The 229,633-nt window shown below is 39.8% G+C and overlaps 1 protein-coding gene across 14 annotated transcripts; it reads left to right on the forward strand.

The window, feature by feature from the left end:
• The first annotated feature begins 32,793 nt into the window (after positions 1–32,793).
• On the forward strand, positions 32,794–219,337 carry LTBP1 (latent transforming growth factor beta binding protein 1). Of its 14 annotated transcripts, none has more exons than XM_040058399.2 (33): positions 32,794–33,720; positions 34,088–34,158; positions 48,424–48,712; positions 78,893–79,068; positions 96,308–96,475; positions 114,423–114,647; positions 117,885–118,162; positions 129,023–129,125; positions 135,078–135,149; positions 148,560–148,682; positions 150,208–150,375; positions 153,296–153,529; positions 154,400–154,422; positions 155,407–155,509; positions 156,092–156,190; positions 158,997–159,122; positions 160,261–160,386; positions 161,063–161,185; positions 164,112–164,231; positions 168,190–168,312; positions 170,345–170,467; positions 175,709–175,831; positions 177,587–177,712; positions 184,069–184,194; positions 186,432–186,575; positions 196,294–196,476; positions 197,783–197,869; positions 200,208–200,336; positions 201,677–201,817; positions 204,109–204,279; positions 213,824–213,946; positions 216,896–217,045; positions 218,305–219,337. In XM_040058399.2, exons 1-33 carry the CDS (start codon positions 33,260–33,262, stop codon positions 218,472–218,474), a joined length of 5,007 nt encoding a protein of 1,668 aa, XP_039914333.1. In that variant the 5' UTR covers positions 32,794–33,259; the 3' UTR covers positions 218,475–219,337. The 14 variants fall into 14 exon arrangements, with proteins under 14 accessions (XP_039914333.1, XP_039914334.1, XP_039914337.1 ...); XM_040058400.2 differs by having other exon boundaries at positions 156,095–156,190; XM_040058403.2 differs by having other exon boundaries at positions 153,461–153,529.
• Positions 219,338–229,633: the final 10,296 nt, after the last annotated feature.

Here is a 229,633-nt window from a genome sequence, read left to right on the forward strand (position 1 = left end):
GTGAAGTCCACTCCCTGTCCCAAGGAAGGATCAGTTAAACCAACATCACTTTGTCATAGAGATCTGTCTGGCTGTCTGGTCTGTTCTTAAATACCGCCCATAATGAGCTCTCCAGACAAACCCACCAGTGTTTTGTTGGGTTGTTTTTTGTTAGAGGACTCCTTTCCCCAGATTTCTTGTACTGCAAATGAAGCATATTGCTTCTTATCCTGTCTACACTGGACCTGGAAAATAGTTTGTTCCTCTCCTTTTCTTATTGCAGCCTAACCAAAGATTGTTCTCAAGTCTCTTCACAGCCCTTTTTTCTAAACAACTTGTTTATTCTGTCTTTCCCTGTATGTCAGGTTTTCTCATCCTCAGATTAGTTTCCATTGCTCCCCTCAGAGCTATCTCCATTTGGTTCCATCTGTGAAGTGCAGAGTCCAAATGGGGCAGGGTACTTCAGCTGAGATCTTCCCCATGCTGAGGAGGGACAGCATCTAACTTTTCTATGTGTTTCAGCATTTACCATTCCAGCACTTAGGCCAACAGCTATTCCCCAGTTTGAGGGTGCAGCAGAAATCTCTAACCCATAAGCAAAGCAAAGCAGGTACTCAAACATCACATGTCGGATATTGCTGGCTCCAGGTGGACTGGTGGCTGAATCCACAGAGGGATCTCACTTGGCTCCCCTTCTTCCTTTTCGGTCTGCTCAGAAAGGGTGACAAGGTGTGGCTTGCCAAGGCAGGCTGCCAACAGCTGACATTTCCTGTACAGCTGTAGAAATAAATAACCTGAGCATGCCTGGTTCCCATCACACCCTTTCCCTGGCTCTGCTTTGCCCTTTCTAGATGAGGTATCCTGCTTTGCCATCTGCTTGTGGAGGGGGGCATCTAGGATCACAGAGTACGCTCCTGATCTCTTCCATCTCTCTTCTCATGCCCACCTTTTTTTTTTTTTTTTTTTTGGGGCGGGGGGGGGGAAGGACACAGATGAGATTTGTGGGATGTTTGGTGCTGCATCTCTTGATATGCTGGCCTTTCTCTGGTATGATCTGCTCGGAATCACAAAAGCCGTGGCTTGGCTACATGTAGGGCATATATGGGGCTTCACAGTGCCTGAGATGCCTTTTCCTATGTTATCTTTACTAATTAAAAACATAAGGAAAGTGTTGGAATGATTAATGTTTTGATTGTTCATGCTCTAGATGCTGTTAGAGACTTTAATTCCATAGCAATTTATTGCAAATATCCAGTGACTGATGATGCAAATATGCCATGATTTAGTCCCACCATGGGCTTCGTTTAGGTACCTGATGTCAGTCTGTACCATACACAGTCTTTGAAAAGCAGCTTTTACAGCTATATTTTGCTGTAATGAAAACCAGAATTCAGTTCTTTCAAGAACTGAACAATAAAATTGTTAGGCATTTGTTTTTCTAGCTAAACTTCCAGTGACAAAATATTTAAGGCATATAGTGCAATTGGTTTTCATCTGAGACATGGGATGGATTATGTCAGGGTATAAAATGTACATTATTCTTTGTACGTGTAATTTTGTATTAGTTAAATGTATTTTTAAAAATATGGTGGGAACTCTATCAGTCAGAACAAATATTATGTTCTATGTGTTTACAGAATCTAAGGATCTGCTCTTTCTGCCTTTTTATTTTAAAACTCTGTGGCTTGAACTTGATTTTCTAAGTTTCCATAAGACTGTCCAAATTGGTTTGCTCTTAGAGATATATTTTGAAGTTTTTTTTCAATTTCTCTTGCAGTCTATCTTGTATTTATCAGTTCCAGGAAAAATCTTGACAGAGAGACCGGGTCATTTTTCAATTCTGTGTGGTTTTAGTGGCTTTTTAGTTCTTATAGATAGAGCATAATTGTATGTTTAGCTTGCAGATGAGAACTTCACTTACAAGAAGAGAGGGTAGAGACACAAAATTCCAACAGCAAACCAAAGCTATAGCAATGTAATGAAATAATGCAAATGTAATTGTGATTAAGTTACTGCGTGTGATTTTATGGTTCATGTGATTGGCTGTCCAGCTGATTTTAGGAGGCAGGGCTGGAGACCAGCTGTGGGATCTGCTCACAGAACGTGACACAAGGATAATGGCTTCTGGGTTGAAGTGCCTCACAGTGGTAGAACTCCACTCCTTAGTAAGTGGGGGAGAGGGAATGGCAGCAGTGGTTCTCAGGAGGCAGAGGCAATATTTTCTATGGAATTAGCAGGCAGCCTGGATGGCAGATGCAGGCAACCATTTGGTGTGCAGCAGATTAGGACTACATAAACACTTTTGTCTTAAATGTTTTTTAAAACTATATCAGTCACTCTAAAAAAAACAAAACAAAACAAAAAAAACCCAAAAAAACACCTAACAAAAAAACCAAAAAAAACCCACCAGTTTTGTGGGCAGCAACATTACTGAGGTCTGATACATAACTTTCTGTCTTGTGGGTTGATCTTGTCTGATCGACAGCACAAATGCCAACAAAAGCTGTCCCAGAACTAGGATTCCCACAATGCTTCCCATTCACTGATGTCTTAAACTTGTCATTTTACAGTGGAGCTTCTCCTCCTTTCAGTTTAACAACCTTGTGAAACTGAATACATTTGACATCTCTGTTCCTCTTAAAAGGCAATTGAAGTTGGCTGTGTCCGTAGGAGTTATTAGGGGAAGACACATATTGTGATGACATCTTTTCAGTATCTTAGGAACTTGGCCAAGAATAATAATAAGATTTTTGGATAAAATCACATCAGGATGTTTTAGTTTGTTAGATACAAACTCTCCAGGTCTGGCAGGATCTTGTTTGGAAAATGAATTATGCAGTTTAGGGGTTCACTGTAAAGTTGATTGTCTGCAGATTCCTTTGTAGGACAGATCTTTACCTTCTGCTCTTTTCCATATGAAGGACAGGTGATGAAAAAAGATGTGTATTTACTTGTTTAGATTACAGGAAGTCAAAGGGGAAATTAGTTCAGATGGTTTATCTGCTTTAAACATGATATACAGTATGGTATATGTCCCATGTTAGAGGGAGCTGATTCACTATTTGTAAAATTAACTATAGGATTATATTTTTTTAAATACTGAGGAAATCTTTAACACTGTAAGCAACGCCTGCAGATATGTTTAGCACATGCTCCCCTTGAACTATCTGTTAATTGCTGAAATAAGTCACCTGAATATCTTTGAAAAAATATACTTAATTGCCTTTCAGAACAAAATTAAAGTTGAGCAATAGCAAGAAATTCTTTGTACTATCTTATAATGAATGCATAAAACCCAGGGTTACATCTGAAGTAGACAAAAACATGGAGTAGTTTAAGAAGATGTTTTGGGGAAAGTCAGGGGTTTTTAATTTCATGTCCTTCCCTCTCCATTCCCCCCCCAACTCCCATCCACCCCCCAACCCCCTGCCAAAAAAAAGTCTGGAAAATAAAAAGTGGAGCAAACAGTAAAAAACAGGAGCATGTTTTTAAAATTGCATGATTTTAATAGTCTGAAAACAATAGGTTGGAGAATTCTTCCAAAAAACTTGCTGGCAGCCCGATCACAGGTCAAAGAACTGTTGGATTTTAAAGCCAGGAAAGGTTATAATTATTCATCTCTTTCAGCTTTCTTTATAGGACAAACCATAGAATTTTACCCTGCAGTTCTTGATTTGTGCCTTTGAGCCAGGTGTGAAAAAACTCAGTATTGACACAAACTTGAAGTAAGTGCTTTATTTCCTCACAGTAGAAATTTGCATGCTTCACCATTTGAACTTATCTAAATTTGTTTTGTAGCCATGGGCTCTTGTTGTGTCATTATGTCCAGCATTAAAGCATCTGTCTTTATAATGTGAACACCAGTGCCTGCACTGAGGTGAGGATATCAGCTCAGCAAAATGAGATTAGCTCCAAAATATGTGTCACAAGTTCAGCATGCATGAACATTTTCCAAAAGCTGAAGTATCTCATGAAGCCCAGAAATGGGGGATCTGTTGAGTTACCAGCAACAGAGGTGAAAGATCAAGTTTTAGTACCAATTACTGGTTTTCCGTGTGCCTCTCCTTAATGATAATATCCTATGAGAGCCTGGGATTTAACACAGCCACCACAGCGACACATGAGAGCTACATCCAAGGAGAGAGAAAACAGTGGTTCAACTGTTTGTCTCGTCTTTGCAGAGCTGAGAGAGCTGACAGAGACCAAGCATGTCTGGTCACTTCTGTCACCAGAAACATGGTCTGGCATTTTCACTGAGGTTACGAAGGTAACTAACCTGATTCTGTATCTTACATGGCTGAAAATATATTTTGAAAAATATGCTTGATACCTCTCCTCTCCTTTCTAACATACAGAGTCAGCATAAATATGCAGTCTTAGGTAAGCAACAAATTTTGGTGAAAATTCTCCGTCAAAAAGAGGGAAAAGGCAGAAAAATATTCAAGAACTAGTTATAGTGACATTTTGATTTTGAAACTCTGGATATCAGAGGACATCAATGATCTTCAAATACTGTGATTAAAAACTTTGGGCACACAGGAATCATTAATATTTTCTTTGTGAAGTCTCCAAATCGATTGTCTTTGGTACTTTGCCATTTTAATTTACATGGTCTACTTCTTGGGGCTGTCCTGTGCAGGGCCAAGAGTTGGACCTGATGAATCCTTGTGGATCTCTTCCAGCTCAGAAGATTCTGTGGTTCTGTAATTTGTACAGGAATTGTATTATGAACAGGAATGTAAGGTACTTTTCAGATGAAAAAGCAGAATCTGTACCCTAAAGGCATGGTTTCACAGATTTTCACAAAACATTAGCAGAGTTGTTGCTAAGCTTCTCTGAAGGTAAATATTTACTAGTGAACACTGTTTGCTGAATCCTACTGTCTTCTGTATTCAGTTCATTCCATGAATTTAACCACATTACAAATAGCAGGAGAAATGGCAGTCTTCAAAAGACAGAATATTCAACTTATATGCATCCTTTACCCTCCTCTCATTCTTCCATCAAGCTCCAAGTGCCCATATTCCTTTTCCTTTCTCTTAAATACTCTCATGAAAAGCAGTGGGTCTTTACTTAATAATTACCCAAATTGTTTGGGGTTTTCCATAGATGTAATGCTCCATAGTATTTTTCCCCTGAGAACCATTTGGGGAGAAGTGTTTACAGAATAATTCAGATACAAGTTTTTGTAACAATAAGGATAGACGGGTGGCTTTGATGGATAAACATTCCTATCTGGTAACACATGCAAGATTTACTGTGAGCTGAGAGCTTCAGGTTCAGCCCCATGAAGGCCATGGGTGTTCGAACTGGAAATACCAGAATTCAAAGCCACAAAGCCTGCACTTTGCTCCTCCCGGTCCTGGAGTCATCAAGTCCGTCTCTCGTTGAGGTGTCTGGATTTCTGTTCTGCACACCTCTGGTTGGAGCCTCAGAAGCACTTACTTTTCTGACAGTGCTTGGCGTGGTCCTGCAGCCCTCCGAAGAGCCCCAGTGCAATCAGCAAGCTGAGCACCTTTAACACGACCCCAGCTGGATCAGGCCAGCGCAAACACGGATTTGACTCCCTCCAACAGTGCTCCTTGGGACTGTACTCCACTTCTCACATTAGGCTGAGGGTACCCGCCCTCAGCAGATGTTAGACCAAAGCTCAGGTGGTTAAGTGGATATCTGTGTGGATATGTATATATACATATGTCTGTTGTTTATTAAAAAGAAGCTACAAATGATCTCTGGCACAGAGACCAAGACCAAAACTCTCCTCCCAAACGACTGCCCTGTCCACTTAGACACAGGTAAGCTCTGTCTTGCACTTACTGTCCATGGCTTGACTTTCCTCTAACCTGAGAAAAAGCCTGAGCTTGTGTCTGGCCTCCTTGGCCAGTGCTCCCAGTAGAAACATGGCAGGAGGTGTGTATCAGTGCAGCACTCCTGGGCATCTGATGTCCCTGTTACCCCCAGGTTCAAGGATAAAAGCCTCTCTGGGAGCCAGGATGGCTGCAGGATGCCATGAGACACGTGGCTCTGAAGAGTCCAGATCAAGTCATGCTGGGTTCGACAGCGTGAGGCTGGTCCTGCTCACCGCCTGGAGCTCGGCAGCCGCTCCCAGGATGTGTTAGCTGGGGCATCCTGCTGTCCAGGGTCTGAATGTGGTGAGGTGAGCAGCAGCTTTTCCTGCTGCCCTCAAACATTCCATTCCAAAAAGGAAAGATCAAATTGTGCAGTATCACCATTTGAAAGTAGGGAAGAAAGGGAACGTATAGAAAGATGGGGAAATTAGAGTTTTGTTGGGTGTGTGGGTCAGTCTGCTTGTTTGTTTTCAACCCCTTAATTAGAAATGGACACATTAAAACTGTTTAATGATTCCAAGACAATGTATTCTTCTCTTTTCAGGGGAAGTTTGGAAAAGTTCAGGTGACAAGTAAAATATGAGTTATACCCACGTGGCTGTGACTGAAATCGGAGGGTTTTGCCTCCTACAAGGTAAGGTGACACACACAGCTTAGTGTCATCATTCGTCTAGTGCAGATGGGGCCATTCGCTTGGGGCACCCGGCTCTGTGTGTGTGTTTGCCCTGTCACATAGCAGATGTTTGTCTCTACAATTGCTCTTCACTGGTTTTGGATTCTCGGTAGTTTTGGTTTAACCCATCTACTGGCAGCTATGGTATCCACTGTCCTGGAGCAGGAAAACAGGGAATGCTTTTCAGTTTGCTGAATCTGTCTCCTCTTGTATACATTGCTGCTTCCTTTGTTGATCCTTTGGGGCAGCAGCAGTTGTGTCAGTAAAAAAGAGGAAAGCATCAAAATTTCTTACTGCAGGCAGAGACTCGCACACAACGATTAAACTGGATTTGTCCAAACTTCTGCCTTTTCATTCTTTCTCAGATGTTTTGTGGGGAAGTTGTTTGTGTTCTGACAAACAAACTATTGTGTTTGTGTGTTTGTTTGTTTGCTTTCAAGCATTAGGTATTTTAAAAAGTTCATTTTTTATGCTCCAGTGATTACCCAAATTGCTACTATCCGTTAGTATTTGCCTGGAGGATTAGGACTAACATTTAGAATAAAGTGCCTGGAGTGTCTCTTTGATTACTACAGAACTACCACATGAAGTATTATTTGGTGGCAATTTTATGATGTGTCTAAGTGGAATAAAATGTCAATTTTATTAAAAAAGGAATGCACCCAAGGATAGTGCAATTGGACCCTGATACAAATGTTTTGCAATAGGACACATTCTCATGAAGTGATTTAGAGTCTCAGCTGGGACTTAACTCCCAAGGAGAATTCCAGAATTGTCACTTAGTGACACTGGTTTATTTTCAGTGGAGAATGCTGACTTCTCAGAAAAGGAGGAGGGGCAAGAACCATCTCATTTGTTTTATCCCTGTGTTTGGTGGGTCAGGGCAAAGTTATTTGGGGGCAATTGTGCTGCATTCCTTGTCAGATACTCATTCCTCAAGTGCTGAGCAGGGAATTTTAGTGCTTTCACTTGGGCTAGTTATAAATAATAAATTGTCTCAGAGGCTAGGAGATGCATTTTATATGTCTCTCATAAACCTTGCAGTCAAAAATCTCCATGGGCTGTGCAAATGTGCCGCAATCCTGGTAACATCTGGCAAGCAACAAACGGAAGAAAAACCAATTTAAAAAACATCTTTCGCTTAATATTGCAAGGCAAGTTTTTAATTAGGTGGGGTTTATTTTTTCCCCTTATTTTGTATAGGCCTGAAGTGATGAGCAATTTCTGAGTAGGAAAATATGCTGCTTCCACTGACAGTTCTGGTCACAGTGTAACTCCAGCCACCGGACTGTCTTGTTTGAAATGAACTGTCACTGCTGCATTTCAGAAAACACTTCCTGAGACTGCTGGGAGTGGTGCAAGCTTTCAGGACTGTGTGAGTACACTTCTGCAGCCAGCACGTGCCCGTAGGTGACGTAAAGATGAATGACTCCTTGAATTTCAAGTGCCGTGGAATGTAAATCAGGTAAGTCACAGGCAGAAACACTCACTTCTGGAGAGCTATGTCAAAACTGGAAACCACTTGAGTTCTAATTAATGACATGAGAAAAGCCACTTTCAGCATTATTTTCCTAGATGAGGATGATTTTTAAATTATAAAACTTGTTGCATCTCGGGAGCTCTGAAGATCGTCAGTACCTACTTTACCTACATGTGTGTCTCCCTGGTATCCAGACCTGCCCATTCCTTTCTTTTCAGTGAATTAATGTTTGACTTTAAGCCCAGCATGAGCACAGCAGGGCTCAGGCTGGACACTTCTAAGGTGCTATGCGTGTGAGGTACACACTGGCTCCAACAGAAGTCACTGGCTGGGATGTGCAGGTGGGGATTTCTGGCAATCCTAACTCGCTGTATCAGTGTGTACAGTCAGTGAGAATTTCTCTTCATATAGCAGTACTTTGTCATGATTTTAAAAGAATTTACTGACAACATGGAGATCAGTTAATAGCATTTAAAAGTAATAAACTTGCTAAAAGTGATGGGCAAGATGTTTCTTGCATTGTTAATTGAAGGGGGTCCATGGAAGAGGATTATTTTGGTTTCTCCAGCTGCACTGTCTTCCCTTTCCAGCCCCGCAGACAGATTCTCTTGCTACCCAGGGATGGCAGAACTGGTGATTGTAGGAAGGGAGAGCAGAAAAGAGTGGGCAGAAGAGCAAAAGAAGAAGGGATGGAGATTGCAAGATAGTGAGCATTATTTCCACTGCCTACAATCCTCCATGAGACAGCAAGGACAGGATCCCAGTTCCTTGAAGATACTTGACTTCTCTAAAGGCTGCTGAGAAAGAAAGGGAGAAACAGGGAAGACCTGCACATCCCTCCCTAATGGAATGTCTGACCCTGGTGTTGGGGGAATGTCTCAATTTCGAAGCTGCCTTTTAGGCAGCTTCAAAATACAGGAAACTCCAGTTGAGGAGCATTAGGGTTTTTGGCTTTTGTGTTTCGGAGCAGGTAAACTCCAAACCAAACTGCAACTAAGTAAGCCACTTGGGTATGAGATCCTTCTTCCTTGAAAGTGAACATGTAACTAAACACTGATGAATCAGGAGCTGAATTACCATAAAATTAGTCAGTGATGCTCTTGTTTCACAGGAATGGAATGTGGTGCGACCAGTTTGATGTATATTGTGATACACTGAGTGACTGGAACTGCTTAGAGTCAAGTCCAAAGAGTCAACTGCAGAGCTTAAAGTAGCAAAATGCCACAAAACTGTTTGGAAGCTGCAGTTCTTGGACGAAAGCACTCTCCAGTGTGTCTGTGCCTGGGCAATTTCTTCATTCTTCTCCCTCACCATCCTCAAGCTATGATAACTGTGAGGCATCGCTGTCCTTCATCGTCCACTGCCTCTGCAGAGCCATCTGAGCATGGAGATCAGGCAGGTGTATCTGTGTCAAGTCACAAAATATGGGGGAGTTAAATCAGGACATTCTAAAGGTCTTAACAGATGCCAAGCAGCCATATTCAGAATTGCCAATACCTTTATTTTTATCTTACTCAGTTTGTTTTCAAGCTTGAACATGTGCGTACACTAAGATTAGAACTATTTGCATGCCAGGATCCAGTGTTTAGTTATTTTTGAGTTAACTCCATAAAAATATTGGGAAAAAATATTTTTTTTAAAGTGTGTGCCATTTGGTCAGGAGAAGAAAGGGGGATGATTTTATTTGAAGCAGAAATAAAAGACACTTCTTTCAAATTGGTTAATTAAACAAAGAAAATGCAAAGCTATGCATGGACATCAAGCACAAAAAAGGAAGTGTCAGTTTCTGCTGCCTTCCTCCCTTCTCCAGAGGTAAAAATGAATCTATTTCTAGATCCATGAGAGCTGGTCCTCACAACCATTATCTGATGTTTGCTATACAGGGAATCTGCAGCGCTTCAAGGGAAGTCATGGCCCAATGCACTAGTGCCCCATGCTTCTATACCAACATTCCTCTATTTAATTTTTTTCTAGTTTTCCAGTTCCCAGATGGATTGAAGTACACTTGAATCAAATATCCAGCCTGGATATTTGTAAGATATTTAAGGGGTAGACTCCACATGCCTTGCCGTTAACACCTGCTTGCAGATGTGTTTGTGCATGTAAAAACAGGGCTTTCCACTCAACTAACAGATTTATTAATAAGACTACTGATGGCATAATTTATCATTATAAAGTCTAGTGGCTATGAATTCTTCTTGGGGCTAATCCTGAATTTATAGCATTTTTTATATGAAGGTCAGAAACCGGATGAAATGTTCAGTAGACCCAGGGAAGCAGTACAGCCACTCACTGTGGCTGCTACTGTGTTAGGCTGGCTGCAGTTACAGCCAAGCCCCTGTGGAAGAGGGTCACTATTTCTATTTGATTATTAAAAACAGTGGTCCAGATGCAACATCTGGCTCAGGAAATCCCTGAACTCCTGATTGTCGGAAGCACAGAGGATATTAAGAGAGGAGGGTCGCACTGCATGCACCCTGTTCTTCTGTTCTTTCCCTAAGCATCTGCCTTTGTCTGCTGTCAAAGGCAGGATATTGGGCTGGATGGACCTTTCATCTCCCCCGGGATGGCAGTGTTCCATGTTTCGGGGGTGGAGAGGGCTGTGGCTGTGAAACCCCATCATCCAGGATCTGACGATCCCAAACGTGACTTTCCCCTCCTGCCTAAACCTTTAAGGCTGTAGTGCTTCATCTGCTCCATCCCCAAATCCTGCTCACAGCAGAAGTGCAGCATAGGGGAAGGGAAAGAGTAGGCCCCCTCCTCAAGGGCTGTGTATTTTTATGTATTTATTTTGGCTAGGATGGAGATTTTTTTTTTTCTTTTCTTTTCCCCTCTGAATAGGGAATTCAGAAAAGTGACATCATTTTTAATCCCTGACAGTTTATGGGCTTTGAAAAAGATTCTGGATAATACTGAGCAATTAAGAAGCCATTTTAATAGTTCTTTCAAGTGAAATCAAGTGAATAATTAAATAAAATTGAATGAGGACCATGTCAGGCCACCCACAAGCTCTCATATCCGCTACAAATAGATGAATAAGTTAGAGTGTGGGACAAATGCTGTGTCTAAGTGCTCCTATTTATGTGTTATTGGATGACTCTAGGAATGAGGCTTTCAGCTGGAAGATTTGTTTCCTTTGAACAATGTTTCCAAGCAAGAACATGCAAGATTGTCAATTGCTACTAAAACAGCAGAAGCTTTCCCATCTTTTTTTTTTTTTTTTTTTTTTTTTTTTTTTTTTTTTTTTTGTGGTAGCGTTAATGCCATGGTTTTGTATAGATGGTCTGCTGTAAAAGTCACAGAACATAAGCAGGATTTTTTGCATTAAGTGCTGGATTAGAATTTCTGCTGCCTAGTTATTAGTATGATGATATATGAATGCGCTTTGAAAGTTGCTTTAGACTGCAAGCATGGGATATGGCATTACACATGGTTTGTATTCATTCTACACAGATTAAAAAGCAAAGTGCAGACATAGGGAAAGCAAGTACTTTTCAGATATACAGTTCAATAACTAAGTAGGTACTGGAAAATGGTATCTCTCATTTGTAGATCAGTTCATTTTCTTAGGGTGAAAAATCCTTTTTTTAGGTTTTTCCAATCTTACATGTTAAATTTTGTGCTAGAATTTCTCACTATAATTAGAATTATTACCTGGAAACTGTATTTCTGACATCTGTTCTTTGTACTTTAACTGGGATACCTAACCCTGTCTTAGATCCATGCAAAATATTCATAAAATATTGACATTTTAAAAATGTCCCATTTGAAGTTAAGAGATATTAATACCATGACATATAAAAGACTTGAAAACCTGACTTTCATTTACAGCATTATTTTTACTGAAATGCACGTGGGGAGGCAGCAGTTAAAAGCAACAGCCAAAATAATCTCATTGTATTTCACACAGAGATTCACAGAGAAACTTGCATCATTCCTCAATAATTCCCTCCGTAGGATACCTTCTGAGCGCAGCTGATGAAGAGGAGCACTCCCTGCTCACCCCACACAAACTTGTTTTTCCCTACATCTCAGGGAATAAATGGATCATTTCTCCGTGCCTGTAGGTGCTACCCTGGCACAAATACATACTTGCTGTTTTCTTTCTCTCCTAAAACGTGCTTTTCTGGTTTTACTCTAAATTTGGGACAATACAGGCCCCCTCTGCTGGTCAAAATATCTTCTGTACAATCTCTACAGTATTTCACTCTAAAGATGTTTTCCTGAGGGGCCAAAATGTCTGCTTTACATTTTAAAGCAATATGACCGTAGTTCATTTTTCTAAGGAAGCCACTGGAATGAGCCAAAACCGCGGGAGAAGAATGCGTAGGAGAGGTGTTCCGGTGTGTGTCAGGTCCCAGGAATGTGGTCAGTGACACTGACGGGTGCACACGGACACTAGCTGCAAAATTCATCGTGCCAACTCTCCCTGCCCAGCCGGCGCGTGAGAGTAGGGATGGTGCTGGAATGCAGGACCGTGCCTTAGGGAGAAATGGGAAACAAAATGTTACTGCTGAGGAAAAAAATACCTGCTTAACTTCACAGGCTGCTCTTTCTCTGATCACTGGAAACCACAGGCATATTGGATGTGGCTTGCTGAGGTACAGAAAGCAAGCATAGGTTGATTTACTGGTTTCAGTGCCTCCTCTTAATTTGGTAGAGTAGTGCTAAAAATACCCAAACATTTGGACTTACAAGAGGGTTATGATATGCTATTTAAATTTAGAGGAAGACTCTTCTAGTCGCTTTTCCTTTTCCTCTAATAGGTTTGCATGTGAAAAAGTGGCATTTCCCTTTGGTGTTGTGTTGGTGGTGTCCTCTGTGGCAAGGTATTTCAGCAGCATCTGATTTCCTGGAGGCTGAGACAGTTTCTGAAACTGCTGGGGAAATCAAATATTTGAAACCACTATAGCATCTTCAAAAGCAACTGTCGTCTGTGTCATCAGGAAGATAATCCCAATGGCTGTCCCAAATCGATCTCAACAGACACTAGACAGGGCTTCTCCTTCCTTTCTGAATCTGGCTGATTCTCACACATTGCACAAGCTTCCACTGGCATTTCTTAGCCTGTTCCCTAAGCCCTGGACTTGACTTTCTGTCTGCTGCCTCCCAGCAGCCACACATACCATCCGCCACTCAAGGGATAAAAGAGTCCTGTCAACACAGCAGCTGACCAAGAAAAAGAGGAATTCACCAATGTGTTTATTCGCTGAAGAGCACTCGATCAATTCTATCAATGGTGACAAAGAGGATTTAATAGGAACATACAATAATTCTGTTGTTGTTTTAAAACCCCGCTAGCCACAATAATGGCTGCTGAAGCACTTATCGTTGTCATGTGATTCCTATTAGCCTGTTCTCAGGGAAGCCAAGGAAGAGGGAATGTGCTGTTTCATAAAAATACATATAATGTTATTTAAGAGTTTGTAACTGCAAGTGTTGCCTTCCTGGAATCCCCTGCTTTTCTTCATCTCCTAGTAGCTCTTCTGCATACCTCCGGACCGCAAAAAAAATCACTCTGTGCCTTAAGCCACTGTGACATTTTAAAACTGCTGGCAGGGGTCATCCTGGCCAAAGGCTTCTCAGTGGTTGGGGTTTTTTCTGTAGTAAGTCTGAAAGCCCTGCACAGCTTGCTGGTAGGTTTGTACTGTAATGAAAATGAGTTTATGGCTACTTTGAACATTCTTTTTCAAAATTTCAAATGCTGTATTGCATTCAAAAATAGTTTCTTCACCTTAAGAAATGAAGACACTATTCATATTCAACCTTCAGAGCCCTTCTCATTTACTGAATTGAAACAGTGGTTATCAAAGTCTTATTTATGTATCAGACTCTGAACTCAGTCCTTAACCTCCTTGTGATGAGCTAAATAGTCGTAATTAATGGTGGATGGCGTTTATTTTCCAGGTAACTGATTGGCAGTGTTCCAGCTACACGAAATGGAAGTGTTAAGGTGCAACTCATGCCACCACTGTGGCGTGGTTATGGAAAAGGTGAGTGACCAGCCCATCTTCTGTCATGGCCTTGTTTCATCTTCCATGCAGTGAGCCGTGGGATTCCTAGGTTGTCTTCTTCTGTTTATTCCCGGAATGCCTCTTTGCTGGCTTTTGTTCAAACAATGATTTTGGTACAGAGCTCACAGGACAAGGAAGCTTGGTCATGTCCATGTTAAACACTCTTGTGGCTTTTCTCTGAAGTTACTATAATTTATCAGCATCCCTTTTGAACTGCAGGCACTAGGCCAGGACAGTATTCCCGCAGTATTTGCTCAGGACTGCATGCAGACATCCGATAGCCGTCCTACTGGATACACCCCTGGGTATCTGCTCATGTATCCAAGAGCAGCATTGTCTCTTTTAGCAGCCTGTCACACTGGGAGCTCCTGTTCAGCTGACAGAGCAGCAGGACTCCAGTGTGTTTCCAGCGACCTAAGGCTCATGAAAGAGATCCCTTTTTTTCCCAACTTCAGTTAATCATGAAGGGAAACAAGATTACATTGAGGTCTTTTTTTTTTTTTTTTTTTTTTTTTTTTTTTTTTTTTTTTTCCTGGGGACTAGCTTCATTCCTGTGCCCCAGAAACAAAGACCTTAGGTATGAATGGCCAGATGGCTGAAAAGATCCATTCTCTTTCTTTGTTCAGGCAATATATAACAGATGCCAGCAAAGGTATTGAAAGAACTTTTGGTATGGGCATATGCATTCCTTTGACTGGGTGCTTGCATGCAAGAAAGTTTATACAATCACAATAGTAAGAGCTGATACTTGAATACTACTCTTGCTGCAAATTACTAATTAAAGTGCAACAGGACTACCCTAATTTATCTTACTGCTAGAACTGAGAGCTGTTCCAAAATACTGTTCAAATGATCAGTGGGGAAAAAAAATGCTAAGAAAAATGCTGTGTGCAAGTGAGTAGTGGGCAGAGTGTAAAGTGCACATATATCCAAGCTGCTGTGAGGTTCCTAATTACTGTAAGACAGTGTATTCATGTGACAGAATCTGCCTGAGATTCTCCATCCTTCTTCCTCGTTACTCCTGCTGGCAGCTCCCCAGGCTCCTGCCAGGGAAATCCAGCCCCAAGGTGCTGTGTGCTGCATCCCAGCAACCTGAACATCAGAGGCTGATAAAGATGTCAGGTCACGATCAAGGGACAAAAAGAATCTTAATTCTCAAAGTTCCTTAATTAAGGAATTTCACAGCCACACACGAGGGAGGTGCTGAGGGAGAGGGAACAGAGACAAAAAGGATTTTCTGATAGAAGTGCCCAGCTTACTGGCAAGATCAGCTGAGGACAGAAAAGGAAGTTGAGTTGAGCTGGTAGATCTAAACAAAACAAGCCAGGAGCCGGGCTGTAACATAAGGATGATCCTCCATAGCAGCAAGCAAACGGAGGCAGAAGCATGGGCAGGCTTCATTGCTTCACTGTAAACTCCCTCGTAGTGCTCTGTACTTGGCAGGCTCCCGGCTCACCCTCTGGGCCAGAGGATTTTCCTGGCTGAAGCACTCTGCTGGCAGATGCTCCAACACCTCAGACCCAGAGATACCATCTCCCAAACAGCCTTGTGACTAAGAGGAGGATGACTATGTTATCCTTAGGGTATCCTGGAAAATATAGATAGGAACGCCGGTTACAGGAGGAGCTTTGAACATTTCCATGCTCCCAGGAACAGAGAGCTTTGTGTGTGAGGTTACTCACAGTGAGATTTTCCCCTAAAGACAGGGCCAACTTCTAGCCATCAGTCTGTAATACCAAGGCAGGGAAAACTAAAACAAAACTCCCTCTTAAGCAACATTTGGGAAGCATCCTCTTGAAGGCCTTCATGGGCTCATGATGCTGCAGGCTGCAGTACCCCAGCTGTGATGTGCTGGTGGACACTCAGACACACGGTATGTGGATTTTGAGCCCAGGCAGAACCCCTGCCTTGGCAGAGACAGCTTCTCCCAGCCAGGATGGCAGGACTACTCTCTTTCTGTCTGCCTGTCCTGTTTTCCAGGGCACTGGAATATGGTACTAAGGGGATTATGTCATGTCTTCCCCCTTCCTCCTTCCTGCTTCCCACCCTTAAGTTCACTTGATTAATATTTCTATTGTATACTTTAATTAGCACAATCCTGGCTGCAGGCTACCATTCCCTGTTCCTGGCCTCTTTTAATCACAGCAGTTTATATAATATACATTATTTTTTAAAATGTTAATTGTGCAAGGACCTTTTAGGATTTGTAATGTTTAGCTTGCTGTGACCTTTGCACGGGATCTGCCTGTGACATACATTCAGCATACAGCAGTTTGTGGTGGCAGGCTGCCAAAACGACCCTGCCTCTTATCACCTCTTCCCTTTACAGTTTGTTAGATTTCTGGGAAACCCTGCCACAGGTGTTAATGCAGTGAAACCCTGTCTGTATCTGTTCCTTAACACCCATCCCGTGCTGTGCCAAATTAAAAGGCTGCCTTTGATTGGCATCTGAGAGAGCCTGCATTTCTGGCACAGCAGAGGCTGAGAATACGGACTAGCCCAGTGAACTGGAGGAGCGGTTTCCACGTCTCAGGAGGGGTGCAAATAGGGGCTCGTGTACCCGGAGGGGCTTGCCAGCCCCTCGAGGTGAGAAGCGCCTCCGATGGCTTTCTGCTGCTGTAAACCCCGAACTCCTGCAGCAGCCCGAGCCACACCGGTGGGTGCAGGTATCAGCAAGCCCACTGACCGAGTTCACTCTGCTCTTCCCTGTCTGTGATGTGAGTACCTATTGAGAGCTGTCAACGATAAAGCAGTCGTGACAGTGACAATTAGGTCATTTCACGGTGTCAACCTAAGCATGCAGTGACAGAGGCAGATCTCAAAAGAGGGTGACCTCTGGCAGGGGAAAAAAGAAAAAGCAACAGTGAGCAGCTGGGAGGGTGCCCAGGAGCTTCAGTCTCTGACCCAGTTCAGCTGCAGATACAGCAACACACCCAGGCAAAGCCTCATTAAGACCTCTACAAATTTCTGAGATATCTGGGTGCTGTCTGAGGGTTTGCCTTGAGCTCGCCCACGCAACTGAGCCTCAGCTGAGTTGGCTGTAGAATATACAGGGAAAAGTAACAACGCTTCTTTTTAAGAAATAGATATCAGCATCTGAAATAAGTCACCGTGCTTGACTTAGCCAAACCGAATTCCTGGTGTCTGGAGTTTTGTCTATCTGGTGATAGCAAGATTAGATACAATATGCATGAATGTACTGCGCGACCATGCAAAACCAAATAGTGCCGCAAAGTTAATTGTGGTTTAATTAATACAGTCTGCTGCTCCGTGCTCCACCAAGTTTTTGATTATTTGTCCATCTTTAGATTTTCAACAAAGCATTCCTGCACTGTTGGATGCCTTCAGAAAAAGAAGAAAAAAATGTATCTTCCTTTCCATTTTGGAAGTTTGGCTTGATTTCAAGCCATTTTATTCAATAAAATAAATTTTTTTGGTTTATTTAAAACACATTTGGCATGTCCATTTTTCAGGACATTTTTAGGATTCTAAATTTTTTTGTATTTCAAAGTGAAGAACATGAAATATTTTTTACACACAGCATAAAAAACTAAAGCAGTTTGAAAACATGTTTTAGTTAAGGACATAAACATGCTCCTGAAATATTAAATTTACTTGTAAACTTTGTTGAACAATTTCAATTCTATGTCTCAAACTCCATCTTTTAAACACATATCTGTCTTAAATATAAGATGGTACTTTTGCCCACTCACAACATTTGACACTGGGTATGTTTTTTCCCCTCATGGTTATTTGGTGTAAAAGGCTAAAAATAAAAGCATATTGTTCTAGCATTGTGGACAGCTTTTCCAGACAGGGAAAACTGAGAGTTTTATGACTTAAGAAAGCAGAGTTCCCAGAGGGCTGGTCTGCATTTTTTCCACTCTTCCCTTTAGGATTTTCTGAAAACATTTCACTTACTGTTGACTCTGCAGTACATTTATAGTCTCGTATTTTGGGGGTTTTGTGCATACCTCCCATGCACAGAGAGGTATCGCGGCACCCTCCCGTACGATCGCTCTCTCAGATGCGACCAAAGATTCAAACTGATGGAGGGACCTGGTTTTGGTTTTCTCCTTTCGAACCACTAGGCAGAAATCTGCTCTCTGCTTAGAATGGATTAAGGATAGCATTCAGGGGGCTGCAGCCCTGGCAAGGATGGGAGCCCTTGGAGGTGGCTGCTCCAGCCTGGGGTGTCCCCTAATCCAGCTCCCAGGGCTGTGCCCCAGCCAAAAGCTCGTGCCCTCCCATAGTTTCCCAAAGCAAAAGCTAAGCAGGAGCAGTGCAGCAAGGTTTGAAAGGGTGAAACACGCCTTTGTGTGCTCCCTTGTTATCCTGAACAGCTGGGTTGGAGCCACACGCAGCCCACGGCCATGAATGGCAATATTCACTTTACAAAGAAAATCCTAGTTTTGATGGGCTGAGCCAGCTGTCTGATGGCAAAGCTTTCCAGCAACTTAGAATTTCTTTGTAATTAGGGGATTGTTACAAAATAGGGAACAATAACATTACATGAAGGATGATACTTAAACTGGTATAGCCAAATTTACCTTCTAGTTGTATCTAAATTAATAATCTAATTTTGAAAAGAAATCAGAACCTAACAGCTGCTGTGACTTTTCTTAAACTATTTTATAAAGAGTCAGAATATGATTTTTTTGAGTATTCAGACACTTGATAGCTTACTCTTACAGTATACTTCTGCTCCTTGTTAATTTTATTTTATATTTTTTTACCTAGCAGTTTAACTGGTAAATGTACGAATGCCTTAAAACTTGAACTACATAAAAAGTATTTTGTTTTCAATAGAGGGGTCCAGTGTGAATTTCATGTTCAATACGTGAGCCAGGATGTGATTAATTGTCAAGTAACTGAATCCCAATATTTCATGAGTTCTTAAACTGATAAGCTTCACCATCAGACTAAACATTCTAATATTTGATGTTTTCTAAAATGCTATTGAACTGTGTTTTCTCTTATATATATATTTATAAAAGTCTTAATTGGACATTATTTAAACATTTTGTTAAGGCTATGTTATTTAAAATTTTTTAAGGCTAAAGTTTAGTTATTTAACTGATAAATCCATTAGCCTAGTTAAGAGTTTTTAAACATCACACTTTTTTTAGTGGTTTAAGACAAGACCACTGTCTACACCACGGTAAAGGAAATTTACACTAACAATTACAAGGTATCAGGAAGTACATTGGATATGAAGTCCTGTATAAACATAGAAGTTGTTATTAATCTGTAAGTGAAGTGCTAATAGACTTGCAGATAATGCAACGTATGTGTTATCCACTCAGGAAAAGCCTGAACTTTGCTAAGGTGGAAAGAAAATTCTCACACGGAGAGCAGGGAGTCGGTATTAAGTGGTGGTGCAAAAACGGAGGCTGGGAATTAAAAGAGAGTGTCAGCTTTGTGAAGAAGTGGTGGGGCAATGAAAACGAGGCTGTGAAAATAACGTTGGTATGCCCGTGCCCCAGGGCTGATCGGGTTGCTCCCAACAATAAGGGCTGCACTGCCAGCGGTCTCACCCTGGGATCTTGCTTTATGGTCCATCTTGTCCTTGTGTAGCGAAAGGGGCTGGATTCCTGTCCTGATAAGCTTCCATTTACCTGGGCATGCTACTCAGGAGAACTGCACTATAATTCTGCTAATGTTTCCAGCACAGGGCAGGGAAAGACGCAGACATAAGAGTGGAAAAGTGTTAAGACTGCTAAGCTCAGGCAACTTTGTATTCCAGTTCCTCGAATTTGAAAGGACACATAAGCAATCCTTATGTTCTTTGCTGGATCGAAACTTACGTGTACAAGGTGCAGCGTGTCCCTCCTCTTCTTCCCTGGATGTATTTTCTCACACTGTCCTGCAAGTTTCTGCTGTTTCCCCACCTCCTTTCACAGCTTGCCCCCGAGGTTCCCTCTGATCCCGTGCCACCACCATTCCGGAGGCTGTGTGTTTCGGCCTGTCCTTGGAAGGTGGGAGCAGGCTGAGGTTGGGTGCAGCAGCCGTGCTGTGCCTGGGGCTGTGGCGGCAGGGGGCTTTCACACCTCAGGCCGAGCCCCTGCCCCAAAACACCTCCAGCTGTGCATTAGAGACACGGCAACCCCGCTGGGCCTCCAGCCCCGTAAATGGCTGCGCGCTTCAAGTCCGCTGGGCCTAATTAAACCCTTTTCCAGCACACCAGGGAAAAACCCAAGTAATATCCGACATCCTTTTGCCACCCAAACTGCTGTGCGCGTTAGAAAGTCCAGCGTTGGCCTTGCTTTCCTTGACTTTTCCCCTGTGTAAAATGGGGGTGCAGCTGTGCCAGCGTGTTGAAGTCTATAAATGAAAAGCGTTGCATAGGTGTATTATTAGCTGCTTAATAGAACTAGACAGTGTTACAAATGTACCTGATACAATGAGCCACAAGCAGTGGCAGATTAAACACAGATAAACTGACATTTCTGCTGAGAGCTGCTGAAGAGCAAGACCAAAAAAAAAAAAAAAAAAAATCCTGTAGCATTCCTGTAACTCCATCAAAATTTCTGCCTACCTGAGTCAAATGCAGCAGAGACCAAGACTGAAAAGATCACTTTTTGGCTCACATTTTTTCAGTGTCTCTTTAAAAAAAAAAAGTGATTTTTGAACAGCAAAGCACACCTTTCCTTTCTCTTAGAGCCTCACAGAGATTTCCTGACAAGTTAGTACATCCTATCATATCTGCTGGCAGCTCAGTGCCTTTGTCCCGCACAGGCGCTTTCCTTGAGTCGGGATGACAAAATCAGTTTTAGAGACCAGCAAAGCAGAAGTATGACTGGCCATCAAAAAATAAGCTTGGAATGAACATGCCACCAAAATCTTTGTCTCACAACTGCTCACTGAGAGTGGCCATCAGCAAAAGTGACTGGATCGTGATCCATGTAGAGTTACGGAGGGGAAGCCCGTGAGGCCAAGCCGGGAAAACGTGGGGTTTTCCAAGTGAACTTCTCTGGGCTGAGGAGCACAGGCTGTGCGTGTCTTTACAGTGCACATCACAACTGCAATCAGCACAGGAATTGGCTTCTAACACGGACAAACGTGGGGGGTTTTCTCCATTACCCTGCACTGTTACTTTTTGGTACAGTCCCCTAACCCCCTTTCCTCTGACTCTGTAACACCTCATAAAACAAAGTGCTTGGTTGACTTGCTGGCTTATAACAATGAAACTGGTATATTTAACTTAAAGATTTTTCTTAGCCTTTTTCATTTGTTTGTGTTCCACCTGCCACTTCTGGATCCACAGGCTACTACAGCATTTCCACTGAACTTCAAAGATTTTTCCCTAAGTGCCAGTTAGTTGTGCCTAAGTTTTTATTTGAAGATTTTTTTTTTTTAAGAGTATAATAAGTAACAGCTAATTGAGAAATAATACACTGAATACTTTTCTATAGTATCTAGAGAGGTACTATGGCACAAAAAAAATTTATACTGATTTTTCCTAAAGAACTTGGAAACAAAACAGTGTAGCTATTGTATTTCGAACATTAGAGCAATTGTTCAGTATGTGTGGTGCAACCCTAAATTTCTATGTCAGAACACGGTTCTGCCAGCTCTGAGTTTCTGTAAATTGTGGTGCTGTGGGCATGCACATGTTTAGACAAGTGCTTTTCTATCTCCAGTTATACAGTCATATTTATTTATATGGTTTGGAAAAGCTAGACACCACTCTGAAGTTGAAAAAAAGGGAACCCAAAGCATGTGCTTGGCTTTCACACCATTGTACTTCTAAAACAAAGCATTTTTTCCTCTAAGTACATTAGCATATCTTATATAAAAATCCAAATTAATTTATTCTTGTATACCATAAAATGTATAGGTAGGAAAAAAACTTAGTAAAGCAAAGAGATAAACAGAATAATTAATTGCCTGGACTTGAAAGTGTTTTTGTGCTATAGTTTCCGTTACTTCAGTATGCTCATAATCCTGTGACTTTAAACATCTATAAATTACAGGTTTATGCAGCTAGAATATTGGTGTAGCTCCTTTTGGACTCAACAGGCTACCAAGTGGCTTAACCCACTACTGAAGGTCAGGAAAATATCATTCATCTTCCACAATGCCTGGACATCACCAGCTACACTTCCGCATATATCCTGGAAAATGAAACTGTGAGAACATTCCAAACAGTTCAGTGGGATTATTATCTTTGACAAGATTCTCTTGACAATACCCAAACCTTTGTGCATGTATCACCGTAATATCCAATAAAAATCAAATGTCCCCCTAAGGACTGCTCTGCTTGCTGTGCACAATGTTTCAGATGGACTGGCAATATGAGGATTCAGCACTACAATGAAAACGAACTCATGGTTTCTCACCCACATTCTCAGTTTAAGCAGTCTTTGTTACTTTGAATGTTACTTTCTCACTTTTGAAGAAAGGCTTCTCATGTACCCTCTTAACATAACACCTGGCTCTGGAAGATGCTTATCACTGTACTATTCTATCCTCTTTGGATAAAATAAGTTATTCTCTGAGTCAGTGTTTCTGGTTCAGTCACAAGAGTAAAAACATTTCCTTATTTATAGTTCTTGCTGGAATTACGCTGTGGAAACAATTGTTTTATATAATTGTTAAGACTGTGCAAGACTAGTTGATTACAGAATCAGACAGTACACACAGAGCATTACAAGAACCAATGTAAGAGCCTTTATTCAATTTAGAAGTGGACTTTAGCAGGCAGTGCTAGCCCTTGAAACCAGGTTCTGTGTCCTCCACCACACTGCTGCTGGTTTGTGTCTAAGCCTTGTACACTGGAGTGCTGTGAGCAACAACCACATGCCAACAGCACAATTTCCTGATGGACACACGATCAGGAAGTATAAGGAAAGAAGAGCATCTCCCTGACTGAAAAACATTAAGAAGATGAGTGGCTGCTTTAGAAATAATCCATGTGAGAAGGTAAGCCTGTTGTTTTGATTAGAGAGCCAGACCTAGGGAAAATGGCAAGAAGAATAAGAGAGTGAAGAAAACTACAGAAGGAAAGGAGAAGAAATTTTGGGTTGTTAATGCAGAGAGGTTTTATTTTCATTAGTATTAGGGGTTAGTATTGTTTTCAGCTATGAAGGGTAATTTAGATTATGCTGATTTTATATCACTGAGACAAGGAGCTGGACAGATTTTGCAGAAGAGAAGCGTGTGACTCATGGAAAGAGTAACTAGTGAAGAACTTTCTCAACTTGAACTCTTGCTTATAGGGATTTTATTTACCCCTGGGGGAGGGTGAAGTTTTCCAGCTTGGCATAGAGCTAAAGTACTTTACCAGTGAGAGAGAACTTGAAGCCTCATTTGCTGAGAAGATAAGCTTTCATGATATAGGCTAACATGTACTGAAGATTATTGCACAGCCAGAGAAGAAAAAGTTGTTTTAAAGCATGGGGGGTTTTAGCCATGAAAACTAGCTAATGAAGTATTCAACATGTGTGCCTAACTAGATGGTCACATTAACTCTTTTTCATTCAATACACAAGACAAACCATCAAACATTTATTTACAGCAGGCACACTTAACAAAAAAGAAGAAATTCTCCCTACTTTGAGGACCTGTAGGAGCTCTTTCTACACTATGATATCCATATTCTCCTTCACAAAATGATCCTTAGAGAATTCACTCAAAACTATTTTATGATTTTTATTTGTAATGTGAATAATAAGCTACCTGTCTGGTGACATCATTATGGGCCCTTAAAAAAAATTAGCTGTGGAAACATTTGGAAAGAGTTATATTCAAGAAAATTACTTGCTAAAGAAGTTTGTTTAGTTTAAATGCAAATTCAGCCTTGGCTTATGATAGAGCTCTTAATAACAAACTAAAAGATGTGTGAATTAAGGAAACTCCCCAGTTTCTCCAGAGCAGGGCAGAACTCAATCCCCAGGTACAGCTGCCTTAAAAGTTGGAGATCACAGAGACAAGGTGAGATTTGGATGCAGAGTCAAAACAAACACTTTTAATAGGTGAGTTATAAATATGGATCACCCTTTTCTTTTTTTTTTCTCTTCACAAACCCTACATCAAATTGTGAGGAAATGCTGAAACTGCTTTTGTTAATGATTTGTTCAGCATAAGTATTTGTAAAAAGACTTTTTTCTACCTAATTGTATTGTTAGGTAACTGAGGTCCTCTCTGCAATAAAAATGAATCCTCAATTCTTTCAGAGAGAAAAAGCCCACCTCATTTTAAGACTAAGAAAGCCTAAGAAAGGTAGCAGGTGTGAAAGTTCAATTTATTAGCCCTACCTTTGAGAAGAGCTAAATCAATTAGTATAAATCTATTCTAGTCTTTGAAAGATACCTGATAATAGATGACAAGGGAAGACTGAAGAGCTGTATGATTTTGGCATGGAAACGCTGCTTTAAATACTGAAACCCTGACAATGAAAATGTCGGTACTTGATGAGTTGAACTGTAAAGAATCACTAGAGATTCCTGCAGACCCTGAAAATATTATGTATTGTATCTTTCATGAAACTGGCAAACACTCAAAAAACCCACTGCTTGTTTTTGCTAGTCAGTGCTAAGGACTTACATATGGTCTTCGTTCAGGTTTTCTTGACTGGAGAGCCTTTCTCTCAATTTAAATTTTTGGCAGTCATAATTTCTGATTTTCATAATTGTTGTTGCCTTTAAATCAACTCTGGAAATCATCAAACTTGCAGTCCCGGCGCAGAATCCTGATCCTTGTCAGCCATGGCTATAACCCCACAGAAAACGAGGGGCAACACAGGTTAGTTCAGCTTTGAAGGAGTAAAGGTACTACTTGATTTTAGGTCAGAGATGGACATCAATAGGAACAGATGAGAAGCTTCTGTGCTTCTGTAGATAATTCCTTTTGTCTTCAGATTACTTATTTTCAGTTCAAGATTGTATGAACACTGATAGGTCAAAACTGTGGTCCTTGAAAATGCAACACTTGTTTTTGAAGAAAAGGATGGGAATCTGGTTTGTGGGGGGGGGGGGTTTGTTTGGTTGGTGGTTTTTTTTTTTTTTTGGTTTTTTTTTTTTTTTTGTTTTGTTTTTTTTTTGTTGTTGTTGTTGTTGTTGTTGGTTGTTTGGTTTTGTTGTTTTTGTTTGTTTGTTTTTTCCCACCTAGAAATTTTGAAACTTTAATATGAACAAAACACTAGGATTCTGAATCTAGATAATTTGAATTTTTTGTGTGCTGCTGGCTAAAAGTCGACACGAGCAAAAGAAGAAAAAGTCTGCATGAGCTGAAACTTCACGCTACGATTGCCTACTTTCCTGGATGACCCTGTTCCGGACAGATAATGGTTCTTCTCTTTACAGCCCACCTACATGTGACTCGAGAATCTCACTCACAGATAGACTATTCAGCACCGAGCCACATCCTTCAGACCTTTTTTTTTTTCTTTTCCCCGCTAGGAATGCTGACTGCAGATCTGAAAGACGCTGTGCTTGCTGCTCGCGTGTGCCGCATGCGGTCCTGTGCAGCCCTGCAGACCTGTGCGCTCCCCAAGCCGGCCCGCAGATGCGCACCTTGGGGTCCCGCCCGCTTTTGCGCGCTAGAGGCTGGCGGGGAGGCGTCAGCGCTGCTCCGCCGGGACGCGGGGGCCGTGCCGGGACGGGAGAGGGGGAGGGAGGGAAGGAAGGAGGGAAGGAAGGAGGGAGGGAGGGAGGGAAGGAGGGAGCACAGGCCCGGGCTGCCCCGCGGGTGCTGCCGGCAGCGCGGTGCCGGGCACGGACCGCCAGCCCTCCACTGCTCAGCTTCATCTGCTGCTGCTTCAGGGAAGCGTGGTGAATTCCGATGGCGGGTTTGAAACAATCTGACTGTTCTGGAGGCTTGTTTTAAATACAGCTGTTAAGAGAGGATAAAAATCTGTGGTTTTCTCTTTGCTATGAGGGCCAGGCTGAATTTGTATTTTCTGAGCGCAGGCGTGGGCTGGTGTGTCTCTCTACAGTACTATTATGTTACAGCCTGTCTGGTGGCAAGATCAGTTCAGATTGTGCCTGGCTTCATCCGTGAGCCCAGGTGTTCGGCCTTTTCCTGGGGTCTGCTCATCCCTTCCGGCTCGCCCTAGCTCTTCCAGCCCTCGATCTCTTTCTCGCCTGCAGCCTGCACCGGGAAGTCCTCTACATTATTACCCTGCAGGCTCGGTTTTTTGAAACTGGTTTCTGACTTGCCCCAAATGGGCAGCAGCTGTGCCTCTTTCCACCTGAGGCTGCTTGTTAGGCGTGATGCCACACCTCATCACAGATGTAAATGGTAATCAAGGGTGGAGGGGACCCTCAAAGGTCCTCCTGCTCAGACCAGGGGCAGCGTTCAAGCATCGAGATGCAAAACACCGACACGCTGCAGACTGACAAACACCTCTGCAGACACGTCTTGCTATTGGAGGAAAAGTGATGGAAATGAAAGCCAAGCATTTTATTCCCTACTTACTTTAAAAAAATGGGGGGGGAAAGCTTGTACTTTTCATTCCGTCACCTTCTACTACAAACCTTGAAAGAGCAGCAGACAGAGAACCTATACACACACTCACTCCCAACCTCTAACACTGGTGTGCTGGGAGCTGCTCCAAGTGCATCATTAGAAGTAGTATTCTGCCCTTTTTTAATTCTGAGAGCCAGGATCTGCTGCTCAAGTGTGCCCAGCTGGTCTTTAAACAATTGTTTACCCTGACAGTCAAGCTCAGGTGCCAAGCAGGGCCAGATTCCTGCCTCTGTGACATGCAAAGCAAGGTTAAACTGGACAGTAGATACAAAAGCTGTCAGAGAGGGAGATCAAACACAGACAAGGCTGTGAAAACATTACCTTTCAGGTTCTTCAGCAGCTGCTGCAGGGGTAATCACGGCTGGTGTTCTCATCAGCCATGGTTCCTCTTTCTATAGTTTCATACCAATCTTCTCTGCTTCACTTCCGTTTCCACTGATTTGCTGGTCTGCCTAGATTATGTACAATTATGAAAACTTTAAGACATTCTTCAATGCTAATTGAAGGCAGAAGCAGCTTTATTTTACACAAACTCTTTTTCCTTCACCTTCCAAGAGTCTGAGCAGCACATGGTACAACACTGAAAAATCAGGGTCCACTGCTGAAGTTTATTTTTCTAGAGGTTAGTATTCTTGGCATAAGACGTAGCCACGCTGTGAGAGTTTTCAAATATTAGTTATAATATTTACTTTGCTTTTGTGAATAATATGTTTGTTTAAACATGTCTTCTCCTAAGGTAAAGTGAAATAATTTAATGTATTTTCTTATTTTTGTGGTCCTTTCCACCTAATTTCCTTGCAGTTTATTTATGTTCAGTGTACAAAGAAACAAACAATTGTAAGGAATAGTGTAATAAAAAAATTCTATAGATAATTCAGATTTTTTGTAGACAAGATATATTTATTTCCTTGAGGGGGAGAATAATTGTGGCAGCACAGTATGGAGATTATCATATCTTGAAAAAATCTTGTATTTCTGAATCGGTTATTTTCCGTATGTGAGTACGACTGTGAAACTGCCAAATATTCTAAAAGGGATTTCTGCTTGTTTGGTAAAATGGAATTCAAGACTATACAAATCCACACAAGTTCTTTTACTACAGCTATTGTCAGCAACTTATACAGAAGCCTACTCCTACTTGCCTTAAATGTGTATTTTGCTGGATATGGTGGTGGTCAGTGGTGACAGACTGGCATCAGACCTCTGCAAAATGGATCCAACATTCAGTGTGACTTAATGCAAGAAAAAACAGAAGTCCTTATTGCAATCTCTTTTGGTAGTAGTCAGTGTGGGAATGATGATCCCTACCCCCACTATCATTACTCTGTTTTCTATTCCCATCCAGACAAATGGCTCTGGAATATCTGCGTGGTAATCGGTCTGCTTCAGAAACTGAGTGCCACACAGGATCTGTACTGTTCCAAGATGTAAATTCACATCATGCACCAAGCTCATCAGAAAGGTTCCTTGGCCCTGAAAAGCTGGTCTGCTTCAGGACCACGTGACTCCAGGCAGAAGAGCCGGCAGGATTTATCGCCTGGGCCGTGTGCACAGCGGAGCCCTGATGGCAGTGGCAGGGCAGAGGCCTTGGGAGACGGTGAGTTCCTCCAGAGAAGGTGCTTGGAAGGCACATTCATGCATCTTAGATTCAGCAAATCCAAGAAGGGGGAAGTAGAAGGTTGGTTACCCCAGCTAATGTAGCGTGAGCCTGGAATTACTGGGACATGCCAAGTATGGTCATTAGAGATCGCCAAGTCACAAGGAAGGTCAGCAGTAGTGAATGGGCACAGCAAAGCTCAGCTGTTTCCTTCAAATCTCACACATCCATCCAGCCTAGTCTGGCTATCTGAGTTCTTTGGAAGTGAGTGCTAAGTGCCTACACAAAGAGACTGAGCAGGACTTGTCCTTTTGTGAAACATTAATAGTGATATTTATACTGTGGTAACACTCAGGAACAGTTGAGGCCTCAGGATATTAGTACTAACTGCAGACTAATTGCAGTTTCTGCTTGAAGGAACAAACAACAATCAGGGTTGGAAGGTACAGTTTTCTTTGAAAAATAGTGTGTAGAAATGATACCTTTTATCTACACGGTCTTACTCTGCAAATCACATATGTATTTAGAGTCATGCGTGCTATATACTGTAGTGACGTAATAAACACCAATTACTTCTTTTTCCTACTCTGATGACAGTTAGGCTAAGCTGTTTGCTTTTGTTCAAAAGAAATACTCTCCACATTAGAGTCAGGTTACCTGTACTGAGCTATGGCTAAAGGTGTAATTTAGACTGCAAAATACAGGACTTTTTTTTTTTTTTCAGATAATTGTATAGTACAGAAGAGGAAAAGAGCAAATACAGGTCTCCAGCTGATTCTCAGCTTACAAGAAATTATAGACTGCTTTTCCTCCTTTAGCTCAAAAGAAGTTTGAAGTAATATTACTGAAGCTAATGGAGCTACAGTACTGTAGAAGTTTTCTTAAATAGCCAAAATTGAGGCTAAATACAGCATTCATCCTTGTCAAACTCTAATGTTAAATGTGAGCTCCCAACCCCACTCTCCTTACAAGCCAAGACTTGCTGCCTGGTGGATCTATGAGATCACCAAGGCCATTTACTGACCCTGTAGCTGAACATCAGGCACTGCTGATCATTCAGCTTGCTGCCTGGCTAATGTGGACATCAGGTTACAGGGAGATGCAGCGGCACTGTGATGTTTATTGCTGCCTCAGCAGTCACCTGTGCTCAGGTGTGGGAGGCGAAAGTTTTCTTCTCACACACAAAGTCCTGTACCAGGGTTAAAAGATGAATGGAGCTTGCAGCTTTCTGGTCTTTAGAGATGTTTATTCAGTTTTTTAATCTCAAGGTCTGCATGCTGCTAACACCTAGCTTAGTAAGTTGGAAAACACAGCTGGCAAGAATGCCAGCCAAAGAATTCCAAGGTCTTTTAAATGTTTCTAGTCCAATTAACTCTTAAAATGTACTGTATTTACAGTTTTGTGCCAATAATCGCTACCTATTCTAAACACACCATTTCTGCATCAAACCCATTCTACCAATGTCTCCGTGCCACCGTCACAGCAGAAAATGGAGTAGAAGAAGATGAGACACTGCCCAAAATCCTCCATCTTGCTCTCATCTACCTCCATACTAAAACCCCAAAAGTACAAATTTTCACCCTGTGACAAACTAAACTACTATTTATTTCAAATCTTTGTTACTTTTGTTCATCTCTAAGCGTTGGAAGTTTTTCCTATGGACTAAGGTCAAAGGCAATGCTTTCCTGGGGTCCCAGCCAGGGTCTCGGACCCCCCAGGGCAGTTTGAGGGATTTTCCATGAACCCTGGACTCCAACACTCAGGTGACATCAGCCTCAGCATAACTGCGCATCTTCACTGAAGTGTCCTGCAAAGGTCCCTGCGTTGCTGTGCAAGCCTGTGCACCAAACACATGCTCCACGAGACACAGGGCAACAGCTCTTAGATGCGAAGAATGGTGGAGGTCTGAGTGCTGCCAGCTTTGACATTCATGTTCTTCCTCATTCAACTCATGGGACTGACCCCACAGTCACGAGAGCTGAGCAAAAACATATACAGCAGTTAGTTCTTCCTTTTATTCTGGTTTGAATAATGCTACTTTGGTTCTTGTAGATACTTACACTCTCAAACTGGCTTCTCCCTTGTCCATTAAGCCTTTAAACCTTGAAGCAGTCCTGCCACCTCATCAGGGCAGCAGTTCTGCCTCCTGCATCTGTCCTGCTCCCAGTCTTCCAGCCAGTTCTGCCCTTCTCATCCTCACCTTTACAGCAGAGCATCCAGAGGTCTGCCCCTCTGGTGGGTGGTGTACGGACTAAGGAACTTTATGTTTCCTTATGTCCACCCTTTAGTCACGAACCACAGGGGACAAAAACAGAAACAGTGCAAACTGCTTATCCAATTCTTCTTCAAAAGAGGGCTGTGCCTGAAAGGTGGTGTGAGATACTCATTCCTGTTTGTCACTGCTAACTCAAGTCAGTGTCTTTTCCATGGGAGCTGGGGAGGCAGCCACAGCGGGTTTCCCACAAGCAGTGACACCATTTACTAAAGAATCCTCAGAATTTTAGTAGTCATCTGGCTTGATTTTAAAAGGCCAGCACGTGGCTGTTTTGTGCTGAATGAACTTTTTGTCCTTTGGAAGCAGAAACTTCTACATGTGAAGAAATTTTGAGCTGAGATTTAGTCTGCAGTGGTGGTTCACTGAAGTCCTCTTTTAGCTGTTAAAACTTCTGTGGCCAACCTGATGCATTACTGCAGCCAAAGGTGGTCCCTAACGTCCTTCTTGTGGAGAAGAAGGAGGGGGACACAGAGAGGGAGGAAGCAAAACCAGATAGCAGACAAATGTAAAAGTGTGGATTTCCTTGCTAGAGGGGAAAAACAAAACAAAACCACAAAACAAACAACCCCCCCAAAAAAACCCAAACAAAAAACCCCACAAAATCAGATCTGCCATGTAAATTTGTGAGGAGTTGTGAGCTTGATCTCTAGCAATGAATTTCAGATAATACTAGATATTTTTTCAAGAATGTTTTCATACTTCAGTGATTCTATGCAAGGCATCCACCTTTGTTGATATATTTCCCTTGAGATTCCTTACCGTTTGCTGTACAGTAGCCTGTAATACACTACACGTGCCCCCTGCTTGACATGACTTAAACCTCACATTTCATAAAAGCAACTGGCTTCTGCTGTGGAATGATGCAGTTTTTGCCCTCTGTTCAACAAACCCAGCCACACACGGAGTTGTGATCTCATTCTGGAAAACTTCTGAAGGACAGCGGCCTTGTGCAGAGCAACAATCCTGAGTACCACGTCACTTTCTCTCCACTTACTCAGTCCTCACCTCCCCACACCGGTTTCAAGGTGTTTTTCTGTTCCCTAAATACTGTAAAAACATTTAGCATAGCTGGGATTCACAGAAATTAGCCTTTGGAAGGCTGAGCAGTTCACTTGCTGGGAATGTTTTCCAAGTTAAAAAGACAACAGATGTGTACGTTTGCTATGAGAAGGGGCAGTGGTCTCACAGTCGACTTCCCAGTTAACTTCAAACTGGGGCTCTGAAACTTTTAGGCTTTATCTCAGTTCTCCTCTGAAGCACCACAGAGTTTCGTTCTCATTTAACCCACTGTGGATTTGGAATACCCAAGTGCTTGTGGCATTTTCTTTTCAAACACTGGGTTTCAATTCAGACCACTGGAGGCACAGGAGCAGAAGCCTTTAACACTGATGCTGATCCCTTACACTGTGACTACAGCAAGCTCCAAACTCTCATCTATTTAAAACATCTATTTATTTTTGAGCAGTTTTAAATAGATGAGAACTAAGGAGGAAGGGACCGTTGTGCTCCTAACACTGGCTCTTGCCTAGAATCGAGTGAATGTAAAACCCTCCTGCTCCCCTTGCCGGCTGTGTAGCTGTGCCAAGAGCATTTAAGAGCAAAACCTCGTCAGTTTGGAGCCGGGGTCAGTGTCCTTAAAGCTTTGGAAAAGAGCAGAGGAGAACCCTGGGAGGAGGACCTGAATTCCAAGCTATTGGATTTGCAAACTGATTCTCCACGAAGTTTCTTGGAAAGAACTAGGGCACATCAGCTTTGAGTATTTTAAAAGATGCAACCTTCGGGTTATTTTGCGAACTTTTTTTTTTTTTTTTTTTTTCTGTTTACGGTGCTAAAGGGTGAGATTGGTTAAGGCACACCGGAGAAAAACGTGGGCAGTTTTGCTTATACATTAATTACGAGCGTACAATTGTGGTTTGTATTTCATTCTTTACTAATACATGCCGCCTTACTAACATAAAGAGAAACAAGGAAGAATACGGTCCTTCTAATCCTGCTAAGAGCAACTTCTGGCTCTCATCAGGCTGAGACGGACGAATGCGCTTACCTACAACGTGTGTAAGTGCTATCATCGGCTTCCCGCCTACAGAGCGAAGCACGTACAGTACGCTTTGGGGGCCTTAAAGCCTCACCCCCGTTCATTAAAACAGAACAGCAGGGCTCAGCTGTTGCCGAAGCGCAGGTACGCTGTCCCAGCAGCTGGGGCAGCTGCGCGGGCCGGCTTCCCGGCGGTCCCAAGCCGGCGCCCCGCGGTTCGGGCAGGTATTGGCGCGGCTGGCCCGGCGGCGCAGGCTCGGCAGCCGGGCCCCCGCCCGCGGTCACCTGGCCCCGGCCGGGCCCCCTCCCCGCGCCGGGAGCGCCCCTGACGTCACGGCGGCCCAGATTGGCTGCGCGGGGCCGGCACCGGGGCAGGGGCACCCTCCGCCCGCCCCCTCCCCTCCGCACACGCTCACTCGCGGAGAAACTCTCTTAAAGAGGGGGTTCGGGGCAGCCCGCGCCGGCTCGGGGGCCGTTTCTTACGCGCGCACGCGGACCCCTGGCAGCTCCGGCAACCCAGACATCTGCTCTCCATTGCGACCACCCCCCTCCAGCAAACACCCTTCCCCTGCTGCTCCTCCTCCCTTCCCGCTCCGGCTCGCAGCTCGGCTCGCACCCGCCGCTTCCTTTCTTCCAACGATGTTTTCCTGCTCCGCGGGGCGAAGTGTTCGCTGAACTTTCCTAACAGTCTGGGGGGCGGGCGGGAGGATCCTGAGGCTTTTTTCCTTCTCCCCCCCCTCCGCCCGGAGCAGGTTGGGGGGCAGCGAGCGGAGGAGGGATCCGCGCCCCGGGCGCAGGTCGTACACACACGCGTCCTTTGGCGGAGAGGAAACCTTTGCGCCGCGGCTCCGCGAACTTGGCCGGCCGCAGGGGCTCCCGCTGTGGAAATGGGTCGGATCGGATGGGGCTTCCTCCTCCTCCTCCTCGCTGCCTGTGCACTTTTGTCACCAGGGCTCGCAGCCTCCGAAAAGGGCAGGCTAAGGAGGATCACGTACGTCCTGCAGCCCGGCCGGGGGGGCTCCTCTGGCAGCCGGCAGCAGCGCCCGACCCTCCTCGGGGGGGAGCAGCAGCAGCAGCAGCAGCAGCGCACGTTCAATGTGCAGCTGAACACGCGCTACGGCGGCGGCTCCCCGGAGCGGACCCGGCGGATGAGCAAGCCGGGCAGCGCCGCCCTGCAGCTCCGCTTGGGCCCCGCCGGCCAGGTCCACCCCAACTCCGCCGCTCACGCCTCCTCCTTCGCCAAGCCGGCCCGCTTCAGCCCGCGGCTCAAGGCGCCGCCGGGCCCCCTCGGCAACAGCAGCGCCGCCCTGCCGCTCCGCCAGAAGCACCAGCCGCCGCCGCTGCCGGGGTAAGGCGCCCTCCCGTCCCGCACGGCCCCCGCTCCGCCGCCGCCAGCATCCCCGTCGCGGCCGCTGTCGCCCCCTCGGGAGGGGATAGAGGGCGGGGGGCTGTCCCGGCGGCACCGCGGCGTTACCTGCCCGGCCCCGGTGCCCGCCGAACATCCGCGGCACGTGAGGCCGGGCTCGGGGCCAGCTCCCCCCATCCCGGGAGTCCGCGGCGGGCCCCGCGCCCGGCGTGAGGCGTCGAGTGCAGTCGGGAGCTTTCGTTCTTCCCGCCCGCTGTCTCCCCGGCCCAGCGCCCGCCCCGCGGCCCGGCTCGGCTCGGGGAGCGGGACTGCCCCGCCGGACACTGGTCCTTGTTTGCTGTTCCCGCAGGGTCAATGTGTGCGGGGGGCAGTGCTGCCGCGGCTGGAGCAAGGCCACGGGCTCCCAGCGGTGCATCAAACGTGAGTAGCAGTGCGGTCGGGGGCTGGCGTGTGGTGGGAGATGTGGTGGGAATCCGAGGGGCCGCGCTGGCACCTGGCGAGGTGGCGGATGCTGGGATCAAAGAGGCACTGGCTGAGCTACAGAACCCACAGAACAGATGTAACACTCTGTCCATCCTTAAATCCCTCCTTCCTAACCTTCACCTTTGCTAAAGGTTAAATAGTGGGTGTCTCTTAGCTCAGGTAGCGCCATTTTTGGAGAGAGCTTTGTGGACGCTTTGGATGCGTGAACATCCCCTCCCCATCAGTTCTTGGTTTCTAGGAGTTTTTAGAATGGGGGGCTTAACAGGTAGAGAATCTACCAGAGGAGCACAGGTGGGGAGCAAGGAATCGCCATCTACCACACTGTCCCTTCACCAGGAGCCCACGGGAACAATCCTGCACTTACCACATGGAATTTTTGAAGCACTGAACCAACCTGAAGGAAGCATGTTTGGTGAAGGTCCTGTAGACTGACGTACCTTTAGTGGGATAACCAGAAACACAAAACATGTGCATAAAATAACAGTGCTTGAGTCAGTCCCGCTATGCTCCAGTTGTTCTTTCTAATGGGAAAGCGGAAGAATTTCTGCTGCTTTAGGCAAGATTCTGAATGGTTGCGAATGGCTAAACTGGAGTGATGTCATGAGGTCAGGAAAGACTGGAATGGCATGTCTTCAGGAAACTCCTGTAAGTATCAGTGAGATTGGGCAGATCGGCAAATATTGCTGTAGTTCAGCAAGACAGATTACTGTCCCTGAGAGAGCTGGACTAAGAAATGCTTTCAAGATTCTCCCCCGCCAAGTGGCTTTTGTCCTTGTGTGGGATTTTTCACAATAGGGAGCAATCACTTTTGTAATCCTGACTAGGGTCAAGTACCTTTGATCTTCATGGACCTGTTGCTAAGAGGCAAAAACGTTATGACAGTAGTTAAAGACACAACTTCACAATTTCTCCACTAATTTAGACATGTATTTAAGATACTCTTCTAAATGAACATTTTCAAATGCATGCTGCTGTATTAGGTGAGTCACATTTTGCACAGCACCTTACAAGTACTAGAATGTTTTACTTCATTTTACAGTGGTATTTTGAGGCTAACTGCAGAGCTTAATAAACACCTACCTTAGCTTAAAGACTAATCAAAATGAAAAAAATCTCTTAATAATTTCAAGACATTAAGTGAAAAATGTATTTTAACTGTGCTATTGTCAACCGGTTTTATTGTCGCTATTTTGAACATAACTCAAACAATGTTTTGGTTTTGTTGGTTTTTTTTTTAATGGCTTTTTCACTGTCTTCTAGTAACTTTCATTTCCAGGCATCTTTTTTGTTTGTAAATTAAGTCATTTTCTTTGCTTTTTGTCCTTTATGTTTTGCCTTTTTCACTTCTCTGACAATCTGTCATTCTTTTTTTTTTTTTTTTTTTGAGTCTTCAGTAAAGACTAAGGCAGACAGTTGGATTTTTATGGGATGTCAGTGTAGAATTTAATTTAAATCCATTAATTACTTGGTTAGCTCATACAGTAACTGGAGGAATGGAGTAGCACAGATAGAATTAAAAGAAAGAAAGGTGGGGGGATTTTCTCATTTTGTGCCTTTGATATTAGGCACTCCTTGGCATTAAGTATTTTTTTTCCCTGCTCTGATGCTACTCTAATTCCTCCTAGCAGTGGTATCATGCACTTGGCTTGGATTTTCTCAGTTTCACCCCTCTCTTGGCAGGCCAAGGGAAGCACTGAATGTACTCAAGTTGTCTGTTTTCTAACTTAGGCAAACCATGCGATAGCATTGACTAGATTCAGCTACGGAAGATTAGTCTCACAGTCATAAAAACCAGATACCACCTTTTCTGGAAGCTCCTGATGTTCCTTTCAGAAGAAAAAAAAAAATCTATAACTGAACAACAGTTAACCCCTTTGTTTCCTGTAAAAATAAATGAGCGTTTAAAATTCAGGTAGCAGGCTCTGTTGGTTTTGAGTGGCTTATTGCAGCAGTGGATTAACTGTGCCAGAGGTGCTGGCACACCTGAGCTGACTAGATGCAAAATCAGTTTGATTCTGTCAGGGTTTATTAGTTCAGGCTCAGTATCACTTTAATAATCTATTTAGTCTCTAGGGTCAGATATTATTCTTTTGCATGGTGCAAAGCCTGAGTTAATAAACCCCAGAGCTATACTGGCTCTTTCCAGAGCCAACTTCCATTTGTCTGCATCGTGCTTGCAGAACCAGAGTGCTGAGAGCCAGCTCTGGTCAGCGAGGTTTATTAGCTCAGGTGTAATCCCAGGCTGGAACAAGCAGCATGTGTTTCTGCTCTGCTGCACCTGTGTGAATAAGCCTGCCTGGACCCCTCAGAAAGAGGGGGTGAAGAGCAGTGGTCTGGCCTTGCAGCCAAGCTACCTTCCCTTCCCTTTGCCTTGCTTGGTGGTGTCTGCTTGCCCTGTTTTCTCATGCCTGAGGCTGTCGTTGCCGTTCCCTCGGGTGACTTCTGTCCAGGCGGGTGGCGGTCTGGCTGGGAGCGGTGACACTGCTTTTCCCTCAGTAGCAGCAGCGGCGGGGGGCGTTTGAAATGTTTCTGTGCGGGTCAGAGGGCAGCATCTGTATGGAGGAGGCAAGGGAACTTTGCAAGTTCTTTTATGTAAAATTTAGTCTGAAGCTGAGCTGCCTTTTGTGTTACATTTGTTCGTGTTCTCTTGGAAGCCCAGTGCTCAGAAGGTGAGCTTCTGTCTTTCGGTAAGCTGTGTGAGAGTGCCTACCATATCCAATTTAGGGATTTCCCCTCTCTGTCACTAATATTTCAGTTTTACACTGTAAAGTTTTAAGAACTTTTTTCAAACTCAGAGTGACTTAAATTATGAAGAGCTGCATCATTCTAATTAAAAAGATGAAATGATAACACTCAGTGTAAACAGTATTCAGAAATGCTTTGTGCTGGGTGTCTGATGCCTGACAATCAAAACCAACCTTTTTGAAGATTTTCGAACATCCACCTTTGGGTAAAGACAAAGGTGGGAAAAATTGAACCACAACAATAAACATCTTGGAAAGTTAGAAGCACGTTGAAAGGGTTTAGGACAAGGACTGTCTTCCAGACGTAGTTATCATGGGTTATAATCTGTGCAAGTGCAGTAATGAGACACCACCAAGGCTGGAGACACCGTGTTTTGTTAGTACTTGCTGCATAACAGAGCTTTATAGAAACATTAATTAGCTCTGTAACATGTCTGTAAGGCAAGTAAAGCTTAGAGTGTGGGGCTTTTATTATTTCATTTATGGAAATTAAACCATAGGTTAAATGTGGTCTTGGACAAGTTATAACAACTGTCAGGAAGGCCTGTGTCAGAAATCAGGAGTTCCCACCATCCAGCTGCATGTTTATCCTGTTGAAATTTGTTGTCTCCTACTTTGTTACTTACTACTAAATTTGTGTTAGTTAAAACTACTTCTACATAATATGCTCTTCTGTTTGTTCTGGTTTTGTTTGCTTAATGGTACAAGGAGCTGCTTCTCATGTTGGGAACATAAGAGAAAACTACCTATTGTGTGTAGAATCTGATACCTTAAAAAGATAAATGGGCAGAACCACCTTGTTGTAGTAGTAAGCTCCTTGTAAAATGTATCATATGTTTTGTCTGAAGTGTTAATAGCGGTTGTTTTTGAGTGTTCTCAATGTAAACTGGATGGTTAAAAAAAAACTGGGAAGGGGAGAACTAGCAGTTTTTAATGGCATGTGTTCCTTACTGCAAAGGTGTAAGAAAGGCTCACAGGGCAAAGAGGCGAGGAAGTGGACTTTGCGGGAACACATATAGGGTAAATTTCCTATAGGGAGAGCAAATTGCTGTCTTTGTAGAACCCAGGTATGCCACCATTGTCAATTAAGGTTAAAAGGGTCTCAAGTCTTTCTTAGTTTAGAAGGTGTTGCGTGTGTGCATGCGTGTATTCCATGCATAGGCTAGTACTTTGGTGTTGGAACTGGACTGAATTCTAGGAGTTTGATCATGAGCTGTCTGTCTTGTGCTTGGGCACCTTGGGAAGGACGTCAGAAAATAAGAAAGGAATCTGTTGGCTTTTTCTCTGTATTAAAAGATTATCTTGCTAATTCTCTTTAAAAAAAAGACTGCCTGACTCAATGTTAAATGAAGACATTACAGAGGTTTAATTTATTTTTCAGAGGAAGAAAATACACAACAGTAGATACTTGCTGCTGTAGAGGCAGGAGACTAGAAAGTTGTGTGAATACTTGCCCTGAGGAGGGGTCCCTTTTGATCAGTTTCTGAATCTGCTTGGCCTCTGCTTGTGTGCTGCTGTTCAATTGCAGCCCCCTCCTCCCTAAATTTCCAGAGCTGTGCTTCTCACTGTGGCTGTGTGTAAGCGTGCTGCAGCTTTGTGGCTCTTTCAGGACATGGGTACTTGGCAGTGTGACGGGTGGTTCCAGATCACCTGGATGGAGCGTGCCCTAAGCTGCTTCCAGCTTGTGCTTCTGAATTTCTTGGGGAAGCTGAGGGAAAAGTTGCATGCTTAGGTCTCCTTCTGGAATAGGGTAAGGATCCAGACCTGGGAACTTGGAAACATACATGACCTCCCGTTTAGATACAAAACTCTGTATCGCTAATTGTTTTAGTATGGGTTGCTCAGGATCTACTCTTTTTTTCTGTTTTCAGTTCAGCTCTTAGGAGGTGGTATCCAGGAGAGCTGTACTTTTCATCCTTGGAACTGAGTACTTCAAATGTTTGCAGCTGTGCTTCTTGGAGGTTTTCTGGTCACAACTGGTTCCTGAGGCTTCTGCTTAATCAGTTTTGTGGCTTTGAGTTTTACCAAGTTCTGTTTATTTACATTGTATATACAAAGCCTAACTATAACGTACTGTCCTCAAATGTTTTTTCTTCGCATTCTAAGACCATCATCTCAGTAAAAGCAGTATCAGTCTCCTTCAAATTATGTCTAAATCAAATTTAATGTCAGCGACTTAAAGAGACAAACTACTTTGACCCCGTGTCACTGACCTATACATTAGCCCTTTTTGATCTGTCCTTTGATGTGGTTTTTAAACCATGCAGAATTGAAAAACTGAAAGCTTTAGAAGCTTGGTTTTGCCTTTGCTGTGCTTGCTGCTGTAATATGTAAATAAAACTTGAATTTCATGTACAGGAAATCGGCTTTTGCAGTGGGAAAGCTCTTGTTAGGCCTTGGTGGTAAGTCTACTCAGCTTTATTTTTCACTTACTGCCCTTGGAAGGGGGTGGAACGACAGAGTCCAAATTCTTGTGGTTGTTGTCTACATTAGCAAGTAGCATGGAGCTGATCTATAGACAAAATCCTTTGGGTTTGATGACTTGAGGCCCAGGGCATGTGTGTTTCAGGACTTGATGTTTTATTTTGGACAAGGTGTAGTCTGGTCTTGTGGAATGAACACCAATATGAGGCTGAAATACATTAGGTGCATTCTTGGAGAGCCCATGTTTTGAGTTCAGCTTTTTATTATTTGGATGTATTTTTTCTTTGCATCTTAAAAGAGATAGAGTGCACACACCTAAAGATGGTCCCACAACACAAACCAAGCCTCTCTAAGGTACGGCATTGGTGCGGCAGCTTCAGGAGAGACTGATCTGAATGAGCAGTACTGCAGACTTTGAGCACAGTGCCTGTCTCCTGGCCATGGTTGGCAGCCAGCCTCCCTCCTGTGAGACCGGGCTGTAAAAGAGCTGTGAGAGGATGGGGGAGCTGTTAGCTGCTGCCTGCTGCACACATGGCTATGCCATGTGCCCTTCGCTCATTTCGGGGAGGAAACTTAAGTCCACAATTAGTATGAAGTGAAACCTACCCAGCCTTCTCTTTGTGAGACACTGGGGACTTCACTGGAAACAAGCTTATAATGGTACATAGTCTGTTTCGTACAAATACTGCAAGTGTGTGTAGAATTCAGACAGAATAAAAAAAAAAAAAGAGAACCTTAAAAGAAACTTGTCAAGACATTGTGCTCTCACACTGGAGCAGATGACAGATTGATAGTGAACTTGTTCAGCTCATTGCAGCAGTTAGTGTTAACAAAAGAAGCAGGACCTGCAGTAAAGTTGTGGTAAATCTACGGTGGATAGAAAGTCCTGAACGCTTCCCTTCTTAATAGAGAATCAGAAGGAATACAGAAAACAGAGGTGTTTTGCTTTTATTTTTTTCCCTCCCTTTCGCTTTTTTGGCAGTTTGTTTTCAGTGTGTAACTCGGAAGCAGAGTAGAAAGCTGTGTGTGTGCCGGGGAAAGCTGTGGTTTGTCCATCAGTTGTGCACTGCCTGGTTCTGCATGGGTGTAGGAGCAAAATGATGTATTGACAGAGAAGCGATCCTTTGATACTCACAGTACTAGTCTTACACCCCTCTTCTTATAGCCCACTCTTCCTGAGCATGGAACAGGGAAGAGCTGGAAAGGGGCATGCTCCCCTCTCCTTCCTTCCTGCAGAGTGCCTTTGTGTATGGGATCAGGGAGCCTCCCAGCCTCGGGAAAAGCAGGGCTGTAGCGAGGGGCGCGGATTCTGCTCTCTGTGAGGCCTTGAGAGGAGTGCAGCCTTCACCGCCAAGGGCTGCTTGTGCCAACTGCTCCTGCCTTAAAGCAAGCTTGAATTGCCTGGGAGCTATAGGATTTGTGGAGGGGAGCTGAAGAGGGGCACACACCTCCCTAAACTGTCTCCCTGTTCAAACTCTGGAGTACTGGGTGTTAACACATTATTGATGGTTCAGGTCATCAAGTCAGTCCATGTTCTGTAACTGATATGTTAGTTGTTAGACTGATGTTGGGGTGGGTTTGAGGTTTCTTTCTTTAGTTGGCTTTTTGTTCCACCTTTAAAAGCAGCAATACTTGTGTAGCCTAATTTATTCCTAGAAAATAGATCCTGCGCATTGATTAGAGAAAGAAAGCAAATCTTCAGCATCTCTCCACGTTTAAGATTGCACACAGAGGGGGAACAAGCATTTTACATGTTAGTAAGGCAAGATGTTCATTTAAACACAGGGCTAAAAATAGGTCTGTTTGGGCATGTTCTTTTTATTGTGAAGTGCAGATGGTAATCCCTCCATGTAGAAAATAGTTTTGTGTCCTATGGCAAAATTTCCTTTTTTTTTTATAATTGAGATCAGGTTTTATTATCTCTGCATGGTAGTTTAGGAATTTCAGAGAAGCTCAACCAAATTGTGGACTCTTACTGAGAGCTGGTGGAATTTGGGGAAAAACTTTACTGTGCTTACTGCTTTGCTTACTCTGTTGTGACTAATAGTATTTTCTCTAGTCTTTCTCTTTTTTCTAGCACTTCAGTTGTCCTGCATCCAGTTAACTATTTCCAGTTGCCTTTTTACTGAGCTTGTCTTAGTTTGTTCAGTTTCCTGCATATTTATTATGAAGTATTTTATAACAAAATGAGTAAGCACTGTACTGAGGAACATTAAGAGAATTAAAAGTTTTGCACACTGGAGTGTTAACCACTCCAGCAGCAAAAACAATGTGTAACATGTGAATCTGCTGGTTTCCTTGGCTTAATGCTTTCTCTAGTGAACGATTTTTATTTGTGGGCACTGGAATGATAAAGGGATTTGTAGTATGTGAAATGTTTGTATTGTCAGAATATGCATAGTTATGATTTCCTATAATTAAATACTTTAAAATGTCTCTCAGATTGTACAGTCTTAACTATTTATATTATATAAACTCCAGTAAACAAACATGAATGAAAATGCCAAGTATCAAACACTGTGTTATATTCTTGTTGCTGATAGAATAATGCATTCTTTTGCTGAAGTTAAGCTTTTGAAGCATTTGAGTGCAGTTGCTATTCAATTCTGATAAGTCTTGGCATTTAGAGATTATACTACGGAGATACATAGAATATGTTAGTAAAGTACATTATGTTGCCATTAGGTTGAGAGAGAAACTGTTGTTTTGTGTGTTTGTTTTAAAGGAAATATGTATGCTAAAAGCATTGTTTTTTGTTTCCCTCCCTTCCTGGACGTCATGTTTACGTGCCAGTGTGGGAATGAATCTGATGGTTTGAAGTGGACAGCAAAGAATTCCAACACATGCTTTTATTTGAAGTATATTTAGGGAAAGAATTCCTTAGGACCATATAGTTATGATAAAAACAAGTTCCTGTGTAGAAAGACACAGATGGTTGTAATACTACCTCCATTAGTAGTGTAGAGGTCACACAGGTTTTCTGCAGTGAATGTAATTTCTTAGATTTATATGAAAGTAATTTCAACTTTTTTTTTTCTTTAATAGAATGGTCTTACAACATGATTGTATCACCCTTGGTTGTAAATTCCTCTCTCCTCAATTCTCAATGAATGTTTAGAATTATTAGATGTATTTCTGGTAAACGTTTCAGTTTTTGAAACCTCTTTGGTGTCAGAGGCTTGGATAGAGAACTAGCTCCCCAGAAAAGCATCAGCTTCAGTGATCGTTTGGGTTTCTAGACTCCAGTTGCATCCTCAGTCCTGACAATGACTTAATACTTGTAAGAGTATTCAGAGTAAAAGTGAAAAATTGAGTGGGGTTCGGAGAACAGGAAATTCTAAAAAACATTGCTCTCCTTCAGGATGCACCATATTCAGGTTTTTCTGAGGGGAAAGTGGAATATGCCTCTTTCCTTTCACAACCCACAGCTTGTCGCCTTCCAAGGAAAGCACTTCACTGCTTTTCTTCTGGAATCTGTCGGGGATCATCACTGTCTTTCAACCCAGCAGGAGTTAAAGGTGCCTTTGTATCACAGCTTTTTGTTTAGGATGTGCACTCAACCAAGATGAGCTTTGGTTTGGTTTCCTTGTGTGCTTGAAGAATAAAAATCTTGCATCCATGAAAAAAGGCAGCATTCGTTATGCCTTTAACAGTATTCCTATGTTGCATGTAAGGAAGCTTGAAAGCTCCACCCTCAGCACAGATGTATCCATGTCTTAGTGTTGGTCTTTCCCTTTCTGTAAACGTGATGCAGGCATCATTTCTCAACCATTTTGTGCTGGAATATGAAACAGCTCTCCGCTTCAAATCCTCTCTCCACCTGCTGTATTTTCTATTATCTGCCCTCTGGCATGTATTGTTGATCTATGCTGTGCCAATGTGTACCGTGATGAAATTTGTTGCAAGTTGGTGCATTCTGTTTAAACTGGTGCTGGACTATTATGTGCACTCAAGATGAGGAAAAAAAGATAAATTTTGTGCGGAAAAAGAAAGAAATCTGGTGGATGAGTGCATTCACAATAGCATAAGACTCACAACACTGTTGCAGTGTAATTGTGTCAAAGTATTAGAAATTCAGGAATCACATTGAAAAAGGTTTGTGGACATTTAAGTACAAACCAACAACAGCAGTTGCTTGTTAAAGGAAATACTTAAAGGTGGAGCTGAGGCTAAAAGGCTAGAAACTTAGGTACAGGAAACTTTTTGGGATATTTAAATTTGTTTATTGTGAATTTCTCACTGAAAAATAATTTTTTTGTGGATTTCTGTTCTCCACGGGGTAATAAACTTGTAAATGTGTTGCTACTTTTGAGGAAGTTAAAATAAGTGATTAGCATCGGAATGAGATTTGTAATGATCTTATTCAATAATTAACGTTAGTTTAATATTACTTTAATACAATCATTTTTAAGACGTGTATTTTGATTCATTGGAAGGGACAAAATAAATTTTTATCTAAACTCCTTCCATACATGATAATGTTTTATATTTACTGATTCCAGATAATAAATTATGCTTAATTTAGAATGTATTAAAACAAATTACATTCTGTATATGTAAAAGTTTTAAAATATTTACGTGTTTTGAAACTATTATAAACCTTTTATTTTAGGTCTTGGTTCTGCAAATATTTATATACACATTAACTGTAATGACATGAACACATGGACTGAAAAGTGTGTATGTATAGATCAGTCCCAAACCAACATAAGATGTTTTGGAAGGAGTGTGTTTAAACCTCACAGTAATATTATTTTACCCTTGCTTGTCTGAAAGAATGTCACAGATAGAACCATACCAGGCCTGAGATGCATTTGTCAAACCCCATAGTAGTCTGCCTGAGAGTGGTGAGCAGTAGTTGGTTAGGGAAAGATGCGTAAAAAGGCTGAGCATTTTGGGACAGTTTTGGGCTTTTTGTGACTTAGGTACTTCCAAAGCAAATGTGTCACTGTGACTTCATATTTAGTAGATACAGATTGAATGTTCTTAAAAGACAAACCAACCCCAAAGAATCCTTGTTCCCTCCCCACTGTATTGGGTCTGGCTGAGCTGGAGCTGTACTTTGAATTGGTACCCAGAAAGGTGTTGGTACCACTCCAGGGTTTTGGCTACTGCTGAGCAGCGCTGGCAGAGCACCAGCAATGTCTCTCAACATTTCCTTCCCCCCATCCATAGGCTGGGGGTGGGCAAGATCCTGAGAGGGGACACAGTTGGCACAGCTGACCCAAAGTGACCACAGAGATATTCCATACCATCAGCTCAGATAGAAAAGCTAAGGAAAGGTGAACAAACAGGGGGCATTTGTTGTTTACAGAGCTTCCCTTCTGGTGCAAGCCCCTAGGCATGCTGAAGCCCTGCTTCCCGGGAAGTGGCTGAACATCACTTGCTGATGGCAAGTAAACGTAAACCTGTTGGGTTTTTTCTTTCTTTTTTTTTTTTTTTTTTTTTTTTTTTTATTTACTTTTTTGCCCACAAATTTTTGCTTTAGTAAACTGCCTTATCTCAACCTTTGAGTTGTTCTTGATCTTATTTTCTTTCTCCTGTCTAGCTGGGGACTGATAGAGCAGCTTAGTGGGCACCTGGCATCCAGCCAAGGTCAACCTCACCGCAAACCATAGTTCTGGAAAGTGAGGGAAGATTGGTTATATTGTCTGTCCTGGCCTTTCAATGTGGCTAACTTCCATGGCACAGCAAGTTTTGGATGTTGCAGTGAAGTGGCTCAAAGAGCAGATCAGTCAACCTCTGACAGAAAAAACTGTTGAGACTTATTAAGCGCAAAACCAGCACTCTTGCTTAGGAAGTTGCTGAGCCTCTAATTCTTGAAAGCTGTAGTGGTATAAACTTTTATTGTGTCTCACCCTGTCCTTAAGCATCCACCTTAGTAACAGAGGGGGAACACTGGACTAAGTGGATCTTTAATCTGACCCGCTAAGCTTAGTCTCATTATTTGCATTTTTGCCAAGCTCCATTTTGAATTTCCAGTCATGACCTCCTTTGAATAGGACAAAGCCAATTGCCTTTAACAGCAGTATATTGGCCTGCTTTTCCGTTTTGAACTTAATACTTCCATGCTTCAGTTTTTGGAAGCTTAGCTTTATGGAAAATACTGGTGTTTTCAGTTTTATGGGCCACTATTGTTGTCTTCAAACAAAATAATTAGGTCATTCATTTGGCGCACTACAGCTGTCTTGGACATTGTAGAAACTAAACTGCTGTATTATGTCAATTAAAATGTTTGTTTTAATTCTTTCCTAAAAACGTGATCTTTTATCCAGTTTTGTGATCTTCTATTGTGCAACATTAATGAAGGACTTCAGTCAAAAGGTTCATTGCTGTGAAGATCTAATGGATGCCATTTTCAACCTGTTGCTGGTCTTTTGTAACATAGATGCTGGATCTCCTGATGTTGTCTTCTTTTAAAGGCCAGTTGGAGTAATGCAGTTGGTCCTGCAGAGCATTTGCTTTATGTACGTGTAATGTGTTTCAGGGTTTACATTGCTGTCAGTCAAGTTAGAATGTTCAGGTCTATGTGGGCAAAAAAGATGAGGTAATTTCAAAGCAGGTTCTAGTTTTAGCTTTATTGTTTTAAATTCACTGCAACCTTCACTTTGATAAGTAGAAACTCAAGTTTTTGTAGGCTTCTGAAGTGCAACTTTGGTTCTTAACTACGGGAAAAAGAGTTGCAGTTTTTCCAGGGTTGTCTCTTGTGTATGTATACATTGTTACTTCACTTTTGAGAGGAGATATGCAGTGATCAGAGTCCTAGCAGGGTAGATATTTTTTCATAGTGACTTTTGGTTGTGGTCTTGTTAGCTTACTTCTGTGTTGAGTCATTGGTTTTTCAATAATTTCTTGAGAAACCTAGAGGTTGAAATAGGCATATGTCCATAAATATCCAGAAATACATGAATGCTTTCTTAACGTAAAAATGGGACTTTTGAAAGTCTTGCTTTTTTTAAAGATTTTTTTTTTTTTTTTGAGATATTTTTCTGAAGCACTCTCAACTGGGCCCAAATTCTTTACTGTGATCTTTTCACATTTCATACAGATGACCCAGGTGATGGGGTCACTCTTCTGATCTTAAGAATCTCTGCAAAACCAGGGACATTTAATCAGAATTTTAGGCTCCTGAATTTATTTTCCAGGATATGATTTATTTTAGTCACGTGTATATAAATGAATTTTCACTGTTTCTAGCAAAATCTAAGTTTTATAAATGCGGCACAAGGAAGACTTGGCTTATCTATTACAGCATGTGCTTGTTGCAAATCCCTTCTCACGTTTACAGTGAAAATAGTCTTTAGTCTTCCAGGAGTCAAAGACAAGACAGAGTCTCAAAAATAAACAAATAGAAGTGAGCAAATGATTACTTTTTTGTTGCCAGGGATGTGCATAATATGTGGTTAAGGTAGCCTAGCTAAGTGTTATTGAAAAGAAGATAAGTTTCACGTGGAGGGGAAAGTGTATGTGGAAAACCTCCATGCAAAACTCAGGTTTAAGTTGTTGGGCAGTTCTGGTGCTGTATGCAGTTGGTACACATGATATATCTGCCAGTGGACAAACTAGGCCTCCATGCTAGCACAGTGCCATCCTGATGAGTTAATTCATATATATTCTTGTGCATTTATTTTTATATGTAGAAGTAGGTATTAGAACTTGGTTGAAGTGTCAAGTACTCTGTTTGGACCAGGGCTGTGGACTGATTTTTTTGTTGTTGTTTGGTGGTTTTTTTGTTTGGTTGGTTTTTTTTTTTTAATTAATATGATTGTTAAGTTGGATGTATCTGAATATGGTGCAGAATCCCATGTTGTAGTTTAAGATATTATCTTACCTATTCTAGTAAAAAAATTGTCACATGACCTATAATTTTGTAGATGTTAAAGGATTTTTTAAAATCTGCTTTGTTTGTAGGAACAAAGTGGCTCAGCAGTGTTTTTTTTTTCTTAATGATGCTTCATTGTATACAATCTTTAATGTGACTAATGAAGAAGTTATTTTCTTTGCTATCTTTTAATGTAAAATTGTCTCCTTTAGATAAGAGAATTAATTTGTTTTGCCATCTTTATATGATGCAAGTTTTAGCATCCAAAATAAATCCTCAAGGTAGATGTGTCTTTAAAGTATTATGTATATATGTATATATATATCAGCAATTGCTTTTGGTTTTTTTCCTCCCTCCATTTTTTTTGATGGGCTTTGCTGCTCCTCCAAGTTTCTTGTTCATTCAGAGTGGAATTGATACAGCATTCACTACGTCTTCAAGCTGGGTGTTGAGTCTAGGCTGCTTTTTCAGGCTCCCTCTGTAGTCACTAGATAGAGCAATGCAAAGCAGTGTAATTAATCCTCTCTGAAGGCAAATTGTATTTTAAAGAATCGGATCCCTTTGCACAGAAGCTCCAAAGAATCTATAGAAGCTGATCCGGGATAATGACAAGCATCTGTCAGTTTCTTCCGAGGTGTAGCAATGTCTGTAGCAGCAGTTCAGGTCTGGTGGTGTTACAGTGGGGCTGTTGCAGGGAATTTGTTTGGGTTTTAGAGGGGGAAGAGTTGAATTACTTCGTGCTTCTCTGCATCATTTTAGTGGTCTATAATGTGGCTGTAGGGATTCATTCTAACTACCTATGCAGCGTCTGATTTTAAAATAGTAAAATAAATCCCAGCCTGGATCAGTAGTAAAATTCTAAATCTGTGTAATATTGTTTCATCAGATGCAGTTTGGGCTTTTAAAGTATGAGGAGAAGGGATGCTGGGCAGAGAGGAGAAAGATTTGAAATAATGCTGTATTTCTCAATTTACCTAGTGCATTTCCTGGTTTTTTAGATCCAGCATTTTACTTTTGGAGTTGTTCACATGTTGTGCAAGAAATCAGTCAAAGCTATATCAACTTGTATATAATCTTTTGTGAAGCTTAGCAATGTTGCTCTCTCCTACTCCAGTTAACATTAGCAATTAATGCCGTTTTTTATTGTGGGGAGGGTTTGCATTTTCCTTCATGCTGTGTTTCACAGGTACTTTTTAAAATGTCTTCTCTTAGCTAACTGTGCACCGCCGTGCCAAAATGGAGGGATGTGCCTGCGACCTCAGCTTTGTGTGTGTAAACCAGGAACCAAAGGTAATTCCTGCGAGGATACGGTCGTGCAAGACACATCTTCCACTGGAGGCCGGAGCCCCGTTGTTCCCCCGTGGCCCATCCCCCAGCAGGCTGCCCAGCAGACCTTCTCTCAGAAGGTGCAGATCCCTCCAAAGGTTGGCCCCATGGCTCAGATGGCATTCACAATCAAGCAGAAGCCTCCTGTTGGGTTAACTCAGCAAATGCAACCACAGTAAGTGTTTTCCTTGCTTTCGAAGAAGTCCTGTATGTCAGTTTTATGAAGCGTTGTTCCTTGCAAGCGTTTTCAAAAAATCATACTTGGAAACTCACAGATTTTTAAAAACAGCTTCTTGTTTTAACTGTAAGATTTCAATGCATGTTTAGACTTCTGTTACTTATGAACCAGATTTCCTTACCTGAACAGAATATCCCATGATATCAGTCAGCTTCTGTTTTCCTTAGAATGGTACTGCTGTACTAATTTTGAAGGAATTCTTCTTAATTTTACACTGATGACCTCTTGAGTTTATCCTAGAACAAAGTCTGGCATGGAATTCTGACAGCTTGTGTAACTGAGGAGAGTAAGATTTGGTGCTTCTGTTCTGGTTTCTTGTATTTGCATTATGATTTCTCTTTTAATGTACGTGTGCATGGCTGTGCTAGGATGGATACGTCTGCTTGCTTGTGTTTGAGGTTCAGGGTTGTGTCTGACCGCCATAAGCAGCAAGAAAACACCCATCTGGTTGGAGAATTTTTTTCTCTGGCTCTTTAGTAGCTCATGACTTAGCCAGTCTTTGATATTATTTCTCTGAGCTTTAAATCCTTAATGCGAGTCTGAAATTTCTCTAATTGTACTGTGCTTTTACTCATGGACGTGATGTTAATTTGTTTCAAGACCCCATTTGATATGGGTGAAGGGGGGAGGTGCACAGGAGGGTGGCAATCAAGTGGAATGTGAGCAGTTTTAGGTGTTTTCAGCTACTGCTGTCCTTCCACTTTCAGGTGAAGTCAGTGACAAAAAGTGTTTCTGTCCTGTAACAGGTGTTGCTTTTGCTTTTAAGGGAGGTATAATCTGTCTGGCTTCTAGTCTCCAGAGCAAGATAACCAGGATTAGGAAATAAATTGTGTTTTCCTGTGTTTGAAACTGTAAAAATGAATGTGGAAGGGTAGTGTGTGATTATGGAATTCTGTGCCTGAGTCATCATAGGCTCCTAACAACAAAGTGCCACTTCCTTTCCAAAGCTACATACAAAGAATAGAGATCATTGGACACTCCCAATGTTATTTGTTGTCTCATAACCCCTTTATCAGGTTTTGTTTCCTCCTAAATCCTTCTAATTCTTTGTACTAACTGTGGATCCACAAGCTAAACTAGGTTCCTACATGCCTTGTGTGATAAGAAGAGAAGTTTACCTGAATTCCCTTGGAGTTCTAAGGCCTGAGCTAGTATGTTCTTTGAGAAAGGTAGAAGGTAGACCACTGAGGGCTTTAGTAACAAATACATCCACCGTCTTGAAAGACTGAGAAATTGATACCCAATTTTAGTATTTCCTGGTACTCTGAGTCCAGTTTCATTTCTACCAGTGAAGCAAGGGTTATTGAAGTGACTAATATGAAGGGGAAATTGCCAGTAAAATTGTCAGGCTTTTTTCCTGTTCCTTCCTCCCCAGACCAGCTGGTCTCATCACCTGGAGTCTCTGCCTGGCCCCATAAAGAGCAGTGTAACAAATCAGTACAAAAAGGCCAGAAAATTCCTGTCTTATCAGTACTGATTCCTGCAGCATACACTTTCTTTTTTCTCCCTCCCTCTACACACAAGCATTCTCAAGGAATTTTTCTTTCTGTTGTGATAAAGACCAGTTGTCCAAACTGGGTAGGAAAATATACTTTAAAAAAAAAAAAAAAGGGGGGGGGGGGGGGGGAAGAAAGATAAAAGAATGTAATTGTTTTTCTTGCCTGAAAAAAAGAATTGTTATCTTTTAAGCACTCTAAAACTGTACTCAGAAGGCTTGTGGCAGCCTCTAGAGAAGGCTTACTCTTCATTATCCCTGGAATAATGCCCTGGGATAAAGGGTTCCTCTTGTAAAAAATAGAGAAAGATGATAAACTGCTGTTTTTCTGTGCTACTATGATAGTTGTTGGGCTATGATGCTCACAGTATTTCTGGAGGATACCTACAGCATTTCATATTCACCAAAATCTTTCTACCTGCTTGCATGAGACATCATCACAGATGTAGAGGAAGCAACTTCAGACTGACAAAACCTGTCATCTGTTACCTGCTGTCCAAAGTGCCTCTGCATGCTTCCATGCGCAGTGGGCTTTGTTGTTCATGTGGCCCTTCTCAGCCTAGGATTTTCTCCTAACTGTAGAGACTTTTTCAGGTAGAACTGTTACTCTTTGAGATCACATGAAGATAAATCTATTTCACTCAGCTTAACAGTGGCATGGGAAAAGGGAAAACGGAGTCTCTGGAGTCATGAGAGCACCAGCCTACAACCTTGGCAGAAGGAAGGTGTAGGAGCTGGAGATGGAGAGGAAAAGAGGTTTGCACAAACCAAAGCAGTTGTATCAAGTGCAGCAGAAGATGGATGTTTGGAAACAGCTGTTGAAATGAGTGCCAGTGATAGTTCCCATGTATGACTACTGGGACAATTTACAGGGCTGAGAGATCCTTCTGAGGTCAGGTCTCTAACACTGAGTGGGATAGACAAGCTAGCTCCTGTTTCAATTCCTTTTTGAATACACTGTGATCTTGTATGTTGTGCGAGGCTGCCCAGATACTTTTGGAATGGCTTTTCCTTTTCCCACTCCTGGAAAGTGGAGGTATCCTCTCTGTCAGTGTGGTTGGTATGCTGATCTGGACACTGCTGCTGTGCAGTCAAAGACTGGACTGGTGAGAGCCAGGGCAGAACCCAACCTGGAATACCTAAATTAGCTCCTAGAGGAGGCTTGCCTCTACAGAGCATCTATTTTGCCATCTTCTCTAATTTTTTTCCCTTTTTTAATAGGAATGCGACTTTTCCAACTTCAGCCAAGATGTGTTCATGCATGCTTTCTTAGGATCACGGTGATATTTAGGAAATGTCAATGATATTTAGGAAAGTGGGGAATTAATTTATTTCTTTCTAGATATCTTTTTTTGAAGAATAAGGTGCTGAACAGAAGGAAAGCTGGAGAGAGATTAATTTCCTGGAATATCCTGGGTTCAGCAAGTCTGTCATAGCTGTGCCCTGAAGATGGATATAGTGTCAGGTACAAGGTCTCATCTCAGAAAAATGTTAGCAGAAGGTATAGATGGCTGTAATTGAAAACAAGTGGTGATTCAGAAAAAAAAATCTGCTTCTTATTTGAACCTGTAGGGAATTCTGATCTCAGTAACAGGCGTGCTTTGTGAGCCTGAATTCCTGTGATAGTTCTCCAGTAACTCTGGGTGTTCCTTTCACATCTCATGTTCTCACTTGTTGGCAACAGGATAACTCCAACAGCTTGATTTTGTGCATTTACCATCTGTGTGAGCAGGACTTTTTTTTTTAAAGAGGTCTTTCTAGTACAGTTTTGGAAGTGATTACCAGAAAGAGTACGGCATCAACCAACTGGAGCTCAATAATACACTGAAGTGCCACAGCATTGCTCCTTCAGCCTTCTTTAGAGGCAGGTGGTGATGAAATGTGAAAATGTGCTTTAATGTTGGACAAAGCAAAGCCCATCAAAGGAGTGGTGAACACACAGACTCCAGGCGACAGATTTGGACTTACTGGTGTGCCTTATGTGCCCAGAAATGTTTGCTGAGAGGTCCCTTCCAAACCTGTGTTCTTGGGTCACTGGGTCTAGTCCCATGCTATGATGGGCAGCCTGCTAATTTTAGTAAGCCTATCAACTGATGCCTTAAAGCTGTTTTTTGACTTCTGATCAAAGATGTAATATTTTTTCCAGTTGAAGTTATTTTTTCCCAATTTTAACTAGTTGATGGCAAATCAGTGTGAATTTAGATTGAAAAAAAACATGCCTGAAAAAGCTGGGCATGCCCCGTTGTGACCCTACTGAAACCAACAACGTAGGACAGTCACAACAGAAAATGGAATATGTGCTTGGTATAATATATAATTGTAAGTTAAATGTCTACATATATATATATTTAAAATCTGTAGAGATTATTGACTTTCTATTGTGCAAACTCGTGTACACTGAGGATCACTAAAGTGTAAGAGACTGCTCTTTTGGCTCCTGTCTTACATACTGGTTCTTTTTTGTATCTTTGACTGCATGTAGTTCATTTTTTAGAACTTGTGGTTCTAAGATTGCTTAATATGATGATGTATCAGGTGATCATCTAAATAAGGTTATAGACAGGCTTTTTGAAGCTAGTGTGAAAGTAAATATTTCTGGAGGACACCTTTTTTCACCACCATTATGATAGTTTTCTACTAAAGATGTACAGAGGAAGTGAAATTACTTACAAGAGCCCTGCACTTGAACTTAAGTGTGAGATCTATTTGAAAATACTTTATGGAAGCTCTTGATAATATTAAACTCCTGTCCAAAAAGGACTTGTCTTTTTATTTTTTTTTTTTAAGGGAACTTTTTTGAGAGCAGTAGGGATAAAAGTTAGGTTGGAAGCATGAAGCACCTGGGTCCAACCCTTTGCTTATAGCAGGATCATTTATAAGAGGTTGCTCTGGGCTTTGTGTGGTTGAGCTTTTAATACTTTCAAAATTGCAAGGTTGGAAAAAAAGGAGTATTCTCCTTTTTAAAGCTGAAGTTTTTGTTGTTGCATATTTATTGTTATTGTTTTTTCTGTATTCCTCTAAGAAGTCTCGCTCAGCCCCCTCTACAGATTCTCAAGAGGCAGTTGTAGATGGCAGTATCATCCCCTTGAGCTGTTTTGGTTTTGTTGTTTTTTTTTTTTTTTGAGAGCTGAGAAATCTTTCTCCTTGTATGTTGTGTGTCCAGTCTCTGACAGTCTTGGTGGCCCTCTGCTGGTCTTGCTCCACTGTGCTGCTCTCTTGATTTGGGGAGTCCAGTCTGGGGGTCACAGTATTTGAGAGGCAGTCTCACAAGAGCCTGAGGGAGGCAGCAATCACTCCCTTGACCTGCACAACTGTGCTGCTGCCCAGTATATGATTGGCATTCTTCATGTGAGGATATGCTGCTGATATGTCTTCTGCTCATCCACTAGGACCCCCACTTTTTGTAGGGCTGTTTTCCAGCCATTTTGGTGCCAAATCTATACTCCTGCAGAGATCCAACCAAAGATTGCTACCTGGTGCTTCAGAGCTTTGGTCTGTAAGTGATGGGCTTCTCGTTCTGCCCTCCTAGAGCCCAGTGACAGAGCTGTTTGAGCTTGTACTAGCACTCTTCACAGACTTCAAAATTTAATTCTAGTGGTCAGAGGTGAGGTTTTTCCAGCAGTTCTTGAGCTCACTGCTTTGTGTCAGAGATGAAAAACTGGTGTTCTGTCTGTAGGTTATGCTGACAACTGCATCCCTTCACTATAGACTGGTACCAAGTAATGAACTCATGGTGTACTTGTCTTAGACTGCTGGTGCAGGGTGGCTCCAGGGAGAATCGGGAAAATAACTTTTCCATTGTGAGCTCTTTGGGGTGGCTTCTGAGACACCTTTTGCACAGTGTTTTCAAACAGGAGATTTGCTGCAAGGAAACAGTGTACCCTATTAGCTGTCAGGTTATTCATGTTCTTCCTAATAGACTTGTGAAGAGTTTATGCAGATCAGTTGTCCATGTTATCCTGTAAGGCACATTCCTTTTGAGAAGGTCAATGTACACTTCCCTCTTACAATCCCAGCAACTTGAATGCACTTCATGAGGTGAAGTTAACTTTTAGTTAACCTTTCATTAAGTCTGGGGGGTTTTTGAGTGCTGCTGGAATATGCTTATGCTCCTTGTATGACAATACAGCAAAAAGAGTGATTTAGGCATATTCCATGTCTGAAAATCATTGTCTTGCTTTCAAGGCTCTGCTTTTCAGGAAAGAAAATTTCCTCTAAACTGGACTGGTGCTGTCACCTTAGTTGAAAAGCAGACAGTAAGCCACCATTTCAAGCCACAGCATTTTTCAATTTATTTTTTTTCCTACTTTAAAAGCACATGTACCTGACCACTCAACTCAGTGTTTGAATGTTAGGATGAGGAGCTTTTTAATAAGGAGTTCTTAATGTTACTTGTTTTGCAATACGGTCTGTTCTCTTCCAAAGTAGCTTTTTCAGGTTGTGGTTTGGATTTTTGTTTGGCTGCCTTTTTTTTTTTTTTTTTTTTTTTTACCCAGTAACTACTGTAACTATTGGAACTTTTGCTATTTATCATCAAACAATTATTTCAGGAGATGTTGGGAAACCATCATAAGCACTTTTTTCCAGGGGCGTGGTGGGCTGAAGGAGCACGGCTTTTCTTGGAAAGCATGATGTGTGAACTGGCCTTAGACAAAGGCAGATGTATCTTCAGGGTTGGGTCTGTCTGATTAATTAAAAGTGCCTCATTGATTCCATTTTATGAATAGCCTGTTCTGATCATGATTTAGGATCCCTGGGAGACACAAATTTCATCTCCAGTGAACTTACTTTCTTCAGTTCTAGTGTCCAAGTACTTCACTGGGAAGCAGTTTCCCCTTTACATACCTATGCCATGTACCCTCATTCTTTGATCAATTTTGCCCAAGAATCCAAAATTGCTCTTTTACACAAAGTGTAATCAGTTGCTAATCGGATTACAGCCACTTCTGAGGTGGTTTATTGCTTGGGTCACCTTGTGCTAAAGTTTAGGGGTTGCTGTTCACCAGTGTCTGTTGAGACTGGTATTTCTTTTTGTGTAACTGGTGAAGAGCACAGGGCAGATGGAGAAAGTGGGCTCTTCTCCTGATGTTATTGTTCAAATATGTATTGAGACTTTGTAACCAGCCAGCACTTTATTAGAGGGACTCTGCAGTAAATCCTTGTTTGTCTCCCTCTTTATCAGATTTTCCCTGAATTATCCCACAGCCTTAGAGAGCGGTGCTGGAGGACCAGAATGGGAACTGTTGGCTGACTGCAGTGTGCAGCACAGTGCTGTTTCTGAAGATAAGTCTGCAGGTGTACTCAAGTTTTGTAGGAATTATGAGTACTTGACTTTGAGCTAAGCAACTTCCTACACTAAGCAAAACACCTACTCTTGTTCAGAAATTACTTTTTGTGTGATATATTAGGAGAATATAGCTTTGAAGTAATGGCTCAATGAAGCGTTGTAGTTACGGAAGAGAATTTTGCTGTCCTTGAAAATGTAACAAAGTATCGTTTCTGATGCTGAGACATGAAGTTTGTAGAACAAATAAAGTACCTGCAATAAGCCAGTGTTTGCTACAGCTCTATTTGTTACTAATGTAATCTATAGCTTTGAAAATATATCCTCCAGATGTGTACAGAAGAAAAACCCCAACTTCTGACAGGCTTTATTGTATTTTTTTTAAGTTTAAATTACTGTTTTTAAAACTTACCATGCACCTGGGGGACAGAGTTTATTGAAGTTCTCTAGCACCACTGGGGGGTATTAAAAGGAATTCTTTGTCAGCTTGGATGCCATGAGAAATGATGTTTCAGGCTTGTCAGGGATTTTATAAGTGGTTTTATAGAAAAGACTGCTTTTGCATATTCTATGTGCTGGTTTTGTATTTTTTATTTCATTAAAGAAACAACTGAAGATGTAGTTCTGTATGTTTTGTGTCAAGAAAAGAGGTTCAGTTCAAAGGAGATAGACAATATTAGTACACACTATTATGTCATTGGGCAGTAGGTGGCAAGCTTTGCTTTTCCTTCTACTTAGGTTTTATTTTCATGTTGCAGAATGCCAGAATTTTTAGAGGAGTGGTTTAAATTCACAGGATTATGTCATTTATTGGCAGCGCATTTCTTTAACAATCTCTTTTGTTCATTGTGGATAATTGTCTTGCTATTGAATACCGAAGGAAAGCCTCTTTTCAAATGATGGATGCAAATCAAGAAATGTGAGCTCTATTGTATTGTCTCATGACTTCTGTGGTCAGATTACTAATAGACATTATATAAATGAGGTGAAGTCACAGTCAATCTGAAATTATTTGGGATCTTCCTGTTCAACTTCTGCTGTAGACCACCATTACAGCTATGGGCAAGGGGGAGCAACACCTTTTAATACAATATTTTCCTGTATTCTGTCCCTGTAACTAATAAATCTAAAAAAAATTATAGAATATTTATTTGTCCTTCTTGTGATATGTCATGTCCTGTTCTGGTCCATGTGCTCACATCCTCCCTTCCATTCCCCCCTGAATTGCTGTCCTCACAAACTCAGCCTGCTCAGCTGTTGTGTAGGGTTCAGCATGGGGACAGTAAAAGAGCAGCAGCAAACTGTGCAGCTAAAGCAGCAAAGGTTGTGTAGAAAGGGCAATGCTAGAGTGCATGTTTTTAGAACTTTCTGTTGGGGCTGACTGTTAATAGCCTTTCTCTGCTCAGACTTCTTGCCTAGACCAAATAACCTGGCAGCTGGTAAACTAGTGATCAGCTCTGTACCTTTAACAAGGATACCCGGGATGTAGAACCTCTGCTCCTATGCCGTTCATCTCAGCTGTTTTCCAACTTAGGCATCTCAGCTGTTCTCTAGGGCAATTTTTACTCATTAGCCAAGTTAATTATTTGAGTTTCCTCATAATGAATGAGTTAGAGTTCTTGCTTTGCTATTGAAGTTTTGGGAAAGTTTGTTCTGGATTAAAAAACTTACATGCCTGTCTTTCTCAGTCACTCCATCCTACATGCACTTTATAATAATTGCTCTGAGGAAGATCAGCTGTCTTGGATATCCTTGATCCCAAACATCAATGATGTCATTCTAGAAATTCTAAATCAGTAATTAACATCTTCTTACTATGGCAGGGCATTCTTCATGGTGGGGGGCGGTCTCCTTATGTACGTAGAGGCTCCATAGGAGCTTACATTTCCACTGCTGAAGTTTTCTGTCCTCGCACAATTCCGAGTGAAGATCAGAACTGTTCTGGGACTGGTAATGCAGACCTGAGCTGTCAGTTGAGGACATGGTTAATTTCATTGCTGCAGGAGCACCAGGCTAAAAGGGTCTTTGGCATCAACTATTGGTAAATTGAGATCAGTGTTTTGAGATCCTGATACTGTGGTTAACTCTCACTTCTGTAGTCTTTGGCAGTGCGGTGATCTGTGTGTGCTAGAACAAAAACTGGTTCAAAGGTAGTTACTCATCTCTTTGTGCTGCCAGGCACTGAGTCAGCCCTCAAGAACACCTCCATTCATCATTCTAGGGAAATGTAGTCATCGGGCTGCAGGAGCTGAAGTCACTGTTTAGTTCAAACCGCTGGTCTCCCTCAGGACTGGGATCGTTTGTGTTGGCCGAGGATGTGGAGATGATTTTTTGATGACAGTAATGTCAGTCTTGTCTTGGTGTCCTTTTTGAACACTGCTAAGTGCACATTTCAGTACTAATCCATTAAACTAACAGATAATTTGTAGTTACCTCAGTGTGGCTGAGTACTTGCTGTTAACTGGGTTGTAGTAGACCTAGGTCTAAAGACTATGGCCCTAAGTGTGGTGTGAAAGACAAAAAAGCCTGTGACTATTACAAAATGGGTGAATCATTTGACAGGTCTGGTTAGCTCACTGTGTCAGAAGTGGGCAGATCCTTATGGCAAACTGCCTTGAGCAAGCCTTTGGTGTTTGGTGGCCCAAGTCTGTCTGTTTTAATGACTCGTTTATAAGGCCTTTTGAATGTGAACATTTGTGATATCTACCACTGTTTCTTCAGATTTCTTCAAATGGTTGGGTTGAAATCCTTGAGGCTGCAAGTAACCACTTCTGTTGAGAGTTGCATACAGATTGTTTTCAATGGACTGGACCCAGATGGCATCTGGCCACATAAAGTACTGTGCATGGGCAGTGAACTTGTGTCCACCAGAAAAGAAGAGATATCTTGGAAAGAATGTTGAAAATGCAAAGTACCAGCACTGCAGCAGCATGCAATGTGCTCATAAGATGCAGCTGCAGTCCTGTACTTCAAATTATTGTTGTGCTCAAGATGACATAGCCTACCTTGGCATGAACGTCTTGTTTTAGCCACACTTTAGCTTTCCTCTAGTTGAGTGAACATTTCACAAACAGCTGATAGAGGATATTCAGTCTTTTCATTAGTATCTTTGACAGGAAACTGTTGCCTGCCCATACTGTTGAACAACTTCCACTGCTCATTTAATCTTGAGTGTGAGGGAAGGATCAAATAAATGCACATTGGAGTGTCCTCCACCCCTTCCCCTGTCATTCACGACTCATCTGTCAGGAAGCCAACTCAGACAAGCTTCATTAAAGTAAGAGAGAGAAAACAGCTCTGTCAAGATTCCAGTCAGTCTCTTAAGAGCTCACTGTGTTTGATTAACTTCTCCAGGCACTGTGCATGAGTTGTAACAAACTATACAAAAAAACATGTGTTCCACATGAATAGTAAGGAAAGTTAAAGCCCATCTAATTTTGGTGTAGGGTTTTTTGCTGTTGTTGAAACTTACTGTATTCTTCTCCATTGGGTTTTGTTGTGCCCAGAGTACTACAGAATAGAGAGTCAGAATCTTGTTTACCCTCTAGAAGTTTTGTATGAGAATGATCTGGTCTAATGACCTATTGGTGTTGCCTGTCTGTTCTGCCACCTTCTCTTGTGCTTCAGTCTGAACCAGATCCTGAGAATCCTTCATGGTGAAAGGCATAAGAACCTTTCTAAGTGAATATGTGAGCTTAGATGAGAGGAATTAATTGGGACTGTCATCTTTAGTCTTTTCTTCTGTGTGTGTTCCTTTAATAGATTTCTTAATTGGGTCAATTAACTGGGTCAAAAGATTTTTGGACAGTTTCTCAGTTCATTAAACTTTTTGAACTAGCCTCCATTTTATGTTCATTCTTCTGTTTTGGAACTTTGAAGTGCTGAAGAGAATCTTTGGCTTTTTTCCCCTTCAATGACGTTAATTCTGTTTTGCTTACTCTTGAAGCGTCTTTTCAGTGGTAATACCTGAACTGAATCCTGTACACAGGTTAGGGCCAAACCAGGATTTTACTGTTTTCTTCTGCATTCCTGAATGAGCCGGTCCCTGAAGATGATGTTAATTACATCTAAAAATTCTGGTTTAGTGTTGTGCTGTTCCTTGGGCAGTACCTGAAATGTCACACTGCCATTGTTTCCTGAGTCTCTACTTTCAGTCATATGAGAGCTGTCACCATCTTAGGCAGCTGGTAACATAGTCCTAATGCTGTGTTTTCTCTCCTTTTTATTGAAATTAGAGGTCACAGAGATAGTCTTAGTGATGGGTATGGTTAACTTGCTGATCTAACTTGACAGGCTGTTCTTTGAGAAGTAGCATCACTCCTTCGTCAGCTGATCTGTTTCATACCCAGGATAATACATGGATTTTCTCCAGTCCTCCCATTAGTTTTACTTTCCTAAGATAGGAATGATTCCTTCCTGGTAAGTCTGGTCATTCTTTCTCGGTTCTAATTCTTGAACTTATGCTTCATGTAGAAGCACAAACACTTTTGATTCAGTTGCTTCCTTTGTTAAGAAGCACATTGATTAAAAAGCTTTCAGTTTTTTCCATTTCTTACTGTTACCTGTTTGTTACCAACTCTTGCTTTAATTCTTTACCTGAGTGTGCTGACTTGACTAAAAAGCTGTGACTGCATCATTCACAACTGTATGCTTTCTTTCCCAATTTCTGATTTAAAAATTCTTCTGTGGTACTCATCATTTTCAGCAAGCTTTAAGTGGAGTTTTGTCTTCCATAGAGCATTCTGTTCTGTTTTCTGACAACTCTGAAGTCCCCTATGTTTATACCATTTTCTGAGACGTGCAGGAAAACTGTCAGCCTCTCTGGCACGTTTGTTCAGACTCAGCAAAAAGTGTTAAATTTTAGTACACAGGACAAATGCACTGTAATTTGGCACTTTCCCATAATCTCAGAATGGTTTGGTTTGCAAGGGCCCTTTAAAGACCATCTTGTTCCAGCTTCCCTATAGACAGGGAACTTTTCCCTAGAACGGGTTGCTCAAAGCCCCATCTGCCCTTGAACTCTTCTAGGAATGGGGCATCCACAACTTTTCTGGGCAACCAGGCATGCTGCCTTACCACCCTCATTGTAGAAAGTTATTCTTTATGTCCCTCTTTCAGTTCAGTTGCCCCCTGCCCTTTCAATATCTAAGGTCATTATAACATATAAGAAGTAAATGCCTTTGTATAATATTCACGATTCCAAAATATTTCATAACACAATATGTTCAAACTATCATGTTCTTTAAAAGTAATGTAAAGTTGTAGGTGGAACAGTCAACCAAGGTCTAAACTTACAGTCAGTACTTCTGTTCTTACATCAGCATCCTAGCTAAAAAATTTACAGTCTTAATATGTTTAGGTTTTTTGAAAAAAATCCCACTGTGATTCCACACACACGTTCCCAACGGGATCCTGCTCAACTGCTTTCTGGATCACACTCCCAGATTGCTTTGGAGCAAAGTTACTACTTTGGTGATCTTCAGTGATTGCCTCTGGATAGCAACGTCTGAGTCTAGAACCCCTTTAGCTTTAAGCATTTTTTAAAAGTACTTTTAGAATGTGTCCCTTTTTGGGAGCTTAAAATTTTTACCTTTTATGGGTTTTACAGTGTGAGAGCTCTTTCCTTAGATGGTTTTGTATTTTTTAACCTCTGTGTGCTTCTGGAAAAGGCAGCAAACAGACGTAAACTGTGTTCAATTGATGAATAATCTGATTTTAAGTACTACTATAATATGGATTCTGTTCTGGTTTCTGCATGGTGGACAAGGATAGTTTTAGAATCGATGCCACTGCCAAATTAATAATGATGGTGAAGCAGAAATACATATATACACTTACATACTGGAGCAAAAGCTCTGGTGTCTGTCTGGCTTTCTGAACTGGAGCCTCAAGGCTCTGAACTGAGGGACAACTGCTGGTCACTGTAGTCCCAGCTGTGCCTCCTAACTGCTTTGAACAGCTTCTGTGGTTACTATGTAATGCCTGTTTGGATATTCCAGCTGTTGCACATATGCAGATCCTTAAGAAGCAGCCAATTCCCCCCCATTCCTCCTTTTGCTATTCCAGTGGCTTATAGCAGCTTTTTGCTGCAGAGTACACTTTGCATCCTGAAGAGTTTTCCTTCTGTTGCACCCTGGAGGGCTGTATCTATAAACTTTTTCTGTTCTGATGTTCTATTTAGAAATCCAGTGAATTCCTAAAGTGGATTGGCTTTTGATGTGCTTCTGGAAGTGGTATTAGAAATAAATATAACCACAGCAGTACACTCAGAACATTGCTAATGGGAATTCAGGTGATGAAGACTGAAGAGCTTCAGACTGTAAAAGGAAAAAGAGGTGTATAAATTCAGCAATGTAATTACTTGATTTTTTTTCCCTTTCCCTCCTTCCTTTCCTCCCAGTCATTGCCAATTTCCACTATAATTGAAAGAGTAGAGGAGAACTGGTAATTCTGTGTGCTCCTTGTAAAGGAGATCATTTTGGAGTGATTCCAGAGCAGTCAGTCCTTTATATAACAGTCTCCTTGAAGAAATGGCATCACATACATTTTTCAGGTTCCCCTTGGAGGAGGGAGACACACAGTCTTCCTATTCAGCCAAGTGAAAGGAAAGTCCCAGGCTTGTCCTGTCCCTGAGGTGGATAGAAGTGGATGGAAACCCTGATTTCTGTGAAGTTACGCACTGTCAGGGTTGCTCTGTACAGGGCAGCAGCGTGTTGTCGTGTGTTGTCTTGTACCGTGTTGCTTTTTCTGCATGAGGCGCAGTTTATTCATACCAGGGCGAGACTTCATAGGTGCTATCTGCTTAATTGATATTTGCTTGTATTCTGTTGGAAATTAAGCAGATACTTACAAAAAATTATGTGAGGGCGTTCTGTGACAAATTTTGAGGTGTTTGTTACGCTCTTGGAGCTCCTCTTCTTTAATTCCCACTTGTTGTAGTGACCATGTGGCACTGTAATTTCTATATTGCTGGGTGTTTCTGAAGTGTTTCCCATTGTCAAATTGGAATCCAGGTTGAGATGTCTAAGATTTATACTCTATTACAAGTAATATTATGGAAAAGCTAAATGCATTATCTACTGTTCTTTTGTATTTTAACGCTATTTGTCTCCTTTAAAAGTTTAAAGCAGCAGCTGCTAATGATGATTGTACTTTTTTTCTAAATGCTTCTAAGTAGCTCTTTCTGAGAACAGCCATTTCAAAGTTATTCATAGTAAACAAGGTCGTTCTAAGAAATGGTAAGTGCATGCAATTGTTTAAAAAGTAGCTATGGAAACTAGATGATTCTCAATTTAATATGAACATTCGTTGCTTTCATTGGCTGTGCTCCCTTCTCGAAACTGACATGCTTCACAGGCACTCTACAACATTTCTAATTAATTTAATTTTCTTTAAATGGACAAAATATTCATCTTGATTAAGATGTGCTAGAGTTTTAAAACAGAGGACAGCTGTTTGCTTAGCTTTCTGTTCGTTTTTTTTAGTCATAAATAGAATTTTTTTTCTCTCCTAAGCTGGAAATGTCTGGTTAAACAAACTTTTTGTCTTGAAACAAGACCAAAAGTCCCAAAGTACAGTTTTAAGTCATTTAAGACGAAAGACTTGTCTCATGTATGTTACAAAATATGTTCTGAAAGCTACAGGAGTTATGTACCTAGACTTGAAGGTTCAGAGTTTAGTGGGCCTAATTTCCAGTTTCTTAGATTACATTATTTACATTGCATCTCTAACACAAATGGTTGAGCAGTACCATTTTGCTTAGATAATGACATTTAAAGAAATACTTGAGTAGTTATTTTCTCATTAAAGAGAACCAGGGCAGGGGGCAGCAGGAGATTCTTCCCGTTTAAAAGAATGAAAGCAAAGAGGCAATAAAAGCTGCTGATTGCCACACATTTCTTTCTGTTAAGTCTGTGGTGGCTGCACTGTTCTGCATAGAAAAACTGTGGGCAGGCTTGTTAAATGTTTCTATTTCTACAAGTTCTCTTCAAAGCTGGAGTTAGTTTCTGATGCTGAGAGGGGTAGATCCTAAGCTCTGAGCATATTTGTTTTCAGTTTCCTTGACATGTTGAATTTGGCGTGGCTCTCCTAGGTTTGTGTCTCTTGATTATATTCGTGAGGTTCTAAAACACCAGTGACTCACATCAGAAGTTGTTGCTGTTCTGATTCGACATCCTCCTGGTACATGGAGGATAAAGCAGTTATAGTCATTCAAAACAGATTTATTAGCTTTCCTAATTGTATAGGAAACAGTATGCATGTGTTCATATAATCTTCTTAACATGGTAGTGCTTGCTAGAAAAGGCTTGTCATCTTTTAGCATGCTTGACACAAGCTCCCAGAACTATTATTTCTGCTCTGCTCTTAAACACGTGCTGTGAGGAGCCATAGCTTCTTTTGGCTGGGGATATGAAACTCACATAAATAGTTCTAGATTTAGTTAAACCATGAATTATAGTGATTGTCTTCTGAAAATACTTAATTTTAATTGTCAGACTTGTTACAGAGAATTGAAGAAGTAATATGTGCCTCTATTGTAAAATTCAAATGTCAGCTCTTGGCTTTTCTGATCCTCTCTGCTCCTCTTCCTCCCATCCCCTCCTGTGTTAGTGGGGGAAAAAACAAAGGAAACCAAAAACCCCCAATATCCTATATAGTTTAAATCAGTTGCAGTTGTTGTGCACTATATTTATTGTAATTGTTGTTAAATTTGTTTTATAATTTAGTAAAATTAAAGTATTGCAGTCTGCATGCAGTACTCTGTGTGTCAGACTCATACAGAATGTTTATTATATTCAGAAAGGCTGTAGTTAAGAACTAAAGTTCTTAACTACACTAGGCAGGGAAAGTAGTTATGGCTGGAAGTACAGCCCAAATTTTCCCCTTTGGTATGTTGTTATAAAATAGTGTTCTTTTTATTGTTGCATGTTATTTCACAGTCACTAATATAGCACTCTGAACTGGGAAACTGCAGAGCCTCATACAGTACAGAACAAGAGCAACTTGTAAGAATTACAGCAACTCGTGATGTAAGCTACAGAACAGAGAACATGAACAAATTTAGGGTACTTTGAAAATCAAAATATTCTCCACATCCAGCTCATTAATTATAGTAGGAAATTGCTACTTGTCTGTAGTTTGAAATTGGGTATTTTTCAGGTGCTTGGTGCATTTTATCTTCATTTCTGTCAAGGAAGTTAGTTGGGATATTTCTTGGCTAATTGTTAAGTATATTCGTGCTCTATCAAGAATTAAGCTAAGCTAAAAAAAGCTGCTCTTTGAGAACAACTATGCACAGGAGATATTTTGCTGTAATTAGATTGCTTTGATTGTGAAAACAAGACTCTACTCTAAGAGTTTCTATTTCCATGTATGTAGAACTCTGTGTATGAGATAAAACTTCTTATAAGCTAAGAAGCAGCAGGCTGTAAGGATTAAAAATGGTCAGCAAGTCAGCTCTGATTACAAACATCCAAAGCCAGGTAACATAGGTATATTGTCTCCTGTGTGGAGCTTTTTTTCTTCCCCCTCCAACCTGTGTTTCATTTCCAGCCCCGAGTCCCAGTTTGTGCTGTTGTGAGGCTAACACTGGCAGCAGAGGATTGTCATCTGCCCGCCTAGTAGTATCAGTAGTTGCCTATCTTTATCCTGAGCAAGCCATCTGTGCGTAGGATGCTCCTGGTATCTCCCCATTTCTGGAAGGAAGTGCGGTCTTGCACCAATCCATTTCTGGGTGTCTCCCCTGGAAGGCCAGCTGTGGGTTTAAAAAGGGCCTGTGGCAATTAAAGTTCAGCCGTGTCCCACCTAAGGACAGGAGCTGATCTCCGATGTCAGGCTGCAGGAGGGAAGGCAGGACTTTGGTCACTCCAGTCAGCAGGAAGGGCAGCACCAGGGCCTTCATCCCTGCAGCCTCTTGCCTCTGGCTGTGCATGGGGGAGCTGAGAGAGTTTGCTCGTTGGTTGTGGATGTGGTCAGCTGGGAGAGCGAAGGCATTTGAGCAAGCAGGGTCCAAAGCAGTGTTTAAAGTACTGGAGATGAATAGCAGCTGCTCCATCTTTCACTCTTTGTTCAAAAGTAGTGTGTTAAGCCCAGGGATTCCAAACAGCTACGTCTTTTCAGCGTTAAATTAGGTAAAAGAGTAGGTACCTATGGTATTTATTGCTGGAGTTTCCAAAAATAGCACTGAGCAGTAAGTCCTGCCAAAGAACTCAAAAATTGTTGAGAAATACTAGGCAATTACAGGAACATTCAAGTGCTGGAAACAGGAAGAATGTGCTCAGTAGCATCATGATTCAAATTAGTGAAGTGGCCTAGGAATGTAATGTTGGTTTCATAGTATTATCCAATTTTTTTCTGACATCCTGGTTGCTTTACCAAGGGAGAGGTGAATTTGCTTCACGCAGACCCAACATGTCTCTTTGGCAGAAATGCCAGTTTCCAAAAATTCAGAGGAACAAGTTCAGCCAGGCTGCTGAGGTTGTGTAATTCACAAACCAGCTGGCACCACAGAATAGGATGTCTCCAAAATACAACCTATTATCAGTGATCCTGAGATGGCACTATTTTATTTATATTCCTACCATGACAGATTATCTCCGTAGATTTTATTTGCAAGTTGTCTGTTTTAGTATGTTCATAAGGTTGTTTGATCAGTTTTGTGATTGAACAAGTATTAGCCTACGCAAATATTGTGAACAATAAGTTTTCTATTTGTTTTGGCAGGAAGTTGTCATTGTCAATAATTTTATTTGAAAATACAAATTCTGATCTGGTTTATAATTAAGATACCTCTTTTAGTAACAGAATAATTTCATCTTTTCCTGTAGAGCTCAAAATATGGCCACATGAAGGATGGCTTTCAGTTCCACTGAAACCATGCTTTCATTTTCAGAATTCTATAAAAAATTCTAGAGGGTAATGCTGTACTTAAATTTTTCAAGTTAATAAACCTCAATATAGCACATGCTCTTTCAAATTATACCATAAACCAATGAGTTTCTAGAGGTGAACTGTACATCTGAATTGTTTCTTCATGAAAGGTGCATAAATGTTTGCTATTTTTCTTTTATTTCCCCCCCTAGAAAATAAGAAAGCATAAATACTATATCATGAAATAATTTTTTAAAAAATTAAGAAATAGTTAAAGTTTTAAAATTTATTTTTATGTTTCTAAGTTACTGTGATGATTTAGCAGCTTTAAAAAAATCAAGTTATATGAAATATATATTGATGGGATTCTTTAATTAGATGTGTTTATTTTGTGATTCATTTTGTATGCAGTTCCCTAGCTAAATAGTGTATTATTTCCAGAAGTGCAGTCTGCTTTTTCAGGTTTGCTGAGCAGTCACTGGATGCTTTAAGATAATTTAAATTAAGTTTAATATATTTAGGAGTTCAAGCATGTATTTCTTTGAACTCATTAATGAGGAAAGAGAGAACTCTAGCAGACAATTTCAGTACCAGAACTTGCAAATCAAAAGAATGCGAGGAGAAGATTCTAAATTGAGCCCTAAGGATGTAATTCCAAACACTTTATAACCTGTCCTTTTTATAGTTTAGACTTGTTGGAATGGCAGCATTCAGCTGATGTTTAAAAACCATCCTTTATGCAACGGGGAGAAAAAGGAATAAGTATTGTGAAATATGGTTTACCGTAATGTCTGTGTATAACACGAGCCTGTTAAGTCACAAGCTTCAGCAACTTAAAATATATGCCTGGTGTATTGTACCAAAACTAAGGACTGGGACAGTATCAGAAAGAAGGAATGTATTGAATTACGTTTTCTGAAAAGTGACTCTGAAAAATATTTCGTATAACAAAGCCTGTAGTTCTAAGGAGATCAAAATTTTACATGTAGAGGAAGAAGCAAAGTGAATTTTTGAGGAGAAATCGGAGACATCCTTAAAAACCAGAGGAATGCCTCACAGACTTCAAATTTACCAACTGCAAATAGGAAAACAAGCTATTCCTAGACCTCTGGAATGCAGTCTGGGCTTTTGGTCACAGTATTTTTATTTTTTTTTCAAGTAGGCAAAGTGGTTTGGAATAGGAGATCCAAATTCCTCCAGATATTGTTGGTTCAGTCGTATGTTGGAAATTCTTCATAGCTGCTTTCTCGCAAGCTGAATTTGAATTGTAGGTGGACTTATTTTTATAATAATGACTTAGGTTGCTTTCACGTACTTTATCCCTGTGTTGATCATGGGCTGAAGTGAGGGATACAGCGTTCTTTAAGTTTGTTAGCATTTCTCTGCCTTCCAGGGTAACAAATGTGGGTTTCAGGAATTCGAGTTAGGAACCACGAGGAATCTCTTCTTTGGAATTCCAAGGCAGGGTAAAGACTGCTGAATGTAGCATCTACGGGTTTAAAGTCCAAGGATGCAGAGCTGTGTTTGACAAGTAACAAAGTGCTGGGATGAAGTCATGGCCAGCAATGAAATAAATGAGAGTTCTGCTGTTGACTTCAGTGAAATCGGGATTTTTTGCCAGTGTCTGGGAAAAGAGCTTGTACGAAAACCAGTTGAATTGTTTGGGTTTCTTCTGTGTATGGACCAAGCAGCGTGCCAACCTTTCTTTGTTAAAAACTTTGCCGTATCTTATTAGATGGTGATGTAGATCTTTGCTTCACAGATGGGGAAGTAAAAAAGAAAAAATGTGTGTTTATTCTATGCAAACTTCTCTGTCTCTGGAGCAAACTGTATGGCTCAGTAGAGCAATATTGGTAGGAAAAATGGAAATTTCATACAGTTTAACTTCTGTCCTTGATCTCAGTGCACTAGAAAATTGTACCTTTTACCTAGTTATTTTAGAATTAAAGCTAGGGCATAATAATGATAGTAATTATTGCATTTGTTGGGCTCATTAGCCGTGGAGGGGTGAGGCACTATTGAGTTGAAATCTACACTCAACTTTCAGCCTTGTAATTTTTGCTGAAAATCACTGAACGTTTCTCAGACAAAAATATTAGTCTTTATATTATCTAGATTTGCTTTCTGAAAAATTATTTTAACAGTTTTCAAGCAATCAGTCTTTTTATGGCAGGATTAAATTAAGCAAGCCTATTTTTAAATCTAAATTCCTTGCATGCTGTTTTTAGATTCGCTAGCTCTAGGAAATGTTGCAGAGATCTATATATGCCAAGAGTTACTGTTGATGTACTAAACTTATTTTTTCTTTCTTTGATGTCTGAAATGAAAAGGAATATATTGTATCTCTCCTGATGCTGGGACACTAAGCCAATATAAAAATACTCCTAAAGTGCTCCTATTAAGCCTAAAAGCGATTAGTCATGTAGCTGAAATTTACCATAGCTGGTCTCCATTATTAAACAAGCTTGATAAGCTGATAAAATAGCATTGTGGTGGAGTTTGATTATTTTCCATTGTAGAGGTATAAATAAGGCATGTTGATTTTTGTTAATCTGTTGTCAAGGTTCTCAGTCAAGGTTCTCTCTGCAGAGGAATTTCTTAGGTCATGACAGTGAATAAATGCTTTATCAGTTCTGTTGGCTTTGGTCTGTTATTTAGTTCTGCTGAAGTGACCTTTTTACATCAGGGATCTTGCACTGACACAAAAAGGATGTAGGCACAAACACGCTGTTTCTCTGGATGTTATTTTTCTGAAAATACATTGTGATGAACACATAGTTATAATTCATCATATGTATGTATTTTTAGTGAACACAATATTACTTGACTGAATTTCAACAAACTACAATTCAGTAACAATTTTTTGAAATTGCTGCCCTCTGATCCTGCAGAAGTTTACTATCTTAATTAGAAAATACTTTTCGGTGTGATGTTATGTTCAAACTATTTGTGTATATATGTCACAATGTTTTGGAAGCTCGTTTACCCCAAAACTGGGCTCCTGGTGAGTGTAACTGCTTGCTGCTGTCCCCTCTTTCTCTGGTTCTGCCCACAGATAGAAGTGTTCCATTTTGGCGGTGACTTAATATGAAGGGCAGTCTTTATTGCTCAATTTTGTGGTATGAAGAAATAGATCATACGAGTTGTTCATCTAGTTCAGCTAAGAAAGTAATTATACATTTAAAAACTTAGATGTTAAAAGTATTCTTGGCCTAATGCAAATATTATTTCTATGTCCAAAACTTTTCACCACTAATCTTTTCACCCTCTGTGGTACAGCACAACATGTACTTCTGTTCTTGTGCATCATTTCCAGACTTCCCAGATGTGGTAGGAGGCTTGCCATTGTTTCATCACTTGAATTTAGGTGACTGCTGTGGAGAACTTGGGTAAACTTTGGGGTTTTTCTGACCCTCCATCTTTAGGATTGCTAAATTTTGTGGTGCAACTTAAGAAGAGCAGCCCCTATGGTGTTTCAGACAGCGTATTCTGTAGCCAGTAGAGTCTGTCAGAGCTTCTTGCTGCTGATTTCATATACCAGAAAAAGCTTCTGTATGAATACACATGATGAGGATGGAGTCTGGATTCAATCTTGAAATTTTCAAGGCTTGCTCATCATAAATTATGTTTCTTGTCAAGTAGATTTAGAAAGTCTTCAGTAAATGTGGTTAAGATTCTTAATGTGCAGCAACCATTTTCCCACTCAAACATGAAGACATAATTTTCTCTCCTATGAGCAGTTCTTGTGTACAGTACTTGGGCAAACTCAGTATTGTATACATCTGCTAGTGGTTGCTTATGTAAGCAATCAGTATGTATTACAGAGGGATAAAGTGCTCCAGCTTGCACACCTGGCACTTCCTTAGCAGGAGAAAAGAAAGGTCTGTTTGCATTTTTTGTTAGGAAACTGATATCCTTAAGCATAAGGATTTTTGACTCTTTTTTTCTGTGATCTCAGTCAAATTTGTGGTGTGCTCATCAACCATTTACACTGGCATTCTTGCAAGCAATAATGATTAATTATATCTCATCATAGTTCTGATTATGCATTATGTGGAAAAAGTATTTCTGTTTTTAGTCTAGAACTTACTGCAGTTAATTTTTAATTAGAGTTGTTTTGTGTCATTCTATCATACATTACCTAAAGAATTCCTGTGGAACCAGAGTCAGGCTTTTCCCTGCTTCTGCACTTTCTGGACACTTTAAGTTTTGTGAATATGAATGCCTTTAAAAGTCTTCCTTGTTGCTTTCCCTCAGCTCTTTGCACTTCAGTAAGGCTTTGAGTTTTATCTTTTAATCCAATTTTGTACGCTGGAAGCTTTCACCGGTCTGATGCGAGAGCCTCTCGGTTGTTTGGCTGCATCCTCAGAGACATCAGTTGTGTGTGACAAGTTCTGGTTGCTTCTGATGCACACTGTCATGTTCATCAGTGCTCAATTTCCTCTACAGTCCAGGTACTCAGTCTTCATTTCTTCCTGTCTAGCCACCATTAATCGTCTTGGGGATTTGTGTCTTTTCCTACTTGTACATAGGTCTAATTTATAAAAAGGTTATAAACCTATGATGTGTTCCTTTATATCTGACTCCTTCTGAGAAACTGTTGATACCAGCAAGATCATACCTGTAGAACATTTTCTAGATGCAACAAGCAGTAGTGAGAAAACAGTTCTTGCTAATCCATCTGCATATTTGCAAAAACTTAATGGGGTAATTACTTGCTCTTTGCTTTTGTCTTTTGTAATCGTGAATTAACCTGTCAAAATATCAAGGATAGGCCAAGGTTTTCAGTTCTTTACTAGCATTTTTAATTTTATTTAGGTATTATATTCCTAAATGACAGATTTCTGCTGAACTCAGACAAGGGTGTAAGTGTATTCCCCGAGAGAATTTACCTTGTGTGAATGTAATTGCTAGTCTGGAAGACAAAATAATAATTGAGGGTTTTCTGAACTACTGTAACAAAATTGCATGTAGTTTTAAGTTACTGATTTACCTGAAGTGAGGTGTTATCAAACCATGTATATGTTAATAGACTTCAAAAGGATCTATTATAATTAATATATATACAGGAAAATGAATCTGTTATGTTCCATATATTTGCCCATTTGAAGCTTACAGCACTGTTTTGTAATCTAAGATTTTAGTATTTTCTTCAAATGTAAATCCTCAAAGTTTCTTTCAAATTTCAGATAAGTTACATCAGCTTACTGGGCTCTTTGTCTCCTGTTTTGTTTAACATGCTAAAGAATTTGAGTAGATTAGTGATGCGTGGGTTTGCTTTGCAGCAGCTGTGTTCACTTGCCTTTATCGTGTAACATCCATTGTGGGAGTTTTTCTATTTTTAACTCTCATTTAAACATGCTTTTCTAATACCAAAGTCTGTCCCTTGGCTTGGCAGATTAGAAATTATCACTAGTTAATATGTCTTGCTCTGACTAATTTTTTATTATACGGTGTCAGTGTAACATGCCACTAGGACTACAGAAACAAAAGCAGTTTTTCTGTAGAAAATATAATGTAAAACAGGAAAGGGAAAAACATACATGAATTTACTGAAGACAGCGTATTGAACTGACATAGTGCTGTGTGTAAGTCTGCTACTAACTACTGAATTTCATCTTGACTCAGTGCTGCAACACAGTGGATGCTTGAAGGGCAATTTCTTACTGCAAGTGACATTAACAGCCACTCTTTCAAAAGCTGAATTTGACAGTGACAAAATATCTTACCTGACTGTAGTACTATAAATGTAGCATCCTGGAAAACAACAAAAACCCCCAAAATGAAGAGTTAACCCATAAAAGTAGAGGAAGGAACAAGTCAGCAACACATGTAGGTTTTCTGTTGTGGAATTTTTGGGTTTTTTGCCTCCTTGAACTTGACTGATAAGAGGTGTCTAGAAAGTTGAAGATATATGTATGGCTGGAAATCTATATAGAGTAATCCAGATGTCAAATTAATTAATCTGGATTTGTGAAGAGCTTCATTGGTTAAGTGTTAACAAAAGTATGCATGAGGTACCAAATAATTTGTGACTCCTAGTTGTTCATTTTGTGAATTGCAATTACTGTGAGACTTAGACTCAGCTGGTTTGTGTTCATCATTATCACAGACTTTCCTAGCCTTTATGCGTACCATTTCTTTAATGGTGGTTTAGGATACCTGAAGGATACTTAAGACTTAATAATGTAAGAAGTTTGGTTTCTTTTAAATTGTCATCACTTGTATCTTGATGGCACTTTGGGAGTGGGGTGGGGCAAACTTTTTATACATATTTTAATGAAAAGATGCAGTAGTCAAATGTTCCTTTTTATTTTTACTGATAGAATTACTGTTTATAATGTAAGTAAATTACAGAAGGAATATTCTTCAAGTTTAGTCTTCGAATGCTGTATTACATGAGGAGTGCTTGTTTGCTGCTGCATAACTTGCTAGAACTTGCTGCATCCTGCAGCCTGTGTGACCAAGCATCTGTATGGTCGCTCTGCATCTGAAGATTTAACCAACAGACACATTTCTTTTGCCTTAAGAGCTCTTTCTGCCTTTTGACATCTAGGAAATGAATAATTGCTTATGATTCTGCAAACCCCAGTGTATTTCTTTAGAAACCTGGAAGACTATTTGTAATCTACACACTTCAGTTAGTGTTGTATGTGAAAGATGAAATGTATCAATGGAATCGTAGTTGTACTGTTTTCAGAGAGTTTTGTTTCACAGAGCTTTAGTTCCGCTAAAAAGGATCAGCCAGGTTATGCTGGCAAATGGGATCCAACGAATGAACAATTAAGTTGAGCCTGCAAATACAGAACTGGGTTTATTAGCAAACACTTAGGAGTTAGATAACCCCTGAAGGTGTCTTGGACAAGGCTTTTACCACAGCAATTACATATAAGAGGGGCAAAACTGATACTTGTGGGAAAAGTTAATGTTTCACATTTCTGTGTAAACCTTTATAAACATCTTTGAATTCCTTTTTACCCTTTTTATCTTGGTGGAGATTAAATAACTTTATTAAGATTTGTTATATTACATCATTTACGAACCAAATCAATTTGATGATAATCACAAGTATTTTCTATATTGTAAAATAATAATCTTACTCTTTAAGGTGGTAAAAAAATAGGAATTAATAACTTAATGGTATTATTTGAAAACTAATACATTATATCCAAACTACTATCTTTGCAAAATTTTGCCTGGAGAAAAAATGTATTGCAAAGATATAAATCAAAGCAGCTTTATAAAGAAGCTATTAATGCAATATTGTAGGGTTGTTATTATAGGACAGGCTGGTCTCAGTGTTTGTTTTGCAGTGTTTGCACTGTATTTCAGGAACGGGACTTTTAAATATGCATTAAAAACACATATTTGCACATAAAATAATTTTTTAGCAGAACTTTGCAATGGTGAAAATAGAGAAAAGCTGAATGCTTCTCTCTCTTGTTACTGGTGAAATAGTCCATCCTTGACAAACGATGGGTCTGATATTGTAAAGGGCTTTGCAGAAATCCCATCTGTTCATCATCAGCTGGGAAGTTAAACTTTTTCATATATCTTAAAAAAATATATATATATATATATACACACATATATCAGAGAAGCAGTGGAAGGAGGAAACAGCTGGCAAAGGTCAGGCTGAACTAGCAACTGAATTTTAACAATTTACAGGGGAGTGAATGGTTAGTTCTATTTCCATGCCTTTTGAACTGGCCTGCATATTTTTTTACTATCTTATAGTTTTGGAAAATAATGGTTTTCTTCTCCCTTTGATTTTTCATTGTGACTTTGGGAGGAGGTAGTGAAGGAGGAATTTAATTTCTGAGCTTGCATGAAGAAGTAGTGTTAACAATTCCTATTTTCTGAAATGTTGCTAGCTAGGAGTCAGGCATGGGAGCATCAGGCTTAGAGTAAATAAAATAAAGAAAGCCACCTGAGTGAGATTTGTCTTAGTTTCGTCTTGACAGTATTTTTCATGCCAAATGTCGATCTCATTTCTGCTTGCTGGAGTTACTCTGATACATCACATTCTTTCTCTGGTTTATCAAGCAAGAGACCTTTCTTTTGCATGATAGTTAGCTGAAAATGTTTCTTCTTCCTCGGCAGTGCTCTTGTAACCTTATCAGTATTTATCATATTGTTTGTTTGTTGAAGGTGCAGTTAGACATTTGTTTATCTGCCTGGTGTACACTTCAGCAATGGAAAGGTTTTGTCAAGTTTATTAAGTTAATGTCAGTATACCAAGATCATCAAAACTGAGCATAAGTATGTAAGGAAAAGGGTCCAGACAAGTCTTAACTTTGGTTTTGTGTGATTATTGTAAGCAGATACCTTGGTGATTTAGATTAGGTGATTTAGTCTGCATTGAAACAAAAATTAACAACTTACACATCACAAGGAGATGTTCCCTTTTAAAGAGTTGGATTGATAAAGTTAAGGCTTTCCTGTGTAGTAGTGAGTAAGCCACTCTTGGAAAAAAAAACAAAGCTGTCATAGGGGTACAGCAGCTGAACCCTGGAGCAGGCAGACCCCAGAAGTAATTCATTAACATTAATGCAAACTAAATTAAGGCAGAGAATTAAAATACCTGAGAAGGAAGAGGCAACTTTTAAAAATTCTGGTGTTAAAACTTTCAGCCTCCAACATATGGCATTTGTGGTTTTGATGAGTTCTTTGGTTTTTTAAATGATTTTTTTAAAATTTATTATGATTCCAAGTGTTATGATGGACTTTTTTGTAGATTGACAGTTGGGCATCCAGTGCCTGGATGTGGGGCAAGATAAAGGGTAATAATAAAAATAAAAGGACCCAATACTAACAAACAAGGAAGGCCTTGTTGAACATATGAAGATTGGGGCAGCCTTGGCTACAGTGACGAGGACATAGTGGAACTCAGTACCTTACTTGAAGAAAGAGGGGCAGCAATTAAGATTGCAACCCCGGACTTCCAGAAAGCTAACTTCAGCCTATTCAGGGACTTTTTTTGACAAATATTATTGGAATGTGCTTTCAGAGAAGGAGTTTCCAAGACAGATGGTCAATATTCAAGGATTTGGGGCGGGGGGGGGGGGAGGTGGCTCAAAAATGGTGCATCCTGATGAGCAAGAAATTGAACGAAGTGGGCAAGAGACCTGCAAGGATGAACACAGACCTCCTATCCATACCCAAGCACAAGTGAGAGATACAAAGGAGAAGGAAGCAGGGATAGAACACTTAAAACATAAATAGAGATGCTGTTAGAATATGCAGAAATGCAACAAGGAAGGCTGAGGCCCATCTGGAAGTAAAAACCTGGCCAAGGATATCAAGTACAGGGAGCAAATACATCCATCACAAATAGGAAGTCAAGGAAAATGTGGACCTGTTTTTAAATGGAGTGGGGACTCTGGTAACAGAGAATGCAAAGAAGGCAGAATTACTGTGAATGACTTCTGTCCATCAGTCTTCACTGACAAGACCAGCCCTTAGCAATCTCTGACCTGGGAGACCAGGGAAAAGGAATGGACTTTTAGCTTCATCAAAGAGGATTGGGTTAGAGATTCCCTCGGCAAACTTGACATCCCCAAGTCCATGGGCCACAATGGGATGCATCCATGAGGGCTGAGAGAGATGGCAGATATCATAGCTAGGCCACTCATGGTCACCTGTGAAAGGTCATGGCAGTCAGAAGTGGTGCTTGAGGACTAGAGGAAAGCAAATGTCACCCCAGCCTTCAAAAAGGGCAAGAAGGAGTACCCAGGCAACTACTGCCTCACCTCAATCTCTGCCTGTTCTGAAGGTGATCTTTAAGTATATGGAAGACCAGGAAAGATAAATCATGCTTGCCCAGCCCAGCTGTCTTCTACAGTGACAAAACTACCTGGATGGATGAGGGGAGAGGAGTGAATATTTTCTACCTGGACTTCACCAAGCCCTTTGACACTGTCCCTCACAACATCCTCATGTGCAGACGGGAGGAGTGGACTGTGAGGTGGTTTGAGAACTGGCTGAATGGCAGAAGGCTTGACCAGGTCCCATATTGTTCTCTCATTCATCAATGAGTTGGATGAAGGGGGAGATGCCTCCTCAGGAAGTTCACTGATGACACAAAACTGGGAAGAGTGGCTGATTCCTCAGAGTGCTGTGCAGGAAGATCCTGACAGGCTGGAGGATGGGCAGAGAGGACCTGTCTGAAGTTCAAAGGCAAATGCAGGGTCCTGTACCAGTACAGGCTGGGGGCTGACCTGCTGGAAAACAGCACTGTGGAGGTGGACCTGGGAGTCCTGGTGGACAACAAGCCATCCATGGACCAGCAGTGTGTCTTTGTGGCCAAGAAGTCCAATGGTGTACTGGGGGTGCATTTAGGAAGGGCATTGCCAGCAGGGCACGGAATGAGATCCTGCTGCTCTGCCCAGTGCTGGTGAGGCACATCTGGAGTGCTGTATCTAGTTCTAGGCTGCTCAGGACAAGAGAGATGTGGAGCTCCAGGAGCGGGTTTGAGTAGAGGGCAACAAAGGTAATTAGGGGACTGCTAATCAGAGATCATTAGGAAGACTGCTTGAGCAGATAGGTTGACTCCACCAGTGGTCCCTTCCAACCTTAACCATTCTGGGATTCTCTAATACTTTACAACTGGTTATAACCTTAACAGAAAACATTTAGCCACTTAAATGGCAGCATCTGTATCTAGTATTGTGATCTCTGTTGTCAAGTCCTGCTTCTACATTCAGTATAGACACTCTTTGATGTCCAAAACCAGAAATGGATATCCTTATGCGTAGGCATCAAATGAAATCACATTAGAAAAAAACAGATTGTGCAGGAGTGATTGCACCGATTCTTCAAAGAAATGAAATTCATATGTCAGCAGTACTGAAGGCAACAATTTCAGCTTTATCTCAGGCTGAGGGTTTCCTGGTCGTACTTATGAGACTCTGTTGGTCAGTCCAAGCCTGACCACCTCCAGTGAAGGCTTTCTTTTGATCTTCTGATAGGAACCCTAAAGACAACATAGACAATACAGTATTCTCTCGTAGTCTGGCAAAAGCGCTTCTACTGAATGTAATGAGCCTGTGTAAGTACTGTATTAGAAATACTGACTTGAAGACAGCCTGAGCAGTTATGTTTCTGTTCTACACAGGAGGCTTAGAATGTCACTATTAATGACTGCTCTTGTTAACTTGGATCAGTTTGAGAAAAAGAGCATCTGCATAGGACAAAACCCCATTGTTTGTTCTAACCACAAATCCATTGGCTACAGCAGTTACTAAGCATCTTGAATAACATCACCAAGGAGTTAGGCATTGCTTTGGATATAGGGGCTGGCTTTGGCTCCACATGTCAGAAAACAATGCAGTAGTCATGCAAGTTCTTAGCTGAAACTCTGCAGTCTCACCTCAGTGGGGAAGTGCTGCTCAGCTGTCCTTTATAGCATAGGGTTCAAGACTTATTCTCAGAGGAGAGTTACTTACCCTGTAGAACTGTGACTCCAAGGGATGGTTGTTACAAATCTCATAATGTGTTATTACTCGCCAGGTGGTGGGATTCTTCAGCCTTGGGGCCCCAAAGCAGCTTGCAGTTTCATTGCCTGTAGCTAAGAGCTGCCCAATCTGCTGATGGTGGCTAAAAAAATAACCATGGGCTTTTTGGCAGGGAGAGGAGGGAATTGTTATTGAAAGTTGGTAAGGCCTTGTGCAGTGAGAAGCTGAGGTCCAAGGGACGAATCTCACAATATGAGCCAGGATTAGCTGTGGGGGAATCCTGAGCTTGAAGGAATCTTCTTGTTTAGCTGGAAAGGGAAATGGTTTTGTTGTTAAGGGAGGCCATGTGGTTATGGGACATTTCTGGTTATGGGACATTTGTCAGATGTTCGATAGTGCAGGCAAAGAGAAAGTGGATGGGCAAAGTAATGCAACTCCGGGACACAAACCTTCTGATTAGGTGGGAAACCGTCTGCAAAAGGGGAAGAGGAGCAGTGCTTGCTCTTTGGCTAGAGGGATGTGGTGAAGAAGGAAATTATTTCTGGGAACAGAAGGGGAAAGTCAGCTGGGTTTACGTTCTATTTAATATATCTTGTATGGAATGACAGTTGTAAGAAATGGAATAAAGTTTGAAAGCATCACTGCTTCTCTGACCTGTCTGGAAAGCTCTGTGTGTTAACAAATTTGAGCTTCAACTCATTTTGATCAGGGCTTTTCCCTGTTCCTGCCTGTTTTCTGAGCTGTCCATGATATTTCTCTTGCCATATCAAAAATAAAGTTATATAATCCCTGTAGTCTTTCTTTCTTAGGAGTTTATTGAGCTGACAAGACAATGAGGGTGCTAAATGCTTGGAAAATTAGGTGCTTCCTTTGTAAGGTGGTAGGTTTCCCAAACTGTATTTTGAGAACGTGGAGTACAGTTGAATTTGTATTCAATTTTGTTAAAAGTAGTTTCTAAGTCTAATTTATTAATTCTTACGTTGTTCTGTCTTTTCTATCTCTTTCCAAAACAGGATGATACCCCTTTCATCTCAGACACTAATGATGAATCTTCATCACGGCCAAACACAGGAATATGTGATTAAGCCCAAATATTACCCAGTAAAAAAAATGATTTCAGGAGAGCAGTCCACTGATGGCTCATTACCACTGAGACTGGGCCAGAATCAACCTGCATCACCTTTGCGATGTGAGTACAACCACAAAAAGCATACTCCCTTCTCTCCCCTTACAAAGTTCCCACTCCCCTTTGTTTAAGATCTTGACATTTTCTGCAGTAACACTTGAAGACAGAGAGAGGTTAAAATACCTATACATGAGAAATCTTAGATTAACAAATATTCCAATATTCTGCATTTTGTGGAGAAACAAAACAGATTCCCTGGATAAAAAAAAAAAAAAAAAATTGAACCTGATTCACTGTTGAAAATTCATCATGCTTACTTCTAGATAATAGTTTTTTCTTCAGAAAAGGGTGCTTTGTGACTGCTTTGCTGGAGTAGGCACATCTATGAGTCCAGTCAGTGTCAGTATGATGGATACCTTTTTGGAAAGCTGGAGTTCAGGACTGTGGTCTCATTGGTGACTGTTTTTCTCTATATTTAATTTATTATGTGTTTATGAACTTCTGCACAGTATGGAGGCGGCCTGAGAGTTTCTGCTTCATATTTATAAAAAAAAGATTGTGTAGGTGCCCAGCTTGTGGCCTTGGCTCATGCCCCATTGTGTGCAGAGCCTGAGGACAAGTTTTGGCTTAGAAGATGAAGAGCTTGATGAATTATGGGTTAGGTATTACAGAATGTCTGCTGGCTTGATTTGGAGAAAAGTTCCTGCAGCTGAATAATGGAGTAGTTAACATTGAGACCTTAAGGTATTTGCAGTCTCCTGACAGACTTCCTTTGCTGTAGCACAAAGAATTATGCTCTGCTGAGGTTTTAGGGAAGAGCCTTTCCTTTTAAATCTTTAACTAGAATTCCTTTGTGTATCGTTGCATTTCTGCATTGCACATCTTTATGGTCTGTCTATTTACACTTAAATACAACTCCCTCCTTCCTTTTCCTTAAGTATAAGTTTGTGGAAGGTAAATGAGACTATTTGCTGTAATGAGAAGAACAGTGGGCAGATGGAGGTCTTTCAATTAATGTTTTCAGAGTGGTGAAGTATACTTCTTGAACAGCACTATCTCCCTTTCTTAGAAGTTTCAGAAAGATTTATAGTTTTGTTTTTTTTTTTTAGTCACACTGTCAACATCAAGCAGTAGTCTCTTTTGTAAATAAGATAATACTGGGGTTTTTTTCCAGTCAGCAGTTGTTTTCCTTCAAATAAAATATTAATGGCCACTGGGATTGGATCATGTCCATCTCTTATGACACTTACTAGTCAAAGAGTATACAAATTCCAGGTTGTATAGTTCTCCAGTTTAGAGTGACTGTTCCAGGCTGAATTCTGACACCCCCAACCCCCCCCCCCCCCCAAATCTTTCCTTTTGCCCCCATTTTTCAGGCTGTTTAAGTCATTTCTACCTTCGATGCATTCAGTGTCACAAGTATCAAGCTTCCACTAAGTGGAGTTTTGTGGTGGTTTTTTGTTTGTGGGGTTTTGTTGGTTTGTTTGTTTTCTCTTCTATGATAGTATAAGGAGATGACTCCATGTAGCTGTAAGACAAAGGAGCCAGTGCTTCTAGCTCTTTGTAGCTTATTTGAGCCCCACTGTTAATTACAGTGCTCTGTGGGACATGACTAGGAGAAGGAAAACCAGGTGCTGAAGACAGGAGTGTTTTTTATCAAATCCTAAGAAGCCCCTTACTGAGCAGTGCATTAATAAAACCTTCTACCCTTATGGAAAAGCTTATAAGTCCTAAAACAGCCAGAGGACAAGTAGTAAAAGAGTTTCCATGGCCTGATAAGGTCAGCCATGACTTATGTGTTGACTCAGAGGTAAAATGCAAGCTATTTGGATGGTTTTGGGTTTTTTGGTTTCTGGAGGTGCTGGAATGAACTTGAAGATTAGAAGACTCTGCTTGTTTTCACAAAAATTGAGTCCTAAATTTCAGCTGTCAGTATTTTAAGGCTAGGGATGCTTAAATTAACTACAGTAAGGTAAGATTAGGATGTGAAACTTCATGTCAGGTTTTCTGTGATGACCATGAATATGCAGTTCTGAGTCCTGTCTTGACCAGAGATGGACTCTGAATTAGTTCATGCTTATGGTTGATGTTCATTGTCTAGTTAATTTATGAGAGTGGCTGATAATCTTATGGTGTTTCATTATTGCTCTTAAATGTATAATCTTATTTAATGGGACAGCCTCTCACTTCATTGAGCAAAGGAATTGGTAATGGCCATGTAGAGAAATGGAAGAGGAGGAAAAGGTAATAATCCTTCCTTGAAAAGGAAGAGTAGGAAAAGGTAATAATTTTATTAAAAAGCAGAAGCCAGAAAGTTAGTACTGAATGCTTCACAACCCTTTTTTTTATAGCAACATTAAATAAATTTTTTTTAGAGATGAGAAGAAATAGTAGCTAGGTAATACTTGGTAGCATTGCCCAAGAGTTCATAGCTATCAATTAACATGGAGTGCAAAGTTACTCATTCTGTTGGGTTTTTATGAGCATTTCTATGCATTTTTCTTCAAAATATTAATGCTGTGCCAGAGATTAGCGACTGTGAAAAATGTACCCCATAGAATAAGCTTGCTTCTCTAGCTGTAGTGGCAATTGCTTTTGACTTTTCTGAACTTCTATAGATTGTTTCTATCCAGGGATATAAAATGGGTAGTTTTGAAATGGAAAAAAGTGTCAGTTTGTTACCTTTAGAGACATGTCTGTCCTGGCAGAAACAAATGAGATGTGGGGTACTGGTACACTGGAAAGAAAACTGCCAAATGTGACCAGGTGCTTCTGAGCATCTTCTGATTTATAGGTAGTCATGTTTAAATGCCCCAACACAGCGTTGTCAGAAGAGCTTTTTGAGTTACTTGGGTAAAAAAATTAAAGTTAATTCATATTAAACATTTTTCAATTTAAATTAATTTAAGATGCCTTCTGGAACTTCTACTCTGGTGCATTTGTATGCAGTTTCACTTCTCTGATAATGTTCCGAACATGCAGTAAAATACTCTTATTAAAGATAGCAAATAGTCTATTCTTTTGGCTTTTAAGCTGAATTTTACTGTAAGGTTATGTATCGCATCAACAGAGCTTGAAAATTCAGTAAGACACTGGAGTTGCAATTATAGCATTTAAAGTCACCCTGGGATGTGAAATTGAGTTACCTGCCAGTAGCAGGTAGCATTTCTACTGTCAAGCTTTTTGAACTTTTGTCCTGTGGGATACAAACTCTAAGTAATTCTCAAGGGATGTATTACTTGTGTAAAAGTACATACTGTCACACTTCACCCAAAATCTGCCTTAATATTTGGAACCTCAGTGGGAAAATTCTCTAATAGGAGCATTGGCAGCAGCACAGGGATTTCAGCAATAACATTCTATTTGCAACCTGGTAGTCCATAAAACAGTTGGAAGGGGGTTTTGGTGGGTGTTGGTTTTTTTTGTTTGTTTGGGTTTTTTTGTTTTTTTGTGGTTTTTTTTGTTTTTTTTTTTTTTTTTTTTTTAGTAATTCAGTTACATCTACCTCAGAGATTTCCCACTACTCCCTTAATGTCACTGTTAAATACTATCCACTAGTCATCTTAGCATGATTCCTCTAAATATCAGTGCTTATCTCCCTCGATTTATAAATGCAAAGCTGAGGAAAATTAGTTAAAGGAACTCTGTCCTGTTTCTACTGGTCTAAATGTACACGGTAATAAATTCTAAACATGGTCTTTCTGGAATTCCTTTCAACACAGTTATTGTGAGAACTCCTTATTACAGCAGTAAGAGGCTAGGAAGTTCTCAGTTTCACTCTGACTACTTCTGGTTGCTATATGGTTCTTCAGAAAATGCATTTAAATACACACTTCATTTTCCAGACTGAGACGTCTGTTTTAGAGGCATGGTGAGAAAATGTATTAATTAGTGACTGAGGCAGCCACAAAATGCACTGAAAGCAGAAGAAACACTCAAGAGTACTTTACCTACAACTGGAATGGTATTAGGTGAAATAAATAAAGCATGTGTTTGTATAACAAAGCTCTCCCAAGGAAGAAGGGCGGATAAAATAGAAAATGAGACTAATCTCTATTCAGGAAGACAACGTGACAAGTATGTGAATTTTGCAATTAAAATTACATGTTAAGAGGATAAAATTAAGTACTGTAGAAAATGACTGTCTTTTAGGTAGATTGGGTTGTTTTGGTCTTCACCAAAATTCTCTTTAAAATTAATGGAGAACTTGTCTCTATTTTAGGTAGTAAATGAAAACATGTATTGAGTTTAGGTAGTAAAGTTACATGAGGTTTAGTGAATTTGGGCTTGGAGCAACCCACAGTGGCTTAGTTGTATGTGTTGTGGGTGGAAGTTGGACAAATATGCCTGTATGGCTTTTGGATTCTTAGGATTTGCTCATGGTTCTGGGGACAACTCTTAGATTCTTGTGTAAGGATGAAGCTGAAACAATATGAAAGTCATGTAATTCCTCTAACTGTGGATACATTATATTGCATCATATTTTACATAAGTTTATACATGTGAAAAAAGGTTAATGTGGAAGAAAATGTCCCAGCACTTAGAGTTGTGATGTGCAGAATACTCTCTTCTAAATTTGGCATAACAAGAGCTTTCCTATATAGGTAGCACAGTACACTGGTAACTTAGTGAAGCTCTTCTGTAAGTTTATACGTAATTACATATGCTGGCTTCACTGATGACTTCATAGGTTGATTTGAGCAAATCCCAGGTGTCACTTTGAAATTCCTGTTTAAACTATTTTTGTGGAATTGCACCATTCTGACTTCATTGAATGACACTTACTTCATAATAATAGTATTTCCCCACCAGGAAGTATGGGTAAACAGCTGCAAAAGGCATAAAGGTTTTCCTGCTTAAAAAAGTGCGCACAGAGATATGACATGTGTTGCATATAAATGCATCTGTATGATTTGACATTCTACCCAAGTTCATACTTTGGAGGAAAATCTCCCTCTGGTCTTCACTGGGTCAGATACTCTTTCCACCATTCTTGACAGTGCTTTGTGGAGCTGCCCTTCATGGACAGCAAAATACTTCTCTCACTGCCTTGTCTTAACTAGGTCATTGCATTGTGATCATTCTAACTTCTGCCTGTCAATGTATTTATGGATATTAAACAGTGGTAATGTTCCCAACTGGAAGTTTTGGGAAATTGGGAGATAGTGATCTTAAGGCTACACTCTGAGTAAGGTGTAGCCAGCAGAATGAGGTGAGTGAAACCACAATGAACTCTTAGAAGATTAACATTGAGGAATAACTGCACGATTACAACATAGTCTGTTTGGAGGGAATGTAGAGTCAGATTCGCTTCAGTCACTCGTGGCAGCTGACATCCATGTATTGCTCCTAAAATTGTACATAGTCAATTGCAAGGGAATGGGGTAAGTGTATAAATGTTGGGGATTTTTTGTTTTGTGTTCTCAAATGCATGTGTGTTCCAAGCCTGTGCTCTCATTCCAGAGGCCGAAGGGATTCTTCAGAGACAAACTAAAAAGTTTAAGAAAAAAATTTGTTGCTGTCAGCATCAGGGTCAAGCAGCACTGGGGCATTTTCTAAGAACAGTTTTAGCATGAAGCATCTTTTTCCTCTTCTCCCATTTTAAGAGCATTATTCTTCCTGGTTTTGAACAGCATGGCGATTCATAACAGCCATTTAAAGTTTACTTTTGATTCCAGCAAGACTTGGAAACAGGCTGAATTCTAGTTATAAATTGAGTTATCTAGATTCACATTAATGCAGCTAACTCTAGCAAACCAAGCAGCACATTTACTTTGCTTTTGCCTCAAAAAACAGAGTGACAAACTCTGGAAAAAAAACAGAAAAACTCTAACAAATGAATGCAGTTTATTTAGCAATTATAAAAGACTATGGAGTTCTTTGGAAACCTTGGAGACAGAATAGCTCTGTATAAATACAAAATGTTTCACCCAATACATTGTTGCTGTAGGCATTCTAACAATATCCTTGCTAAGCTGGCTTTGTGATTGTGTGTCCATAAAGGGCTCACAATTGAGGAGGCCAGAAAATCAGCAACCTCCCAAAACATACTGTATTTTTCTCTTTGGAATCTGAAAAGATTTTATGGCCCTGAGCTCACCAGAAAATAAATGTCTGCCTGACAGGCAAAGGCTGCTGGTGCTTTTATAGAAACTATTTTTTAGCATTGCATTCACCCAAAAATGAATTCTTATCCCCATGCTTTAAAATACAGAGACAGAGACTGATATACAGCAGAATGAGGAAGAATGTTGGAAAAACAGATTGGTGATCTGGCAAACAGAATTAAAATCAGTTCAAAGCATGTAATTGCTGGGGGAAAACACAGACTGAGACAAATGCATCTCAACCTCTGCGATGAAAGAGTATTGGCTCCAAAAGCAAAAATTGCTCAAGAAGAAAAGAAGAGGCTTTCCAGAAAATTCTGTAGGGGAAAGCCTTTATGATGTTTAAAAAATGTTGATTTAGGTGGATATAGAGACCTACTGTACCCACACAATTAAACATTAAAGGTCCCTCACCCTGGCTAACTCCAGAGTTGATGTGATACAAGTCTTTGATATCAAGAATTGCTTCTGATTTTTGCAAGTAGCTGAGTCTGGTTTTCTTCATAGGAGATGTGAAAGTGCTCTTCTGTCAGTGCCATTGCCTAGGCCAGAAGGAATGAACAAATGTTGACAAAAGAATTACTGCTAGAAGGTTCATACTCAGGTTCTCCGAAACAGATTTCAGAACCAGTGACATCTTTGTCTGTTGTCATTTTTTCCCTCTTCAGAAAATTAGGGGGGGAAAAAAAAATCTTGGCTTCATGTATTGCTGAGAGAGAAGATTTTTAATGGTGATTCAGCATGCAGAGGCGGCTGTATTAATTTATAACTTAATTTCATGATGTCCTGTCCTTTGTCACTGTTTACAGTTTGATTTCCTTAGTGCTTGTTGGTTTTTTCAGGAAATGAAATGTCAAGTGGATATACTTTAGTAAAGTGATATTAATTTTTATTCCCTATTCTTCCTAGAAATGATCAACATTGACTCTTGAAATTTAGACTTTTTTCTCATTTGAGGGATTTCCATATTTTGGGAGAGGGAAACTTTATCTCAAGAACTTATTTTTTCGAGAACTAATACTCTTCCAACTTGAGACTTGTAGTACTACTGTCTAATATTAGTATTACTGTTGTGAAAGAAGCCTAAATAACTTTAGGCAAAAGGCATAATCTCAGGTGAGTACATAATTTCACGTGGGAGTGAGTCTCATTCCCAGTGTATAAAGATCAAATTCAGACCTTCTTGTGCAAGCGTTCTGTTGATAAGGTGGAGAGTGGCATTGTATTTAGCTGGTAGCACTAAAGCTCCTGTATGGCTCTAAGTTTGTGTGGTGAAGATGTTGACTTCATTATCAGAGTGTGCACTGCAGCAGCTTCCATTGGTAAAATTTCCATCAGGAAAATTGCTTTGGGGGGTTGTAAAGTTACTGCTGCTTCATTACAGCCAAGATGAGGATTGTGTAGAATAACTCCGTGCCTTAGATATATGTCTGTGTCTAAATGTGGCTTTTGGGCCTTTGCTACCATATCACTCAAGTGAAAGCCTTTTGGGTCCAGATGTGTTTAGGTACCTAAGAAGATGGATAATTTGAATTGAAATTAAAAGGCTTGTTCACCTGAATGCTGTGCTTACAGCTGGAGTAGCATCCAGCTCCAAACCTGAAGCACTGATGTGAACTCAAGCATGAGACTCTTCAAGAGAGTTTGACATTCTGTTTCAGGACGAGTACTTAACTCTGGAAAAGACAGGTCATCTGGGTGCTAATATTTTAAGTAATTCATATTTGAAATTGTGGCTGAAGCACTTGACTGTCTGCCTGTCCTTAGAAGTAGCGTCAGCTGAACTCCCCTGCAGGATTAAGCTCCCCAAGGCCTGCTATAGCAGTCATAGTGGTGTCTGGAATTCAGCTGTAGTGTCTGAGCCCTAAACTAAGCAGTCTTGAGCTAAGGATTTGAAGTAAGCAATCTTAGGTCATCAGCATTTACTTTTGAACGGGTTGGGCACACTTCTGTTCAATGTGCTGCTTGCTCCACGCAATTAATTTCTCTCATCCCTTCGAAAAGAGACCAAGGACTACTCAAGGCTGAAATTTAGTTCTTTATCATCACAGCCATTTGTGGATCTAGTTTAATTACAATTTATTTAAACTAAATAAATGCAGTACAGATTAAGAGAAATATTGCCCAATAAGTTTATTGAAATGAGTTGAGGCCATTCCATCAGACATCAAACCACACTGCATTCTCTAATTTATTTGAGTTGGTACCTTTTTCTGGATCACTCTCAACTATGTGAAGGGAAATGATGGTTATATTTCTCATTACCAGGGAGAATGTCTGTAGTTTAAGATAGGATGTTCATTGCCTGAGGATTGCATAAAAAGAATCTTTGTAGTGGTAAAAGAGACAAGGAAGACAGAAGGTAACTCATAAAACCTGCTGGCAGAAATCTCATATTTCAAATCTATGCGTGATTTGTACATTATGGGTTTCCACAGACAAAATTGAATGTAGTTTCTATTAATTCCTCTCTTGCTCTAAAAACACTGTATCAGTGAGCGAATTTATCAGCAAAGGGCTTGTGGCACATAAACACAGTTAGGTCTTTCTAAACACTCTCAGCACTTGTGTCTGCATATGCTCCTTTGGTACTTTTAAGTGAAGCCATCCATAGAAAAAACAAAAAACCTGTGTTGCAGATAGTAGTGAGCTTTTTGGAATTTGTCAAAATTAATGGAGGAAACCTACTTGAATGAAACAAGTGTTGCTATAGTAAATGACTTCAAACAGTATGCTGTTCACACTCATCTCTATTTTTAACTGAGATAAAGATAATTGAAAAGTGCTTTATTTGCCTCTTCTAGAATAGACTACTAAAATTTTTAGTGTGTTTTGGAGGGTAGTGGAGGTGGTGATGAGGAACACAGTGGAATTCTCTGTTTTATTCTTTGACAGGGAGCAAAGAAGAGATTGTATCCCTGTGATAATCAGGAAGGAAGAAGATTTTCCAGTTATTTTCTTTAGTTACCTTCTTCCTTCCTGGAAGCTTCCTACCTGATGTTTCCTGGAAATTTTCTGGATGACTCTTTTTCCTGTTCATCAAGCATGCTGAAGAAGCAAGCCGTGCTTAAAAAGAGGGTAGAGAAACAAGGGTGTGATAGAAGGAGGAAGTTTGAGAGCTCAGTTCTGACTGCAGGGAGATGGTTGTTGGTAGGAGCTTCTGAGCAAGACAGAAGGAGGAAATGATGTAAAGATGTAGTGACATGGCTAATCAGAAACAGGTATCTAGAGACGTGCGTGTAGTAGCAACAGCGGCGATAAGAATGGCAACAGAAATATCAGTGCGTATCTCTCTTCAGTTACTGTCATATTAGGTAGTTGGATCATGGTTTGCTTATTTGGGAGCCCTTTAGTTTGCATCAAGACAGCAGAACTGAGTACTTGAAAAGTGATGTCAATATATATGTCAAAGGTTAAGCTGTATTAATTAATGAAATACATGTAACATCATACAAATGTGGCAAAAATATGAAGTACAGAAATAACAAAATGTAGGAGTGCTAAACTGATTACATTTCAATAATGTGTTCCTACAGCTGTCTAGACTTGTTAAATCGAGTACAGCTTGCCATACTGTCATCTTGCTTAAAATGCTTGTCTGGGGGGATGTGCACACACACACACCTCACCTCATGCAGAACTGGAGGGTGTACTTTTTTAAGCATTAGAGAAGGCGTTGGATCTTGGATGAAATAAATCTGGATAATTTTATTTTTACTTTCATTGACATTTCTAATTTTTCCCAATGCTTGTGAAAACAGAACTGGCTGCAAGGTGTACTAGGGGAACAGTAACCAAATTTCTGGAAAGAGCAAAGGTAGGCATTGCATACTGAAGCCAAAAATCAAATTACTCAACAGCTGTGCCTTGCCTTTGTTTAATCCATGTAGTTTTCAGACTTGTTTGTGCTTGTGACTGTTACAGAAAGAGTAAGACTTATATTCGCATGATTTTTAGATGGGCGAGGTTTGAATGCAGGAGATTTTACTCCTGTGCTCAGAGCAGAGAATAGGGGTTGAGTTTAGTCCTGCTAACGTTGTGCAAGGGATGTTTTGTATTTGTTGTCTGTATCAACAGAACAGAAAGGGATTTGGGAGATGTGTGCCCCTTTGCCCTAGATTGCAGATTGGTTCTGGGTATGAAGTATCAGTTAGTGCACTGTTGGGAGACAAAAATAAATTAAAATCATAGAAGCATTTTATGTAAAGCTGCCTTAAGTAATTCTGCTGCTCTCCCCACCATTGATCAGACCTCTACTTCAGTATAGTGTGGTTTTGGACAGGGTTTGTGAAGAAAGATGAGGACCAAGTGACTGGTATCAAAAGCAAAACAAAAAAGATGGAGATCTGCAAAATATGAGCTGCTGGACTGAATATTTAGATGGTTTTGGTCTTGTCAGAATGAGACTGAGGGAGATTGATGGCAGTGCTCTTCAAGTACGTTAGAAAATAATCCACAGAGGAATGACGTTTTGTTAAAGTTTAGTGTAAATAAAGCAGGGCAATAATTTGCTGGAGTTGCTACAGGGGAAAGGCGGGTTAGGTATTTGGACTACCTTTATAATAAGAGAGGCTAAAGTGCAGGAATAAATTCTTTGGGGAGGCTATGGAATCTGCATAATAGAAGGGATGTGAGAGTAGTCTGGACAAACCTTTTGTTTAATGTTGCTATTTTATCCTGAGGAGATTAAGTGATCTCTCAAAATCTTTTTCAGCCCTTTCAGTGTCTTTTAAAGCCTGTATTTCTCTTAGTGTGTAATCGGAAATTTAGGGAAGATCTACCTCTTGCCTGTATGTCAATCTACTGTGTATTTATCTCTCTCTCTCTTTTTTTTTTTTTTCTTTTTTTTTTTCCTTTTTTTCTTTAGCATTATAGATCTTCTAGATGATGTTATTTTTAAGTTGTATGACAGCTAAGTTCAAGTTGTTCTGATCTTTGGGGACTAGGTTTTTGTTGGTTGGTTGTGCTTTTTTCTTTTGTTTTAAATTGATGACTAAGTGTTGACAAGACAGAACTTCCTCCTATAGTGTCAAAAGTGTAAAAAGGTCATTTGACAATAGTTCTAAGAGCTTAACTATTTTACTTGTGTTGTTGATTTTTATACAATATCATCTTTCCTTTTAGCTGAACAAGCATATTGACTGTAAGGACTAGACCAGGTGGACTGGTGAAATAACTGGGAGACACCTTTTTTTAGGAAATAAGTAATTTCCTTCTGCTTTTTTTTTTTTTTTTTTTTTTTTTTTTTTTTTTTTTTTTTTTTTTTTTTTTTTTTGTGTGTGTGTGTGTGTGTCAACATTTAGCTAAGAAAAAAGAGGCTGTTGGTCATCTAAAAATTTAAAATATTGACTATATTAGCAGTTTAAAAGCTAATTTGGTTTGATTTTAGATTTAATTTTGAATGCTTGCCTCATGCATCTTGCTTATAATTTGAAAATGTGAAATAGCCTGAGATTATCTATTCTCATTGGGAAGAGAATGTAATTTTAAAAGAGAATCTTCATGTCTGATGACGCGGTATAGAAAAGCATGAAGACATACTGGGATCAGTGCAGAAGTAGAATGTCATGAACAGAGGGTAGTGCATATCATTTCTGGAGGTACTGATGGAATGTCTATAGTCCTGCTAGTTCCGTTTCCTTAGGAGATTTGCCTCAGGGTATTTGTCATAAGTGAAGGCATTAAAAAACAAAACAAAATAATGAGAGCAACAAACACCCTCAAACTGGCCTCTTAAAATAATTTTAGAAATTTGTGTACAAGGAATATGGGAGATGTGTGCATAAGCTACACTGTGTACTCAGCTGGTAGAAGCCACTGCTTGTGAATTTTTTTTAAATTGTGAATCCTTTTAATTAGATCACTGTGAAGCACAAAACTATCCCACAAATAATATCAATGTTCTTGACACATTAAAATATCTTCTTCTCTTTGCCCCCTTGACCAGTGTAGTTATCTATTTAGCTGAATACCAGTCCTGTTTTCACTAGTGTTGCTAGCCCATTGTCTTCCCGTAAAACAGGGACATGCCACAAATCATCTGAGCTCCACTGCAACTATTGAATACTGTCAGAATGTTGGAGCTGTGAGAGCAGCCACAAACCCAAGGAAAAAAACTGTTTATGGAAATTCTTTTAGAAAGAAACAAAGTCTGAGTTGCATTACACAGTGACTCAGGAGGTTGAGGAGTAATTCTTCCCCTTATACAATTCTTTCCAGACATGGTTGTGTAGGCTGTTGTGACCACCTGGACGTAAAACCTGCCACCTGCCCTGTCTTAACTACTTCACTTTTTCTGCTAATGCAGGGGAAAAAAAAAATTGTCATAATGGATGATGGGGGCAGAAGGGGTTCTGTTAAGAAATCCTTTTGCTTATATTTTCCATTTCTCCTGCAGTTGTTGCTAAATCATAAATTTATCACAGCAGGAGTTTGCTGTGTTCATGATATTATATCATAGTGACTTACAGAGATGGAAAAAAAAATCACATGCATACGGTGCCAACTCTCAACTAAGATCTCATCACTTTACCCAGACTTTTTTTTTTTTTTTTTTTTTTTTTTTTTGAATCTGGCTCAAGAGTTTTACAGATTTTGGAAATTATGGGTACATTCTTCCACTGATCTCTTTTGACAAATGTATCACAGAGCTCTTAAGTATAAGTGAGCCTGGACTAGGAGGCAGGATGATGGCGCTGTTGGCTGAATCTCATTGTGAATTTGCTGTCTAGTTGAGGGATGAAGCTTTATCCACTATTAGTCATCTTGATTGTCCTGTCTTTATTAAAACAGCAATCTGATCTTTCTATAGTTTGGCCTTTTTTTTCAGTAACTTTGCTATTTATTTGGTGTCTGCACCTTCTACTTTTGGGGTTTTTTTTCATTAGGCTCATTTGTTTATCTGGTCTCATATTTGTATTTTTTCAGTCTACTGTTATACTCAGGAGCGTAGTGAGGTGTTTCATTTCCACATGTTTAAAATTGGTCAAGAAGAGCTTGATATACTTGTCTATATATATTAAAAAAAAAAAAAAATAAAAAAATCCAGGTGTGTTGTTGTAGCACTATCATTTTTTTTTCCAGAAAGAGATTTGAGGTAATCTAAGTTGCAGGTTTTGTCATGCCTATGTCACAGTGGCGCCATCAGTAGAGGTTCTGGAGTTTGAAGAAAATACTCTGTACGCTTCCTTAAAAATACACTGTCCGTTAATATGAGCTAGTCCAAACACAAAAGAGGTCAAGGCTATAGCAGTACTAGTCTTTTCCTACAATGAAATTGTGGGGTTTAGCATTAATACTGCAAAATAACAGATATTGAAGAACATTTTCTCAGTTAGGATTGATTTTTCCTCTTTGGAGAAGAGGAGGGGAAAAAAAAAAATACAGGAGATTGAAGGAAGTCCAAGAGTCTAAACTTGAAGTTTCTGCTAAAAGCTTCCTTTCAGGAGAAGGGCTTGTGGTCTTTTTTCCAAGTTAAATCTGTGCATATTAAGCTCGCTGTTAAGGTCCCTAAGCCTCAGAATCTGTGAGGACAGTACTGTTTGCTTCTCTGCAGCTGCAGAAAAAAATGGTAGTGACATCTCTGCCTTGAATCACCTCCTCAAACGCTGATCAGTTTTTAGCTCAGCAGCTAAAATTAGCTTTATATCCATCCTAAATGTCTTCAAAAGGACTGCAGCTAAAAGCTGTGGCCTGCTAGAGAGGGAAAACAAACTAAGTGTTTTTATAGTTTTCAAAAATCTAAGAAAGATGGAGAAAATCTTCCCATGTCTAAAGAATATAAAGGCATCTTATTTCTGTCTCTTTGCAACTACCAAAGCAGGAATAGATGAGAATTTGCTTTATAGCGGAATAACTAGCATACCGCTAGCTAAGCACATGATGTGATCATGTTGACCAACCAGCTGACAGGTCAAGCACAAAGGGTTCTAGGAGGTGGGGTTACATCGGGCTGGTGACTGGTGGGTGTCTGTGGGGCTGCTTTGTAGGGTCAGTGCTCTTCAACGCAGTTTTAAGTGCCACAGTATAAGAAGCCTATAAAGCAATTGGACAGTATCCAACAAAGAAGGGCCATGGGAACAGGAAGGGCCTTGAGGAGAAGCCGTAAGGGGAGCAGCTGAGGGCACTGGGTCTGTTCAACCTGGAGGAGACTGAGAGGAGACCTCACTGCAGGTACACCTTTCTCAGGAGGGGAAGAGGAGAGGCAAGCACTGAGCTCTTCTCTCTGGTGACAGTGACAGGACCCGAGGGAATGGTCTGATGTTGTGCCAGGGGAAGTTTTGGTTGAGTATTAGGAAAAGGTTCTTCTCCCAGAGGGTGGCTGGGCACTGGAACAGGCTCCCCAGGAAGTGGTCACAGCACCAGCCTGACAGAGTTCAACAAGCGTTGGGATAATGCTCTCAGGGTCCGTGGTGTGATTCTTGGGTTAGTCCGGTGCAGGACCAGGAGTTGGACTCTGTCTTTGTGTAAGTACCTTCTAACTCAGGATATTCTATGAAAAAACTTTGGTGAATAATGATTTGAATCTTTGTAGGGGCTAGGGCTTCCATCATATTGTTTTTAAGACGTTTTCCTGGAAAACTCCATTTAAATATTGTGTCAGGGACGCTCTTTAGCTCTCTAGATATTGATCTGTGTTTTTGAAAGTACTGTTTGACTACTATTACTCCTAGACTTAGATACTAATATTTTCCTATCCAAAAGCATTGAAAAGTAAATTTTACAATTTCTGTTGAGTCTCATACTAAGGCATCTCTTTTACTAAAATAATTGTGCTACGGGATTTTCTGGTAAAATCTAAACTATGTGATAGAAATTATTTTAAAATTTTTGTTGTTGTGAACACTATGCTCAAGTTTTACTGCAGTTCAGCACTCAACAACATAGTACAGAATACTGTGAAAGAGAATTAAATGATGGTTTAATTTCAGCTTTACTACTTCAAAAACATAACTATGGGCACGAGGCTGGGTGTGCAAGCCATCTGTTGCACTTTAAGTTGAGTCACATTCAAAATAATCGCTTGGGTTCACAAATAGCACATATTGAATGCAACACATAAGGATGTTTCTTCTGGATTGCTGGACAAGGCTTACTGAGAGATGTCCTGCCTCAGGGGGTGAGGACAACAAACCTGTCAATCTGTCCCGGCACAGTTTCATGTTGAATTCTCATCGCCTGGGTAGATGGGAAAGGCAGTACTTCTTATAACTCATTAACCATGACTGTGTCAGGTGCTGAGGTGGGACTATGATCCAACTTCCTGTTCTTTGTGGACATGCTGTACAGAATATTTCTCAGTAGGAGGTGCACTTGGTTTGTACAAAACCTCTCTGGGTGTCAGGTAGAAGAATCAGAGTGGCCTCCGCTTTTCTCCCATGTTCCTTCCCAATGCTGTAGCAACACAAACCATGTAACCTTAATTCAGTTTCAGTATTTGTGCTGTGAGCTCCATCACTTATTGAGCTCTGCTTTTTTTTTTCTTTTTCTTTTTTTTTTTTTTTCTTTTTTTTTCTTTTTTTTTTTTTTTTTTTGCTAAGCCAGGAAGCTTGTCTGGGTCTCCCAATGCTACTTTCTACAGTGTAGGCAGGACTGACTTTTGTGACTCAACTAACCCTGTTTTTTTAATTAGATCACATCCTAAAGGAAATATACTGCTAAAATGTCTGAAAATATAAGATATAAAATGGAGTATTTTCTAGGAAAAAAAAAGTATGTAAAACTATGTAAGTAAAATACAAAGCTGGTGATATTGCTGTGAAGCTATGCTTTAAAAAAGCAAAGCTTAGAACTTCTACCCTCAGCAGTTCATAGGTCACTTGTATCTGTTTATTGGTTAAGGTGTATTCATTTTTGTATGAAATGCGTGGCATCCTAGAATCCAAGATGCCTTCTAAATCCCCTAAAATCACAATATTAGCCTTTGATTGAAATATTTTATTTTTGTATCTGTCAGGGCTCTTCCTTTTCTTAGCATTGTTTAGGGTGGAATAAGGTGGAAGCATCTGTACTACAGCTGCTGTTCAAATAGAGCAATGCCTTTAATGTAGACAAAACAATCAGCACAATTGCTTTAATTTATTTGCGCATGAAGACACAGAAATAAGTAGGCTTTATATTCTTTTGAAATGGGAAGATTTTTAAGATTTGCTTGATATTTTCAAGAAAGTCTCTGCCTGGAGGGTATTTCATGAGCTAAGTTAGGCAACTATCCAGCAACTTTTTTATTTCTATGACATGAGGAAAAAGGAGATTCTTTTCTTTCTGTGCGTCATTTCTTGGCATTGTTAGGTTTGATATGAAAGTATTTATTAATGGTTTCCACAAACATGCTATGATATATTTTCAAGAACTTGCTGAATTTATTAGTAGAAATTCTTACAATTAGCTTAATTACAAATTTGTGCTTGTGCAGTCTTTATTACATTCAAGCTTTTTAAAGTGGATACAGGGAAGTACATAAAAGAAGAGAATCTAGACATTTTTTATCTTTGATCTCAGTATTTTAAAGCACTGATACTTCCTCACTCTTTTCTCTGAGCTATTTATTATTAAAACAAAGGCTGACAGTAGAGCTCGGTCTGTAATATGTAAATTCTTGTGGAAAAATAGTGCCAAAAAAATGTGAAGAAAAAACGGGTCCAGGCAGCTGCGTCACAAGGTTTGACCACTTCAGACTCGGGTGCCAGGAGATTTGAGACAGATGTTTTCAGACATGCCGCATGCCTAAAACGTTTCCAGGGGTCGAGCTACAAATAGTGACTTAATAAGTGCAGAAACAGGAAAAGTTTGTAGGAATACACAAGAGTTTATTCACCTCTAGGTGCACAGCCAGCCTCTTTACATTACATCTGCCTGTCAGGGTTGGCTATTTAAGCTGTCATGCCCTTGGTATTGCTCTTTGTCTGCCTGTGAATAAAGTGCAGCATTGTGATTACTAATCCCACTCCAGTGACTTGACTTTAAATGTGGTTTTGGAGCGGATCCCGGAGTTCTGTTTGCTAAGCTTCCTACTCCTGTTTCAGAGACACCACTGGAGATCTATGAGAGAGAGCACTGCAGACTGCCCTCCTCCTGTAGACCTGTCGCCTTCCCCCCCGCGCCTTTTTTTTTTCTCCCGAAAACTTTTTGAAGGAAATCAATGGATACCAAAGTGATTTGTTTATTTTTCTTTTTTTCTTTGCCTCCACTGACAGTGGGAAATCACACTGGTCGCATCAAGGTGGTCTTTACACCCAGCATCTGTAAAGTGACTTGTACCAAAGGCAACTGTCAGAACAACTGTGAGAAGGGAAATACAACCACCCTCATCAGTGAGAACGGCCACGCTGCTGACACTCTGACAGCCACTAACTTCCGAGTAGGTAAGTACCCCACAACTGTGTTTGTCCTTAGCTGTCCTCTCTGGACTAACAGAGGGAGGAGATGCTTTGTTATTAATACCAGTTGTGCATCTGTTACTCTTTGTGTGGAGAGCTGTGCTGAGTGGGAGCCCTTGTGTGTTAGACAAGCTTTCTGGAGTCCTTCGGAAATGTTCTCAAAAGTTCCTTTTGTGTCAGAGAAAAATGCTCCCGTATTTTTCAGCTGAGTTTTTAGCTGAAGGGATGCAACATGCTGAGCTGAAGCTTTCGGTAAAATTCCTCCCTCAGAGTTTGTGTTAGTAAATAGGGAAAATGACAGACTACACAGAAAGTTGTGTTTCCTGTATCAAATGCACATAAAACTTAGTGAACAGATAACAGTGACTCTGTCTTCAAAAATGTGTCCAGCAGTTCCTTAAAACTACAGTCCTTTTTAAATATGCAGCAGCTTAAAACTTTTCTTACTGCTGAAAGTCAGATTTCATATTTGGCATTTTTAGAAACTGAAATCATGTTAAGCCTAATTAAAGTTATTGAAGTCAGTAATTTCTTTGTTAATGTTTATTCTTTCTGCTTGCTCAGTAAGAGTATCAACAGTGTGCCAGACTAAACCCTCCAACCCTTTGACTCTGTTGAAATAAATCCTGAAAGCTACCTAGGATAATGATTAGCATATTTTAACTGTATACTATATAGGCATTTGTGTGCAAGTATTTGCCTCCTAAGTTAAGATATACAGATATGTGGGTGCATACCTAAACACTTTAAATTTGTTATGTATTGCTTTATGATACCCTGAACTGCTCTTCTTGGAGAGTAATTTTGTAGTTATATCAGGATAATATCAGGATTTTTTTTCTCGGGGTTGGGGGGGGGGAAATTTTGCAAATTTCTAGTTAAAGAATGCCAAATATGAACACTGTAATTTTCATCTCTGTCTAGAATAAACATAGAATTTAGGTAGTGCTGAAGCTGGCCAGTATTGCTGTTTTCAAATGCAGTTTATTTCATGCTCTGAGGCGGGGGGGGGAAGCCATTTGAAATTAGTATTCTTTTCTTCTGGACAGATGATACAAAAAGCAGTTCCCTCTTTTAAAACTCCTACTAGACTGTCAGACTGTGGGGGAAAGCCCTTGATGTTGCTAACTCATTCTTTCATATTATGCATGTTTGTAAAAATGTATATGTTTTGGACTACTAGTAAAACCAGTGTTTTAAAACAAGAACAGAGAAAATTTTGGGGTTTGTTTGTGGTTGTTTGGAGGAACAAAAAAAGGAGAAGTATTTTGTAAAGGAATGGTAAATCTTATACTTTTAATTTGTGCTTAACTGCCAGTGTAGATTTTTAACAATGTTTTGGTGAGAACCCCATCTAAGTAAGTTTTTTGTTTAATTTTCTGCCTAGCATGAAAGGATAGGGTTATTCTTCCCTCCTTTCATTTGACCTAATTTTTCTATTGAAATTATGAAATGCTGAGAACAGGCAGTCATGTAATTTGTCTGCTATGTAAATCTGTGCTGTAACATGACCTTCTCTCAAATACTTGAAAACTTGGAGAGCGGAAATTGACCTGTGAAGACGTGTTCCACACCTTCCTTCCTGGCCTCAGGCCACGCAGCTTGGATGCACTGGGTACAACGGGCTGCTGGAAGCATTTAACAAAAGCAGCCTGTAATAGTATTGGATGGAAAGATAAGGGAGTCTTATGTTGGAAAATGTATAAAAGCAAGTTGCTACACATGGATAAGGCTTTTTCACCTGCCTGTTAGCTATCTTCCTTACTACGTTTAAAGGACAAAAAGTGTTTAGTACAGCTCTAGGACTGTCATTTTCACAGAGGAGTGAGAAGGTCTGAACTAGCACTTAAAGGCTCTCCAATTAAAAATAAAAATGCTGCATGAACTTCTTAAGAACCAGAGAAGAGGAATCCTATACCTGTAGGTTGAATTCTTTCACCAGTCACAGTTTTGTGGAGCTTTTGAATCAGAGTTTAAAATATATATTACTGAAATAATTTTTCATATGTGCTCTCTATCTAGTGCCTCTCACTAGCTTAGGCTTGTCTTGATGTCTCCTGGCACATAAAGCAGAAGTAATTTGTGTCTTCCAAGATAATTAGCTTTTGTTATATTTTTAACAGCTGAATTATGTTTGACTTGTGCTTTTAGCTTTGAAGTCCCTGTTCTAAACTTCTTTACTTACTGCTAATGTGTGGAAATTCTTATTTAGATGACTTGGTGTTTAAATATGCGACCATGAAACAGCACATCATGTCAGGAAATACATATTTAAAGCATTGAACAACACTTTTTCCGTATGTTTTTTTTTTTAAATATTTGTTCTTCCTAAAACCAGAGAAAATAGTCACATGCCCTATTTGGAAAAGTTTCCAATGCATTTCTGTAACAGGAGCAGTATTCTAGTACACAAGACTGTATTTGGGTTCTCGGATGACAGAGGAGTTAGACATCGATTTGCTTTGTTCTTAATGATAAATTATTTCTAATAATGAGTTAGAGTAAAAATGCTTTGTTTCTTTTCAGCTTTGTACTGAACTTTGTTAATACTGCATTTTCAGAGAGAGTAAGTTGAAATACCTGTGCTACAGCTATTCAGGCTTTGTCATAGATTTTTTTCAGGTTCATAAAATGTTTGTCAGTTTGTCAATTCAGCTGAAGCTTAGTAGCAGTGAGCCCAGGCAAGGAACAAATCCTGTTCCCCGAAAATTTTACACAATATGGGTGAGCCATTAAAAACAAGAACCCACAACAAGGGATGGACTGGGGGGAACGCTGCTTTTCAGGTAGCTGAGATTTTTGGCTGTGGCGAGGAATAGCTCCTAGCACTGCAATTTAAGGTGCTGAAAGCTTGGTATTTAAAAGGAAGGACCTCTTTGATTGCCAGGCTGCTTCAGTGAAACTCTGGGGTTTTTGCAGTTTCATTTTGTGAATGGAATATGTTGCAGTTAAACTAACCAACCACCAGTATTTCATTGGCTTGGAGAATGAAAGCATTTAATCTGAGTGGAAACTTCAACTGAATAGATGAATCCTATTATTCTGTTGGATTGAAGCATGTGCAGTTTGTATATTTCAGTCCTGATATATCTACTGAGGCTTATAAAACAGGGTCGATATGTGTGCATAGGGAAGGATGGGAATAGAGTAGCACATGAGGTTTCTGTCTCGTTCACTGTTGAAGTTAGTCAGTGAGGTGTCCTGTTTCTACTCAAAATTATTCCACATTCCAATTTTGAAATGAATTCTCTTCCTGTAAGGAGTGGGAGGACAGTGACTAATTTGTAACTGTAAAATGAAGCAATAAGGAATTAGTAAATGCCCAAATTAATATTTCCATGCTTTTCCCCCCTCACTGTTGTGTATATATATTTAAGTCTAGATTTACATTCTGTTTTTTCCCAAGGGATCTGTGCTTCATTCATTGAACAGGAATGACAGAACTTAGTAAAGGAAGCAGCCATTTAATACTTAAGTTCATATTCACTGTTCAGCCCTGCATCTCATTTAAAGTGATTCATTCAAACTGTTATAAATGAAAAGTCAGAGTTGTATACTTGTCAGTGAAACTGCATAGCTTTCCTAAAAATTTTGTGTCTGAGCACTTGGCAGTATCTGTGTCAAATAAGGAAACAGAATCATGGATAGTTATAGACGGGTTTGTGTTGGAGGGGACCTTTAAAATCTTAGAGTTCCAATTCCCAGCCGTGGGCATGGACTCCTTCCACTAGACCACGCCGCCCAAAGCCCCATCCAACCTGGCCTTGAACATTTCCAGGGATGCGGCATCCACAGCTTCTCTGGGCAACCTGTGCCAGTGCCTCACCGCAGTCGCAGTAGGGAATTTCTTCCCCTATCTGTAAACCCACCCTCTTTCAATTTAAAGCCACGCCCCCTTGTCCTGTCCATGCCCATGTAAAAAGTCCCTCTACAGCTGTTTTGTCAGCCTCCTTTAGATGCTGGAGGGCTGCTGTGAGGTCACCTTGAAGTCTTCTCCCGGTGAACCTGGTGTCTTAAGTAAAAATGTATCAGGTCCTTCATATTTAATCGTAAGTTCTGAAACTTTCAGCATGGATCACAGTGTGACCTGGATATTCTGTACCCTATTGCAATAATGCTCAAATTATGTTGCTTCTTGAATTTTGGCACCTTTCATATTGGAATTTTCTGTCAAAAAATTTTCCAGCTTTACTGTGTTGACTCTCTGTAAATGTTTTTAGATAATTGAGGTTGTCCAGAAGTTTCCAATTACGTATAGAACAAAACTTCCAAGAAGCAGCAGAAGCATTTTGCTCAAATTTTATTTGGTCTTCTGTTGAAATCAGTGAAAGAAAATTTGACCAATATATTTTTAAAAAATAGGTTATTCAAAGGAAATTTAGTAAGACTCACTATGTAATTATTATTCTAACAGAATTTCCTATCTAGAAAAGAGTTTAGTAAGCATTATTATTTAGAATTGTGAAAATTTAAAGTAGTTATTTTACAAAGTGTTGACAGAATTCCTGAATTTTATTCAGAACTATTTGATCATGAATTACTGTTAGGGTTGTAGGAGTTAGCATTGCTTTTCATTCAAGCGCTTCAGACATAGTCAAAGAGTAGTGTTGGTTAAAAATGGCAATTACCTGTGAGCAAGACTGCCTTTATCTGTAGTTTACATGTGACGGAAAGTACCAAGAGAAATGATCGGTGTTTTCTGGCTACCATTTGGTACTAAAGTTGTCAGTTCTTTGCTCCATATGATACATACTGCTCATGTCCTACTGCACTGAAGAGGAACTGTAAGACTGATATTTGAGGAGGATTTTATAATATCCTGTTGGTGAAAAGGCGTACTTTAAATAGTATTGGAAAGCTAATTTGATGACATGTAAAGGTATATAAAATACCAGTGTCTTGTGGAAATCTTTGTGTAGATTTGTGCAAAATTTACAGTCACAGTCTCTTCTGGTAGCTTGTGAGGTACACACTGCTCATTTTTTTTACCCATTACACTTTACTCTTTTGTTTTACTGGGTTTAGTAAGAGCTGCCAGAAAGAGGTAGCATGTTTGAAGTGACACTTCCTTCTCTGTTTTGAAGTGATGTTTGCTGTTTGGTGAAGAGTGTCAGCCTGCGCAGGCAACCCATCATGTATGACCTGTGTAACTCTGCCCCAGCAAAACACTCTTCCTGTGGCTTCATTTGAGATGTAGCAGATAAACCATGTGGAGGATTTAAAATAATTGCTAACACATGTCATGCAGAGTTTTTTAAAATTTCTTTTGTTAAAAATAAGTGAGAAGTGATTTCGTTTTAATAATTTTATTTTCAACTTTGTCTTCCATCAGTCAAACTTATTGAAGAGAAGCTTATTTCTGGAATTACTTGTTAGCTCAAGAGCAGCATTTGATAATTCATAGCTTGTTTTTAGTAAATATTCTCTGTGGGTAAGAATGAAGTGTTACTGTGAAATATCCTCGAGTTTTGCACTTAAACTTGCAAATATGAAGAAATTGTGATGCAAGAACTTTATTATTCCTTTAGTATTATCACCTTTGTCCTTTTACTGTCTCTGGTAGCTACCTTGTAGCCTTATTTGGTAAAAGCTTTGTTTCTACTGCTCTTGCAGTAATTCTAGTTTGTGCCTTGTCAGGCTTTGTTGGTTAATGCTTTTTTTCGCTGCCAGATGAAATATTATTTCCTTTAATAGACACGTGAAAATTTCAGAATTCTTGGACAACTTGGCTAAAGGAATAACTTTTTAAGCTTTTTTCAACAGTAGTCAAAAGTTGGTCAGTCTGTCAGTGTATGTGTCTCAGGAAAAAAAAAAAAACTTAAGAAAAGGACATTAGGATTTATCCACTACTTTACCTGATAATTTGAAATTTAATCTGTACAAATGATTACTATGCTAGACATACTCATGCAGCAAGATTGTAATAGCTATAGCAAAATGAAGGTCAAGTATTTTTCCTCAGACAGTGAACTGAGTAGGCAAAATAATGACAAATAACGGCGGGACTATTATTATAAATTAGTCTTTGCCTTATGGAAGATACTAGGAAAAAGGTATTTCCTAGCCTGAAGAGCCAATGCAAAGTTATTTGGGAGGAACCAATTATGACCATCAGTTCAAAAGACATTTATTTTTTCCAATCTCCCTTTGTTCTATAAATAAATCTGAGCTGACAGCAGAATGCATTAATTTACTTACTCCAGTCCAGGTAGTATAGTATAGACTTTTCCAATCTGAAATACTAGTGCACTACAATTCTATCCTGTAATGTAAGTGTACCATTCTATAGGCTGAGCAAAGCTCAGGGTTTTAATGCATTTTCAATTATGGGCCTCCAGTGCTCAAATTACAAAGAAAAATTGTATTTTAATGATTTTGTTGTTTTTAATATCCACATCTGTTCAAAAAGAATTATTTCTTTCCCCCATGTATTTATCAGAACTTGTCATCAACAAATAATTCTGTTTTCTGCCACAGGACTTACAGTATCTGTGAACTCTTTCTTCATAATCTTAAACTAATTATTCAAAGTTGACATCTTTACCTCAGATTCCAGTGGAGACCGGTTGCTAATTTATAGAAAAGAGGTTGTTCCGTTAGATGACTTTAATGAGGTTGAACTCCTCATTGAACTTGTTTCCACTTCCTTGCTCACCTTAAAGACTTCAGGCCATCACTATTAAACAAAAGTCCATCTGCTCTCAAGGTACTCCCCAAACCGTCTATTACAGAGAACGCAGTTTTGGATGTGCAGTCATAGGAAAAACCACAAATGGAAATGGTACAAAATCCACACCTGCAGTCATTCAAAAACACGTGGAGTACGTTTCCCTCAAAGTTAAAGCAAAACAGAACACAAAGCTAAAATGCATAATTTATTTTACTGTATATGGTTTTAATTTATAGAGATTAGTTTATGTACGTCTGACCTGAAGTACTGTATATAGCAAGCTAAGAGTGCATTTATTTGAATGATTGCATTGTTACATATTCATGTAAACACATTACCTTGTACAGCTATAACTGTTATTGCTAAACTAAACGTCTTTGCACATACCTCAGTGCAGATCAAGTGTATGCCAACTTTGGCTTAAGAAAGACATTTCCTCTAAATTATGCAAGTACAGAAGAAAGGGTTTGAAAATTTTCTCTACATGTTAAAATATGGCACTTATCATTAGTAGAGTTCTTAGCAAATGGGTTTGTATTTAATGGGTCCTCCTGGGCTTAGCACAGGCAGAAGGAAGCAAGCAACTATCTCTGCTCTGTTGATCAGTCTTTCCCCATTCAGCCTTTCTTCTTGTTCTGTTTTTTTATTCTGCTCCAGATAATTCTCATCTCTGTGCCTGTGTAGTCTGTATAGTGTTCAACTATCCATTCCACCTGTAATTAGCTCTTAGATTTGAGTATCAGTGTAATTGAGACATATTTTGTGGAGACATAGAGGCACTGGGGTTCCTGGATTTTTCTTTTGGAACATGAACTTTGTCTTTATTATGTATACACTTAAATTCAGTGAGTTTTCTATATATTCATAAAAGCCTGTCAAGAGTGTGGACCATGAACTTTCAACCAGGGATTTATGAATGTGAATCAAGTTGAAGTCTATGGGAGCTGCAAACTCTTTTTTTTGTTTCCACTTATCTCTTGTGAAGTCTTGAGGGATGCTAGTCAATGAATAGAAGGAAAATTGGATATTTTCTGATTGCACAGGAAGAGGACTGACTTCTAAGAACCCAAACAGCATATTTCTCATCTATATTTTATTCATCTAAATAATTTGTTAATTTCTCATTTTGGTTGTATTTACAATTTAATTTAAAGATGTTAAGATGAGCTATTAAATCACATTTTTGTATTTGATATTACTCAGATATATCAAGTATTTATTATATATAAGGGAATTTTTAGCGACTGTTCATCTCATAATTCAGAAATGAATTCTTTGACTTCTCCCTGAGAGGGACTGCCTCTGTCCATAGGATGTATAGGGCAGTGGTCTCCAAACTTTCTTGATTGCACATTCCTATCAGTAAAATATTTTTGAACACTCTCTCTAGTATGTATATATTCATAAATTTGTACACCTGCTACTGTATATATCATCTAATTGTCCATTATAAAGCATAGATAAAATAGAAAGTAAAAATGGATGAGAAAAAGACTAAGTGAACTCTTTTGAAAACTCATTTTATTTATAAATGATGAAAAATGTAGGTCTTCCCTGCATCCCAGTACAGTTTCTGGCACAGTGTGTGGGATGAGCACACCCTGCTTTGGAAACTGCTGGTATAGGTAAACAGGGAAGACGAACTTCCTAACATAAGCTGTAATACTGCCTTTCTGGAGTTAATGTGTCCATTGCATCTCTCTAACTTGTGTTTGAATATATTAAATTCAGTCTGTGTTGTTGGATGCCATAAATGTAGCTGCTAGCACATCTTCCATCTGACCAGATTAATACAGAAAGCCTGTTGTGACAAGGGGGAAAAGGGATTTTCTCATACTTGTACACATTTCAGCGTGCAGCATTGGGTACGTGTCCTGGGGTGACTTTTTGATGTTTGTATCCCCAGCTGTCTGTTCTGTTTATGCTGTATGTTAAGTTTTGTACCTTTAAGACTAAGTAACCCCTGATAAGCAACAGCTGTGTTAATTAACCAATACAGCCTTGCCCCTGATGAGTGTTAGTTATATAGCTGTTATAGTTATACATGGTGGTGTGAAGCTTCTCAATGGGATTGTACACAGCTCAGGGGAATTTGGTGCATGGTGCTTGGAGCTGGACATGACCAGGCAGAGCATTGATTGTGTTTTTAGGTTTACACAGCTTCTGCAACAATTTATACATCTATTATGGTTACAAGAACCCCAGTGAGTGGTGAAGTTGTGTGTTTTTTAATGAATTTCCAACGGTACAATCTCTGCAAAGTAACCTTTATCCTTCCTATTCACTAGCAGTGACTCTTCCCCTTTTTCAGAATTCCAGGATTTGAGTCTCTAGCTTTTCACTGGTCTCCTATGACCTAATTTATTACTCAAACTCTGAACAATATCCATCCCATTCTCACATTGTATCACCAAGGTCAACTCCCTAGAAAACTTTCCAATTTCTTGTGATGTAGCCAGTGCCAGAAAATCATAGCCTGTGTTTTTCATGTTTAACTCTTCCATGAATGCCTGGATTATGAGCTTTGTATATTTGTATGCTAATGAACATCCACTTTAAAGAGTCTGTTCTTGTTTTATTCTTGTGTGTGGTGTCCTGTTTTGAGGAGGCTGAAATCTGATCGCCCCCCCTTTGACCTAAACCTAAAACTCTTCCCCTAAAATACATGTTAAAACCCACAGCCCTGCCCCTGTTCGCCCTCTTCATCTTCACCCTTCTTTGCTCTCACCCCTCCCCAGCCTGGGGTAGGGGGGAATAAATGGATTCTCGTGCTTACAACAAACTTGTCTCGTCTGTTTCCCTGCCGGTGGTTGTAACCTCCCTGGATGATGGTCACTGCTGCCTCACCACGCAATACTTGTAGATGTTTTTACATCAAAATGAGCACTGTGGTAAGGCTACAGTAATCAGAGGCCAGTCTCTCCTGATGTTTGGAATTTTTTGTAATGGCTACGGTTTTTGTGGCTTTTCTTTTTCTATTTTAAACATTATTTTGATTTTGGAGGATGTCTTGTGGTATGGTGGGATGCAGTAGATCAGTGTTTATAGACCATTTGGATCTAAGTTTGGGGGTTTATCTGGCTCACCAAACCACACCAAGATACCTCAGTCAAGAGCGTAGTTGTGAGTGGGTGATTGGATGGCAAGTTAGCCTGTGGATATCCTTGCGGGCCTGCTGGGCCAGCCTGTCTTCACTGGCACACCAGGAAACCTCAGATAACAGCACTCCTAACTTGTGTGGCTCAAGAAGGCACAGAAGGTTAAATGGGGATGAATCTCAGCTGTTGTGGTTTAACTCCATCCAGCAACCAACTACCTACCGCACAGCCACTCACTTCCTCATCATCAGGACTGGGGAGAGAATCGTGAGGGTAAAAGCTGGAAAATTCTTGGGCCGAGATAGAGTACTTTAATAGAGAAAGCAGAAAGCCATGCATGCATGCAAGCAAAGTAAAAGTAGGAATTAATTCACTGTTCCTGTGGGCAGGCAAGTGTTCAGTAGGGCCTCATCACATATAACAGTGACTTGGGAAGACAAATACCATCATTCTGAATGTCCCTCCCTTCCTTCTTCCTCCCCTCAGCTTTTTGTACTGAGCAGGATGTCATATGGTCCAGAATATTCCTTTGGTCATTTGGGGTCACCAGTCCTGGCTGTATCTCCTGTGAATTTCCCATGCATCCCTAACCTCTTTGCCAGTGTGGAACTACACAAAGAAGAAAAAGGCCTTGGCTCTGTGTAAGCTCTGCTCAGCAATAACAACATCTCTACATTATCAACACTGTGGTCAGCACAAACCCAAACCACAGCCCTGTACCAGCCACTGTGAAGAAAATTAATGCCTCCCCAGCTGAATCCAGCACATCAACTTGAATATCTATTATTCAGTTGCTGGAAGTTGTAAGGATGCTGTTGTCCCTGGCCAATGTCAGCTTTACTACTTCTGTGGTCTTCAGAGGCTTTGCACAACAGAAGCATGCCCCGTGTTTCTCAGAACGTGTTGCTGTTTTGTCTGATGGTTATCAAGTAGTTAGGTTTCTAGGAGGGGCTCTTTTCTCTGCCTTATGCTACTGGCTGTTATTCCAGGTGAGAGTCCAGTGCTTTTTTGGGGAATAGCCTAATAGGATAATAGGTGTCAGAGCAGAGAACCGGCTCACTGACTGCTTCAGATTCTAACAGTGCATGAGCAATGCCAGCCTAGTGTCATTATGGTCAAATTACTCTTTAATCCTGTTGTTCTTAAAGGTGGGTAAGGCTGTTCAGCTGGCACCTGAAGGGAAGAGTATAGTCTGGAAGGATCCTGTAGCAATAGAGATGCTTGCTGTTCGTTGTTAACCTGTCCTTCTGTTGAACTTTTGTTCTATAGAAAATGGATATGTTTCAACATTAACTAATACATGCTATTATTACTCATGCTCAGGCACATGAAACACTAGACAGAAGGGCAAGTATAAAAACCCTGGGAAGGGTAGTTTTCATTTGGCACTGTGCACCTTGATGTCAGTATTCCTACTTCGACGATGGCAACTAAGAAGTTACTCTGGACTGCTTAAGTTGTTACCTAACAAGTTTTTATGCTGCAGCACACTTGTTTTAAGCAAAGGTGCTAATTTGTTACCCCCTCAAAGCCTGCTTTTCCTAGTTATTTTCTTTCTGAGGAAAATAAATATCAGTACACTAGAAGTCCAAAGAAATGTCTGGAGTAGCTTTTTTATATGTGTTAGCATCATTATCAAAGGTCTGACCCTGGCCATTTGTAAAGTGTTAATTCCTGATAAACAGTAACTGGTGGGGTTTTGTTTTTCTTAGTATACTAAGTCTAAGTTTTGTAATATAGTCAGTATATCAGAGTGATGTCTAATAAAGTCAATAAATTCACCACCTATGAGAATGTAGGAGTGACTCAGATGACTCCTTAGCAGTCTGTCTCCTTGCCTCCCAAAACAGTGTCATCACTGAATCATCTCAAATACTGAGAATATTTGAAGCAGAGTTAGCAAAGATTGACTTAAGCATCATGCCTGTTAGTAGGAATCCTCCTGTCAATCATTTTGCAACTACCATAAATTTTGCCATACCCTTTCTATATTGAGTAAGCACAACTTTAGGCCATTTTCCATGCCACAGCATACATTGTAATTTTTTTTTGATAGTATTTGAATATTCTAAGACTGTTTTTCATACATCCTTTTTTTTCCAGAGTGTAACAGTAAGAGTTTTATTGGTGGCTGTTGGTCAGATGGTGATCATCTGGTCAGATGGTATGTCAGGCACCACACAACAGGTCTATGGTGCATTTGACACATCTGAAGATTGATGGCTTATCGCATGAGTTTGGAAAGATGTGATACAGCGCCAATGAGACTCCCATCCCATTGGGACCCACAATGAGAGATGAATGAAATACCTGGGGATGTACTGGATGGTTGACTGTGTACGTGTTTTCAGGTTGTCAACATCCAACTTTTCTTCCTGAGGTGTTTTAAAGTAGTGATTTTAAAACTGAGGAAGTCAGATGAGTAGTACAGTGAAATGATTTAGTGCATGTTCATTCTGGATTTCTTGCTGATCATGATGCTTGGTCAAAAATGTATATTTCTCTATAACATATTGCGGTCTTATCCCTTATGATCTGAACTTGCTGCCCAAATTTCAGTATCAGGATGTTCCATAGTTGACTAAGGATGCTCCATTAGCTCCAGAAAACATGCATGATCCAGACTGGAATAACACCACAAAGCTTGCTTATTTTGGCAGTAATTTGGTTTGCTTATCTGGTTAAATAGCAGTATTTATGATCCTGTTCCCAAGTGGGGGTGTGTTACATTTTTAAAGATCCCTTGGTAATAATAGTTTAAAAGTATAAGGCAAATTCTGATGAAGTCAGTAACCATGTTAATTTGCAATAACTGAGAGTCCAGTTTAGTAGCTGTGTGTTTTATCATACAATTAGGTTCGAGCTAGGTTCCCGTTCAGAATATTTCCCTGTGGTGTTACAGATGTCACGTCTTTCCAGAAGAAACATCTCAAGTGCCTTCGGAATCATGTTCTTGTAACTAGGCCAGTCACTGGAGCAGGGCATCACTTCACCGTTTTCAGTGGTGTTACAGAGATGTTTGCAAAAAAAATAATTCTTACATCTGGTGCTGGAGGCCTTGCTATCAGATCTACCTTTTAAAATTCCTTTTTGTTGTTGCAATGAAATGTTTATTTTAAAAGTTGTCAAAACACAAACATTAAGATAAATTCAGAAGTGGATGCAGAGGTGTTACGCTTTTACGGCCCCATAAAGATTTTCTTTTCTCCCTTTGTGTCCCAAAGCACAAGTTTTTGATATCAAGATTATCTGAATGCTACTAAAGTAACCAAATAATTAATTTGTTTTTTAATTTTCAACTTCTTTACGTAACACCTCTGCATTACAACCAGAAATCTGAAGAGAAAAGAGTCTAGGGTGAATTAGTTAGAAACTTGAGGTACCACAAGTTAAGAGTAAAAGGGAAAAAAAGTCGGGAAGAGTCTAAACCAGAGGGATAGCATCACTACTGTAGTTCACGCCTCTGTGTCTTTTGTGAGTTACTGTAAGACTTGCTGCAATTAGAAAGTAGAAATAATTTTAGAGCAATTTTGCATGTCTGTATATGGCATCTCTGGGTTTCAACTTTTACCTCAAACTCGTGGTGTTTTAGAGCACTGTATTATAAGAATGTTGCGTATGGCGGTGTGACAGTTCATGTTCAGTAGGTCTGCGTGCGAGTAGAGCCCTGTGCTTTCTGTGTGCTTAGTTACAGGGTGGATGAAGGATGCCCAAACAGCTGGGGGGCATGTAGTAATGCTGGATAACTATAGCACTTGGAGACAAAATTAATCTGTTCTTTGTGATGCATCCAGTGGAAATACTGTAATCTAAACGTGCAGTTCAAGGTTTTCCTTGGCGAGCCTGTTGGCGTGATTGAATAGTGCTTACGCTTGAATTGTTGATTGTGAGTGGAAAAGGCAAAGAGTGGGGAGGGAAACTCGTATGTTCCCTGAGGTGTAAAAGAAAAGGAATTTGGAGAGTCTGATGAGGAACGGTTCAAAACCCATCTTCATTTTCTCTAACACTGTTACAGGAAGGGAGTTTCCTTCCGTCCTAAGGGCTTGTTTGGGTAAGCATGGGCTATTTTTTAAGGATTAGGAGGATTTAGGTGCTTGGAATTTCAAATTGTTACACACTGTTTTGATTAAATGAAAACATTTGGACTTGACTAAATTAGTTTATCTGGAGCTGTTTGAGGTTGCTTGAGTATTGAAAACAAATTAGATTATGTAATTACATGAACAAACTGTATTTATCAGTGGTTTCCAGCTGCCTTGTTGATGATTTCATGCCCTCTACTAGTGTTTCCAACCCATGGCTGTGGCAGCTTTGTTGGAATTCATCTTGCAAATGTTCTTTTTCTATGCATTGACCCTACTTCAGAGACTCCCTATGGGGGCATCTTGATGCACCTTCTCTGCTTGGCTCATTTTGAGCTGTGGTACCCATCAAGCTTTGCCAGGCTGGAAGGAGTTAAGGCTTTTGGATGCCTGAGGAATCAAAGCTTGCTATGACCTATTAAATGCCCAAGGATGGGAAGAATACTAAAAATGTTTGTATTTTCTTAAACCTGTCTCCGCATTTCTGAAGAATGTGTGTTCATTTATAGTAAAGAGTAATTAAGTTTACTCAATCATATATTGGATGTTCCTTAAGAGACCATTGAGAGATATAGCTTACAGTAGACCCAAGTGAGGAAATATATTATTAGTTCCTTTGCTTTGTTTGTAAGATACCCACATGTGAACTGAAATTTCTTCTCACCTTATGCAGACCTATTTTCACATTTTTATCAAGGTCTGAGCTAGAGGATTTCACTCCATAATGGTGGATGCTTTTATTTCTTCTGTTTTTTTTTTTTCTTTTCAAAAGAAATGGTAACAGCCCGGTGAGAATCAGGCTTCAATGGAACAATTTTCTGAATGCCAGATGAGAACTTATGTGCAAACCCAGCATCTTCAAATGGTCTCTTCCAGAAAGCATGGGTCTGGTTTTTGTCAGGAATGTCCCCTATGCCTCTGGCAGTATTCTGCCATTCTGTTTAGGTTCTTTAGCTTCAATGACAAGACAAAACAAAGCAAAAAACTTAGAGGAGAGGTTGAGCTGTTCAGACATACCTTGGCTTTTTGTCCTGTTTCTATCTTAAGTGGTACTTTCCCTGGGGCTCTTTGGTCTTCTTAAACAGAGATTCCCAGAGCCCTGTCAAGGAGAAGCAGTGGTTCCTCCTCTGCCTTTTTGAAGGCTTATGCTCCTCCAGCTCACTTTTCTCAAATGGTCTGTGTATAATTCCAGTTCCGGTAAAGTTGTGTGCCTGTGATTTCCAGCACCAGTGTCATAATCAAATGCAGCCCCTTCTCAGGGACATAAATTACCTGAGGAAATAATGCAACAATGTGTGCTGCTCACACCTGTTTAAAATAATCAGAAATTTTATTTCAATATGGTGTCAGTTTTTTCTTTATTTTTTTATTTCGTCTTTTGTTTTGAGGTTGGGGTTTTTTGTAAGTTCTCATAATATTTACTGTTTGAGATTGTAAAGTTTTCAGTTTAGTCTGGAGATTACATCCTATTTGGTTTTGCATGGCTGATTTCAACTTACATAATTCAGAATTCTTATTACAGAACTTTATATTCTCGGAATGGGTTTCGTGTATTCCCCCTTAAACTTCCTTCCTCATACATTAGGCCAGAGATGTAAATCAGTATCAGTTAACTGAGTGATTTGCACCATATGATAGTGTGGGCAGCTTGGAATTTTTATTTTCTGTTATGTTTAAGTACCGAGGCATTAAATATTCTCAATTATTTACCTCCTACTAGACCTTTTAGTGTCATTTGTTTACACTTATTTGCACAAATTATTTGGGTGGATATCCAAAGCAAACAGTTATGAGGAGGAGCATGAACCAACTCTTTTCTGTTTTTAGCACCAACTTTTTGCTCAAAAACAAAGCTTTTCATGTGCCTATTCATTCATAACCCACCAGATTCCTGCAGGAGAGGAACACGTGAAGAGTGCCTGGTGGTGCAGATACCCATGCAACTTGGTCTTCTAGATGTCAGTTGCTTTATAAGAACAGTAGCACAGAAGAAATTAATTTGGGTGGAAATTCTGGATATATTTATGTTGTCTAAAAGATGGATTTTGCATGTTACCTTGTTGCCTTGACCGTGGAGAGAGAGGGAAGAAAATCTGTAGAGTAGACATCTTGCACTCAAGGAATTTCGCAGCGAAACTGTTTTTGTTTGCCTTCATTTCACTATGCTTCTTTCAAACACCAAACTGCTCCCACCTTTATGGTGTTTCACACTATTTCACGGTGTGATTTTACTTTGCAAGAAAACCACCTTGGTGTTCAGGCACATCTTTAAAAGCACTAATATTCTTTGTATGTTGTCTCTGTTACAGTGCAGCCATGTGTTTGTGGCTGCTAAGGAAGAAATGGTACCAGAGAGAGAGAGGTGTGTCTATCTGTCATGCTTTAGTTACTGCTGTCAGCCCCTCTTCATTTTGCCCTGAAGTAACAGCAGTTGTGTAAGGATGTCTTTTATATGCTCAGATAAAGTCCCAACCCTTGTTGGGACCCAAAACATAAGGCTTGTCCTGTCATGGGTAGCCCTCCAAGATTGACTAGGACCATTAGCACAAGGCTACAGCTTGAAGTACTTTCAGTCAGTTTATATTAAATGTAAATATAAGATTAGACAAGAAAATTATTAAATCCACTTTTGCAGAGCACAGTGAAAAAAAACAATTCTGGCAGTTTGCATTGTGCGTGGACCTATCTGGCAATGAGGCCGTTCCAGACCCTGTCCAGGCAGTGTTAGGGTGCTCTGTGATGAGCTGGGCTGAGTGCGCTGTTTCTTGGGTGTGTTTTCTGGGCCAAGGGAGTTACACAGCTGGGTTAGAACTCCTCGGGCTGCTGAGTGTTTTAGTTTGTCTTCTTGCAGCGCATAACACACAGGTTCCTTTTCCAGCACTGGCCTTCTATGGTATTCATCACGGTAATAGCCTGTGGCTGTCCAGGGGTCACAGCAATTGCAATAATGAGCACTAGGTTCTTAATTACCTTGTGTTATCTACAGTTTGTCATTTTTGTTGTAATTCATTACAGACTAAGCAATACCAATCAAGCAAAATGCCATGATCACTCTAAAGGTTCCCATTTTTTAAAGTCAGAATCTTATCTTAACTCCGACTAACAGATACTGAACTCTGTTTCTCAATACCATTTGAATCCTGACAAAAATGACCTTCATTTGTCTTGAACAAAAACTTGAGGTATTTTTCCTCTTGTTTTCACATCACTTAGTTCTTGAAAATTCTGACAGCTCATTTACATTGTGATTGATTGGGGTCCCACTTTATATTTTTGGAAACCATGCCTCTTACTGCATGTATCTCTGAGTTGAGAAATATTTTTCATTTGATGTTGACATTTTTCATTTTTCATCTGATAAGTTATACTGCTGTAAATGTGCAAGTGTTAGCTGGCACAGAAATAATTACCCTTGTCTTTATATTGGAGTCACAAGGTTTTAATGCTTTGGAGTTTGTCTATGAAATCATTTTGGTAGAATCTCTTGATATTTTTATGATCTTCATGGGTGGATACAAATTAATTTATTTTATCTGAGAAATAAATGTTAAGCAAAAATCTAGATCCTCTACAAGAAATAGTTTTCTAGAGAACAACCAAGGCTTAAAGTCAAAATGGAAAATTTGTCCCCAGTACTTTCTGTTCTTGGGTGAGTTTTTTTGCAGACTTCCAGGAAAGGGTAAGTAGTCCAGGATTTTCAGAAACAAGAGGCTAGCAAATAAGAGTATTTGTACTGAAGTGTGAATAAGAGATGTAGCCGAATAACATATTAATTTAATGTCTTGATTAATAGCATCAGAAATAGAATAGCTGGGCTATCTGAGGGAAGAACTGCTTTCTCTATGTGTCATGGAGAGAAGATACGAACAAGGCAGAGGTCAGAGATCACAAGGAGGGGAAGTGGTTCTACCACAAAGCAGTTACAAGTGCATGTCAGATGGGTAGTCCTTCTTCAGATGTCTGAATGAAGAATTAAGCTCTCCAGCCCCATTCCTTTCTTCTTCAACTTGTGTGTGATATGTGGCCAGATAATACTAAAGCTAAAATCATTAACAAAATTTTTATTTCTGTTTTCATTTCAGTTATTTGCCACCTTCCATGCATGAATGGAGGCCAGTGTAGTTCTAGAGATAAGTGCCAGTGCCCTCCTAATTACACTGGTAAACTCTGTCAGATTCCTGTGCAGACTGCCAGTTCTCCAAAACTCTACCATCACCAACAACAGGTGAACAAGGCTGTAGGATCACAAGTTATCCACTCTACTCATACTTTACCACTGACAATGTCTGGACAGCAAGGTGTAAAAGGTAACTTCTTTCTTGATAGATATTTTTAACTTGTTGGTTTTAACAAATTATTTTGGGTATTCAACCAGTAACAAGAGTGCTACATCTACATGTATTGAATATTGACACCACAACTTGAATCATGAGCTCACCAGAATGTTCACTGGGACATATTTTGCTCAATGACTGAAATAATAAAAAATAGCTGTGTTATTGAAAAGAGTCTGTAGGTAAATTTACTTTGCTTTATGGTAGAATTTAATGCAAATTGCAGAGTCAAGGGATAATGCAGGGAGTTTCTTCCAGAAGTGTAGACCTGTTCAAAATGACAATGATTGTGGTTGAACAGAGTCCATAAATTGCAGTATAACTGACAGGGAGTTGCAAGGGATTCCATGGTTACTAGTAAGGGAAGAGACTGTGCTTTTCAACATACAAAAATTTAAATCTGATGTGAAACTAAATATACAAGCTGTGTTTACTTACATGATTTGATAGAGTCTTATAAATTAATTTTGTGATGAACTTCTTAGTGTAGATAGGCCATTATGTGATCCACTTAAATAGAACATTCCTTCCAGGTCAGATAACAATATTAAAAACAACAACAACAACAAAAACAAACCACACCAAGAAACCCCTAGGGTTTTCCTACTGCTAATGCTGTGAAGAAGACATAAGAAAAAAGGAAACCTGTGATGTTAATCAAATCTTCCCAGTCAAAGAAAGTTCATTCAGCTTCAGATTACTGTATCCTCTAATACTTTTGTCATGAGGTGAAAATTTCTGATGACTTTGAAGAGAAGTGTTGAATTTATTTCTTAAGTGTCCTATGAGTCTAGGTAGAATTTTATCTGGGTGAGATCTTGCCCATATAAAGTGATGCCTGCAACTCAGATTCTCAACATATGACCTAATATGAATTTTGTTGGCTTGTTTGAATTGCCAAACTGGTTTTTGGCCAAGGGTAATTTTAAAATTACCTCTCCAAGGTTGGTATCTATGAATAAAAAGAAAATATATAGGGAAAGATGTGAGGAGGCTCCGTTACTGGGAAATAGTTTCTGAATAACTTTGCTAAAAAAAATTATGATAAATATAATCTAAAGTAGTAATTCTGTATTCAGAGGGACATAGCTGTGAATGAGCTGTTGATAGTATCCTGAAAATGCAATGGTTTATAAGTACTTTTGAGTATCTCCTCCATTGAATGAAGAGAATATAATTACCTAAACATTTAGCAGAGCATCAGTTTATTTCTCTGCCTATGTAATTCCAGATGAAATAATTTTAGACAATACAGTGGACCACAACCCCCAAATTTTTAAGACATAGCTATTCTTCAGATTCTCTCCTAAACTGCACAATAAGTTTCTCATTGCTAAAGAGTCTGATCTCTTGAATATTTTTTTCCTGACCTTCAAATCCTCATAGGAATCATAAGTAGTCACAATGCCTTTTCTTCTCTTTACGTGTCCAAATGAGGATGTTGGATTGTTGAGAGAGCAATATTTTATTTCTTTAAAGGAAAGAATAAAACAATTCATCCTGAAATGGCTGGCAGAAATAAAAATGAGCACATCTAGGCACTGATCCAAGACCTGGAGAGGATTGTGATAATAATACTGCATGGGAGAACCCAGCCTAAATTTGATGTTTTCAGCATCTGAACATCTCTGGATGCCTTGAGACACTAAAGCAGAGAAATTCAGTGATTTCTTTTGAGGACTAATACATTTTTTAGATTTAGCAGCCAGAGAAACTAGTTGAAGGGATCCGTCTTCATACATAAAAATGTTGGGGTGAGTTTTGTGCTTTTTACAGACAGACTACGCTGTCTTGTCTTGCCCTCCAAACCCAGTAACAGCCTGGAAAGGACTTCACTGCTTGGAACATGGACGTGCTCCCCTGTGGGTTTGCCTCTAGCAGACATTTTGCCTGTGGGTTGTTTTCTGCTACAGGCAAGATCTTTACTCTGCAGCCATGTTTTGCTTTCTACCATCTTATTCCTGATGTTTCTGTTTGAGTTGAAAATTTTCATAAATGTAACACTGCGGTCAGTGTAAAAATAAGTCTGTTTCTTCTAAGGAATTCCTATGTGAGACCAGTTAATACTGGTAACGTGCCTAGGGAAATGAAAATAATGTCAAAAACCAAAAGCACTTTCTCCAAAATACTAGAATTTTAAAGTGACTCCAATAAATAAATGTGCCTCCTGAGGAGTGGAGCTGAGGATACCTAATCAGGTTCCAAAGAACAGTTCAAACTTCAGGAGACAAGGAGATAATCCAGAAGACTCATCAAGCCAGTGTGCATTATAGAGAAAGCTGTGTTAAATTATATTTTTTGGTTCTTGATGTTTGGAAGGAGTGCTACTTCAGATGGATTGTCTGGCCTCAAGTAGCCTGTGCAGTACTCACTGACACGAGAGGCCCAGCCTGACACAGAAAATGCTAACTTAGTTCTGCAGCTTACAAACTACTCAGCTTGTTACGCACCTCTCCTCCCTGCCCACCACAATAATAATTTCATTTGCTTTAAAGGGCATTTTGTGTTCCAGTGAAAAGAGGCTTAAGGGTCACAAGCACTTCTGTGCAGATTGTATTGACTGGAGGGTCTCAGTCTACATACCCAGACTTAAAACTACAACCATATTTAAAAACGGAAGTGTCTGAAAATCATTTCTTCCCCTTTATCTGCCAAACCCTGAATTCAAAGTTCAGCAAAGGGAGTGGTGATTTTAGATGGTTGAGATGCTGGCAACTCTTAGAGGGGCGAACTTGGGACTTGGCAGGTATATAAAGGTGAAGGGATGAAATCTGAAGCTTTTTCTCTGTTCCAGAGAAAGATGATGGATCTGAAAAAGAAAATAAAGCTTACTATATATCCAAAAATAACCTAGTAGAGTAGGAATTCTGGAACTTTGAATGGGATTCTTATTACACAGTATGACCACAAATATTAACGTCATACCAGCCAATTTGGACATCCATGTTTATGTAGCAGTCTTTACAATCCTATAATGTTGTTCTTTCCTCCATGAAGATTTCGTTTTCTTGCTTTGTTAATGAGACTCTGTGTTCTTCAAGCCTTCCCTCTAACCCCCAAATTTGGGCTTAATTTATATTTCAGTCACTTCAAGGCACTCTGTAAAAATTCTGATGTAAAAAAAAGAAATGTCTTAGAGGTGCCTAAGATATCTTCTTCACATATTTTATTACCAATTTCTCTTATGTGTTTTTCCTTCAATTATTTTAGTGAAGTTCCCTCCTAACATAGTGAATATCCATGTGAAACATCCCCCTGAAGCCTCAGTTCAGATCCATCAAGTGTCAAGGATTGACAGCACATCAACAGGACAAAAAGCGAAAGTACCTCAGCCAGTACATCCACAGGTCTCTTACCAAGGTCTTCCGTATCAGAAGGCCCAGAAAGGACATACAACTTACACAAATCAACAACCCATTCCTCATATGTTTCCTGTTTCAGTTAAAACTCAGCTTGGGCGCTGCTTTCAGGAGACTGTTGGGACACAGGTAAGAAATGTTTGCTAAGGCTTGTGAGACAAATAGCTTTAAAACTATTATAAAGGAAAAAAAAATCCAGCAATTGGAGGGAGAGGGCGCATTTGAAATTCTTTTCTGCAAGAAAATTATTTTGAGAATATAGCATTTTTATTAAGTAACATTTTTCTGCACCTCTTTCTCCTTCAAGCTAATGTCTTTATTTTCTGTGGACTTGGGTCCCTGACATTTTGATTTCAGTTATTTTATCCATAGCTTTTTCTTTCTGTCATGGAAATTCCTATTCGACAGCTTTATATGTTTTACAGTATTTTATGCTAATGTTTTGAATCTGTTGAAATGTGGCCATTGAACGGGGTAGAAAAATCACGAAAGCCAACTGAGTGTTTGCTAGAACATTAAAACCTTAGTTCACTTAAAAATACTATGTTCACATCACATTTCTCATGCGACTGTTCAAAATTGTGTATCTTCTTTCAATCCTGAAAGCATTTTAATAGCAACGCGTTTTTATATTTGCATACATCTTTGAATATATATATATAGAGAGAGAGATGATAAGGATATGTGAAAAGATTGCTAAGAAGCTCGTAAAATCCTGTTATTTATTGCTTATTACCTTTCTGAAATTTGGCTTTTCAGATCAAATGTCTTTAAGGTGAATGCGTGCCTCAGACTGAAATAATGTGTGAGGTTTCAGGAAAATCACTCGTTTTGGGAGGCAGTGTTAGAGAATAAGTATGTTGTTTTTCAGGCTAAAAAATACATTATGACTCTATCACTGAAGATCTGAATTTTAAGTTTATCACAAGGGTTGCTTTGCTTTTGGTCCTTCCAGTAATATGCACCCAAAGTTAGCCAATTTTCAAGCATCAAATACTGTATGTGTTTCCAGTATATTTCACAAATGCTTGTTAGATGTTGGCAGCAAATTTATCCTCACCCTTTGTTCCTAAGATGTAGGACTAGAGCAAAATGCCCTTTACAAGTGTTTCTTCTGGCTGTTTCTTCCAGCTGTCAGTGAATTTTTTTAAAGGCTCTTAAGCTGTGGGCAATCTCCGCCTTCCCCTCCCAAAAAACCAGAGACGAGACCTCACTCCTTTGCTCACAGATGGGCAAGGAGTTTGGAAAGGATCAGTAATGGGGAACAGACAAGTCGGATGCAGTCAGAAGCAGGGTGAAGGTGACATAGTTGTCAGATCCTAAGGTACTGAATCCCCCTCATCCCCACTACCACGGGCAGAATGTGGAACTTGAAATCAAAGTTCCTTAGTCTCAGTAACCTGCCATCTCTAATGAGTTGACATGAGGATGCTTTAAAGTCATTCATTCTGAAAAATGCAACGGGAAAAGTTAATTTAAATGCAATCACACTCCAAAAAAAATTTTTAGAAGACCAGAGTTAAGTTTGCATATGGTTAAAGGCTAGACTTTGCTAATTGTCAAATGATTGATTCGTTATCTACAGTGCTAATTTACACTGGTGAGTTTTTTGTGCTTGTCTGCTTTAAGTATAGCAAAACCTTCATTTTTTTTTTTTTCAACAAGTGTTGAAGCACATGGGAAGTTCATGGATTTTACATGAAAAAATGAAATAGGGCCTGTGTCAACCAACCATTTCTCTCTATTTCCTAAAAATGAGCAATCTAAGAAGCATGGCATCATAATGTGCAATCCTAAAAATCTGGAAATAAGTGTGATAATTAATAGTTGTTTATTTTTTTTATATATTTCTCTTTGTACTCATATATAAAGGAATACAAAATTAATTCCTTGGTCTTACACTTGGCAGTGGGTGCTGTTTTATTCCCTATCTCCTTTTAAAGGAGGAGAAAAGGGAAAATAAGCTTGTGTTACCTTCATATCTGACTTGGAATCTTACTAAATGCTTAGCCACCAATTTTTACAACCTTTTTTTCAGTATTCCCCTGGAAAAATGTGTCTTTGCAGTGGTCTCAAGAAAGGGTAGTGCCTCCTGGTTTAGAATAGTGCATGTTCTCAGTTTTTACAGATTTCATTGATCAGTGTCAGTCTCGAAGAAGGGCATAGTAAGGATTTCAGAGGCATTCTGTTACAGTGGTGGTTCAGTTTAGAATTGGAGTTGTAGAATGGCATTTTGTAGAGCATTAATTTAAGATTTTGCCATAAATACAGATCTAAGTGACTCATTAACCTTTCAAATTTGAATCTGAAATGTTACTGTTTTACCTGCAGCCAGTCAATGCTTATTATTTATTTTATGTTAACTACGCCTTGAACAGCAACAGACAACTTTTTTTAAAATTGCTTAAGAAATCTATTCTAAAAGAATTAGCTTTTCCATTTCTTTCATATTTGCTTTGCTGTATCTGTGGGTTCTCTCTATTTGTTCAGATGCAATACTAAAATGAGCTTTCCTTTTTAGCAGCAATGTGTTGCAAAGCCTTTCTGGAGTTGATGCTGGATAATTCTGATACCCATACTTAGTTCAACAACAGTCATCAGTGTTTATACATTTTTTTGCAGGGTGGATTGTGTATTTGGCTTCAGAAATGTGTTATTAAATATCCTGAGATGACTTTACTGTCTGTAGAGCAGATTGGTGGAAGGATTTGTGTGTGGCCTCTTGTAGATAGGTCAACTAAGTTGATTAGGGCTTTGCTGAACTTACTTTTGGTCCATGTTAAAAGTACAGTATTGAATCTCTTTTGAGACGTTGCATGCATGTGTAACTTCTACCATTCTGTTTCTCTCCATCCCTTGTTCTCTCCCTATCTTCCTTGAATTTCAGCTGCTCTTCAGTTACAGGTCCTTTGATTTTAGTGCTCTGAGATTTCTTTTATAAGCTTCTGCTGAATATTTTTCATCTCCCAGCACATTCTTTCTTGCCCCACCTTATTTAAATTCCCTTAATGTATCTCATTCAAAAACATAGGATACTCAATTTCCACAACAGAGTCCGTTTTCTGCAGTGAATTTCCAAGTGAGTGCATACTGCTAAAGTTAGCAACTGGAGCCACCTTGAACTGAAGTTTAGAGGATATTATGGCACAGATAGTTAAAGAATCTGGTTAGATTGTCAGGCCTACAATCACTTTGTATTCATGATGTAGGAAATCTTTCAGACCTCTTCCCTTAGCTGTTTATAGTATCATAAGTGACTGTAACCAAAGGCAGCAAACATGAGAACAAGCTAGTAAAAGATGAATGAAAAGATGTCAGCCTACGAGCTCAGAAGGACAGGGAGAGTAAGAGGGGCAACAGAAATGACATTTCCTAGTTTGCTAAGAATAGATAAATAAAGACATGTACACATGTATGTATGTGTTGTTTAATTGTGATTATTTTCTGAAGTATCCTCAGCACTGTGAAGTAAAGTGGATAGATAACTACAAAAGCAGCATTACTATTTGAATTTTTGAAAGTTTTTTATAGGGAGCAAAAAGTGTTTTGGATGGTTCTGTTCTATTCTCAAATCAATCCATTTTTCCTGGCTGCCTCACTTTTCTCTGAGTGCAACACTCAGCAATTATTTCTCCTCTGGGAGATGTTAATGCTGATTGCTTCAGGACAGCTTATCATGTTACATGACAGCTTGCAATGAAACGTCCCGCACAAAAGTTGTGGTTCATCAAACTCTTTCCTAGTACCACAAAGATTTTTGCAGGGTGTATCATAAGCCATATTAAGCTGAAGGCCAGAAACTTGCTGTTGACATAAAAGTATAACAAACCTTTACTTAAACGTGCCCATTGTTATACAGAAAATGATGTAGAGGAAATAGCAACTTGAAGCTGGGAAACAGACATGGTGGAAGCAGTAGGTCAAAAGTTGCAATTAAGATGGAGAGCAGTAAATTTCTGGAGAGCACTCTATAATGGTGCCTTCAAAAGCTGGAGACTGGGTGTAGTGTCCTGTAAAATATTTTACAGCTGTGTAGTCCTTTGAATCCCTGAAATAAGGGAGTTGGTCATCTTAGACAGTGATTCACTAAGTCCTATTTAAAAAGCAAGCAAATAAGGAGGATTTTGTTTCTCTTTTTTAATTCTTCCTCTTCAGATGATTTTCATTTTAATTCTAATAAAAATGCCTTTATTATGACACAGGATAACTTGTTATTTCCCAAAATGCTTCTACAGAGTCAGTGGTGTACCCAGTAAAGATTGTGTTGGTATTCTTGAGCCCTGTTGATTTTGCATATAATTTCTTTACATTTAAATCAAGAAAAGAATGCCCTTGCCTACTATCTATGAAAATCCATATAAAGATAATTGAGCACTACTTTTTTCACCCTTTAAGATCACTCTGAAGTGTTTACTAAGTATATTTATGTGGTTTTTTATGGTTACTGCATTGCAGTATAATCACTAAATAAATGGGGTTTTTTTCCTCAAGATTGTTTGGGTGTCTGCATTGCTTCAATGTAAAAAAAAAAGGAGGTATTTTTTGCAAAACAGGCAAGAAATTTGAGAAGCTGGTATTGCAAAAAAATTGTCTAAATCAGGTTCTTTCTCTGTAGATCCACATGTAATGCTGTTCTCTTCAGCAGATATTTTTTGGAATTAGATTTAGTGAAGGGGACTTGTAGTGATCTTAGCATCTGTAGTTTAAAAACAAGATAACGCCCCCCCCTTGTAACTCTACAGAGACAGGTACTGAAGTTGCTTACCTTGATGAAAGGAGCACAATAGCAAGATGTCCAAAAGAGAAGCTGGCTATGAAGTCATGTCAGCCTACGCTTGTTCATTCCCTGTCGTGTAACTGCTGAGAGGAGCTGGACTGCTCTTTGAAATGATCACTGCAAGAATTTCAGAAACCCTGTTTTCTGATCCCCCTTTTTTGTTGTGCTGTTTTAAATTCAAGTCAGTTCCAGGTTGCTGTGTTGGGGTATATGTTTCCATTCCTCAGCTGTCAATGGTTTGCTGCATGATGATTTTTGCTTCTCTTGCAAAATTCTTTCAAAGGTGTTGCAGAAAAGGTCCATACTTGTTACAGCTCAGTTCAAAATGATGCCTGAGTTAGAGCTGTTTTGGTATTGTGGAGTGCAGTTTGGTGGATTATAGCGACACTTTGGAAAATCATATTAAAGAAAATCACAGTATCACATCTATAGCAGACAAAAGCATATTTTGACAGAGGAATGGTTTTAATTATTTAAATGGTTTAATAAATAACATTAATGATGTACGCTAGGAAAGACTTTGAAAATTACAAGGGTTGTCCATTTTTCAGCGCAATCAGAACTCTCACAGACGCATTCAAATATGTTTCAAATGCTGCTTAGTATGTCTGATCAACAGATATTAGTTAACCAGCATCTTAAGTGGGATAAATTTCTATGGAGACAGTTTATTTAATACTTTGTTTCAGCAATGTCTTTTACAGGAAACATTTGTTTTGGTTTGAGCAACACATTTCTATCTGCTGTCAGACTTAATAGAATACAAAATAAAGCCAAGTGATAGGTGGCAGCTGGAGAAGGTCAAAAATTATTGACATTGTATCACAGTCAAGATTCTGACTACAAATCATTAAGCATTTACTTCATTCCGACATGGGCACACACTGATTGGGTTCCTAACTTCATGAATATATGTACAGTTTTTAAAAACTGGGCTTAGATAATTGATGAGTTTTTTTATGATGGGAAATATTAAACCAATGCATCAAAGTGTTAGAGTTAGAAATCAGAACAGCAGAATATGTCGATAGCCCTTAATGCCTAACCGAACGTACTGATACTCCTGTGTGCGATACGATCGCAGTGTATGTAGTGTGGAGGTGATGACAGCAGTAATACGCCTGTTGAAGTTACTCATTCAACTGTATAAGCATCCCTGTCGAAGTTCAGATTTGAGAAAACGTTTCCTGTGGAGGTAAATTTCAGGTATTTTCTTTTTTTGACAACTGTATGAAATGAACTTTAGTATTTATCTTCTTTAGGCAGAAGTGATACAATTTTGTGCTTCATACTGGTGCTTTTTCTCTTAGTGCATTTTTTAAACCTCTTTTCTTTATAATAGTCTTAAAAATGCCATCTCATAAAATAAAATAACTGTCTGGAATTCCTTAAAGCTCATGGTTTGGCTTCTGAAGTTCTTAAACAAATAGACTGTCAGAAATTGGTGTGGATTCATTCCGAGGATTAATGCTTCATTTGCAGTAGTTTCTTTGCAAGATCAATACTCTGAAATATCAGAAGATTAAAGATGTATCAGATACCAAAAACGCCAAACATTGTTTTAATTACTCAAATAGAAGAAAGCTGGATAATTTTTACTTGCTTATGAAGAATGTTCCGCTTAAGCCAAGACAAATTCTTTACCAGTTCTTCTGGAAAGTCTGGAAGTATTTAAGTTTCACTCCTCTGCTTACGAGACAATGCCTGTTAGTGAGCCAGTGCTACATGGGATAACACTCTTCATTTGTAGCAACCTGTCATTCAGCTGGTCAGTAAGCTAATTAACTATGTCTGCTAATTGTTTTAGTAATACAGTTTATTAAGTTTGAGGTTTCTTGCTCTGTTTGTCGTGCCTATAGGAAAAAAAAAGCAACAATCCAGGGTCTGTGCCTGTTGAATAGTTTGCAGAAAGTTAAACAGTGTATCCATTCACTTCTGCTATTGTGGTATGTGAAATGCAGTCTTTTGAGCCGAATCCCAGAGTCATTAGCTATTAGCTCAGGCAAAGCACCTATCAATTTCAATCATAGTTAAGCATGTGACACTCCTTTATTTATGCCTGTATTGTGGTTTTAGCTAACAGCTTGTGACAGGCATTTGTAGATGGGTCACGCAGGAGTGGGAGTCCCAGGAAACCTTGTGGTCCCTTGGCCAGAATCCTCTGTCGTTGCCCTGAGAGTAATTGCCAGACTGGGCTCCCTACTGCACTTTACAGGGAGCTGAATAAATTTCCTCTACTGCCTTAGCAGATGAATTTCAAGGATATAACCCTTCCTTTTCCCTGGCACTGGAAAATAGACGAAGCGCTGGTGGCAATACACAGCTTAGTACTCTAGGACTGTGGAGATGGGACAGGGGCTGGAGTCTGGACAGAGGAACAAAGAGGTGATGTGGCTTGGGGTGGCTTTTGTGCACCAGCACAGGGTCAGCCAGAATTTCAGTCTTCCAGTGGGAATATTCAGTACTTCCTTCAGTTATATAAAATATTGGCATAGGAGCCCAGGCACGCATGAGGAAAAATATGTGGATTTGAAACAATACTTTCAGTGTCTCTGTGCGCTTTACCCAGGAAGAACTTCGTTTTATAGCAGTAGCATGTGTGCATCATACTGCTGCTACTGCTGAGCCTTTCAGCACATTTGAGCTCTTTTATACCAAACCTTCATGACTTCTTTGCCTTCTGAACCAGTGTGACATTTCCAAATCATAAGCTTATGACAGAGATATCATTCATGAAAATCTGTACTCTTTTCCAGAAGCCCTCAGGAATACAGACTAGATTGGTTTCAAATATGTGTAGATGATGGATACAAAAGTATAAACCTAAGCTTAAAGAATGGCAATATCTAAATGCATAGTCAAGCATGCCTGTGTTTAGCTTTCATGCTTATTTTAGGCTCGTAAGTATGTGTTGGAGTTGTGTTGAATGGTGAAACAAACTAAAAAACAAGTATGAATTCCTCCAAGTGACTTTTCCAGTCACTTGTGAGTCAGAGACTGAAAAAGACTGTTTGAAGAACTAATGAGTTCTTCTTGGTAGTAGAAAGTGGGTTAAGACTTTTGGAGTGTAAAGGAATTACCTGTAAAAGTTTTTGAGACCTGTAGAAATAGAGCCTCAGTTCATATGTGCTTAGGATTGCTAAAAGGAGGGAGCATCTTAAGAAAACGTAGCTGGCTAGGGAACAGTTATTGCAGTGCCATGAGTGTTCAGAGTATCTGAAGCACTACTAAATGTACCAGAGAAATCAGGGTTTAGTAGCCGCAGAAGAACTCTGTTTCTGCTTGGATTAGGACTTTGCAGAGCACTCATGTTTTGTGATGCATAGCTCCAGCATTACACAGATCTTAAGGCAATAGGAGCCCCATGTGGGAGTTGCTTTTCCTTGTTGCCCAGTTTCTACAATGATCTGGATGTTTGCCAAATTATCATTGATTCTTCAAGCTTTAATTCACCGTAGAGGCAGTGGGAGCAGCAGCTTTAATCATTGCCAGTTTTTACTGACAGGACTGCAAACCACAGTTGCCAGATGACTCAGACTTTGGCGTCCTTATTTTTGCTCATGATTTTTATATGGAAATTTGGAAAAGTTATGACCACAAAGATCATGATTTTCAGTAGAGTGCAAATGCTGTAGCACCACACCTAAAGTATAAGTGGGCTTTAGTCCATCTTCTTCCTCCTCTCCTTTCTTTTTTCCTTCTTTTTTAGCTTGTTACTATTAGATGACACCTTTTCTATTTTGGGGAAAAGGGGGGAAAAAAAAGGAGGGAGAGGGGGGCCTGTTCATGATGACATGTTGGCTCTTCTGTTAGTGGAATCTTGCCTTGACACACGAGAGCTCCTGGGATGTGTCCTTGAGGTTTTGACCTTGAAGAGAAACACTGGATTTTAGGTAATGTGCCTCACTGCCCAAATGCTCCATTTCTGAGATCATGAGGGGAGATGGAATACCAGCCTCAATTCCTGCCATTTCTTTTCACAGAATGGAGAGTTGTAAAACTGAGGTACAGTGAGAGGCGAAGAGCTGGGTGCAAAATGCTTTAGCTGACTCTTGATAACATCCACAGTGTACAACTGTCTTTGAAGAAGCTCCAGGAAAGGGGTTGAGCATCTGTAACAGTAAAGCAAAACTTGGTAGCTGTAGTTATGAAGTAAAATGGTCCTTCCTGGAGCATGCCTGCCTGGGATGCAGGTTGAGAAAACCAGCATTGTGTAAAGATGTAACATGAACTCTCTATGGTTTTAAGATAACCACATAAAGGAGGCGTTATGAATACTCTCCAATTGAAAGATTTTTTGAGCTTCTGGGACGTGCAGCACAATCCGTGTATCCTCTAGCTAGGGGCAGTTGGAAGAGCTTATTTCAGTTTTGAAAGCAGCAGAGCTGTTACATCAGAGGAAGTTGTGTAGAATTCCCCATTTATGCGTCTTGATGGTATTTCTGGAGTACCGGGCTGGTGGTTGCTTGTGGAAGTGGTCTCTGACTGATCAGGAATGGTCAGCCTTATATTAATTCTCCCAGTGCCTAAGCCAGAGGAGTGCAGGACAGCTGAAAGACATGCATTCACCTAGGGTGAGCCTGGGCCTGCAGCTGAAAGGTGGAACTTGCTGAGATACTCCAGTGTTTTAGCATAGCCACATACCATCCAGGCAAGGACTATTTCTTATCCCTTAAAACATAGGAAAATTTGTCACCAAACCCACTCCAGACAGTAATGTGAAAATAGGCTCCTAAAGTTGAACAATAATTGAGCAGTCTGTTTGAACTTGTTTGGCCACTTCATCCTTTTTGCTGTTCACGTGCCATTCCGAACTGAGGCTCAAAGCACAGGCAGTGCTGACCTGTATGTGCATAGTGGGCAGAGGCATACCACAGCCCCGCCAAGCCGCCCTAGGTGCTAAGAACTTGGACATGTGTCTTGGACTTGGACTGTCGCTGAGATGAAGGACACTTCAGACTTCTTACACATCCCTTGACCCAGATCTAAGCTTCAAGGGCTGCAAACGCTGAGCTGCAGTCTGGTGTTTAAATACTGGTGCCGCTTTTAATTTGTTGAGATACTTCAGGATGTGTCTAGGGAGTATCTGTGAAAAAGGACAGAGAAAATGGCTGGGATGATGGCTTGCTGGCCCTCCCCATGCAGAGGGGACCCTCTGATGAGTCAGAACCCTTGTAGGGTAGCTTACTATCCTGTTAGTAGTCACACTGTAAAGCTACACAGGGTGACTCTGCTTTAGAAATATCATTGGCTCACGTGTGGCAGTATAATTAAGAGCACATTGGAAGAATTTTGGGAAAGCTGGACGAAGCTGTCAGTGCCTGTGCATTCAGCATGTGCTGCCGAGTGACTGTGTTACCAGCTAAGTGAGAGCAACCACAAGGCCACAGCTTGTGGCATAGGATGAGCCAGCTATCTTGAGCTGAAAGCTATGTGGCCGTGATCATTTAGGTCAGAGGTTTACACACTGTCAGAAAGCAGAGTTAGATTAGGAAAAGTCTGTTCATACCATACTGAGGATTCACGCTTCAGCACATTTGAATTGTTTGCTGCAGTGCCTATTTATATCGCATTTGCTTTGAAAGTATTACTAAGTGCAGCTGTTGTGGACTTCTCCTGTGCCTTGTGTGTTCCATTGTATACCTAATTGGCAGGTTTAGATGTTTGGGAGTCTCTTTAATGTATGCAGCTGAAATACATTTGAGCTTTCTTTACCATGCAAAATGGACGAAAATTGCAAAAGTCAAGAACATAACTAGTATGTTGTAAGCTTCCAAATATTAATATTCTTATTATAAAGCAAAATAAGTATGTTATTGATTGGTGGGGAAATGAAAATTGACCTCAGAAATTATATTTAAGATAATTCATATGGCTTTTAAAGAAGTGGACAAGCATGCTTTTATGATGAAAACAATAGCTACCAATGGTGAGTTACTACCTTAGAAATATACTCACTCATTCCTATGACATACTGTTTTCTACTGTTTTTTCTTCTTTTGAAGTTGACGCGGGGGAAGATACAATGTCACTTAATTTACTTATGCCTGTGTAGAAGGCCTCTGCAATGTCTGAGCACCATTTAAGTTCAGTTAAGAGCTCCACTGAATCTTCAGTGAGGTTGACTCAAAATGACTGAAAAATAACATTGTACTGGAAGTGAGTGTTGTACAGTATCACTAACCAGAGTATTCTTTACTTGACTGTTTCAGTGTGGCAAAGCACTTCCTGGCCTTTCCAAGCAAGAAGACTGCTGTGGAACCGTGGGTACTTCCTGGGGTTTTAATAAATGCCAGAAATGTCCCAAGAAGCCATGTAAGTGCTGTTTTATTGTTATTCTCGTGGCTTTTTTTCCTCAAGTAGTATTTTCCTTTTTTACAGAGGGGAAAAAAGCCAAAGGAACCTAGTAGAAAAAAATGTGCTATGATTTGATTAGGGACAGGTTGTAGAAACTGGAATTCCCCAGCACGCCAGCAGAGTTACAGTCTGCAGGCACTTGGTGCAGCCAGCAAAGTTGACGTCGTTGGGTTTTTTCCCCTGCTTCTTCCTCCTTTGAGTCAATGATGGACTGTTGCATTTACTCAGTGCAGGACGAGTAATCACATTGAATCATCTCGCCTTTTCCAGCTGGACTTTTTTTTTTTTTAAGTTTGCAGAGAAATCTTAAATTATACAGGCGCCAGTTTCTGCTTGGAGAGAATGCAGTGACCTCCTGGGACCGCAGATGAAGTTTCAAGTTTGGAGCCAAACTCTTCCAGGCTCTAAATTGTTGGTTGCTTTTTTTTCCTCTGCTTTTGTGATATCTTCCCCAACAATTAGACGATGACAAAGACTTTTTCGGCATTTTGTTATGATTCGACATCATATTATAATGAGAAAAGAATTTTGAATTGTTTGCGTGATCGGTGAGGATAATCCCTTGAACCTTTTGTGAATTACATTATTGTTGCATGGGAATAGTAATACTTCTGTGTCATGTCATATTTTCGGCATTAAATGAAAGATGGGAGAAGATAATGTGATCGCTGTTTTGCAGATGGAGTGGACCTGCATTTACTGGGCCAAAAATAGGTCATTAAATTGCAGTCATTCTTACCCAGTTCTTCTAGGACCCGGTTATTCAGATAACAATGCCGGAAATATGTTCAGTGTTTGATTTTTTTGGAAGCGTGTGTTTCTCTATAAGACTTGATGTGGATGTAAATACAATTCCAGCAGAAGATCTGCTATTACTCCTATTTCTCTGACTCCTTCTTCCATAGGAGACCCTGATGTAAATTTATGGTGACTCGGTCTGGTGTACTAGTTTCTGAAATATTTTGTGCGTTGGAGTATGTCTATCTTCTGATGTGCTTTAGAAAGAGAGCCTCCTTGGGTGTGTGAAGGTTGTAGTTAATAAGACTCCGGTATATTTTATTCCTGTAGCATGTAAATATAGTTTCTGAAAGCAGCATGCATGCCAACCATATAAAATGTAACTAAGACAAGTGCCAGATTCTGCAGCTGGGCCTGGGCAACCCTGGATGTACACACAGACTGCAGAGTGAGAGGCTGGAGAGCAGTGCCAGCAGGAAAGTTGAATGAGGCAGCAGTGCCCTGGCAGCCAGGAGGGCCAACCCTGTCCTGGGGTGCACCAGGCACAGCATGGCCAGCTGGGCAAGGGAGGGGATTGTCCTGATCTGCTCTGAGCTGGGGCAGCCTCACCTCGAGTGCTGGGGGCAGTGTTGGGTGACACAACGTAAGGACATAAAGCTCTTAGAGAGTGTCCAAAGGAGGACAAGGATGGCGAAGGTCCTTGAGGGGAAGCTGTATGAGAAATGGCTGAGGTCACTTGCTCTGTTCAGCCTGGAGGAGACTGAGGGGAGACCTCACTGCAGTTACACCTTCCTCATGAGGGGAAGAGGAGGGGCAGGCACTGAGCTCTTCTCTCTGGTGACAGTGACAGAATGTGAAGGAATGGCCTGAAGTTGTGTTAGAGAGGTTGGATATTAGGAAGAGGTTCTTTACCCAGAGGATGCCTGGGTGCTGGAACAGGCTCCCCAGGGATGTGGTCACAGCAGTGGCCTGACAGAGTTCAAGAAGCATTCAGACAATGCAGTTGAGCTACAACTGAAGTCTAGTTCATTGGAACCACGCGGGCAAGTGAATTGTTGCTTACTGAGGTGTAGGTGTGCTATGAGAAAAACCACAAAAGCCTGAAATGTGTTCCAACGAAAAATTGGTTGGAACTACTAATAAAAATTTTTGGTGTCTGGTTTGAAGGGAAGCACACCTGTTAGTTCTTCATAGTTCAGGTAAAGTACTGATTGTCTCAGCCTGGAATCCACGGTAGATGTGTGGATCAGGCACCTGCTTAATGGCACAGTGCTCAGCACAGCGTTAAAAGCAAGCAAACAGGGAAACTGTGACAAACTTCTGATCCACTGATACTTCCTAAGTGGGTACAGAGAAGTAAAAAACCACCTCCCATAGAGAGAAGTCCACCACTCTTTTTTCAAAGCACTGAATAAGAATAATTTGTTTACATGCGAATGAGAAGAGCAATGTCCTTTTGTTATAAAAGAAGTTTAATGACTAGCATGCTTGCTCAAGATGGGACACTTCAGAGTTCCTTTATCTGCCAGAATAATTTCTAATCTACATTTTATACCTATGAGGAGAATGCCCTAACCCATAAAATGTAGAAACAATTCTTGGAACAGATCTAAAAACCCAGTCTCTTTCCCAGAGTCCTTAATTACTTACAGTATGAGTCACGCTCACTCCTTCTGTCTGGCTCAATTTGGAATTGTTTTTTTGAATGTAACTGTATGATTTCAGGAAGAGAGAGAATGTTGCCACTTGGAATAATCCTCTCCTTCTGATTAAAGCATTCCTGGAAAGTAAGGATTTATGTTTCCTAGACATTTCTCATCTTTCGAGGTGGGAATTCTCACTGTATGTTAGTGTTTTAAGAGGGGAGGAGGAGAAGGGTGCACTATCTGTTTTATGCAGATTAAAATACAGTGTCATTATATCAAGAGTGTGATTTGGTAGGTGTATATTTCAAGAATATTCATTGAATCTGTCAAGAAGGTTTAGTAGTGGTGTATGTATTCTTTCTAGGCTCCATTTGATTTAGGAATGATTCTAAGCACGATGCTACTTAATCATGCCATCTCTTATGGCAATTTTGCATGCATGTAAATAGTGAATTTTTCGCTTTTTAAGAATTGAAGGTGATATGTTTAAGTGTGTTGCAGGTGTTTAAGTGATCTTACATCATCTTAAAATGTTACAGGTGTTCAGTTTGAACGTAGGCACAAAACTTGAAACCCCAAAAACTGTTCTGGGTCTCGGTCAAAGTATCTTTTGGACATTGGTGTCAAACTAAGCCCTATGACAGTATGACAGTGTTACTGTTCTGTAGAGTAAACAATTTCCAAAGATAAATGTAAATTTGTTAGAAGTTATAATAGAAGTCTGGAGTGGATGCTGAAGGATTTATGTTCATCAAGTATTTTTACTTTTACAACAGTGAGAATGCTTCAGTGGTAAAAAGAATATGCATGTATTTTTATATACATAGATTTATATGATAATGGATGAAAAAAGTTGTGAGTCAAGTAAATAATAAGTTGTCAGTTAAGTGATATCTATACTTGTGTCTCAACAGGTTAAGTTAGTCCCACATTCTTCCCCTATAATTCTGACCTGTTCTGATATTTCACTAAATTCATAGTACTCTTTCTTTTAGATGCTTTGGAAGCAAACAGACATCCTTTTGCTTTTATGGTTTTACGCCTCATAAACTTTAAATAAAGTGGACATGTTTTTATTAAAATATGTAATTAAGTTGTGATCTTCTGCATAACCCACTTCAACAAAATATTTAATCATGCACTTTAGTGTCACTATCAGGCACTTCTCTCTTCAATCAACTACTTAAGGACATGTATAAGTTTGCCTATGTGTTGTTCCCATGGTCTTAGAGAGGGCTCTGTCATCTCTGTAAAGACTTAAGTATTTTGTATAACAGCCACTGCTCAGTCAGGGCTTCTGTCCTGTTGCAAATTTAAGTGCCAGCCTGAGACAGCTGCCATGTCTGTGAGTTTGTGGATTGTTCAGTATTACTGAAAACCAAAAGAAGTTTTGGAACAGATCTCCATTTTTAAGGGCTTCCAACAAGACAGCTTTTAAGAGGGGTCTTTCTGTATTACCTGGGGAATGTTGTGATTGGTCAGGCTTCTTGCTAACTTAGTAATTACGAACAGTTTGTTTAGGTGAGTAAAGGGTGAGTAATGTCGGACTCCATCCAGCTCCCACGTGGATCACTAGCCAGCACTGAACAAGCTTCTTCTCTACTGTGACTTGCTTACATTTCTGCTCTTTGTTGAAAGGAAGAAAAGAGCTGCTAGTAAGCTGCCAGTTTCCTGTTTGTTAGGGGAGTAGGAGGATGAGGAAGGAGGGAGAGGCTAAAATCTCTGACCTCAGTCCACCACTGCACTTTCTAGAGCAGCTGAGTCACACTGGGAGGGAAAAAGTGTTGCAGCACTGGAAAAGACCAGGCATAGGTTATGGGCTGGTCTCCATCTACAACTGGAAGGTATTTTCATTCAGCAGGCTGCCCTGCAGGGTACCATTCCTGCCCACAGAAAGTTACAGAGACTCTCCTGGTTTTAGTGGGAATTAAATCAGGCCTGTTATGGCTAACACAGATCAGTTAGGAGTGCAATTGTGAGTTTATTAGGAGTGCATAATGAGTGCAATTATGAGTTTGAATCTGCCAACATGGGTACTAGGAGTTTCATTGACACTTTTGGGGATCAGAAATAGACTAATGCATTGTTCTTTTAGAAGTCTCCTTAAATTTCAAATTGTTTTAATATTAACATTAGGAAAAGACCGAAAAGTCTGCCTTGGAAACTAAATGTGTAGCTGCCACTTTAGTAGAGAGACAAAACTTTCAGGTTGTAGTTGGTGTTAAAATGATTGTAGTCATTGTAAAGATGGAAGAGGATGTGTTCAGAACTGTAATAACATTGCTGTATTTTTACTCTGTGTGTTTAAACATTTTGCACTTTATGCAATATCTAAGGAGAATCTCAATGTTTTATTTATTTAATTATTTTAAATAATTCACTGAAATTTGAGATAAAACTGTCTCACTCCAAAGCCTGCTACTCAATATCATCACATATTTTTTTCCCAAATAATAGGCAAAGCTTTAGAACTAGCTAAAACAATTATCCTTTTTTCCTTTTCTTTTTCTTCCCCCTCCCCTCCCCCCCGTCATTACAGTCAACCAGGTGTAAGCTGCAGGGATAAATATGCCATCCAGGTATTATATGAAGGGAAGCAAATCAACAGCATTTTGTTATTCAGTTGTGCTGTCTTATTTGACAGTTTATATACAGTAAAGATGGAAACGAATGAATCTGATGGGTATTGGGGGGGGGTTGTCTGTTGAACATTTGGGACACTTTTGAAATGAAACAAAGGATCTGACAAAATCTTAAGGTATCTTTGTTCTAATATTCAAATTATGAAAAACTCTCTTGACTCTTATTAAAAGCATTTATGTGATCATAGTGCCAAAAATTTAGTCCTATATGCTGAACAAAGTACTGGGATTTGCCAAGAAGTTTTTAGTGCATAACCATACCAAGGAGTTACTGTTCTCATTTACAATGTTTAAGAATCAATAAACAGTTTTCTGCAGTCTGAAAAGCAACCTTAAGTGGAGGAAAGAAGCAATAAATAGAAATAAAAAGCTGCTTAACTGAAAACTTTCTAGTTTGGCAAAACTGAATTCAGTATTTATTTTGTGGTGTTGTTATATCTGTGACTGTTTACACTGATCAGCCAGTCAGTGAAGTGAAGTTTAGTATTCTAAAATTCAACAGCTCTGTTAGGTAAATCCTAGATGTTTCCATAATGAATCTTCAGCTTTATCTTTCCAAACATCATATTTGGAAGCTGGTTTGCAGAAGTAAACATTTGAATATTTCAGAACAAATAGGGTGAAAGATATCCTGCTTTCATAGATTTGTTTTGTTTTTTAACACAAATTTGACTGGATAACTGAAGACTTAAGTGGTACACATGTTGAAAAAGATGGAATTAAGGTTGCCTGTACAATCTTTAATTTTAATTTCTTTGTCTTTTTTGCTTAACCATTTATCACAAAACCTTATAATTTTTAAAATATAATTATATAATAATTTAGCTGTCAGGCTCTGCAAACATTTAAATTATCAGTATTTAACTGACATAATTTTTTTTCAGCTTACCATGGATACGGTCCTATGATGGAATGCCCACAAGGCTACAAGAGAATCAATGCTACGTTTTGTCAAGGTATGACAGTAACCAAATTGGGTGTGTTTATTTTCGGTACTGGCTTTCTGTGACAGCTTCTTTGATATTGATGATTTAGATGAATGATTCCAGTCCATTGATTTATATTTGGGAAAAAATGTTGACTATACTTTTTACTCTTTCTAAATACTGGCAACTCTGTAAGAGTGATTTTTGTCCTTCAGGAAAAATAACTTCTGGAACTTTTATGTATACCCTCATTTTGTTTGATGATGTATAAAGATGACTTAATAAGGATTCTTTTACTGTATTTTTATGTAGAAATACTTGGTTTTGTCAGGTTTTTTTTGCTAAACAGTGACTCTGTAGACATATTCAGTTAAGTCAGATGAAATTAACAATACAGAAAAATTTTTGTAATCATGAAAGTGTAGAGTAATCAGAGAACAGTTCTTTCAGACTGAAGGAGACTAGGCACAACAGTACTGAGAAAAGCCAGATAACATCCCTGGCAAGTGGAGATGACAAGAATGAGTACCTGTCTGCCATGTAAAGAAGTGAGCCACCTACTTCCAGAATGTGCATAGTGCAGGTGAGGATGTTTGGAGTTAGACACAGCCTAGCTCTGTTACCCTGAGGTTATTAGTGCCTGGTGGTAAATACAGGAGTTATCAAAACATACAGGGTCATGGAGTCTGCATGATCATGCAGCTAGAAAGCAAGGCTTGGGACATTTGAATTCCCCTGGTCTGTAGCATCTCTGACAAAGCTGAAGAGATGAACAGAGACAAATGCTCATTCTTTCTGTGTATCTTGGAGCACTGCACAGAGGTGCCAGATGAGGATGGAGGAAAAAGCTTAATTGCTTGTCTGACTTGTTTGGCACAGCACAAGTAAACAAGAAAAAGGAGCTCCGAGACAATGTAAGCAATCTTGCAGTAGTGTTCTGGAGAGAGATTTGGGAAGGAAGGAAAAAATGAGTTCAAGTGAAGCTGATACTGCTGTGGCCATATTTCCTGATCAGTGTTGATACTGCAAAGGATAAAGAGGTCCCAACAAATAGTAGTGCTGGCGGAGAGCTGGATAAAATGAAAGAATAGTTGATGTTAAGGGATATTTGTAGGCACTTTGGAAACATAAATTTAATCTTACTTAACTGAAAATTTTCACTTTGCATCTTAATGAGGGAATGTACAATAGCCAGTCGCGTAAAGAAATTTTTGCCCACCAAAATAATAAAGCTTATAGAGCACTAAACACAAATATCATGCTGTTTCACTTCTTAGGGAGATGTGAGCTGCTATCTGCAGCTACCTGAGCCTATGTGCCTCTCTGATCTCTACCTGTGGTTTACCAGCTTGCAGGGTAGGGGCATTTGGAGGACTGGATGGGTCACAACACTGAAAAAGTAAATGGAGGAGAGCTGCCAATTGCATCTCAAGAGCTTGTTCGCTCCTCTTCAGTGAAAGACTGTAAAGTACTCTTAATAAGTCAAGAAGGATGGGGAGATGTTGATGGCAATTTGCTGATGAGGACTGCCAAGTGAAAAGGTGAAGGAGATGAGTGTCAGATGTAAATGGGCAGCCTTTTTATGTCTCAAATTAAACATGCAGGTGATGTATGTATTTCAGCAAGACAGTTTCAAGCTATTTTGAAAGAGATTGTTGTGTTCCACATATCAGTCACGAGGTTTTTCGGAGTCTGCAAAAGACAGGTTTTCTAACTTTGAGTGTGGAAAGTGTCTAGAAGATGCCATGATGGATTAGTGCCTTTGTGCAACCCTCTGGGCATGATCCAGGAGAGACAGGAGCTTTGATATCTTCAGTAGTCGTGTGTATATCCCACAGAATGCACCATGTTTTCAGACAGCAACAACCCAGCAGGCATTTAAAGGCGAGTAGGGCATTCAGTTTGGTTCAGGAGGTTGAACCTCAGTGTTGGCAAACCTTATTTCATGGAAGCTAAGATCCTTATTCAGGGGTTATGGACAGTTAGAAATGGTCTGGTGCTTGTGAAGGTTGCCAGAAATAGGCCAGGAAGTTGTTTCACTGAGCAGTGACAGCCTGACAGAGAGAGAGAACATGTGTCTCTGGGTAGGAGCATAAGAGGGAACTGAGTACTGCCACAGTAGTGTACAGAAATAGATCTGTACCTGGTAGGCTAATCATTGGGTTTTGCACTGGATTTTGATAATTCTTCCCCTGACACATTTTTGTACTGCATGACTAAAACTGAAAGAAATATGAAGCTTTAAAAATTTTGTTTTATACTGCTGTCACTATCCCAGAAGAGAGTGGGCTGTAGACTAAATATAACTTGCAGTTGATACATGGAAATTCATAATGTAGTGTTTAATCATAAAATGATAGTAGGATTATCTTACCAAGGAGTAGACTGTTGATGAATTTAGGGTGGGGACAATCTCCCAACTTTCTGGACAGGGATGAGGTAGTGGTTGTTGAAGGTTTCCCTTATTGCTTAAGGGGTTTGAATAGCTTCTGTGTACTTTGCCACTAGCACACTCCAATAAGGAGATACAAATGGCAGAAGCCCATGAAACAAAGCCAGGATGGAATTTAGTCTTACTGAAGTAAGTAACAAGGGTACTATTTTCTTTCAGAGGGTCAGGATTTTGACCTCGATTTGAACATTCTTCAGGAAAGCTGGTTTCCTTTGTGAAAGCTGCTGGCAGGGTGCGTTTCAGCCCTGAAATGGTTATTAGCATGGCTTCTCAATGCGTCAGCCAGAAGTGTCCTGTTTGTTTAGCTGAAGCAGACATGCTTTTCTGCAAGAGAAGAAGACAGGGTGATGAAGAAAGAGCTGTCCATATCACTAATGCGGACAGCCGTAGATGTCAAAAGAAAACTGTTTAAGCTGCTGGCGTGGGATTCCTTTAAGAATCCTTACAATTAAATTGGAAGGGTATGGAACAGCATATCCATATGCAAGTGTAAGTTTTAATTAGATTATTCTTTGCTGGAAGAGTATGTATGCCATGTCCAGGTTTAGAAAAGGCCAGGCCGAATAGTGATGGGGATATATTTCTGAATCCCTGCCTGCAGCTAAAAGAGATTGGGTTTTTTTCACCTAGATGTTGTCCAACTTTCACTGCCTTTGAAAACTCAGCCCTAAAAGCTTAATTAACCTTGTGTTTTACTTTGATTTTGCAGTCAAAAGTCTACATAGGCTTCATCAACCAAGGAGTATTAGTGTGGTTAATAACCAGATCATTATTTTTTTTTCTTTCAAGTGAGTGGACTAATATAATCAAGCATTCTTCTCTCTAATGTCTAAGTAGGACCACAAAGAACCATCTGTGGGTATGTTAATTCAAGCAGTTTAGTGTAATTACTATCAAGAAAGCTTTTTCCCCCCTCAGTAATTATCTTTTCAATGGGGTGATTTATTGCATGTACACACATGGATGCCCTAAGGCTCTCATTAGAGCCAAAATACAGCTTATCAGTGTTGCAACTTCTTTGTCAGAATCCACATGCAATGCTAATTTCTGGTTCCCTGCTTAGGGTTATACTTACTGTTTCCTTAGTCTGCTAATGGTTTTCTTGGAAAACTGAAATGGGATGGAAAAAACAGCTGGTGAAAAGGTTGGATTCATTTATCAGGAAATGAATTTATTGCCAACAGAGCACTTTAGAAATCTTATCTTGAAGAACTGGAAAAATACCTGAACACTTGTTGTTTTTCAATGAAGTAAAAAGCGCGTGGAAGTTCTTGGAAAGTCCCTATATTCTTAAAAGTAAATGTTTATGAGCTTGCAGAAACTAGTATGTTGATAGATCAAATTCTCTAATCACATGCTTGGGGGACTTGAAGCAGTTTTCCCTTGGCTTCATCATGATTTAAGATACATTTTGAAGGTATATTCTTCCATCCTGCATTTGTCTCTAAAATACATGTTTACATGTATTTTTGAGACTAATGTAGGAGGGAAGAATACGTCTCTAAAAAAATGTTTACTCTGTATTTTATGTTTATTTCATTACTTTTAAGTAATAAAAGAGCTTAGTTAATAAGAAATGCTGTTACTTAGTTACTAAGTCAACAACCATTTTCCAAAGAAGTTCTTTTGTGATGATCATAGTGAGAAATAAATGTATCTCCAGAAACTGGGCTGGGTTGCTGCTTGGACACTGATTATGTGCTTGAAAAGTGTGCCTCTGCAAACTTGTGTTCCAGTAAATTCCACGCAAAAGCACAAAACGAGTTGGACTGATTTCTTCTGCTGCTATTCTGCTAGCTCGCAGAAATCAGTGGGTCATTTCTTAGAATAAGTAACTGTTTTTTCTGTCATTTTAAAAGCATTGCAATAGTTTATTTAGCACAAAGCCTGGGGTTTTTGTTTCTTTTACTTCTCATTATCACTAATCAAGTTATTATTGAAACAGTAAAATCCGGATATTTTGTTTTTCTTAGAGGATATTAATAGTGGTTAATGTAGCTATAGCAGAAACAGTTGGAATAGTATTTTCTGTGATGTTAATAGGTAATTGATTGTAATTGATTTTCACAAAGAGAATAAAATCTGATGCCTGCCTATTGAGTCAATTTGGAGATCAATCAGTCAGGTGGCACTTGCAGTGAAGCCTAGTATGTAACTTTGGTACCAGAAGGTATCAAATTTTCACAATTGACATAAATTATTTGTGTTCCAGTCCAAATTTATAGGTTGATTTATTATGCACATTAAAGCACTTAGAGCATGAAAACATCTATCAAAGCAGATATTACTAAGTAACATTTAATGACGGACCACTAGGTCATTTTTAATTAAGAAGTTGCCTAAATCCTTTGGCAAATTCTAATTAGTATATAGTTGATCTAGACAGCTTTCTTTGCTTAAATGCAGCAGTGTTTTAAGGGTGCATAGGTCTTATTGAAATGCAAGTTGTTCTCTTTGCATCGGAAGGGGATAAATATTTTCTGTTTGGTTTTATTACTTAGTAATTTAAACAAAGTCAGTCAGTTTCTGAAAAGCATAGAGGTAGGATTTCTGAGCTCACTGTAGTAGTCCCCCTTCAGAAATTTATCTTTGCACAGTGCTTAGGCCTGTAATCAGCTGTTGAGATTGCTTGTGTCCTCCAGCACCAGCCACTTGGGACAGAGGGGGAGAGATGGGCTCCAGTACTTTTCTAGCCACAAGTTTATTCTGAATTTTTCAGTGAAATTACCATGGCTGTGGTGATCTGACTAGAATCTGTGCTTCTAAAAGTTCTTATTCTTGGTCCAAATTTTATAAGAACCTTCTCGATATCATGACTGTCTTAGCTGAGAGTGGTTGTATATTTAGTTTTTTATGCCTTGTTGTGTGTTGTATTAAAAATTGTGAAATTATATGTTGTTTTCTTCTAGTGCATGTAATGTGACTTTGAAAATCAGACTTGTTCATTGGTTTTTGAGTCATATTAAGTCATGTAATCAAAAATCACCTACCAAATTTGTAATATAGCAAACTCAATGATACAAGTGAGATCTCTTATTTCAAAAGAGGGTTTTTTTATTTTTAATTAGTACTAAATCACTTAACATTCTTCATCCTTGCTTATGAAAATTTAAAATGCCTTTTTTAGTTACTTCAGTGTAAAGTAGTAATAAAATCAAACTGCAGTCCGGTTTTGATAGTTCCAAGCTACCAGTGCTTCTGAAAAGAAATTTGACTGCATTATTTTACATCGATAGTAGCAGTGGTTTCTTTCAAGAAACACAGGCTTTTTTCCTTTGAATTTGCATCGTTCCGAACTCTTGCAGTAACCCCTGACCTTTTTGAATTCACAGACTGCTTTTCTTGAGTAAAAATGTTTTCTTTAAAAATGAATAGATAGGTTTAAATAACGTAATATCAGGAGATTGCAGGACACAATAATAAACATGTATGTTCGGTTGTAGAATTTTAAGATAATACTTAAATGTGGTTAAAATTTCCAAGCAGCGATGATTTTTATGAGCATAAATTCAATGTGCTAAGCCTGGAAATGAAAGAATGAATTTAATTTTATAGGAATGTTTCAAATTCCTGCATGTCTGTGACCAAATATGGGCACTGCTCGCTATCCGAGAAGCGTGGTCAGTGGACTTGCTCCGTGTGTCCGAATGACTTACTAGGCTGAAGGCAGAGAAGACAGCTTTACACCACCTCAGCCTTTCTGCATTGGGCCAGCTGGGCCTGGGTGGTCTGAGAAGCTGTTGTAATGGTTAGCACAGCCAAAACACAGTGAACTTCTCTTCCTAAATAGCCTACAGCTGGAAGCTGCCAGAGGGAAACTGCAGAGCTGATACTCCAGCCCTCAGCTTTTAAGATGCTCTGCAGCAGGGCAGTTCTCTTCTGGTGAGCAGTCCTTCTTCACTTTGCTTGGCTGTAACAGCCATCACCTTCAGGTTAATGTGTAGAACAGAAGCAGGCTCCATATTTGCTTGCTGAAGCATCTAGTAAGGTATTTCAGTAAAAGGGGAAATTAAAGGAGCTTTATGATGTAGTAAATAACTTGGCAAGTTTTACAGTAAGCAAGCAAGGCGTATTCTTTCAACAATAAGTGACAGGAACAGATCTTGTTTTAAGCAGGCGCAGGAATTTTTCCTAGGATTGGATGTTTACACTTAGCATGGTTTGTTATTCTTGGATAAAGGATACTCAGGCTGTATTAAATGTCATTAATCCTGGAATAAAGCTGAAATGATTCACTTCCTGGATGTGATTGAATTAGGTATAACATTGCTCAAGGAAATGTGAGTGAAGTTGCTTGTAGGTTTCCAGTAAAGAACCAAAGGACTGTTGAACAGCAGCTAATACAGTCGCAAACACTATTTTAATCTCATTTAAAAGCCAGCCTAGAACTGAGCGGAATGTTGGAAGTTAAGATCTTCTGTAGCGTGTCCTCCCCTCCAGCACAGAGTTCTGTGCGTTGTCATTGAGTTGAGAAAGAGATTCTACTACATTGTACTTTTCTGTACATAAATCCCTCTACGTCAGTGAGAGGGAAACCTTCCATTAGGTGTGAAAATGTTTGTCACTGAAATTTAGAGTGCCTTCAAGACGGAATTTAAGTTTTGATTGATGCGTTTCTTTTTCAGTCATCTCAATTCCCCAGTGTGCAGTGTGTCTAAGAGAGCTGAACAAGTTAATCCATACTTGAGGACATACAGGTGGAGATGTTGAAAAATCACTGGGGGTTTTGATATTTAGGCAAGCAAGAACTGGTTAGAGAAGAGTAACAGATAAGGGTCAGGTTGTTTTTCAGAGCTTCCTGCATTTTTTTAATTTCTTCTGGAGTATTCAGTCTTTCTCTAAATCACAGTTATTAGAAGAAAATAGGTGATATTAACTGTTGCCTGCATTTAGACTGAACAAAATTTAGCTTAGTATTGTGATACACAGCCCATGCAAATATTTATGTGTGGTCATGAGTAAAAACAGTTCTTCATCTGACTGTGTTAAATATGTGTGCACCAACATTCTGGTGAAGTGCTTTGGGGTGTTTCTAATATGAAACCTTGATGATTGCCTTACACTGGACAAAAATCCAAATAAAAATTCTTTGTGAACATTCATAGAAAGCAAGCAGAAAAAATACGTGAGCAAAGTAAATATTCTTTTTGTTATCTGACTTATCCATTCATTTCCATCTTTTATCTTCTAGTAACGGATGTAAAGTTTTTTGAAGATGAACCTGGTTTTGGATTTAGTAAAGCTGTATAATTATCATGGTTTATAACAAGTTCAGTGTTACTATGTGCTTACTTGTTTAAATGAACATTGTTCCCACCTTTCTGCTTTGTTTGGTTGGTTTTGAGGGCTGTTTTTTTCCTTCTTGTTTATTTTTTAAATCAGGAAGATATTACTATGTTCATAGCCATACTCTCCACATGAGCAGACAGGCATGCAGTTAGAAAATGGCTGTTCTAGGTTGCTTTTTTTCACCAGGAAATTCAGTGGCAGTGAGTCATTAACACATTGCATTTTCTGAGAGCAGGCTGACCTGACACCCAGAAGACCAATAAAAATGTGTGGGAAGGTATCAAACACCAAGTGTTGTTGTTAAGAGAGCCTGTTTTAAATTCCCCTCAGTGGGGTAGATTAGCAGCAGCAGTTTGGTTACAGTGTCTGGGCTATTTGAAGCTGGGAGAGCAGCGGTCGCTGACCTCACCGTATATCAAGCTGTGCTCGGAAGAGGGAATAGGAGGAGCTGAGACACAGCAGACTCAACTGTACAGTGCTGCAGCGTCACTGTTAAGACCCTGTTTTTGGCAAAGCTTCTTTGTGTTCGGGTGGACTTGTGAGAGCAGAGTCACCAACAGGGCTGCTGGGATGGCATTTGGCCTCCACTGCCACCTCAACTGGTTGTGAGGATGAGTCGAACTTTCATGGGGATGGACTACCAAATCTAGGGACACAGTGTGCCAAGTTCCCTGTATTTGGCATGGATAATACTGAAGAGTAACAGCAAAGGGTCAGGCTTTCAGTCAGTGCAGAACTGACAATGCTTCTTCCATGCCGGTGGGGTTATACCCATTTATTACCATTGAGAAAGGGTCAGGTCATTCATATTATCAAACACCAAATGTTAAATCATTTATTTACCAGTTGTGTATAAATTATAAATGACAGTGCTTACTGTGAGATTTCCTCATGGAGCCATGTGAAGTGCTGTTTGGGATATCCCCTTGTTTAAATTAATTTTTTTTCTGTATCACTGGTACAGAGGCTTTTTACCGATGGAACTTCATTACTCTGCTATTCTCAAAAACTGAAAGTCTATATTGAGTTGGTCTTTGGAAAGCTTTATTTGTGGTTTTATAGCAGTGCTACCTAGCCCCTTAGTATTTTCTCTGTGTAGATGAAGGTATTTGATCAAATTACTCCTCAAGCATGCCACCACTTTGTGTTTCTGCACAAGACATTATTCAGACATTTTTCTCTAGTTTTTACAATGGAGCAAATGAATTCTTATTCCTATACTAATATAAAATTGAAATATATTTTATGCCCATACACAAGAAATAGGGCTTAAAAAAAAAAAGTCTGCTCATCTTGAATTTCCTTTCCAGCTGCCTGAACAAGTTGATTCCAATGCAATTTGCACAGCTGGGCAGGCTGGCAGGTGGTAGGAAACATTTTGAATAGGTGGCCTTTTACCATAGTCTGAAATGAAGTAGGTAGTAAATCTGCAAGGATTTTTTTTTTTTTTTTTTTCTGCTCAAGTTGTTGAATCAACACTATTCCTACGTGTATGTATGTTTCTTTTGAAAATTTGAGGTTTTGGGGTTTTTTAATCAGCTTCTGGCTTGTTTCTGTGGAATCCCTAGACAAGCTTGTGTAATTCAGCATAGAGCATCAGCTCAGTAATTCAATGAGCTCATTGAGTAGACATGACCGCGAAAAGAGGCATTAAAATACACTGTGATTAAGTCATGCTGAGGCACCGAAACATGCACAATGCAGTTAACTTTAAAAATGGGACAAATTTAGCAAGAGGAATAGCCATATCAGGAACTCTAGAAGGAATGCTAGTTGGTATTTATATATATATATATAAGCTGGTACTTAAATGTAGCAGTACTCACATTAAATAGCAATAGCAGAGCTCATGTGAATAGGGAATTATGTTTTTAGTACAAGACATACAAGAACATTCATCTATAAAGAGATTGAATACAAAGGCAATAATGACAGCATCTGTGAATGTTTCCTGCAGAATAGTTGAATCATTTGGAAAGAAGGATGATGGTGTATTCATGAATTATAGGAAGAGCCCATGTATCCACAAATCAGCCACTCTAGTAAATAATGCCTTGAAACATTCATACTTCTAGTATTCATATATAGATTTTTAACATTCCTTAAAATGAAAGTGGATGCAAATGAGTAAAGTTGTCATCTAATAAGTGAAGAATGCATCATTAATAATTTTTAACATTGAAAATACAAATGCACGTATGTTAAGCCATGTTATTACTTACCTTGCTTAAAAACATGTAGAAGGGTAGAATTATTCTCCTAGACAGAAAGAAAAAGTGCCATCCGTGTCATGCTGATATGAGTAAATATAATGGTTAACAAACAGGAGACTTAGTCTTTTTATTGAAAATAAGAATTATAAACTCCAAGTCAAATTATAATTATTTAAAATAAGCTGTCTTCTTTGCTGATGTAAAACTCAAGTGCTGTTTTCATTAGACATAGCATTTCTGCTAATTCTGTTTCCAGAAGTAGTCATCAAAAAAGTGATACATTATATATGTTGCTTGGCAGATATCTTCAATTTTCCTTCAGTCATATAAGTTCATTTTCCTGTAAAGAAAAACATACTGAAAATTTGGAAAGGGAGAAAGTTTAAAAATGTCTGGGTATTACAATGAGGGAAGTAGAGAAATTATTTTCATTATGTGTATCAATTTCTCCTGTGTTTTTCTGCTTCCTCCAAAATATGTACGTGGTTTTTGTGTGTGTGTCTGTAATTGTGTTGAGGATTTTCATGTTGAAATGAACCCAGATAATGGCATTTTTCCTGTACAAAGAATAAACGATACTGCCTCTTCCTCTAACTTATTTCTGACATCAGAGAAAACGCTTTATCAAAGCAAGTAGAGTCATTTTGTGGTTTAGCATTTGAAGACTGATCTGACAACCTAAATTGCCAACAGATAGAAAATTCAATAGAGGGTTCTTGAGTGTTCTGGTATTTTCTTTGTATTAGCTTCAAGATATTTCAGAGTCTTTTTTTTCCATTAGGTCCTAGTTGAGCCTAATTTTGGAAAATGGAACATTTGTAATATGTCCTTTCCTCCCAACAACTTTACAGCAGCATCACTATGTTGCTATTTAGGGATCTTTCTATAATGTCTTTAGTTTGCTAACTAACTGGTAAGATTTAAGTTCATTTCTTTAATACTTATAAATCATAATGGTATTGAAATAGTGATAATCTTCCCTCTGGAATCAGTTGGAACTATATAGCTGCCTTTGATCACATTTTGAGATTTCAGGGTAAAAGAAAGAACCTTGGTCTGATGAAGAGACTTAGGAAACCAATAAAATTCAAGTGCATCTGAAAATGTCTAGCGTGATAAATGTTCTGTATTAATGCAATCCTTAAATAAGATACTCCTGCTCTTATATGGGATGTCATCCTGCTTCAGCATTGGACGGGACAAAAAGTAGACTACTGCGCAAAAATACTTCAGCTGTTTTTTCTGCTCTTTTCTTGTACCATTCTCCTTTTTAAATAGTCCACTCCCTCTGAGGTCAGAAAGTCATGTAGTCTGGGAATTTCACTTGAAAATTCCTTTGAGGCAGAGCTGATCCTTTGTAATTCGTGTGGTTTCCATCACATTTCATCCAAAGTTCTAGGATATAAATTACTACTCCTTGTCACACACAGCTAAGTGCATAGAAGAGAAGTTTATCCAGGTGGTGTCAAGACACTGTATTAGGTACAGCACTGGAAGAGCTGAGGGATAAGCTCAACACTGAGTATTTGGAAAAAAAACATGGCTGATATAGCAGCTGCCAGAGTCTGCTGTACTGTGCTCTCTTGTGTCATGGTACAGGTAGCCAAACTTCTGGGGAAAAATGAAAAAGAAACAATCTTTCTATAGGTTTCCAAATGCAAACTTCGGGACATCTGTTACATTTTGTATATTGAACCTCTTACCCTCAGTGACGGTGTTGAATTAGGAAGCAACATAAAATGAGGCCAAATAAAATGAGGCTGGTATTATAAAAGCTAAAAGGAAAGAATATCTTTTAGACAGATGGTCACTAATACCTGATTTTCATAGAACTAGCTGGAATGTCTAACTTCCATGTAAAGTTTGTTTATCCAGCAAGGTAGGTGTTTTTTCTTAGTCTTAAGGATAGGGAGAAAAAGTCTGATGGAAAAATAATAAATGTAAATATTTTAAAGTAGGTCTAATTCAATCTACTCTCTCAATTTTTCTGAAAGAGGAGACCGCAATTTATGACACGGATAATTATAGATTAGAGGATTTTTTAATTTTATTTTTGTTACTATTTTGATGTTTGGATTATCAGTGCAAACTATGTTGTTGCTGTCCCCTGAAATAAAAACCTGATTTGGCTGACTTAATTACAGATGGTATCCAGATGATTGTTAGACAAGTCCTGTTTTAAGAGTAAGGGAATGACAGATACAACCATGAGTGTGATGTAGACCTGAGGCCCAATGCTTGGGTAATGGGAGGATTGTTCAGTCAGACGCTGAAAGCAGCACTTGTATAGGTGGTCTGGTAACAGCAAACTTTATTCAAGCAGTTCACAGAATAAAGAACATGTGGAATTGGAAGGGACCCACAAGGATGGAGTCCAGCTCCTGATCCTGTGCAGCACCACCCTCAGGAATCACATCAGGTGCCCAAGAGTGTTCTCCAGATGCTTCTTGAATTCTGTCAGGCTGGTGCTGTGACCGCTTCCTTGGGGAGCCTGTTCAGCGCCCAAGCACCCTCTGGGTGAAGAATCTTTTCCTAATATTCATCCTAAACCTCCCTAACACAGCTCCAGGCCATTCCCTAGGGTCCTGTCACTGGTCACCACAGAGAAAAGAGATCAGTGCCTGTCTTTCCTCTTCCCCTCATGAGGAAGGTGTACCTGCAGTGAGGTCTCCCCTCAGTCTCCTCCAGGCTGAGCAGACCCAGTGCCCTCAGCAGCTGCTCATGTCCTTTGGACACTCCTCGATAGTTTAATGTCTTTTTTTCATTGTGTCACCCAACACTGCCCCCAGTACTCGAGGTGAGGCTGCCCCAGCTCAGAGCAGATCAAGTCAATCCCCTCCCTTGCCCGGCTGGCGATGCTGTGCCTGATGCCCTCAGGACAGGGTTGGCCCTCCTGGCTGCCAGGGCACTGCTGACACAAGTTCAAGGTAATTGTTGAGAAGTTGTGTTGCCACTGCTGCAATTCTTTCCGTGTCAGGTGTGTTCCGTGCTCCCTGAAGCATATTATTGCCATCAAGTTCCCCTGGGCTACAGGTGGTATTTTTACACTGTGCTTCTTTCAGCATAATGAACCATTGAGCACTCTTAAGTATAAATATAAATACTAATAAAAACTCTAGTAAATGTGGCAAGGGGTGTTCCACCCTTTGTAAAATACACTAGTTTGTTTGAAACTCGTCTCTGAATGTTCTTGTGAGCTGTGTTGAGCTGTGCGAGCAATCGTCTAGTCAGGAGAAGGGTTGATAAGCGGGTCAAAGTGTATTTGTTTTTCTAATTCAGAGTACTTAAGAATGATTTATAAATATAATTGTGTTTCTGTTATGTTCTCAGCAGTGTTTTAAAAGGTTATGAATTACATGTCAGTATGGGAAAAAGTGTTGATTAAAGTGTTAATTTGTAACAGTTATCCTTGGCATATTTAAAAAAAAAAGGAAGAAAGATATTAATATATGTTTCAGCATCTGATTTTTTTCAATTTTCACACAGATATCAATGAGTGTCAGTTACAGGGAGTATGCCCTAATGGTGAGTGCTTGAATACCATGGGCAGCTACAGATGTACCTGCAAAATGGGATTTGTGCCAGATCCTACCCTCTCAAGATGCATACGTAAGTAATACTGCTAATCAAAGTACCAAATTAAATACTTAGTTACATTTCAGATGAAGATTTATTTGACTGGGCCCAACTATTCTAATCTCTCACCTTTGTTTTTCTGTCCCCAATTCATATTCTCAGTATATTCACTTTATTTAGTCAGTCTCAGTGTTCCTGCCTCTTTTCTGTTTCATTGTCCTGGAAACCTTGGTCTCCACTGGTGGCTGCCCAGGATCCTTGCTGTCTTTTCCTGATTTTCTTGTCACCAAATCTGCTAGGCCGTCTTCAGTCCCCACATACATTCAGTGTTTTTCAGTGGCCTGGAGGACTTTTTTTTACTCCCCTCTCTGCTAGTTTCAGCCAAAATCATCTTTGTGTCCCGCTCTCCCCTTTTTTACCTCTGCAGCTTTGATCTGAGTTGTTTCCATTAAAAAATGTTTAGCTCAGGATGATCTTTGGCACATTATCTTTCTAACTAAGAGAATTAAAAATTAAGAAATAATTAGGAGAAAGAAAAAGTTGTGAATGCATAATTTCCCTCTATTAGTTAGCTTTTACTTTGGTTATGATCAATTACCTCTGCAAGAAGAAAAGACAACGTAAAGAACAACTAAATTTTTCACTTTTTTTTTTTTTGCAGAGTATGTACAAGTGAAAAATAGCTATAAACTAATTTCTTTCTTTGAGCTATCTTTACATTTATAAAATATAGTCTTAAGTCATAGGTGAGTTCGTTTTTTTTCCTCAGCACAACTATCTGATGCTACTTGTAAATGACACTTAGTTGATGAGAGAGTTTCTCAGTAGTTTGAAGAACTTCATACTGCTTTTCAGTTGAACGCCAGAAGAAAGGAGTTGGTTGTTGGGTTTTGGTTTTGCTTTTATGTGTCATGTTGAAAATCAGATAGTCTTTGTATTTTTTGGGTTATGTGAACATGTTACCCAGAAATGTTAACTTTATCTTAATGTGGATGCATCAATTAGAAAACTGGATGGGTCTTAGCTTTCTGTTAGCTCATACTAATCATAGCATTTGGCCTTTGGCTCTTCCACATTAAAACTATGTAAATATGTAATTGTCTCTTTTATTTAAAAAAAAAGGTGCAATGTATGAAACTTTATGCTTTTACAGTCTTACTGGCATAGCCTACTTACAGATGGATGTTCCTTTGGCTTTATAGCTTGGCACAGCTCTGTAGTGCCAGTGGCTGATCTTCAGCAGCTGTGCACAAGTGACAGAGACTATTCTCACTCTTCATTGTGGCAGCATGGCAACTGCTGGTTTTGAATTTACTTTTTTTATTGTTGTTTTTCTTTGAAATACTTCTTATCCTTGGCCCAGGGTAAGTTGGAATTCAGAAGTGTTTGCAAAATAAGTTTATTTTAATGTTCTGATTGTCGTCTGAGATAGGTGTCTGAAACAAAACCCCTGCAGGCAGAATATTAATCTGTTTAAGTGGTGTTGGAAATCTAGTGGTGTTTCTCTGTTTTGCTTTCCATGTGGACAGTACCATCCTCTCTTCCACTTTCATTGCAGCTGATAACCCTGTAGTTGCTGAAGAGAAAGGACCCTGCTACCGGTTTGTTAGTGCAGGAAAGCAATGCATGCATCCTCTTTCTGTTCAGCTCAGCAAGCAGCTTTGCTGTTGCAGTGTTGGCAAAGCCTGGGGCCCACACTGTGAGAAGTGTCCACTCCCAGGAACAGGTAAGAACTTCCCAATAAAAATACAAGCTCTTGTCCCCTGCCCCCTAATCTGTTATGTATGCTTCAAAAAAAACCAACCAAACGACCACCCCAGTACATACTATAGATACAGGAAAAGTAACCCAAAATGTAGTTAATGCTCTTCAGTTGTTAAAGGCTCTGGTGAAGCGATGGCAGCTTTGAAATTTGGTTACAGACCAACATGAGATGTAGTTTGTATTACAGTTAGTAGGGATATGCATGGCACTATTTCTGCTTTCTCACCTTCCTTCCTATCTTTACCACCCAGTCTGAGGAATGTGCTAAGGAGAGAATTGCCTTCTTAATAATAAACGAGTAGTTAAACTTTTCATGCCATTTTTCACTTAAACAATTCCTTACTTGATACATAAAGCTCTCTTGTATCAGTGTTCCCTTAGAGTTCTGCTGTTATTTAAATATATAAGGACTTTAAAAATATCAGCTTGTTTGGTCACCACTCTCACTTTGGTTATAGATTAAGATACCGCATATTATGGATACTGATCACTGTTTTCAAGTACTTTTTATTCCCTGATGTTGCTTAAAACTTAAACGCCCATGGAGTCTTCAATCAAAATCAATTTAATATTATCCTTTTTCCCAAATGTAGGGTCAAATTGATCTGTTTTAAAAGCATCATTGCTTGTTGTAATATACATGATGTCCAGTCTCTTGAGTATTTTAGCCCAGGTGTTTGTAGTGACAATACACCGTGCTTGCTTGAAGCTGCTGCAGATGTCACTCTCATGATGCAGGTCATGTATTTCTCTGATGTATTTTATAAAGATTTACACTTTCAAACCAGATAGCTGCTTTGAGAAATCCACAGCTACTATCAGAGATATGATGAGAGCAGCAGATTCCTTATTTTCTTAAGCTTGACTTACAGGAGTGAAAGTGACCAACACTTTTGGGCATTTCAATAGATTTTTAAAGCCACTGTATCCTGCCTGACCATTGGGTCACTAGATCATTGATCAGAATTTTAAAACTCCAGTTCACTTTTGGATAAATAATATTTCTATGGCTCTTTAATAGAGAAAAAATATGTTCTCATGAGATGACTTGCAATTTAAGTGCAGGTGTTTTACATCTGTGAGAATATTGCATGAGGCTTTATGCCCAACAGTGTGTATAGTGGAGCACAGAATACATCCTTATGTTGACTGCTATCTGGTCACAAAAATACTTCAAGTATCATATGGAATTGGTTATTTTAGTGATTTTTTTTCTTGATGAAAAGACTTCAGAGAGAAAATCTGTTAGTAGAAAATTCTGATGAGCTTTTCCCATTTAATGACTACTTGCATGATTTAAAAACATGTTCCTTTCTGTAACAGGTTAAATTCATAATGTTTCAGAGTTTTCTATGAAAAATGTGTGAAAGTGGGATACTCCAGAGTGGGGTAATGTATTTACTGCAGCATCCCATGGTAGTATAAAAGCCACTAAAATAAAAAGCTTCTAGAGCATTCATACAAAGTAAACCATCTCCTAAAGAGACACTGAGAGACCAAATTTGTATGTCCAGGTGTTGAGAGCTCTTATCAGAGCTGCGCTAGAATAAGACTCACATTTCTGCTTTTCATTTGAGAGAATATGACCTGAAGCAAGATTTCCTACATCCTAAGTATGCATCTGAAGGGACAGACATCAAATTTTCTGTCTCACTCCCTTGACCAGAATTCCCACCCTCAATTGGGTGTTTTTATGGCAAGTTTTGACATTAGCTGTCCCAGCAAAAAAGTATTTCCTTATTCTGAATCCATTCAATTTAATGAGTTTGACCCTTCATATTTTCTATTCTAAGACACCATCTATTCCACTAAGACACACTGTGCAGTTAATGCATACTGTGATTAATATACAGTTCAACTCATCTGTGGAGTGCTTTTGGCTAGTACTTTGTTCTTTTATTTTCGATGCTAATTCATTTAAAAACCCTGATGCGTTCAAAGCAGAATTTGTGAACTTACCAATGCCCCACTTAGTGCATCCCAGGCAGCCATAAGAATTCCTACGCAGGAGACTAAATCTTTTTTTGTTTCATCCCAAAATGGCTTTACTTAGAGCAATAAGAACAATGAAGCACTGCCCCCTCAAGACTCCTGAAGGTCTCCCTGACCCTGACAGGAGCACAACTTTTCTCTTTGATGTGGAGGAAGACTGGCTTTTATTTCTTTCTCGTTTTACTTTTTGAGTAGAACTAGAAAACATGATGCTTCTGTAGAGCACCTGTAGCCACAGAGCAAGCGCTGTTGCCTGACTTTAATTGAGTTTTTCTGTAGCAGCTTTATAAATGAGGTTATTTTCCCTCTCCTCCAGTAGTGATTTGGTTTCTTATGATCCCCATCTTCTTTTTAGCCAGCCTTTTTCAATTCACTGGAGTTTGGATCTGGACTGGTATGAGGCCTCTGATGTAGTCAGGTGGGATCCTGTGGATCAGTGTTGGTACTGGTTGATAGTGTTCTACTCCTCTAGTAGAGGGCTAGTGTGCTTTTCCCCTGTGATTTCTACGGCGAAAGAAAATTATAGCAGCAGTGATCTTCATTCATTATGCAGTGTAGATAGCACATTTAAAGTAATACATAGAAAGGATATTCTGTTTGCAGGGGATTAATTCAAAAAAATATCTCGACATATTGACAGATAAGCAGAACTGAAGAAAAATGGTAAACTGGAGTGGAAACCTTCTGGGAAAAACAGCCAGAACATGCTTTTGGGAGAATGCTCAGTCGTGTTAGCATGCAATGCATAGCTTCTCTTTAAGAGGTTTTTTGTAAAACTGTATATACAATATGAGATTTAAGTTCTTAGTGGTAGTCATTATATTTTCCACTATGTCAACATATTGCACTTTTAGACTCCTAAAAGGAATATTTTCCCATCCCAAATCTAGCTGCTTTTAAGGAAATCTGCCCTGGTGGAATGGGTTATACGGTTTCTGGCCCTCACAGAAACAAGCTATATCATCACCCTGCAGTTAGAGTACAGCCACCTGCCATTGGCAAGACCCCGATTACTCAACCTGTTCCTAAAGGTACTTCTCCTCCACCTCTCCCAGCAAAGGAAGAGCCAGTGGAGGCACTGACCTTCTCACAGAAAAGTGAGACTGAGATGGCTGTACAAGAAGGTGAGAGTGGGAAAATGTAGTCTTTCTCTCTTTGTGTGCATGCGTCTTCTTCCGTGGTTTGTTTCTTTGCGCGGTAGCTGCGGACAGCGCAGGGCCGAGAGGCATCACTCCCCGCAGCAGAGCATTCCATGATGCCCAGTGTCCTGCATCACGTGATTCACTTCTCACAGGCTGGGGCTAGGTCCTACCAGATGCTGAGACCACGGAGAAAGAGTGAGACTGCTTTAATCTCAGAAACAGAAATAGTATATATTTGTTGTAAGACTTTAAAAAAAGTTATATATATATATATATATATTTACGAATTCTGAAAAGGAAAGCTGCCATGGAAAATAAGAGGTTATATGAAATTTCTACCACTCCTTCCCAGAAAAAAAGTGATATTTGTGGAGGAAAGTAACCAATCTTGCTTTTCTAAAGAAAAGACAAAATTTAAAACTTGATTTTTTTTTTTCCGTAAATCCTTGCGATTTGTTAGTACTAAGTTATATATCACTGTGACATTAATTTACCTTTAAGATATTTACAGATGTTGATATCCCTTGGAAGGAATTGAAAAGGTTTCATCAGTGAGTTAATAACCTGTGAGTTTGTCAGATTGTTTCTGAGGAAGCAGGTAAACAATTAAGAAACCTACAAGGCAGCTGAATACTGAGTAAATAAACATAAGATAGCGTGTAGAATCTTATTCTGGTTTCAGGTTAGTTTTTACATTTGCTTCAGGAACATGATTTCATGTTTGCACTATCTTGGAATGAGGTTTGAGCTCGACTTTTTTGTGTGATGGCCATGATCACTTTCAAGTGTGATAAAATATATAATAAAGTGCTTTGTAAAAACTGATTAATTCTCTTTTCTTTCTGATTTTAGTGGCAACTGCAGCTCCTGATCAGGTAAAGCATGATGTCATTTATCTAGGAATTAGAATGCAGACCATTTTTATCATGTGGGATACAGATAACTGAAAGGATTTGGAATTTATGGTGAACAAACCTCATAAGTCCATCACTGTGGACTTACTGTTCAAACCCTGAGGCAAAAGGAGTTGTGTTAGTGAGGTACAGGAAAGATTATTTTAACCTGTCTTAGAGGCATTAGTTGGAGGGTCTGGTATATACTACTCTATCCCATTCTGGAGACTGTGTTTTAAAGAGGATACTGAAAAATGCAGAGAGTATGAAGAAGAGACACATACTAACAGCTAGAGAGAATTAATGAGAGAGAAACATTATGAAGCTTTGAGATGCATTTGTGACACCTGTTCATGAGACTGGTATTATTGCCTAAGTTCATTCCGTAGTTTGTTTAGGGTCTCTTGTGTTCATTGGAGAAGAGCAAGTGTATATCTGTGTGAAGTCCCCCATTCTGGAGGTTTCAGGTTCTCTGTGCTGGAAGTAATGGTGTTTGTTGTCAATAATTACAGCTGTGCTCCATTTCATTTTCCTACAGACATATCAGCATCTAACATTTCTGTGAAAATAAGATGATGGGTTCAATAGCTAACAAGAAACCTTTCACAGTTGTCAGACACCTAAATTTGATTGTATACTTTTGCGTGATGCTGAACTGCATTCAAATGCTATTTGTAAGCGATTAAAGACCAGAGAATGGGGGAATTGTGGAGGGACAAAGCCAAAGAAAGATACAATTAGAACCTCCAGGAAATGGCTGCTTCAAGTAAAATCAATGTTAAATTGTATGCCATTGTATAAACATAGTATTCCATGTTCATTCAGGTTTAAATTAGTTGTGATTAATGATCTGCTATCAAGAGCCACTCATGTGAAAATGTTAGCTGTGTTTCAAGCCAGGAGTTTGTGAGTAGCTATGAATTAAGGGAATGTTTTCAGAATTTTTTTTTTTAATCATTCTTCTAGGAATTAGCTTCCATTGATCAAGAAAAGCAGCCTTATCTAGAGCCTGGGCAGCCTCAGCTTTCTCCTGGAATTTCAACAATTAACCTGCATCCACAGTTTCCAGGTAACTTATTTTATCTTTTTCTTTTAGTATAAGAGAGTGCTTACAGTTGTAAAAGAATGGGCAAGTAGCAATTCTAATAGAGGTTAATGAAAAAAATGATTGGAGCTTCAAAAGCAATTTCTTTATGATCAAAAAAAGTCATGGAAGCAGAAGTGAGAGGAATTGAGAGGTTGGCATTGGCTTGGTGACTTGTTTAGGAGATAGACATATTTTAAGAAGTGATATCCTGGATTGTGTGCATGAGAATTTTAATCTCAGCAGAGGTGAAGCCTTGCACTCCTTTCAAGAGGAAACTGTGCTTAGGTAGGTCTTTGCAGATTTATGCATTAATTTTGCTGCAAAGGTTTTGCAACTGTTTGTGTTCTTTAGCACCTCAGTGATTTTTTTCATAAGCAGTAGAATGATGAAAACCCCAATTACTTTTTTTTTCCTATTGTAGGTCAAAGCAGAATAAACAAATTAAAATCTCTATAGTGCCTAATTTATTTAGTATCATGTGTGAATTCTATAAGGGTTGGGTTTTTTGAATGCTTTAAAGGTGGGTTTTTTGGATGTGATTGATTTCCATTCCATGTCACACAGTAGTGATTGAGAAAACATCCCCTCCTTTGCCTGTTGAAGTTGCTCCCGAAGTCTCTACTTCAAGTGCAAGTCAAGTTATTGCACCTACTCAAGTTACAGGTATTGTACTTCTCTTTTAGAAATACAATAAATTAAGAAATTACTGAGTTCCTGACACTATCGTTCTGTGCTGTTGCTGAATTACTGGAGTGAAGAGAATTGTCTGTATAGAACAGAAGGAATATTCGGGAGAAAGTGCAGAACTGCACAACAATGAGGCTACTATCAAGAGAGCCAGGACCAGGTCCTTCCAGGATGTACCTGTGTCTTGGTTTTGAAAGACAGTTGTCTGCTAGGGAAAGCTAGATCTTCCCTTGGAATGGAGAATGTAAGCCCCCTTCCCTCCAAATAATTATAATTTTGCAATTAGGGACTTTCAGGCAAAGATATGGGAATAGAAGTAACAGTTCTTTACTAGGAATATTTGAAAAAAAAGAAAATACAAATGTAGTAATACAAAAAAACAAGTAAGCAAGCAAACAAAAATCGTGGAAAAACCCTGACAGGGTCAGGGATATGACCTGACACCCTGGTGGTCAAGGTGCTGGAAGCAGTCCAGATGAATCCTCCTGGAGTAACAGACGTGGTTCTGTGGAGTAGAGATGGTCTTGTAGAAAGTCCAGTGGTGGTGAGTTGGGTGCTGTCTTCCTCCAGGAATCCAGTAGAAAAACCAGATACCTTGTGTCCCTCAGTCCCAGTTTTTATCTAGCTAGGAACAGTTGGCTCCTCCCCCACTGGGTGGAGCATCTCTCAATGGGATGATGGAATGTGTCATGTCATTGGTGGGCCCTAATGGCCCATTATCAGAAGATGTCCCCCTGGAGGATGGAGGGGTGGTGAAAGAGATAAGAAACACTGCCCCACCTGGTTTGAATGGCTGGGCCATTATCAGAAGGCATCCTCCTCCCTCCCCCTTGGAGTCACAAGAGATAAGGAAAAAACATCTCCCCAACAGCTTTCAGCAGGTGAAATAGAATACACATTTTTTGGTTACATAACCCAAGACAACCTTCTATTTTTGTATCCATAAGTAAAGGGTGGAAGATAAAATAATAATTCACCTCAGATTCAGTTCTGGACTTCCTTTGCAGATCTACAAGGAATGTCCAGAACTGAATACTTCTTGAATACAAGTCAGGTTGTTAGAGAATACACATGTGTATTCATGAAGTATACATGACGATGTTCATTGAGAGGTGTAGACTTCAAGGGGTGTAGATCAGAATGTTCTGCAAAATACAGGTGAGACCTTACTACAAGACGTATTTTGAAATGTTCTTTTGATGTTTGTGCTTCGTCCTTTTTTGATGTATTTGAGTTGCCTCATCTCCATCTGTGTTGAGAAGTGAAAGTAACAGAAGTGCAAGTAATGCACCTGCCATAGCTGAAATTTGTCTAAATGACAGCTATGTCGAAAAGACATCAAAATTCCTTTTGCTATATATTTAGAAACAAAAAGGTGAATGTGCCATACTTGTATACATGAGACCATTACAATGTCACATTGGTTAGAATGAGCCAGAATGAACACAGGCTTTGAAGTGATTGCAATATCCTGGTAAATACTGTAAGATGCACTCATATATTCAGATATAGATACATATTTAGGTAGAGATATTTCAGCATACAAAGAGGTTTCCTGGTTTCTATTCAGGGGGAGAAATTTCACATCCTTGGATAAAAATTGAACTCTTCAAAATGGCTTTCTTTCATGTAAGAATGGATTTTTGAAATGATGCATTGCACACATGGTCTAAATCTCCCAGTTGTTTGTACAGTTCTGTCTGTAGTTGAATCCTCCTGAAGGTACTGTAAGGGTAGAGAAAGTATCCTGTCCTTCTGTAAGCATTCAACTGCTGACTTCTGTTTGCTGTAAATGCAGTTCATCAAACTCAAAGGAAGGTTTAAATAGTTGTGATCATCAAACTAGAACTTAGAAGTGAGCTCTTCTGTGACTGTGCCCCTGCTGCCAGTCAGCTCCCAGCTTCCTTATAGAGAGAAAAAGTTACCCTGGTGGGAACTCACATCAGTTAGTAAAAAGAAAGTGGTAGCTTTCCAGGTTCTGGTTTTTTATTTCCTCAGGAAAATTAGAACTAGAAATTGCTGCATGCTATAAGTCAGTATGTTGTTCAGGGATTATAAAGTATGAGTGCAGTAAGATTTGTAGGACAAAAATCCTAAACAGGATTTAAGAAACCAAATGTAGTTCAAGTTGAGAAATTTTTTGAGTGCCTTATTTCTGTACTTTAGAGTTTAGTTAAATGTAAATGTGACCTGTTTCTAAATAGTCTAGATAAACAATTCTTTACAGTACTGTCTTCTTTTTCAGGAATTACAATTCCATAGTGCAGTATAGCCTTAGTTTGTATCAACTGAACACAGTCATTAGTATTTTCTGTGCTAACACATATGCTTTGGAAATTTCTAAAATTACTGTAAGGATTTAGCATCCGATGCTGGCCATATCTGAATCTCCTTATCTTACAAAATACATCCAAGCCATTAAAAGATGAGTATTCTGTAAATCAGAATACCCTGTGTAATCAAACACTCACTACAGTTATTTTCTTAATGTGCAATGCAAAGGTTGAGCCATATATATATATATTATTTTATATTATCTTCATTTTACTTTAAATTTTATGTACTGATTTATAGACCTTGGATGGGACATAAGATTATGTCACTAGGAAAAGCCCAGATGGTTTCTAGATTCTTTCAGATAAGGTATCCATTAGAGAAACTCAGGAGTTGCAAAGTTGATTTACAGTTGTTTTCAGGCCTGAGCTTTCTGCTTGGATTACTGAGTATTGTGCACTGAGCTATGTGAGTAAGTTTAACATTAAATTTCTCTTTGTTTGCTTAGAAATCAACGAATGTACAGTTAATCCTGATATCTGTGGAGCAGGACACTGTGTTAATTTGCCTGTGGGATACACCTGCATCTGCTACAAGGGGTACAGACTTAATGATCAGCAGACAAAGTGCATTGGTATGAAATGATGCTTTCAAAAATCCGAAATAACCATGCTATGAAATGCTTGAAATGTAGAATCTGGTTAGGGGAAATCTCTGCAGAGCGGTCAGGAGTTCTTTCCTCTGTTAAATGCTTCCAAACTCCAAGGTATTTTTAATGCCAAGTAAAATTTGCAAGGTAGTCTCTAATATAGCCTTTCAGCTGCTCTGAAATGAGTGTGAATTTAGTTAAATGGAATGAAAACGTTTCCCAATGTGATGTGAGAGAAAAAGTGATTAGGCAGACCATGTCCTCTCAGCTGTTTATCAGGTATCTAGAAGTCAGACTACTAGGAAGAAGTACAGTTCTGTTTGGAAAAAGAATGAATTCGTGCCTGTTTCTCTCAGTGGTTTACACAGCTACCAGCTCTGCAGCTGGATTAAGTCCAGGCATTTTGTTAGGTCATTCCTTTCAGCCTGCTACTGAAAAGAGAAAGCATATCATAAACAACCCAGAAGCACAGTGAGAGATCTACAAAGTGAGGTCTTCATCCCCTTTTAAGCTAGTAAATTCTAGAACAGAGGCCTCTGAACATAAGGCAAAGCACAAATGGGTCCTATATGAACCGTTTCAGATTTGGAAGCAGCTGTACTGGTATCTTTGCTTCATTCAGGGTATACTGGTTTTTCTGTAACTTGGATCAGAAAGGGTTTATTGTATCAACAGATTATATGCTATAAAATGTTCATGCCACCAAAGCTCAGCAGCTTCACGCTGTAACACACGCTGTCAGGTGCAACTGCAGTATTGAAAAATAAATTATGCAACACAGCCAAATGGCAACTTAGAATCCCTTTATTTCATCCAAGTTTTATTAATGTTCCATGCTTGCAGCTTGTGCTCATGTTGCACACAGCTTAGTGATTTGAACTGTAATCATGTCACGTTCTTCAGGCCAATGCAATATTCTTGCAGTCTATGCCAATAAGAGCATTTTTCTCCAACCAAAACTATTTAATGCATCTTTTTTGCATCTCTGAGAGAAAACATTTATAGTTAAATTCAAATAGTTAAATTAATTACAAAATCAGTCTTTTCAAATGCATGGCAGAGAATGCACAAAAATAATCACAACTAAATACGTTATTCTATTAAGTTTTCATTTCTTTTGTAGATATTAATGAGTGTAATCAGGCACCACATCTCTGTTCCCTTGGACGCTGTGAAAATACAGAAGGAAGTTTCCTTTGTATTTGCCAAGCTGGGTTCATGGCCAGTGAAGATGGAACTGACTGCGTTGGTAATAACTGGTCTCCTTTATAGAAAATAAAAATACAAAAATTATTCAAGAAGCAGAGCTAAACCCTCCTAAATTCCCTTTTCATTTCTTTTTTTCCTCAATGTCAATGGTACTGGACTGGTGTCTGGAAATATATTTAACTGTCTCTCACCAGGTATTGTGGTGAGGGAAACACCTGAGTAGCTGATATTCCTTTACAAAATGTTTGTTTGTTAAAAAACAAGAAGTTTTTCAGTACCATCATTGTTTAGGAAAACTACCATTTAGTAAAAACACCTGTTGTGTAAAATACAAATATTCAACACTCCTACAAAGAGTAGAAGCTGGAACAAAGCATATTTTTAAATATAGCTGCAAACAGCCACAGACTTCACAAAGCAACACAAACAGCCTGAAGGTGCTGTGGTCTGCCTTAGGTCGGTGCTGGCTTGGGCACTGCATATATGCAGCAACACGTATTGTGTTTGCAGCCGTGGGTGCTCACAGGCCGCCTTCTATACCCTGGCTGCTTCTCAGACTCATTCTCTCTGTGATTACAAGCAATGAGGTGGCTTGCAAACAGCTTCAAAAATCCAAACTTACTTAGTGTTTAGTTAAAGCCAAGTTTTGAGGAGATGAAGCATTCAATACTTTGATGGTGAAGTAGCTTCTCCTAACTTCTCTTTATCATCTGCAGATTTTGATGAATGTTCAAGACCTCACACTTGTGGAGAAGGCTTTTGTATAAACACTCTTGGCTCATACAGATGTGAATATTGTGATAGTGGATACCAAATGAACAGGAGAGGTGAATGTGAAGGTAGGTTTGGACTCTTCACTAGTGGCAGTGATGAAGTGAAGTTACCATTTATGGGTAGCACAAAACCAGTACCAGACTACTACTGTTTGGAATGATTAACATTCTCTGCTGTTCAAGGGAGGCTTAGCACGGCAGCTTGAGTTGCAAAGGGACAAATCTCAGGGGATCCAGTCTTTAACAAGAAGCCTTTGTGAGCACTCTTCAATCTTTGTCAGTATTTGGTGTCTGGACCTGCAATTCGGTTCCCGTTATTTAAATTGAAGATGCTGCAAAGGATTTGCCCCACTGTGTACAGAACCATCTTAGAACAGCCACTTTATCATATCTTGGCATGGAATCACTTAACTTCATTGTTAGTCCTTACGTGCTTGCCAAGTTTCTGTTAAAAAAAAAAAAGTTGTAATTTTTCCTATATTATATCAGCAAATGATAGATTGACTTTTTCATATCTATATCAAGCAGATATTTCATGTTGCATGAGATCCTAGCACATCTGACCTTCAAAGTTTCACATTATTTTTTAGTGTGACATTTTGGCCTTTTTTTCCTGGTATTATTTTCATTTTCAACTTAAATGGTGAACTAAAAACCCCAAGAAATCATTTAATTTTAAACATAATTTTTTTCATGCTTTAGTCTTAAGTAACATATTACAGAATAAAATTGCTGACATGTTAGGTTGCCTGGCAAATAAGCAACTTAAAGCTGCCGTGGATATATTTGCTGCTCTGAAAAATGCTAAAAGATTCCTCTTCCAATTTTTTTTTTTTTTTAATTATTTAAATGTTTCAAAGACTCCATTCTTACAACTCAGCCTTGGAAATCTTCCGTGTGGCTAGGGAATCTGTGATTCAATTAGACTAGAAATGAGACTATTACACTACATCAAATTTGTTATTAACTTGTATTTTAAATAATGTGGTGGTAATCCTCTATAATTTAACATAACAATATGTAATTTCTGTAACCAAAATCTCTGTTGAAAGTTATTTAAGGCTGCTTAAGGGAAAAAAAACAAAACAAAACAAACCTCCTATACTAAATCGAGCAAACCAAGGAAATGACACATTCAGGGAATCATTTCACTATTTAACCTACTGACAGATTTCTGGTTCCACAAAAAACTTTCTTCCAGCCCCTCCATAGTTCAATAACAAAGGCAAGAATCCATCAAGCTGCACAGAGTACTCAGAGTTCTCTTGCACTTCCTCATCCCATCTTCATTCTGCCTTTAAGCTGTACTCACACAAGCTCTGTCATGGGCCTAGCCAAGGGAATGCAAAGAGTGCATATATGTTGTTGTAGAGTCTGTTGTTTATGTAGAACAGTGTTGTCGTCATACCTGAACATCATTGCATAGAATGAAGTATTCTTATAGAATCTTGTGATTTTTTTTTTAAAGCTTTGCAGCATTTTGACTTTATTTTGACTGAAAATTTCTGTACCAAGTACATCATTTGTGTTCTATGTTTTGAGGGCGGCCAGTACAGACAGTTCTGAGAAGAAATTACAGCAGAAGTGTAATTTTCTTTGTTACTTTGGTAAAAAAAAAAAAAAAATATATATATATATATATAAATATATATCCCACAGCAGTTTCATGAGGAACTTTTGCAGGTCTGCATTGCTGCAGCTGAAGAATCTTGTTGGTGTTTTTATGAAAAAGTATTTTAAGCTGGACAACTGTGATTCTATGAAAAATTGTGATTTGCCTACATCTATTGAGTTGTTTGGAACTGGGATATTTGTTTCTCTCAAGCTTGGAGCATTTTCCAGTTAAATTATGAGTGTTGGGAGCTCCTTGAGTTCTGTGAGCTTGTTCTCAAAACTAGGAGTGAATTCCCTCCCTATGATCTGTGCTCGTGTAGTAGTCCTTAATTGCAGAAGACAAAACTGCTAGGCCTGGGTCAGGAAAAGGATGGAAGCTTAGGAAGCTGAGCTTAGAGGTGACTGACAATTTAATTAGTTCTGTGCACTGTATGTAACAAGTATTTCATGAGAAAGACAATAATTATTGTGTTATTAAATAGCGTATTATAAAATTATCTCACACATGCAAGCAGACTGCTAGGAGGCTGCCTACAGAGTTTTAATTCCAGTGTCTTTTGATCATCAGTCACTTAACAGCAACTTGTCTTTGAATGCTGTTTTTTGTGTGCAGTCTCCTCTAGATGCGTATGTTGCATGACTTATTGGTTTCCTTGGTGCAGGATAAGAGGTTGTCCTTGCTCAGAGTCTGAACACGAGTTCCGTGACTTTTTCAGGACCTATCTCTTCTTGTCATGGGCAATCAAGGACCTTGCCTGATGCAGAAAGTCTGTGTTTCACCCTAAACACTGCCAGCCTCAGTTATGTGGCTTGTGCCTTCTTTCAGACAAAATTAACTCCCTACTCCATGTAAGGGTCTTTGATTCTCATTCATGCAATTATGTTTTTAGTCCCCATACTACTTACATGCTGAATAACTCTACAGCATTGGAGAATACCAAATTCTACTTTGCTTTTGCAAGCCAGAGTTACAGTTTTACTGCTGTGGCAATGAACTTCCAAAGTGTTACTATAGGAAGAATCTCAGGCACTTCAATATGGTAAAGGAGTAACATAGGGAAAGTTATTCTTACCTGTGATAAGATATGCGGTAAGAACATCTGACATGCTGTATGTTCTGGAAGACCTGCCCAAGATTTTTAGTATAACAGAGAATTCAGATTCTGTTGCATGTATTATGAGCTACTGTATTTCTCAGAGATGCCCCTTTGCTGGTACAAATATGTCTGAACTTGTTCTTTCCTGTGTCTCTCACCGATAAATTTCGCAACTCTTTAAATTCTTTAGTGTCGCAGGAGGAGAGTCAGAGTAACCAGATTATTGTTCAGTGTTCTGTTATGGCTTTGACCAGTATTTCTTTTTATCTTCTCTTTTGAAGACATTGATGAATGCCTGACTCCAACTACCTGTCCAGATGCACAGTGCCTTAATGCTCCTGGCTCTTACCAGTGCATTCCTTGCAGAGTGGGGTTCAGAGGCTGGAACGGACAGTGCCATGGTATGTTTGGTACTCTTTGTCTCTCTGGTTGTAGTTCTTGTTTTGAGGTGCTGTATTTCATATTCAATCAGTGTTACAACCTGATGACGGCACTGTGTCCATTTCATTCAAGAATGACTGAAAATATGAGATTTTTGAAATTACTTCATGTTCTCAGGCACAGTATATAAGAGGAAATCTTGTTTTACTGTAGATAAGTGAGCACTGAATCTAGACTACAAACAGTATAATTCTAAACTACAAAACAAAATTCTTGAAACAGAAAATACAGAACAGAAAGGGGATGTATTGTCAGTGAAATACCAGTAGGATGATGTTTGGAAGTGGAAAGACAGGTGAATGCTAATACATCAGTGTGGCTTGCAGGTTTTTCAGTAGAATATGGGACTTTGCTCATGGGGCATATTAATAAATAAATTATCTGTACTTCTAGCAAAACATTAGCATATCTTAAAGCATCTTATCTAACTTAAGGTTAGAGGTTTAGGACAGATTTCTCACATTTTACTTTGGTTGATTTGTTTATAATTTTTTTTTTTTTTTTTTTCCCAAAATCTGTTTTGACTATTTGAAATAGAGGTAAGAAAGACTAAACTAATCCATAGTGCAAAAGGAAATCATCTTTTGCAGTTTTGAGTTCCACTTCTTGGGACAGTACTAGAAACTTAAATTTGGCATCAGTTGTGCAGGATCTGCGATCTGTTGGGAATATTCCCGCCCACTCCATGTAACACATGCCCTATAACTTGTGATTGTTGGAATAACCGTGTTACCTAAACAACTGTACAATAACCTACATAGAGGGGTGTTTGCATTAACTGTTGTAGGGCCGATTGTCAGTGTACTTCCATGGCTTATTTTGTAATGGCTCCCAGGTCTGTGATTCGGTTCAGTTCACAAAGCAGTCTAAGAGCAGTGCTTGGTTGAAACAGTTCTGGTAGCTGGGGTCTGCTGTGCTCCAGCCGCAGATGGGGTGCTGATCTATGGATCAAGATTAGAGCCAAGTTGCAGTGAAGCAATGGTGTGGCTGTCAGAACATCACCACGAATGTGGCTGTGCAGATTACACCATTTTCATCTACTCTGTTTTCTGGAGAAGTCATACTGTCTGAACAGATCTGCCATGTCATAGCTGCATGTTTGGTCTTATCACTGTGGAGGAATGTATTTCTCAGATAATTTCAGGGATTTTAATGGAGAGTAACAAGCTACGGAAGGTTTACAACAAATTGATGGGTTTCATTTTGCACAAATTACTCCACATTCATCTTTGTTTTGTTCCTTCCCACCTGCCTGGATTCCTGGTGCCCTTGCAAATATGTGGCATCTGTACTCTGTTGGAACTCTCTTACTGAACTCCTTTTTTTTTCCTTGCAAAGTGTTGGCCTAATTTTGCCTTCTTTCCCAATATTAAGCTTTATATCTGTACCTATTTATGAAAGTAGCCTGGTTGAAAATTCCCTGGCATAACTTTCAGTTGTTTCATTCTTGCTAACCAGCTTGCTAGGAGGAAAATGAGAGAAGTCAGTGCTTTGCTCAGAACTAAGTCATGTAAGGAATATGTCTTGGTTTAAAGTGATAACTTTTTTCCTTTATTACTGCATATAGCTTCCCATTTTTTCTTTGTTTTATGAAATGTTCTAAGCCTAGACATTCTTACTTCATTAGTGATGTGATCAGTCCATTTTTTGTTAATCCTAGGCTTACATCATGTTGGAAATGAGCCATATGCATTTTTGAAAATGTAATGTGGACAAATTTTCTTAAATCTGTAGTTCTGCAATATGGCACCATTTAAATATACCAAAAAGTTAGATATTTCCCGTTATCTGTGAAGGGTATTTAAATCCATTGTTCATTTGTTTCTCCTGTTAGTTTAGATCAGTTGCAGCTCTTCTGGTTTTCCACAGTTGCTGTTTTCAGTATTTTTTTTACCTCACTTCATTCCTCTGGCTGCACTTTAGGCCACAGAAAATCTAGTGTAACAATCCTACTGATAGATCTTTGATGCCATTTATATTGTAATCTTCAGGATTTAAAGCCAGGAACATAGCCACTTCTGTCTGTTTCATTAAGCCAGGTCAATCAGTTCACTTCAAACTTGGGTAGACTACATTTAATTGGCGTTTAGGTGGAGTGTTCAATGCATGTTGGAAGAAATGGAATTTTTATTCCATTTTTCTCTCTGCTCATTTTCACATTCAAATAAAGTCGTGTCTCATCATGTACCTAGGGCACACTTCTGTGTATTGATGAACAAATTAAAAAAATAGGTTGACAAAACTTTCTAGATCTCTTCATCCTCGTGGTTTTCACTGTGATGGATTTTGAAGCTGTGTGGTTAACTATCAATATTCAACTTGTGCAGTTTTAAAGGTCCCATTAGAAGATACCAAAGCTAATACAGAGGTAAGCAGAGCTAATCCAGATGCCTCTAGCCCTACTGTAGGGAGCACCAACAGAACCAGTTATAACTCTGAATTTCATCTCAGAAGATTTAAGCTCTGTTCCTGGTTTTTCTGATGGCTTTATGGGGAAGTGTCTTGATCTTTGAGTCCCATCCAAAAATCAGAAATAGTATTCCAGGTTTCTTCGTCAAGAAGCTTGGAGATGAACGTGAATCTGTAAGAAGCAGTTTTGGAAATTTTTGTGCTTGAATTGGATTCTCTGTGTTTGAACAGATTCTTCAGTTAGAGCAGTGATCATGCACAAAGCATGAGAGCAAAAAGTGTGTCTTGTAGAGCAAGCACATTGCCCAACAGCCATGAGCTGGGAAATCAGCCTTGGAGAAAGGAATGAGTAGTAACACCTACTGAATGCCGTGACACAGCAGCTGTGGATGTGTGCAATCATCTCTCCAAGGATGTCACTGCTTCTGCTTGGCCAGGCTGCAGCAGGACATCTTTCTTACAGAGCTTAGAGGCGCAAGTGAGGAGCAGGGAGTTGTTGCTCATTGGGAATGTGGATGATCATGGTGATTTTGTTTGTGCCTGGGCGAAGATGGGCTTTGTCAAAGGCAGGTGGTACAGGAACTTGCAAAGAGCCATGCATGAAAATCCATGTGAGGAAAACAGTTACTGCACATATTCACAATAGCTAATAAGGGTTATAATGATGATGATTGAAAGATGTCTAATCTTCCAGCTCTCCCTGTGCTACAGCGGCCTAAATGGCTCAAGTGCCTCAAATAATTAGCACTTTTTCATGCTGATGGGTTTTGTGTGCTTTGTGGTGGCAAAAGACAGGATAATTGGGAGTAATATGATTTCAGGCACATAAAAACAAACGAAGGGTAGTTCTTTTCCTGCATCAGTGAAGCTAAAAAAATACAGCTTTTTTATCATAAAACAAGGACACATACTGACTACTGCAACCCCAAAATAAAGAAATAAAATTTGAAAACTAAACTTACTTTTTCTGAAGTGAAAACCACTGCTAGAAGAAAACGAGTAATTGTTATTTTAGAACACAGAATTAATTCTGGCTGAATTTATAGCAAAATATGTTTCTTATTTTTTTTTATGTTTGCTTTTTGCTTTGTTGGTTTATACAAATTGCATTCAGAAGGAATTCTTGAAAATTAGGGTTAAGTAGCAACAGCAATTTTCATGTTGGCTGAAGAAAGTGGCCCAGCTAATTCATACCTTTCTTTCACAGAATGATGAAGGTAGATGTCTGGGATAGCTTATAGGAAAGAAAAAGCTGCTTTTGAGTCCTTCTAAAGGAAGGCTGGTTTGTGACTAGGAAGAAAGATCTTGCATAATTCTGCATAATGGAGTTCCTTGATGAGTATGTAGAGTAGCTTTACAAAGGGTCCTGCATGAAGTGCTGAAATCCCATTGAAATAAATTCCTGAGGAATAATAACCATGTTTATGATGTAATTGGAATATATTCCCAAGTTCAACCAAAAGGTGGTTGTACCCCAGTTGATTTCTTGCACTTTCTTTCTATTCACAGATATAAATGAATGTCAGTATGGCAATCACTGTACAAATGGACGCTGTGAAAATACCGAGGGATCCTTCAGGTGTATTTGTGCCCAGGGTTTCAAACTCTCTGCATCCAAGGAGCAGTGTGAAGGTAAGAGAGAATATGATTAAAATTACTAAGGTTGCAGTTACCTTTTAGATAATATTTTTTCATCTTTTCTTTTTCCCATTTTATTTTTGAATGTACAACACTGATAGGAAAAACCCCAAAATGTAACCTTTTTATGGTTTCTATGATGACATTGTAGATTTTGACATGTGTTATAAAGCCAATCAAGAACATGTAGTAATATTTATATTGCCAAACAGGAATTTTTGCAAAATCCATGGCATATCTGGCATTTTGGAGGTTTAAGGACAGTGGCTTTCGCTTTTCTTTCTATCCTTTTTTTTTAAATTTTTGTTCCTACCATGTGGGTGAGTGGCTGCTCCCCTTTGGAACCCAGCAGTGTCACCACTGAGCAGTTAACCCTGCCTGCACTGGTGTCTCTGTATTTCCAGTAGCGCACTTTGAGAGAGAGAGAGCTTGGTGCCATATCTCTAGGAGCAGTACCTGTACCTCCTATGTGTCAGTTCCCACATTTCTTCTACATCTGAAATGCCCATCAGAACTGCTCCAGTGGAACAAAATTAGGTCTGAAGTTACAGTGGGGTAGTCTGAGGGAGAACCTAGAGCATGTACTGGAGGAATGAATAGTCCTCTCCTTAACTAGGGGCCACTTGAAACTTTTCCGTAATGGTGAAAATCTGGGACAGTGTCTCCAGGCTGTGGAAGTGCACAGAAACCTACATGTTTCTTGTCAGAAATTGGATTTCCTTCTTTTTCCCTTCCCTCAGCTTTCCCTAAGTGTCTCTGTACAGCACCAAACACTTCCAGACTTCTGAGTGCTAAAAATAATACAGTAAAACTAAATGATCGTTCATATAAATTTGTCAGGAAGTTTGAAACAAAACATCAGTGTGAGTTAAGTGTCTTGAGTGAGTTAAATGTGCTGTTCAGGACACACAGCAGACTGATCGTGGGGAAAATATGTAGACAAAATTTGACTGCTTCCTCTGAGCTTTTCATGGAAAAGAGCCCTTGCCAAGCTGAGCTGGCATGTGCAGAGTGTTCTTCTTAAAGTGCACCCTTCTAAAGTAAGGACCCGTACACATGCCCAGCTGCTTCATGGAGCCCCACAGATTTCAGTGATCCTTAAATTTTAAACTTCTGTGGTTGCACGGAACCGTTACTTAAGAGGTCAGACTGTACAGCCATAACACAGACCTGAAAAACCTCATTGAGTAACGTTCTCCTGTTTGAATTGAGGGGTATTTCCAGAAGGACATTCAGCTGTGCCAAAATGCAAAAAGTGACCAAGAACTCACCATGTCAATTTAAATACTGCTTCTTAATGAATATTTTACAAATAACAGAGGGAAAATAGGCTTCTTAGCTCAAACAAGACATGTGCTATGTTCTGAATTCAAAGTGCCACTCTCCTCCAATACTTTGAGTTTTCCATAGGAAAATTTAAGTTTAATGTTCAAATCCATCCGTTAGCTCAGGCTGATCCCAGTTTACGAGAACTGAAGCACAGAGGGTTTAGCAGTGTTGTGGAAGCAAAGACACATTTCCCCACAGTTAGATGATTAATACTGTTACAAGGCAAGAATTTTAAGGAGCCTTAGCGTACAACTTAATGGTGGATTAGCCTGTCAGTGTGTATCTGAAAACCACACCCTGTTAAAAGGTGGTGATCCTGCTGGAAAGTATTTTGTGGGTTTTGCTGACTCACTGGAGTTGCTGACTTGTTACCTCTGCCAGATATAACAGAAACAAAAGCAGCTCTCAGGCAGCATGTGTGTGTATTTGTGAGTCTGTGCGTACCCAGTTGTGCATTGAGGGATAAATTGACATTACAGGAGAGAATGTTGAACACAGTCATCTCAAGGAAAGCACACAGACTGCAGTTTCATATAATTTTATGCATTGCATTCACTGTTTGTATTTAATAAATACAAACAAGTTAAGTAGTACTGGATATTGATACTGTGCTTTGCAAAGACCTGGTCTTTGTACCATTTGATGAGCCATAGTTATTTTCAGATGTGTAACAGTTTCACTTTCTCTGCTGCTGCAGATATTAACGAATGCCAGCAGCGATCGGTCTGTTCGAATGGACGCTGCAGGAACACAGAAGGATCTTTCAGATGTATCTGTAGCCAGGGCTACTCCTTATCATCTACTGGAGATCAGTGTGAAGGTAAGCTTAGAGACTTAAGCTACTGGCTAATTTTTTTCAGTAAGATCTAGGATATTTCAGCTATAGGTGTGGTCTCTATTGAGAATGGAGTAGAAATATATGTTGCCTCTCCTTCTTTCCATACACTGTCAACCATTTGTTCCCACCAACACAGCCACATATTTAATGGATTCTTAGAAATAGTCCCTGTCATCTTTCCACATACATAAAATCAGGACACGTGTTTCCAGCAGCAAGATTGGAAGACCAGTTGACACTATTACTGAAAGCAAGTCAGCCTTTCCAAACCTTGTTGTCTAAGTTCTGACACAGGGGCTCTGTATTACAAAAGCTTCTGCCAGCATGTGCTATTCTTATGGGAGCCTGCTAGTTAAAACTTCTTCTCCAGCTGGTTTTGGAAACCTGCAGCCACCACAATCACACATGTGCGCTGGCAAGAGAAAGTATTTAGTAGATGACAAGTTCCAGCAGGATCTACTGGAGCTCACAGCTTGCACTGTCTCAAAAGGCAGTCTAGGTACTGAGCTTGTGAAAACAAAAGTGAAAGATGTGCAATATATGTAGTGAGAAATGCTGTGCTATAGAAAAAAACCACATTCTCTTATCTCTCAAGTAAGACAATTTAATTGTCCAGTAATGGGCAAACTGATTTTTTTTTCTAATGAAGCATTTCAAAGCTACTCCCTCTTCTCTGTTGTTGGCTATACCATCTGCTGTGGTACATCTGAGGCACTACTCATGGTCACCTTGAGAAGGTAAGATTACTTACTAATGAGCTCCAGGAAAGATTCTACCTCAATTGCTTATCTCACACTACCAGGGAGAAGTAGCTCTCAGTTAAAGTCTCACTCTACAAGTGGCATTAGCTCATAAAAGCTTTTCAGTCTTTGGTGTACATTCTGTAACTGCTGATCCCTTGGAAGGTACAGCTTCTTATGGCTGTTCTATCAAATAGAGTTCTGCTGTTAGGTTATCCTCCACACAGCACTTGGAAGGCAGTCCTCACCTTCTCCCTCACAGCAACAGGTCAGGAGTCCTCCTCTTCGAGTGATGCAGGCAGAGGAGCAGTTCCCCCTGGGACAACCAAATGATGTTTTCTCAAGGTAAACTTGTAACAGACTTTATCATCCATGATTTTACTGGATTGTCCACATTCAGTGAGTGACAGCCTCTCCTGAAGTTCTCATCAACAAAGAATAAAGATATCTTATCAAATCTCCTAAGTACACTGATACTCTTGTAGAAATAACTTCTCTGCTGTGGACTCCAGGACGGTGTGGATGAATGTAGACAAGAGATCTCTGAAGCTGGGTTTTAGAAGGTGAGGTTTATTGTAAAGGATATGAGGCCTTGCTTTGAGCCACCAGGCACAGCTCATGGCAAGGCCTAGGAAGGTGGGGGAAGGGAGAGGTAGGGAGAGGAAATTCCAAGAGAGGAAAGTCCTCGGGAAAGGGTGCCGAGCAAAGAGACCAACCCACCCTTGAAGCCCCCTGATAAGGGGTCTCGAGGTGGGCTGGAACAGGGCTTGTGCCAATGGGGTTACAGATACCTGATACTTCAGGGGAGGGGTACAGGTGTGGGGGTGAGACAGAACATCCCATTTGACCTCTGGGTCTGGCTGCAGGTGACATTCAGCTGGTCACATAACTGTTTTCCCAGACCTGGTCACATAACTGTTTTCCCAGACATCCAGTAGCTAGGACATCTCAAACATCAAAACTTACTTTCAATTCTATCTCACTTACAGACTTCACATTCTCAGAATCTAAGCAATCATATTTATAGGGCTTTCTGGCTTCATCCTCCCCAACACTCTTTGGTTCTGAGCTATTTGGAGAATATGTTCATGGAAGAACTTAACACAATCTTCTCATAATTTGTGCTGAGTACCAGCATCTCTTGCATCAGCTTCAAGAAATGTGGGCTGATGATACAATGCACTAGAAATTTGCTTCTAAGAATTTTGCTCTCATCTGGCTTCAAGATCTTCGTGAATTGCAGCAGACGTAGAGATGCTCTGTCAAGAATCAAAGAAAAACGAGGTGTAATTGATCACAGGTCCTTCCTGCCTCCCAAAGACAGAATGGATAATATGGTATCATTCTTGACAACTACTCATCTAACTTGCTCTGAGTAGACTTCAGATGAGATTTCAAACTTCTCTTCAGACTGCCTTGGTGCATTTCATGCAGCCCAAGAAGTCATGGTGGCTGTTGCAGCTCTCCATCACCTGGCCTGTCAGGGTAGGTCCATGCTTTGTCTTCAACTCTTTCTTATCCTGATCAAAGGCAGTTTTCAAGACAAAATAGTTTCAGACACTTTCAAGGCAAGAGATGAGGGATTGAATCAAACAAGGAAAAAGGGTAAAACCATTCTCTTACCCCAAGATTTTTATCTCATTTAAAAGTCTGCAACCCAATTTACAGCTTCTCCACCCAGTGACAGAGTGGTTAATTTCTGTAGCCGCGGTTTGGTCGTTGAAGACTTCTGTTAATATTGCAAGTCCTGCACAAAATAATTAATCTCTTGAAGTAGAAGTTCTTCTGTGCTTTCATTATATTCCTTAAATTTTTTCCAAAGTACAGGATGTTATAGACTGCTTTTTGCACCTTGGAAACTAAAGAAAAAAATCACCTTAAAAAGACAGCCAATGTTTCTCTGTTTCTCTGATTTCTCCATTTCTCTGATTTTTGGATTGGACTGAATGTTTTCTAATGCTTCACAGAGAAACCAGGAAAGTGATGACAAAAACTGTGAGCATAGCACAGCAAAATTGGCTGGAAAGAGCAAAGTGGTTCAGGTTTTGTCCAGTTTCTTGAAGAGCCAGGTAACGGGCGTTTGTCACATCAGAGGATACCCAAAAAATGTATGATGCTGTAAAACAAATGTAATTAGCAAACCACATGCAAGAAATGTTTGTTTAATTAGGTCTTTTTCTGGTGCAGATGTTTTCTTAAAGATGTTGCATGCAAGAAGCAGTTTGCTGGTTTGTTCATAATAACTTGTGCAAACTTCTAGGGGTATTGCAGAATTCGGCAGAATTATGCTGTGCTCATTTTCAGCTGTGCTTTTTGCAACTCCCTGGCTGAAGTTTTTGTCTGGAAGCCCTTGTGAGTATTTTGCTTGTTTAGGAATAAAAATTTTTGCAAATAACTTGTATACATCGACGTATACAAGTATACAAGCAGTATGTCTTCCAAGATAAACACGCACATGCGTGTTTATCTTCTGCCTTAGGCTGCCATTCAGCATCTTGTTCTTGAGATGAAGTGACACTGAGACTTTCTGCTCATTGTTGCCATGAATAAGAGGGAACACAAAGTGTGAGGGCACCTGTGAGGCTTTTTCTTAACTGACAGGGAGTGGGAATATGTACCAGCAGGACTTACATACAGACATCTCAAAGAACCTAAGTTACTGGAAGAAAGTCTGAAGCATAAGTCTCCAGTGTTCTCCTAGAGCTTTCAGAGATTTTGCTAGCCAGAATGTTCAAGACATGCATGTGTAAAAGGTAGTTAAAAAGCTTTGAATGTCTCAAGCATGACGTGTTGCCTCTCATTTTCTTGGGGATTTTCATGCAGCACTCATAGGGTCTGTGAAGGGTTGCATCAGAGAAAGGGAGGAATCCTATATGGAAAATAATGCATTTTGACTGAATTTGGCAGAAGATACCTTCTTGTTGTGAGACTTGGCATTAACTTAGCACAAGGGAGACATTAATTTTCCTCATACTCCTAGTCAAAATTAATTGCTTTTTAAAAAAGCCACGGTTTATTTCACAGTTGAAAATTGTTGTAAAACATGTGGTTATCTAAAGATCACAACTTTGTCAACATTAAGTGCAATTTTATCTTCAGTAACATTGGTGTGAGAAAGCTATCCCTATTTCTTACTTTTATTAAATAGCTTAAATGCCATGGAGAATGATACAGTGTGGGCTTTCCAAAGATAAATGCAGAAATGAGGTCATGTCCTCTTTTTAATTACAATTGTTATTCATTCCTGGAGCACAGGAAAAAGTTACAATTCTAACCAGCTAAAATCCATACTTAAGGAATCAGGTACTGGGAAAAGTCTTTGATTACTGTTTTTCAAAGGAAGCTAACTACATTATCAAAGCAATAGCCTGGGCAGATTATTAGGTAGGGCTCTCTGGAGACTGAGGGAAGTTGCTTATGAGACAGGTTTTTTTATTCCGCTCTCTCACTTGCTGTTTGCTTTTAAAACTTAGAGTCACAAGCACCAAATACCTTGTGATCTTTATCTGTAATGAAACCAAAACTGGATAATATCACTGGAATGTTGGCACTTGCTGACTCAGTCCTGTACCCGTAGTAGCTGTACTCTGTTTCCTCCACTGGGCTGCCTTTAAGTCCTTTGAAAGACAACAGGAAGAAAAGACTTTAGGTCTAGACAATGCCAGTGTCCTGATCTTGAAATATTTGATTACCTCGTGTCTAATTTCTGTCCTGAAGCTTTCCCTGCTGAGTGTCAGCTGTTTATCCCATGGATATGGAGACACTAGGGCAGAGTGTACAGGCCTGATCCTGAACGTGGTGTATAGGCAGCTGGGAAACAAGATCCTGTGTGCCTGAACCCTGAAGCTGGATTTATGGCTGGGGTTCAGCACTGTGCAAAAGCAGCCATTCAGCTTCATGACCCAGCTGCTAAAAGCCTGTGAAATGGCTGTACTGCATCTTGTGAACTGCATGAAAAGCCACCCACCAGCACAGCAGTGCACGTGGCTGTTGTGTGAGCAGTGTCCCCAGACACGTCCTGTGACACACAGCCAGGCTGGGGCTCGCCCACTCTCAGGGGGACGCCTGAGTCAGGGAGTCAGGTCACTTCCAACGCAAGGATTTCTGTCTGGTGGTTTAAACATGTCCAAAGATCACTATTTTAAATTTGCATTAGTAGGTGTTTTTTGTGTCTGTCTTCTAAATGTGCAGCTGCTTCGATTTCTTTTTAACTGCATTACTCTTATGATGTGCTTGTGTGAGAGATGCAGATGGCACGTGAGTCATACTTGCTAGGAATAAATCACATACAAACTCAAATTTCCAAGCCCTCTAGAAATATGAGAGGTTTGATGACATGACGAAAGGAAAATAACAAAGAATCCTGAAGTGTAGTAAACTTGATTTCCATGTATGCACACATTTGCTTCAAGGTATGTTGAAACTATTAAAAATTTCATCAGTTTTGACATCATCGAATAACTTGGTTGCCTTTTTATTTCAGATGTTGATGAATGCCTTCAAGACAGCAATGTTTGCCTAAGAGGAAGCTGCATAAATACTGAAGGGTCTTACAAATGTACTTGTCCGGATGGTTTCCAGCAGATAGCGAATAGGGGATGTCAAGGTATGAAACAGGTGTAAAAAATACCTGGATCATTGTTATAAACAGGCAGGTTTGTAAGTGTAACTTGTGATAGTCACAGATCGTGCTAAGAAAGAGAAACTTATTTATCATCTGTAATACTTTCTTACTCTTCTTATTTTCTATTTTCATTCATTCTATTCTCTGTGTAAATATATGCTGAGAAATTACTTCAAGAAGCTGAAGTCTCAGCCTTCATAACTTGAAAGAGAATCTGTGTTAGAACTAAGAGACATACAGCACTGCTTTATTCCCAAATCCTGGAAACATTTATTTTGACAGAACATTCCATGTGTTGTGAATTGGAGATGTAGTGACAAGAGCAGCATTATTAGCATCAAGTCACATTAGATTTCGCCTCTATAAAACACTTGCAGTACTTTGTGGAGGACGGGTGGGGAAGAAGGGAATGTGTTATGTGAGTCTGAGTCAGCATTGCCAAACCCAGGAAAACACTTCCCAGGTTTTAGTTCTGAGCAGTCCCATCTTCATGCTGGCACAATGCCCAGGTATGCCTCATCACTTTTGCCCACCGTTTTTGTGAGACAGAAACCATGGTATTTGAGCTGGACAGTGATAATGTGTTCATGTTCTAAATGGCTGAAGGACCAGAACACTGGATTTTGCTTTGGCTGCTCTCTTATGCACGGTTTAGACTTCAGCTGAGAAACTGAATTGCAGCTCATCCACTCTGAAGATCTTCCGCAACGAACACTAGGTTCCCTGTAAAAGTTCTGAGTATTCTATGTGACTGCTTTCTAATTCAAAAAATGTTACATTCAGCATACAGAAGGGCTGTATTAGACCTTGCTTTAGCGGATAAAAGAGAATTGACTGCAAGCTAAAATCAACGGCAGCTTTGATAACCCCTCTATGCTCTTCACTTTGCCATCTAAAGTAGTAGATATATGCTTCATATTTTAAATGGATAAATAGAACAAACCTGAAAGCACGTATGAGCCAGCTATGGAACAGACAGTGAAGACAGGGAGCTATTGAATTAAACTGGCAAATTTATCACAGGGTGCGGTGTCTGCAAGTTGAACCTGGACTAGACTAAAAGTTAGGGATATACATTTTGGTAAGGAAAAAGTTGAAAATACTCCAAAACATGAGAAACTGCTCATGAGAACATGAGAAGTTTGCTCTTTCAGAGGTATTATACTCAATTTCCCTAACACTAGCAATTTTGTTTTCTTGTCTTTTAATACATCATTCTACCTTGTCTAATCAGCTGGTTCAGTTTCCAGCATTCTTCTGGCGGTTTTAAGACAGCTAAATCTTGAGCACAGTATGAAAAAGTACAATACTATCCTTGTCATTGCTGGTTTCCCACCATTCCCTACTTTGAGAGGGCTTCAGGAAGTAGTTGTTGGTTTGCATTCGCTATGAATTCAGAAAAAGCTTTATATGCATAGGTGTTGTGTTCAGCACAGTGCTGAGCATAGGCACCTCATCCAGATACAACTTCCCTGAGCTGCCTGCCTCTTTTCTTTCCTCTTAAGGCCTCGATTTCAGGACACTGGTTGGAAGGTTTATACTCACAGGCTAGAATCAGTCCGTAGCTAGGGAAAATTCTATGACGGATGTCATGGTCTTGAGATGATGATATTGAAATCATAATTTCTCTAGTATTTGCATAGCCTGTGGAAATAGAAGCAGCTTTTAAGATTCATTGAACTTAGGCTTAATATTGAGGCTGTGATGATTTGCTCTTAAATGTCTCTGTGCTTTCAGATATCAATGAATGTGAGAGATCTGACCTCTGTTCACCACACGGGGAGTGTCTGAACACGGATGGTTCCTACCAGTGCATATGTGAGCGGGGCTTTTCTGTGTCTGCAGATGGCCGAACATGCGAAGGTGAGGCAAGTTATAACAATCCATTCCCATTGATTTGCTGTTGTTAGGAGAGTGAGCAAAGTAGTCGGTCAGTCACTACTAACTCTAAAATCTGCCACTTAATGCCCTTTTGTTCTTTTTCTCATAAATGGATGATGTGCAAAATGTGTTTGGAACTCAGGCTTCTGATGAGTTTCTATGGGTAAGATGCACATGAATATTTAGGATTATCTAATTTGAAGCTTAAGGGCATTATCAGCAAGCCTGAGCTACCTGGATGATCTCATTGCTGTGTGGAAGACAACAGAACCTTGCTTGTCCAAACTTTTATTTAAAATATACAGAATAAGCAACAAAACAGTAACTCCAGTGAGAAGTTGTAGTGAAATCCAGTAGTTCTATTCTAGAACTTCAGGCATTTTGAAATGGCAGAAACTGAGTAAATAGCAGTTATTAGATCTTTATAGAAACATCAACCAGGAGCCTGGAATTTAGGGTAGCTAAGTTGTTTATGTTGCTATATCATGAGAATCTATCCTGTTGCTAATGGTATACACGTTTGCAAGTGATGCTGCTCTCCTGCACTGAATTTAAGACAGGACACTTGTGCTCAGTGGTACCGAGAAGGCATCACTGGATTTGTGAAGTCAGTGATGCAGATAGAAAATAAACACTCCCCTAACTAGATTAAGAATGGCTATTCTTATGATTGAGAGGAGTGTTCAAGACAATAAGGCTTGTGAGAAAAGTTCAGAAGGGGAAAAAATTGTATAGTAGTATCTCAGTGGGATACATGCCGAGGAGAAGCACTGAGCAGATGATAGCTCAGTGTTAGAACCAATGGGTAGTGGATCTCAAGCACCCATGAAGTAAGCAACTGTTCTCTGTCTCAAATTATAGGCCAGTAAATCCATGTGTGATTGGTTTTCACAGGCCAATTCTTCTCATAGTTCACTTAGGGATGGTGAAAACGTTTGTCCTTTGTGGATGAGGTACACTGAAACTTGCATCTGATTGTTGCATCTCCCTACTTATACCAAAGAAAAACAAGCATTACAGCTTTATTACTGAAGCTGGCATAAAACCTGCCATGTATTTAGTAATGTGACCTCTCATGAAATGAAATACAGTGCTGGCAGGATCACTGTTACCCTTGATGTCAGGGAATAAAGTGCTGTATATTTAGCTATAGGATAACATCGAACACACCATTTGTGTTTTAATTAGTATTGATAATTATAAAAAATTCTGGAGTGTTTTTAGTGATTCTTTCTCTCTAAACATTTACTTCATTTTGTAATCATAGCATAAGTTGAAAGAAATATTCTCTTACTGCCAAGACAAAAGCCTGGTCAAGTAGGCTAGAGAGAGCAAATCTGGTAACTCCTCTGATTCCTGGAGGAGGCAGTATTTTATGATTTGAGGTAATGGGATAATTCCAAAGCACGTTCATGGACTCCTTTCATCAGCATGTATACATTTCACCCAGTGTTCAGGAAGGATATGGCCATATATCTTCAATTGCTCTGCATGAAAAGTAGTAGCAGGTGTTTTGCCTTGTGCTGAGCATAGCTATAAAAGAGGTGAAAAAAAAAAAAAAAAAGTGTCCAGAGAAGAATACAGCTTTATCTTTGTAGAAGCCAAACACTTTATTTCAAAATGAAATGAGAAGATCACTTATTAACCTTGTGAAATCAAACTCCCAGAAATTAAAAATAGCACAATGGAAAAGGAACACAACTTAAAAAAAAATAAAAATCCAATGTCTTTGGCATCTACTGTTAGGAGATGTACCAGAAACAGTGAGCTTCTCTGCATCTCTGACATTTAATAAAATAGCACAGTTTCCAGAGAAAGGTTGCTATCATACATGATGAAGTAATACAAAGTTAATCTCCATTAGAACAAAAAAGCCAAACTTCTACTAAATAGAAAAAGATGAAGTCACAAGATCTTACTTCCAGGACTGTGACTAGTTTGGGGACTTTTTAATGAAGAATAAAACAAGTACAAAACCGGTTGAGCATGCTTCACAAGTGATTGGTGTTGTGTATGGAATACAGATCAGACTTTATATTCAGCACTTGGAAAAGTATTTTAATAACTTGGCGAAGCTAGGGTACTTCTAGTCTCTAAAGCAGCATCACTCCTTTTCCACCACAATTAGTTTCTCCATTCTGTCATTTTAATAAAAACAACTCCAGAGTTTTGAAAAAAATCATTTTAAGAGAGCACTGATGGCATCGTTGTCAATATTTGTAGTGATGTCAGCCTCATGCTAAAAGGGAAGATGAAACAAAAGGAATGTGTGACATTCCAGGTACTGAGAAAGCGTGTGGCTTCCAGCTGCAGGAGCTACTGTTCTTTACACTAAGCACCTCTGTGAATTTAATTCTAGTTAAGTGAGTGAGAATGACTGTTTATACCATCAGAGAAAGAACCTGAGAAAATTTTCCTGGATTCACACACCTCTCTGTACCTGGGGAGCAGATTTTCCGTATCTCCAGACTATTTTGTATGAGTTTGACTTGGGCTTTTTTGAAGTTTGAAACAACAACAGCATAAAACATTTAAGAACCTCATGTGGTTTAGTTCTGGTATGGAGTTTTTGTGGCTCTTGGCCAAAGTAAACTGAACAGCTGTGGAGACTGTGTCTTCTTCCAAGGTGTAGACAAACTTTTGTTGCAGCAATGTCGTTCCACTGCAGCCTGGCCCCAGGCTCAGCAATTTGACTGTGCTGGGATCTCTGTACTGGAGGCTCTCGGAGTGCTCCTTAGTTGCTTGTTGAGCTTTCTGAGGTTCATGTCAAGACGGTGGTTTACCCAGCTGGCTGCTGGTTGAATATGTTGGCAAAACCTCAAGTTTAGAGGTTCTCTGATGCTTAAGTTGATACCCTGCCTCAGGCATCTCTTCTGTCTCATTGGCTTCTCACTGCTGCAACAGGCAGTCCAAAAAAACTTACACATCCCACCAGAGCTCTCCGACCTCTGCTTCTACCTTTTTATTGTATACATGTTATGGGTAGCCCTGGAAGTTTCAGAATCAGAGCTGTGTTTCTCTAATCACTTTACAGAGTTGTCTTAGGAACCAGCTCTTCCAGACAGATTGTTATGTAAGTAGATTTCAGTGAGATTGAAGCATCATACTTGAGGTTGTCTTCAAGTTGTCAGAAAACAGGAACGCAGTGTTGAACTGCACGAAAGTGTGCATGAGTGCACACATCTTGCCTCTTGATTAAAGCAGGCAGCATTGATTCATGGGTTCTATGATAGGTTGTAATTACAGAGAACTGCTTTAGTCACTCTATAGGCATAGGATATATTAGTTTCATATTTAGTTTTTCCCCCTGACTTTATTTCCATGTAGCAAGAGAATTGCCGATTACAAGCCTCACTCTTTATGGGGTGATTAAAGAAACAAATGTCCTTTCCGGCCATAAAAAAAGAGTCCTTTGAGTGAACTGTCTAGACAAGGAAAAATATTTGGTGCTTGGACTTTCTCTGTAATATCCCATGCGCTGAAAGATGTTCAGACTGTACTTTAAAAAAAAAAACAAACACAAAACCTGTCTTCTGTGGCTGTATTATATCCTGAATTAGGACACTTGCTACAATCACAAGTTTTGGTTCTGTGGCTTTTTAGTCAATGGCCTTGTTTTACCTGTGAAGAACCAGCTGCATCACCCATTCCCCTGTTTCCCTTAACATTTAGGTTTTAAGTAAGAGAAAGTCTGTAATTTGGGTAATTCTAAAATCTCCAGTTGTAGTTTCTTCTGTGTAGGTTTTTAACAGTCCCATGGCTCAGGATCTTTTTGTTATTTAACCGTAATTGTTCACTGAAGACACAAACACTGTGTTATTGTCTGTTGTCTGAATTTCCTGGCTGTCAAGTCACCATTGTTTACTCACTTTGAGTTCCTTTTCTTAACAGAACTTTCTGATTAAGAGACAGTATTCAGATTTTTTACTAGATCTGTGAAACTCTGCTGATCACATGAGACTATTAATATCAGGTATTTTATGCAGGGACAGGGCAAAGCAGCAAGAAGGAAGGACCAGAAAAACACAACTGTAAAAAAGTTTTATTGTCTTCCTCCCAGTATCTCCATATGTATCTTTTTATAATTCTGTCACTGTGGGAACTTTGAAAAGGAAAAGTTATAAAAGGTAGTTCTTGACCTTTCACCTCTGACAGTCTTTAACACAGATGAGTTTCTTATTCACATTGCTGAATTAATTCTACTGTGGTGGGTTTCGATAAGTTCAATATCCAGGAACCATCCAAATTTTCATATTCAATTTCTTGAGAATAAGCATACTGGCTATTGTATTATTTGCCAAATACAATAGCCCTTCTAAAATGAATTCCTTGAATAATTTTCCTTTGTTTAATAAATCAAGATGTAAAGACCATTAAAATCTTTACTACTAAACTAAAAAACCAAATAAATTTTTCTGCCAGGTCCATCTGCAAGTACTTTTTTTATAACCATCGGTTATACTCAAATATGTGTCCTAGATTTTGGTGCATTTAGTACATCCAGTTTTTGCATGCATTTCATATGTAGGCTGAAGTTTGTTAACCAAAGGGACAGTTCAATAGGAGAAGTGAGTTTTCCATCACTTAAACATCCTAACATGAAATTACATGCCTTCCTGAGAAAAATGTTTAAATTTAACAGTTTGTTCCATTGGTATGGAAGTTGGCAGAGACAGGTTTTTTAACCTTTTTAGGAGATTCTGGGTAGACTCTTCTGGCCTTGAAAGTCTACAAGTGATTCCAAACCTGTTCAGACCCCACCACAGCACACAGGAAAAGCTGGTTTTCAAGATCCCAAAAACACCACTCTCTGAGGCATGTAAAGCTTGTGCAGATGAATTTGAGCACCTGGGTTTCAAAAGGGCAGAAGTGACAGGTGTGGATGGAAATGACTTGCTGCTCAAATTTTGATAGCTCGGGGGGCTGTGACCACATGGTTCAAAGCCCAAGATTTCCCTTTCAGCTGAGCATAAAACACAGTTTAAAAGTAAAAAGTCCTTGCTTAGTGAGTGCTGTCAGGTAAGAATGCAGTGCATCTTTGCCAGCTTCTCTAGGTTTTTGTTTGACACAGCGGTGAAGAGCTGGAGGAGTATGCAGGAGTACATTTGGGCCCTACTCTGTCCTTACATAAAAACACCAGATGCTGCTCATCTGCTTGGAGAAGCCTTCTCTTTATGGCACTGCAGGATTCAGTCCCAGCAGCTCTTTAGTTCAGGGTGTGCCAAAGGCTTCCACTGGAGATAGAATGATTCCATCACGAGAAGGACTACCAAAATGTGCAGAATAAATGATAGTAACAAGCAGTCAGATAAATCACTTTATTTGCCATTTAAAATGCAATTATCCCTTGAGGAAATGTGCAGAAGGAAATTAGACAGCAGCCATACTTAACAGCATAATGTTTTTTAAGAAAGAAGTACAGCAATAACTTCTCTGCTTGAGACTGCAGAGGAATATAGAAGGCAGAAGGTACTAATCCTAGTATCCTGGCAGGTTCACAGTTTCAGCTAATGTTCTTCCTCCTGAAAAGCACCTCATGATATTTCTAATGACCACATATGGCCAGGGCTTTGGGTTTAGGTCTTACTTTGAGTGGAGATAAAAATAATGCATTCCTAGCACTTGTGATACACTTCCAAAAATAAACCAGAGTTTTCATTATAATTTGTTGGGCAGCTGAGTCAAAGAACAGACTTACACATGCAAGTGACTTATTTGTTAGGCCAGCAAACCAAAACTGGAACTACAAATGAAAAGGCCGGTACAGAAAACATTCTGGCATTGGAATTACTTTGTGTACCTGAGTAAGATTACTTGTATGTGTAGATTTACAGGACTTAAAGACAGAAGGCTCAGTCCACAGATATTTACCACTTATACTATGAAATTGTTACCTGTGCTGAGAGCCAGAATGAGATCTGTGCAGTGCTTCTGCACCGGGGATGTAGCTATACCCTTGAACTCTTTTTGTAGGCACAGTGAGTTCAGTTTCACTTATGTTGTTGACTGTAGAATCTATAAGTCGGTCAGAGAAATTATTTAAATTGTGTCTTAGTGTGTGGTATGTAACATCATGCTGTGGTTAGCAAGTTTAGTGAAACAGATGGGTGGAGGAAGTTGACCATTGCTGACATACTGTAAAGCTGACCCTGAAATAGTTTCTTAAATTGTTTGTGTGCTTACATTAATTTTTGTCTCTTGTCCTTGTGTTCCTTCCCAACGTGTGGAGACATAGCTGCATCTGTTTGCAAAATGGCCCATCTGTGGGTTTTCTGCGCTCTGTGGCTCTCTGCCTTTGGCTGTCACACAGCCTGCCTGATGTTAATTCTTCCTTGCAGATGTGGATGAATGTACGAACGGCACGGTGTGCGGCAGTCACGGGTTCTGTGAAAACATGGATGGCTCCTACCGCTGTCTCTGTTACCAAGGGTACCAGGACACACAGGATGGGCAAGGGTGCACCGGTGAGTTCACGGGTTATACGGGTCACTGCTGCAGTGTTCAGGGGAGCAAAAGCAGCATTCCAGGAAAACACATTTCACATTTTTGTTTTCTGTCATTTTTTATTAACGTTATGCCACTTACTAGTAAAATAGAGTTGAGCTCTTCTTTACTCACTGAACTTCGTGCCAGATGGAAACTTTACTTTGTATTTATTTAATGAAAAAAACTGTTACTAGGATAAGCAGAAGCCAACAGCGAATAAGCTGAGCCACTTACTTTATTTCTTTTAAAAAAACCCAAGAAACCTCCATATTTCTGCATGTCGGGACCATTCACAAATATAATAGCATAAATTTAATATTTTAGCCTATTTAAGTGCCACATCTGTTTAGTCTCTTAGCTGAGTAGCCAGGACCCTGCACTATCCCCAGCAGGAAATAACATCTGGAATGTGGCACAGCCAGGCTGAATTAGATGGCACCTCCCTAGGCATATGGTGTTTAAACTGAATTTAACATTAGCTCCCAGCTCCAGGAAAGACACCTATCACCATGAAATTATGTAGGGCTTTTGTAGATGTGTAAGTACTGCACATTTCTTTTGTGACTAATAGCTTTCCAGATCTGTTGTTAATAGTGATGGCTGAAGAACCGTTTGAGGCAGCAAAAGTTTGTAATACCAAATTAATACCAGATCAAGGAAAGGTATTTATTAAGCAATTTCTTCAAGCCAGACTCAGGATGAAACACATTTACTGGTAACAGAGACCTAAATGGAATACCAAACAGAGAGGAGGAATTAGAAGTTTTACAGTATTTGTATGCATTTTCTAATATATTAAATAGTTTTGTTACAAAATTCTTTATGCCATTTGACACTTATTTTGCTGCATACCAAGGTATATTTTGTCATACAGTGACTTTTCATGGATGCAAACAAATGAAGCAAAGAAAGTAAAAAAATAAAAGGGAAAAGGAAAAGATGGTGTGAAACTAAATTTAATTTTGAATTCCCACTGAAGTAATTCTGAACCACAAAATAATGCATTTGTCTATTTTTTTTTCTTGTGTAACACTATATAGTATAAAATACTCTTAAAAATTTTGAAGCCAGTTATCAGCCAAAACAGCATAAGGAAAAACTAAGTCTCTAGTTCCTGACCAGGCAATTCCCCAAAGAAGACTTATTCCTTATGACAGGAACCCAGTAAAAAGGTAAAGAAAAATCTGAATACATTTTTAGATGTAAGCAAACTCTAAGTTAAAATCCATTTTTATATAAAAACACACAAAAATCAGCATTTATTCAGATGACTAGATTTTGATAGGCAAGAGGTAAAAAGGATGAAATATTGCTTCACAAGTTATATGTTAGACCACACTCTGTTATAGGAATTTCTGAATTGTGGTACAGAAATTTCTATTTCTGATAGTAATCAGCATAATTCCTGTCTACTAATGAGATTCTCTCATTAGAAGTAGATTTTCAAATGTCAACGTTAGCAACTAAAAAGGAAGTAAAGTTTAGAGATCCTGATAGTATTTGGTAATCATTGTTTAAACAACAGGCAACAATGTTATGGGTCAAAAATGCTTCAGGGTTGGCTAGTTAGTAGGTATATGTAATCCAAGTTAAAAATATGTGGAATTTTTTGGAGAGAGGAATTTTGCAGTGTTCATCAGGGGTCCCTGGGTGACCTGGACACAACTCCTCTGGGTCCCAGAGCAGCCTGTTGAGTCCATGCATAAACATATAGTGGCAGTGGGCTGGGGAATTTTCTGTTTGGTGATCGTTTACAAGAAAAAATGGTATTTGGGGGAAGAAAATGAGTTATCTTTTTTGTAGTGCAGATTAAATCTCACCAAAACCTGTTCATTTTTCTCCTTGAGTTAGTGGAAGTTTGATAATAAATTTAATAAAACAAATTAAATTACTCTGAATCTTAAACCCCAATAAGAGAATACACAGAAAAGCAGGTATTTAAGAATGAGAAACACCAAAAAAAACCCTGTGTTCTGGTCTACAGTCAGCACCTAATCAGCACTAATGGTCTTTGAACTATACTGTGACTTTCAGGGGTCTTTATTTCAAAGGACTTACTACTTGTTTATGAATCCACTTAGGTATTAGTGAGTTTTTAATCCTTCCCCAGAGATCTCATCTGTGATCTGGCAGACGATATTGGCACAGATACAGCAGATAAAAGAACAGTCAGCAGTGGGTCTCAATTGATTTATGTTTCGGACTTTTCCCCCAGATGTGAATGAATGTGAAATGTTGAGCGGAGTTTGTGGCGAAGCCCTCTGCGAAAATGTTGATGGTTCTTTCCTGTGTCTGTGCTCTGATGAAAACCAGGAGTATGATCCAATGACTGGACAGTGCCGCTTCCGTAGCTCACCAGGTAAAACGATTTCAGCCGCGCACGCAACCATCGGAAAGGCAAAGCTGCTTGAAGTATTGATGTTGCTTTAACTAAAAAATTTAGCAGAAAATTTTAAAATTTTGTCAGTGTCTTGGAAGTGTGTGCATGAAAGGAGGTTTTTCTAGGATGGAATATGGTATCAGTGAATCATTAGCAGTGAAAATGTAGCAGAAGCACCTTCTAAATGTTATGCATCAACAGACTTGGCAGTAGTACTGAGCAATTACCATAGGTAAGAGTAAACAGTCTCATTGGCTGTACTGTAACAATGAAATCTGATATGGAATCAAGTCTGTGACCTGAGTGATTCTGGTTTTTGTCCAACTTTTACAAGCATTATTAGTGCTTAGCCCATTTGTATACTTGGACAGTGTTTAAGGGAGCATATTTTTAAAACCAGAAGTCGTATTTAGTTGTTGTGGTTTCACCTCAGATGGCAACCAAGTCCCAAGCAGCCATTCACTCACTCCTCTAGAAAGCTCATGGGTTGAGGTAAAGACAGATTAATGGGGAAAGCAAAAGCCACACACACAAGCAAAGCAAATCAAGGAATTAGTTGACTGCTTCCCATGGGCAGGCAGGCGTTCAGCCATCTCCAGGACAGCAGGCCCCATCACACATAAACAGTGACTTAGGAAGATAAAAGCCATCGCTCCAAACATCCCCCTCTTCTTCTTCTCCTCATTTTGTATGCTGAGCATATTGTCCTTCAGTCCGGAACATCCCTTTGGTCATTTGGGGTCACCTGTCCCGGCTGTGTCTCCCCCCAGCCCGCCATGCACCCCCAATTTCCTCACCAGTGTGGCAGAGCAAAGCAGAAAAGGCCTTGGCTCTGTGTAAGCCCTGCTCAGCAATAACAAAAACATCTCTGTGTTATCAATCCTGTGTTCCGCACAAATCCGAGTTACAGCCCCATACCACTGTGAAGAACTCTATACCAGCCAAAATCAGCACAGTAGCGATATCTTGTTTGCCTTATCTAGAATGAATATAAGTAGTAAGAGAAGGTTGCTGGGAAAGCAAAAACCCAACCCCGCCCCCCAAACCACTGAATTGTTGTCAATCTACCTCTGTTGTCAGCCTCGCTTGAGGTGTCCTTGCCTGCTTTACTCCTGTTTTTCCTATTAGTCTATTGTACTGGATTTCTTATCTTTTCTAATAAAGTGGTTTGGGTGTTGAAAATATAATTCACTAATTGAAAATTAATTTAGAACTCTTAAAGCTGCTATCAAAGTTCTACACTGGTTCAGTTTGGAGAAAGGAACAAGCCCATAGTAAGGATGAACAGAGTACAAGAAATGACAGGATTTACTTGCACAGGGTTTTTTCTCCTCCAGAATGCAAATCTTGGTAATTTTTCCTTGTTTTCTTACACTCCAGGCTGATCCAGCTTCTGGAAGGCCTTAGAGGAATTGGGTTTTTTTGCCAGGATGCTGACTTTACAGCTTCAAGGCTGTGGCTGTTTTCTCCTATCACTCATGATCTTTCGGACTTAGAAAGAGGGTTAAAATATCCATGACCTAATAGTCACAAATATTTAGATCACTGAATGTGGCACTCAGCAGCACTCAAGAAGTTGCCTGTGAAATATCATTAACAGCTGATTGACAAAGATTTTGGGCCTGTGAGGAGGTAGTACTCAGGAGAGTTCAGCTAGCTGATGAAACAAAACCAGAACTAAAAAATTAGCAGAGGATCTGAGTCATGTAAAAAGGAACTCATGTCCAAGGGACATTTGAGGACATAGCCCAACATTACTGTGGGGAGGAAGGGGATGAAAAACACAGTGTGACCGATCGTACTGTCAACAGATGGACGCTCTACTGTCAGTACTAACTCCATTATGTTGTCAGCAGTGAGCACAGCTTTGATGTGATCTGTCTGGAAAGTAGCTGTTCTTCCTTCCCCTCCAGGCTCCATCAGGCCCTAGCAAAATGCATGCTTCACCTTTGTCTCTTCTCTGATAAGGTCTCAAGATCTCTCATAGGATACCATAAGGAGCTAGTGAGAAGTACGTTCCATCATATGGTCTTGGAATAGAATAAGGCAAAATGGCAGTACTCGGAACAGAGATCTTTACTACCTTCTTTTCTTCCAAAGTAAAAGGAGAAAAGACTGTTGTTAGTTCTTCTTATAAACTATTCCTGCTGTAAAGAACGCTGCAATAGCTGCACATCCTCCCTGGCTTTGACAAGCCACATACTCAAGTCAGGCGTGGTGCTTTGAGAGCTCCCGTGGTGCACATGGACATCATCTGTCAGCATTAGTTTGCACCATGCTTATGAAAGGCAGAACTTAAAAGGCGGAAAAGAACTTCATCTGTGTTATCCTGTTGCAGATAGCTACAGCTCAGCCTGGTTCACCCAGCTCTTGCTTATTTCTCATTCTGTATTTTTGTGCATAAAGGAGTGTTTGTCCACCTTGTATGAAGTGCAAACAGGTGACATTTGTTCAAATGTTACTTTAATTTGGGGATTTTCTTCCATGGCTGTTTGATTTGTGGAGTGCTGTGTGTTCACGCTTTTCTTTACTTGCCCTTAGGGCTTTCAAGACTTCCTTTTATTTAGATTCCACTTGCTGGAAATTTGTCTGTTGTTAGCTGTACCTTGAAACAATCCTCTCAGTGTATGTATTAGGAATTTAAGCCCCTGTTGTCACCTTCCAGTCAAAAAACCCAAAAAAAGTGCAAAAAACTGTGCAATGCTTAATTGTCTCATTCCCCTCTTCTCTGCCCTGCCATTCATCAAATGTAGGAAATGTTTCAGAAATAAGGAAAGGTAAAGGAGCTTTATCCTGTAGGAGATGAAAATCTGCTGTTCTATACATCTTTGTACCTAAGAGAGAAAAAAATTCATCCTTTGGGTTGAAGTTTTCTAATTTATTCTTTTAATAAACTATATAAAGCTATTTGAGATTAATTTCTAGCAAGTGCCAAGCTCAATGCACTTCAAGTAATAATAATAGTAATAAATAATAATAATAAGTTCTAGTATAATTGTAGTTTTAACTGTTACATGTTGTAGTATGCATTTGAACTGCTAATATAGACTAATGTACTACTAATAGATTAACGTCTCATAACACTGAATCCAGAAGCTATAATGGAAAGTGAATATTTGAGGATCAGAATAAGTATGGTTTGGGGTGGCATGCCAAAACTTGAAATGTTTCAGTACCAGTGCTTGCAGAGATACAACATCACTGGCATAAGGGAAACCTGGTGGGTTGAAACTATACCTGGAATGCCACACTGGATGTCACACAGGCCCTTCAGGTGAGGCAGGGAGGTGGCTGGAATGTATGGAGCTTACATTTGGCAGTGGTATGGTTTAAAGTCTCCAGGTAAGGATTAAGAGACAAACAGATAAGATGGATGTCATTGTGGGAGTCTACTATAAACCCCCTAGCCAGAATGAATTGTTCTTTGAGGAATTAATGGAAACCTCCAATCAACCTCCCTTGTCCTTTGGGGGGACTTCAACTTGCCAGATGTTAACTAGGAACAATAAACAGCTGGCACAAACAGGTCCAGAAGATTGCTAGAACACCTGGATGCTAACTTAATGGTATAGGTACTAAGGGGGCCAACTAGGAAAGATGCCCTTTTTATTTGTTGCTTAATTAACAAGGAGGTTCTCCAGTCACTGAACTGGTAATTGATTGCTGTCTTGAACATAGAGACCATGAAGCAATCAAGTCTAAAATCTGGTGACAAGAGGGAACTGCTAGCTTCAGCTCTAAAGATATGACTTCAGCCTTCTCAGGGAGCTGATTAGCAAGGTCCCCTGACAAAATGCTCTTTAAGGTGTTGGGGTCCATTTGGTGCTCGTTGCTTTTTAAGTGCCACTGCCTTGGAGCACAGGAGCAAGCAATTCCACAACATGGAAAGTCAAGAAGGCAAAGCAGAAGACCAGCTTGGCTGAGCAGGGATCTTCTTTTGGAGCTAAGGCAAAAAAAGAAGGTATATGTCTAGTGAAAGGAAGGTCAGATAACATAAGAAGAATACAGAGTTGCTCCTGGTCACTGTTGGAAGAAAATTTTTGTGGCCAAAGCTCAACTGGAGTTGAAGCTGGCTATTAGTGTGGGGGACAATAAAAAGGAGGGGGATTTAAATACATTAATAGAATAAGGCAGCCCAGAAATTACATGCGCCCGTTACAGGATGAGGATGGTCACCTCACAAACAGGGACATAGACAAGGTTGAGACATTTAAGGCATTCTTTGCCTCTGTCTTCAGCACGGATAACAAGCTAAGGGGGTCCTATTGATCTGAGCTGGAGGACCATGGCTGTGAGAATTATAAACTCAAACCTGACCCTGAACTTGTGCAGGATCTACTGCTCCATCTGGATCCCTGTAAGTCTGTGTGACCTGACGGGTTTAAACCAAGAATACTCAAAGAGCCTCTCATGTCATTGTGAGGTCTCTCTCAATCATTTTTGAGTAGTCTTTGGAATCTGGAGAGGTCCAGCTGACTGGAAGCAGGCTGACATTGTCCTGATTTTCAAAAAGGGCAAGAAGGAGGGCCCTGCCAACTACAGATCTGTCAGTCTCACTTCAGAGTCTGGTAAAGTTATGGAGAAGATTGTTCTGGGAGTTACTGAAAAACACCTGTAAAACATCATGGTCATTGGTCACAGCCAGCATGTCTTCATTAAGGGAAAGTCCTACTTATCAAATTTGATTTCCTTTTATGATAAGGTAACCCACCTAGCTGATAAAGGGAAGCCAGTTGATGCAATCTTTTTGGATATCTGTAAAGCTTGGGATATTGTCTCTCACAGGATCTCTTTCTGGACAAAATGTCCAGCACACAGCTGGATAAACACATCATGGAACGGGTGAGCAACTGGCTCATGGGTCAGGCATAAAGGGTTACAGTGAATGGGGTGACATCAGGCTGGGGACCTGTCACTAGGGGGGTTCCACAGGCCTCCCTCCTCAGCCCTGTGCTCTTCAACATCATCATAAATTACTTGGACACAGGACTGGAAGAGAAACACAGCAAGTTCACAAGTTCATACAAAACTGGGAAGAGCTGTTGAGTCCCTCAAAGGCAAGGAGGCCCTGCAGAGAGATGTCGACAAATCAGGGAGCTGGGCAATCACCAACCGTATGAAATTCAACAAGGGAAAGTGCCAGACTCTGTACCTGGGATTTATGCACAGATTGGGGAATGAAATGCTGGAGAGCAGTGCCACAGAGAGTGACCTGGGGGTCCCTGTTGATGGCAAGTTGAACACGAATCAGCAGTGCCCTGGCAGCCAGGAGGGAAAACCCTGTCCTGGGTGATATCAGGCACAGCATCACCATGGAGATCTCCACTTAGGTACCTAGAGCTAATTTAGGTGTTGCTTTCTCCTGGCTACGTGAAATATAACCAGTTATTTATTGCAATATATTTAACAGTAATTGATGGGATTTAAAAGTCAAAATCATGGTTTTGGTGTCCAAAACCATAAGTCCCTTCTAGACTGATTAATATTGAAACAAAATCAATCACCCCTGCAATCTAAGCAACCACCAGCACAAAAAAAATGAGGCTGCCAAGTAACAGTTCATAAATTTGATCCAAAAGGTTTCTTAAGGCTAGAAATTTGATGCATGAGTACAGATTCTGAATTTCCTAAATATTATGGGCTTTCTAATTGTTAAGTGAACTTTAGTTTTCTGTGGACAAAGTCTTAGCTACTAAGTTTTATGTGTGCATCACTTGCACTAATCCCTGAATTGTATATATACACGTGTATGTATATGTACTGTACATGCACGTGTTGGGTATTGTAGCTCATCACATGTGGAGTCAGTTGATAAATCTAAACAAGTACACCCTGGCAATAGGCACATACCAATATATTTTTACTGTATTACCGAAAATCAGATTCTGAAAGTGGGAGTTCTTACTTGAGCTGTTTGCTCGGAGTCATCTGAGTATTTGCTGAGCTTTTAGAATTCATGAAGTTATAATGAATATTTTTCATTTTTGCAGCTAGTTTTCTGATTGCATCTGTAAGTGTTGTTGATACACAGTTAAAGTATTTAAGATCTCATCAGTTCTATGTTTTGGTTTTTTTCAGATCACAGTTGTTAACAGAACACTATTTAGGCAAATATTTCACTGTATGCTGAAGTCTAAGCATATGCTAATCCATATTATCCACTGAATCTTACATTACTGATGCATGTTTTTGCATCAAACGTTTGCTAAGTGTATTGTTGGATCAAGCTTATGCTAAGGTATATAAATCTATTTCTAAGAAATACTTCAGAATCCAGTCCAGCAGCAACTATACAGAATTTCTCTCATAGGCTGTTAATAGAATAGTTATTTCAAAAATGTGGTAAAATTACTTTCTTTTACCAGCATGCCTTAGGTAGAGAGATATTTTACATTTTCTAACAACAACAACGAAAAATATCAAAAACAGAATCAACAATGATACAAAAAATAACTATTCATTTTCTGTCATATTTTGTCAACATACCTAGTGAAATCACTTTCAAAAACAGTCTGTTTACTAAATGGTTAATAATCTATGGCAGAGAAATTATAAACTTCTAGACAGAGACTGGTCTTGGCTAAAAAAAAAAAAAAGAGTTTGTGTCTCATTTGCTTTCCAAACATTTGTGATGCCTCTTGACTATCCCTCACTTACAGCTGTGTAAACAACAGCCATTTAAGCTGCTCAACAGATAATGGGAGGAGAAACCAACACATCATATGTAAAATGAGAATAAACAAGGACATGATGAGACTATGTCCCTCCCAGGGCAGCTTCTGGAGTTCTTTCTCTGATAAACAGCATGAAAACAGCCATGCTTTCTCTTCTGGTGAAGATTTGGCTTTGATGCAGTTAGATAGATGGCAGATGGCCAAGGAAAATGTATAAATTGGTGACTGAAGTACAGCCCTCTCACCTTGGAATGGCAGATTTAGTTCAGCTGCATTTCTGTGACACGATAGTCTTAATATAGTTCCTATTGGATAGCAACTGATACCACAAAACCACCTTAATTGATGAAATTCAACACATTATGGAAAATTTTGATAATCAGATGAGGGTTGACCACAGGCTAAACTAACAAAGCTGAAATAAGCAGCCAGCTGGGTGTATCCTTTAATGTACAATTTAGTTATATTGGCAAAACTGCAAAGCCTTGCAGGTGGCAGCATTATACTGAATTTGAATGGAGGTGTCTGCCAGCCTCTCAGCCTCCCAAAACTGAAGTCACTTTTCTGAGGAAAACAGAAATAAATCCAATTGTCTGTGTCTAATTAGAAACCAAAAGAGCTATTACACATGTTCATACTATTGAAGTGCAATAATAGGCAACCCATGCTGACAATTTTAAATCTGCTTTTCCCCAAATGGATCTAGTATTTGCATGCCCAGTAAAGTTGCCTTACTCCATCTGCTTTGGGGAATGTGGGCGGGCAATGATAATAGGATTGAAGTAGCAAGAGCTGGAGTTCGTTGAATTCCTTCAGCATTTGTTGGACATCACTATCTTCAAGCTCCTGCCTCAGAAACACTTTTTAAGTGGGATCTTAAAACCCACCCAGAGTTGCTTGCCTCTTGTTTCAAAGGTGATGCACTTTTTTTCCCAAGTTCCGGCCGAAGCTCTCTGTTCAGGCAGGCTGGTCATCTTCCCTCCTGTCCCATCTTTCAGCACATAGGGATGGCCTGCTCCTGCACCTTTAAAATTTTCCTCCCAAAGTACATCCAGCGTTCCCCTTTTGCCCTTCAGGACTGCCGCCTTAGGGAGTCTCTCAACCAGTCTCCTAAGGAGGTGGAAGTCTACCCTCTGGACTGGTGGCAGATCTGCTGGCACCTCTCCTTACTTCCAAAGAATCACAACCACTATCATTTCCTGGTTGCTTTTCCCAAGACAGCCTCTGACCATCACATCACCTGCCAGTCCTTCTCTGTTCACAAGCAGCAGGTCCTGTGGGGCACCTCCCCTGGTTGGCTTCCGCACCAGTTGTGTCCGGAAGTTCTGTTCCGTGCACTCCAGGAGTCTCCTCGACCGCTTCCTCTCTGCTGTGTTGTATTTCTAGCAGACATCTGGTATGCTGAAGTCTGCCACGACAGTAAGGGCCAGGGATCGCAAGACTTATCCCAGCTGCTCACAGAACACTTCTTCTGCCTCTCCATCCTGGCTGGGTGGTCTACAACAGACTCCCACCAGGATATCTGCCTTGTTGGCCTTTTGCCTGATTCTTACCCATAAACACTCGGCCCTATCATCATCATCATTCAGCTCCAGACAACTGAGACACCCCCTAACACACAGGGCTACCCCACTGCCTCTCTTTCCTTGCCTAGCCCTTCTCAAGAGTTTATAACCATTCATTGCAGTGCTCCCGTTGTGCGAGTCATCCCACCCTGTCTCTGGTAGCGACTCTCTTTCAGTTTCCCTGCTGCACCATGAAGCCAACATGTGTTGCAGTGGCATCTTGAAATGCACTGTCACTCTATAAAATAAGGTTCTGCCTCAATAGTTGTGTCCCTTGAGAAATGTCTCATTCTTGGCTTATTGTGCAAGAGCTTGGGTAGAAATTATTGAAATTTCAAAGAGTGAAATATCAGCCAACATACAATAATTTTAATAGGGTTTTTTGTGAGTTAAACATATGTTAAGTACTAAGCATAGAGTTTCTCTAGATTAAAGGAAATTAGCTAGTCACCTCAAGATTTACCTGTCTCAAATTCCTGGATAAAGTTTTGGGTTTGATTAATAAATCTGAGCATATGTAATTTTAGAACTTGGTTACTTTACTGATGGCCTGTGAAAAGTTTTTCATATAGATCAAGTGTGAATAGCAATTTTATGTGGTAGTTCCCACTTCTGAGCCCTTGATGATAATTTTTGTGAGGTGAAATGTTAGGTAGACAGAGTTCTGCAAACACAGAAAAAAAAATTGGTATTTCTTTTCAAAATCATTTCTTGGTGTACTTTAGGAGCGCTTTGCTTTCAAAAGGTCTTTGACTATTATACTAATAGAGTATTTATTGGATCTATGGGACAGACCATTTTGCCTCCAGTCCATTTAAATATTGTGAGAGGACTCACTCAGTGCTTAAGGCAATAAATCTGCCCTCTTGGCTGGATTCCTATTTTAAAGTAAAATACAGAGTCAGTTAACTTGACATCTGTATTATATTCCTCTGTTTACCATGGAGTCAGTAAGTTACTTTTGCAAAAATCATAAAGGGCATTGTATTCAAATGTGGAGCATGCTTTTTTCCCAGTGAGGTTAAAAGGGGCTGTAAGTGCTCATTCTTTTGAAAACTGAGTCTTTTCAGTTCATGTCTTAGCTCCTTTATCTGAAAAAATGGGGTTGTCATATTTGCTTACCTCTGCAAAGAGCTTTTGTGTTCATATGTGAAGGGCATGCTGTCAATAGTTGGGCATGGCTATTAGTAGCAGAACATGAGAGCAGGTACTTCATGTATTGCTTGAAAATTATAGAAGTTGCAAATTGGAGGAATCCTTTTATGGTCAAGTTGGAGAATAGAAGTTGGCTGAAAAAGCCAAAGGAAAGTCATCGACTTCTATCGTTCTTTCTAATTTCAAAAAAATTAAACAAAAATTTGTACTTGAAATTTTTCTTCTCTGTTCTTTTGACCTTCTGGAAAAGTGACTAATTTCACATGTCATCTTGTGTGGTTTATGTTTTCTTTTCTGCCTTAGAAATGCCAAGAGAGGCTGATCAACAGGAAGATGGAAAGAAGGAGTGCTACTACAATCTGAATGATGCTAATTTCTGTGACAACGTGCTTACATCCAATGTAACCAAACAAGAATGCTGCTGTACCTTGGGTGCTGGTTGGGGTGATAACTGTGAAATCTTCCCATGCCCTGTTGTTGGAACTGGTAAGAGGAGGCCTTCTGTCCCTTTGCAAGCTTTTGAAGCATTGTATTTATGTTTACAGAGTGTGCTTTCCCTTTAAGGAGGACTTGCCCATTAAATCCCATATTCTGTAGTATTTAGTCATGACTTGATCATAGGAACCCACAGAGGAAAAGGTGATAAGAATAATTCGTACCTAGTGTAAATCCATTGGTTTCTCTGCAGTTGCCCTAGGGATAAAAAGAGCCTGTTACTGAACAGTGATTTTGAGCAAGTACAGGCTCTCACAAAAGCTTTCTGCAGGTGTTATGGTAACACGTTAGATTTTTTCCACAAGCTGGAAAACAAAGGTAACCATCACAACGTTTTTGAGGCTGCAGCTATTTGTAATGCTGTTCCTACAGCACTACAGCTTAGTGATACAGGTTATGGCATATGTTATGGCATTTTGCAACTTACTGAACAACTCAGTTAATAATGTTCTCTGCAGACCATTGTTTAACGTCTAAATATTAAATTAGAAAAGCAGAGCCATGTGACATTTGTCACAAATTTTGAAAACAGTACTTGAAACATAAACAGTGATGGCTGAAATTCAGAATCCAGCTGGAAAAGAATCACATGAGAGAGAGAGAACACGTGTAAACTTTTTGAGATTAAATGCTGAAGGTTACTTTTCACAGAAATGCATTGTCACGTTTAATTCCTGTTTTAACTATACCTTAGAATACCTTTTAACTCAAACTGAAATGAAGTGCATAATGAAAAAGGGGCCTCTCTGCTTGGATAGGTTTGTTTGATTCTGTGTAGTCTCCAAGACACTTGAAATAATTTCTCTCTGTAATGCACACCATGTTCTCCTGTTGCAGTCAATTAGTGTTTTTCCTGTATGAGGACTGAAGAATGTGGACAGGGGTTTGTATCTCAGTTGGAGTATGCCTAGATTACAGCTCGCAGCATAGCCCAGAGGGGCCCATGCTAGCTTTAATTAAGATAATTTGGCTACTGGTATTGTTATAACTGCAGTGCACAATGAAACCTAGTAAGGACCACATTCTCCTGCCAAAGAGCAAGAGAAATGAGTTTGCCTGGAGCTCTGTGATACTGTGGGCACCCTAGTGAGGTTTGTGAAAGCTAGCTCTGCGCACCGAGGGCAGGGGAAAGTCAGGCTGTGGCATTTAACATCCCCCATTAAACTAAAGGGGTGTGTGATTGCCTGATAGATGCAAACAAGGCAGATATCTCAGAGTACTCTGAAATACATGTAACACTACATATGTGAATACCTTCTTCTTAAAAACATAATTTTTTGTTTTCTTTCTCTCCCAGCTGAATTTACTGATTTGTGTCCTGAAGGAAAAGGTTTCATTCCCTCTGGAGAATCATCTTACGGGCTTCTTGCTCAGAATTACAAAGGTCAGTACTGACTTGTATTAAGTTCAATTATTTCAGAAGTTCTGGTAGTTGATTGACTAGAAATGTGAGCCAGGAATGTAAACATACTAATTCAAATTTTATTAGGTGATAAAAACAGTATGTAGTATGAAACATTACTGAAAATCATCACTTTACAGGTTGTTAAGAATGCCAGTTACACAGTCTCTGTAATATTCTGGTTTAATTTCTACTAAGTGCTATATACTGTGAGAATAGGTGCTGTGACCACAAACCACAAATCCTCATTTACATATGGAATACAATGCCAACTTAAATTTGTAAGTCTATGTGTGGGGAGTTGGAAGAGAAGAAAGAGTTCTGTTGGACATTCGGTGTGCAAGGGAGAATGAATACAAAAACTGAGAAGTTCAGCAACGATATTTTCATTACAGAACTTCATGGAATAATTACTGGTAGTAGTCCAGTGGAAGTAAAGAAATCAGAGTGATGAAAGTTGGTGAATGTGGGTGGGAGGGAGCTGGCATCACCAAGAAGGAAAAGTGAGGCAAAATTTCTTTTCAGGTTTGGGAAGTGGCCATCAATATTAATAATTTTTAAGACTGTCATAGGGCTCACCTTAAAGTCTCAGAGTATTTTTGTTCAGGGATTGTTTAAGGGTGTTGTTTATCTTTACAGCTAAGATTACGGTATATATTCACAGTGAGGATTTGGAACTTGCTGTGTGTACAGCATATCCAAATGCATCTCAGGTAAAAATCTGCGTTATTTTTGTGCCACCTCAGGGTTGATAATAAATACTGAAATGTGGAAATAGTTCATCTGGAAATATCTTAGACAAATCCCTGCCATAATAAGACTTTTTCCCTTTTCCTTAAATTTGTGTTGTAAAACCTTGGAAATGGCACAAGGGACAAACACTAAATAGATAAATGACTTTTACTAATGTGCTCTTTTGGTAATGTGATTTTTCTCTGTTACAGTAACTTAAAAGTTACTGTTGCTTTTGTCCACAAGCTTCTGCTTGAAGGAGCAATTCCTGTTTTCTTATTGGAATTATCTGTGAGAAGTGAATACCCTGCTAGCCTTCCTTGGCTTTGCTTCCAGGCTTTCCCATTTTTCTCCAGACACAAATCCGAGTTCCACGAGAAAAAGACAGATGTGAACATGACATTTCTTATTAATCTTTGCATTGCTCTTGCTGCTAAACAGTCAAAATATTTATTGTTTGTAGCCGCTTAGTGGCTGGAAGAGTGGATGTAAAAATAAATCGTTTTCTAGGTCTCTCAGTTCTTCTGAAAATAAAGGAAGCATTTGAATGATTCACCTTTAAAACTACTGTACAGCTGGAAATGACAGCTTTGGGATAAAATCTGTGTTGTCCCAGAATAAATGGGGGGTAAATATAGAGAAGACAGTAGTTTAAAACAGTTGGTATTGAGAGAAGAATGACCTACTTTAAGTTGTGTTTTTTATTGCCATTTTTACTACTAACCTAGCTTTAAGAGACTACTCTAAATAGGTCTAGCAAATGAAAAGTAGGCTGGAAAAAAGGAGGTGAATGGAATTCCAACAGTAACAAATACATAAATACAAGACTGGGAAAAAAAAATGTGTAAAACTGTGAAAAGCTATATATGAACTGGCATATATTTTCCATGAAACCTCCCTGAAAACGTTTAGGCTCATTTGAAAGTGTGGTAGATGCTCTTTGTCAGCCGTCACTGGTTCTGTAGTGATCGCTGTCCTGCGTTCAGCCACAGACACAATTGGTCCTGTGTGGGAGAAGGCTGCACTGAAGTTGTGCTTTGAGAAACAACGCCATGAGCAGTGCAGATAGGAAAATTTCCCACTGTGCACAGCAGAGTCACCAAACTGTGCAAAGAGAAGAGCAGTCACAGAGTCCATCCGTAAGCATAACTGCTAAGTTAGTTTGTTAACCAGATGGTGTGGTTAAATTAGATCTTTACCTTCAGTGGAGCAAATTATATGGGAAAATACAGGCCATGTTGTTTATCTGTTTTGCTTGGAGTTAAGAGCAATGTGATACCAAAGGAATGAAAGAGAAACTGCAGATTATTCCAGTCTCTGTGTGCCACCGGACTTAATTCTGACAAGAGGAAGTAATGGTCCACCAATTTTTCCTTTTCCATTCTGGCTTCATAACCTCTTCCACACCAGTTGTCTGAGGGTTGTTTTTTTTTTGTTTTGTTTTCCTGTGGATATCTGTGCTCGTGAGATTTTCTGTTTAAACTGAAGTCTGCTTGAACAGAGAAGTACATAGGATTTATTCCATCTTGCTTGTCTACATGGCATCAAAATAACAATGGTAACACAACCTTTAATGTTTTCTCCCCAGATGCTGATGAATGCCAACTCTTTGGACAAGAAATCTGTAAAAATGGCTTCTGTTTGAATACACAGCCAGGTTATGAGTGCTACTGCAAACAAGGCACATACTATGACCCTGTTAAGCTCCAGTGCTTTGGTAAGTTTATTTAAAATGGTCTCGTCACTATAATGGTATGCAGATGGGCAAAACAAGCAGACTCGTATAGCAGGATTCCCATCAGTACTGTGGCATTCCCAGTAAGGGGAAAAGCACTGGGCCTCTGGACTCCTGTAGCAGCTTTGTAAGACACACTGGGTCATTTCTCTTCCTTCTGCTTGGCTGAGCCGCAATTCTGGATGACATAGCTGTGGCATGTAGAGCAGGGTTTGCTTTATTTGCCTCCTTTTTCAGCAAATTACTCCCAGGAGTTTGCATCTCCAGAACAGCCTTTTGTGCTCCTTTGAGTGCATCCTTTGAGAGCTGGTGCCAGCCTTAATGCAGGCAGCACAGAGTGATCAGAGGGGCTCTCTCCTTACATGCACACTGCTGCTTCACTCTGCCAAGCTACAGTTTAGCCTTCTGTTCTTTGTATATGGGGTGAGCAGTGAAAACCTCTATGTTGAGTCTCACCTTTCATTTGGTAAGTGGTCTGGGTTTACTATACTAAATCAGATTAATGCAGACTTTATTTTTTTTTGTTTCAAGGACAGATATTTTCCAAAAGGAGTTAATATGCAATGTGAAATTACAGCTGAGGTCATTGATAAGCCCATTTTAGCCTGCACAACCTTGTAGTCCTTTGGTTCTGGTATTCAGCTGAAAATTACTCATGACCATGACCCTGGCTTTTGCTTTGTAAGCAGAGAACCATGTATAATGTGCAGAATAGCATAATGAAAGGAAGCAATTTTTGCAACTGCAGTAAGAGAGCCTTTTACCTTGGGATTCTATGATTATTCTTTACAAAGGGTGGGATTTTAGCTGATTAAATGTAATTTATCCGAAGTGGCCTGCTCTTCCCTTTGAGCTTAATTTCAGCTTTTGCTTTCCAAGACAAACTAAGAAATATAATTACTATGGCTAGGTAAGGTGATCCCTTCTTCTGAAAAGCTCATAAAGAGTCACTAAGAGTTTGCCCACCTCTAATGCCTGCTGGTATTGTCCTAAAGGGAGACGAATGTGGGAACCAGTGGCACCTGTACTGGATGCAGGGTATTCCTGGCACTGCAACCCCTCCAGCAGGCCTCCTTATCCTCCCTAGTGCTTCTCCCTACTAGCTCCCTAAGGCTTGAGGATTGGAGGTCAGCATCCTTCAGGCGTCTGTCCTCCTCCATGGGCACAGGCAGGATTTTTTTTGCCAGCAATGGGTATTTGTGGTAATTTACAGAAGGCCTGCAGTGAAGTCTGCTCCTAATACAGGAAAATAGAAACATAGGTTAACACAATGCAAATACTTTGTGCTGGCTCTCCTTGATACATTTCCTTCCATTTTAAAGACACGGATGAATGTCAGGACCCAAACAGCTGTATTGATGGCCAGTGCATTAACACAGAAGGATCTTACAACTGTTTCTGTACACACCCAATGGTTTTGGACGCAACAGAAAAGCGATGCATCAGACCAGCAGATTCGAGTGGTATGATCCATTATACATATTACTGAAGTGAGTACACCTCTACGAGGTGGTGCTGACGTGGCTGCAGACCCAAAGTCTAAGCTTAGACTGGGTCATCCTTGGATGAGCCTGCTCTTCTGGAGGATTTTGGAAGGCAATGCTTGGACCGTCGTCTGTTGATCCAGAAGGCATCGTGCTGTAGGACTCCACAGTGCTCCACTTTGCCTATACAGACAGGACATTACTGGAAGCATTGTGAGATTAGGCTCGGGCTGAGGAGTCTTCAGCCAGTTCACCAGCTCTGCATCTGCCTTGTCCAGCCTTGTAGGTAATGAGGCACAGCCTGCTTGCTGTCTCAGTAAGGCTGGGGTTTGGCTGCAGGCTAAGTCTCGAGATTCAGTTCTGCCAAAGTAAAATAAAAACAGGAATGACAAGATACAGGAGGAAATAGCTAAAATCGTGTGTGTGCTTTCAGTTGATTGACACTGAAGGTACATTGAGCTCACAGCTTCAGGCTGTGGGCTTCAATGTCGCTATTAAAGTAACATTTTTGTGTGCTCTTTTAATTTCAGTAGACACTGATTTCAGAAAAAAAAAGTTAGGTAATATGAGATTCTTAGAAATGTCTCAGAAATCCAGAGCATTATGCAGTCTGCACAGCTTTGTCTATCCCACTCCCGTCTTCGAAAGAATTGTTACAATGGGTTTGATTTAATGCTGGCGCTGTATAGCCATAAATCCAGACCTCTGGTTCCTGCAACTTGCAGTGAATTTTCCTGAGATGCTTCTGTAAAAGGAGATGTGAATACAACTGAATGCCTGCTTTAGTCACTCCAAATTGTAAGGCTGACATTTTGAGGAGTAATGTGGTCACCCTGTTGCCTGGAACTGTGAAAGAGCCACAGCGTTTCTATTGTTCAATCTTCAGTTAAACAAACCAAGAGCAGGATTGTCCTTTGGGTTCATCTAGGATGTGAAGAGAATGTAAGAGCCCAAAGAGTCTTCTGTCATAAGACATTCAGGCTGACACAGCACTGATCATCTCAGCAGCACAAAGCACTCAAGCCTTGTATTGCTACTGGCAATGTCCCCCTCACGCAGAGGGGGGAGAGCAGGCTGGTTCCTTTGCTGCCAACAGAGTTTGGGGTTGGTTGCAGAGACCCACTGCTGCTTTTCAATGTGTTGTGGCAAGCTCTTAGTAGAATAGGTGTCTAAGTTGTGATCACCTTTGTGCATTCCGAACTCAGTTTTGCTCTTGGGTCAGGTTTCAGTTCTGTACTCACCCACGCATAATGTAAAAATGCAGTAAATGGATATGCACAGACAAAACAGAACCTTGGTTTGTGACAACACTTATTTTTCACTCTGTGTTGGAACAAAATCAAAACCTTGCAGAAGTCTTCACAAAACAATTGTGCTGAGGTTTTTACATTCCAAGTGGAAGATTAAGTTTGCAGTTCCTCTCCTTCTGATCAGCAGCGATCAGAACTTGCTGGGACTGGGAATGGTTTCTTCTGAGATCTGTGTCAAAACTATTATGCCTCTGAAATATTCCAGCCTTGACAAAAGTACAGATTTTTGTTAATGTTCATAGGAATGTGACAGTAGTTCGCAGCAGTGTTCTGTCTCTAACAATAGCTGTAAGTGGATGATTAGAGACCAGGAGGGCAGATAAACAATACTTCTCTTCACCCTCCCCAGCACTCTCTCAGCCTCCAGCTATTTTCAGCTCAGGGGATTTCCTGAGACTGATGTAGTTTGTCTGTTTAGTTAATGGGACTCTCTCTTCCAAGTATTTGTCCGGTCTCCCAGGGAGCCCATGTAAAATTCTTGTTCAGCTCTGCCCTAGTTGTAAAAGTTCTTTCAGATGCCATTGATGGCAATATAAGAAAAGCAAAATAACTTTTAAAGATCCATTGTGTGGATGGAGTTCCCCAAACATTCACCTCCCTCCCAGTGCTGGTTTTTGTCAAGCCCTGTTAACTTCCATGGGAGCCGAGCTGAATCCGTGTTAACTATTCAGCAATGACTGTGACTTAGAAAGATTTTGGGGTTTGGGGGTATCCAACACGATGTGCTTTTAAATTGGCTTAATGTGACAACTCAGACCCTTTTAAGATTTTTCCAAAGCTGAATATTCAAGAGATGAACCATCTCAGGGACTTCAAAAAGCTCATGACTTCTAGGCTTAAATTTGTATTCAGCAAAGCTAAGCTATTTTTCTAACCTAAATTTATAAAATTTATCATTATACCGTGTCTTATTTAAATAGCAGTGCTGTGACGATAACCTAATCCTGTCTACTCCATCAGAGCAAACTGAAGAAGCTGAGGTCTACCAGGACCTCTGCTGGCAGCACCTGAGTGACGATTTTGTCTGTAGTCGACCACTGGTTGGGAAGCAGACCACGTACACGGAGTGCTGCTGCCTGTACGGGGAAGCCTGGGGCATGCAGTGCGCGCTGTGTCCAATGAAGGAGTCAGGTAAGGAAACGCACGCGTCACTTCTCGGAACGAGATCTGAAATTCCTCGTCACTTCAATCCCTTGCACCTGTTCCTGAGCCAATAACGTAAGAAAGAGCAAAAAACCCCCTAGCCCCTCAAGTGAAGGGAAATGGGTTGTCAATAAGGATTGAAGAATTTCCGGGGAATATAATTTAGTGTTAAAAAGAAAGCTGGCTGTCGTATTTTTAATGGACTGTGTTTTGTTTACAAGTTTGGGAATCGGATACTCTTCCATGATATTTCAGGTAGAAGATGTTACTTGTGGTGGCTACAAAGGCTGAATGGGTACAGGGAGAAATGTCATTTACACACAGATTTATTTCTGGGGGCTGGAGAAGGGGCCAGTGGAAGCAGCATAGGTATATATCATGCTGTGCCTGAGATACATCAGCCCGGGTACACACAGTCTGGTATGATACAGACTTCTTCCTCCCCCCGTATAAACCATTCCAAGGTCCAGTTTGGATAAAGCTTTCTTACTATAAATGTGTCTTTTGGTGACATTATCTTTCCATGTAGGAATACCATCCTACGCTGGTAAAGCATCTTATTGTGAACATTCCTGGATTTTTGCTTGGTAATGTTGTGGCTAAAGCAATACCTGTTTTACCTGTAGCAAAACCCCAGGAATTAAAAAACTACTTTGAGAAGCTCAGTGAAGCATTAATGTGGTTGTTTCTGTCTGCTTGGGTTGTATGCTTTTATAATTTACTTGCAAGGTCCCTGAACCTGTTCTTAGATATCTTTACTTGTTTGAGTTTGCTTTGGAAATGCAGTGACTGAAAAAAAAGCATCTGATTTTGATGATGTTGGCTGGAGTAACTGCTGGCTGATGCTTACCCCAGGAAGAGACTGAAGAAGAAAAACAGGGCATGACAGCTTGATTTATAAGATATGGAAATCTCAGAAATGTCTTTGTCAGAACAAATCTTATATGAGGACATCAAATTACTATACCTGCTAGAATAACAAATGTAATGGAAAGAAATGTAATGGTAAGACAAATACCAGGCAACAGCTAATAGCAAGAATCATTGCTATGAGCTGGAACTCCTCTAGTGGAAAGATTGAGCAGATTAAAAGAGTTTTTCTTCATACAAAGTGTATCATGTGGTGAGAGTGACCCATCTGTGTCAGGCAAGCATGTAATCTTGAGACAGCAAAGAAAAGCTGCTCCGGTTAGAGAAAGTTAAATTAGGTACAAGATTTACTTCAGGAAATTTCTAGCTAGTTACATTTAAAAAAGCAGGATAAATCTGAAAAGGAAGAGAGAAGGACCACCAACATGGTCAGGCAAAGAGAACCTGCCTCACAAGGGAAGATGAAAAATTCCAAACACAGCTGCAGAACAAAGGCTGCAAATTCTAAGACTCTCACTCTAGAGCACAATCGTGGAGGATTCCCAGAAGCTTTTGATTTAAACAAAAGTGCTGATATTAGGGGAAAAAGAATTGGAACTATTTCGGTCTGAAATTATTCGATGTATTTTGATCATTAGGAACACAGGATTCTGGAGCCTCAATCCTGTGCCAACAGTGGGGTGCAAATCCCCACTAGCTCTATGAAGAAAATTGAGAAATTCAGTTAAAAAATTACTTGGAGGTTCCCAGTGGATAGCATCCTAAACATCAGTTGGATGATCCTTAGTCAAAAGCTGGAAGAGCATTATGTTGGATAATAAAATCTTTCTCCCTCCAGACACAAGATAATTTTATGCGATATTTCGTTTGCATTGAGAAGTATCTGCTTTAACTGAAACTATGAGGCCAAATATTTTAAATTATCCTTACAGATTGGATCACAGTTAAAAATAAAAGCATACTGAATGTTTACTATGTCAGAACAAACATACCAGCTCTCATTTCTTGGTGGAGATGGTATGTGCTCATTTCTTAGTGGAGATGGTATGTGCTCATTTGTCCTCACACACGTGTGCTCACCCACACTGGAAGCCTGGAAGCCTTTCCCTGTGTTCAGGAACGTGTACCAAGAAAAATTTAGAGCTGACTGAACTGAATAAATGATTCATTTGACATGTCTTCAGTCTGTAGCACTTAAAGTGATATCATTGGCTCAAGAGAGTGCTTTCACACCTCCAGGCCATCAGGTCACCGGTTCAAGTCCTGGCTGGGGAACCTGGAATTCCTCCATTTTTAAATACTTAGGTATTGTGTTGGCCGGGTTTACTACTGAAGGTGTTTGCTTATTTCCCCAGTTAGGGGCTTTCTGAAGATTTGTAACACATGTTAAAGAAGACCTGACGATGTGAAAAGCATTATCACCACAAGACTTTAAGCGTGAAATGGGTTGGATCATAGTACAGATCTGTGGTTTCCTTTTGCCTTGTTTATAGTCCCATTGTGTTTGAAGATCTGGTCACCATAGAAAGAAGGAAATACAGGCCTACCACCATAAGTGATGCTTTTGTAAGTCCCTTCTAAAGATATTAATGCTTTATTAAAAACAACCTCTAGCTTTTGCAACCCAACTTGTCTTTAAAGTGCTTCCATTTTTCATGACAAGTTTTAAATATCCTGTTCAAGTAGGATCCAGCATAAAAACAGTGGGAAGACAGAGCACTTTCGTAAGAATTTATCCATATTAAGCAAAAATAAATACAATCTTAAATCAGCCTGAAAGCAGAACTTACATGGTTGCTACTGTTTCTAAAAACTACTAATCAGTGCTTAATTAAACAAACCCCACTGAAATTACTCCAGACATTCAGAGACTGAGACAAAAATAAGTTGTGTTTGTTGATATTGCAACAAATATCAACAGCAACATCTTAACAACAGTAAGACTGATAAGTATTTAGATGACAACATTGAGGAACAAACTCAAAATATTAGTTCAAAGTCCCGATCAAAATACAGCAAACATGAGCTGTCGTGCTGTGGTTGAGTACATCTGACTTATGCAAACAAGGGATGTAAAGACATTGTTTTCAATTACATTATTATCTTATGATATCATCATATTGTGGATAAAGACTTCCACAGATTTCATCTAATACCAAAATGTCAACTACTGAAGTGTATTCTCTCTGAGCTCACAATATCATTAGTCTGTATTTGCCCAAAGAACAGTAGTAACAGTTTAGTAATTATTCTTTAAAAACTTCAGTGTCACTTGAGGTTTGTCACTGGCAATCTGTAGAAGTTGACCAGTTGAGGAAAATTAGAAAATTGGATACTTTTTGGTTTAGAAAACAACAGCAAAACATCTTTTCTTCATTGCACCCACCCCCAAACAATACATGTTGGATTGACTTGCCTTTGGAAGTTCTGCTTCCTTGGTCAGTTCATTGTTTGACAGCCCAACTCTCTCCATCCAGAGTCCATGGTCTAGTAGCTGGTAGCAGGACAGGCACTGGTAGGTTTAGCAGCTGGGTCAAAGCCTCCATGCCAGAAACAGAGCAACTGGCCCAGACTGAAAAAATCTGAAATAAAGCCATATACACCTCAAGTTAACTTGTACTTGTAGGCCTGAACTATAAACATTCTGAGACTCCAGAAGCTCTTGTGAGACCCTCAGGGGACTGGAATGGATTTTAGGCAAGATGTATAGTTACAGGAAATTTGAAGAGAGGAGATATGACTAACTAAATAGCTAGAAAATGTTGAGTAATGTGGTGTGCTGGGATCAGCATTTAATTTACAGAGACAGCCTATTTTTGTATTTGCAAAATGATAGTTTTGAGGCTATTGCAGTGCAGTACCACCTTTGCCTCAGTAACATCTTAAGATGCTGGAAAGGTGGTGTTGGGAGCCCCTGAACCAAAGAGATGTCCATCAGTTGAGGAGGCTCCTTTCTCTTCTGTAGCTGGCTGCCCAGAAGCTTTCATACAGAAAAGTAGGGTGAGGTAAGTCTGGGACTCAGCAGCTTTAGCAGATGTTTCAATAACTATTGAGAGTGAGGGTACATTACTACATCTGTAACTTAGATTTTTTTGTTGGTGTGAGTACTAAGATAATGTCATGAACACATTCTCAGGCAAGTGTGAAAGGCACCAGCATTCAGTTTATCAGCCTGCTCATTTGAGTATCCTTAGAAATACTTTTTCTACTCTTAAGCTTTAAATTCTGTTACTTTGGGAGATTTTATGGAACAGCTTTATGTTTAGAAGATCTGCAGAAAAGACAGTGGTAGATCTCCAGTCAGTAGATGTTTCAGATGTTCTATGGGATTAGAAGTCACATAAAGACCTGCTGTCCGTATTGTATTGGAAGTTTCTCTTTATCTCCACCTTAGCATTTGCAAAAAGCCCATGCTAGGAGAACAACTGAGAGTAGTGGGTAATATTAATCACCTGGGGTGTTTTATAATGTAGAATTTCTCTTGGACAATTTCATATTTTGTTTTTTATATAGAAACTCACATCATCGATGGTCCTTGCCAGTTTTTCCTTCCATCGGGAAAGACAAAATTAGCACCCTGAGCTATATGTTCCCCTGACCTGTTCTAGACACGTGCTTTACAATGAGATGCTGTCCTAGAAGTGGCTATGACTTTCCATGGATTGAAATGGAAAATGAATAACCAGTTCAGATGCAGACCCTCAGAGATGCCTACACGGAGTTGAATTCTGCCCATTTCTGGCAGAACAGATTGTTTGGATTGCATTTTTGTTGCAAAGGAACTCTGTGTATCCTTTGTAAACATTCTGAGTTAGTTCTGGGCTGAGCTTCCATATTATGAGAACATAGTGTTCCCTTTAAGTTCTGGCTAATGTCCCTCATGAAGATCTGGAAGTATAGGAAAAATCAGTGTGTGCAAAGGATGAGTTTTCATCTGTCTTCTTTAGGGATGGCAAAGATCAGCAGGGAGGCACTTGATTATTTTCTGTAGATAATTGCTCATCTTTCCATTTAAGATGGCATTGTGCCTCCTTCCTTTGTGGTAAGGACTCTGGGCAAATGGATTATATCCTGTGGGCTTAAAATATTGCAGTGATTGGGCCTTGAATATTCAAATTCCTGTGTTGGGTTGTGCAGATTTTTGGCCGATTTAATTTCTGTTGATGGAAAAGCTTCAGTGCTTTTTCTGAAGGTTAGGAGAGGCATGCAGAGTAGCTTTGGCTAAAGGTTCTTTGTCATGGAACCTCACATTCCAAGTGTCCATGGAAATCAGCAAGGAGTCAGAAAGCCATGTGCCAAATTATGCTAGAAACAACCTGACTTTTACTACAACTTTTAACTATCTACTTGGAGCAAAAGGAGAGGGAAGATCATTTTAGGAAACTTAAACAGCATTAGTAGAGGAGCAAATGTTACTACCAAGAGGTTTTGAGACAATCAATTTGGTAATTATTTCAGTTTAGGAAGAGCTTTACATCCATTGTGAATCTTTTTCAGGGATTTCATTTAGAGTGTGTCCGTGAGAGGATATGAACATCCTTCTTAACTAATGAAAAATTACCTTTAAGACTGATACTCTTACCTTTTTCTCAAGTTGTAGAGTAGATATGAATGTTCACTGCAAACCTTAGCATCGATCTATGGGCAGCGTTAATAAAGTTATCAAAATTATCAAATAGCACCATCTAAATATAGTGCAGAAATACCTTTAACTTTGGTTCACATATGATGCAATCTCCTGAGGCAGCATAAACTTAACCAATTTAGACTGGTGTCCAGAACCTTTGGTGAAACTGTTGCATTCTTAAATAATTTGAAGGATTTGGTTTGGTTTCTTAGTCTTGGCTTCTTTTGTGTGTGATAGTGACATTTCTGAGAAGCTGGAACAGAAATAAAGCTTTCTTTATGAGCAGGAGCTGGACTGGCTGTGGTGTAGTTGTCTCACAGTTGTGTCAGGAAAAGCTTTTTATATAATATTTTTCTTCAAATACGTGAAATATGGAATTATGTTTCTGACATTAGGATTTTTAGGCCTCTGGGTACAAGTAAGGCTCACAAGGGCTTGCTTGCTCAGTTACAGCTATATATGCAAATTAGATGCACATTTGAACAGCTGCGTTTTCGCTTACAAGCACCTAAAAGCCACTCGGTCCATCCAGTTTATATCGTGTTGTCTCTGACAGCCGAGTTTTCATCACCAATTACAGCTAACATCTCTGCCAGTACACATGTGTGTCTAGATGTAATCCCCTAACACTTGTTTAATATGCAATACATCTGACTTTAAAAATGCCCTTTACATTTTTGGAAGCATGCATCATCTTCCTTTTATAATAGCCACCCTGACTTACACAACAAGCTGTCTCTGTGCTTCATTTGCAAGTTATGAGAAAAACTTAGAAACACATGGACCAATGTAGACTAAACTATATTAGATACAAAGGGATTTTTTTTTTTCCTCTTGAACTGTAGTTGTATTGTCCCTGATCACAGCCAAGAGATGACTGAGCAGAAAAAAAAAAAAAAATATAGAAAAAGATTTCTTCATTCATTGTGAATTATAGAATATTTTATTTCAACTTTTCAAAGCAAGCTTTCATTTCTGTGGCAATGAAAATATTTCTGTCATTCAGGGATAGTTACACATTCTCTCTTGGCCTCTGCCCCCTTACCACCCTCTTGATCTCAGTCTCCTCTTGTCATCTCCCTGGGGCAATGTCATGCTGTTCTGCCATTTGAATAGTTGCCTGCAAGCTTCTGTGCGCCAGTCATGCTTTCACCCACAAATCTTATAGCACTCTGTTCATTTAGTTCCCTCCCCTGGAAAACTGTGACCAGCACAATCACAGTGACCCAAAATACATTATTTTTAATTTGAACTGTAGGAACATAGCATAGCGAGGGGAAAAGTTTAAAACAGCAGAAAGCGTCATGGCTGTAACTTGTTCTGTCCTCTACAGGGGCACTCTGATGGGTTCATTTCTGTCAGGGATCCAAGTCTCAAGTCTACCTTATTTCAAAACACCAGTTCTTATGACCTTTCCAGAACGTGGCTCCCCATATGCCTTTCAGTCTTTGTACTCTCCTCTCTGCCCACCCTTTTCTTCCCTGGGGAAAAAAAAAAAAAAAAAAAATGAAAAAAAGAAAAAAAAGAAAAAAAGAAAAAAAAAAAAAAAAAAAAAAACCGAGAGACATAAACAATAAAAAGACAAGCTGAGAAAGTGGAGGAGATAACTTACTAGGATAGATAACTTATCATTGTTATTGGTCCTGAATTTCTACGGTTGGTTTCTTAGGTGAGTCACTGTTGCTCTCGTTGGGTTTATTGTCCAAGCACCTAGTGACTGAATGGACACATTATAAAAGTCAAGGGACTTAATCTATACTCCTTGGACAGCTAAACAGAACATACAGTATTAAGAGAGTATTATAGGTATAAGACCTAAAAATGCAGACATCCAGAGCTTGATTTTTGAGAGACCAGTGGGACAGGAAACAAGTTTGTATTGTCAACATTTCTTAATTCTTGAGATGTTAAACAACTTTGCATTGGCAGATACGCAGTATAAAATAGTCTTGCACAATCGTCAAACTACGCAACGCTCGTGTACATGAGAGCTCTAGCTCTATGGATTTTCAAAAGTTCCAACTGCTTCCTTCAGAACTAAAACATTGTTTATACTACTACTATCACTAATGGCAAAATTAGCACTGAGTAATCTGGGAAGCCAGTGTCCAGGTTCTGCTCAGTCCTTCCCATCAGATCACATTTGTGTGGAAGAAGCAGCGATCTCTAAGAGCTGCTTGTCTTGTCCCTTTGTCTTTTGCTGTTTTTATGTGGTAGTTTCTTCCACATAAGCCAGACGAATTAGTATTTTGTGGCAGAACACGGATTTCCTTTGCCAGGAACATTTGTAGGCATCTGTGAGAAAGTGCTTTTACTATTCTGCATAGCTTTCCTGTGTGTACGTATCAATGAAGGGGTCACTGCTGTCCCCATGCATGGGTGTTAATCTGGGGTTAGATATGGGGAAGAAAGAATGGGGTGTTTCTGGTCCTATGACAACTCTTAAAACTATGGCCATGATCACAGTATCTCAGTGGGAAGCTGTGCAGTCAGGGATGTAAGTAACTTTTGCTGTGTGTCGTTTATTTTGCCATGCTGGCTTTGTTTCCTGCGCCCTGGGATGTTGCTCTTGGGCAGTGTACTTTGTTCTCTGGGAGAGGAAAGTGGTGTTTGAATATTATTACTTTATATAAATATATTCTGGAGGACATACCTCAAAGGAAACCACTTTGCTCTTGCAGCAGAATGTGGTGGGATTTACAATGATTTGTAAGTTCTCTGGGGAGTTCATGCTGCAGACTTGGACTGGCAGCCGTGGCAGCTCTGGGTGTGCACAGACAAGCTTTGCCTGTACTGCTCCGTCTTGTGCTCTCAAAGGGCCAAGTTGTTGACCACAGAATTCAAACAGACTTTTTGAACACTTTGGTTTTTTCACTACAAAATAAAATCGTTCCAGGTGGAGGAGATACTACCTGTAAAAATACAGTGCTGGACAGCAAGTAGGGCTGTGCTGTGTACTGTCTAGAGGCAGTCTGGACTTATCCAACTATTTGCTGTCTGGGACAGTTCTACACAGCATGAGGTTTCTGGCTCTGCAGCCATCTGCAATTCTTGGATTTTGTATCTGCTTAGGGCTTTTTTTCCTCCCTCTCTTTTGGTGGTTTTTCTTTCCCGTCCTTTCTCTGCCTGATTCTCAGAACACCAGGCAATCTTCACAGAACCAGATAGTAAATAGGCTGTAGCAACAGTAAAGGAGCACCTGGGTTGCTGTATTTTAACAATATCTCTGTTTTCAAATAAATTGTATATTTAGCAAAGGGTAATAGAAACAGAGTTGACACAATTTTTATTTGATTTATGAGAGAGTCAATCTCTGTATGAGTTTTTCAAACATCGACTCTGATACCTAAAGTGAAGAGTTGCTTTGGTCTCAACCTGTGTAGTCTAGCTTTTAGAGAGAGGCACAAAATCAGATGTAACTCTTTCTCCTCTGTGTATCCCCATGCCCTTTGAGGTTCACACTTTGAACAGCACTCACACTTTCAGGGTTGAACATACAGTTTGTAAGTGAGAGCTATTTTAGAAGTATTTTTCACTCTGATTTCTGCAGGTTGGCTGATAGTGCCAGAAATATTGGCTGTACCTGCCCCAATTTACTTCCTTTGGGGAGTTTTCTGCTAGCAGCCATAATGGTCTGGGACAGCCTTTGTTCCACAGAATGAAAAGTATAAACAAAGACAGCCCTGGAGAGAAGTGCATTAGCAGTGGGATGCACAGCATCCCTTGGCTCTTGCTTCCCATGCAGAGCAGAAGAACCTGACCTATAACTTTTTGTACAGTTATTGACTCAAATCTATCCCTGGTGTTATCCCTATTATGACTTAATAGTATATATTTGGCTCATTAACATTGTAATGACATCCTTCTTGAAGAGAGAATGCTTTCTGGAAGTTTTATTTTCTGCAGATTTATGGTGTTTCTAGGAAGATACATTTATTTCCAGCAAATATGAACCGCAGCTCACTGGGACTAATGTAATGCAGCCTGTGTTACAAGTGTGTTTACTTTTATATCTTATTTTCTTTCCCCCCTCAGAGGATTACGCCCAGCTGTGCAACATTCCTGTTCCAGGATCTCGACGGCCATATGGACAGGATGCTTTAGTTGACTTTGAGGAGCACTACACTCCAGAAACCAATCCATACTTCGTTGAAGACCGTAAGCGAGATTCTCTGTTATGTAAAAGTCTTGAAATTAGATTTTTGCTTCAGTTTTTTTCCCCTGTAGCCAGTTTCATTCTTCTCTTTGCTTCTGGGTACTGCGGCCTATTTATGCTTTAGTTATTCCTATGACACTAGCTTTCAGTCAGGTGTTCCAGTTCAAGAGCCAGGTTTGTATGAAAGTCCAGTTGGGCTCAGAGTACACTTAATTTTTAATCTAGTGAAACAGTTTGTGCCAAATGTACTAAATCTGTGTTTACCAACAGCTTTACAGCTCAAGGTCAAAAGGCTTGCCAATTTTCCTTCTCACAAATTGATTTTCCTTCAGAGCATGGGACAGATTTCTCCAGAGTGCATTTAATTTAAAAGAAAAAAAAAAAAAAACAAAAACAAAACCAAAAAAAAACCTCTTCATCTTTCCATGATTTCCCAGCAGAACTTGTATGGGTGAAATGAGAGCATGCAAGTCATTCTTGCTCAGCAGAGCAAATGTACAGCAAGCACAGTGTGATCAGAGAATACACATATGCCTGGACTTCAGGCTGGATATTATGGGCTGCCAAGCAGGGTGTGAGGGATTGTACACAGCATCTCGCTTGTACTTGAGGAACATCAAAGCTCTTTATGTTGGGTCGGGCCCAGCCCACTGTTAAAATTTGCAGGAGAGAAATGCTTACAGATTTCAGCTTCTTCCTCAAAATCAGGGCACCCTGTACAGGTCCAGAATATTTTGTCACAGTTTTAGAGAATAAAAATGGAAGTATCAGAAGGAGCTGGTAACTTTTGTGCTTTACATATATATGGCCTGCACCTTCCCCAGCCGGTGTTACTGAGTGTTGATGTGTGACTGAAATATCACACAGCTGAAAACTACAGATTGCACAATGAAAAACCCAGAACAATGACTGGGTGAGCAGTGTTAATGTACTGTTAATCTGGAAAGCTAATGCATACCTCAGGATTACAATGCAGGTCCCATCAAGCTGTTTTGAACTAGAGTATATTTTGCAAAGTAGAACTTGCTGTGAGTGATATATATTTTAGTTTTATCTAGTTAAAATTACAACATACTCTAATTATGACAGAGAGAGGGAGAGAAAAAATGTATATATGTTTATGCACATGCATATATGCCTACATATAAGCTATATGTCTAATAAATTTTGTCTTTTTTTATTTAAAAATACCTGTGTATTTGGGGGGACACCTTTCCCTTTCTTGGAACTGTTTTCTAAATTAGAAAAGGTCTTTACTTTAAAGGTCTCTCCTGAGCACTCTACAGGCTCTGCCAGTAATGAAACTTGGCTACCTACATCATGACAGTCATACCCTCAATACTGTGGCACTGAGAAGTGATTTACAAGGCTCATGAAAAAGACTGCAGCATCTCCCATTTAATGTACACTTGTGTACATCCTGTGTATTACATATGTTCTTGAGATGTGACATCTGTCAGCAAGTACTTACATCACATTATCTGTTCAGTGTCTTCAGAATCTACTCAGCATATTACTGACCAGCTTGATCCTTGCTGAGAAGCCCACCATGCTACAAAATCCAGGATAGGAACGATATTTGTAGTCAAACAAGGGGGGAGTGGAAGCGATAGTATGGAAGTTAAATGGGGGAAGATACAGAAAGGGTAGAGTAGGAAAGGCAGAATCAGGTCAGTAGAAAAGAGGGCCTCAAGGACCAAGACAGGATGGAGTAAATAAGAAAAAAACAAAATAAAATAGCACAAGGAAGGGAGAAATTCATATGCCTAGGTAGCTTAGCAAATATATGTATCACAGCTGTTGCAATATGAATCAGTAAACAGTTTTTCAATAAGTTGCTGGCTTGTTGGTGGACCCACTACCTGTTACAGGACAGATGGGGAGATATATCCTACTCTCTTGCACTCCAGCTCCAATTTCCCCTCTGTATATTCATTGTGCTATTAAATTTGTGAATCAAACATTCTCAGCTTCTTCCACGGAAGTCTGTTTGATGTGATGGGCTGCCATCTGCAGTCCTGTTACATCATTGCTCCATGAGCAGAAAGCTAGTGAAAAAAACCTTAGGACCTACAGGAGCAGCTCAGTCGTAGAGACAATCTCTGAACATGTAAAAATGTAAAATAATTTTCTAAGTATAAATCCTTCCTTATATATAAAAGCATAACTGTCACAAAAGCCCTAAGGCTGGAGCACAAAAAGCGTTATACAAACCACTGAATACAAAGACAACTCTTTGTATAAGAGGTGAAAAAAAAGAGCTCAACTCTTTGAGCTTTGACTGCTCACCATCTTGAATTATGACAAGGAGAAATTGGTAGATTATAGGTATTTGTACTGGCACCAGTCACTGAAGCACAAGCCAAAGGGCTGTTAACAAAAAACCACAACAGGAAAGCCGTCTCTGATTTCTTCTTATTTTCCTTATGGCAGCTGGGATTGATTTTTTTTTTAATATGTTTTCTTCTGGATAAATTATAATGCATCTCTAACCCCTCTACACACACACACACCTTATTTTTCTACAATCCTGTCTTAAGAAAGTTTTATCCCAAATTGCATGACCACTTGTTTCCTTAAAGGCTGATACACATAACAATTGAAATAAAAGGTACTATTTAGAAAACACTGACTTACCCTTTAAAAACAAACAATTAAATTATGGAGTTTCCATTCTACCAAAAAAAAAAAAAAATCACAGATTTTTAACACAAAATAAAACTTAAGAGTTAACCAAGTTATTCAGTTTCCATCTTGAAACATATCACAGCACTTTTCTGGTACATTTAAAACTCCAGATGGTGCAGCTCTGCTAAAGCTGACCTATTTTCTGCAAAGTCAAGTCACATTCCAGTAAACTTCTGAGAGAATTTCAGACTCTCACTATATATTTGGGCATAATGATTCAATAGCTTTGTAACCTACTTGTTTGCAATTCTTTCTCCTGCCAGGTTTCCTGAACAGCTTTGAGGAGCTACAAGCAGAGGAATGTGGTATTCTGAACGGATGTGAAAATGGCAGATGTGTAAGGGTCCAGGAAGGCTACACCTGTGATTGCTTTGATGGTTATCACCTGGATATGGCCAAAATGACTTGTGTTGGTGAGGATATCATATCACCTGTTACCTCCTGGTAGTTTGTCAGTTTACTCAGTCACTTGACCTTAGGAGGCCTCGAACAAAGGGATTAGGGATGGTCACTTGAATTGTATCAAAGATCCAAGCTTTGTTTTATTTACTGCAAAGGCCAGTAGTTATTTTTACAAAAATATCTTGGTATTCCTCAGCGCGTCTTGGTCATCACAGCTGTGTTCAGTTAAGAGAGTAGAAGTGAACAGACACACATTTGTGGAATGAAGCTTAAACTTACATCAAGGCTTGAAACTACAGACCAAATGTTTTTCAAAGGTTTTAGTAAGATAGGAGGATGGAAATTGATCCAGAACAGAGGAGTGATTTCAGGAGTGGATTTTTAGAGTGGATTCAGAGTGATTGCCTAAATGTGCAGATAACCAGTTGGTGAAGTTTGGCCCCTGATTTTCACAGATTTTGACAGTCAGCAGACTCAACTATTGCTCTCACTCTCAAACTACTAAATCTGCACGTTTACTAACCAAGACATCTATTTCTTCAATTGAAACAACTGAACATGGGAACAGCAAATGTCAATGAGAAGATGAAGCAGAACAACCACCCCTCAGTGTAGAAGGCTGGTACAAATAGCGTGATCATTTCAGTTTAAGGTCTGCACCTTGTTTATCATTATGTTTCATGACACACAGCTGGAATCTCCCAGCTCTGTAACAAGAAGCTGCCTATGTGCCTTGAATTCTTCAGGACTTCATGGCAGGCTGTCCTCCTCAGTAAGAAAAGATGTAGCTGCTGTGTATGTCAGGCCAAAGATGCGTGGTGTTGAGTGCAGGTAGTTTGCCCTTCACAACTATTCAGTTGACAGCACCGGCAGCTCCTAAAGTGTTCAGTCAGTAAAGTACAGATGTTGCCCTGAGAACTTCGAGCTCCTTTGTTAAAAGTCACTTTTTTAGTTAAAGTCACTGTTTTTAGATAAACACCTCTAAGTGGTTACTTAATTTTTGTTGTGCAGCTAGGCTGAATTTGAACTTGGTAATCTAACAGTTTAAGGACCTTTAATACCCTATTGATTTCCTAAGATAACTTCCAGCTCTTCCCAATTCATCTTTTAGAGCTTTTTACCCAGCCTAATTCCACCCGATCGGAAGTGAAAATAAAGTTCTCGGGGCATTTGTGCAGATTGTTCTAGTCCTAACAATGCTGGAACTAGATGACCATTAACTACACACCAGACTTAAGCACATGTGTCTTGTGATGTCTCCTTTTTGCAGATGTGAATGAGTGCAACGAGCTGAACAACAGGATGTCCCTCTGCAAGAACGCCAAATGCATTAACACAGAAGGGTCGTACAAGTGTTTGTGTCTCCCTGGGTACGTGCCTTCAGACAAGCCAAACTACTGCACACCACTGAACTCAGAACCAGAGAGCGAACTGGAGTAGAGGAAAATCTCCGTATCCTAAGCCCATATACTCTGCACTGTGTAAAGAAAAGGAAGAAAAGTATTTAACTTGAGAAGAGAAGGCATCAGAGTAGCAAATGAAACGGAGAAAAGGGTTAAAATGTGTCAAAGGTAAGACGAGATGTGTTGGTTGTTTATCGGCTTCACCGAAGTGACAGACCAAATGGACACATTGCTCTGTATGAAAGAAACAAGTATATAGTGTGTTCATTAAAAAAAAATCTTCGAAAATAATCAAAAACAGTGCTGTTATTTTAAACAGAAGAGCTTTGTTTTTTGGGTTTGTTTTGTTTTGTTTTTTTTACTATTGCTTGATTAATTTGGCATTTAAATAGTGATGGAAATATTTTATATTACTATGTCATCTTTTGATTGTTCATTTCCTTGCCTACTGTTTCTTTTCAGATCTTTTTTTCTGACCAGTACAAATCCTATGATACAGATATTCTTAGTCCATTTTATAAGAACTGTTACACAGGGTGATGCTCCTCCTTCCCTGGAACATTGGTCAGTGACTTTTTTTTTAATTTGCAAGTTGTCTGCCCTGTGGAGCAGGCACCATTTGTTTTCAAATGTTTATATACGTTGGCAAAAAGTCCTTATATGCATTTTGTATTCTCTATGGTTGTTACTGCACTTAAAGTCTTTAGAACTTTTCTTGACAAGTTCAAAGCTGCTAGTGGACAACATTGGATTCCTTTTGTACATTAAACCAAAAGATTTTAGCTCACATCTCTATTGTAATGTGTAAATTGAACACAAGAGAGATCTTGTATGATTACCCTAACATATTAAAGCTGTATATTAAAACTCAATAAAATCACCTTTTTTTTAGAAAAAAAAGTACTATTTACTAATTTTGGCTTCTTTCCTTCCCCCCCACTTTTTGTTGTTGTTGTTGTTGTTGTTGTTGTTGTGTGTGTGTGTGTGTGTTTGTTTTACAAGAATCAGCCCTCAGGTGTTTGCAGTACACGATTTAATTTACATTACAATAGTCTTAGGGAGTTGTCTGGCTGGTTTTTCCTTCTCATGCTGTTTTAATAAGACCGGAATCTGAATTAGTTAATGCCTGAAGTTAGGCTTCCAGGGGGAAGATTTCAAACACAGACCTACAGAAACTGTTTGACTTGGAAGCTGATTCACATGGAATTTTTTTTCTTTCCTGGTTTAGGCATGTTTCCCACTAAATCTGCAAATAGCGCTCTACAGTATGATGGCCTCGTTTTCAGAAATACTGAGGAGAAGGGGGAGAATTTCCTTTTCTTCATGAATTGTACCTTCCCATCAGCTCTTACTTTTCAGTGGAAGGAGAGAAACAGCTTAGGAGACTGACAGATGTTTCACTTTGACCTTCTCCAGACTGAAGGAGTTTCTTTTGGAAATCCTGAAACAGGTCCTTTTCATATTTTTCAAATGAAATGTTTTGCTGTGTCCTTTAGATCTACCCTGCATTAAAAGAAGGATAACTTATAATTTTTAAAAGTGAGTCAAATTCAATCCAATTGTCCAAACATTAGGTTATTATTTCTCATTTCACAAAAAAAAAACCAAAAAAAAAAAAAAAAAACAAAAAAACCCCAACCAAACAAAAAAAAAAAAAAAAAAAAACACCAAACTTGTTTCAGTTCTGAATAATTTTCCAATATTCCAGTCAGCCACTGAACCAAAAATGTCATAAGTTGTATTCCTTTCAGTTCTGCACACTGCAGTACATCTTACTAAAGTCCATGTGACTGTAAGTGTGCAGTAACATCTGTCCTTCCCCAGACCCTTCTGTCTGCTGGAACCTGACGCTAGGACTAGTGGAGATACTTTTAAATGCAGGAAAACATTCTCAGTAAAACTCTGGAAGGAGGGAACTTTAGAGAAGAGATTCTCTGTGGGGTGCCCAACTCCACTGACTTTTCTAGAATTAGGTGGGAGAGGGTGGAGGGCCTGTCACTCTTCCAATCAGAAGGAGGTAGATTACAAACACTAGAGCTGGTCTATAATTACACACACAAAAACAATTCTTTCTTACCTGCTGTGGTTAAGGAAGAAGGAAAGAAGATCTAGTCTTATCAGTGAATGCTGTAACTAAAGAGCTCTTAGTTGTCCTGCTTGAGGTTAATCCTACAATCTTGATAAAGGGCAAGGTCACAGTTTACAACCTTTCACTGGGTTCAGGATGAGCCCTGGGCTGCTTTCAGCCACCGTGAAAATTCACAGACAAGACAGTGCTCTCCTGACTCCCACCTCCTCCTGCTTCAGTAACCAGCTGTGTCCATCTCTGTAAGACAGCCTAGGCCCCAAACCACCACTGCAGCTCTCACCCCAGCCTCAGATGTTCAGCATCCCAGTACTCCGTCTATTCACACACAGGTAGCACCCATTTGCGGGCGTGAGTGCCACAACAGGCTGACAGATGCAAGTGCATTGGCACAACTGCTGCCAAAACTAAATGTTGTCCGTGCTCTCAGCAGGGAGGATTAGTTGGGTCATTTGTCTCTAGCTGTTCATCAAAGTTCACAGACCTCAGCTTGTGCTGGCCTTTTGCACTAGTTTGCCTTATAGACGTGGTTGAAATTGGTCACAGCATTGAGAGCTACCAGTAGGTTCAGAGTGATGGCTTATGCTGGCTCTGGTTCCATAGAAAACAATTCCCCCAGCAAACCTAAAGCATCTCTTGGCCTATCAGTTTCTGTTGGCAGCGATTCACAAAAAACAGTTTGGTGTGTCCAGCCATCTGCCATCTCCCCTACCCAATTCAAGAGGGCAGGAGTTGACCCAAGCCCTGAATGAAGCTTGAAACATTCTGGTGGTTCAATGGCCGTGTCCTCATTACAGCCACACACTTCTATCAATCACAGACACTGTGTAAGCAGGCAGCAGACTTTGTGCATGCTTGTGCCTTTCCCTTCCATCTCTTTGTACCTCTGATATGCCTTAAAGGACACGCAGGGAGCCAAAAGCAGACCAAGCAGCCTAAATCCCACTTACATCCCAGTGCTGAGTATTCCACATTGCCTGGCTCCTGGCCTTCAGAAATGCTTTGACAAAGGAACCACAATTGAAGGAATTAAGTGAAATTCAGCCTCTGGAGCCCACCTACTTTGCCCCAGTGTAACAAGGCTGGTTCTGTCATTTCACCTGAAAAGCTGCAGGGCTTAGGAATACAATTTTGATTCATAGTTAAGCAAACATTTTCTCAACATGATTAAGACAAGGGGTTGGACACCATGGGTGTAGCCATTTTAGTTGTTACAAGAGCTGCGGTTTAGGTGAGAGCCTTCAAAATACAGAAACCACCACGTACAATTCCATGATTCAAGTTTCTGAGTACAGCAGAATCTGGAACTGATTACAATTTATACTTAATGGCACCAATACTTTATACATCCATATGGATCCTCTAAAAAAAGTCAATCCTTTTGCAGGCAGACATTTCCTTGCTACAAAAAATAAAATTGCTGACACTGTAGAACTGAGTTCTGCTAGTTCCCTTTTAATGCTGCTGTGTTAATAAGAATGAAGTTACTACAGAACTGGAGTTACGTGCATTTCAGCTAGAAAGACACTTGATATGAACAGATACTTTCACGCTGGGATGCTATTCAGTGAAAAAATTAGCCAGTGTTAAAACTATTAAATCGAACACTAACATTCCTTGGGGGAAAACCTCTCACAAACTGGACAGATCATTTGGATCCAAGAGACAGAACTCAGAGTCATGACAAATATTCAGCTAGTCAGTGGCAACTGACATACTCAAGTAAATTCCTGACTAAGAGAAGTCCTAAAATGCTAAAGGCACCAAAGGAGTCGTCGTGACATATTAGCTCACACTGATTGTTGCCCTCGTGGGGGTTGAATCTGAGTTTGGCAGGAGAGGGCCTCCTGGCTTTGGCACTTTCTTAATTCCTCAAAAAGAAAGGTGACAGACCCAATTAGAGCATGTCACAGGCCTGATCTGGGCAGCAATTAAACCACAGTGCATTCCTTCAAAGCGTACAGCAAACTCAGGAACCCCGCTGCTGCCGCCAGAAGACACTACAGTATTGTTCTTTTAACAACGCCACCCACTTCGAAGGGCAGTTTGTGCTTGCTGGGGCCTCTTTTAGCACCAGGCAGGCATGGGGAGTTATTAAGGAGCCATTCAAGCAAAGGAGGGGTGAATGTTTGTGTGTAACAGAGGCTACTGTTCATTTCTGAGACCATGACTGGTGTAGTCAGTACCCCTGGAGGTTTTTAAGGAAAGATTGGATGTGGCACTGAGTGCCGTGGTCCAGTTCACATGGTGGTGTTTAATCACAGCTTGGACTCAATGATCTCAGAAGTCTTTTTTAAACTGATTGCTTCTGTAATTCTGTGATTATTTGGTACTTGTATAACTTTTTCTATCAGGAGATCTGAAATTTACCTAGAGAAGCTGAATGTGCTGCGTCCAAAAGAAAAGCAAAATAACTGAGGGGATGAGGAAAATCAGCCACTTGCTGAAGGTTTCTCAGTGAGTGACAATGTCACCTTGAGAGTCAGTGACTGCTACAGGACTGGCCACTGTCACTACTTTCAGCGGCGGGAATAACCTCACATAACAGAAGGACTGGAAAATCTGGACCCAGCTGGGGCACCACCTCCCGAGCTGACACAGCTGTGCAAGATCTTGAACCCAAACACCACACTGCTCCTCGCCAACCTCTACCACTTGGCCCGTGTGCCAACAAGAGAACATGTAATGAAACAGGATTATTAATAAGAGATTTTACTACCTGATGGGGAAAGAGTGACATAAACCAAAGAAATGCAGGCTGTCAGCTGTGTCAGGTTTCCTTCAAGACCACTGGATCACCAGATAGATATTCTGACGATCTTCAGGCTGCATATTTTGTCCCACAGATCTCTGAGGCCTGTGATCACTTTGCTCTTTCCCCTCTAGACTGGAGAAATTACTACTGTGCCTCAGCAGCTGAGAAACCTCCCTGAAGTTTGCCTTGCCCAAGGTAGGGGATTGCATTTGGGGCCTCCAGAGGTCCCTTCCAAGCTATGTTTTTCCATGAGACCAGGCTGTGACCCAGCACAGCAGCCTCTGCTGCCTTGTGGGAGATGGGTAATGGGACAGAAGGAACATGACCTCCTCCCCTACTTCTCCCACACCTGAGCGTGTGCCAGGTGCACTTTGGAGAGAAGAGAGCACCAGCCTGCCCAGCCCACGTCAGGGGAATCCCATCCAAAAAGAGCAGTATGCACAAAGTGCTGTTGCTTGCAATTAACCCTTGTGTTCTTGAAGAGTTAAGTAGCAACCTCAGGAAGAAAGGAAGTTCTGCAATTTTTGTTCTGACAAAAGACACAGAAGAGGGAGGAAATTAGGGTATTCTTAGTTTATTCAGCGCTGACTTTCCCTCCCCCTCAAGTCATGCTTTGCCACACACTGCTTTCCATTAGCTCTGAACCAAGGAGGATGGAGGGGATAATGCTAGCCAGCATGGAAAATTTCTACGTGACAATTTCAGCATCACCTCCAATCCCTATCTACTCAGGCTGCCAGGATCCATTCTGAGCTGTATTTTTCCAAAGCACTCCATATTGATTTAGCTCTCCTCCCACTGAAACCTGTGGCACCTACATGGATTCCAGTGGGAGCAGGGAAAAGGCTGTGCCAAGCTCTTTCAAAAAAAAAAATAAAAATCCCACCATGTGTGTTTAATGAGGAATGTCTCTGGCAGAAGAGTTTTGAGTGCAGCTAAGCAGATTTTTTATTCCTTTCACATTAAAAGTTCGATTTCTGCCACTTCTCATCCAGGCATTAACTGCCCGGAAGAGTGGGCAGGACCTGTTCCAAAATCCCCAGCAGGACATTGTTTGTTTTCAACTAAAACTGGATGAAACTTTACTGTTATCAGGGCAGTCCCTGTAACTCTGAGTGGGCACCATTCTCAGGCTGTGACACACCTGTCCTTCTTGCTGCAGGCAGCCGTCCAGCTCGGCTTTGGCCACACGGGCATCCCCCACTTTCTGTTCCATTTGATACTCCTTTCCTGGAGCTCTCTTCACTGAAGTCCCTCTTTTGCTATTTTACCTCCAGTACATCCTGTCATTCGCTCATGATCCAAAGCCTCAGCATCTCATGTATCCCATCCTTCCTGTTCACTGGCATTGGAGGCCATGAAAGTAGTTTTCAGTCTCTAAATAGAGATTTGACATGTGGTGAAATTGATAGCTACTATCCGGTACTTAGAAAAAACCTTCCACCAAGGTAAACCAATCATTTCCCTCACAGTGATCCCTCGCAGGAATAGAAGCCACCACCACCAAGTAACAAAAGTACCCAGGGAGAGGTGACATCTTTGTCCTTCTTTTACCATAACCAAGAAACTTCAAACATGCCTTTAGCAAAGTTCTTCGCCTTGCAGCATCACCAAACTGAGCTGAACAGCAAACATAGAATAAGGAAGTTTCAAAAATAAGACAGGAAAGGGAAATCCTTTGCCTTACACAACAGTGAGCTGAATGAACACAGAATTTTCACTCCCATTTGCTCATGATTAGACTTTTTTTTTTTTAAAGAATAATTATTTTTAAATTCTCTTAGGCTGCTAAGAAAAAAAAGGAACTACATTAGCTGTATTACCGATTGTGATGTTGGTTCTGATTGTTGCACACTGGATATAAACCAAAGCAGATGACAGGGAGCTTTTGAGGGTTTCACTGCTGAGTGCATAGTGCATTCAGATGTGTATTTTAATTTCACATCTGGTAATAGTTCGAGTGTTGGGTTATTCCACCAGAAGGCAGCAATAACTATTTTTAGCCAAAATGGCCCTTACCTCATCCAGTAAAATTCAGTTTATGTTTGAGTGTTTGCTAAAAACATTACATCTACCACGTATGACACCTAACAAAACACTTGCAAATGTGAACCCCAAGGACAATAGTCCAGGAGAATCTAACACTGGGGGTACTTTCTCTGCCTAAACACCTAACTCAAAGTAGGTCCTAGAGACCCAGGAGCATGCAGGACTCAAGGGCAAGGACCTCAAACAAGAGCCTCTTGCACAGGATCTACCGATCTCCTAGGGCAGGCCAAACAAAAGGTGCCTGCAGCATCACTCTCACGCTTTGATTCCCTTATACTTCCAATGCCTCGGGTTCAGTTCCTGTGGCTTCCACTGTCATCTCTTCATTCTTCTGTACAGGTGCAGTTGGCAGTATCTGCTAATATGAAGATTGTCCCACCTGATTTTGGTGCAACTCTATTTTTGGTGCACTCAACTGACTTCAGTGACTCACACAGGGAGTAAATCTGCTCCCAGTTTATAAGCGATTTTCTAACACTTCAAAATTTTAAAAATTAAAACGATTTAAAATTATGAGGCACGAAGTCTCTAAAACCTTTTGAAAGAGATCTAGCAGCCCTATAGACATTTGCTAATTATATACTTTTTCACAGTGTTTCATAACAAGTAGAATCTCACTGAGCCCTTCCAACTCCCCGTTGGCAACAAGACACATGGACTGAAATGTAATTAAAAGGCAAATTGTAAAAGTCAAAACAAGATTTTTAAACTCTGGGTTTTGAGGGTTACGTTATCTTCATATAAATAATTTTATTGTAGGATCATAAATGGAATGGAGTATCATCAGCTTGCAAAATTTGCTCATTTTATAATTAATGGGTATTAATAAAAGTTAATAGAATTCTGCCGTTGCACAGCCAGCAGAAGATCTGAGTCCGACACCAGCTGTTCCACAACTGGACGGAAATTTAAGCAAACATTATAAAGGCTTGGAGATACAGTAGGAGAGATTAAGCCCTTACGATTTGTTTGGGCTGAGCACTGCAGGAAAGGGGGACGCTCGGGGGGAAGCTGCTGCTCGCGGATTTGAGCAGCAAAGATGCTTTCTGTCCTCCTGACCTGTCACTAGAGGTCAGCGCAGCTCCTGCCGTGCCGCGCTCCTCTCCTTGAAGGAGGGTTAAGAAAAGCCCCAGCTGCCAGAGGCAAACAGTGGCCTTAGGAAACAGCTCCAAGAAGAGAGAATTTGTGTTTCTGCAAGGGGAGAAACGGGAAAAGAAGAGCATAGCTGGAATGAGAAGCCGGAGCCCGAAATCAGCATTAAAAAAAAAAAAACAAAAAACCATGCTTGAAGTTGAAAGTTTCCCGCAGAGCAATTAAGTGTAACAATGGCTATTATTGAAACAGCCTAAGGTAGAAGTTGTCACCTAACAAGTCCAGCTGACTTACACTCTGAGGGCTCTTCCTGATGGATGAAAAACAAACTGTTTAATCTCCCTGCATGACAAAATTCCTACCCCGGGCTGAGAACAGCTGCTCTAGCTCATGTAAATCTAGCTCATACATGCAAGACAAGGAGACAGGGAAAGCATTAACTGCTCTGGAACGGTTCCTAAATAAAAAAAGGAAGAGACACTCATCTTCCCAACATAACAAAATAGATACCCAGTGCGATCCTCGATGTCACTGAATAAACCTCATTATTTGGGACTCTATGTGCCACTAGTCCCGTCCCCGCCACCGGGGGCTTGCAAGGGCCGAATGATGGCCAGGCAGGACCAGCCAGGAGGTGACAGCTGTCACAGCACCTGATGGGAATCCCGGTGGAGCAGCTCTTCCTCTTCCTTTAGAAGAGGAGACTGCAGCAATCAGCTGCTCTAAAGACAGGTGCAAGTGAGAGAGATCTGGCACTGAAGAAATGTCACCTTGTGGCAGGCAGATTAGTCACCTCCGCTCCTCACGCGTGTTCTGGTAGGATTTCTGGTGTTCAACCCACCATTCTAGCAGAAGAGCACAAGTTTGTCAGCATGACTCGGTCTCCGACAAAGAACTGCATATCAATACCCCAAAAAGCCACTTAGAAGAGGCTGCCCTACTGCAAATGGCAGCAGAGAGACTTGGGCTGCAGTCTTTCCATAAACCCGCACAAAGACATTTAGCACAACTTAATTTAACCTATCTCCCCTGTTCTGGCAGATGCAGGAAATCAACATCTTGAAATTCTGGTCAGCATTTGGTTATTCCTCTTGGCAGAGTGGCAAAGGAAACCACAGGAGAATAAATTCATACAGACATGGGGGAAGTAACTCATCTTGGTCAATGAATTGTAACTGAGTGAAACTAGCGTAAATAAGAACCTAATTCCATAACCCAAACAAAAAGCAGAAAGATTTTAGCCATTTTAAAATATTTTCTTCCCTAATCTATATCTGACTCTGAGGATAAGTAAAATTATGTATACACAGCTTCTAGCAATGATGAAAAAGTTGACCGATTCCTGTAGGAAGTATTTTTGCCAGGGATGCATTAGCTGTAAAATGTATTATTGCTCTTTCTTTAATACACACAACCAGTCAAAAGCACAGACAGATAGGTTATGGCATAAGGGATTACAGCCCCCAAGCTATGCTAAACTCCTGAGGTCACAAACACACTGGGCAGACAATCAGTCTTCTACTTGTATGTTGACACACAGCCTGAGTCTGACCTGTGGTTTTTTTAAGATCACCAGGAACAGTTCTTCACCTTGCCCCATGGCTATAAGCAGCAGATCTTTTGGGCTGTGTCTATATTTTGATGATTTGCTTGAGTGGCAGAGGGAAGAAAACCAATAAATCTATACAATGAGCACAAACTACAATTAGAAAGGTTCTTAAACTCACAGCTCCTCAGCTGCTGTGAATTGGCACAGATACATTAAAACCAATTGGCAGGCTTCCTCAGCTCAAATCGGTGTCACTCCACTGAAGCTGATGAAGCAACCCCAGTTTGTAGAAGCTGGGGATCTGGCCCACAGCCTGTACTGCAGTCCAGAGAGACCATCTGTGTTTAACAGAATCAGAAATCAAGAGGAAAGTGCTTATAATTTACTCAGTATTACTGAGACAAGTGATTTCCATGGTGTTAAGTCAGGTAGACTAAACAGCAGCTACAGAAGATAAAAACTATTTCTTTGTTTCTTCCTCTTTATAGTTTTACCAGGAAAAGTTTTGCCATTTCTTGCAACATATTCCACGAGGTAAAAAAATGTGAAGGCAAGAAGGAGACAACTGAGGAGGTAAGAGTGGCACAAATAACAAAAAAAAAAAGGAATTCAAGCTACTTAATGAATTACAGGCACTAAAGTGTGCTTCCCTGCTCATGCTGAATCGATGTCAAACCCATTCCCACTGATGTCAGTGGGAAGAGTGGCATTACACAACGCTGCTCAGCGGCCCAAGGGAGGGGCGGCATAAGAGCAGAGGAGAAGGTTCAGGTAGTTCAGCTTTTTATTTTGGAAGCTGTACTAAAAAAACTTCCATATTCAACTTTCATGGGAGTTCTAATTGTTAAAAGCATTCTAATTGTTAAAAGCCAGGTGCAGAGTTAAAACTAACACAGCAATCGGCTATGGGGGAGGTGGAGTGGCGAGGGGAGAGCACCCCCAATGCTTCTAAATTCATGTTTTGTGGCTCAGTGGCAGAAATCAATATTATTTGCGCAAAGCCCCTCTGAGGTGTTCAGCAAAAAGCAGTGCTTTTGTCATGCTGCCATGTAATAGCTCAGTCTTAAATTTTCTGTGGTGAGGAATTCACAATTCTCTTTACTTTGAAGAACCTGCATCTGCAGAGGAACTCACTGAAAAGAAAGAGTTTGTTTATGTCTGTAACACATGCACACATGCATGTGTTTGCAGGGCACGGAATGTAAATGAGATGCTTTGAATTCCAGGGGACCAAGCACATCCCCAAAAGTTCTGGGCACCACAGTGTTACCCTGTAATTGCTCATGCAGTCATTGTTCATCCTAGAGACTAATGCATAAGGATGAGTAAAAATGAGACTGTTGGAGAAAATACATCTCTTCAGCTTTGACATGGGGAAAATTCACTGCACTTGGCAAGCATTCTGCCCTAGGCAACCATTTCTCACCCTGCTCCAAGCTCCCTTGTGGCTCCACCAACCACCTGATCGATTCCCAGGAGACAGTCTCTAGTGAAAACTCTGAAGATCTCTTTCAGGACAGACCCTCCTCACGACTGAAATGGTAAAGTGGGACTGAGGAAGTTTGCACACACGGTGAGATTTTTTTCCTGGTGTGCAAAGTCAGAATGACTGAAGAGAGTAATTCTGCTTTAACCTTGCGATCTATTTTTAATGTTTAGTGATGT

Source organism: Hirundo rustica, chromosome 3 (genome assembly GCF_015227805.2).
Source record: "Hirundo rustica isolate bHirRus1 chromosome 3, bHirRus1.pri.v3, whole genome shotgun sequence".
Lineage (NCBI taxonomy): Eukaryota > Metazoa > Chordata > Aves > Passeriformes > Hirundinidae > Hirundo > Hirundo rustica.

Bases quoted from the DNA above. Each gene is read 5' to 3' on its own strand.
- LTBP1 (XM_040058399.2), top strand. From the start codon at position 33,260: ATGGGTCGGATCGGATGGGGCTTCCTCCTCCTCCTCCTCGCTGCCTGT. The intron at 197,870-200,207 runs GTCAGTACTGAC...TTTTCTCCCCAG, and splicing joins TCTTGCTCAGAATTACAAAG to ATGCTGATGAATGCCAACTC. The intron at 204,280-213,823 runs GTAAGGAAACGC...TTCCCCCCTCAG, and splicing joins GTGTCCAATGAAGGAGTCAG to AGGATTACGCCCAGCTGTGC.